Source organism: Myotis daubentonii, chromosome 2 (assembly GCF_963259705.1).
Source record: "Myotis daubentonii chromosome 2, mMyoDau2.1, whole genome shotgun sequence".
NCBI lineage: Eukaryota > Metazoa > Chordata > Mammalia > Chiroptera > Vespertilionidae > Myotis > Myotis daubentonii.
Window position 1 is genome coordinate 50,062,488 of NC_081841.1, and position 260,866 is coordinate 50,323,353.

Sequence of the window (260,866 nt, forward strand, 5' to 3'; positions counted from 1 at the left end):
CTCTGATAGGTATGGCAGATATTCTGAGTATTGGCTCTTTTAAAGACTTCTGATATAAAACCAGTCTCCCTTGTGCCTTGATTCTGTGAAGCTGGTGCCCTGAAGACCAGGCATAAATATGTTGGTTATCAAAAGGTATACCACTCATGATAAATCACTTAATTTCTCTTACAAATTTGATTAGTGTGTCAGTCCAAAGATCTACCCTAGGTAGCCTGACAAATTCAAGTTTCCAAGTTTGTGAAGATGAGGGCCAACCTTAAATGCACATAAAGACGTGGTGCAGACAACCTGCATCCTGATGCTCCCCCATCCTTCAAAGCCTCATTCCTTCTGGTATCCCAAATGCCTAGCAAAGGGCCTTACACACAGTAGGCACACAGTGCTTGTGGTTAGGATTTAGGATTTGGCACATGTATAGCACCTGTTAGTGGAATAAGGTGACCTTCCCTTTCCCTCAATTCAGACCATCTTTCTAGTTTTATTTCCTACTAGTGGCCCAGTGCATGAAATTCACGCACGGTGGGGGGAGGGGGGTTCTCTCAGCCCAGCCAGCACCCTCTCCAATCAGGGACCCACAGGGATTGAGCCTAAACCGGCAGTTGGACATCCCTCTTGAAATCTGGGACCACTGGCTCCTAACCACTCACCTGCCTGCCTGCCTGATTGCCCCTAACCCCTCTTCCCGATCACCCCCAACTGCCTTCCCCTGCCAGCCTGATCACCCTCAATGATCCCCCCCCTTGCCAACCTGATCCCCCTAACTGCCCTCCCCTGCAGGCCTGATTGCCCCTAACGGCCTCTGCCTCGGCCCTGCCACCATGGCTTTGTCCGGAAGGACTCCGGGAAGGTCTCTGGAAGGTCTCCCTGTCTAATTAGCATATTACTCTTTTATTAGTATATATGTTGCATCTACCCCTAAGGACTCAGTATTCTCTGAACACTCCATATCCTTTCATATTTGCTTGATATAAATGATGTTCTATTTTTAAAGAGGAAGTTCAAATATTACTTCTTGGAGATCTTTCTTGTCTTTCCATGCATTCATTTGATCAATTATTCATTCACCTGGTGACTCAACAAATATTGAGCACCTTTATAAGCTGGGCACAAAGCGAGGCATGGAGAATGTGATAGTAAGCCAAACATACAGGCTCACCACCCTCATGGAGGCCTAGCGGGAGGAGACTGAGTTTAATAAACAGAATGTGTGATGTCCCCATTCACGAACATACAATTAGCATCTGACATGTTCTAAAGAAACAAACACTGTTCTTTGAGAGCACATCACCAAGAAATCCACTTGGAATAGGGTGGGTTATGAGTAGCGGGGCCCCTCTGAAGAAGCGCTTTCTTAGGTGTCTGGAATGGCGTCCGCAAAGCGGGACGCCGCGCTGCGATCAGCGTCGGGGGCCGGGGACTCTCCCGCCGCCGCCCACAGAGGCAGCCCCAGCCAGGACGGCAGCCCTTCCCTCCCTAGCCCCGAGACCTCGCGAGAGCTCACGGCCACCGGTTACGGCTCAGACTTCCCGGCCTCAGAACGGCCGCCCCCTTCCTCCCCTCGCCCTGCACCCCGCGCTCCGCTCTCGGATTGGCTGACGGAGCCGCGACGAGCTGGAAAGTGGTTCGACAACTAGTCCTATTTTTAGTCCCGCCCACGAAGCCTGCGGATTGGACGGCTGAGCCTGGCGTCACGCGCCTCCTAGAGCGCGGACGAGCCAATCAGGAGCTCGGCGTATTTTACAAACTGGAGAAGGAGCTGCCTCAGAAGCCTAGTCAGGGAAAAAGCGAAGAAGAGGGGGAGACCCTGAGGGGTTCCGGGGAAGGTGTGGCGCGGGGATCTTGGAGGTTTGTAAGGAGGAGAGGCAGCTCGGGGTCCTGGGGCGAAAGAAGAGGCCCAGGGTGTCTGGAAGTGGCTCCCAGAAGAGCCGGCCTTGCAGGCGCCGGGTCCTCTGGGCGCAGGTGAAGTATCAGGGGTGTGAGCACCGCGCCTATGCCCCATGCTGGCTGACCTTTGATTCCTGGTCCTGCCTTCTTCCCCATCTCAGTTGTAGCCGTCATGACCACCTCCCAAACCAAGAAGGACCCTCTCCTCCGGGGTGTATCTCCCACCCCGAGCAAGATTCCGGTTCGCTCAAAGAGACGCCCGCCTCTCCCCACACTTAAGCCCTGCGACTTGGACCGGGAGAACCAGGATCCAAAGGTAAGAGGGGCTTGGTGAAGACAGTAGCTACAAGGAGGCAGCACACACCAGCAATGCACGCCAACGCTGATTTTTTTTGTCCTTCCCTCCCCCAGAGATTGGAGCAGAAGTTCAGTACTCAACGTCCCCTTGTTGACTCAGCAGGCCCCAGGCCAAAAGCCACACATCAGACACAAAAATCAGAGAGATTGGTGGGGAGCACTCTGCTTCGGAAACCATTGGAGGAGCTCAGGCCTAGCCCTAAGGAACAAAGTGTGGGGCCTGGGCCCCCTCCCCAGAAAGGTACTTGTTGGAGACTAGAACACAGCCTCCTGGTGGGGAGACTGAGATGGGGATGGTGGAGTCTGGGGGCTTTGCACTGCTCCAGTCTCCTGCTGACTATAGAGTCCTTCCTGGTCCCTGCTCCTGGAAAGCTCTTTGCTCTCAGAAACCCTCTCCTTCCTTCAGCAAAATGTCATCTCTTCTAAAGCCTTTTCCAGCTCTCCAGTCACAATCAATTGCTCTGTGTCCTAATACTTTGCTATACTCTGTTATAACATGTCCGTACTTGGTTTAAGGGGAGGAGAGAGAAACATCGATTTGTTGTCCCACTTATTTATGCACTCGTTGGCTGATTCTTGTCAGTGCCCGGACTGGGCATAGAACCTGAACCTTGGTGTATCAGGATGACACTAACCATCTGAGCTACCCAGCCAGTGCACACAGCCATAATTTGGCTTGAGTCTTTACCTCTCTATAGTTTGATGATAGTTTTTTGAGGATGGGCTTTGTCTTATTCATCTCGGGGCCCCAGGGCCTAGAATAGTGTCTTACATAAGTTCTGTGAGCATTTGGTGGGTTGAGTCCTATTATATGAGTCTCTGGCTTACTGTTGCACCTCAAGGTGGCTACACTAGGGTACCTGGCCCCTCTTAGCTTTCCCATGTCACTTTCCTTCTCTTCCTTTACAGAGATTCCAGGGGCCATAGAGTTTGTGGCTGACCCTGAGGCCCTGGCTACCATCCTGTCAGGTGAGGGGGTGAAGAGCTGTCGCCTGGGGCGCCAGCCCAGTCTGGCTCAGAGAGTACTGGTTCGAGGGAGCCAGGGAGGCACCATCCGGAGGGGCCAGGTAATGAGACAGAATATGATGAGATCAGGCTGGGGTGGACTGAGGAGGGAGTCCTGAGCTGATAGCCTCTTTTGGCATCCCAGGGTACCCGCGCCTCTACATATTTGGCTCCCAGAACCCCCCAACACCGACTAGACCCAGCCAGGGCTTCCTGCTTTTCGAGATTAGAGGGACCAGGACCCCGCAGCTGGACCCTGTGCACCCAGAAGCTAGAGGCTGTGGTGAGTGCCTTTGGGGGGCTGATACTCAGTCCAGGGGACATAGCTGGCCTTGTGAGAGAAGGTATCTCATGATGGCCCAAAGCGGGTCTGTGGAGGCAGATGGGGTTGGTGGTGAAGCCTGAAGGTTTGGGGCTCACCTCTGACTCTGCTTTTTTTTTTCTTTTGCTTTTATGGGTCAGATTCCACCTTCAGGACCTTCCTTTTACCCCTCTGCTCACCCCAGCTTCCAGGAGCTAAAAAGAGAGACAGGTGGCAGCAGCCGGTGAGAAGGAGGAGGTCATTTGGAAAAGAATGATCTAATGCTCCATACAGGGGTCCCTCAGAGCTAGGGTCTTCCAGTAGCTTTAGGACTTCCCACCAACCCAGGAGGGGAAAAGGGAGGGTGGGCCTGTGACTGCCCAGGTGAGCCCTTGGAATAGGATTCAGGCCTTGTTAGCCAGGCTTCACTAGGACATCAGTTTCTTCAGGTTGTGGGGGTGGAAGGGTACAAAAATGAGAGGTGCTGTCTCTTTTATTTAGTGGCTAAAGCACAGACTGTGGCAATAAATGGAATCTGGGTTTGATTCCTGACTCTTAGCAAACTTGCTAGTTGTGCAAGCTTGCCTTAATCTCCACGTTTCAATTTCTTTGTCTGTCAAGTGAGGATAATGCTTGTGCCATCATTAGAGGTTGTGGTGAGAATTAAATGAGCTGATGTTTGTAAAGCAGTTAGCACAGTGCCCAGCTCATACTTGACACTCAGCGACTTCTAGCTGCTGCCCTTATTGTCATCAGGACTGCAGTGAGCCAGGCCTCGGGATTGCACCTGGAGACCCCAGTCCAGCCTGGTGAGTGTGTTTGGCCATGGGGAGAGAACAGGGGCAAGTGGGCTGTCTGCAGTGGGGATCAAGAGGAAAAAGCTCAGTGGGCTGGGGGAAAGGGGCAAGGCCAGATCAGAAGGAGCTGGAGAGGAAGAGACCTTCTTGATAGGCCAGAGGTTGGCCCAGTTGCACTTTCATCAAAGGATGTGGTCCCTACCCTCTCCCTACCACTTCCTACAAGAATTGCCTTCCACTCACTATTTTACCTTCAGCTCCTAAGAGCCATTAGCACATCCTGAGCCCACTCACGGTATTCAGATTAATAAGTGATTACTGAGGTATTAGATGGATCTCCGCCCTTGATGGGGCAGTGGGGGCTGTCAAACTGACATACCCTCTTTTGAGGTTGCAAAGCCCTGTGCCAAACTTTGGTAGGTGTTCCAGATACTACAGAAATTTTCTGTCTCCTCCTAGCTTCCTCTCTCACGGAAGGAGAACGTGAAGTAGTCACTCACTCAGATGAAGGAGGAAGGGGCCCTCCTGGTCTGGCCCAGTGGGTTCCATTAAGGGAAAGCCGGGAGCTAACCCACACCAAGGTGAGATGGGACCCTCCTGGGATAAGGGAAGTGGGGCAGGGAGATACCTGGGGAAATTCCCCAGCAGTGGCTAACACTGAGGATTGTGGGTATAGCCAGGTAGTCCTGGGCTTTAGATGTTAAGTGGATCTGGGTTTGCTCCTGATGAGCCCATGCCCTCTCCAGAGAGGGACTGGCCTCTGTTTACCAGATGTCTGGGGCCTGGAGGTGAGAGGTCACAGTCTGGTATATATTTGTATCACCATCAGATCAGTGCTGCGAGATCTGACACTGGTCAGCCAAAGCATTCATTCATTCACTCCACAGTATGTGTTGAGAAGCTACTGTGTGTTAAGCACTGTTCTAGGTTCTGGATATACAGTAGCAAATAAGTTCACATTCTAGAAGGGGGAGGCAAAAAGTAAACACATTGTAAAATATATAGTATGTCAGATGGTGATAAGTTCTCTGTCATAAATAAATAAGGCACGGAAGTGGAAGTGGGGAGGAGGTATTGCAAATTCAAACTGATTAATCAGGGGGATCTTATTGAGAAGATGACATTTAAGTGAAGACCAGAAGGAGCTGAGGGAATAAGCCATCCAGATATCTGGGGGAAGAACATGCCAGGAGAACTGCAGATGCAAAGGCGCTGAGGAGGAAATATGCCTGGTTTGTTTAGGGATCAGCGAAAAGGAGACCAGCAAGTCTGAAGTGAATAAGGAGAATGACAGGAAGTGAGGTTAGAGCAATTGCAGGATTGGACTGGGGAAGGATTTACAAACCAGTGTAAGACCTTGGATTTTACTTGGAACGAGTGGAAAGCTATGGGGAGAGGGAATGAACAAGGGAGCAACATGATTTGATTAAGTCTTAAAAGAATCAACACTGGCTGCTGTATTGAGAACAAGACAAAGAAGGAGGGATCACTCTTCCGCCTTGTTCCTCTCCACAGGACAGCCCTGACTGCCACCTGATGCCCTCCCCTGGCCCTGTGCTGCTACCATCCATCCCCCGTCCATCCCCCTTTGGATTGGCTAAGCGTGTTCCCTCCCCTGGCTCCTCAGCTCCGGTTTGTGTCCACAGCTCCTCGGGGCTGGGCAAGGGCAGAACAGTCTGGCTGGGATCCCTGCTAGGTCTAGGTTTTTCATTGCTCAGCTAACTCCATCTCTCCCCAGCCCTCATATTCAGTGTTGCGGCGTCTTGCCATTCGCCCCAAAACCCAGTTCACACCCATCCCATCGGCCCCCAAAGCTCAGCAGGTAAGAGAGGGCAGGGGAGGTAGCTGGTATAGGAAGGGAATGGATGGGTATAGAAAGAGTTATTACATCTCACTTCTGTCCCAGGCTCAATGTTTGAGTGGCCTCTCTCCTCAGTCTTGCCCTGAAGAGCCTGCCCTGCCCTGGGTAAGTGCCCAAAGCCTTTCCATGCTGAAATCCCTCACTCCGTCCTGTTGGCCTGAGGTCCAGCAGTTTGTGGCAGGTGGGCTCTCTGGAAAAGCTGCCTAACTCTCCAAGTCTCCCTGCTTCTCTGCTGTCCCTCCTAATCTTAGTCTAGGGCAGTGGTCGGCAAACTCATTAGTCAACAGAGCCAAATATCAACAGTACAACAATTGAAATTTCTTTTGAGAGCCAAATTTTTTAAACTTAAACTATATAGGTAGGTACATTGTTATTAACTTAATTAGGGTACTCCTAAGGCTTAGGAAGAGACACACTCAAGGGGCCAAAGAGCCGCATGTGGCTCACGAGCTGCTGTTTGCTGACCACGGGTCTAGGGCAGTGGTTCTCAACCTTGGCGGCACATTAGAATCACCTGGGAATCTTTTTAAAATCCTGACTTCTGGGCCTCATCCTCCGGAAATTCTGTTTCTTTGTTACTAATGTTGTGGCCCCACCCCATAACAAAGAAACAGAGTTTCCGGAGGATGAGGCCCAGAAATCAGGATTTTAAAAAGATTCCCAGGTGATTCTAATGTGCAGCCAAGGTTGAGAACCACTGGTCTAGGTCCTCTCAATTAGAAACCTGACCCCTTCCTCATGAGGGTGGGACTCAGGCGGGTCTTCCCGTCCCAGCCAGGCTTCCTCACATGGCCCCTCTCTCTTCCCATGTGGCAGGAGCAGATTGCAGTCCGGCTGTTTGACCAGGAGAATTGTAAAAGGTTACAGGAGGGGTCTGGGAAACCACCTATGGCAACTCCTCATGGACCCCACCCTAGCAGGACCCCCAACCTCCAAGAGCTGAAGATGCAGGTGGGTCTTTGTGGGCAACCGCTTTGATGCCAAATGGGCAGAGACAGGACTGGGGTAGGGAGAAATGGGAGGCGAAAGGGGGTGTGGGAATAGGACAGTGTGGGTAGAGACTTGAACCCTCATCTTGACATCACACTGGGGTATTCTCTCCCACACACAGCGCATCAGTATCCTGAAGCAGCTTTTGCAACAGGAGGTAGAGGGGCTGGCGGAGAGCAAGGGTGCCCCTCTTAGCGGAGGCTCCTCTCTGGATATGGTTGAACTTCGGTCCCTGCTGGCAGAGATTCCTAGAACTCTGAATGCCCCAGTGCAGAATTCTGGGGCTTTCCGCCTTCCTGAACTGTTACAGCACTCTGGACTGCCAAAGCCCTGCTTTCCAGAGAAGTGTGGGGAACCACAGCTCTGCCCTGGAGCAGAGCCTGAGGCAGCTCGGCCCTGCCCTCCGGCAGAGCCAGGGCCCCCAGAGCCCTGCCATAGGAGGGAGCCTGAGATACCAGAGCCTACCACCCAGAAACAGCCTGAGGTATCTGAGGCCTGCCCTCCCATAGAGCCTGGATCCGTTCAGGCCTGCTCCCAGGGGCAGGCTGGACTTCCAGAGCCCTCCCCTCGGCTAGAGCCTGAGGCTTCAGAGGCCTGCTCTCTGGAACCTAGGAGTACAGAGCCTAGTCCACAGTCCTGCTGCGGTCAGTGGGCTCCAGCGACCACCAGTGTGATCTTCTCCTCTCAACGCCCACTTTGTGCCAGCCCCACTATCCGCTCACTCCAGTCTCTGAGGCCCCCAGCAGGCCAGGCAGGTAAGTAGTTGGTTGGAAGGGGCTGTGAACAAAGGAGGTCCTCATCTCACTGGGAGCAGGACCTCTGCCCTGTACCCGGTGATGCCAGGCTTGCTTTCTTCCACCTACCTTGCCCAGCCTGGCTTGCCTTCAGGAAGATGGGAGGAGCTGGGCCTCCAGTCCGGTGCTCCTAATTGGCTTGCCTCTTGGTGGGGGATCGAGAGAGGGCAATATAAGGTGAGAGTATAGAACTCCAGAGCCCACCCTGAACTCTGGCCCATGGACCCCCAGGCCCCAGCAGTCTGGCTCCTCGAACCCTGGCCCTGAGGCAGCGCCTCAAAGCATGTCTGACCGCCATCCACTGCTTCCACGAGGCTCGCCTGGATGATGAGTGTGCCTTCTACACCAGCCGAGCCCCTCCCTCAGGCCCCTCTCGTGTCTGCACCAATCCTGTGGCCAAGTTATTGGACTGGCAGGACGCCCTGGTGAGCCTCCCCATCCACAGCCAAGCTGTGCCTACACAGCAAGCCTGTGGGAAGTAGGAAGCAGAGCAAAGGGGCCAACCTTGGCTCCTTTATAAAGATTATTGGGGAAGCGTTGGCTCACTTCAAGGATGGCTGGGCTGTGACAAGGTCTTTCTCTCTCTCCAGTGTTTTATTCCAATTGGTTCTGCAGCCCCTCCGGACTCTCCGACATGAGGCACCCACTTCTACCCGTTCCTGCCCTGTCTTGATCCTTCCTTTTAGCCCTTATTTATTGTCGGTCCACCCTATGGAATTGGGAGTCGGGGAGTCGACACCCTTTTATCCTTCAATAAAGTTTCTAAAGTGTCTGAATATCTTTCCCTCTGGTCTGACCTGGGCCAGCTACTGCTGTTGCTCTCCAGTTGCCCACGTGGTGGCAGTGTCCTCCAGCTTAGAGCCAGCTCCCGACTCTCAGGATACCAGGGCTCCCTCACCTTAGATCTGTCCTGAAGGGAAGATATCATCCCACTCTTGTTCACCCCACCCGCTCAGCAAGCTCTGTGATTGTGGGGCCAACACTCATTGTCCCCTTTGGTCACCTGCTCTTCTCCCTGGTTCTTACGATCAGTGCACTTCCAGGAGCCGTCAGCAACTTCTTCATCCCCTAGAGATCCTCTTAGAACTCTCCCTGCATCAGGCAGAACACTGAACACTAGACCCATATCCTTGGAACCTTGTTGGTGTCACTCTGGTTGGTGCCTCCCTACAGTGTAAGGCTGGAAGCTCTCCTGAAGCTCATACCGCTCCCCTCCCCGCTTCCCACATCACAGCAGAAGCCCTGGGCTACTCCCCTCCTCCAGAGGCAGGCTTGCAGGGAAGAACTAAGCTTTTGCCTCAGGCAGGGTGGGTGGGAGTCCTTGAGAGGAGTGTGGGTAAGGGTCAGCCCTCTGTCCCCACTCTGTGCACCAGTTAAGAGGCACACACATTCTCTAATGTCTCTTTATTGGAAGAGGCAACAGCAGCCCAGATGGAGGTGAAATGGGGACTGTACAGAACCGATTTTAAATGCTAGGAAAGAATTCACTGGTTCCTCCAGTTCACTAGAAGGCTGCCAAGGCAGGAGCCTGGAGCCTGAAAAATGGGGGTGGCAAGAGGTTTCATGACAGAGGACCAGTGCCTACGCCAGTCCTAACATCTCCCACCTAGATGGACTCCTATCTCTGTTCTCCCTCCTACAACGCCAGGTCTGGCTAGTGAGACTGTCCCCAGCTCCCAGCGGGAGAGAGGGCCACCGCCTCCACCCTTCTCAGACCCGCTTTCACAGGATGTGGGTGGTCCGCTCCCCAGCCACTAATTCTGGAAGCACTGAGAGTCTGCCCAGTAAGGCCTCCTCGGGGAGCAGACTTGGTCCACCCCACAGCCAGGGTCTCAAAGGATGGGGTGGCGCCTTGGGTGGGGCCAACTGAAAGAGGGTGAGGAGGGAAGAGGAGATAAAGGGCAAGCGAGGGGGGTGGAGGATGGGGCCGGCTCAGTCCGGGTAGATGATGAAGCCAGAGAAAGTGCTGTACTTGTTGGTGTTCCCTCCATGCACCTTCCCGCCGTCCAGCTTGATGAAGACTTCATCGCCCACATCCAGGTGCAGGATGACGCTGTTGCTGGCGTAGTCATAGTTCTGGTCCGCGTCCTGGGCAATGGCGCTGGCCCGGACCTACCAAGAGAGAACAGAACAACCCCCTCACTCCCTGTGCGGAGCTGGGGTGGTGAGAGGGGTAGGGCGGAGTAAGTGCAGCTGGGCCTGTGTAAGTAGCTGGCTGCAGGGGCTGGGGTGGACAAGGAGAGGCCAGGAGATCTCGGAGCTTCTCAGGCACTAGTCTCACTAGCTATGTGACTCTGGCAAGTCTCACACCTTCTCTGGTACTCAATTTGAGCTGTAAGGTGGAGGTAATAATACAGCCTACCCTAAATTAGTTACTACATGTGAAGTGTATTAGAACAGTGTTTTGCACATAGAAAATGCTGTAAGGCCTTGCTATTATTATCATTTAAGAAATGAAATTTTTAAAAAATAAAGAAAAAGAAATAAAATTAGCCTGTAATTTCTAGGGTAATTTCTAAGATTCTGAACCCCCTCTGGCCTCCTAAACTTGCATTCCTATCCCCAAGTGTTAGGACACAGGTGTGTCCATGCATATCAAGGCTGCGGGCTTTAAATGGGAAGGTGCAATGATGCATGCGTGCCTTGGGGTGCCCACTTCCCTCCTAGTTCCCTCTAGCGCACCCAGAGGGGTCGCCTTCTTCCCCAACAGGTAGCCCCTCCTCCTCTCTGGTCTCGCTGCCCCTGCCTCCTGCTGCCAGCCCCGCCCCCGCAACCCCCCTCTTCCTGTCCCGCAGGGGCTGGTTATTAACTCATTAATTATTCATCATTATTCTAATCACTATTTACTGTCCTCAGGGCCCGCAGCGCCCGCCCGTGCAGTGCAATTCTGAGTGGGAGCCACACAGCCCCCTCGGAAACCGGCACACTAGTCTAGATACACACTGCCTCTTCCCCCGCCTCACAGACATCCCCGCCGCAGAGATCGCTCACCTCCTCAATGCCACATACAAATAGACGTGTTCTTTGTTCACACCTTTGCACCAACCCAAGCACCCAAAGACACACTCAGATCAATACACACTCACTTGCACACACAATCTATCTCATACAGACAGACACACAGACACTTGCACTCCCTCTCCCTGGGTTCCTGGGGCGGCCCTGCTGGGAGGAGACCCCAGTGCAGTGCCTGCGGGCCTTGCAGCAGGAGAGCGCTGTGGCCCAGCAGGAGGGAGTTTCCCCAGCCAGGATGAGCAGGCCCGATGCAGCACAGCACCCGCAACACCACCCAATCCCAGCGTGTGGGGGGAGGGGGCATTCCGAGGTCACCGCTAAGTCTCAACCTTATGCCCTGATGGTTGCATGGCCCAGGCACCTAACCCAACCCTACCGCCCGAGGCCCTCACTATTGCTGTGTGTCTGGGTCCTCGAGCTAAGCCACGGCAGCAGTGACTCTGGCTCTGACCACAGGGACAGGGAGCAGCAGAACCTGGAGGCCAGAGGTTGCCAGGGAGGATGTGTGGCCTACCGGACCAGGCCCCACCTTCTCTGCTTTGCCTTTCCTCCTCCAAACCCGTCCTTTGCCTTTTCTCCGTCTCCAAATCCGTTCCTTCAAGCTGCCTGGCTGGTCCCTCGGCGAATATACCAGTTCTCACCTCTGCCTACTGACTCGGTATTAGCTGAGTGTAAGGCCGCTCTAGAATTGGCCCTAGGCCCTGGGACTAGCAATAGCGCTGATGGTGAATGAGCCAGTATTTTCCTTCTTTTTTACCTTTCCCTTAAAAAATCCAGGCTGAACGCCCCACATGGGAACACCTGCCGACTGTGCACTGCCTGCGACCTGGCAGCCTGGCATTCCTGGGTTCAGTGAGGCTGTTTGGAGAAGGGGATGGGCTGTGTGATGAGTGCAGGGAAATTTAAGAAAGCTACCTGGCGAATCGGGGGTGGGGGGGTAGGTGGGGGGGAGGGGCATCTCACCTGTCCGTTCTTCATCAGGTCTGCCCACATGCTGGTCCCGTCGCCGCCGCGCATGAGCACATGGTAAGCGAAGAAGTAGACGCCCGGCATGGGGCAGGTGAACTTGCCGCTGGCCGCCTCGTAAGCGTTGCCCACGTTAGTCACCACGTCGTCGAAGCGCAGCACTTCGTAACCCTCGTGCGGCCGCCGCAGACCCGCATAGAAGGCAATGCGAGGCACGTAGCCGGCAGGAGGCGCCACCCCGCCGGGGCCGGGGCCAGGAGGGCCCGGGGGACCTGGCCTGCCCGGCTCTCCTGGTGGCCCTCTGGGACCCGGTGGTCCCGGGGGCCCTCGAAGACCTGCCCTTCCCCGCCGGCCCACCTCTCCCTTGGAGCCCGGCGGGAAGGGGGGCACGGAGACAGGCGCGCCGTCGGGTCCCGGGCCTCGAGGCCCATGCGGGTCGCATACCATGCGACAGCGACCCAGCATCTCGTAGTGCGCTGGCCCGCGGGAGCTGTGCACCAGCAGTGGAATAGCCACCAGCAGCAGCAGCACCATGGCCACCCCGACGGCCGCGCCCGCCACCCGCTTGCGGCGGCTCAGACGCGACGCAGCCAGGGCCAGCAGATCCTCCTCACTCTTGGGCGCAATGGCGTCGGAGGCTTGGGGCTCTCCGAGGGCCCCCAACCGGTGGCCCGGCTAGCGCCTGGGTCAGGACCCCCCCTGACGGCTGCGCCCGGTCCCCCCCCCGCCCCTGCGGGCTCCCGCCTCAGCGGCGCGGTTCCCCAAACCTTCCGTCAAGGCGAAGGTCCCGCGTGGGTTGGGCCAGGGGCAGCTCCCGACGGTTCGGCGCCTGTGGTCCTCTATTAACCTCCTGTGCAGCCTATCGTCCCCGGGAGCCTGACATCTGCGGCTTCTCGGACGGCTGGCTTCTTACAGATCTAGGATGCGTGCTCTCTGGACAGCTTCTTTCTCAAGGATGGCGGAGCCTAGGTCCCCAGCTACCCAGAGGGATCTCTCCTGGCCGGAGCGGGGACTATTCTCCGCGCTCTGGACGTCCCGGGCGCTGCGCTGGGGTGGCACCCACCGGACGCGACCTCCTCCTAGGTTTGCGCTCTACCTCTTGGCGAGCACTGACCCGCCTTCCTACCCCAGCCGCGCCCCCAGCCCCTGCTAGAGCTTCGGCCCCGCGCGTCTCTCCTGGTAACGTGCTCCCTGACTGCGTCCCTCACCTTCCTCTCCTCCCTCCCCGGGCGGCAGTGACTGTGGTGTGAGCAGCCTCGCGCCGGGAGCCGCTATAAGCGGCCCGGGGCGGAGCGACCCCTGGCGCCCAGAGCGGGAAGCGCGGGGGCGGGGCAGGCAGCGGCCCCCTCCCGCGGACCCCCGCCTCACGGTTGATGCCCGGCTCTGGGCGATTCTGCATAGGTTCACTGTTCCCACCTATCCTTACTTCCACCCTCTACCCCGAGTTGGGTATTCCCGGAGGCCAGAGGAAGCCAGAAAATAGCGATGGAATAAAAAGGGGTCGAGATTCACAAGATACACACAGAGAAAAGACAGGTGGATTCCCGAGCTAAAAAGAGCCACCCCCCCCCCAAGAAAAATGAAAATAAAATATAACAAGCAAACAAACGAGCAAAAAGGGTGGGGAGAAAAGAAATTCACCACCCCCTGCCCCTTAGTACCCATAACCAAATATCATATGGTAAAGGGTTCAACGGTACATTTTGTCTTGAACTAGAAATGGCAAATCTCCAGCCACGGTACCCTCGACCCCCCAGCACTGGGGAGCACAGAGCCCAAGAGAATGAGGAAGCAGGAGAGAGTGAGAAAACAGGAGCCTGTGGAAGCCAGCAGCAAACCGACAGGAAAGCAGGGGGAGTGACAGAAATCAAAGAGACAGAAAGCCAGATAGAGACGCAGAGACAGAGACAAAGCTTGGAAAAGAGACTAACTGACAGCCCCAGAGAGGGAGAGGGAGAGACAGAGACGGCGAGAGAGAGGGAGACGGGAGCCCAGACAGGTTGACAGATCGAGAGAGAAATGTAAATGGTGCGCCGCAGAGAGACACCCAGGTCCGTGTTTGGACTCCAATGTGACATATCAACTGTGGGAAGACGCGGGGGCGGGGCGGTTCTTCAGCAGAGTGGTAGGCTCTGGGCCTGTGCATTGTGACCGTGCGCTGGCAGGTGTGGACGTGGATGTGGCCATGGGACCCTGGCCTTGTGTGTCCCTGGGTGAGTGGGGTTGTGGATTGTCTTGTCCTGGTGTGTGTATTGTGAGGGCTATTTGAAGAGAGGTTTTGTATTTGTCTTCCTCTTAGTCCTTAAATGTGGGACCCTGTGAATGCCATCTCTCCTATCTCGGAGGAGTGGAGTCCACTGGGGAAAAGAAAGAGTCAGCAGGCGGCTCTTGTCTCTTCCCCTGCCCAGCCTCGCCTCGTTCCAGCCCTGCCCTAGTCCCAGATTTTTGTCCAGCCCTAGGATCTCTGCCACCTTCCCTCCCCCTTCCTCATAGGCCTGTAGTTAGAAAGACAGAGAAGTTGATAGAAACCCCACATAATGAATGTTTGGAGGAGGGGTTTGAAGTTGGTTTTATAAATTAACATAACCAAAATGCAGATTAACTTCAGGACAGCCTCCTGTGAGAGATGACTGTGTCTGGCACTCCGGTGACCAAGAGGGAACACAAGCTTTGATAGTTCCCTCTCTGTGAGGGGTCAGAGTCCAGAGAAAAAGCGAATGGCTGCATTCCTCCTTAGGGCCTGGCCCTTCTGGGGGAAATCACTTGTTTACAGGGACCCGGGGGGCCAGAGGCATGGAGAAGAGGCTCTAGGACTGGCAGAGTGGGGGTGTTTGAAGACCCTGAAGGTGGACAGCTGCAAAGGACTTCTTAGAGACTAGGATAGGCCGGGGCTGTCATGTATAGGAAAATGATGTGTCAGATGGAGGGCACAAAGCACACCAGGGCATGATTATTGGGTGAAGGTGATTTCCTCATTTCTTCTTTACTGTACCCCTTTCCTGCCTCTCCCAGCCCATGATGGTTCAGGGAGAAAGAGGTTGCTGAGGGTGGGCCTGTGCGGAGGGAGGCCCCTACATGCTTGAGAGGGTTGGGAGAGGAAGAATTGGCAGTCAGTGGGGGAGGGGCCTCCTCCTCCAACCATAAATACAAATTTTATTCAAGGTCTTTGTCGCCATTTGTCTTCCTGGGGGTAGGGGGGAGGCTGAGGGCCATGTCGGGGCCGTGCATGTCTAATTCCAGATCTGCTCCCCCAGGCTGGATGATGGATGGGTCAGCGAGAAGAGAGCAGGTCAGGGCTCACATCAGCCTCTCCTGCCTGATCCTCAAGCCCCATCATCGACCCCAGGTCCAGCCACTCCTCTCCTTTCTCCTCCCCACTCCCTCCACTCACCTGAGGCAATCTTTGCTCAGCCCTGCTCCCCACCCCACTCTCCGACTCACCAAGACCCTCTTTTTTGAGCCCCTCACCTCAGCCCTCTTCTCTGGAGCTTCCCTTCTCCGCCTATCCCCAGCCCAGGCTATGAGCTGCGTTGACCGGCAGGCTGCAGGCAGCAGCGGTGTGTGTGGTGGTGGGGGGGGAGCAGGCCTGGCTCACAGGGAGCTGAGGGGCCAGCTCCATGAATTTATTCATGTTCTGTTGCTCTTTCCCCACGCTCTGGAATGAAGCTGCCAGCTCACTAGGTCCTTATTTCTTCCCCTGCAGCTGTCACAAGGAGGGATCTGGGTAGGGTCAAGGCCAATGCTCCTGAAGCCAAAAGCCAAGTGTCTGGGTTCAAGAGGAAATTCTGGGGCCCAGGCTGGGACCTGGGATTATTTCCCCAAAGCTCTTGGGGAACCAAACTCGGAGGCCCCAGGGCAGTGATATGGTTGGGAAGGGGAGGTAAGCAGAGAAGGTTGTGATACAGGACATAGAAGGAGCAGTGGAGGCAGGGACAAGGCTGATGGGGGAGAAGAGGAGAGAGGAAAACTTTAGGGAGTTCCCTAGGCTCCCCTCTATAAAAGCACAGTCTAGCTCTAGCCTGAATCTTGCCTTAACCTCCACCCCAACTCTGCACTAATCCTGACCCTAATCCCAAATTATACACTTGACTCCTTTATAATCCTAATATGAATCCTAACTCCATATCCTCACCCTAAATGGAGCCCCTCCCCACTGGTCCTGTCCTGGAACCCAGGGGTCTCTCAAGAATTTTCCCCAGGGCTTACAGTCAGGTGTGCCTCAGAGTTCTGAGGACCAGACTTTTGATTAGCATGTGATTAGCATATTATTTGCATGTAATATGTGCCTTCTACTCTGTGGAAGTTTTCATGTTAAAATTTTATGAAGTCTAGCAGAAAGGTCCTGGCTTCTTGAAGGTTCTCTCTTTTTGTTCCTTTTCCCACACTCCTTATCACTGATCCCAATGGCCTCAAGGGGAAGAAAGGGGGTGAGGAGATGAGCAATAAAGGGCTCATGGGAGGGAAGAGTCTGGCAGGGTGGCAGGGTAATCTGCTCTTGTCATTGCAGTGTAACCTCCACAAGCCTCAGTTTCCTTATCTGTAAGAAGAGAGGAACCAGCTGGCTGATGCTACATTAAGATCTAAGGAAGCACCCCCCCCCCCACCCTCGCACTCTTTCCTTTCCCACCTTTTAGAGGTCATTCATGATGTGGTTCTCCTCCCTCCCCACCCCATACACACATTCTGGCTTTCAGCTCCCACACCTCAGATGACACAGGATTGGAAGCGGCTTGAGCTGCCCGGCACCAGACCCTTGATATGAAGAGAAAGGAACATTGCCCACCTGACAGCATAGAAAGGGAAATAACATTCCTGGGTGTTTCCTGTGTGTTAGGGCTTTTACATGCAAGATCTCACTGCATCCTCGCGGCACGCTGAGAGGTGAATATATTGTCTCCATTTTACAGACGAGAAAACCGGGGTCCAGAAAGGAGAAATGGCTTGTCCTAGATAGCCCTGTAAGTGGCAGCACTGAAACGAGTTCTAATCTCCTGGCTTCCTTCTCAGTGTCCCGGAGAAGAGGAAAGGCAGTGGAAGGGTGAGAGAAGCAGGAGGGAGTAGGGAGCAAGATCTGAACTCCTGTTAAAGGGGAGACCTATATGTGAAGCCAACAGGCTAGGTACTTGGCTCAGCGTAGTCCCCATCTCCAACCAGCAGTGCTATGGAGACTGACTGACACCCAATGAGTGTTCAATTTCTAGCTAACAGATGTCAGTGTACATTGGCTGCGGAAAAGAGCTGTTCGGAGGGAGAAGAATATGAAGCCAGCCTGAGGAAAATGTGCTCAAGAGGTGAAAGGGAGAAGGGCAGGCCAAGAGGACTAAGGCCCGCTCTCCCTCTCCCACCTCCAGTGGGAAAACAGTCACGGCCCTAAGAGCATGCACGCACTTTGCCCCCTTGCACAGAGGACGGCAAGGCCTCAGCCACCGGGGAGAGGGCAAGTGCACCGCAGGGCCTAGGCCTCCCCTCATCTGCTGCAGGAGCCCCTGGAACCGCAGCTCTGTGCAGACTTGGGTTCAAAGAACCTCGCCAGCGCCCAGAGGGCAGAGGACGGGCTCCTGGCTCCATGGGGATCGGGTGGATGTTGCTTCTAAGGTGTCTGTCAGGCCACAGCTTCCGCAGCCCTTGACCCCTGGCCAGGTGCAGCTCCTCACCCTAACCTTCCTCGCCATCTCCTTTTGCGACCCCCTCGTCCCCACCGTGCTCCTGCCCCAGCCTCCAGTTAATGAGATGTGGCGAGAGGCTGCACAGACAGCTGTCAGACCCCTCAATTCTCCGCCGGGATATTGGATCCCGCGCTGGGAGACCGACAGGTGAGCAGAGGAGGGGTTGTGGGGGCCGAGGGAGGGGTGCTGGCTGGTGCGGGGCCGGAACCCAGGAGACAGCGCCATGTTCACAGCCCCCAGGGTTCGGCTGAGCGTCGTCGGCCCCAGGATGCTCTTTCTGCCTTTTCCTCTTCGCCAACAAACAGGAGACTTAAGGAGCCCCACACCCCGCGCGCCCGGCCCCGGGTCGATCCGCGACTCCTGGTCCTGCACCCCAGGCCGGCCTGGCTCGCGCGGGTGTCGCGCGCAGCGGCTCAGATTCGGCGGGCGCGGCCCGGTGTTTCCTCCCACCTCCCTCCCTCCCTTCCTTCTTGCTCCCCCTCCTTCCCGCGCTCCCTCCCCGGCGGCCGCGGCCTTTATTAGGGATTCCGTGGCTGTCGGTCCCACCATCCATCCTGTCCGCCGGCAATTAGGCGGCCAGACAAAGAGCAGCTTCGGATGGATGAGGGTCCCGGCGGATCGGAAATGTGAAGGGTCAGCGCTGCCGCCCGCGGCGCACCCCGCTCCCGGCTCTGCATAATCTCCGACCGCCGTCACTCAGCCGGCCGCCGGGGGAGCTCCGGGCCGGGCTGGGGAGAGGGCGGGGCTGGGGCTGCAGCCTAGGCGCTCAGGGCAGGGCGAGGGCAGACCTGCAACAGGGCGCGTCCTGCGGGAGAACGCAGGGCTGAGGTCGACTGGGCGCACCTGGAGGAGAGAGGGCAGGACATGGCCCCCGGGGCTCCCTGAAGGCGGGCAGGGCAACGGCTGCCTGGGGGCTCCTGTAAGGAAGCGGGGACTCAACCTGCAGAGACTAGAGGCTGGTGGCCCAGATACCCACGGCTGGGAATCTGGGGGCCCGAAGGCCTAAGGTCGGTCTTCGGTCTGTATAAATGGAACTGTGCCTAGGACGAGCCCCCTTAGGGAAACGGAGGGTCTGCGGCCCGGTGCGCCTCTATCGGAACGGAATGATACTACGCTTCTGTCCCACACCTCTTAAGTGAAATTCAACCCTTCCGCCCCAATAGAACCCAGAGGAAGTTCAAGGAGTCGGGTTTTTACTGCGGATTCTTTGGCGCTAGCTTCCAGCTGACAAATCAACATTTCAATCTGACAATTAGTGGTCGAGACGCGGGGAGAGGGGCTCTGGCTGCCAGGACCGTTTACCCTCCCTGCGAGCGGCAGAGAGGTGGGCGGTGCTGGCAGTGATGAACGACTCCAAGGGGGCCCGGGGCCCCGAGCGCGCATTCATTACTCTTCTGACAGGCGGGCGGCGGGCCTGGCGGGCCGCGAGTGGACGTGCGGGGAAGAGGCCTGTGGCAGGAGGGAGCGTAAGGGAGGCGTTTAACAGCCCCGCCTCCTGGTCAGCTCCCGGTTCTTCGCCTCGACCTTGGTACTTGACTTACTTATGCGTGGCCTCTCAGCTGTTGGGGCCGGCCCTGGCTGCAGAATTTGGAGAGCAGGGACAGGGACCTCAGCCCTCTTCAGGTTAGGCGATTTCAGATCTGAGATGCCAAGAAGGGGTGTGGACAGGCCTTAGGGCTAGAAGCTTTTGTCTGACCTGGGAGGAACTGTGCGGTTTTGCATGTCTATGCACACAGAGGTGGTGTGTGACAGGGATTGATGGCTGTGGATCACGCGTGGGGGGCAGTGATTGCGTGTGTTAGTGTTAGGGAAGTGTCGGCCTGATTTTGTCAGCGAGCTTCGAATGTCTGAGGATGAGCTGCAGCCGCTCCTTGCTGTCTGTGCCCCTCCCCACCACCACTTGCTGTCAGCTCTCTGTCTTCAGTTCTGTAGGAAATGGCAGTGTGCATGGTGACAGCTGAGGGGTGCTGCTGGGGTTGGGAAGATAGATGTTACCTGTGAGAATGCTGGTCTGGACAACTGCTCCCTTCCCCCCCCCCCCCACCCCAAACACCATCCTTTGCTCAAGCTTCCTGAAAGTAGTGGACATTTATCCCCCAAAGCCTGGAGACCCAGCTGCTGAGGAAGTGGTTACTACCAGGTTTCTATAGTCCACACACCATCTCCATCACACATACAGTCTCTAATATAAGATATGATCGCAACCCCCTGGCTTCCCCACGCCTGTGGTGAGCAGAGAGGAGGAGCTGGGTCTCAGGAAGGGAAGAGGCAGACCATCGGACCTCCAAGACAGCCTACCTCTTCGGGGCCTGGGCTACTGGCCCCTGGAATTCTGACCTTGGAGCTCTGGTCCAGTTGACACCTTGGGAGGATAATGCTAATCATATTCTAATTTCTATCCCTAATTACTCTATTCACCTGACTTTGTCTCCACTCTCCTACCCACTCTCAAACTCAACAAAAGGTTGATCTTTCTCCCCAGCTCTGAATCTCCCTGGTCTCCAGGGCAGAGATTTTGGGTGATTCTCAATCTCTGTTTGTTCAGTGTATCTTCCAGCCACCTTCCCTTTGCCTTGCTCTTCCTTATATCAAGGGTATCTCTTGGACCTTCCGTATCTTTGTTCCTGCGGCCCTTCTCCTTGTGTCGGCATGTCTTGACATTTTTAAAAAATGTTTTTATTGATTTTTAGAGAGAGAGGAAGGGAGAGGGGTAGAGAGATAGAAACACCAGTGAGATGAGAAACCTCATTGTTCGGCTGCCTCCTACAAGCCCCCTACTGGGGAATGAGCCTGCAACCGGGCGTGTGCCCTGACCTCTTGGCTCCTGGGTCGCAAGGCTCAACTGCTGAGCCAGACCGGCTGGGCTGCCTGTCTTCATATTTAGGGATCTTTTCCAGATTTCTCTCCCTCCATTTTGGGGTATCTATGTTCCCCTGGGGCTTCTCCCTCTGGGAATATCCCAGGACAACAGTGAGGCCTCATTGGAATGGAGAGAGGGAGTAGGACTTCCTTCCTACTCCCATCCAGTGGCTATTGCAACCCAAGATGGGCAGGCAGTGTCAGGGCCATGGCCAGGTCGCTTCTCATTCAGGGCACAGGCGCCTGGTCGATGCCCCGCGGTGCGCCCCCCTCCCAACTGCCCTTCTCCAGGCCCTCGCCCCCTCCGCCCTCCTGGAAAAGGCAAATTTGACATTTTTAAATCCCGAGCCTTAGAGGGATCGATGCGGCCCGGGGGCCCCACCCGGGGTCGATATTCCTGATTGGGAAGCGGCCTCAGCTCGGAGCGGGTGTAAATCATGCGAACTGGGAGAGGGAGCTCCGGGCTGCAACCGTGTCCCAGGCACGCGGAGGCAGACAGGGTCCCGGCCTTGGGGCAGGATGGGGGGGACCCCAGGCCATGGAAGGACAGTCTTAGAGACCCGGACACCAGCCCGCCCAGAGCCCCCCTCCTCCCCTGCCCAGCTCTGCCGACTCTGCGGGCCGGCTCCGGTTTCGCTTCAGCGGCCGCTACCCTCCGTTGCCCCTGGAGCCGCCAGGGAGGCCGGTGCCGGAGCCAGCCATGCGGCGGCTCCTCCGTGGCCGCTCCCGCGGGGCCTGGGCTTCGGCGGCGGCTGTCACGAAGCCGACAGGCCGGCCGGGCCGGGAAGGGGTGGGTGGCGGGGAGAGTCGTTGGAGGTGGTGGGAGCGGAAGGGCGGGAGGCTGGCGCGCTCTGGCTCACCGTGGGCGCGCAACAGATATTTGTGGAACTGAGGGACAGCAAAGTGACGTGGGGCGCGGAGCCCAGCGGGTAGGGAGTGGGAGTCCAGCCATTCGGAGGGGCTGAGCTGGAACAGGTGGCTCCCTCCCTGAGACGAGGATAGTGAACAACAAAAAAGAATGGAGTGAGCAGGGAGGTTTAGGCCCCAACCTACAGCCGCCTCCACCGCCCCTGCCCCTCAATCCGAGAAGTTCCCAGTCGGGGAAACTGAGGCAGCGCGGCTGAGAAAGACCAGGAAGGTTAAACGCGGGGTCAGCGACGGGCAGCAGCCAGAGTCCAGCGTGGGCCCCTGAAGGCACCTGCCTGCGCCGGGCCTCCACACCCCCAGGGCAGCTCAGACCCTCGCTTCCACCGCAGCTGGTCGGGTCCCCCCGCTCCCCACCCCGCGCCAGTTTATAGAACAACAATTTGGGGAAAACAATCCGGGCCGAGTGACGGCCCCGTAATTGTGACAAAGTGAGTGCGGGCGACTGGAGAGAGCGCTAGGGCGGGAGCGCGGCGGGCCGAGGGGAGGCTGCAGCGCCGCCCGCCCGCCCCGCCGCCCTCTCGTTCGCATTCCGGTCACCTCCCATCCCTCTCCTTGACTCCGATCCAATTCTTCTTCTCCCGGCCCCTGTCGCCTCCCTCCGCTTGTTCCTCCATCGCTCTTCCCTTTCCTCTCGGTAACAGCACTTCTCCCGCCCCCGCCCCGCTGCAGGCCCTGCCCGGTGCGCCCTTTCCTCTCTCACTTCTCCCATCTCTTCCGCCCTCCACTCGTTTCTCCATCTTTTCTTTGCGCTCGGGTCGCCCTGGGGCCCCTGGCTCACACCACACAATCTGCTTCGTTCCCTCCCCAGTCCCAGCTTCCCGAGCTCGAGCACTGAGCCTCCTCTCATAGAGGCCAGCGCAGCCGCGCACTCCGGGGTTCCTTCGCAGCCCTGTGGGCCCCGGCGGCCTGCCTCTGCCCCCCCCCCAACCCCCCGCCCCGCCGCCTTCTCCGCCCCTTTCTCTGCGCCCGAAGCTAGTTTGTTTGTGCAGCGGCGGCAGCCGCCGCCGCGGAGATGTTTGCCCAGCTTAGCGCGCCGCCGCGCAGCGCGGGCCCAATTAAGTCTCATTCATTATTCAGCGCCCGGGTCAGCCCCTACCCCCACTGGCGGCTCCCGAGTGGCTTTGGGGCCCCGCCCAGCCCACCCCCAAGTCAAGGCTGGGAGACCTTGGAGAGCCGAGCTTCTCCTGTGCAGAGGAGGAAACAGTCCCAGAAGCCAAGGTCACATAGCAGAACCAGGATGGGGGCCCAGCTGCTAAAACCAAGGCATCCTTCATCCCAGCTCAACCACAGCATCCAGGCGGGAGGAAGGCCGTGCTCGCCTGTGGGACGCCCCTCACCCCTTATCCCTTTTTGCTCCTGGCTCTCCCTTTCGCCATAGCTGCCGGCATACAGCCCGGCTTGGGCTCCTGCTTGATCGAGAGGCTCCTCAGGCCTCAGGCTCAGGCCTAGATGTAGTGACCCCTGACTGACACGCCTGGAACGGGGCAGTGAGGCAAACTCGTGTGTGTGTGTGTGTGTGTGTGTGTGTGTGTGTGTGTGCGTGCGCGCGCGCGCGCGCTGGGGCGTCCCTCTCTGCAGCCTGTCTGTGGGTGTCTGCCGTAGAGGCACTGGAAGTGGAGCCATCCAAGGCAGTCTTGAAGGACAAGTAGAGAGAGAGGAGAGTGCAGCCTGCAGTGAGGGGGAAGTCACCTTCCCATTTGTGGGGTGGAAAGGGGCGACCAAGGACCTATTTTTGCATTTTTAGGGACTGCTCTGGGCTGTTTCGCCCCGGGCACCTGCACAAGGTGTCAGGGGACCCGCGGGGCCCTTTCGTACGCGGCAGCGCCACCTGGCGGCCGCGGCCGCGGTGCTTCGGTGCCGCGGTGCTGGAGCTCCTGGCCTGGACGGGGCACTCGCCCGCTGCTTGGAGCCGGAGGAGGCTGGATTCGACCAGAAAACCTTAAACCGGCTTTACCCGAGAGGGCGGGCGAGAGGAGCTCGAGGTGATCCAGAGGCAGCCGGGCAGGGCCTCGGGGAGGAGCCTGGCCCCAGTGACCCGACTTCCGTGACACAGCAAACACAGAAAGACAAAGTCCATTTGGATGGAAGTGGGAGCGGAGTGAAGGGCCATTTTGACTCTATGGTCCAAGGAAATGACTGGTCTGATGCGCGTGGCAGCCGGGGTACCCAGGTACGGCCGCTCATGCGGGACTCGCAGGGACTGGCTGGTGGTCTGAGTCCTACTCTAAGTAGAGGGGAAGGGAGAGGCTAGCAGGCACACTTGGGCATCTTGTTGTATATTCTGGGGACTCATGGCTGCTTTGGAGAGACTTTTCAAGTCGGCCCTGGCAGGAGGTGATTGAATTGTGGGGCACCAGGGTTCAGGTCAAAATGTAATTCCCCAGAGCTGTTTAAGGGGAGGGAACTGAGGACTTTTTTCATGTTTGACTTGTGGGAAGATTTCTTGGCCTGGAGAGAGTTTGAGGGCTGGAGAAGGGCTGAAACCTTGGGTCAGTGTCTGAGGGCAGCCATGGTCAGAGTTGGACTGGGGGACAGGAACTTTCAAAATGTGCAGGAACTTCAGAAGGAACTCCTGTTCACACTTATTCCCTCCACTCCCCATTGAGTCATTCCCAGGTGAGTGGTCCCAGGGGAGGTCTAAAATGTAAGCTTATGATTTTTTGTACCTGTTCTGAGTTCTCAGTTACTCAGCTGAAAGCATTTATTTTGTTTTTGGTGTTGTTGTTTTTTTTTAAATATATGTTTATTGATTTCAGAGAGGAAGGGAGAGGGAGAGAGAAATAGAACATCAATGATGATAGAGAATCACTGATTGGCTGACTCTTGCACACCCCCTACTGAGGGTCAAGCGGGCAACCCAGGCATGTGCCCTTGACCTGAATCGAACCTGGGACCCTTCAGTCCGCAGGCTGACGCTCTATCCACTGAGCCAAACCATCTAGGGCTACTGAAAGCATTGAAAACATTTTTCTCTCCTAAATTTGGAGTCGCTGTGGTTGTTAAAAAACAGACATGAGGTGCTAGACCCAAGGGCATGGAAGAATCAACATTTCAGGGACACTCAGGAAACTCTGGACTCTATTATTGGAAGAACAAATGGTTACTGTGTTGGGACATGGATGTGGTCTTAAAGCTGCTTTTTTTTTTCTATCTCCTAGGGTCTAAGGATAACTCTGTGGCTCTGGTGGCCATGATTCTCACAGCGGACTACAGATTTCTGCACTCTGAGCAAAGTCAGGTGCCACTGGAGTTGTTCTGAGACCCTTTCCCTAAAGGATGGCCAAGGGGCTCCTGGTGACCTATGTCCTCTGGGCTGTAGGGGGCCCTGCTGGGCTCCACCACTTGTACCTGGGCAGGGACAGCCACGCGCTGCTCTGGATGCTTACCCTGGGGGGAGGTGGGCTGGGCTGGCTCTGGGAGTTCTGGAAGCTCCCAAGCTTTGTAGCTCAGGCCAACAGAGCCCAAGGACAGAGGCAGAGTTCAAGAGGCGGGACACCCCCTGTGAGTCCCATTCGTTTTGCCGCCCAGGTGATAGTGGGCATCTATTTTGGCCTTGTGGCTCTCATCAGCCTTTCCTTCATGGCCAGCTTCTATATTGTGGGCCTCCCACTGGCAGTTGGCTTAGGAGTCTTGCTGGTGGCTGCTGTTGGCAACCAGACCTCAGATTTTAAGAACACTCTAGGGGCAGCATTTCTCACTTCCCCTATCTTCTATGGCCGCCCCATAGCTATTTTGCCCATTAGCTTGGTGGCCAGCATCACAGCCCAGAAGCATCGCCGCTACAAAGCTTCCAGTGTGTCAGAGACACTCAGTGTGCGGCTCTACCGCCTGGGCTTAGCTTACCTGGCGTTCACCGGCCCGCTGGCATACAGCGCCCTCTGCAACACAGCCGCCACCCTCAGCTATGTGGCAGAGACCCTGGACTCCTTCTTGAGTTGGTTCAGCTTCTTCCCCCTCCTTGGCCGCCTCATGGAGTCCGTCCTCCTTCTGCCTTACCGTGCCTGGAGGCTGCTGGTGGGGGATCGTGGCTTCAGCAGCGGCTACTTCCAGGAGTGGGAGAAGCTCTATGAGTTTGTTCGCAGTTTTCAGGACGAGAAGCGTCAGTTGGCTTACCAGGTAAGGCTTTCTTCCCGTCTGGGAGTTAGGCTAAGCCTGATTGGAGCTGGTGCCCCATGTTTTCATGTCTGCTGTGTCAGGCAGGGAGGGTGTCCTGGTTTCTTGGGGTGTGAAGGTGCCGAGGCTTTAATAGTGAGTGGGGGGAAATATGTGTATTTTATTTACTGTTCATTGAGGTATAACATATATAAAGTTTACAAACTTTATGTATATACCTATGTAACCACCACTCAGATCAAGGAATTGAATATTCCAACTCTAAGAATGTTCCCTCCCAAGCTATACTCCTTTCCTTGGAAGTAACCTCTATTCTGACTTCTGTTACCATAGTTTAGTTTTGCCCATTCTTGAACTTCGTATAAGTGGATCATTCAGTATGTACTCTTTTGTGTCTGCTTTCATTCAACATTATGTCTGTGAGATTTATTCATACTGTTGCACACAATTGTAAAATGCTTGTTTTCTTGTTAAATAGTATCCCATTATATGAACATACCAGAATTTATGTATCCACTCTATTGTTAATGAACATTTGGGTTCCAGGAGGGGACTGTTCTGAATAAAGCTGCTATGAACATTCTTGCACATGTCTTTGGTGGACACACATGCTTATTTCTTTTGCGAGGAAGAGATCCTGTCAGGGGTGTGAAGTTCTAGGTTGGAAAATGGGCAGCTGTGATTAAAGGCAAATTTTGGTCCTTGCCATGAGATCCAGAGCTGGAATCCTAATGTGAGGCTCTAGGCCTTTTTCATGTCAAGTAGGAGCCGATCCCAGAGATATCACAGCCTGATTTAAGAAGGGAGCAGAGAAAGGCCCAGGTATCCTGACAACTTATGGGATTCTAATTTGTCAGCTTCTGTTTCCCTAAGGTTTTGGGTCTCTTAGAAGGGGCAACAAATGAAGAAATACATCAGAGATATCGGGAGCTAGTGAAGATCTGGCACCCTGACCACAACCCGCACCAGACAGAAGAGGCTCAGAGGCACTTCCTGGAGATCCAGGCTGCGTATGAAGCCCTGAGTCCGCCCAGGAAACTCAGGGGATTCTAGAGGTGAGAAGAACATTTCCCTTTGAGGATGGACTCTTCCTGGCGGAGCTGGGCCGTTTGTCCCAGCTTGTTTTTGTCTACAAGGGGCACCCAACAGCATTAAAGAAACTGCTTGTAGTGGAGACTGAGAAAACCTTAAATAGGTGAGAAAGCTATTGTGGTGGAAGAATGTATTTATGTATTGAATTTCTGAGTTCTTGGCTGTTGTATTCCTATTTTTCTTAAAACCATATAGTGAAATGAAAAACGTTATGAAATCAATAAAATATCTTTTAGAGAATATGCCACCTTATCCCACTCTTGGTAACATTGATGAGTGAGGGAGGAAGGTTATTTAACTTTTTTATTTTTTTATGTGCAAAGCACTGGATTAGGAGATCGAAGGAAAAATATGAAGGTTTAATATTTCACAAGTTACCCTGTGACAAAAGAGATTTGATCAATTCTGTGGATTACTAAGGGGTAAAACTGATGTTAAATTTTAAGATTTGCCAGAACCGGTTTGGTTCAGTGGATAGAGCATCCACCTGCGGACTGAGGGGTCCCAGGTTCGATTCCGGTCAAGGGCATGTACCTGGGTTGTGGGCATATCCCCAGTAGGAGGTGTGCAGGAGGCGGCTGATCGATGTTTCTCTCTCATCAATGTTTCTAACTCTCTATCTCTCTCCCTTCCTCTCTGTAAAAAATCAATAAAATATATTTTAAAAAAATTTTTAAGATTTCAGGAAAACATTTTAATTCCATTTATAGAACTTTCTAAGAGGTACACTTCCCCCAGGAAGGAACAAGCTGCTGTGGAGTAGGGGGTAGGCCCCCCTTACAGACTCCTCTGCTTGGAGGAGTATTGTGGAGAGCCTTCAAACTTCACATGGTGGTTGGGCTGGCTGACCTCCGGTCTTCCCTGAACTTGGGGTGTGATTCTGAACTACAACACCTTGCTCCCGGGGAGTTTACAATCTGGTTGAGGACAGCACAGATACACAGATATCAAAGTTCATCTCATTCAGTGTTTTGAACTAAGTGTCACAAGAGGTGTAAATAGAGTTCATTGGGATAGTGGAGAAGGGGTAGATGGCATTGTTGTACGAGCACTTATGGAAGAATTCATGATTTTATATCTCATATGACTTTATGGGGACTTTGTGGAAACTCTAGGGAACCAGCATCTCGAGCATCTGAAAGGAGCCTTACTGAATTCCTGAGTTACTAGCCAAGTGTGGAAGAAACAGTCCAGGATGCAGAGGACGACTGGGACCAGGTGCAGGATATGAAAAATTATATACTTTTACTCCAGCGTTCTTGTTCTTTCTTATGTGTGGTTATCTTTTACACTTTTTTTCCCTTTTTTTCTGGAAGTTAACTCTGAGCAGTATATATATTTAAAAAGTAGAATTATTTTGGCTACTATTCTCTATAAAGAATAATAATCCTATCTAATAAAAGAGAAGCATGGTAATTAGCGTATGACCGCTACCCTTCCCATTGGCTAATCAGGGCAATATGCAAATTAACTGCCAGCCAAGATGGCGGCCGGCAGCCAGGCAGCTTAAAGTGAACATGAGGCTTGCTTGCTTCAGTGACGGAGGACTCCAACGTTCTCCGCCTGCCACTGCTGGCCTCTGAGCTGCAACTCTAAGCAACTATGTTACAAATATAGAAGCTAAACAAAACCCCAGAAACCTGCTTTAGTCAGCAGGGCTTCAGCCAGCAGGATCGCAACATTGTTTCAAATACAGAAGGTAAACAAAGGCCAGAAACCTGCTTTCAGCAGCGAAGGCTTAAGAGCTGGACCCAAGCCTCAAAGCTAAAGTTGGCCCAGAATAAAAAAAAAAGAAAAAAAGGAGCAGTTGGGAGCTTCAGTCACCCGCCAGCCTGAAAACAGCCCTCAGCCCCTCACCCAGACTGGCCAGGCACCCCAGTGGGGACCCCCACCCTGATCCAGGACACCCTTCAGGGAAAACCAGCCGGCCCCACCCGTGCACCAGGCCTCTATCCTATATAGTAAAAGGGTAATATGCCTCCCAGCACCGGGATCAGTGTGACAGGGGGCAGTGCCCAAATCCCCTGATCGCCCTGCGGCTCTGTGTGTGACAGGGGGTGGGGCCACAACTTCCCTATCCGCCCTGCTCTGTTAGTGACAGGGGAAGGCGCCCCAACCCCCTGATCAGCCCTGCTCTGTGCCTGATAGGGGAGCTCCCCAACCCCATGATCGCCCTGCAGCTCTGTGTGTGACAGGGTGCGGAGCCCCAACCCCCTGATTGGCCTTGCTCTGTGTGTGACGGGGTAGAGCCATAACCTCCCCATCGGCCCTGCCCTGAGTGTGAGAGTGGCGTCGCCCCAACCCCCTGATCGGCCCTGCTCTGTGTGTGACAGGGGGCGGTGCCCCAACCCCCCAATCGGCCCTACCCTGAGTGTGACTGAGGGTGGCATCGCAACCTCCCAATCCGCCCTGCTCTGTGCATGACAGGGGGTGGCACCCCAACTCCCCAATTGGCCCTGCTCTGAGCCCGACCAGGGGCTGCACCTAGGGATTGGGCCTGCTCTCTGCCACCCGGGAGCAGGCCTAAGCCAGCAGGTCGTTATCTCCCAAGGGGTCCCAGACTGCGAGAGGGCAGAGGCCGGGCTGAGGGACCCTCCTCCCCCCCGAGTGCACAAATTTTTGTGCACTGGGCCTCTAGTAATAATAATAATAATAATAATAATAATAATAATAATAATAATAATAAAGTCCAGCCCTAGCTGGTTTGGCTCAGTGGATAGACCGTCGGCCTGTGGACCAAAGAGGCCTGGGTTTGATTCCGGTCAAGGGCACGTACCTTGGTTGCAGACCCCTCCCCAGCCTGGACCCTGGTCAGGACTCCTGCAGGAGGCAACCAATGGATGTGTTTCTCTCACATCAATGTTTCTCTCTGTCTTTCCCTCTCTCTTTCACTCTCCCTAACAGTCAATGGAAAAATATCCTTGGGTGAGGAATAACAACAATAAAAAAAAACCCCAAACAAACAAATAAATAAAACTAAGACTAGCAAGCAAGAAGTCTTCCTTAGTCTCTACCTGAATTGATTTAGTGAAATCCAGTAAATTTGTATTCTCCCATTGCCACAAATAAAAAATTTATAGACCCTTAAAAAAGAGTTCGAAGAGAACTGAGAAGGCCTCTACCTCAAGAACCTATTCGATGCAGAATCTTGAGAATAGCTTGCTTCAGAGATGACCATTTTGGCTTTTCTTGAATAGGAAATTTCCTTCCTTTCCCACCTTTTGAATATCCGTAATAGTTAAGTTGTTCTTTTATTGAACTGAAATTAGTTTCCCTTTAATTTCTTTCTCTTTTCTTTTTAAAATATATTTTGTTTATTTTAGAGAGGAAGGGAGGGAAACATCAATGATGAGAGGGAACCATTGATCGGCTGCCTCCTGCACACCCCCTACTGAGGATCTAGCACCCAACCTGGGCATGTGCCCTTGACCAGAATCGAACCTGGGACCCTTCAGTCCGCAGGCCAATGCTCTATTCACGGAACAAAGCCAGGTAAGGTTGTAATTTCTTTCTAGATTAGCCATCTTTTGCTTCAAAGAACAAAAAACAGCCCAACCAGCCCTAACCGGTTTGGCTCAGTGGGTAGAGCGTCGGCCTGCAGGCTGAAGGGTCCCAGGTTCGATTCTGGTCAAGGGCATGTACCTTGGTTGCGGGCACATCTCCAGTAGGGGGTGTGCAGGAGGCAGCTGATAGATGTTTCTCTCTCATCGATGTTTCTAACTCTCTATCCTTCTCCCTTCCTCTCTGTAAAAAATTAATAAAATATATTTTAAAAAAACAAAAAGACCCCAGCCCAACCAGTGTGACTCAGTGATTGAGTGTCAAATTATGAACCAGGAGGTCATGAATCATATTGGGAATATAATTTTATACTGTTTTATCCCCCTCATGGAATATTAATTATTGTGAAAACTTCATATATATATTTTATTGAGATGTAATTCACATGCCATAAAATTCAGCCTTTTAAAGTATACAATTTAGCGGGTGTTAGTATATTCATAAGGCTTTGCAAACACCAACACTATGTAATTCCAGAATGTTTTTACCATCCTAAAAAGAAACTCTATATGCATTAGCAATTACTCTTCATTCTTCCCCACCAGTTCCCAGCAACTACTAATCTACTTTCTGTCTCTATAGATTTGCCTGTATTGGATATTTTATACAAATGGAATCATACAATATCTCCTTTTGTGTCTGGCTTCTTTCTCTTATGGTTTCAAGATTCATCTTTTTTTTCAAATGACATAATATTTTAATGTATAATATTCCCTTTATTGGGAGACATTTATGCTATTAATATATATTTTTGTTATAAAGAATGCTGCATCAATATCTTTATGTTTCTAATTCATCTATTCTCTTGAATTATTTCAGAATAAATCCCCTTGGGTGGGATTACTGGGTCAAAAGGTATGAACATTTTTATGGCTCTTGTCAATATTGCTTTTAAATTGTGGTGCCCAGAACTAAATGCAATTCTCAGATGTGTACAGACAGGACAGGGGACTGTGGGGTTATTAAGTTCTCAAGGTCTGGACAATATATCATTCTTTAAATCAAGCAGCCTAAGAATTTATTAGCTTTTTCTCATTGCTCATTGAGCTTATAGCCAATAAGTCCCTTAGATATTTTCTTAGGCACTATGTTTCAAACCTATGTTTGCATCTACTCTATAACCCAGTGCTTCTGAGGATTCTCTGACATGAATTTTGTATTTCTTTGTTTTCTGTTTTCTTTAGTGGTTGATCTTAACAAGCTAGCAGGAGGTGTGGGTGTATTGCAGTCTTAGCTGAGAACTGCAGATGGCGCCTTAAGGCTGTCACAAGGGTAAAATATGTGCCTTCACTTCTTTTAGGATCTGATAGTGGCACCTCAATAGCAGGTTTATTACCAGAGTTCATTACCATTTGTGGGGAAGGATAGAGCAACTGTGAATGTTATTCAGGGAAAGCTCCAACTGAAGCAAGTTTTCTAGTTGTCATTTGATCTCCTAGGGGACTCTGGGGCAGTGTATTTCATGTTAGAGGTTTCTTTGCTTGAACACACATTTCATGCCACTGCTTTGGCTGTTTAGGTTGACACCCTGAGAAGCTGAGATTTTTGTTTCTTTCTGTTCCTTGTCATCTCTTTCTTTTAGTCACTGCAAGGAATTGAAACTTGTTCAACTAACTGGTTTTGTTTGTTTTTGCTAAGGTGAGTTTTGAACAACAAAAGCAGAAAATTTACATGGGGTTTCAGCTCAATGAGATTCATTTCAATGGTTTTTTGCTCTTTTTTGTTTTCCTTTTTGTTTTCTTCCCAATTCTCTCCTTTCTCCTCGCCTCTCACCCATCGTTTCCAGAGTCCATCTGCTTATTTGCAAATTATTATACATTTAAGCAAGACCTTGACTTTTCTGGATTTAAACCTGACAAGTTTCAACATAACAAAGCAGTGCCTTGTGTGGGAAAGTTGGAAGGGACTAATTTTAACTCATTCTGTGACTGACCTTAGTTTCATTTCTGGGCTGAGAAAGGCTGTAGGCAACAACAGCCTAAAAGGACATTTTTTTTTTCCTATCATCAATAGGTCAGGCACCTTTCAGATGAATTAGTATCAATAAAGGAATGAGAAAATTTTTTTTTGGGGGGGGGTAGCATTTAAATGTGTTCTATTCATGTGTCCTGGTCACAGATCTGAGGCCAATGAGGCCCATGTTACTCCCCCACCTTTTCTTCTATAACCATAGCCACCAGGTTAGACTTGGCCTCTCTTGTGTCTTTCTCCTTTTCATTCCTGGGGTCCATAGCAGAGAGTGTACATTGACTGATCTTCTGTATATTTTGGGTTGGAAAGCAATTAACTGCAAGTGGTGCCATATTACTTTATATTAATTGATTGGAAACCCATTGTCTCTTAGGAGTGGACTTTTCTTTTTTTAAAATATATTTTATTGATTTCGTTCAGAGAGGAAGGGAGAGGGATAGAGAGTCAGAAACATCAATGAGAGAGAAACATCGATCAGCTGCCTTCTGCACACTCCCCACTGGGTATGTGCCCGCAACCAAGGTACATACATGCCCTTGACCGGCATCGAACCCGGGACCCGTGAGTCCGCAAGCCGACTCTCTATCCACTGAGCCAAACCGGTCAGGGTGAGTGGGCTTTTCTTGAACAGCTAAGAGACTAATCCTTTCAGACTCATCTTCCTTCAAACTCAAATTCTTTTCCATTGTGTGTTTCTTGTTCTCATGTTAATGCCTTTACTGATGTCACTCTTCTTTCCTGTAATTTTTTACTGCTAATTGAAATCTTATATTTCTTTTATGATCCAGCTTAAGGTTTATCCCTAAGTGATGCCTTCACTGAGTAATTCCATCTCCAGTAATCTTTCTTCCTTGAATTCCTTCAGCATTCTTGTCAGTTTTGTAGCATTCTATCTAGCATTTTCTTACATGTTGCCTGCCATATAATCATTCCATCTCGTGTTTGTAAATCTTGTGCCAAAGCCTCTTGAAGGAAGGGGTCATCTTCGCCCAAGTTAACTAATAGAACATTTATTAAGTCTGTTAACTTGTTATTTAACAATTTAAAGCCTGTTTCCTCATTTATTACATGAGGATAATGATGCCTGCATCACAGGGATGTTGAGACAATAAAATAAGACAATGTGTTGACAGCAGCTTATAAACCAAAAAAACATATACAGAGGCATTATCAATTTTTATAAAATGGTGACAGACTGTATAAATGAAAGAGTATGCTGAAATTCCATGAATAAACTTACATAAAAGCAGTATTAGCTATATATATTACACATAGAAATAAATTCACATGATTAAATTCAAGTTTTTGATGAACCTGCAAGGCACTCTCACTGAATTGAGTGTTTAAAATCCGAGTTTTGGTTCTGTCATATTGCCACTAATTTTGCAATGTAACAAGCTAACCTTTGATAATTTAAGGCCTTTTCCAGCTCTGCACATCTGATACACAACTGAATTTGGATATCTGACCGAGGTCTTTGGACCTCAGTTTTGTTCTCTGTAAATGGGAAGTGCCAACCTAATCAAAACCCTGTAATAGAACTTTATAGATGGATGATCAAAGAAACATTAACCCTGTACAGAAGTCTTCTGGGAGAATTAAGTTTCCTTGGGGGAAAGCTGCATACTTATATAGTGCATTCCCTTCAATATTAGCAAATCACATTTACCATATCAAATGCTCTGAGAAGTAAAGCAAGCAGTTCAACTTGATTTTGACTAGTGTTTCCTAAACTTATTTGGACCTGGAACAGTTTTTTTCGGTTAACATCTATTTAGCATCCCATGAAACATATTTTCTAATACACACAGTTTGGACTGCCCATATGAATATTCTTAGGTATTAGAAGTAGTCCAAGCAAAGGGGAAAAAGTACACCCTTCTGAGTGTACTAGTCTTTGCGCCTGCTGTGGCTTGTAGCCTTATCTTTAGTCAACAGAGATTTTGAAAAATCATGTTCCTCAGTTAGTCATTGATTATCAAGTCTCCAAAATAATGAATAAAATTTTAAGTCTCTCAGATTATTGTTTAACTTGAGCCTCTTTTTCTTCATCATAAAAACATGGAATGTGGCAATCAATCATTTCAGATACAAAATACCGAATTAAAATAAAAACACCAGAAAAGTTCTCATCTCCAGGATCTATTTGAAACATATCAAATTAGGTCAGGTTAATATCTGCAGAATATATCTTCCAAGGTGAAGATTATGTCATAATTTATTCTTAGTTCTAGTTTTGCCACTCAATCATTAGGTAACCTGGGATAAATGAATTCCCTTAAGGCTGAACTGAGACATATGGATGTTATTTCAAAATGATCTTCTTTTGTAAGCCTTAGCAGTTATTCTAATAATTTCAGAAATTTGGTGTTTTTTGGTTTGTTTTTTTCAGAGTAGGTCACAAGAATTATGTTGAATTTATTACAGCATTTCTTTTCCTCCAATATAATTTATAGATTGAAAACAATTTGCAATTATTTAAAAGAAGGCAACATTCACTTTGTTTTATTGTGAAATATAGCATACAAAATAAAAAATGCATAGGTAATATATAGAACAATGATAAAATTAATCTTTATAACCAAGTTCCAAAGAGTATTAAAAAATATTTTTATTGATTTCAGAGAGGAAGAGAGAGGGAGACAGAGAGAGAAACATCAATGATGAGAATCACTGATTGGCTGACTCCCGCACACCCACAACTGCAGGCATGTGCCTTTGACTGGACTCGAACGTGGGACCCTTCAGTCCGCAGGCCGACGCTCCAGAGTATTTTTGAGACATTTGTTCAATGTCTTTTTAGAGAGGTAGAGTGCCGCATGGAGAAAGGGCAAAGGTGGACCATGAGTTGCAGTAGGGGTACTTGCAAACCCAAGTCAGCAAGACATATGCTCTATGTGATCCATCCTCCTTGGAAGGGCTATTTAAAATATACATATATTTTTTTATTGATTTCAGAGAAGTTGAGGGAGAGAGTCAATGATGGGAGAGAATAATTGATCAGCTGCCTCCTGCATGCCCCCTACTGGCCATCGAGCCTGAAATGCCAGGCATGTGCCTTGAGAATTGAACCGTGACCTCCTGATTCATAGGTTGACGCTCAACCATGGAGCCACAATGACCAGGCTGGAGGGCTATTGTTTGAGTAAAATCCTTGGAAGGAGCTTACCCTTACCTACTGCCACCCGAGGGACTTTGCAAAATGTTCCTTTCAACCACACTCAATCCTCCCTTGAAGATCTATAAAATATGATATTCCTTTGTTTGTTTTATTAGTCCTTACACGAGGATATTTTTTTCCATTGGTTTTTAGAAAGAGTGGAAGGGAAGGAGGGAGGAGGAGAGAGAAACATCAATGTGACAGAGACACATTGATAGTTGTTGCCTCCTGAATGTGCCCTGACTAGGGCCAGGGATTGAACTTGCAATCCAGGTACATGCTCTTGACAGGGAATGGAACCCAAGACCCGCTGGTGCTCAGACCAATGCTCTAACCACTGAACTACTGGCCAGGGTGAATATGATATTCTTTATCTCGTTAAATTTCCAATGTTTGACAGCTCTCTTAGATTGGGCCTAGGCGTGCTCCTTAACCTACCTCTTCTCTTTGAGTGGGGTATCCACATGGAAATAACTCTCCTGTTAAATCAGGGGCTCTCTTATGAGAGGCATAATGTCTTTCCTAAACAGACCACAAGGTTTCCAAGAGTGGGGACTTTATTTTCCTCCCAAAGAAACTGTATTAGTTTTGCAGCAGCAACATGCCCTGTAATGAAGGCATTTCCAGAGTGATTTTTGGTAGGCGAAGTCAGCCACTACAGAATACGATCTTGGATCCAATTGGTTCAGGTCCCATTCTTTAGTAGGAAGTTTCCTATTACCCAGAACTTATCTGCCTGTTCCCACTCGGTATGGGAGGGAAAGGGAATTGTGAAAGAGTTTGTCATTCATTACACTTTTCACTTTTCTGTTTCAGCACTTACCACATTATTGTAGTTAACTAGAGGCCCAGTGCATGAAATTCGTGCACGTGTAGGGTCCCTAGGCCTGGCTAGCAATCAGGGCCTTCCTTTGTTTTGTGCCGCTTCCTGGTGGTCAGTGCACATCATAGCGAGCAGTCGAACTCCTGGTCAGTCGAACTCCCAGTCAGTTGAACTCCCGAGGGGACAGTTTGCATATTAGCCTTCCATTATACAGGATTATTTAATATCTTATATCCTCTTTTACAACTGGATACTCTGCTGGTGATATGGCATTGTTTTAGTCTTCTTTGTAAGCGAACTAGTGCCTGGGCAAACTATGGCCCGCGGGCCGGATCCGGCCGTTTGAAATGAATAAAACTATTGAAAAAAAAGACCATGCCCTTTTATGTAATGATGTTTACTTTGAATTTATATTAGTTCACACAAACACTCCATCCATGCTTTTGTTCCGGCCCTCCGGTCCAGTTTATGAACCCATTGTGGCCCTCGAGTCAGAGTTTGCCCACCCCTGGCCTAGAACAATGTCTACCACTTATTGGGTACTTACTAGTATGTCAATTTCTATTTGAATCTTTGAAAGAATATTCAATAGGAAGCAACACATGGTGTAGTGCACTAACTGGTTGGATGACTTACTCTTCTGTTTCTTTTTTAAAATATATTTTTATTGATTTCAAAGAGGAAAGGAGAGGGAGAGAGAGATAGAAACATCAATGATGAGAGAGAATCATTGCTTGGCTGCCTCCTGCACCCCCCGCCCCCGCCCTCCCCACTGGGGATCGAGCCCGAAACCCAGGCATGTACCCTTGACCAGAATTGAACCCTGGACCCTTCAGTCTGCAGGCCAACGCTCTATCCACTGAGCCAAACCTGCTGGGGCATCTTCTGTTTCTTTAGATCTGTAAATGATATGCATTAGATTAGACATTATTAACCAGGGGTCAGTGGGCTCCAGGGTATTTTTGACTCTCTACCCCATACAAAGTTTAAAACCAAAGGCCCAGATGACTTCATAGAGATTTACCCTATTACTCTATAACCTGTACTGCAACTGCAATAAATAACAAATATGTGGAAACCAAAACTGCATCGTGCCTGTGGCTATACACATTCACATACACTCCGGTTTGTTTACAGCCCCTTAGGGTTTGACCTCAAAAGATAAAAACACAAGGACAGATTCTGATTAAATTTTTAAAAAATTGTATTGATTTTATAGAGGGAGAGAGATGACAGAGAGAAATATCAATTTGTTGTTCTACTTATTTATTTATGCATTCATTGGTTGCTTCTTGTATGTGCCCTGACTGGGGGTCGAACCCACAACCTTGGTGTGTCGGGACAACTTTCTAACCAACTGAGCTACCCCGCCAGGGCCTGATTAATTTTTTTAAATGCCGATTATCTAGATTCCCAGCCTATAGCCGCTCCTAAATGGCGTCTGACCAGTGGGGTGAGCGCTTCACCCACGCAGGACATTGGCTAGGGAGGTGCACAGATATTAAAGGTGCTTCTGGCCTTGGGGAGGCTGGGAATCTGACCACGAAGACAGAGGACTATTTAACAGAGATTCGTCGGGCGGTGAGACTGACCGCAGCCGCCGAGAGGGATGGACAGCTGAGGTCGGAAAGCCGACTCGGCAATGTACTGGGCAGCGCGTGGAGGGCATGTGGCCCGGGCAGAGAACCTCCAGCTCGTTCGGGACGTCTCCGCGCTCCAGGCCCGGCCAGCGCCTCCACCCCGTCCCACCCCCACCGGCCTCCCAGGAGGCTGAGCGGCCGCCAAGTCCGGACCTCCCGGTTTCCCGCCGCTGGTGGCTCTTAAATGGCCTTTTGTTGTAAAAATTTGGGTCTGGAAGAAGGCGAAGGGGAAAGTGGTGAAAATTCTCGGGGCGGAGACGTGAGAGGCGAAAGGGAGGGCGGCCTGAGAGATCAAGTGCGGGCCAGGACCTAGAGAGGAAAACCCTCGCGCGGTGCCCCTCGAGGCGCCCGCCTTCGGCCGCCTCCGGGAGAGTTTCGGCTCTTTCCGGCATTTCCAGCTCGGGCTGCACTCCCAGCGCGCGACCCCCACCCCCACGCCGCCCGCTCTCTCCGGGCCCCGGCCGTTCTGCTTGCGGACGCAGCTCGCGTCCCACCCGTCCCCGCTTCTACCTAGGTTGTTCCCGACCTGCTCCTCCAGCCCGTTCCCTTCCCCGTAATCCCAATCCCTGGCGACGCCCGAGCCCCCTCAACTCAGGCGCGAGGGACTCGGCCCTGACGGTAACGGTAACCTGACCGGCCGAAGCCCGCCTCGATCCCGTCGCCTCTCCCCTCGCGCGTCGGGTTCGCGCCGGCGCGAGCACGCGCCCTGCGCGCTGGCTGGCTGGCGCGCACGCGCACGCGCCCGAGCGGGCTTCCGGGCGGGGCGCGCAGCTCGAGCCCGGGCGAGGTCGGTGTGGATCCGCAGGCGCGCGGGCCACTCGCCGCCACTGCGATTCCCAGCCCGCGGGCCCGCTGAGGAGGGAAGCGGAGAAAGGGGCGGGCGGGCGGGGGCGGGGCGGCGTCCCGCTCGGGGAGAGTTGGGGGAGGAGCGCGGCGGCGGTGGCGGCGGCTCTGGAAGAGGCGAAGGAGGCGGCGGAGCTGCTTACCTCTTCTCAGACCCCGGAGCGTCCCGGACACGGAGCCCGGAACTGGGGGGACACGGCGACTGCGGGGACCCGGCGTCGGTGAGGCTGAGCGTGTTCGGTGCGGAGGGGGGCTTGGTGAGGGATGAAGGGAGCGCGGAGGAACTGAGAGCGGCTTGAGGGAGGGCACCGGGAAAGAGTAGTTGTTGGGGGCTGGGTACGGAGGGGACGGGGAAGTGAGCCCCTGGGACTTGGGGTGCTCAGATGGTGGAAGGTGTCTGGGGTCAGCGGGGCGGGCCCAAGCACACCGGTCCGAGTTGGGGTGTTTCCAGAGGCAGAGGCCGGGGGAACAATGGAGTGAGGGGGTTCTCTGGTGTAACCGTGTGTGGGGTATTGGATTTTAAGAAACAAGGAGAGATGGAAAATAATGGGAAAAAAAAGGGTTATTTGGGAGTGGAAGTACAATGGATTGGGAATGCAGTGGGAATGCGTAAGGTCATCTGCGTGGGTGCCGGAGGTCCTTAAGATTTGGGGCAAAGTGGGATTTGAAAATAAGAGAAGAGCATTTTTGGAATCGAGGGGAGATAAAAGAGCATTCTTGGAATTGGGATGGTGGAAGAGAACGGAAAATTATGCGAAGTGGGGCAGAGGAATGAAATAGGTGTGCTTTGGGCTTGAATTAAAGCAGAGGGTAGATCTAGTTAGAGAGTGTAGGGTAGGTGGACCGAGTTCTCCTAATTCATCCAGGGTGATTGGGTTATTTTAGAAGGTGGATCTGTCCCAGGCTTGTCCCTCTGCTAAGGAGTACAAGCTGCTCTTTTAGTAATTTGGTTGTCATTTATAGTCCGTTTCATTGATAAAGCATACCTGTAATAATGGTGTCTCCTCTGCTCAGGTTACAGTACTTATTTTACCTGTGGTTAATGAAGCAGGAGAGGACAGGTCTCCAGAAACAGGCGTCTATCTTGCTTTTGAGTCAGGTCAGTGATAATGCAGAGTTCATGGTGTTTGAGGGAGAACCAAGAGTTTGTTTTCATTTAGACCAAAAGGTGATGAATAAAATCGAAGTTATCTGTACTTTATTAGAATTGCATTTTCTCACTGAGAAATGTTCAGGTACCATCTGCTACTGGTTTATGTTCGTGAGAGAGCGTGGCTGCCTCAAAATCTTGATGCTGATTTCAAATGATCAGGCTGCCTCATATTTCCCAGATTGAATGAAGGTGATTTGAAAATCACCTTATTTGAAAATATTGTGGGGGGTGGGAAGTATTTCTGATAGCTTAGATTTCCAGACTAAATTTTGAATGAATGGTATTAGGTACAAGATTGTTAGTTTTGAAACTGTAGTTACCTTCCTGTGTTCATAAATAGTCCACGGTAAGCTTTTTATTTGTTGGGCATTAAGTTTTGCTGACTCATTTAAGATTTCTGGGAATTCATCAGTTTGTATTTATTTCTCAGCTAGATCTTGTATAGTAGCATTAGGCCACTTTATAAAGGTCCAAAAATAATTATGTAAATTGTCACTTTACTTATGTGTTATAAAAACTGGACAAAGCAAGGAGTGAGTACAGTGTCCTCATTAATGATAATATGGCTCTTTATTGACCTCTTTCAGTGGGCTAGGCAAGGTGCTAAGATTGTTTTGCATACATTATCTCATTTAATTGAATCCTCACAATTATTTCCTATTTTATAAATTAAGAGGTGAAATAATTCACTGAGGTCACAGAGCTAGTAAATAAAGCTGAATTCAGATCCAGCTCTTTTGGATGTCTTCTTTAAATCTTCACTGTCTGGCCCTAGCTGGTTTGGCTCGGTGGATAGAGCCTTGGCCTGTGGACTGAAGGGTCCCAGGTTTGATTCTGGTCAAGGGCACATGCCCGGGTTTGGGGCTTGATCCCCCGTGGGGGGCGTTCAGGAGACAGCTGATCAATGATTCTCTCTCATCATTGATGTTTCTATCTCTCTCTCCCTCTCTGAAATCAATAAAAATCTATTATAAATCAATCTATCAATCAATCTTCACTGTCTAATGGTTCTTCCTGCCCTCTCCATCCTCTGGTTTTGGTTGTAGTACAAGCAGCATGAATTGGTTGCAACTTGGATCTGGTATAATATTAATTATTTAGATGAAGAGTGGGTTAGTGGGCTACATCTCTATAGTTAATTGAATGTTTATTCCTCCTGTAATTTACTAAATCTGGGGCCCTGATAATAGGGCTAACACATCTTACTAAGGTTTGTCCTGTGAGCACACTTAATTTTCTGTTTAGTGTACTGCCGGCATGCTGTGCATACATGTCACTCTTCCTTGTAGAAGTCAAGACAGCCAATTGTGGAATCAAAACTAGTTCACACAGGAAAACAATGGAAAACTGCTGAGTATTCAAGTGCCCTCCAAGCACCTGTTGAGTCCACAGTTGGTACTAGCATTATCTCTAAATATAGATAGAATCCTCTTAGAAACCCCTAGTCAAACAACTAGAACTGAGAGAAACAGCTGGGGCCTGAGGGAGGAGCCATAGGTTACTGGCCAAAACATCAGCATAGCCCCTGGAGGCTGATCCAGGAGTAGCAAAGGGCTACAGGTACTAGTGAATGGCAGGAGGGAATTATTTGTTGAGCATTTCTGTAATCTAGGCATTGATCTCAGTGTGTTTTATATATATTACTTATAAGATCTCCAATCAATCATAATAAGATAGTTATAAGCATTATCCCCATTTTTCAGATGAGATTCAGAAAGGTTAAGTAACTTGTGCAAAGTCAGTTAAAGCAGTGAAGGATGTTTGTATGTACTATTTATTGTTGTTATTATTTTAAACTAGTGGCCCTACACATGAATTCGTGAGCAAGTTGCTCTCCGCAGCTTGTCTCAGCTGGCCGCCCCGCCCACCGCTGCTTGTAGCTCTTCCCCACACTGCAGTTTGCTGCCCTGCCCTCCTGCTGATTGGTCATTACCATCATGGTGTAACAACCATTTGCATATTACCTCTTTATTATATACTAGAGGCCTGGTGCATAAAATTCGTGCACTGGCAGTGGGTGTCCCTCAGCCCAGCCTGCACCCTCTCCAATCTGGGACCCCTCGGGGGATTTCCTACTGCTGGCAGTCGGACATCCCTCTCACAATTCGGGACTGCTGGCTCCCAACCACTCACCTGTCCGCCTGCCTGCTTGCCCCTTATCTGCTTCTACCTGCCAGCCTGATCACCCCCTAACCACTCCCCTGCCGGCCTGGTCACCCCCAACTGCTCTTCCCTGCCAGCCCGGTTGCCCCCAACTGCCCTCCCCTGCCAGCCTGGTCACCCCCAACTGCCCTTCCCTGCTGGCCTGATCGTGTACAACTGCCCTCCCCTGCCGGCCATCTTGTGATGGCCATGTTGTGACCACATGGGGGCGGCCATCTTGTGTGAGGGTGTGATGGTCAATTTGCATATTGCCTCTTTATTATATAGGAGGATTGCTGTTTGCAGTTTCTCACTATAGAGCCACCATGTTAAAATTGGGAATTTAACAGTTACTCTCTAGGATCCACTGTGCTTCTTTGATAGAAGAAGTAGAACTGATTTTTTAATCTTGCTGCTTTCACTGGAGACTGGAAGGAAAAGCTTTTTATATTTTATTTTTCTTATTTAATTGTTGGGAAGGGAAGGGGAGCCCATTCATTTATTTAACAGATGACTTCTTGTAGAATATAGTTCAGTTTCTTCATTTGCTTGGTATCTATATATATAAAATCCTAATATGCAAATAGACTGAATGGTAGAACAATTGAACAACTGGTTGCTATGATGTGCGTTGACCACCAGGGAGTGCACTTGGAACATGGCGGGTGTCAGCAGCAGGCAGCAGAGCATGGAACATGGTGGGCATCAGCTGGGGTGGGATGGTGGAACAGGTGAACGGGGGGGGGGCGGGGGGGCGGGGGCGTGCCAGACCAAGGCTGGGCCCCGTCACTGTCATTGGGCGAGCCTCTGGTGGTTACTGAAAATTCTTTGCTCCAGTGTGCTGTGGTCCTGCATGGCGCTTGCATCTGCTGCTGGTGTTGGCCCCGCTTGCACCTGATGCCGGTGCCAGCCCTGATCGCTTGGCACCATCAGTGGGTGTGAGGGGCAGCTGCTGGCCCTGATCTCTCCTCAGGGCTTTTCCAACTCCCCCTGCTCCTGAGGGGCGATCAGGGCCAGCATCCACCTCTTGCACCTGTTTCTGGTGACGGCCCTGCTCACACCTGCTGCCGGCACCGGCCCAGGTCCCAATCGCTCGGCACTATCAGCAGGTGCAAGCAGTGGCTGCCGGCCCCGATTGCCCCTGAGGGCTTCTCCACCTTCCCCTGCTCCTGAGGGGCAATCGGGGCAGCAGCCGCCGCTTGCACCTGCTGATGGTGCCGGTCCTGCTTGCATCCGCTGCTGGCATCAGCCCTAATCGCTCCGTGCTGTCAGCTGAATGGGGCTGGCACCATCAGCGCATGGGAGCAGCAGCACAGGAGCGGGGCTGCCGGCAGACAGGAGAGGGGGGCCGTGGTGGGAGGGGCCAGGCGGGGTCATGGAGGATGGGCTGAGACTTGTCCCTGTGCCCACTGCAGCTTCGCGGCCCACATGAATTCGTGCTCTGGGCCCCTAGTATAATTATGTATCTGTAGCAACATGAAAATGGTATGTCCGTCTCTATTTTGAGATCTTGACTTTCAGGTAAGGCATCTAGGCTCTGCAGGATGACAGTGAAGCATGCCTGTTACAGACTTTTATCACTCCGGATATATTTTTGCCACAATAGTTTAATCATGTTCTTGCTTGGTTACTTTAAAAAAATTGTGGTAAAATATACATAACAAAAGTTACCCTTTAAACCATTTTTAAGTGTACAGTTCAGTGGCATTAAGTATGTTCACATTACTGTGTAAGCATCACCACCATCAACCTCTAGATATTTTTATCTTCTCAAACCAAAACTCTTTACCTATTAAACAATAACTCCCTAATTCTTTCTTCTCTGAGTCCTTGGCAACCATCATTCTACTTTCTGTCTCTGTTAATATAACTACTCTGCATACTTTGTATACTTGGAATCATAGTATTTGTCCATTTGTGTCTGGCTTATTTAGCACAGTGTCTCCAAGGTTCATCAGTGTTTTAGCCTGTGTCAGAATTTCATTTCTTTTTAGGACTGCATACTATTCCACTGTATGTGCATACCATACTTCATTGAACCAATCATCAATAAACACTTGTGTTGTTTCCACCTTTTGGCTATCTATACTAATAATAGGGTAATATGCAAATTGGTCAGGACGCTGTCACAGTAATGATTGGTCAGCAGGCTGCATTCACAGCAGGCGTGGGTGGGCGGGGACTTGCAGTGTTGGGGATGGGGGCAGGTGTGTGGAGAGTCCCCTCTGCCGTGGGCCTGGCCTGGGGGTCCACAGGCCTCCCCCGGCTCCGGCTTACCTCTTTGGGGCAATCCATCGAGGAGCCCTGGATGGGTGGGTGGGGCCTACCTCTTTGGGACTCCCGCACTGTGATAGGGCACAGGCCAGGCTGGGGGACCCTCCCCCTCTGCCCCGAGTGCATGAATTTCATGCACTGGGCCACTAGTGAATAATTCTGCTGTGAATATTGGTGTATAAATATCTGAGTCATTGCTTTCAATACTTGTGGGTATATACCTAGAAGTGGGATTTCTGGGTTATATAGTAATTTTTAATTTTTTGAGGAAGCTTGGTTACTTGTAAATGGTGATTTTATTATGAGTTCATCTGAAGGTAGAAATTGGCTTTATGTTTGATGGATGCTGTTCCTCTACTGACTTTTTCTGTACTGTTTGTAGGACACTTGTACTGGAAATGATTCAAAAGGAAATGATTTACCTAGTTTTGATTTCTTTCTTTTAGCTTCTGCCTACTTATATTTATGTATCATGACATCTGACAAGCACATTAAAACATGTTTCAACTTAGCATTAAAGTACTTTTGAAAAATTTTTAAACATTTCAGCTGATGAGTAAAATGGTAGTTTCTGTTCTAAAGTGTGAAATGTATCCAATGTAGAAGGAACCATTTGTTATGTGCAGATCTTTTCAGTCATACCTGTAAATGTGGGTAATCATCTTAAGAACATTATCTGTATGTGTATGTGAAAAATGTGTCAGCAGCGTAGAGGTTTTTCAGTTTATTTTGCTGCCTTTGATTGAAATTCAAGGTACTTTTTTCATTTTAAAATGTTTTATATGTATGAGCTACTGATTACTTCTTATCTTTGGTATCCCTTCTTCATCCATTGAATAAGGTTTTAGTGTCTGCCGTAGGCTTTAAATACTTCAGGTTTTAAATATAGCTGTAATACAGGAAGTAAAATTGGCTGAAGTTATTTGTTTAACACCATTTTTTCCCCCTCCATATGTGAGATAGTTGACACACAGTATGAAATACAATAGGTTGAAATAGCTGCAGACTGACAGTGAATTGTGTCTTCTGATGGGTCTACCTCTCATTTCATTTTTTCTAAATGTCACAGGAGGTTAGTTTATACCTGTATCTTGTTTCTTGAGATTATTGGATTATAAAGGCTCATGTGCTATTTTCTGGGAACCTCAGAGGAGACTTAGTGAGCCCACACCTTGGAGGTGGTGTGTTAATTCTGAAATATTTCTAAAGATTTAAAGTTTGTAAACACCTTTTCTTTAGGTTACTGGTTATTAAGCATTGGTCAGAGGGCAGCATTTAGTATCCATGTTCAAATCTACCATGGTGGCCTGTATAAGGCTGGGTTCTTGGAACATACATAATCTCCAACACAGATTCTGTAGCAGCCCTAGGCCCTTAAAACATTCTGCAATGTCTGAGGATGTAGCCATTAGCTTAAAGGCAATTTCTGCAGTCATTGCTCAATGACTAATTTGTGGTTAGGGGTTAGCTAGGAATTCTTACTAGTTCAAAACCTAAATAATAACCTTGGATTGCTAGTAAGGAGTATTTTTACATTACTTAATTAGCAAAATGACATGATTACTAATTGTGGAGGATGTGTATGTGTGTTTTTCAGAATTGGCTAAAGCAGCGGTTCTCAACCTGTGGGTTGCCAACCTGTGGGTCACAACCCCTTTGGGGGTCAAACGACCCTTTCACAGGGGTCGCCTAAGACCATCAGAAAACACATATATAATTACACGTGGTTTTTGTGATTAATCACTATGCTTTAATTATGTTCAATTTGTAACAATAAAAATACATCCTGCATGTCAGATATTTACATTACGATTCATAACAGTAGCAAAATTACAGTTATGAAGTAGCAATGAAAATAATTTTATGGTTGGGGGTCACCACAACATGAGGAACGGTATTAAAGGGTCACGGCATTAGGAAGGTTGAGAACCACTGGGCTAAAGGGTATTGGGACTGAGGAGAACAAAGAAGTATGTGATGAGGCCATTACGTGACTGTAGATGAATCATTCTATCTGTATATATAAAAGCCTAAGCAACCTTCCGACCTTTCGGCCGGTAGCTATGATGCACACTGACCACCAGGGGGAAGACGCTCAACACACAGGCATGGAAACATGGAACAGACTGATGAATCTCAGAGGGAAGGCAGAAGCGGGGAGGGCAGGAAGAGATCAACCAAAAATCTTATATGCATACTAGAGGCCCAGTGCACGGATTCATGTACCAGTGAGGTCCCTTGGCCTGCCTGCAGGGATCGGGCTGAAACCAGCAGTCCAACATCCCCTGAGGGGTCCTAAATTGCGAGAGGGTGCAGGCCAGGCCAAGGGACCCCACCGGTGCACAAATCCATACACCGGTCCTCTATATTATTATAGGCCAGTGGCTGTAACACCGTAATGACCAAAGGACCAGTCACCAGGAGGTTCATGGAGCACCTCTTGGGTGGGCCCACCCCCCCTTCCCCGGGGCTCCGACAGCGTCAGCGGAGTGTCACGGGGTACTGGCAGTGTCCCCGGAGCATCGTGGAGCTCTGGCAGCGTTCGCAGAGCATCATGAGGCACCGGCAGCGTCCCTGGAGCATCGCAGGGTGCCTGCAGAGTCTGTGGAGCGTCACGGGGCTCCGGTAGCGTCCACGGAGCATGTGAGGCTTCGGGGGTCTGTGGACATGGCCCTGATGGCAGGCTAGGCCTAGGGGACCTTACACGCACACGATTTAATCGTGTGCTGGGTCTCTAGTATATATATAAAAGCCTAAGTGACCAGGCGGCCGGCCGGTAGCTATGACGTGCACTGACCTCAAGGGGGCAGACAGGCAGGCACTCAACACAGGAACTGCCCCCTGGTGGTCAGTGCGCTCCCACAGTGGGAGCACAGCTCAGCTGACAGATGGGCATGAGACGCAGGGCTCATGGCTGGTGAGCGCAGCTGGTGGCGTGAGCTTCTCCCGCAGGCACTCCCCCTGCATGTCTCAAGCGGCAGCTGCAGCAGGCACAGTGGGGCTGGGATGAGTGGGAGTGGCGCGGCACCCAGCACGGGCTAGGCTCCTTCCTGGCTGCCTGCTGCTTCGCGCACTACTTCGTGCTAGTGGGATCGATGCGGACAGCAGGCTGGAATCCAGTGAGCTGGTGGATAAGGTCGGGCTGCGGTGGCGTGGAGGTCCACTGATCCCTGCAGGCCAGGCCGAGGGACCCCACCAGTGCACGAATCCGTGCACTGGGCCTCTAGTTGTGGATACATGGAGATGTCTTTTGTATTTGAAGATGCTGCTAATGTTAGTTCCTATTGACCTGCATTGAACTGAAAAGACCATTTTGAAAAACTGGCAGTCCTTCCTTTCTTGTGTACATATGATCTGTCCAGTAGTAAATGATTTGCTGTTGTTTCAAGGCTAACACCAGTAGTAGAGCAGTACTTTTCTTTAAATTATCCACTTGGTCTCTCATTATAGCATACCAGTGTTGTCAGCTCACTGCTGGTTCTTCCTGGTTGTCTTCTGTTACATTGACTTAAAGTATGCATTAGTGTGTGATGGAAGTGACTCTTCAGCTTACTTTGTTTGGCTATCTTATATCTTTACTAGAGGCCCGGTGCTCGGATTCATGCACCGGTGGGGTCCCTTGGCATGGCCTGCGGGGATCAGGCTGAAACCGGCAACCCATTGCCACCTGCTGCTCCCGCCTGCTGCTCTTGTTCAGCCTGGCCCTGCTGTGCCTGCTGCAGGCTTGCGCCCAGTCAGGCCCGATCAGGAGAGGCTCATGTCGCCTCAGCGGCCTCTCCAGCCGTGAGCCCTGTGTCTGGTGCCCATCGGTCAGCTGAGTGGCGCTCCCACTGTGGGAGCGCACTGACCATCAGGGGGCAGCTCCTGCATTGAGCATCTGCCCCCTGGTGGTCAGTATGTGTCATAACGACTGGTTGTTTGGTCGCTTAGGCTTTTATATAGATAGTAAATTGCCTTCATAGCTTACTTAACTCCATATCCTGCACAAGCTCTCAATACAAGGATCTCATTATAAGAAGCTCCCTCACATTTGATGAAAATGGTGAAACTTGTCTATAAAATAAGATGGAATGACAGGAAGCTAAAGTATTGTACCTGAATGGTAGGTGGTATAGAACCGTCTTAGACTAAATCAGCCATTTAGTTTAGATACAAACTTGATGTTTTGTTACATTGTACAAGTCAGTACCCAGGAGATTTCTTCAGATGGTTTATCTAATTCCTTGTTACATGGACAGTGCTTTAAACAAGGCTTAGGTGGGTAATCTTTTTCATCTCTGTCACTACTCAAAGCTTGTACATATTTTATGTCAATCTTTTATAAGTTCATATTTGACATTTGTCATTGGTCTGCCTGTCCCGTAATGTTATGATGATCCTATAAGTTAGACTACAAGGTATTAATATGTGATGCTGTGTAATTTGGGAGCAAAGGATTGCAACAGTGATGACTAAATTTGTGTTTGGGCATCTTAATTTAATAACATAGGAAAAGCTCCTAAAAAAGGAGGAATATTTGGTACCTTCATCTTGATTACTTGTTTATTGAAATCTTAACATTTAAGTAAGATTAAGTAGAATTATATTCAATTTTGACATGATTACATTTTTTAATATTTTTTTTATTGATTTCAGAGAGGAAGGGAGAGAGAGAGAGAGAAACATCAGTAATGAGAGAGACTCGTTGATTGGCTGTCTCCTGCCTGCCCCACACTGGGGATTGAGCCAGCAACCCGGTATGTGCCCTAACCAGGAATTGAACCATGACCTCCTGGTTCATGGGTCAGTGCTCAACCCCTGAGCAACACCACCTGGGCTACATGATTACATTTTTGATTAGGCAGTAAAGCTGAGAACACATCATGCTTTCACACTCTACTGGCTAATCATTTCCATTGTGAAATAACCCCAAGTATATTATTAAACTTGGCAGATGAACTTTTTTTATTTTTAGAAAAGAAAGCAAGAATTTATTGACCATAGCAAAAATATACTTAAAACAATGAAACAAGGAAGGGCATAAAAGAAGTAACAGGAGAGCCTAGGTTGGGCTGCTTTGGCTCTCTGGGAAGTCAGAGAAAAGGGGGCCTTGGAAACAGGTTCAGGGGGTTAGCCCTGGACAAGCTGCTGCTGCCCATGGCTCTCCTGGTTGCAAGTCTCATGGTGGTCTGTGAGGTTTGAAAGGTTGGTGACCACTGATTTAGAGGTTAGGGGATACATGCCTGTTGGGGAATGAAAAGGGGAAAGGAATGGCAGGCGCGGGCTCCTTGGAGAGAGCCAGCTGGGACTGATGGGGCTGAACTGCTGCTGCCCATTGCTCCCCTGGTTGCAAGCCTCATGGGGTCCCTCAGAGGTTAGGGCAGTGGTCGGCAAACTGCGGCCCCTTGAGTGTGGCTCTTCCACAAAATACCACATGTGGGCGCACACCTACAGTGCAATTGAAACTTCGTGGCCACACTCAAGGGGCCAAAGAGCCACATGTGGCTCACGAGCCGCAGTTTGCCGACCACTGGGTTTGGGGATAAGTGCCTGTAGGGGAAGGAGAGGGAATAGGGAATGGCCCAGGCGTGTTCCCTGGAGGGAGAGCACGCCTGAACTTTTTTTTAAAAATATATTTTATTGATTTTTTACAGAGAGGAAAGGAGAGGGATAGAGAGTTAGAAACATCGATGAGAGAATCATCGACCAGCTGCCTCCTGCACACCTCCTGCTGGCCGGAATCGAACCTGGGACCTTTCAGTCCGCAGGCCAACACTCTATCCACTGAGCCAAACCGGTTAGGGCTGAACTTTTTTTTTTTTAAATTCCCACCCAAGGATGTGTTTTCATTGACTTAGAGAGAAAGGGAGAAAGAGAGAAACATTGATGTGAGAGAGAAACATTGATCGGTTGCCTCCTCGCATGCACCCTGACCAGGGATCAAATCCTAAACCTATGTATTTGCCTTGACCAGGAATCAAACTCATAACCTTTTAGTGTACTGGACGAATTTGCAACCTATCATGCTAAGATGATGCTCCATCCAACTGAGCTACTTGGCCAGGGCAGACGCATTTTATTGAGTGCCTGCTATCTGTCAGATACACACAGTAAAGTAAGTATAAAAATCCTTGCCTGCATGCAGCTTATAGGCTGATAGGGGAAGACATATATTAAGCAAAGGCGTAAAATGTTTGGTATTTCAGTTGGTGATAATTGGTGTTGAAAAATCAAAAACAAAATCAGGAAAGGTGATAGAGATAACTCTGTTAGCATGTGACTCAATGTGAGAGAAAGAGAAAGGGGGGGGGGAGAGAGAGAGGGAAGAAGGAAGGGAGGGAGGAAGGAGGTCTTGTTGAGAAAATAATATTTGAGCAAAGACTTAAAACTCATCTTTGATTCCGTTCTCTTCCTCATATTTCACATCAGGTCCATTTCCAATTCTTGTTGATTTTGTCTTCAAAATACAGTGGGGCCTTGACTTATGAGTTTAATTCGTTCCGAGACCGAGCTCGTTAAGGATCTCCTTAACTCAAATTACTCAATCAACTCAATGCAAAAAATCAGCTGAGAGACAGCTGGTATCTCAAAAAACTCGTTACTCGGGACACTCGTAAGTCAAGGCCCCACTGTACATCTCAAACCTACCTAAGTAGGTGGGTTAAATTGGCAGTGGCAGTTTGTAAAAGTTTTCTTCTGATTGTTTTTATTGTTCTCAGTGAATTAGGAGTCAAAGTGCTCAGCTGAAAGTGAGGATGGGGAGCAGGAGGGAATGGAGGTTTGTGGAGAAAGGAGAAGGTGTGAAATTGTTCAGGAGAGTGGGAGAATATCTGAAGCAGGGAAATATTGTATGATTGCCAGGTGGCTTTAAGAGCCCCTTGAGGTTTGTGGTCATGAATTTAAAGTGAGATGAGTCAGTATGGTTTTTTCCCTCCAGCCACAGTCAGCTGCAGTGGTATGTTTGGAGTAGATTTAACCATAGAGAGGTTTTACCAAGATAGTAGAATAAAACACGAGAGGGTCAAGGAATAGAGGATATGTGCAAGGCAGCGAATATGTTATGCTGTGGAATTGAAACTAGGTGAGGAGGGGAGGGAGAACATTAAGTGACTAAGAGATGGTGAAAAAAAATGGTTGAATCAATGAATTGATGGACCTGGTGGGATCAAAAGATGTTGGAATTTGGATATGTGAGAGATAGCTATAAAGATAGTAAGTTGTGGTCAGATGGTAGAATACAAAAAATAAGATCATGGAAGCATTATCATGGGATGCATGGGTAAAGGGTGAGGTAATCGGAGGCAAGGAATTTAGAGAAAGAGATAGGAATTCAGAGAGATGAGGTGTTAGAAACATCATCTATTTGAAATCATTTGGACTTAAGAGTGGTGTTAAAGAGAGTGACAGTGTTGGGGCTGTCCAAAGAAAAAGAACCAGTAAGATCTCTCATCTATGTCCATGTCTGTTATTTCTCTATATATTTGTCATGAATGAAATTTATTTTAAGGATTGGTTCATGCCATTATGGGCACTGAGAAGTTCCATGATCAGCCATCTGCAAGTCAGAGACCCACGAAAGTTGGTGGTGTAAATTCCAGTTCAAGTCTGAAGGCCTGAGAACTAGGACCTAAGTTCCAGTGCAAGGGCAGACTGATAACTCAGCTCCACAGTCGGCCAAAGAGAGAGAGAGGGAGAAGGATGCTGTCTTCCTTTGCCTTCTTGTTCTGTTCCTCATTGGATTGGTAGATACCCACTTACACTGGGGAGGGCCATCTGCTTTATTCAGTCTGCCTATCAGGATGCTAATCTCAGATGAAAACACCTATGTTCGGTCAAATATATGGGCACCTGTTGTCCAGCCAGGTTGACATAAAATTAGCCATCACAGCCAGATAATGTGTAATAAAGTTTTCACGTGATATTCAAGTAGAGGTTTTTTTTATAGGGAAGAGGGAAGGAGACTGATTTGGAAACATCATTGAGGAACAAGGAGGACACTTTCCTCATCCCCCAGTTCTAGTGGTATGAGGGGGTGGAGAAAGATAGTTTTCACCACTTGAAGGCTGTGAGGGGTGTTTGGCTTGAAAGGAGAACAGGTTTCAATTAGAACAAGAAATCGAAGGGAATCTTCAGAGTGGAGGTTGAAAATGTAGGGAACAGTGGAATGGCTTAAAAATTTGGAGAGAGGTGTAAGGCAGATGGGGACAGAGCAGAGAATATGTAGAACAGTGTGGGGATTAGAATGTAGGAGGTGAGATTAGATTAAATTAGAATCATCTGGGGATTCTTTTGATGGACAGCATAAACAGAGATCAAGAACATGAAAAGATTAGGCCCTGGTAGCAGGCAGATAATGGAGGTGAGGGTATGAGTGTTGGGAGGAAGGAAGGGCAAGGAGTCTGGATCTTGGGAAAGGGCATTTTTATATATTTAAATTGTACAACATGATGTTTTGATATGCATATACACATGGTGAAATGACTACTATAGTCAAGTTAATCAACATTTTCTCACATAGTTACCTTTTAAAAATTGTGATACAAGTACCTGAAATCTACTCTCAGCAAATTTCCAGTGTTCAATAGAGCAGTGGTTCTCAACCTTCTGGCCCTTTAAATACAGTTCCTCATGTTGTGACCCAACCATAAAATTCTTTTCTTTTTTTTTTTCTTTTTTTAAAAATATATTTTATTGATTTTTTACAGAGAGGAAGAGAGAGGGATAGAGAGTTAGAAACATCAATCAGCTGCCTCCTGCACACCTCCTACTGGGGATGTGCCCGCAACCAAGGTACATGCCCCTGGCCGGAATTGAACCCGGGACCCCCCCAGTCCACAGGCCGACGCTCTATCCACTGAGCCAAACCGGCTAGGGCATATAAAATTATTTTCGTTGCTACTTCATAACTGTAATGTTGCTACTGTTATGAATCTGATATGCAGGATGGTCTTAGGCGACCCCTGTGAAAGGGTCGTTCGACCCCCAAAGGGGTCGCGACCCACAGGTTGAGAACCGCTGCAATAGAGTATTAACTGTAATCATCATGCACGTTAGATCTCTAGACTTAAATCATCCTACATAGCTATAACTTTGTACCCTTTGTCCCATTTCCCTGCCTTGGGTAACCACCATTCCACTCTCTGCTTCTGTGTATTTGAGTTTTTTAGAGTCCAAATATCAGTGAGATCATGCAGTATTTATCTTCTCACTTAGCATAATGTCCTCCAGGTTCATCCTTGTTGTTGCAAATGACAGGACCTCAGGAAGGACATTCTTGGTCCCGCTTCTTAAATATATGTCCATAGTGGGGAGGGATGTCTTAACTCCACATTAATGGGTCCTCTTTTGGTGAAACCTGACGGCTGTCTTTTGATGATCATATATTAATGATTTTTGCTTTAGCTCGGCCAGTGTGGTTCAGTGGTTGAGCATCGATCCATGAACCAGGTTTGATTCCTGTTAGGGCACATGCCCAGGTACGGATGATTCTCTCTCATCATTGATGTTTGTATCTTTCTCTCCCTCTCTCTGGAATCAATAAAAAACATAATTAATTTTTTAAAAAATTAAATCTTTGTTGTTCAGATTATTACATTTGTTCCTCTTTTCTCCCCCATAACTCCCCTCTTCCCAGTTCCCACCCCACCCTCCGCCCTCACTCCCCACCCACTGTCCTCATCCATAGATGCACGATTTTTGTCCAGTCTCTTCCCACATCCCCTCACCCCTTTCCCCACCAAGAATAGTCAGTCCATTCCCTTTCTATGTCCCTGATTCTATTATAATCACCAGTTCATTCTGTTCATCAGATTATTTATTCCCTTGATTCATAGATTCACTTGTTGATAGATGTGTATTTGTTGTTCATAATTTGTATCTACCTTTTTCTTCTTCTTCCTCTTCTTAAAGGATACCTTTCAGCATTTCATATAATACTGGTTTGGTGGTGATGAACTCCTTTAGCTTTTCCTTATCTGTGAAGCTCTTTATCTGACCTTCAATTCTGAATGATAGCTTTGCTGGGTAAAGTAATCTTGGTTGTAGGTTCTTGGTATTCATCACTTTGAATATTTCTTGCCACTCCCTTCTGGCCTGCAAAGTTTCTGTTGAGAAATCAGCTGACAATCGTATGGGTACTCCCTTGTAGGTAACTGAGTTTCTTTCTCTTGCTGCTTTTAAGATTCTCTCTTTGTCTTTTGCTCTTGGCATTTTAATTATGATGTGTCTTGGTGTGGTCCTCTTTGGATTCCTTTTGTTTGGGGTTCTCTGTGCTTCCTGGACTTATAAGTCTATTTCTTTCACCAGGTAGGGGAAGTTTTCTGTCATTATTTCTTCAAATAGGTTTTCAATAATATCTTGCTCTCTCTCATCTTCTGGCACCCCTATAATTCTGATGTTGGTACGCTTGAAGCTGTCCCAGAGGCTCCTTACACTATCTTCGTATTTTCGGATTCTTTTTTCATGTTGCTTTTCCGGTTGGGTGTTTTTTGCTTCTTGGTATTTCAAATCTTTGCCTTGATTTTCGCGGTCCTCTGGTCTGCTGTTGGGAGTCTGTATAATATTCTTTATTTCAGTCAGTGTATGCTTAATTTCTAGTTGGTCCTTTATCACAATATCGAGGGTCTCATTAGATTTCTTGTACATCTCATTAAGTTTATTGGCAGTCTCTAGAAGACTCTTGAAAGACCTCAAAAGTGTGGTTTTGAATTCTATATCTAGCAGTCTGCTTTCCTCCATTTCTGTCATTTGTGTCCTGTTTCTTTGTCTCGGCATTTTTTATGCTTCGCTGTGTTGATAGAGTGGCTTTCTGTGCTAAGTGTCCCAATTACCTGAGGTAGACACTCTTGGTGCACCCCCTTGTGGTCTTTGTGCACAGTCTTATTGTAGCTAAGCCTTGATTGTTGTAGGTAACACTGGGAGGGATTTGACCTCCAGGCCAATTGGCTGTGAGAATCAGCTGTGTCTGCAGTGGGAGAACTTCTGTCCTGGATCTCTAGGGCGGCGCTAATCTAGTCTCTGCCTGAGGCTATCCAGCAAATGCCTGAGTGCAAGGCTTGGGCGGGGCGGGTCCCAGGGGATCAACAGGCCGGGCAGAGCGAGCAGTTATGGCTGCTCTCAGTCCCATCCCCCGAGGTTCTGCCTCTCAGTGTCCCAGCAACCGCTGCAAGTACCTCGGAGAGAAAGCTGCCCTCGAGTTCCAACCAATGCCAGACAGTCCCACTTCTCTCGTTTGAGTCTGGGTCCCCAGAGACTCGCCCGGATCTGGAGCTCAGAGCTTGAGACTCCCTCCCGATTGAAACAGACAGCCACGCCCTCAGCCGCCAGCCCGCTCCGCACACACCTCTGCGCCTTTGTATTTTACTTCAGCACCGTACCTCCTCTGAGTCTCGGTATGCTTTTCTCTTGCCTTCTAGTTGTAGAATTTCCCCTCAGCCAGCCTTCCTGTGGTTCTGGGTGATGTCCGTTCCGTCTTTTAGTTGTATTTTTGAAGTGGTTGTGCGAGGCAGCAATCTCCGGTATTTACCTATGCCGCCATCTTGGTTTTTTTCTCTATAAATAATTTTTGTTTTAAATCTTATTGTGTCTGATATTAATATTAAATTTTGTTTAGATTAACAATGTGCAGTCTTTTTCAATTTTTTTTTAAAGAAGTCATTAAAAATATATTTTTATTGATTTCAGAGTAAGGGAGAGGGAAAGAGAGATAGAAACATCAATGATGAGAGAGAATCATTGATCGGCTGCCTCCTACACACCCCCTACTGGGGATCGAGCCCACAACCCAGGCATGTGCCCTTGACTGGAATTGAACCTGGGACCCTTCAGTCTGCAGGCCGACACTCTATCCACTGAGCCAAACTGGCTAGGGCTTCAATTTTCCTTTTAGTTTTCCATCTTTATGGGTCATTTTGCTTTAAGTGTATCTTGGTAGTCTTTACATAGTTGGATTTGAAAAACACTAACCTGATAATCTGTTTTTTGATAACTTTAATCTGTGTGTGTGTGTGTGTGTGTGTGTGTGTGTGTGTGTGTGTATAGTGTGTGTGTAATCACTGATAGTACTTTTAGACTTAACTTCTGCCATTTTAGTTTATACTTTTTTTGGCTATACTTCTTATTTGCTTTCTGTTATATACATAGAGTTCTTCTCTTATCATGTATACATGATGAACTCTAAAATTAATATCTTGCCTAACCAGCATGCCTCAGTGGTCAAGAAGCATTGACCTATGAACCAGGAGGTCACGGTTTGATTCCCAGTGAGGGCACATGCCCAGGTTGTGGGCTCTATCCCCAGTGTGGGGCATGCACGAGGCAGCTGATCAATGATTCTCTCTCATCATTGATGTTCTTATCTCTCTCTCCCTTCCTCTCTGAAATCAATAAAAACCTATAACAGGGTGTGGGCAACCCCTGGCACGTGTGCCAAACATGGCACGCCAGTAACTTGCTGGCACGCGAAACCCTCTCTTATAATCTTCCATTTATAATTTTTTTCTTAATATCGACCCCCCCCTCCCCCGAGTGCACAAATTTTTGTGCACCGGGCCTCTAGTATATATATATATATATAACCCTAATATGCAAATAGACTGAACGGCCTAACAACCAGTCGCTATGACGTGCTCTGACCACGAGGGGCAGGGGGCGTACGTGGAACATGGCGTGCGTCAGCAACAGGCGGCAGAGTGTGGAACATGGCAGGCATTGTCCGAGGCGGGATGGTGGAGCAGGTGTGTGGGGGCGCCAGACCAAGGCAGGGCACCGGTCACTGTCTTCGGGCGAGCCTTTGGTGGTTCCTGAAAATTCTTTGCTCCCACCAGGCGCTGCTGCTGGCGCCTGCCTCTATCGCTCCATGCCATCAGCGTGGTGGCAGGAGTGGGGCTGCTGGCATTCAGGGGACTGGAGGCCGCAGAGGATGGGCTGAGACCTGCCCCAGTGCCCACCGCAGCCTCGCAGCCCATAGTTCCTTTCAAGGTGCACAAATTCGTGCACTGGGCCCCTAGTGTATATATAAGTATACACAAACTAGAGAGTATTTCATTGGTTCTAAGATGTATATCTCCTCTCCCCCAATCCCCCCCCCCCACATTTAATCTCTGAATTTGTGATGTGTTTTACAGTTGATTATATTTTGACAGAGTTATTTTTTCCCTTAGTGGCTTATAAGATAATGTGTCTGGCTTCTTAGATTAGAAGGAAAACAGTATTTAAAATTTTACTCTTCAGCCCTGACCAGTTTGGCTCAATGGATAGAGCGTTGGGCTGTGGACTAAAAGGTCCTGGGTTCAATTCTGGTCGAGGGCATGTACCTTGGTTGCAGGCTCGATCCCCAGTAGGGGGTGTGCAGGAGGCAACTGATTGATGTTTCTCTCTCATTGATGTTTCTTTTTTTAAAAAATTAATTTATTTTTTATTAAATCTTTATTGTTCAGATTATTACATTTGTTCCTCTTTTTCCCCCCCATAACTCCCCTCCTCCCAGTTCTGCCCCACCATCCGCCCTCACTCCCCACCCACTGTCCTCATCCATAGGTGCACGATTTTTGTCCAGTCTCTTCCCACATCTCCCACACCCCTTTCCCCCCAGGAATAGTCAGTCCATTCCCTTTCTATGTCCCTGATTCTATTATGATCACCAGATTATTTATTCACTTGATTCTTAGATTCACTTGTTGATAGATGCATGTTTGTTGTTCATAATTTGTATCTTTACCTTTTTCTTCTTCCTCTTTTTAAAGGATACCTTTCAGCATTTCATATAATACTGGTTTGGTGGTGATGAACTCCTTTAGCTTTTCCTTATCTGTGAAGCTCTTTATCTGACCTTCAATTCTGAATGATAGCTTTGCTGGGTAAAGTAATCTTGGTTGTAGGTTCTTGGTATTCATCACTTTAAATATTTCTTGCCATTCCCTTCTGGCCTGCAGAGCTTCTGTTGAGAAATCAGCTGACAATCGTATGGGTACTCCCTTGTAGGTAACTAACTGTTTTTCTCTCACTGCTTTTAAGATTCTCTCTTTGTCTTTTGCCCTTGGCATTTTAATTATGATGTGTCTTGGTGTGGTCCTCTTTGGATTCCTTTTGTTTGGGGTTCTCTGCGCTTCCTGGACTTATAAGTCTATTTCTTTCACCAGGTAGGGGAAGTTTTCTGTCATTATTTCTTCAAATAGGTTTTCAATAATATCTTGCTCTCTCTCATCTTCTGGCACCCCTATAATTCTGATGTTGGTACGCTTGAAGTTGTCGCAGAGGCTCCTTACACTATCTTCGTATTTTTGGATTCTTTTTTCATTTTGCTTTTCCGGTTGGGTGTTTTTAGCTTCTTCGCATTTCAAATCTTTGCCTTGATTCTTGCGGTCCTCTGGTCTGCTGTTGGGAGTCTGTATAATATTCGTTATTTCAGTCCGTGTATGTTTAATTTCTAGTTGGTTCTTTATCATAACATCGAGGGTCTCATTAGATTTGTTGAGGATCTCAATAACTTTATCGGCGGCTTCTAGACAGTTCTTGAGAGACCTTAAAAGTGTGGTTCTGAACTGAATATCCTCCACTGACAGTTTTGTCCTGTTTCTTTGTCTCCGCATTTTTTTATGCTTTCTTGGTGCACCCCCTAGTGGTCTTTGTGTGCAGTCCTCCTGTAGTTAAGCTTTGATTGTTGTAGTTAATACTAGGGGGATTTGACCTCCAGGCCAGCTGGCTGTGAGAATCAGCTGTGTCTGCAGTGGGAAAACATCTGTCCTCTAGGGAGGTGCTAATCTAGCCTTTGCCTGAGGCTATCTGGCAAATGGCTCTGCGCAGGGCTTGGGCGGGGCGGGTGGGTCGCTCAGGCTCGGGATCAACAGGGTGGGCTGGAGAGAGCAGTTATGGTGGCTCTCTGTTCCGTCCCTAGGGGCTCTGCCTCACAGAGCCCCAGCAACCGCTGCAAACCTAAGAGAGAAAGCTGCCTTCGAGTTCCGACTGAAGCCAGACAGTCCAGCTTCTCCCGTTTGAGTATGGGTCCCTAGAGACTCGCCCGGATCTGGAGCTCAGAATCTGAGACTCCCTCCCGATTGAAAGCACCAACCGCGCCCTCCGCCGCCAGCCCGCTCCGCGCGCACTCCGTACCTGAGTATTTCACTTCAGCACTGCGCCTCCTCTGAGTCTGGGTATGATATTCTCTTTCCTCCTAGTTGTAGAATTTCCACTCAGCCAGCCTTCCTGTGGTTCTGGATGATGTCCGTTCCGTCTTTTAGGTGTATTTTGATTTGTTTGTTCAAGGCAGCAATCTCCGGCGTTAACCTATGTCGCCATCTTGGTTCTCCAATCTCATTGATGTTTCTAACTCTCTATACCTCTCCCTTCCTCTCTGTATAAAGTCAATAAAAATGTATTTAAAAAATTAAAAAATTAAAACTTTACTCTTCATAAAAGCAGCATCATATTGGCTTATCTTTTGGCAATTTGCTTTACTTGCTCAGATGGTTTTTGAGATTTGTCCCATATTAATAAATGTAGCTCTCTTATTTTTTAAATTAATCTTTATTGTTGAGATTATTACAGATATCCCTCTTTTTTCCTCCCATAGCTCCCCTCCACCCGGTTTCCACCCTACCCCAGGCCCTTGCCACCCTTTTGTCTGTGTCCATAGGTAATGCATACATGCATATAAAATCTTTGTGTAATCTCTTCCCGCACCGCCCCCCCCCACACACACACACTCTCTTCCCTCTGAGAATCGTCAGTCTGTTCCATTTCCATGCCCCTGATTCTATTCCATTGACCAATTTATTCTGTTCATCAGATTTTTTATTCATTTGATTTTGGGATTCACTTGTTGACAGATATGTATTTGTTGTCACTTTGTTCATATTTTTTATCTTTACCTTTTTCTTCTTCCTCTTAAAAATATGAACACGTCACGAATTTGTGTCATCTTTGTGCAGGGGCCATGCTAATCTTCTCTGTATTGTTCCAATTTTACTATATGTGCTGCTGAAGCGAGCACATTGGTTGATTCTTTTTTTTAAATCTGTAATTTCTTTATTGGTTAAGGTATTACAAATGTGTCTTCATCCCCCCATTAACCCCAACCTCTCCCCCTCCGCCCATTTATGCTCCCATCCCCCTCTTGTCTTGGTTTGGCTTATATGCATGCATACAAGTCCTTTACTTGACCTCTTCCCCTTACCCCTACCCTCCCTACTTTCCCTCTGGGGATTGATAGTCTGATCGCTGTTTCTCTGTCTTTGGATCTGTCCCTGTTCATCAGTCCATGTTGTTCTCTATATTCCACAAATGAGTGAGATCATGTGGTATTTATGTTTCTCTGACTGGCTTATTTCACTTAGCATAATGCTCTCCAGTTCCTTCCATGCTGTTGCAAATGGCAAGAGTTCCTTCTTTTTTACCACAGCGGAGTATTCCATTGTGTAGATGTACCACAGTTTTTTAATCCACTCATCTGCTGATGGGCACTTAGGCTGTTTCCAAATCTTAGCTATGGTGAATTGAGCTGCTATGAACATAGGGGTGCATATATCCTTTCTGATTGGTGTTTCTGGCTTCTTGGGATATATTCCTAGAAGTGGGATCACTGGGTCAAATGGGAGTTCCATTTTTAGTTTTTTGAGGAAACTCCATACTGTTCTCCACAGTGGCTGCATCAGTCTGCATTCCCACCAGCAGTGCACGAGGGTTCCTTTTTCTCCACTATCTCTCAAACACTTGTTGTTTGTTGATTCGTTGATGATAGCCATTCTGGCAGGTGTGAGATGATACCGCGTTGTCGTTTTGATTTGCATCTCTCGTATAATTAGTGACTTTGAGCATGTTTTCATATGTCTTTTGGCCTTCTGTATGTCCTCTTTTGAAAAGTGTCTATCTAGGTCCATTGCCCATTTTTTGATTGGATTGTTTATCTTCCTATTGTTAAGTTGCATGAGTTCCCCGTAAATGTTGGAGATTAAACCCTTATCGGGGATATCATTGGCAAATATGTTCTCCCATGCAGTGGGCCTCATTGGTTGATTCTTGTATGTGCCCTGATTGCGGATTGAACCCACAACCTTTGAGTATCAGGATGATGCCCTAACCAACTGAGCTACCTGGCCAGGTCAGGGAAAGTTACTAGTAGCTTCAGGTTTCTTAAATCTGGCCAAGGAAACAGGAGTTAGAGGGAAAGAATTTGAACTGTGTCCAGGGAGGGGAGAGTAAAATACTATTTGGAAGGAGGGAACCTGCCCAAGGACCTGTATCCTGACAAGGTTCCTGAAAGAGCTGTTGCTGGATGGGAGATTCATTCATTTCAAGAGATATTTACTAGTACCTACTATGTGCCAGACACTGGGCTAGGTCCTCAGGATATCATGTTAAGCAACTAGATATGTTCCTGCTAACATGGATTTACAATCTAGCACAAGCATGTCAAACTCGTGACCCGCGGGCTGCATGTGGCCCACAATGAATATTTTTGTGGCCCAGCCAATATAACAGTATGTAAGAGACGTATTAATTAAAATTTTGTAACTTAATTTTTACAATATCTTGTTATACATAATTATTAATAACGATTTACAACGTTCGCTAATGACTGATTACTATAATCGTGTTGCATTCATTTCCCTTATGTGCCTTACCACAGGCGCACCATTTCTCTCCACTAATACCAGCAGCGAATATTTTAGCAACCTATTGCCACGTCCTTAGTCTTGGACTGAAGTGTTTGGTGTGTGCAACCAGAAATATTTCACTTTTGGAGAACAAGAAAAATAGGTTTATTTGCGTTACACTTATTAATTTGTGCAGTGTCTGGTAAGTTAATGTCCAAGAAAAAATATTAATTTTTATTAAAATGTTCTTTTATGTTAACAATTACTCATTTATTTTAGCTCTGTGTATTCAGCATGTCTCTATCGAAATAAACCTATGTTTCTATGAAAATTGAAGCTTTTTATTTGCGGCCCAAATAAACTTAAACCTTGTTTATTTGGCCTGGGTCAGCCTTTGCCTTTGACATGCTTGATCTAGGAAAGACAATTAAACAAGAAGTTAAAATTTATTGTGAATGCTATGATAGAAGTAGTGAGGATTCTTTAGAAGCCTATAGTAAAAACATTGGATTAGTCTCAGATAGGGGTAGAGTGTAGGTTCTGGAGTTAGTGACATTTGAACAGAGACCTGAAAGATGAGCTGGAATTAGCCAGGCAAAGAGAATAAGGAAGGAGAGTTATATGTCCAGCAGCCATCCAAAGTCAGTTTTATTGTAAGATTGGGACTTTTTGTGAGAATGAAGAATTAGGTAAATGGATTCTCTGTGGGGAGTGACCTTTTTTTAAAATTTTTATAGGGCCTAAACTTTTTGCCCTCTGAACAAGAGAAAACCTTTTTACCTCCCTTTGTATTGTATGGCTCGTTGCTCTAAGGACCCAGAACCCAGACTGATATTTCAAATCAGCCATATTATTGGTTAAATAGACTTTTGCATACTGACCTTTTGTTTTAGTTACCCAAATTTGAGTATAGGTATTACTCAGTGTTCAAAGCAGAATGCATTTTATTCTTTAAATTTTCTTCTCAAACTGATTATGATTATATTTTATTTCTTCTCACTGCTTGCTGGCTGGCTAAAAAAATTCAAATATTTGACAGGCTAGGAAGGTCAAAAAAGTTTAATTAAATTGCTACTAAATAATGTTGGTTTTAGTTATTTGGTGGCATAGAGGATTAAGGCTTTTTTCCTTAAAGTGTGTAGTTGAGCCCTGGCCAGTATTGCACAGTAGTCAGAGCGGTGGCCTGCCTACCAAAGGGTGGTGGGTTCTATTCCTGGTCAAGAGCATGTACCTGGGTTGCAGGTACGATCCCATGCCATGGGGTGCATGTTGGGGGCAACCAATCCATGTATCTCTCTCACATCGATGTTTCTCTCTTTCTCTTTACTCTCTCTAAAATCAATGGGAAAAAATATCCCCTGGTGAGGATTAACAAAAACAAACAAGCAAAATGTGTAGTTGGAAGTGCTTATACAATGGAGAAAGTAATTCCATTTTCAGAGTATTATCTTGACGTCAGGCCCCCTTGTTCTTCCTATTCCAGAGTACCTTCTGCCATTCTGCCAGTTAGTTCTCAGCTCAGGTGTTTCAGTGTCTCTACAGAAGTTGAGCTTAGCTATGTTTATAATCTGTGAACATCAAATTCCTTTTTTTCTTCTAACAGCTAGAACATTAAGTTCCTTGCCAGTGATCTAAAACACATTGAATTCTGCATCTTCGGATGCAAAAGATTTATTTTCTCTGAACTTAGATTATGATGTTTAAAAAGAAAGAGACTTTAGAAATGAAGAGAGCTTAGGTTATTAAATATTCATGATTATTGTAGTTCTGCTGCAGATATATACACAGTTAAAACTATAAATTAGCCCTAGTTGGTTTGGCTTTAGTGGCTAGAATGTCGACTGTGGACTGAGGGGGACTGAAGGTTCCAGGGTTCGATTCCGGTCAAGGGCACGGTCTAGGACATGGTCATGAGCACATACCTTGGTTGCAGGTTTGATCCTCGTCCCCGTGCAGTAGGTAACCAATCATGTCTCTCTCACATCAGTGTCTCTGTCTCTCTCTGTCTCTCTCTTCCTCCCTTCCTCCGTCCCTCCCTGTCCCCCTTCCACTCTCTTTAAAAAAATCAATGACAAAATATCCTCGGGTGAGGATTAACAACAACAAAATCAACAAACAAAAACACTACATCCCTAGCTGGTTTGGCTCAGTGGATAGAGCGTTGGCCTGCAGGCCAAAGGGTCCTGGGTTCAATTCCGATCAAGGGTTGCGGCCTCCTCCCTGGCCTGGGCCCTAGTCAGGGCTCGTGCAGGAGGCAGCAAATTGATGTGTTTCTCGCATATCGATATTTTTCTCTGTCTTTCCCTCTCTCTTCCACTTACTCTAAAGATCAGTGGAAAAATATCCTTGGGTGAGAATTAAAAAACAAAACAAAGCAAAAAACCACTATAAATTAGTGTTTTATTCCAGAGGATGTAGTATGACTTCCAGTCTCAAGTAATTTAATCATTTAAAAATATTTGTAAATAAGTGAAATCATGCTAGTAAGCAGCAAGTTATTAACTGTGTGTGTGTGTGTGTGTGTAAATATAGGTGATTTTAAATGACACTTAGATTGGCATACAATTTGAAATGCAATAATTGTCATACCGCAATAGTGACAGTTAAATTAAATCTGTCTTAAAAATATCTTTTTACCATGATCAAATAAAATATTTCAGTTGGGGGATGAAGGAACTGGGTGAGCATAATGATATTGTTTGATGTTATTTGGTTGGTAATGTAGAAAGCCAGGCTAAGTTTGACCTAACATTTCAGGCTAGGGTCTCCAGGCATGTTGTTGCAGTTGTCTGTTGCTGAGGAACAAAACCACTCCAAACTTGGCATAAAACTCTTATGTTCTGGGTGTTGACTGGGCTCAGGCTAAGTTATTCTTGCACAAGTTCTGTCATGCACTTGTAGTCGCACAGGGCCTAGAGTTATCCCGAAGGCTTCCTTTCAAACTCACATGTCTGGCACTTGAGCAGGAAAGTCCAAATAGCTAGGAGCTGGAATAGCCATAGCTCCTTGAACATCTTTATTTTTCACTATTTCTTTGTAGACTCTCCAGCATAGGGGCTTCATAGTAGCCAGACTTCTTACATGAAGAGGCTTAGGGCTCCAAAAGCACTTGTTCTGAGTAAGGGAGCCAGAAGGGAGTTGTATTATCTTTTATGACCTAAATTCAGAATCAGTGTCACTTTCACTGCCTTTTGTTCATTAGAAGCAAGTCACTAAGTCCATCCCATATTCAAAGGGAAGGAAACTGGACTCCACTTCTTGCTGGGAGGTGTGTAAAGAATATGCAGTTGTATTTCAAAATAATTTCAGTCTTCCCTCTGTTCACAAATTCTTTACATTCCTCCTACATTCAAAACACACTTACCACTTCTCAAGGCCCCCAAAGTCTTATCTAGTACAGCATCAGGCTCAGGCTTGAGGTTCAGGATCTTGCCATCTAAATCAGGCCCAAGTGCAGGTAAGGCTGGATATGGTTCCTTGGGTATAGCTTCTTGAGTACTGTTGCTTTCACTTTAAAGACCTGTGAATTTAAGAGTTACATTATCTCCCATTATATCCAGCCCACCCAATATGCAACAGTGGACAGGCATAAGATAACCACTATAGACACTCCTGTTCAAAAATACAGATGTATTAACTACGACAAGACTGTGCACAGAGCCCACAAAGGGGTGCACCAAGAGTGTCCACCTCAGGTAATTGGAGAGGCTGAGCCACTGGGCCCTATAGGACACCTAGCACACAAAGCCACTCTATCAACACAGGGAAGCAGCCAAAATGCGGAGACAAAGAAATAGGTCACAAATGACAGAAATGGAGGAAAGCAAACTACTGGGTATAGAGTTCAAAACCACGGTTATAAGGTTTTTCAAGAATTTTCTAGAAACCGCCGATAAATTTAGTGAGACCTTTGATAAATCTAGTGAGACCCTCGAGGATATGAAAAAGGACCAACTAGAAATTAAGCATACACTGACTGAAATAAAGAATAATATACAGAGATCCAACAGCAGACAAGAGGATCCCAAGAATCAAGTCAAAGTTTTGAAATATGAAGAAGCAGAAAACACCCAACCAGAAAAGCAAAACGAAAAAAGAATCCAAAAATATGAAGATAATGTAAGGAGCCTCTGGGACAACTTCAAGCGTACCAACATCCGAATTATGGGGGTGCCAGAAGATGAGAGAGAGCAAGATATTGAAAACCTATTTGAAGAAATAATGACAGAAAACTTCCCCCACCTGGTGAAAGAAATAGACTTACAAATCCAGGAAGCGCAGAGAACCCCAAACAAAAGGAATCCAAAGAGGACCACACCAAGACACATCATAATTAAAATGCCAAGGGCAAAAGACAAAGAGAGAATCTTAAAAGCAGTGAGAGAAAAACAGTTAGTTACCTACAAGGGAGTACCCATACGATTGTCAGCTGATTTCTCAACAGAAGCTCTGCAGGCCAGAAGGGAGTGGCAAGAAATATTCAAAGTGATGAATAGCAAGAACCTACAACCAAGATTACTTTACCCAGCAAAGCTATCATTCAGAATTGAAGGTCAGATAAAGAGCTTCACAGATAAGAAAAAGCTAATGGAGTTCATCACCACCAAACCAGTATTATATGAAATGCTGAAAGGTATTCTTTTAGAAGAGGAAGAAAGAGGTAAAGATAAAAATTATGAACAACAAATACATATCTTTCAACAAGTGAATCTAAAAATTAAGTGAATAAAAAATCTGATGAACAGAATAAACTGGTGAATATAATAGAATCAGGGGTATAGAAAGGGAGTGGACTGACAATTCTCGGCGGGAAAGGGGTGTGGGGGGTGCGGGAAGAGACTGGACAAAAATCGTACACCTATGGATGAGGACAGTTGTGGGGGGGTAAGGGCAGAGGGTGGAGTGGGAACTGAGTGGAGGGGAGTTATGGGGGGTGGGGAAAGAGGAACAACTGTAATAATCTGAACAATAAAGATTTTTTAAAAAATACAGATGTAAGGAACACACTATTCACTGGTTCAAAGCAGTTCTGAAATTCAGCCAGGCACATATTACCAGTTCTGTGATCAGTCCTACTGCCTAGGAACCATTCTCCACAGCTTTTAGTTTTGCCCCTGAATTATTCTTTTCCATAAAATGTATCCAGTGTTTGCATCTGAGTAGTTTTCTTAGCCTATTTCCTGGACATAGAGGTTTGAGTGTGTGTATGTGTGTGTGTGTGTGGGGGGGGGGGGGGGGCGGGGGGGTGCAAAAGCCTCTTTTCGTTTTGTATGGTTTCTGTCCTTTTTAGTTTAATATGACAATGTTTCTGAACATAAAATTATCTGAATCTTTACTCTATTAGACACATTGATATAAGTCCTTTGTACTTTAGGCTCTGTAGAGGAGGAAAAAGTTTTCCTTGAACCTCTTAAGTCCATGGATGGGTTTGAAAATTAAACTGATAAAGACAGATTAAGAGGAGAAAGTATACATATTTATTTATGTTTTACATGACATAGCGCTTTCATAAGTATCTGAAGACCTGAACAGAATGTTTAGGAGGCCAGTGCCTTATCCATTAGGCTACTGGGGCCTGTCTGAACAGAATGTTTAAACTTAAGTATGTTTATGCTGTGTTTGATGAAGAGTGGACAGTCATGAAGGAATGTGATAGTTTAGCAGTGGTCGGCAAACTGTGGTGAGCCACATGCGGCTCTTTGGCCCCTTGAGTGTGTCTCTTCCACAAAATACCGACTTTTGCGCATGGGCCACGAAGTTTCAATCGCACTGTATGTGTGCACCCGCACGTGGTATTTTGTGGAAGAGCCACACTCAAGGGGCCAAAGAGGCGCATGTGGCTCGCGAGCCGCAGTTTGCCGACCACTGGTTTAAGGAGTATGAATTAAGTGTATAAACTAGGGAAATTTGGCAAGGTCTGTTAGGATTCTTCTCTGTGTCCCTTTGTATTTGTAGATAAGGATGTTCCTTTCCTTCTGGTTATAGGGAGGACATGTTTCACATGATTTTATTACTTGCTTTAGTGGAGGAGGGCAGGGGCAGGACCGAATGACCTTCCTGCTTCTGCCATTTGCTCAAGTTCCTTCAGCTTAAAATATTCAATATGCCAAAATGCCATATTTTGGGGTAGCATGTCCAGAACTGTATCAGCTACCTTTAAGACTTTTGTAGGGCAACACCGTTCAGATACTTAGAAAGCCTTTTTGTTTGAAAGCATCTACAAGGCATCACCTTAAATCTCTTTGGAGTCTAAATTAGGTGTAGGCAAACTATCAATAAGCTACATTTGTTTTTACATTTGTGTTTACATTTGTGTTTAAAGGGTTGTAAAAAAGAAAAAGTTCACCAGACACTATATGTGGCCTTTAAAGCCTAAAATATTTATATGACCCTTTACAGGAAAAGTTTTCCAAATCTTTAGTCTAAACAAAAGCTTAATTTTTTTATTAGATATTTCATTGATTTTTCTTAGAAGGGGGGGGGGGAGAGAGAGAGAGAGAGAGAGAGAGAGAGATCGAGATCAAAACACACCCCCTACTGGAGATTGAGCTTATAACCTGGGCATCAAACCAGCAGCCCTTTGGTGCACAGGACAATGCCCTACCAACTGAACCACATAGGCAAGAGCCAAAAGTTTAATCTTTAGTCTGGGTTTCCCTGCCTTGGAATTGACCTTTGTCCAGGGGTATTTCTTAATTTGAGAAACATTTTATTATATGGGGAAGCTGGGAATAAGAAACAGGTGGGGTTTTTTTGGACCTAATAAGTCCTTTATTTTATATTTTCTCTATATTCTGCTTGAATTGTATAATTCCTTCTTTTTCTTATTTCTCTCTACCTGTATTTTATGATACATAGCTCTCAACAACAATAATAATAACAACAAAACCAACTGGTTGATACTTTTGACATTCTGGAACTCTTCTTACCCAGATTAATCATTTCATTTGTTGTATTTTCTGTTTTCCACATTACTGCAGGTGACAGCTTTGCTAAACTTTACACCATTATCTAGTAAGATTCTTCTTTCTTTCAGCTTCCAATAACATTTTCTTTTAAGGCAAGAATCAGTAACCTGGAGAACCAAGATGGCGGCATAGGTTAACGCCGGAGTTTGCTGCTTTGAACAACTACTTCAAAAGTGAAACCAAAAAACGGAAGGGACATCACCCAGAACCACAGGAACGCTGGCTGAGTGGAAGTCCTACAACTAGGAGGAAAGAGAAACGCACACGGACACTCAGAGGAGGCGCAGTGCTGAAGTCAAATTCTGAGGTGCGGAGTGCGCGGAGCGGGCTGGCGGCGGAGGGCGCGGTTGTTGTTTTCAATCGGGAGGGAGTCGCAGACTCTGAGCACCAGATCCGGGCGAGTCTTTAGGGACCCAGACTCAAACAGGAGAAGCGGGACTGTCTGGCTTCGGTCAGAGCGAGTGCAGCTTTCTCTCCGAGCTTTGCAGCGGGTGCTGGGACTCAGAGAGGCAGAGCCCCTGGGGACAGGACTGAGAGCCGCCATAACTGCTCTCTCCAGCCCACCCTGTTGATCCTGTGCGACCCGCCCCGCCCAAGCCCTGCACAGAGGCATTTGCCAGATAGCCTCAGGCAAAGGCTAGATTAGCACCTCCCTAGAGGACAGAAGTTCTCTCACTGCTGACACAGCTGATTCTCATAGCCACTTGGCCTGGAGGTCAAACCCTCCCTGGAATTAGCTACAACAATCAAGATTTAACTATAAGACTGCGAACAAAGACCACTAGGGGGAGCACCAAGGAAGCATAACAAAATGCGGAGACAAAGAAACAGGACAAAATTGTCAAAGGAAGATATAGAGTTCAGAACCACACTTTTAAGGTCTCTCAAGAACTGTTTAGAAGCTGCCGATAAACTTAATGAGATCTACACGAAAACTAATAAGACCCTCGATCTTATATTGGGGAACCAACTAGAAATTAAGCATACACGGACTGAAATAACGAATATTATACAGACTCCCGACAGCAGACCAGAGGAGCGCAAGAATCAAGTCAATGATTTGAAATGCGAGGAAGCAAAAAACACCCAACGGGAAAAGCAAAATGAAAAAAGAATCCAAAAATGCGAGGATAGTGTAAGGAGCCTCTGGGACAGCTTCAAGCGTACCAACATCAGAATTATAGGGGTGCCAGAAGATGAGAGAGAGCAAGATATTGAAAACCTATTTGAAGAAATAATGACAGAAAACTTCCCCCACCTGGTGAAAGAAATGGACTTACAGGTCCAAGAAGCGCGGAGAACCCCAAACAAAAGGAATCCAAAGAGGACCACACCAAGACACATCATAATTAAAATGCCAAGAGCAAAAGACAAAGAGAGAATCTTAAAAGCAGCAAGAGAAAGAAACTCAGTTACTACAAGGGAATACCCATACGATTGTCAGCTGATTTCTCAACAGAAACTTTGCAGGCCAGAAGGGAATGGCAAGAAATATTCAAAGTGATGAATACCAAGAACCTACAACCAAGATTACTTTATCCAGCAAAGCTATCATTCAGAATTGAAGGTCAGATAAAGAGCTTCACAGATAAGGAAAAGCTAAAGGAGTTCATCACCACCAAACCAGGATTATATGAAATGCTGAAAGGTATCCTTTAAGAAGAGGAAGAGGAAGAAAAAGCTAAAGATACAAATTATGAACAACAAATATGCATCTATCAACAAGTGAATCTAAGAATCAAGTGAATAAATAATCTGATGAACAGAATGAACTGGTGATTATAATAGAATCAGGGACATAGAAAGGGAATGGACTGACTATTCTTGGGGGGGAAAAGGGTGTGGGAGATTCGGGAAGAGACTGGACAAAAATCGTGCACCTATGGATGAGGACAGTGGGTGGGGAGTGAGGGCAGAGGGTGGGGCGGCAACTAGGAGGAGGGGAGTTATGGGGGGGAAAAAAGAGGAACAAATGTAATAATCTGAACAATAAAGATTTAAGAAAAAAGAAAAAAAGAATCAGTAACCTTTTTCTGTCAAGGGCGAGATAATTAATATTTTAGGTTTTTTTGGGCCATATGATTTCTGGCATACCTGCTCAATTCTATTGTTATAGGAGAAAGCAACCACAGACAATATGTAAAGGGGGATGACTGCGTTCCAATAAAAATTTATTTACAAAAACAGGCAGCAGGTTAAATTTCACCAGTAGGTTGTAACCCTTTAGTTGGCTGTTTTGAAACCATTGTTGATATCTTCCTTGAGGCTTTTCCTAACATTGTCTTTAAGACCCTTAAGGCCCAGCTGGTATGGCTCAGTGGTTGAGCATCGACCTATAAAGCAGGAGGTCACAGTTTGATTCCCAGTCAAGGCAGGCTTGATCCCCAGTGTGGGGTGTGCAGGAGGCAGCTGATCAATGATTCTCTCTCATCATTGATGTTTCTCTCTCTCTCTCTCCCCTTCCCTTCCTCTCTGAAATCAGTAAAAAGATATTAAAACAAGACAAAACTTTCAGGCTTTCACTAACACTTTCAAGGCCCTTCTTGCCTTCTCCTGCCATTGAGTCCCAAAGCCAAACAATTTGATCACCAAAATCTGTTTTGGCTGTCTATTGCTTTGTAACATAACATGCCAAATTTAGTGATTTAAAATAGCATTTCTTTTTATCTTTTATGGTTCTGGTGTTTAGGCTTCGCTAGGCAGTTGTGTCTCTCATTTAAAAGGCTTCCTCACCAAAATCTCTTAATGCAGTTGGAGTCAGCTGGTAGCTGGGGCTGGAGATGACTCCTCATTCACATATCTGATGGCGGAGCTGGGAGGACTCAAAAACAGCTGGTACTCCTCAGACATCTAATTCTCTATGAGGCTTGGTCCATAGTCTCTCCAGCACAAGGGCTTTAGGGAACCTGGATATCTTACATGGTGATTCAGGCTCCAAAGTTGCCTGTCCTGGGAGGGAACCAGACAGAAGTTTTCTCAGCTTTTATGACCTAACTTCTGAGGTTGCTCAGTGTCACTTCTTCATTCTCTTTATGGGAAGTGACTCTACCTTTTGATGGGAATAGGATCAAAGAATTTGTAAACATGTTTCAAAACACAAAAATGTCTCCTTTCTCCCCACCCCCAATATAAACAAGTTTGGAAGCTGGAATGTAGTGGATCTTGCCTTGTTAGGACAGGCTTTCTCTCTCTCTTTTTTTTAAATCTTTAATTTCTTTATTGGTTAAGGTAATACAAATGTGTCCTCATCCCCCCATTAACCCCCAACCTCCCCCACTCCTAGGCTTTCTCTTTCTTGTTGGTGGGGGTGGGGGTAGAGGTAGGAGATCAGTTCCCTTCATTTAATGTTCCAGAATGGATTTGTCAAGATGTCAAGAGCTGTGGAAGGAGACTTCACAATAACAAATGTCTCTTTTCTTCAGTAGAGATAGGGCTGGGAGCTTTGGACTTGACATATTTTTTTTTCTTTTTGTATGAGAGTAGGCATAATGGTGCTTCCATCCCAAAAGAGAAAACAAACTAAACAAACAAAATCTCTCTAACTATTGAAAGTTCTACCATTTAGCCTGGCTGGCATGGCTCAGTGGTTGAGCATCAACCTATGAACCAGGAGGTCATGGTTCGATTCCTGGTCAGGGCACATGCCTGGGTTTCAGGCTCGATCTCCTGTTAGGGGGTCTGCAGAAGGCAGCCAATCAATGATTCTCTCCCATCATTGATGTTTCTTTCCTTCTTCCTCTTCCTCTCTGAAATCAATAAAAACATATTTAAAAACTAAAAAATAATAAAAGTTCTACCATTTATAGCTTCGTTTGAATTGATGAGTAACATTTTTGCAAGGGTTAAAGAGTATGTGTGCCTCTTTATCATTTATACTTTCCATTGAATTAGTTTAGCTAGCTTTCTTAATGCCTGCAGGAATACTTCCAAGGGAAATTTTGAAAAGGGGATAGGTGATAGAAATAATTTTAAATTTGGGGAATTCTAGAGCAGGTGGTAAAGCAGGTTAGATGAGACTTTGAAAAGCAGTAGGGAATGATCTCTAGAACTTCACTACTGCCTGACCTCATCTGAAAAGACTTTGTTCACCTTATGTAGTGATCTGGCTTTGGAAGTAAAATAATCAGAAAAATTTGTCTTTGGTGATATGTGCTTTGTAGAGGCTATTGTGTTATTTTTCCCTCCTTTCTCTCTAGGTAGAAGAAGGTGGCAGTGAATATGTTTTGCTGTATTTGTTTATGGTTATACAGGCAATGTGAATATTGATTTTTATGTTTTTTCCAGTTTTGCTTCTTTCTTTACCCTTCTTCCTGGTTTTGTACACCAAATTCTCTGATTATCTGAGAAAAAGAAGATAGCTTAGTGAATAAGAATTTATAATATAAGTAGCTGCCTTCCATTACTCTTCCTACTTCTGGAAAGAAGAAATGCCTGTATTTAATCATTTATCTGTTTTATTTTTCTTGGTATCTAGATCTATATATACATTGTTGAATTGGGATACAGAAAAAAGCCTACTACCTTTTATTTTAAATGATTTGGTTATTTCATTTTTTAAGTGCCAGATGGTAGAATTTTATGGTTTTAATTAATACGAATACAGTGTGCACACAAGCTGTCTATTAATTTTCTGGTCTGTGCAGCCGGGCATTGGGATTGGTGACTGATGGCCAGTTGGGCTTTCCACAGTGGCTTGTGGGTCTTTGAGGAGAAGCTGTGAGCAATCTCAGCACAGTAAGATTGATTGCACATCAGCAGCCCTTCAAGCTCCTTCACATTGTGGACCACGAACTTCCAGAAGTCACTGGGCAGCACGTGCTTTGTTTTCTTCTTGCTCCCATAACCAACACTGGGCACCAAGACCTGGCCCTTGAATCTCCTGTGCAGTCCATTACCTCTGGGTTTCCGCCAATTACACTTAATTTTGACATATCAATCTGACTGGTGCCAGATGAACTTCTTGGTCCTCTTTTTTTCTTTTTAATTTAAAAATTATATATATATATATATTTAAATAATATATTTTTATTGTTTTCAGAGAGGACGGGAGTGGGAGAGGGAGGCAGAAACATCAATGATGAGAGAGAATCATTGATCAGCTGCCTCCTGCACACCCCACAATGAGCCTGCAAGCCAGGCATGTGCCCTCACTGGGAATTGAACTGTGACCTCCTGGTTCATAAGTTGATGCTCAACCACTGAGCTATACCATCCGAACTTAAATATATTTTTATTGATTTTAGAGAGGTAGGGAGAGGGAGAAAGAGATAGAAATATCAGTGATGAGAGAGAATCTTTGATCAGCTGCCTCCTGCATGCCCCCCACCAAGGACCGAGCCTGCAACCTGGACTTGAACCCTTGCCTGACTGATGCTCTATCCACTGAGCCAAACTGGCTAGGGCAGTGGTTGGCAAACTGTGGCTCGTGAGCCACATGCGGCTCTTTGACCCCTTGAGTGTGGCTCTTCCACAAAATACCATGTGTGGGCACGCATATAAAGTGTGATTGAAACTTTGTGGCCCATGCGCAGAAGTCGGTATTTTGTGGAAGAGACACACTCAAGGGGCCAAAGAGCCGCATGTGGCTTGCGAGCCGCAGTTTGCCGACCACTGGGCTAGGGTATTGGTCCTCTTTTTTAAAAAAAATATATTTTATTGATTTTTTTACAGAGAGGAAGGGAAAGAGATAGAAAGTTAGAAACATCAATGAAAGAGAAACATCGATCAGCTGCCTCCTGCACACCCCCTACTGGGGATGTGCCCGCAACCAAGGTACATGCCCTTGACCAGAATCGAACCTGGGACCCTTGAGTCCGCAGGCCGACGCTCCATCTACTGAGCCAAACTGGTCAGGGCTATCGGTCCTCTTTTTAACAATCTTAGGCTTCACAAGGGGTCTGAGGGCAGCCATGATGCCTACAAGTAGAAGATAGGTGCCCAATTCAGTTATTCTTTTTATATGATATTTAAAAAATGATGTTACATATGCTAATAATTTGTAGTATGAGAACCTCAAGAAGAGTCAGAAAAGGAAGTTCTGGAATGAGTTGCATTCCCAAGGAAGAGAACAATACATCTTGAACTACTGAAAATGGGGAAGACTTTTCACTACAGTTCTTTAACTTCAGTTGCAACTTGGAAGAGGTAGCATCTTTTGGGATTAGTATTCTGTACCTTTTTCAGTTGTTTGTCTGCATTTTCTTTTCTCCTTCCTTCCAGTTGACACACATTTGGTTTGGAGGGAGTAGAGGTGGGAGAAGGAAGAGTTAACTTTTCATGCTTTTAAATCTGCTAATATTATTTAACTGATTTCACCTAGAGGAAAACTTATTTTTTAGAATATTCAATACATGGTATGTTGCATGCATTATGTATTCATTTAAAGCAGGGGTGGGGAACCTTATTTCTGCCAAGGGCCATTTGGATATTTATAACATCATTCATGGGCCATACAAAATTATCAAGTTAAAAATTAGCTGCTATATTTGGTCATACATTTAATTAACTCATCCCAGTGCCTTGGCAGGGCCAAACCAAATGATTTTGAAGGCCTTATATGGCCCACGGGCTAGATGTTCCCCACCCCTGATTTAAATAATTATAGTAGCATGAATTTATGAATGATATGGGTAGCATATTATTTCCAGCCTAAAATTGCTTTGTTCATTTTTGGACATAGTAATTACCTGCTAGAGCAATATTTTTCTGGCATGTTATACGCCATGAGAATGGTTTGGAATGGATCTGAATGAAAGGTTTTTGGTGCAACTCAATTTTATTCTTTCTTTCCTTAGAGTGTTGGTGGAGTAGTTTGCTCTTGAGAGAGGAGAGGAAAAAAGCTGCTTTGTGAAAACAGTAATTCCATAGAGACTGGTGGTATTAGAAATATTTTATTTTGGGGGTTTAGAAAGTCAGAAGACCTAAGCATTAATGTGCTCTCTCCCCATGTATTAATGAATTTAAAATATGTTGCTGAGCCCTGACCGGTGTGGTTTAGTGGTTAGAAGTTAGCTTGTGCACCGAGGATCATGGGTTCGATTTCCATCAAGGGCATGTACCTGGGTTGCAGGTTGGAGTGTGTGCAGGAGGCAACCAGTCGATGTTTCTCTCCTCCCTTTCTCCTCCCTCCCATCCAGTCTCCCTAAAAATCAATGGAAAAAATATTCTCCAGTGAGGACTAACAACAAAAAATAATAATAAAATAAAACATATGTTGCTGATTTAATGTTGAGTTTGTGTATTGACTTCTGGTTTGGGCTTCGTTAAGCTGTATGTATATATTGAATCAAGTTAGTTTGTTAAAAAATATTTAATTCTGTTCTTTCAACTGACATACAATATTTTGAAAATATTATTTTGAAAAGACAGCTATTATTTTGAAAGTAACAGATGTATTTAATATTTTTGTGATTGTACAGATGTTACTGGCAAAAAAATCTTTGTATCATAAAAAGTGTTTGTCAAATGTGTATTTTTAGTTTGGTCTAAAAATGTACCATCTATATTATTGGTTAGTGTAATTAAACAAAAGTAGTTCAGGCAAAAGAGTCTAAGTCTGAAATGATAAAGCTTCTGTTCTTAAGACAGTGCTTTATTTACACTAAGCATCAGGAAAAAAACAGCTGGAAATACCATTTGAAAGAATTCTTATGTTAGTTATGGACTCTTTCAAGAACTACCAGCTTCTGCAATGACTATGCCTCTTAGAGTCTTAAAAATTTCAGAGCTGGGAAGAGACAAGACAAAGTTTTATCTGGTCTTCTTTAAATATAAACATGAATGGAAAAGGATGTTTTCTTCCCTTGAGCTTTTGCATTAAAATTTTCATTTTCCATGGTATTTACTACATGTTGTATGAAATTCATTGTTAAAGGATTTTTTTATTTTTAAATAGGCAAAATCACTATTTTCATACAAACATGAAATGAACGCATGTAAAAAATATTACTAAACTGATTAATTATTGAGAGAACCAGTGAGAAATTAAAAGTAGTTCAAAGGAAAATACAAAGTACCATTCATATTTAGGATCAAGAATGCTGAAATGTATTTACAGGTTGACACAAAACTGGCTTTTTCCACTTGACATGTGGGAAATCATTCCTCCTTTCACTGGACAGAATCTGTTTGCTTATGTATAGACAAGAATCCTTTGCATTGCTCGCAGTTATCTACAACTTAACATTTCTAAAATAGCTCAAAGGTCATAAAGGATACAAACCCTGTGGAATCAGATAACTAGGAAGGGTGCACATTACATAATGCCAATAAAAAAATATGGATATGTTTATTGACTTCTAAGAGGAAGAGAGAGAGAGAGAGAGAGAGAGAGAGAGAGAGAGAGAGAGATACCCATGATGAGAGAGAATTATTGATTGGCTACCTCTTGCATGCCCCACACTGGGGATTGAGCCCTCAATCCGGGCATATGCCCTGACTGGGAATTGAACCATGACTTTCAGGTTCATAGGTCAACGCTCAAGCACTGTCACGCTAGCCGGGCCACAGTGTCAGTTTTTTCATTGAAGATGCCCAGTGATCTTTTTGGTTCATTTCAAAGTCTTTTACAGTTTTCTCCATCATAAAAGGGCAAAATAAATGGGTCTGTATTCTGGTTTTTGACAGCAAGGCGAATGTCTGTTAGTCTTAGGGCAGCGGTTCTCAACCTGTGGGTCGCGACCCCTTTGGCGGTCGAACGACCCTTTCACAGGGGTCGCCTAAGATCATCCTGCATATCAGATATTTACATTGTAATTCATAACAGTAGCAACATTACCGTTATGAAGTAGCAACGAAAATAATTTTATGGTTGGGTCACAACATGAGGAACTGTATTTAAAGGGCCAGAAGGTTGAGAGCCACTGGTCTTAGGGTCTTACTGTTATTCCTTGTAAATAAAATAAGTTTTTAAAACAAAAGAAAATCAAGTTATTCTTAAGTGGATGTTTTCTGGTATTTAATCAGCATTAGAAAACTTCTTCAGATTAGTGTTTGAAGTTTGGACAGATAGTTAAACTGTAGCTTCAAATGGTTAGGCAGTAAGTTCTGTAAGACTACTCAGGGCCTACTATTTTATAGGTATTTAAATAGTTAAAAATAGTAATAATAATTTGAAGGGAGGTGAAATTCTTCTGCCCAATTTTAGTCCTTAAAAATACATGTGCCCAGCCAGCGTGGCTCAGTGGTTGAGCATTGACTATGAACCAGGAGGTCACGGTTCGATTCCTGGTCAGGGCATATGCCCAGGTTTCAAGTTCAATCCCCCGTAGGGGGCATGCAGGAGGCAGCCAATCAATGATTCTCATCATTGATGTTTCTCTCTCTCTCTCTCTCTCTCTCTCTCTCTCTCTCTCTCTCTCTCTCTCTCTCTTGCCCTTCCTCTCTAAAATCAATGAAAAAAAATTTTTTTTAAAAGTACATATTAATTTGTTACAACTTTAGCAACTTCCCCATGAAAATACTTTTTACCTGGGTAGTTGAACGTAGGGAGGAGAGGTCACAGAGTTGGCATTATCTACTCCAAATTCGTACTAATTTTAACTGGACCTTTGTTGCTTCATGATAAGTTTATTTCCCTTATATTTCTTCCCTTGCATATCTCTGATTTTGAAACGCCAGTGTGGTATAGTGGAAAGAATAACCTAACATGTGCCAGGCACTATTACATTCTCTATACACAAATTTCATATAATTGTTTAATATTTATTATTCATTTTATTGGAGAATTTGAGATTATAAAAATTTCCCAAGATCGAATAACTAAGTGGTAAGGTGGTGATTCAAACCCAGATGTACGAGACTAAATTTCAGTAGTTTTCAAGCCCTGAAGCCTTCTTGCTTTCTCTCTTGTTTCCATTATCAAAACAATTGCAGTCATTTGGTATGACCTCTTCTATCTCTGTATTTCTTACCGTTTTGCTTGTTTCAGAAGTCTGTTGCCGGGGTCCAACCCCAGCAGGTCCAGGGGTCCCCAAAGGTGTGGACGGAGTCGGCGAAGAAGGAATGACACGGAGACAGCATTCAGTTGATCAGCAGCCTAGCCAGGATCTCCAGCCAAGTTCTGGTCTCGATCTCCAGAGAGGTTCTGCTTAGGATCTCCAGCCAGGTTCTGTGTCCATGTTGTCTTGCTAGGTTTTCCAGGAATCCTGTCTGAGATCTCCAGCCAGGTTCGGTCTGAGATCTCTAGCCAGGTTCGGTCACCAGGTTCTAGTCAGGTTCTCTTGCCATATTTCTGTAGTCAGGTTCAGTCCAGGATCCCCCGCCATGTTCTCTCCAGTGAAGTTCCTCTGTCTGCAGGTTCTGTGTAGGTTCTGTCCTCCTGGCTCTCTTCTGAGTTCTGTCTCTGAAGTTCTGTGTTCTGAGTTCTGTCTCTCTCTGTCTTGTTACATCTGTATTTATACCAGTTGATTCAATCCTATCAATCTCTATTACAAAGGTTAGGGCGTTTCTTATCTCCATTCCAGGGAGTAAAGATTATGTAGCTTAAGCATGATTGTTTGTAGTTAAAGTGATTAATTACCCGCCTGGCACTTAGTTAAGGGTTTTTTTGTTTTGTTTTGTTTGTTTTTTTTAATATATTTTTATTGATTAAGATATTACATATGTGTCCTTGTCCCCACGTTACCCTCTACCCCCCCCCCACCCCCCCGTTGTCCGTGTCCATTGGTTAGGCCTATATGCCTGCATGTAAGTCCTTTGGTTGATCTTTCCCCCTTTCCCCCACCCTCCCCTACCCTCCCTCCAAAGCCCGACAGTCCAATCAATGCCTCTCCGTCTCTGGATCAGTCCTTGTTCATCAGTTTATGTTGTTCATTATATTCCACAAATGTGTGAGATCATGTGGTATTTATCCGCTCTCCAGTTCCATCCATGCTGTGGCAAATGGTAAGAGTTCCTTTTTCTTCTTCCTCTTCTTAAAGAATACCTTTCAGCATTTCATATAATGCTGGTTTGGTGGTGATGAACTCCTTTAGCTTTTCCTTATCTGTGAAGCTCTTTATCTGACCTTCAATTCTGAATGATAGCTTTGCTGGATAAAGTAATCTTGGTTGCAGGTTCTTGCTATTCATCACTTTGAATATTTCTTGCCACTCTCTTCTGGCCTGCATAGTTTCTGTTGAGAAATCAGCTGACAGTCGTATGGGTACTCCCTTGTAGGTAACTGACTGTCTTTCTCTTGCTGCTTTTAAGATTCTCTCTTTGTCTTTTGCTCTTGGCATTTTAATTATGATGTGTCTTGGTGTGGTCCTCTTTGGATTCCTTTTGTTTGGGGTTCTCTGCGCTTCCTGGACTTGTAAGTCTATTTCTTTCACCAGGGGGGGGGAAGTTTTCTGTCATTATTTCTTCAAATAGGTTTTCAATATCTTGCCCTCTCTCTTCTTCTGGTACCCCTATAATTCTGATGTTGGTACGCTTGAAGTTGTCCCAGAGGCTCCTTACACTATCTTCATATTTTTGGAATCTCTTTTCTTTTTTCTTTTTCAGTTGGGTATTTTTTGTTTCTTTGTATTTCAAATCTTTGACTTGATTCTTGGGATCCTCTTGTCTGCTGTTGGATCTCTGTATATTATTCTTTATTTCAGTCAGTGTATGCTTAATTTCTAGTTGGTCCTTTTTCATGTCCTCCATGGTCTCACTATACTTATTGAGGGACTCATTAAATTTATCGGCGGTTTCCATAAAATTCTTGAAAAACCTTATAAACATGGCCTTGAACTCTATATCCAGTCGTTTGCTTTCCTCCGTTTCTGCCATTTGTGACCTGTTTCTTTGTCTCCGCATTTTGGCTGCTTCCCTGTGTTGATAGAGTGGCTTTGTGTGCTAGGTGTCCTGTAGGGCCCAGTGGCTCAGCCTCCCCAGTTACCTGAGGTGGACAGTCTTGGTGCACCCCCTTATGGGCTTTGTGCACAGTCTTGTTGTAGCTATGCCTTGGTTGTTGTAGGATCACTGGGAGGAATTGACCTCCAGGCCAATTGGCAGTGAGAATTAGCTGTGTCTGCAGTGGGAGAACTTCTGTGCTGGAGACACCCTTCTGGGGCAAGACTTGCTTCAGTGGGGCTTTGGTGTTCACTGAGACTGCACCCTGAGTGTGTCCCTTATGGATCTGAGGAGTTGTGATCTGGATGGTTCCCCTCTGACCACTGGGTACAGTGGCTCTTGGATCTAAGGAGGTGCTAATTTAGCCTCTGCCTGCGGTTACACAGCAGGAACTACGAAGAGAACTGCAGATTCCCTGGGTCTATCTGGCCCAGCTGCGGTTAGGTAATTACAGGTTGCAAATGGCCGGGGCATTCATATGCAAAAGCCTCTGCCTCAGCCTGGGCGGGGCGGGGTCTCAAGGAATCAAAGGGCGGAGGAAGCAGCTATGGCGGAGCCTCAGCCCCGCCCTAAGGAGTCGCGAGTCCCAGTGTCCCAGCAATGGCTGCAAGCACCTCTGAGGGAAAGCTGCCCTCAAGCTCGCCCGCTGCCAGAGAGACCAGTTTCTCCCCGTATGAGTCCTGGGTCCCCAGAGACTTCCCGGAACCGGATTTCAGAGCCGCGGGGAGCTTGTGTCTCCCTCGGGATTCAAAAAGACAGCCGCGTCCTCAGGTGCCAGACCCTTTCCGCGCGCACGGGCCCCGGTACCTCTGCACTTCACCTCTGCAGCTCCTCTGGCTCTCAGTGTGCTTTTCTTTCCTTCTAGTTGTAGAATTTACACTCAGCCAGCTCTCCTGTAGTTCTGGATGAGTCCAGCTTGTGTTTTTGATGCATTTATCAATTGTTGTGGGAAGCAGCAATTTCCAGGTGTTTATCTATGCCGCCATCTTAGTTTCTCTCGAGGCACTACTAGTTAAGGGGTTTTATTCCCTCCCTAACTTCAGGGGAAAATCCCTACCTGGGGAAACAACCTTTCTCAGAGACCTTGGTTAAAACACATAGTGCCAAGAAGGTGAGCAAACATATTAAGAGCAGTATGCCATATATGCCAGGTCCCTTGAAACAGCAAGCATGGACCGGCTCCCGGCAGTCTGTTTCTTTAATCTTGCAAGGTTGTTGTGAGGATTATATAAGATAATGTGTAGGGAATTGCTTAGTACATTATCTGACATATATTAGGTATTAAATAAAGATTAATTGAGCCCGGCCCATGTGGCTCAGTGAGTAGAGCATCAGCCTGCGGACTGAAGGGTCCTAGTCAAGGGCACATGCCTGGGTTGTGGGCTCAATCCTCAATGTGGTGCATGCAGGAGGCATGATTCTCTCTCATCATTGATGTTTCTATCTCTCTCCTCTTCTCTGAAATCAATAAAAATAACATTTTTAAAAAAGATTAATTGAACCTGAATATAAGGTTAAGTTTATCTTTGATTACCTTTCTATCTTTTCCTTTTCAGTTATTTTCTCTTTCTACAAGTATTATCTTTCTCTGTAGTATGTTTGATCTTTCCTTCTCTCTCTTTTTTTAAAATAGTTTGATTTTTAGAGATGAAGTGAGAAGGAGAGAGTGAGAAACATCTATGTGAGAGTGCAACATTGATCGGCTACTTCCTCCATGCCCCCCACTAGGGATTGAGCCCGAAACCAGGGCATGTGCCCTTGGCAGGGAAGCGAACTGGCAACCTCCTGGTGCACAGGATTACACTCAACCAACTGAGCCAAACCAGACAGGGCTTTCTTTTACTGTTTTGAAAGAGTGTTCCCGATTTTGGGGTAAAACTTACTTTTTAATTTTGCTATGCTAGAACTCTGGCTGATACCCTATTTCTTTCATTTTTTTATTGCCAAACTTCTCAATTGAGTAGTTAAGGGGTTTGGCCTCCACTTTTTCATCACCTGCTCTTATAGTAAACTCCTGCATTCTGGTATACTATAATTCTCCCCTGAATCTGAAACAGCAGCACTCTCCCACTCAATCCTCCCATAAGGCTTAGAATCTAGTAGGCATTCAATGAATACTAGTTGAATAATGAATGAAATAGAAGCTTTAAAAGACTATCACTGAGCCCTAGCTTGTTTGGCTCAGTAAATAGAGAATCAGCCTGTGGACTGAAGGGTTCCAAGTTCGATTCTGGTCAAGGGCACGTACCAGGGTTGCAGGCTCAATCCCCAGTGGGGGCGTGCTGGAGGCAGCCAATCAATGATCCTCATCATTGATGTTTCTATCTTTCTCTCCCTCTCCCTTCCTCTCTGAAATCAATCTACACTAATAAAAGAGAAACATGGTAATTGGCGTACGACCGCTACCCTTTTCATTGGCTAATCAGTGAGATATGCAAATTAACTGTCAGCCAAGATGGCGGCCGGCAGCCAGGCAGCTTGAAACTAACATGAGGCTTGCTTGCCTCAGTGACAGAGGAAACCAACGTTCCCCGCCTGTGGCTGCAGGCCTCTGAGCCTGCAGTTTCAAACATTGTAACAAATACCTCCGGACTTCAGCCAGCAGATTCGCAACATTGTATGCAAAGGCCAGAAACCTACTTTCAGGAGCGGAGGCCTAAGAGCTGGAGCCAAGCCTCAAGCTAAAGCTGGCCCAGAATAAAAAAAAAAAAAAAAGGAAAAAAGGAGCGTTTGGGAGTTCAGTCACCCCCAGCCTGAAAACAGTCCTCAGCCCCTCACCCAGGCTGGCCAGGCACCCCAGTGGGGACCCCCACCCTGATCCAGGACACCCTTCAGGGCAAACCAGCCGGCCCCCACCCATGCACCAGGCCCCTACCCTATATAGTAAAAGGGTAATATGCCTCCCAGCACCGGGATCAGCGGAGCCGAGAGGCCTCCCGGCACCGGGATCAGCATGACAGGGGGCAGCGCCCAAACACCCTGATCGGCCTGCAGCTCTGTGTGTGACAGGGTGCGGCACCCCAACCCCCCCCTCCCCCCCCGGCCCTGCTCTGTGTTTGACGGGGTAGAGCCATAACCTCCCCATCGGCCCTGCCCTGAGTGTGAGAGTGGCGGCGCCCCAACCCCCTGATCAGCCCTGCTCTGTGGGTGATAGGGCGGTGCCCCAACCCCCCCCCCCGCCCCCCCCACAGGCCCTGCTCTGTGTGTGATGGGGTAGAGCCATAACCTCCCCATCAGCCCTGCCCTGAGTGTGACAGTGGCGGTGCCCCAATCCCCTGATTGGCCCTGCTCTGTGGGTGATAGAGGGCGGCGGATCCGCCCTGCTCTGTATGTGACAGGGGATGGTGCCCCAACTCCCCTATCGGACCTACTCTGTGAGTGACATGGGGGAGCTCCTCAACCCCCTGATGGGCCCTGCTCTGTGCGTGACAGGAGGGAGCTCCCCAACCCCCTGATGGGCCCTGCTCTGTGTGTGACAGGGGGTCGCGCCGCAACCTCCCCATCGACCCTGCCTTGAGTGTGACAGGGGGTGGTGCCCCAACCCCCCAATTGGCCCTGCTCTGATCCCGACCAGGGGCTGCAGCTAGGGATTGGGCCTGCCCTCTGCCACCCCGGAGCAGGCCTAAGCCAGCAGGTCGTTATCTCCCGAGGGATCCCAGACTGCTAGAGGGCACAGGCCGGGCTGAGGGACCCCCTCTTCCCCCCGAGTGCACAAATTTTTGTGCACCGGGCCTCTAGTATATATATATATTAGTATATTTTTAAAAAGACTATCACTGAGAGCTATCTAATACTTTCAATCATGGATTTAAAGAAATCTGATAAGAGCCCTGGCTGGGTGGCTCAATTGGTTGAAGCATTGTCCAAAAGGTTGCGAGTTTGATTCCCAGTTAGGGTGCATACCTAGATTGCAGGTTTGATCCTGGTTGGGGCACCTACAGGAGGCAACTGATCGATGTTTCTCTCTTTCTCTCTTTCTCTCTCTCTCTCTGAAATTAATAAAAACACACTCTTTGGTGAAGATTAAAATAAAAACAGAAACAAAACAAAACTTAAAAAAGAAAAGAAGAGCCCTGACTGGTTTGGCTCAGTGGTTGGAGTATCAGACCTTGAACTGAAGGGTTAGGGGTTCAATTTCCGGTCAAGGGCACATATCTGGGTTGCAGGGTCCCCAGCCCCGGTAGGGGCAAGTGCTGGAGGCAACCAATCTATGTGTCTCTCTCACCTCCATGTCTCCCTCCCTCCCTCCCTCCCTCCCTCCCTCCCTCCCTCCCTCCCTTCCTTTCACTCACTCTGAAATCAATGGAAAAAACGTCCTTGGGTAAGGATTTAAAAAGAAAAGAAAAGAAGAAATCTGATAAGAAACTACTATACCTAAACTCAATCTAACTGGATGCTTTTGTATAATGTGAGTTTTGTTGTTTTTTTGGTGTTTTCTTTTGAGAAGCCCATGGTTTGTATCAGATTCTGGAAAGAAATTTAATATATGTTCTTTCAGAGAAAGTTTTAACTCTCTCAAGGAAAATTTTTTAGCAAAAGCATCTTTTCTATTTTTCCTATCAAGAGAACTCAGACCATTCTTTTCCCAGTTCAGGGATACTCAGACTTTGGTTCTTGAACCCCATGTAGGCCTTTCAGCAGCTGTCTTTTTCTAAGACCTCCATTGTTTTAATCAGATTATGCCACAATAGGGTAATAACCATGCTGCCTTTGGTTAATGATAACTAAAAAGGTAGATTCTTTTAAAAACAGCAGTTCCAGCTTTGATCAATTGATTTCTCTTTAGTCATTTTAACAAGTAGACTTGTTAACAGTTAATATTTTTGCTTTAGCTGTCTAGTAGATAGTATTAATTTGTCAAAAGTTGTTACAAGTTTTCTTTGATATAGTAGAAGTCTTTTTATCTATTGCTATTCTATCTTATATAGCTTGTTAATTGAAAAAGTTGGTTAAAGCAGGAGATTAAAATGATACATACACACCATAAGCATTTTATTTCAGTTTGAAACAAATAAATATACATTTATTCACCAACCTTATGATGTATTAAGTATACGCCTGCTGATTAGAGTTCTTCATCTTTTTGGCATTAATTACATCCTGTGATTCATTGCTTGAAACTTCCAATTACAGTTTTTCTAAGTAGAGTGAGAGCTCTTAGTTACTTGAAACAATGAGTATAGGCTCCTCCTGGATTTTTTAATTTGCCCCAGGCTTATTTATGTGTCTTAACACACTTAAATTGAGGAGAGTTTATTTATTTATTTTTAATTGAATTTATTGGGGTGAAGTTGGTTAATAAAATTATACAGATTTCAGGTATACAGTTCTATAATACATCATCTGTATATTGTATTGTGTGTCTACCACCCCAAGGACAGTTTTTCACATTATTTCTATTTAGTCTTCTAGAGCCTTCAACTTAGTTTTCAAAGAAAGAGCAACTTTTTTACACTCATAGTTTATTAATACACTTAGGATTTCAGTATAATTATGTAATTGTAATTATGGGCCCAACTGGCATTGAGTAGTTTTGAGAACAAGTACACTGATCCAAGAGTAGTATAGTGGGAGCAGAAATGCCCCCATACCAGTGTTGCCTGTTAGCTACCAGTGTTCAGTCAGGGGTATGGGCAGTGCATGGTAAAGGGAATGGAGAATATCACGTAAACTGTCACATTAAGAGGTAAAAGAATGTCTAGCTTATTTGGTAAACATTTTAAAAAATATATATTTTATTGATTTTTTACAGAGAGGAAGGGAGAGGGATAGAACGTTAGAAACATCAATGAGAGAGAAACATCTATCAGCTGCCTCCTGCACACCCCCTACTGGGGATTTGCCTGCAACCAAGGTACATGCCCTTGACCGGATTCGAACCTGGGACCCTTCAGTCCGCAGGCCGACGCTCTATTCACTGAGCCAAACCAGTTAGGGCTGGTAAACTTTTTAATGTAATATACACAAAATGAAATGCAGACTGCTTAAGGGAACCATTTGATACATTTTGACACAGTGAACACACCCATAATAACCATTATTCAGGTCATGGTTATAAGACATTACTAGGATCCTAGAAGCCTCCCTTGTGCCCTCACCCAGTTTCTCTCTCACCACTATTCTGACCTCTATTACTATAGATTAGTTTTGCTAGTTCATGACTTTCATATAAATGGAATCATACAACATGTACTCTTTTACACCTGACATTTTCCACTTAGCATCATTTTTGAAAGTCATCCGTGTTATATTGGTAGCTTGTTCTTTTTCATTGTGGCATAATATTCTATTCTGCGAATATGCCACAATTTGTTTATCCATTCTGTCATTCATAGATGTTTAGCTTTGTTTCTAGTTTTGGACTCTTACAAATAATGCTGCTATAAACATTCTTGTACATTAACTTGATACACACATACATACATTTTTGTTGAGCATATACTTTGGAGTGGAACATCAGGATCGTAGGATATGCTTATGTTCCACTAGCAATATGTGAGAATCAGTTACTCCACATTCACCAATGGCACTTAAAAAAAACTTTATTATGTACTTATTTATTTTGTCATTTTGTTTATGTTGTATACTTGTTTTTTAAAAATATTATGTAGGCCAAAACCGGTTTGGCTCAGTGAATAGAGCGTCGGCTTGTGGACTGAAAGGTCCCAGGTTCAATTCCAGTCAAGGGTGTGTGTCTGGGTTGCGGGCACATCCCCAGTGGGAGATGTGCAGGAGGCAGCTGATTGATGTTTCTCTCTCATCAGTGTTTCTAACTATCTCTCTCCCTTCCTCTCTGTAAAAAAAAATCAATAAAATATATTTAAAAAAATATATTATGTAGAATATTTATGAAATCACCATCTAACCTAAGCAGTTTAATATTGAATATTGACAATATCTTACATATTCTCCTAATGTCCCCTTGGCTTTCAAGGTAAGTGCTATTCTAAATTTATTTTTTATTCTTTTCATTGCCTTCTCAAATAATAGTTTTATTTGAAACTATTTATCAGATACATATGTGTGTCTAAATAATATATTGTCTAATGTTAGTTGTATTTGAATTTTTATGTCTCCTTTTTTCCCCCCATAGTCGTATTTGAATTTTTAAAGTTTTTGAAAATTAAATTATATTGATTTTTTACAGAGAGGAAGGGAGAAGGATAGAGAGTTAGAAACATCGATGAGAGAGAAACATCGATCAGCTGCCTCTTGCACACCTCCTACTGGGGATGTGCCCGAAACCAAGGTACAGGCCCTTGACCGGAATCGAACCTAGGACCCTTCAGTCTGCAGGCTGAGGCTCTATCCACTGAGCCAAACCGGTTAGGGCTGTATTTGAATTTTTAAAAAAGATATGCTGTATGTAACCTGGAAATTGATTTTTCTTTCTTTTTTAATGCTTAACATTATATTGCTAAAATTTATCCATATTGTTACATATAGTTGTAGTTGACTCACTTTCTCTGCAATATATCATTTAGTGCAGGGGTCCTCAAACTACGGCCCGCGGGCCACATGCAAATACAAATATTGTATTTGTTCCCGTTTTGTTTTTTTACTTCAAAATAAGATACGTGCAGTGTGCATAGGAATTTGTTCATAGTTTTTTTTAAACTATAGTCCGGCCCTCGAACGGTCTGAGGGACAGTGAACTGGCCCCCTGTTTAAAAAGCTTGAGGACCCCTGATTTAGTGAATACATCACAACTTACTAATTTTCCTGTCAATAACATTTGGATTGTTTCCATTTCTTAGTATTATGAAGTCTACATGTTTTTGCATGTACCATGAGCAAGAATTTCTCTTGGTACTTAGGAATGTAATTTCTGGGTCATAGGATTGATAAATGTTTTACTTTACAAAAGAATGCCTATATTCCAAAGAGGTTGTACCAGTTTACACTCCTGCCAGCAGTAGATCAGAGATGAAATCATGTTCATTATGAGAGAATTTAAAATTACAACCTCAATTACTTTTAGAGATATAGGGCTATTTAAAGTTTCTATTTTTGTGTGTATCTGTTCAGTAACTGGCATTTTTTAAGAAATTTATTCTCTAAATTTTTGATTGTATTTACATACTGTTGTCTCTATGGTTGTATTATATTTTTGTCCATAAAATCTATTCTGATTCTTTTATTTAGAAGATCACTAATTCATATTTTACATAAGCTCACTCAACTTTAATATATTTTTATTGATTTCAGAGAGGAAGGGAGAGGGAGAGAGAGATAGAAACATCAATGATGAGAGAGAACCATTGATCGACTGACTCCTGTATGCCCTCCACTAGGGATCAAGCCCGCAGCCAGGCATATGCCCTTGACTGGAATCGAACCCAGGACCCTTCAGTCCACAGGCTTGTATCCACTGAGGCAAACCAGCCAGGGCTATACTGATTCTTTTTTTAAAAAAACTGAATATTGTTTTTGTTTTTTTTCCTTGATCAGTATTTCTAGGGATATTTTTGCTGGGCCGACAAGTAAATTTTTTCTTTCATATTTTTAAAATCTTAATGCATTACAAATTTTAAAAATTTTGGTAAAATACATATAATATAAAATTGACCATTTAAACCAGTGGTTCTCAACCTTCCTAATGCCGCGACCCTTTAATACAGTTCCTCATGTTGTGGTGACCCCCAATTTCATTGTTACAAATTGAACATAATTAAAGCATAGTGATTAATCACAAAAACAATATGTAATTATATATGTGTTTTCTGATGGTCTTAGGCGACCCCTGTGAACGGGTCGTTCAACCCCCAAAGGGTTCGCGACCCGCAGGTTGAGAACCGCTGATTTAAGCCATTTTATTTTATTTTTTATGCTTGGTGTAATCTTTTTTAAAAAAATCTTGCCCGGTGTAGCTCAGTGGTTGAACATTAACCTATGAACTAGGAGGTCATGATTCGATTCCCAATTGGGGCACATGCCTGGGTTATGGGCTTGATCCCCAGTGTGGGGCTAATCAGTGATTCTCTCTCATCATTGATGTTTCCATCTCTCTCTGCCTCTCCCTTCCTCTCTGAAATCAATAAAAATATATTTTAAAAAATAAAATAAAATTCCTTTGTGTGCTTCCCATTTACCCCCAGCCCCAAGTTTTTTGCAACTGTATTTGAGCTGGGAAACCTGAGGAGAGATTAGAAATAGGAAATTCTAGAGGAAGAAAAAAGACCTTTGATTTGGACAGGAAGAGCAGGTAGCAAGAAAGATCTTAGGGAGTGATGAGATAATAGTTTGTAAAGCAGAGATGGGGATAATATTTTTGAGATAGATACAAAATATAAGATGTCTAAGAGAACATGCTTCCTGAAATAAGAAGATGGTTTGATTCTAAGATTAAAGTTTCTAAAAGAGCAAAACATTGCTTTTTATAGCCATATTAGAGGCCTAGTGCAAGAAATTCGTGCACAGGTAGGGTCCCTAGCAGCTGCTGGCTGCCGGCCAGGGCCTCCCTTCCCTGGCTGCGGGCTGCCAGCTGGAGCCTTCCTTCATTCCACACCACCCTCTGGTGGTCAGAGTATGTTATTGTGAGCGATCGAACTCCCAGTTGGTCAAACTCCCGAGGGGACACTTTGCACGTTTGGCTTTTATATATATAGATTTTTTAGAGTACTTTTCTTCTAATCACTAGTTTTGTTTAGAAAAAATGCAAAACAAAACCTGTGGATATCTTTCAGAAATTTTGTACAAATAGCTATTACTATAACTGTAATTATGTGTATTTTTCCTCCCTCTAGAATCATCCTGGAGAGACATGAATGTCTGCAGTGATATTTCCTGATAAGAAGATAATAGAAAGAAAGGAGATCACCAGTTAGCAGAATTTCAAATAACCAGGATTTTGTACTTAACACCTCCAACTACAGACTTCTCTTGCCTACCTTTAAATCAGAGATCACTACAATCAGAACCCAGACAAGGCAAAAGAATACTTTCCTTCTGTATCTTTTGAGATAAAAGAAACTGCAATGTCCAGGAAACAAAACCAGAAGGGTAAGAATATATATGGGCATAAATTGTTAAAATCATAGTTGTGGAGTAATGATCAACATTTATATCTGTTTTTTTAAAAAGCATTCTCTTAATGTGTTTTGAATGGTTATACTTTCCCTCACCCTGTACAGTACTACTGTTAGTTACAACTTTTTATCATGACAGAAATTAATTTTAGAAGAGTACAGAACATTCATAACTTTATCTGTTACCTCATTAACTAAGTATCTGTAGATACTACTTTACAGCTTTGTGTATTACTACTTTTGGAATTCATAACACTTGCTTTTCTTATCTTAGAAACCTAATAAATTGGAATATACTTGCAGGATGGCCAAATGCCTTTTGAAAATGTACTTTTTGGAGAGTGAACATATGTTAGGGGGGATGCTAGGAGATAATATACTGCAGAATATTCTGTATCCTTTGAGTTGATGTTTCATTGGAGATAGGAAATGAAGCAAGAGAAAATGTTTCTAGATTTTGATTCCTTCTTTAGCTTTCCTTCTGGGATCATTACTCTAGTTTCTTGTCAAAAGTAAAATATAAGGTCCAGAGAGTCAAGAAATAATCAAGAATAATTATAAGGAGGGAAGGACAACAGGATTGTATAAAATCACTTTTCCATTTCCTAGAATAGCTGCAAAAAGGTTAAGGGACAGATTTAACAATAGCACTAGAACTGTTATACACAACTGGAATATATTTATTAAGGGAATGGCGATAGCTCTTCTGGCTCCCCTCCCCCTCATTCAATTTAATTTTCAATTTAATGTTCTTTTTTTTTTTTTTTTTTTTTTTTAATATATTTTATTGATTTTTTACAGAGAGGAAGGGAGAGAGATAGAGAGTTAGAAACATCGATGAGAGAGAAACATCGATCAGCTGCCTCCTGCACATCTCCTGGGGATGTGCCCGCAACCCAGGTACATGCCCTTGACCGGAATCGAACCTGGGACCTTTCAGTCCACAGGCCGACGCTCTATCCACTGAGCCAAACCGGTTTCGGCCAATTTAATGTTCTTTAGTAGAAAACAAAGCTGTAGATACTACGGATCTCACATGTTAAATATGAAAAAAAATGCTTTTAAACTTAATTCTGACATTGTAGTTACTACTAAAAACCTCATTATAAGAACAATATATCAAAGCTCCTTTTGGTCTTGAGACTTGTTTCATTGTATAGTAAATCAATATAAAGACAATCTGGGCTCTAAGGAACGGTTAGATTACTAAAGAAGCTAAACTGTTCTATGGAATGGGATTTATCAACTGAAAAGTTTTTATAACCCTTTTGTTTCTTTTTTAAACTTTAATTTCATCATAATTCAGTTTCCTTTTTCCCCAGTTATGCTTGAAACACTGATATGTTTTCCTCCTGCAAATGAGAAACATTATAGTAAAAATAGGATTCCAAACTTTAAAATAAAATAATTTATTCTAAAAGGTTAGCATTTAATTTTTCCTAAAGAGTTAACTTTAGCAGATTGCTTTGACCTCTAAAATCCTAGTCTTTGTTTATTTCATGTCTGTGTTTTGCTAGAGTTATAAAAATGTCTTGATTACTGTAGCTTTATAGTATTCTTGAAGTCAGGTAGCATCACTTCTTCAACATCGTTCTCCTTCAATATTGTGTTAGCTGTTCTGGATCTTTTGTCTTTCCATATTAACTTGAGACCAGTTTGTCAATATCCACAAAATAAATTACTGGGGATTTTGATTGGGATTGCTTTAATATATATTAAATATACTAGAGGCCCGATGCATGGATTTGTGCAAACAGGGGCGTCCCTCCGCCTGGCCTGTAGGGATCATCGGGCCAAAATGGGCTCTCCGACATCCCCTGAGGAGTCCCAGGTTGCTAGAGGGCGGTTCTCCGGTGATGCTCCTTGGAATCCAGCTCCCTCTTCTCTGGCTCCAGGTGTGTCACCACAGCTCAGCAGCTCCTGCGTTGAGCATTTGCCCCCTGGTGGTCATTGTGCATCATAGCTACTGATCCAACGGTCAGACGGTCGCTTAGGCTTTTAGATAGATTGTGTGTGTGTGTGTGTGTGTGTGTGTGTGTATAATTTCAGAGAGGAAGGAAGAGAGAAACATCAATGATGAGGGAGAATCATTGATTGGCTGTTTCCTTCATGCCCCCTACTGGGGATCAAGCCCATAACCAGGGCATTTGCCCTGACCAGGAATCAAACAGTGAGCTCCTAATTCATAGGTCAATGCTCAGCCATGAACCACACCAGCTGGGTTTAGGATTGCTTTTAATCTACATACCAAGTTGGCAAGAACTGACATCTTGACAATATTGAGTCTTCCTATCCACAAACATAGACTGTCTTTCTATTTATTTAGTTCTTTTCTTTCTTTCTTTCTTTAGAGTTTTGTAGTTTTCCTCGTATAGGTCTTATGCATACTTTCTTAGATTTATACCCAAGTATTTTTGGGGTGTTAAAGTAAATGGTATTGTGTTTTTTATTTTAAACTAGAGGCCCTGTGCATGAAAATTCACACACTTGGGTGTGTCCCTCAGCCCAGCCTGCGCCCTCTCGCAGTCCGGGAGCCCTCAGGGGATGTCTGACTGACAGCTTAGGCCTGCTCCCTGGAGGGGAGGCGACCTGGCAGGCTCATCAGGGGACGGAGCCAGTTGGCAAGCAGCCACCTCCCCAACCCCTGCTGCTGCAGCTGCCACCGGTGGCCTCCCTCTGCATGAGGTGAACCCAGCGAGCTGATTTGGGGAAGGTGCTAAACAGCCCCGCCCCAAATTGCCTGGAAGCCACTGAAGCCGCCAGTGGCCTCCCTCTGTGGGAGGCGATCAGGGCGGGCCTATCAGGGGATGGCCAGGCCAGGGAGCAGTGGGCACTGCCCACGCCCATCACACCTCCTCTGCCACTGGTCACTGCTGCCCCACGATTGCCATCACCTCCCTCTGCCCACTGGCACGCGCCTTGGCTGGCCTGGCACCGCCTGCTCGCTGGCCCCCCACTAACTGGTAGTTCTGCCGTTTGGTCAATTTGCATATTACCCTTTTATTATATAGGATTCCATGTATTCATTGCTGTTACAGTGATGAACTTCTGTATCTTAACCTTGTATCCTGCAAAGTTGATATAATCATTATTAGTTCCAGAAGTTTTAAATGACATTTATTTTTAAAGTTTATTATTGACATTAAAAAATATGTTTTTATTGAATTTTAGAGAGAGAGGAAGGAAGAGGGAGAGAGAAATAGAAACATCAATTGGCCTCCACCAGGGATCGAGTCTGAGCATGTGCCCTGACTGGGAATCTAACCGGTGACCTCTTGGTGCACAGGATGATGCTCAACCAGTGAGCCATACCAGCTGGGCTATTATTGAAATTTTAAGCTTATCAAAAATAGAATGGTATGGTGCACTCACCAATAACCATAATTCGGGTCCAATAATTAACAACACATGGCCAATCTTTTTTGTGTATACTTTAACCCCCAGTGGATTATTGTTATTATTATTATTTTTGTTTATTTGTTTGTAAATCCTTCACCCGAGGATATCCATCCGTTTATTTTTAGGGAGAGTTGAAGAGAAAGGGAAAGACAGAGAGAAGCATTGATGTGAGAGAAATACATTGATTGGTTGCCTCCTGCATGAACCCCGACCAGGGCCCAAGCTGGGGGGGAGCCTGCAACCAAGGTACGTGCCCTTGACTGGAATCAAACACAGGGCTCTTTGGTCCTCAGGCTGACGCTTTATCCAACTGAGCCAAACCGGCTAGGACTATTATTTTTAATGTTCAAGGATCTCTGAACTTTTTTATTGGCCTTCTGTCCCGCACCCCCATGCTCTCACCAAGGAGTACCCCATTTCTGCTGCCTTAATACCTCAGAACTTTGGTGTCATTGACCTTAGATACCACTTTGCTGTCCACAATCCTACGCTGGTGGTCTTTTGAATGGATTGCATGGAGTTGCTGTTGTCCAGGGCATCACCAAGATGGAAGTCCTCCCCTTCTTCCAGCAAGCAGTAGTAGGTGGTGATCTCAGCCTCCAGCTTGACTTTGATGTTCAGCAGGGCCTTGTACTCTTGGACCTGGCACTTTCCCTCTGCCCAGGTCTGGGCCAGCTCTGACTCTAGCTGCAGCAGGATCCCATTGAGCTGCTCCATCTGCATGGCATAGCACATCTCCACCTCCCACAGGCTGTTCTCCAAGCTGGCCTTCAAATTTTTCATGGAGTCCAAGTTGATCTCCAAGGACTGGACTGTACATCTCAGCCCCGTGAGTGTCATCTCAGGAGCTCCTATCTCAGCAGTCTGTGAGGTGACCACTGTGGTGCTCTCCTCTGTGACCAATAATTGTCTAGCTGGGACCAGTACTTGTCTAGCTCCCCTCCTTTCCTCAGAGTCAGCTCGTCATACTGGGCCCAGATGTCCGCCATGATCTTGCTGAGGTCCTGAGATTTGGGGGCATCCAACTTCCCGGTCAACACTGAGTCAGCAATCTAGTTTGGTAGAACATTTACTTCCTCCTTGTGCTTCTTCTTCATGAAGAGCAGGTCCTCCTTGAAAGCCTTGCTCTCTATTGCCAGCTGCAGCTGAGTGATATTAATGTCATCAATGACCTTATAGAGCTCATTGATGTCACTCTCCACTGACTAGCGCATGGCCAGCTCTGTCTCATACTTGACTCTGAAGTCAGCAGCAGCAGGACAAACATCATCAGTCAGCAGAACGATGTGGGTTTTGTCCACAGAACTTTCAAAAAATCTGAGGCCTCGGGTCCTCAGTTGTCTTTGAAATAATGCCCCCAGTCTCTGACCTGGGGTCCCTTTTTCTCCAGGTGTTCCTGAACTTGATATCCAGTATCCAATTATCAGCCTCCAGGCTTCTCACCCTCTCCATGTAGGAGGCCAGGCCATCATTCAGGCATTGCATAGTCTTCTCGCTCTGGATACTCCCTGTGCCCACAGACCCCCAGCCATCCCTGCAGCCAGGCCCCGGGACCTTCAGCTGTCCCACACACTGGTGGAGTGGGACACAGAGATCCAGGAGCCAGAGCCCCTGCCACCTACATACCTGGTAGATGCTAACTGTGCCGCTTGTTGCCCGGGCTTGGTCACTGGCAACCGCACTGAGTCCAGGGTCCAGTAGTTTGTGGAGAAGCTGGAGTGGGTGCTGAAGCTGAGGTTGTTCAGGGAGGAAGGCAAGAAGCTGAGACTCCGGTTCAAGTCACCCCCCAGCCAATTATTTTGAAGCAAGTTTCTGACATCATCGCAGGGAAAGACTTTTTTAAAATCCTCACCTGAGGATATGTTTTTACTGATTTTTTTTATTTTTTATTTTCAAGAGAGAGAGAAACATCGATTTTGGAGAGAAACGTCGATCAGTTGCCTCCTGTATGCACCTTGACTGTGGTTGGAACCTGCAACCTAGGTATGTGCCCTAACCAGGAATTGAACCTGCATCCTTTGGAGTATGGGATGATGCTCCAGCCAACTGAGCCACCTAGCTATGGCACAGGGACTTTTTAAATAGACATAAAAAGCACTAATCAGGAAGAAAAAGAATGTTGCTGCATTGTTACATTAAAATTAAGAACTTCTGTTCATCAAAAGACACAGTTAAGAGAATGGGAGAATAAATTTGCATCATATTTAAAGAACAGGGAACTACTATAGACCAGTAAGAAAAAGATAATTCTGCCTTCTAACTCTGGGCAAGAGTAGGCATGCCAGAAAAAAGAATATCAAAATGGCTGATAACATGTAAAGGCACTCAGTTTTTTTTGTTGTTAATCCTCACCTGAGGATATCTTTTCCATTGATATTTAGAGTGGAAGGGGTGGGGTGAGAGAGAGGGAGAGAGAAAAACATGGATGTGAGAGAGACACATCATTTGGTTGCCTCCCACATGTGCCCCTATTGGGCCCGGGGATCAAATCTGCAAGCCAGGTACATGCTCTTGATTAGGAATTGATCCCATGATCCTTTGGGTGTGAGGGCCAACACTCTAACCACTGAGCACACCAGCCAAGGCGGCACTCCATCTCTTTAGAAATGAGTGAAATGCAAATTGAAATGATAATGAGATGTGGCTCGGTTGGTTGGAGTGTCGTCTGGTGCACCAAAAGGTCAAAGGTTTGAGTCCCAGTCACATGCATACCTATGTGTGTGCTCTATCCCCGGCTCTGTCAATCAGGACAAGTGTGAGAGGCAACTGGTTGATGTTTCTCTTTCACATCGATGCCACCCTCTCTCTCTCTCTCTCCCCCTCCCTCCCTACCTCTCTCCCCCCCCCCCCCCCTTCCTCTCTCTCTAAAACATCAATGAACATGTCTTTGGGTGATAATTTAAAAAAAAAAATTAATAATGCCAAGAGAGTGAGTATGTGGAGCATTAGAAACTTTTAAAAAACTGCTAGTGGAAGTTTAAATTGGTATTTTGAAAAATTGTTCGACATTATGTATTAAAGTTGAAGATATACATACCCTATGACTAGGTTGTATTTCTGGGTATATTTGGCAGAAAGGCATTCCCAAGTATGTGAGGAGATTGTATAAGAGTATTCAAAACAGCATTATTTGTATTGGCCAGAAACTAGAAGCAACCCAGTTGTCCACTATCAGAATAAACAATGGCATAATCATACAATGAAATATTATTAAGCAAGGAAAATGAACAAATTATTTACTTGTAAGAACATGCATGAATTTTACAAACACAGTGTTGAACAAAACAAGCCATGCCCCAAAATTAAATGCATGTGGAGTTAGTCCTTTTTAGACAAAAGCAAAGCTATACCATAATACTTAGGTATGTGTTTTTAGTTGGTAGCAACTATAAAGAAAGGAAGTTTAGTTACCTTTGGTGAATGGGAGGAGCTATAGGAGGGGGGGTACATGAGGAGATTTCTAGAGTATTAGAAATGTTTTATTTCTATTTTTTTTAAATCTTTATTGTTCAGATTATTACAGTTGTTCCTCTTTTTTCCCCCCATAGCTCCCCTCCACCCGGTTCCCACCCCACCCTCCGCCCTCACCCCCCCTACACTGTCCTCATCCATAGGTACACGATTTTTGTCCAGTCTCTTCCTGCATCCCCCACACCCCTTTCCCCCACAAGAATAATCAGTCCACTCCCTTTCTATGCCCCTGATTCTATTATAATCACCAGTTTATTCTGTTCATCAGATTATTTATTCACTTGATTTTTAGATTCACTTGTTGATAGATGTGTATTTGTTGTTCATAATTTGTATCTTTAGCTTTTTCTTCTTCCTCTTCTTAAAGAATATCCTTCAGCATTTCATATAATCCTGGTTTGGTGGTGATGAACTCCTTTAGCTTTTTCTTCTCTGTGAAGCTCTTTATCTGACCTTAAATTCTACATGGTAGCTTTGCTGGATAAAGTAATCTTGGTTGTAGGTTCTTGGCATTCATCACTTTGAATATTTCTTGCCATTCCCTTCTGGCCTGCAAAGTTTCTATTGAGAAATCAGCTGACAGTCCTATGGGTACTCCCTTGTAGGTAACTGACTGTCTTTTTCTTGCTGTTTTTAGGATTCTCTCTTTGTCTTTTGCTCTTGGCATTTTAATTATGATGTGTCTTGGTGTGGTCCTCTTTGGATTCCTTTTGTTTGGGGTTCTCTGTGCTTCCTGGACTTGTAAGTCTATTTCTTTCACCAGGTAGGGGAAGTTTTCTGTCATTATTTCTTCAAATAGGTTTTCAATATCTTGCTCTCTCTCATCTTCTGGCACCCCTATAATTCGGATGTTGGTACGCTTGAAGTTGTCGCAGAGGCTCCTTACACTACCTTCGTATTTTTGGATTCTTTTTTCATTTTGCTTTTCCGGTTGGGTGTTTTTTGCTTCTTCATATTTCAAATCTTTGACTTGATTCTTGCAATCCTCTAGTCTGCTGTTGGAACTCTGCATAATATCCTTTATTTCAGTCAGTGTCTGCTTAATTTCTAGTTGGTCCTTTTTCATAACCTCGAGGGTCTCACTAGATTTCTTGAGGGTCTCACTACATTTATCGGCGGTCTCACCAGTCTTTTTGAGGGTCTTACTAAATTTATCGGCGATTTCTAGAAAGTTCTTGAAAAACCTTAAAAGTGTGGTTTTGGCCGAAACCGGTTTGGCTCAATGGATAGAGCGTCAGCTTGCGGACTGAGAGGTCCCAGGTTCGATTCCGGTCAAGGGCATGTACCTGGGTTGCGGGCACTTCTCCAGTGGGAGATGTGCAGGAGGCAGCTGATCGATGTTTCTCTCTCATCGATGTTTCTAACTCTCTATCTCTCTCCTTTCCTCTCTGTAAAAAAATCAATAAAATATATTTTTTAAAAAAAGTGTGGTTTTGAACTCTATATCCAGTCATTTGCTTTCCTCCATTTCTGTCATTTGTGACCTGTTTCTTTGTCTCCTCATTTTTTATGCTTCCCTGTGTTGGTAGAGTGGCTTTGTGTGCTAGGTGTCCTATAGGGCCCAGTGGCTCAGCCTCCCCAATTACCTCAGGTGGACACTCTTGGTGCACCCCCTTGTGGGCTTTGTGCACAGTCTTGTTGTAGTTAAGCCTTGATTGTTGTAGGTATCACTGGGAGGAATTGACCTCCAGGCCAATTGTCTGTGAGAGTCAGCTGTGTCTACAGTGGGAGAACTTCTGTGCTGAAGACACCCTTATGAGGCAAGACTTGCTTCAGTGGGGCTTTGGCGCTCACTGAGTCTGCCCCCTGAATGTGACCCTTATGGATCTGAGGAGTTGTAATTGGATGGTCCCACTCTGACCACTGGGTACACTGGCTCTTGGATCTAAGGAGGTGCTAATTTAGCCTCAGCCTGAGGCTAACCAGCAGGAGCTATGAAGAGATCTGCAGATTCCCCTTCCTTGTTTGGGGTTTGGAGGTGCCTATAGGAGGCCCAGCTGTGAAGCAATGTAAGCTGCTGTTGGGCCTTGGGCCTTCTCTTGGAAGTTTTGGGTCTGTCTGGCCCAGCTGCAGTTTGTTAGGTAATTTTCAGATTGCAAAGGCCAGGGCATTCATATGCAAAAGCCTCTGCTGCAGCTTGGGTGGGGCAGGGTCTCAGGGAATCAACAGGGTGGAGCAAGCACCTATGGCTGATCCTTAGCTCTGCCCTAAGGGGCCCCGTGTCTCAGTGTCCCGGTAATGGCTGCAAGCACCTCTGAGAGAAAGCCGCCCTCGTGTTCCGAGTTCTGCCCGCTGCCGGACAGTCCAGTTTCTCCCCGTATGAGTCTAGGTCCCCAGAGACTCACCCAGAAGTGGAGCTCAGAGCAGTCGGGGGCTTGTGACTCCCTCCCGATTCAAAAAGACAGCCGAGTCCTCAGTTGCCAGCCCTTGCCGCGTGCGCCTCCGTACCTCTGCACTTCTGCACCTCCTGAGACTCACGTGTGCTTTTCTCTTTCCTTCTAGTTGTAGAATTTCCACTCAGCCAGTCTTCCTGTGGTTCTGGATGATGTTCGTTTTGTCTTTTAGTTGTATTTTTTAATTTGTTGTGGGAGGGAGCAATTTCTTGTGTTTACCTATGCTGCCATCTTGGTTTCTCTATCAGAAATGTTTTATTTCTTAGCCTGATTAGTAGTATTTGGGTATTTATTTTGTGCTAAATTATCAAGCTGTCGCCGAAACCGGTTTGGCTCAGTGGATAGAGCGTCGGCCTGCGGACTGAAAGGTCCCAGGTTCGATTCCGGTCAAGGGCATGTACATGGGTTGCGGGCACATCCCCAGTAGGAGATGCGCAGGAGGCAGCTGATCGATGTTCCTCTCTCATCGATGTTTCTAGCTCTCTATCTCTCTCCCTTCCTCTCTGTAAAAAATCAATAAAATATAATAAAAAACAAAAAAAATTTAAATTATCAAGCTGTCATACTTTATGTGTGTATGCACTGTACATGTTATATTTCACAATAAAATTGTTTAAAGAGAAGACATTTCCTTAGAACAGAATGGGCTTAAATAAGTGTGTAATTTAAGTGTAGTGAGTTTCCTACCTTCACAAGTATAACACTTAAAAGCTAGGGTTCGCCTGGCCGGTGTGGCTCAGTTGTTGAGCATTGACCTGTGAACCAGGAGGTCACGGTTCGAGTCCTGGTCAGGGCACATGCCCGGGTTGCAGGCTCTATCCCCAGTGTGGGGCATGCAGGAGGCAGCCGATCATGTTTCTATCTCTCTCCCTCTTCTCTGAAATCAAGAAAAATATATTCTTAAAAAAGAAAAATAAGCTAGGGTTCACCTTGTGATAAGTATAACAACTATTTTGAAATAGAAATATTTATAATTAAAATAGATTATTGATCCATAAGTCAATTTAAGAAAGAAGCTAATAGATTTAATTCTTATTTGCATGAGGTTAATGAGTGAAGAGTAACAGATTTTGCAGTGCTGTGGTTTTATGAGAATGATGTTTTTGTTGGAGACAGAAGCATGTGATTTTTAGAATTGACTTGTTCGTTTCTGTACTCCCCCCCTCATTATTTATGGAATACTTAGTTTCTGTAATCAAACCCATGTGGATTAAGACCTTATATATTTAATACTGTGCGCACTGCATTTCTGTACTTTGAAGCAAGGGGATAGGATGGGGTGGAGAGGGATGACATTGACTATTTGACAGGGCTAGCAGGAACATCCAGAGCAAAGTCTTGTACAATGATAAGAAAATATCTCACATCTATCATACAGTTTTAAAAAGATGATTTCCTTTTTCTCACTCACTCTCCTTCAGATTCTCAAAAATTCTACCATTAGTCTGTACTGACTGATCTTAGTAATTGAAGATTTGTTTGATTTTTTTTTTTTTTACTTTTTTTTGGGGGGGGGGTGGTAATCCTCACTTGAGGATATTTTTTCCATTGATTTTCAGAGAGAGTGGAAGTGGGGGTGGGGGGAGAGACAGAAAGAGAGAAGCATCAATGTAAGAGAGACACATTGATTAGCTTAGCTACCTTTCGCACTCGGATCGAGTCCGCAACTGAGGTACTGAAATCGAACCCGGGAACCTTCAGTTCATGGGCCGACGCTCTCACCATTGAGCCAAACCGTCTAGGGCTATTTGACTTTTAAATATTACAATTCTTAAATATTTTATTTTTTTTGACTTATAGAATTGAGTTTCCTGGAATAGCTGGTAGAATTCTTGAGAATATGAAGGACAGTGAGGAGTAGGAAATAATAATAATAAAAAATGTGTGTTCAATTCACCTAATCTATCTAAGCCCAGAAGTATGGCTTAAGTTGCAATAACATCCAAGAATAACCATCTCATAAGATAGAAGATCCCATTAATAGAGAAATGCAAGTGAAATTTAAAAATGAGGGTTGGACTGGTAAGAGAGGCTGAAATAGGCCCTTATTAGCTGAAAGTATCTTTTTCTTCAGACTTAAGAAAAAGTATCTTTTTCTTCACACAGAGGCATTTTATAAGATGTGATTTATTTGCAGACTGATTATCTGGCTTTTAGATCATCCAGGTTTCTTGATTTTTTTCCTCCCCCCTATTTTTATTGGCTGTCCATCTTTTAGCCACATTACAATTTATTTTTACCTTTCCCTAAATAAAAGGAGAGATTAGCAAGTAGAAAGGTAAAACTCAAATCAATCCTTCTTACTACTTAGAAATAAATAAAGACTTAACTAAATATTTTAATTTTTATTCTATTTTAGTGCTCCTTTCCTTAAAAAAGCCTGAATGTTGGCTGTAAATAGCAAAATAATCCTCATGTGGCTTCATAATTTTCAAAGTAACTTTGAATTCATGTAATCCCTGGGACTACATACAAAGTTTTTTAAATCTAAAATCAGAGGAGAATATGTACTAATGTTAGTAATGCAAAATTTGAGTTTTGTTTTTTAATAAAAATCACAGTTCTTAGGTGCTTTAATTTTTTGACTTATGAAATCGAGTTTCTTTCCTGGAACAGCTGGTAGAATTTGAAGCATAATAAAGAGTAGGAAAGAATTATTTTAACAATTTATTTTATTTCATATGTGGAATAACTAATTCCAGAGTAATGGGAAATGGCATGGAGACAGAAGAGGTTGGGCATTAAAATAAATATTATTGCCTCACTGCTATTCTCTAGAGCAGTGGTTCCCAACCTTTTTTTGTCCAGGCCCCACCTAAGCATCTCTAAAATCCTGATGCCCCCTCTCCCCCCATGACATATAATTCTTACTATTCAAAGAGTGAACTCTTATTCATGTGGAGGAAGCCTAAAAGGCCATTAACTTGGTCTGAGTAAACTTCCAGAGAACAGGGGATCCATGAAAGAAAAATAAAAGGACAGTTGAAGTACTGAGGAAGAAATCACTAAGAAATTGTTTATAAAAAATCCTATCTAATAAAAGAGAAAAATGGTAATTGGCGTACAGCGATACCCTTTTCATTGGCTAATCAGGGCTATATGCAAATTAACTGCCAACTAAGATTGGCAGTTAACTGCCAACAAGATGGCGGTTAACTGCCAACAAGATGGCGGTTAATTTGCATATGTAGGCACAATGCAGGGAGGCGAAAGGGAAAGCAGGAAGAAGCCCCTTGCCACTGACAGTGATCGGAAACCCAGGGGGGAGCTAAGAGCTGGGGGGCAGGGCAAAGGCGGCCCTGGGGCCGCCTTTGCCCTGCCCCCCAGCCATGATCGGAGAATCAGGTGCCTTTTCTGCCCTGGCCAGTGATAGCAGGAAGTAGGGGTGGAGCCAGCGATGGGAGCTGGGCACGGTTGAAGCTGGCAGTCCCGGGAGCTAGGGGTCCCTTGCCTGGGCCTAAAGCGGAGCCCACGATCGTGGGGCCGCTGCAGCTGCGGGTCCCCGCTGCCCAGGCCGGACGCCTAGGCCAGAGGCGTTAGGCCTTGGCAGGGGCGGAGCCTGCAACCGCAGGGAGCTGGGGGTCCCCTGCCCAGGCCTGACACCTCTGCCGGAGGCCTCAGGCCTGGTCAAGGGGCCGATCCGGTGATTGGTGATCGGAGGGTGATGAGGGTCAACTCCTCTGGCCGAGGCATCAGGCCTGGGTGGGGAGCGGAGCCGGGGATTGGGGGGATATGATGGTCCCCTTGCCCAGGCCTGAAGCCTGGGTCAGAGGCGTCAGGCTTGGGCGGGGGGTGGAGCAAGCGATCAGAGGGAGATGGGGGTCCCCTGCCCGGGTATGATTCCTGGGCCAGAGGCCTCAGGCCTGGGCAGGGGCCAGAGCCAGTGATCGGGGGGAGATGGGGGTCCCCTGTCCAAGCCTGACACCTCTGGCGGAGGCGTCAGGCCTGGGCAAGGGGCCGATCAGGTGATCGGAGGGTGATGGGGGTCTACGCCTCTGGCCGAGGCATCAGGCCTGGGCTGGGGGCAGAACCAGTGATGGGGAAAATGAGGGTCCCCTGCCCAGGCCTGACGCCTCTGTCAGAGGCGTCAGGCCTGGGCAAGGGGCTGATCCTGCCATTGGAGGGTGATGGGGGTCAACGCCTGAGGGCTCCCAGTATGTGAGAGGGGGCAGGCTGGGCTGAGGGACACTCCCCCCCACACACACACACCCAGTGCACGAATTTCGTGCACCGGGCCCCTAGTAATAATAGAAGTGATATGAAAAAATAGCAAATAAAGTTTCAAAACAATAGAGAACTGAAATGCATAAATTTGTCACAATATATATTTATATACTATATATGAGTCCCCTAGAACCATAAGAAATGCAAAAAATTCAGTTAATAACTTATTCTCAAATTGCCCCTCTTAAAAATGTGCCCCATGCTGGGAACCACTGCTCTAGAGTATATTACTAAGAATGTTTTTGAAAGGTAGACTGAGTTTCCTATCCAACCGTGGAAGAATTGACAGAATTATTATTGGAACAGCAAACTTTTTAAACAATGAGAGAACCTCAAGAATTCTTGGAACTTAAAAAAGGAAAGCTTATTCTGTTGCCCGTGCTAGAAACCTGGAAAAATCTGTTGGTGTGAGTAAGGTAGGATTTAATTGCTTGTCTGTATCTTTAATAAAAACCCTGATTTTTCATCAGGTTCTACCTGGAAAAAATCACTCATTCTAGAAGCTTGGAAATTCCCCAGTGTAAAAGAAGAGGCCTAACATCCTAGAACAGGGGTGGGCAACCTTTTTGTGAGTGCGTGCCAAAACCAGCAGAATCTCTGACTCAAAATTCTTCTGCATGCCAACCCTAATTTATTTTTTTTACTTTCTTTTTTTAATTTTTATTTTCTTAATAAATCTTTATTGTTCAGATTATTACAGATGTTCCTCTTTTTTCCCCCCATAGCTCCCCTCCACCTGGTTCCTACCCCACCCCATGCCCTTACCCCCCGCCACTGTCCTCATCCATAGGTGTAAGATTTTTGTCCATCTCTTCCTGCACCCCCCCACACTCTCTTCCCCCCAAGAATTGTCAGTTCACTCCCTTTCTATGCCCCTGCTTCTATTATATTCACCAGTTTATTCTGACTTAATTTTTAGGTTCACTTAATTTTTAGGTTTATTTGTTGTCACTTTATTGTTCATAGGTTTTATCTTTACCTTTTTCTTCTTCTTCCTCTTCTTAAAGAATATCCTTCAGCATTTCATATAATCCTGGTTTGGTGGTGATGAACTCCTTTAGCTTTTTCTTTTCTGTGAAGCTCTTTACCTGACCTTAAATTCTACATGATAGCTTTGCTGGGTAGAGTAATCTTGGTTGTAGGTTCTTGCTATGCATCACTTTGAATATTTCTTGCCACTCCCTTCTGGCCTACATGGTTTCTGTTGAGAAATCAGCTGACAGTCGTATGGGTACGCCCTTATAGGTAACTAACTGTTTTTCTCTTGCTGCTTTTAAGATTCTCTCTTTGTCTTTAGCCCTTGGCATTTTTATTATGATGTGTCTTGGTGTGGTCCTCTTTGGATTCCTCTTGTTTGGGGTTCTCTTCGCTTCCTGGACTTTGTAAGTCTATTTCTTTCATCAGGTAGGGGATGTTTTCTGTCATGATTTCTTCTAATAGGCTTTCAGTATCTTGCTCTCTCTCTCTTCTGGCACCCCGATAATTCGGATGTTGGTATATTTGAGGTTGTCCCAGAGGCTCCTTACACTATCTTCATATTTTTGGATTCTTTTTTCATTTTGCTTTTCCGGTTGGGTGTTTTTGCTTCTTCATATTTCAAATCTTTGACTTGATTCTTGGGATCCTCTTGTCTGCTGTTGGATCTCTGTATATTATTCTTTATTTCAGTCAGTGTATGTTTAATTTCTGACTGGTCCTTTTCCATTCTTTTGGCATTCTCATTAAGATCCTTGAAGGTCTCACTAAGTTCCTCGGAGGTTCATAGAAGATTCTTGAGTAGCCTTATAACTGTGGTTCTGAACTCTATGTCCTCCATTGGTTTGCTTTCCTCCATTTCTTTCATTTGTGACATGTTTCTTTGTCTTCACATTTTTGGCTGACTGCGAGGACCCACTGTGTCTATAAGAAGAACTGCTGTGCTGGAGACACCCTTATGGGGCAGGACTTGCTTCAGTGGGGCTTTGGTGCTCATTGAGTCTGCCTCTTGAGTGTGTCCCTTATGGATGTGAGGAGTTGAAATCTGGTATCTGACCAGGGGTACCCTGGCTCCTGGATCTCCAAGTCACCACTGTGTGAGTCCACCCAGCAGGAGCTACAGCGATATCAGCAGATTTCTCCTCTTTGTTTGGAATCTGGAAGGTTTGGAGCTCTCTAACTCAGCTGCAGTTAGATTAGGCTGCAAAAGCCAAGGTGATTCCTTTGCACTGCTGAGCACAGCTTGGGAGGGGATGTAAATTGAGTGGGGCGGGGTCTCAGAGAATCACCAGGGCAGAGCGACTGTCCTCAGCGTGTCTGCAACTCCTCGGGACTCCGCGTCTCTGCAGTCCCACGCTCCCACAGCAACAATGATCCCTGCAAGCAGCTCTGTGAGAAAACCCCCCTCACTTTCCAAACCGCTGTAAGACAGTCCAGTTTCTCCCCATAGGAGTCTGGGACCTCAGAATCTCGCCTTAAACGAGCTCAGTGCGTTCAAGAGCTTGTATCCCCTTCCGAATGAAAAAAACGGCGCACCAAGGTGCAGCCGCCTCACGCACGCCTTTGTACCTCTGTTCTTGGCGCGTCTGCACCTCCTACCAGGTCTCAATGCGCTTCTTTCTTTCCTTCTAGTTGTAGAACTTCCACTCGGCCAGCTTTCCCGTGGTTCTGGATGATAGCTGTTTTGACTTATAGTTGTAATTTCAGTGTTGTTGTGGGAGGCAGCACTCACAGGTTTATACCTTATGCCGCCATCATGGTTCTCACATCACATATCCAACCCTAATTTTTTGAGAACATGTTACGCCTACTTGATATCTCTTAAGGTGTACATATGTGAAGAACCTTGAAGAAATAATAAAATTCATTCGCTCGACAAAAACACAGTATATGATGATGAAAAATATCTTTATTTTTTAATGTATACATGTACACTGATTGTCCGACAGAAAACTTTATGACTCCGTTTGATATTATCAGTGGGATTTTTGCTGCTGCATCACTGATGACCGAGATTTTACATCAGGTTTATATTTCATGACCTTCAGAGATTTGCACGAGCTGCTACTTTCATCCGTCAGGCTACTCCTATTACGAGACTTCACAAAATTCATCACTGAGAACAAAGATTCCCAAGCATATGTGGATGAAACCAAAACACTGGTCGGCTCTAGGAAGGCAGGGAGAGTTAAGGCAGAGGCATAGAAATTGCTCTTCCCCTCTCTTTATCTGAAAAATAAAAAAGTCGATATTAAGAAAAAAATTGTAAATGGAAGATTATAAGAGAGGGTTTCGCGTGCCAGCAAAAGTTACTGGCGTGCCATGTTTGGTACGCGTGCCAGGGGTTGCCCACCCCTGTCCTAGAATGTATTTGAGGAAGCACTCAAAGGAACAAAGAAAAAATTAATCAGCTATTATGCTATATGACACATAAAAGCAGAGATAACAGAAAGATAAAAGTCTGCTTTCATCATTCAAGATCCATTTAGCAGATTGATCATTTAAGTGTGGATTTTTCTGAACATATAAGCCACAGTAGTCATCTGAGATGGCTGGAAAGACAAGTTGATGAGACTGTACTGAGAAGATTTGTGTGTTTAACCATGGCAACCAAGATGGAGGTTTCTTTATAACTTTTAAAGAACTAAATATTGGCCACAACAGTAATATAGTAAAATTACAACAGACTAGCCCTAACCGGTTTGGCTCAGTGGATAGAGCGTCGGCCTGCAGACTAAAGGGTCCCAGGTTCGATTCTGGTCAAGGGCATGTACCTTGGTTGCGGGCACATCCCCAGTGGGGAGTGTGCAGGAGGCAGCTGATCGATGTTTCTCTCTCTTTGATGTTTCTACCTCTCTATCCCTCTCCCTTCCTCTCTGTAAAAATCAATAAAATATATATTTTTTAAAAAATTACAACAGACTAGAAGTCTTACAAAATGGCACTTTGACATAGCTGTCTTTCAAAATTTTTCATCTCTGATTTGCTTCTCCTCTGAGCCTGATTCCTCATTATTTATACATTCTCTCCCCTTTTAAAAATATGTAAATATCTTGTTTCTTATCCAAATAGTCATAATTCTTACAAACTTAGGTAGTAAATTGGCATAAGATAGTATTACTACTACCTAGGAAACTGAACTTGGTGGCATTTTTAGTTTTGAAGTAGTAAATACATTCTAGGCTTCAGCTAGTAGTGTCTGTGACAGTAACTTTCTTGCAGTCACATTTGTTCAATATAACCCCCATCACTGCATTTGCCACTAGTGCACATGATGAAACTAAACTCCACTTGTTCTTTTATTGGTGACTTATATGTGGATTATTCTCAAAATTGGCCTGAGCAAAAGCTATATGAAGACATTGGTGGTTAAGTATTGTTTCTTCACTCTAAAGGAGAACTTCAGATTGTTTAATTGTTCATGAGATAACACTTCTGCAAGATTTGGCACTTAAATAACCTTTGCTTTTGACTTGACTTTTTAATTTTTAAGAGCAAGTGTATACAGTTTGAGATAATAAGACAAATGATCATCACACTTGTTAGATTATCTGTTTTGATAGACTTCCTCACCTCAGAGCTTACCTGCATTTAATTTGATCTTACCTCTGTGGCCTCTCTTTGGCCATGGTAAAATGTGAATAATTTTGTTACCCAATTTGTTTTATGTATGTGTAAGGAATATTAGTGAGTAATAACAAGAATCTGAGAGCCCAGCTGGTATGGCTCAGTGGTTGAGCATCGACCTATGAACCAGGGGGTCACAGTTCAATTTCTTGTTAAGGCACATGCCTGGGTTTCGGGCTCGATCCCCGATGTGGGGTGTGTGGGAGGCAGCTGATCAGTGATTCTTATCACTGATGTTTCTGTCTCTGTCTCCTCTCCCTTACTTTCTGAAATCAATAAAATTATTTTTTTTAAAAAAGAGTCTGAGATCCTTAGAAGAAAGATAATATATCAAGGTACTGTTAAAATAATGGCAACTTGAGAGCCAGTATATCTGCTGAGTTACTATGATTCACAACTTGTTAGGATACTTGTTCAGTTCCAAAGAAGACATATAGATGACCAACAGGTACATGAAAAGGTGCTCAACGTCACTAATCATCAGAGAAATGCAAATCAAAACCACAATTCTCACACCTGTTATAATGACTCTTATAAAAAAGACAAGAGCCCTAGCTGGTTTGGCTCAGTGGATAGTGTGTAAGCCTGCAGACTGAAGGGTCCTGGATTCGATTCTGGTCAAGGGCACATGCCCAGGTTGCAGGCTCGATCCCCACTAGGGGGCGTGCAGGAGGCATCTGATCAATGATTCTCATTATTGATGTTTCTATCTCTCCCTCTCCCTTTCTCTCTGAAATCAATAAAAATATAAATTAAATTAAATAAAGATAAGAAATAACAAGCATTGTCCAGGTTGCAGAGAAAAGGGAACCTTGTGTTGGATTGTAAATTGGTGCAGCCACTATGGAAAATAGAGTGGAATTTTCTAGAAAAATTAAAAATTGAACTATATGATCCAGCAATTCTACTTCTGGGTATTTATCTGAAGAAAACAAAAACACTAACTCAAAAAGATAGATGCACCCCCATATTCACTGCAACATTATTTACAATAGTTAAGATACGAAAACAACCTAAGTGTTTATTGATGTATGAATAGATAAAGAATGTGCTATGTATATGATTATTATTATTCAGTCATGAAAAAAGGAAATCTTGCTATTTGTGACAACATGGATGGACCTTGAGGGCATTATGCTAAGTGAAATAAATCAGAAAGACAAATATCAAATGTGGAATCTAAAAAAGAAAATCAATACAAAAATAAATCTAGCTCATAGATAACAGAGAATATAGATTGCTGGTTACCAGAGACAGGGGTGGGTCATAGGGGGTGTGTGTGAAATGGATAAAGAGGGTCAAAAGGTACAAACTTCCAGTTATAAAATAAGTCCTGAGCTGTAATACACAGCATGGTGACTGTAGTTAATTATTCTGTATTTCATATTGGAAAGTTGCTAAAAGAGTTTTGTAACCATGTATGGTAAATGATGTTAACTAGACTTATTGTGGTGATCATTTCACAGTATATACAAATATCAAATCATTATGTTGTGTTCCTGAAACTAATCCTATATAATAAAAGCCTAATATGCAGATAGGCCGAACTGGGGAACAACAGGTGGAACAACCAGTCGCCATGATGCACACTGACCACCAGGGGGCAGACACTCAAAGCAGGAACTGCCCCCAGTCCGCAGGGCCCAGGCCAGCCAAGGCGGGTGCTAGTGGGGGGTGGGGGGTGGGGGGGGTGGGGGGGGCGGGGCCCAATTGCCCTGCCAGTCACCCCACAGATGGGCTCTGATCATTGGCCAGGCCTAGGGACCCTACCCATGCATGAATTTTATGTATTGGGCCTCTAGTATTATATAAATGTTAATTATACTTTTTTTTAAAAAATATATTTTATTGATTTTTTACAGAGAGGAAGGGAGAGAGATAGAGAGCCAGAAACATCGATGAGAAAGAAACTTCGATCAGCTGCCTCCTGCACATCCCCAGGGGGTGATGTGCCCACAACCCAGGTACATGCCCTTGACCGGAATCGAACCCGGGACCTTTCAGTCCGCAGGCCGATGCTCTATCCACTGAGCCAAACCGGTTTCGGCAATGTTAATTATACTTAAATTAAGAAACCTGTTCGTAGTTAGTTTGCTATATGTTGTAATCAGACTCAGACATTTCTATGTCATTCTCAATGCCTAAAATAACTTTTGCCTTATTTTTTAATCCAGCAAAAACAATAATAACAAAGCCTGCAGTATTTACAAATATGTCAGTGATACTGTAAAGAACATACTTTTTCCAAAATGTTCCTAATAGAGGGAAATAAATGATAAAAAGGAAACTCAATCTCAAGTGTTCCTCGTATCCTTTATGAATCTTGCCTGATAATAGTATTCAACTGCATTTTGTTTTGCTGTAAAAATTCATTTCTGATAGAGTATGCATGCTCTTCAGTCACAGGATGAGATCCTTCCTTTTTTTCTACCAGTGAAGTTAAATAAATCTTGGGCTTTCTTTGCATGTAAAAATAAGAGAATTGTTAAATCATTAAATATTGTTGATTGGAATTAAAAATAACTTTCTCTGTAATGCTGAAAGGCACTTAAGCTCTAGTTCTTTGATACAAGATATGAATGTACTTGATTTGTTGGTTTAAAAGGCAATATAGCTGGTGAATAGACAAGCTAAGATGTTAAACTATTGTTTTCCCTTTTTGGTGAACTCATTATTGAAAAGATAAATACTCCCTTAAGGGCTCTCTTGCCCTTGGGCTTCTGGTTGGGTTTAGCCATTGGGTAGCATTGAGGCAAGGAGGAGAGTGAGGTAGGGATATTTATTTCCCCAGTCTTTCCCTGAGGGGTCACTGGGCTTACTGTGACCTTTGACCAAAGGTTATAGCTCAGCGGTTCTCAACCTGTGGGTCGCGACCCCTTTGGGGGTCAAACGACCCTTTCACAGGGGTTGCCTAAGACCATCGGAAAACATATATAATTACATATTGTTTTTGTGATTAATCACTATGCTTTAATTATGTTCCATTTGTAACAATGAAAATACATCCTATATATCAGATATTTACATTACGATTCATAACAGTAGCAAAATTACAGTTATGAAGTAGCAACAAAAATAATTTTATAGTTGGGGGTCACCACAACATGAGGAACTGTATTGAAGGGTCACAGCATTAGGAAGGTTAAGAACCACTGTTACAGCTACTGTCCTATTGCCCTACCACAACAGATGAAACGAAGATGAAAAAGCCCTCTGTCTCTGGGTTCCAGTAATTTCTGTCTCCTTATGCCTCTTCAAAACCTCAGGGTAGCAATGCACATTGCTGCTATTAGCCAAGGGGTAACTGCACTGCATCTTGTGGTTTCCCTACTCCCTAATACCACCTTATAAAATAGTCTTTTTTTAAAACTCTCCTCAGTTTTCCTGATTTGAGTGTGCCATATGCTTCATGCTGTGATCCTGACGGAAATAGCTGCCCTATGTATTTTTAACCATTATCCTAATTGGTATGCCAGATAAACTCTAATAATACTGTGCTAATTTTGAGGGGATAATAACTGAAAGTGTTCGCAAAACTACTCTTGTTTTCCTTGCACTTTATTTCATCTAAAGAAAAGAAATAAAGTGTTAGATGATGTATAAGAAGCTAGTAACACTAATAGTTCATTTTAAGATAGACACTGAAATGTTGCTTTACTTTGTGTCTCCTCTTTTCCCTAAAAAAGATTGGTGGTTTGATTCTCTAATAAGATAATTGAATTCCTAGGTATCATCTCACTGCTTATTAATATCTCATTTGGCTAACCTGCAGCAATTCTGAAAAGATTGTTAGATAGTATTTTAGCTATATAGGATTTTCATCGTATGTACTGTGTCTCTTCAATTATTAAAGACTAGAGGCCCAGTGCACAAAATTCTTGCACGCAGGGGCTGAGGAGTCCTTCAGCCTGGCCTGCACCCTCTTGTAATCTGGGACCACTGGCTCCTAACCGCTTGCCTGCCTTCCTGCCTGATTGCCCCTAACCACTATGCTTGCCTGCCTCATTGCACCTAACCACTCTGCCTGCCTTTCTGATCGCCCCAACCCCTCTGCCTGCCTGCCTCATCACCCCTAACCACTCACCTGCCTGCCTGATTGTCCCTAACTGCTCACCTGCCTGCCTGATCACCCCTAACCACTCTGCCTGCCTGCTTGATGCCCCTAACTGATTGTCTGCCTGGTCACCCCTAACCACTTCTGCGTGCCTACCTGATCGCCCCTAACCACTCGCCTGCCTGCCTGATCACCCCTAATCGCCTCTGCCTCGGCCCCTGCTGCCACAGCTTTGTCCGGAATGACATCCAGAAGGTCGTTCGGCTGTCTGGTCTAATTAGCATATTATACTTTTATTATTATAGATAATTGGGAATTAATCATATTATGTAGTCATCTGGAAAACTCAGGTTTAAGTACTGAGTTTGTGTAAGTGCAGTCTGATGTTTTATTTGTTAACAGTCTCAAAACTGCCAGTATTACAGAGAGGTTAAATGTCAATGAATTCACGGTTCGTTGGTAATTGGCAAGCATAGTTTCTCTTGGAATGACATACATTGTATTCATATCCTCTTTTCCACTTTTAGTACCAAAATGCATTGTCATTTTAACTTATCAATCTTCCATAGCAACTAGGAGGTATTTGAAAACACAGGATAAAGACTGAGCTGTAAAAGAGGCTTTAATTGAAATACATCTGTTATAATAGAAAAAGAATTTGGAAAATGTACTGGAATATTGCTGTATTTTTTTAAACCCCTGTCCTTTCAGATTAGTATAACAAAATGGATGGCTTATAAACAACATAAATTAATTTCTCACAGTTCTAAAGGCTGGATGTCTGAGACCTGAGTGTCAAATGGTTGGGTGAAGGCCCTGTTCTTGCTGGCAGACTTCTTGCGTCTTAACATGGTGGCAGGGGCAGTCAGTTTTATAAGAGCACTAATCCTATTCATGAGGGCTCCACTCGGGATTTATTTACCTTCCAGAGGCCCCAATCACTAATACCATCACTTTAGAATTTTGACATATGAATGGGGGGAAGAGGGCGCACAAACATTTAGACCATAGCAACCCCCTTTTTAAAAAACTTTCCCTTTTCCTTGCTTTGTTGAAATTCTAAACCCCAAACTACTCCCAAGTATGGTGCATGGATCAGCAATGTTGATACCACCAGGGAGTAAAAATCTCAGGCCACAGGCTAGACTACTAAATCAGAACCTATATTTAAGCTAAAATGCCCAGATAAGTATATACATCATAATCTGAGAAACAGTGTAACCATTTCCTGGATTCCATCTCATTAGATTAAAACGAAGTTGTTAAGTGTTTAAAGTGGAGGTAATTTATTAATGACATGGTGTCAGGTAAAGAAATGGATTAAATTTGCAGATAGCCTTTTCTTTATAAGTGCTGGGAAGCCAAACTCTTTTCTATAATAACTCACATTAAACTTAAGTTTTCCCGAGTTGTGCTGGTGATGTAAACTCCAGCACATTGATTGTCAAGCATTAGGTTGACGAATGTATTCATGTAGTTAATAGTCTAAAAACATGATGTGTGTGGTGCACTCTAGAAAACTGAAATTACTTTCATGTGTTGTTATTGTTAATGCCACAGGAGCTCTCATCCTCACTCACATTTTCAGATTTGTTAGTGGTAAATTTTACTTTGGGGAGTCATTGACTTGCAACATTTTAGAGGGCCTTTTAAATTAAGATAGTTAACAGATATCAAGGATTACTGAACAGTTTAATATAGTTGATGTATTTAGTGTTTTTCTTAAGTTGTTACAGTTTCTATTAAAATAAAACTTTATTTCTATAATTTTAATTCAAATGTAGTTATCAGTTATTTATATAATAGAGTTTGCAAAGTACATAAGTTGTTAACTGTTTAAAGCCCTTCTATTTGGAAGATGATCACATGTCAGTTTTAGATATTGTTGAATATATTTTTCCTTCTCATTCTTTCAGATTCATCAGGATTCATTTTCGATTTGCAGTCCAATACTGTACTGGCCCAGGGAGGAACTTTTGAAAACATGAAAGAGAAGGTATGATTAGTTACTGTATGTATATGAGCAATTTCCTTTTTTTTTTTTTTATAATTAAATCTTTATTGTTCAGATTATTACATTTGTTCCTTTTTTTTCCCCCCCATAACTCCCCTCCTCCCAGTTCCCACCCCACCCTCCGCCCTCACTCCCCACCCACTGTCCTCATCCATAGGTGCACGATTTTTGTCCAGTCTCTTCCCACATCTCCCACACCCCTTTCCCCCCCAAGAATAGTCAGTCCATTCCCTTTCTATGTCCCTGATTCTGTTATAATCAACAGTTCATTCTGTTCATCAGATTATTTATTCACTTGATTCTTAGATTCACTTGTTGATAGATGCATATTTGTTTTTCATAATTTGTATCTTTACCTTTTTCTTCCTCTTCCTCTTCTTAAAGGATACCTTTCAGCATTTCATATAATCCTGGTTTGGTGGTGATGAACTCCTTTAGCTTTTCCTTATCTGTGAAGCTCTTTATCTGACCTTCAATTCTGAATGATAGCTTTGCTGGATAAAGTAATCTTGGTTGTAGGTTCTTGGTATTCATCACTTTGAATATTTCTTGCCACTCCCTTCTGGCCTGCAAAGTTTCTGTTGAGAAATCAGCTGACAGTCGTATGGGTATTCCCTTGTAGGTAACCGAGTTTCTTTCTCTTGCTGTTTTTAAGATTCTCTCTTTATCTTTTGCTCTTGGCATTTTAATTATGATGTGTCTTGGTGTGGTCCTCTTTGGATTCCTTTTGTTTGGGGTTCTCCGCGCTTCTTGGACCTGTAAGTCCATTTCTTTCACCAGGTGGGGGAAGTTTTCTGTCATTATTTCTTCAAATAGGTTTTCAATATCTTGCTCTCTCTCATCTTCTGGCACCCCTATAATTCTGATGTTGGTACGCTTGAAGCTGTCCCAGAGGCTCCTTACACTATCCTCGCATTTTTGGATTCTTTTTTCATTTTGCTTTTCCGGTTGGATGTTTTTTGCTTCCTCGCATTTCAAATCATTGACTTGATTCTTGCGCTCCTCTGGTCTGCTGTCGGGCGTCTGTATAATATTCGTTATTTCAGTCCGTGTGTGCTTAATTTCTAGTTGGTTCCCCAATATAAGATCGAGGGTCTTATTAGTTTTCGTGTAGATCTCATTAAGTTTATCGGCAGCTTCTAAACAGTTCTTGAGAGACCTTAAAAGTGTGGTTCTGAACTCTATATCTTCCATTGACAATTTTGTCCTGTTTCTTTGTCTCCGCATTTTGTTATGCTTCCTTGGTGCACCCCCTAGTGGTCTTTGTTCGCAGTCTTATAGATAAATCTTGATTGTTGTAGCTAATTCCAGGGAGGGTTTGACCTCCAGGCCAAGTGGCTATGAGAATCAGCTGTGTCAGCAGTGAGAGAACTTCTGTCCTCTAGGGAGGTGCTAATCTAGCCTTTGCCTGAGGCTATCCGGCAAATGCCTCTGTGCAGGGCTTGGGCGGGGCGGGTCGCACAGGATCAACAGGGTGGGCCGGAGAGAGCAGTTATGGCGGCTCTCAGTCCTGTCCCCAGGGGCTCTGCCTCTCTGAGTCCCAGCACCCCCTGCAAAGCTGGGAGAGAAAGCTGCACTCACTCTGACCGAAGCCAGACAGTCCCGCTTCTCCCGTTTGAGTCTGGGTCCCTAAAGACTCGCCCGGATCTGGAGCTCAGAGTCTGCGACTCCCTCCCGATTGAAAACAACAACCGCGCCCTCCGCCGCCAGCCCGCTCCGTGCACTCCGCACCTCAGAATTTGACTTCAGCACTGCGCCTCCTCTGAGTGTCCGTGTGCGTTTCTCTTTCCTCCTAGTTGTAGGACTTCCACTCAGCCAGCGTTCCTGTGGTTCTGGGTGATGTCCGTTCCGTGTTTTAGTTTCACTTTTGAAGTAGTTGTTCAAAGCAGCAAACTCCGGCGTTAACCTATGCCGCCATCTTGGTTCTCTCAATTTTCTTTTTAAAAAAATATTTTTAATGATTTCAGGAAGGAGGAGAGAGAGAGAGAGAGAGAGAGAGAGAGAGAGAGAGACATCCATGATAGAGAATCAGTGATCGGCTGTCTCCTGCAGAGCCCACAACCCAGGCACATGCTCTTGATCTATAAATCTGAGCCACTGGCTGGGCAGATTAGCGATTTTCAACCAGTGCGCTGCAAGAATTTTTAAAACATGCAGTACCTGACTATTTAGTTAGGGACACTGACCTCTTTTTCCTTAGATTATCAAGTAAAAAGATGGTAACAGTCAACATAACAATAGTTGTCTTGTGTGAATTAATTACAATTATACCAATTTTATTTTTTTCAGATTGGCAAAAAATATAGTTCATTAATAATATAAACACTTCCACATTTTAAGTTACCAGAATCTTACCTTTATTGCTGAATTTGTAAATTTTGCGTAAAGTTCATTTTCTAGTGATTAGTGCTCAGTATTTTGTTCATCTCAAAAATGTATAATTATAAATTATCCCTCTTTGGATTATAGATTATATACCTTTCCACTTATATGGTTTTAAACCTTATCATTAATTAAGCCTGAAATAATAAAAGTATAGAATGATATGAAAGCAAGTGTACTAAAAAAAGACTTAGGTTCTAATACAGATTCTGCTTATTACTTGGACAAGATACCTCTTCTCATCTATAAAAGGACTTCCTTTTCAAACAGTATTGCTGACTAGATAACTTGAAAGCATTCATAATATAAAATACCAAGAAATATAGAATAAAAAAAACATACATAATTTTAAATGTATAGCTGAACAGAAGTTAGGAAAATCCCTAGAGGCTAAGTGTGTAGAGGGAATGTGTTTTGCCATTCTTCATAACAAATGGGTTTTCCCACACAGGGCCATAAAGCTGAAGGTTTGTCCTTGGTTAGGAATTGTTATCTTTATAGTGTTATACAGTTAAATGATACGAAATAAAATGTTTCAAAAATGCTGTATAAAAATCGAAGTTCTTATTGGTGGTGGTTCATAAACTTTCCACCTTTCTCTACAGTGTGCTGAAAATGAGGAAAGGTTGATGCTAAATTTAATACTTGATATCTAAATTAGACCTCCCTTTCTTTGAGCAAAATCTAGCATATACTTTCTATTTCTAGAAATGTTCTGCTTTTCTAAGTTTTGAAATTAATTTTTATGTGATGTTATCACTCATCTATTAATCATTCCTAGTGAGATGGTTGTATGTACTCTTCACTGACGCTAAAGAGTGATACATATTGTTAAGAATGAAATGTCATTGTGTAACAGGTCTCAGTTGCCAACTGACCTACTGATGTTAAAATTTAATGACCCTGTCATCTTTTCCAGATAAATGCAGTGCGTGCAATAGTTCCCAATAAGAGCAACAATGAAATCATCCTGGTTTTGCAGCACTTTGATAATTGTGTGGACAAAACAGTACAAGCATTTATGGAAGGTAATCCTAGTTTAGTTTTTTAATAAGTTTGTGTTTTTTCAAATAGAAGTTGCTTCAAACTTCTATAACATTCATTTAAAAGCCTGGTATTTCATAGATGATATAGTAGACCTCATGATAATATAACATATCATGCCATTTAAAAAAGATATCTCATCATTGAATAGGTACATCAGATTAAGTCTCCCTGTTTCTGTTTTTCTGCCAGTATAGAATAAACAAGTCCAAATACTCTACGTTTTTTTTTCATTGTCATCTGTTTTCTTGATAATGTCAGCATTTGGGTCTAGGGTAGTGTACAGCTCTCTAAAACAACATAGCCAAAGTGGTGTATAATCTTCTGGAGGAGAGGGGATAGCATACGTGGGCTGAAACCACTCATCTTTGTATTTGATCTAAGTTATATAAAAGAATTTCAAAATGGTCAGGCTACATTAGTCTCTACTTAGAAGAACCTACTGAGAAAATTACATGGAGAAGGAGACTCTAAATGGGCAGGTATTGCAAAAGATAAGCATGATGTGATTATCTCATTATATTAGCTCAGAGACTTGAACCTTAACTTTCCTGTTACGAACTTTAGAAATTCTCTAGCATTTACAAAAAGCAGAGACACCCATTCCTTCTTGACCATGCATGTGGTAGCAGAGAAAATCTGTGACTGGTTTCTCTTACAGGTAGTGCCAATGAAGTACTCAAAGAATGGACAGTAACAGGCAAGAAAAAGGTAAAAATGAATGAAATTTAAAAGCATGATGTTGATATTATAAAAATATTTCGGCTGCAAAAATATTTGAAAGAAAAGATTTACATATGCATCTTCAGTTCACCTGGTTTAAAAAAGTCTTCTGTGACATTGAAACACAGCTGTGTACATAGAGTACCATACAATCTCCTCCATGTGATTTAAGACAGGAAACAATGACACCGCCATGGTGGAGTTGCTGAAGGTGTATTAATACTAGGCAGGAATGAAACAAGAGAGAGAGTATGTCAAGGAAAGCAGAGCCCCACTAGAGAAAGTGATCTAGTCCAGTGGTTTCAACATTTTTCTTAACATAGATCAGTTAAAATAGTTTAGGTTCTTAGGTCAGACAACTGTGTTGTAATCTCTGGTATTAATGACCTTTGACTTTAAGCCCAAAGAGGGTCTTTGCTATTATTAGTTATATAGAGGGGTCTGGTGTTCCAATTTAGAGAGGGAAAGGCACTTGGGCTGTGGAGTCGATCAGAACAGGATTTATATACTGTCCTACTTATGGGTTTTACAACATGAGAGTATTGTTTAACCTTGTGTGCCTTAGTTTGCTCATCTCTGAAATAGGAAAGTAATAATAATGAATACTAGTACCTAATTTCTAACATACTGATTCTCATTTCCTTCTCCTTGTCCACTTGAAACCAAAATGCTTTCCCCAAAGGATACTAGCTGGTCTCAAAATGCTTTCCACAGCCCTGTACTCTAAATCTAGCTTCTTTAGGAAATGCTTGAAGTATGAATTTTAATCAGGTATCTCTATGAAAGCCCTTTGGAAAATTATTTTCCTCTGTCAGGTTAGTACTAGAGTTTTGAAATGCTTTCTTGATGACTCTAAATCACTTCATAAGAGATCTATTAAGTCTTGACCAAACCAGGCTTGAGAGTGACCCTTGAGAGTTTTTTCCAAGGAGAACCTAATGTTGCTACAGTTCCCTCTATAGCTCTCCCTGCCTTGAGCTTTGAATATTTGCTTAACTTCTTCTCGTTGCTTTCATCTAACATAAATAGCTCTGTGTGCTCTGGAAACATCAGTTTATTAATTTACTGATCCAGAATAGTAAGTTATTTAGTGATGTACATATGCTTGCAGCTGGAAAAGTATGTGTTAGAGACATAAATTTCTTAAAATTTAGAGAAAGAAAATTGGCTTCAGTTTGGCAGTCCCAAATGCCCAAGTCCAGTCCAGTTAACTGTTGAGATTAGTACAATAGGATATTACTATGAGCCGTTACTGGGACAGCTATTATATACATGGGACAATGATATGAAAACTTACCCAGTTCACATGAGAGAAAATATTTAAGAAAAAAAAGATGAGAGCTGTGAGGAGAAAGTTATATCTAGAGTTCCAGTAGTGTTCCTGTTAGGGCCATGAGAAGGGTTTGAGGGAAAACTGATTCAATCATGTCAGTACAGCCTTAGGAATAGAATTAAGTATTGCTAGTAGAGCTGTGATTTGTTAAAATAAAAGGTAAAGGACTTTTTTGTTTGTTTTAATTTGACTATTTGCCTAGGTAATATATTCATGTGGCTCCAAATTCAAAGCTACAGAAATTAATACATACACTGAAACGTCTTTATCCTGTCCCTGTTCCCCAGCCATTTGGTTCCCCACCCCAGAAATAAACAGTATTATCAATTTCTTGTTTATCTTCCAGGATATTTTATGCATATATGAGCAAACATGAATATATATATTCTCTCTGCCTGCAATTTTTTTTTTAATTTTATTTTGTTAATCCTCACCTGAGGGTATTTTTCCATGATATTTGTATTTATTTTTATTTTTTGTTAATCCTCACCCAAGGATATTTTCCATTTTTAGGGAGAGTGGAAGGGAGGGGGAGAGACAAAGAGAAACATCTCCATGTGACAGAGACACATTGATTGGTTGCCTCCTGAGCACGCCCCCTACTGGGCCCGGGGCAAAGTACATGCCCTTAACCCAGATCTAACCCAGGATCCCTCTGTCGGAGGGCTGTGGCTCTATCCACTGAGCCAAACCAGTTAGGGCTCTTGTTTTTAATGTAAGCATTTATAACTAAATTTTCTCTTGATACCGCTTTCACTGCATCCTATCAAAACTCTTCATGCCGAGGACAGTATATTGTACAGACGGACCCCAATTTAGAATGGTTTGACTTATGAACTTTTGACTTGGCGATGGTGGGAAAGCAGTAGCATTCAGTAGAAACCATACTTTGAATTTTTATCTTTCCCAGGCTAGCAGTGTGTAGTGTGACACTTGCTCATGGTGCTGGACAGCTGCAGCTCCCAGTCAGCCACCTGATAATGGGTGTAAACAACCAGTAGATACTCTACATTGTATTCACTGTTAGATGATTTTGCCCAACTGTAGGCTAATGTAAGTGTTCTGAGCCTGTTTAAGGCAGGCTAGGTGGGGCAACAGATTCCTGATGCTTCCTCCTCTGCCATCTTCCTAGAATCCTCTGCAGCGCAGTTTTAATTTATGTCTCTTATTACTGAGGTTGCGTATCATTTCATATACTTATATCCTTTACCATTTTTTACTATTGAGTTGTTTTGTTTTTGTTAGAGCTCAAAATATATTTGGCTCTTTGTATATAAGTTGTACATATTTTTTCACATTTTGTAATTTATCTTTTGATTTTGCTTTTGGTGTATTTTACTATGCATAAATTTCTTATATTTATGCATTTGAGTTTATTCAAAGTATTTTACATAGTTATTTTAGTTAGTAATTTCACATATACAGAAATGTGTTCAGTTTCTGGAAGAGCATATGAGAAATTGGTAACATTGGTTGCCTTTGGGTAGCTAGAGTTACCTCTCTGTGTTGGGGGGGTCTTCTCTTCCTTTTCTTTTTTCAAACCTTTAATAATCATTAGAACAAAAAGAAGAAAAGCAAACCAAAACCTGCAATCGAAGCAAGTAACAGTATCCTAGATTCCAGTAAATTGGTTTCTATTCAAGAGGAGCAGTCCACGCCTTCTCCAGAAAAAGGTGATATTAATGGTTACCATGTTAATGGTGCCATCAATGATACTGAGTCTGTGGACTCACTCAGTGAAGGTATGGAGACACTTTCAATAGATGCCAGAGAATTGGAGGATCCTGAGTCTTCCATGCCAGATGTGCTGGACAGAACAGGTGAGTTTATTAACAGATCTTTGAAAAGTTGCATTCTCAGCCAGGGGCTTCCTGGTTGAGAAAGCAATCAAATTAAATCGAGTTAGTCTCTTTTTAGTTTTTGTTACCACTCATGTGAAAGAGTCACATTTTGTAATTATCTATGGCCTAGAAAAATATAATTATTTTCCATTGTCTCATATTTTAATTTCAGTTTAAAGCAGTCGACTACAGGAGATGCCCTTAAGATTTTTTAAATTGTACACTTATTAAGGAAAATTATTATAATGAATTGATGTTGATATTATTCTAAGATCCAACACAGTGAGAAAAATATGATAATAACTGTAAATCCATGAAGTATACTATTGGTTTTTATAGTCTCACATTTGTTTTCTAATACAGAGTTAAGATTAGTGTTAGTTGTAAATTTACATATTTTGTATGTTTTCCTTTGTTTTATTAACCATTTTGATGAGTGTTGGGAAGATATTGGGAATATCTCTTAAAATAGTTTTTTTAATTACTTGTTTGTTAATCCAGTTCTCCTTGCTCAGTTGCACTGGCTTTATAAATGTAATGGCAGTTTAAGAATTATGCTGTTCTTTCTTATGTTCTTTTATTGATTTGCACAAGCACAGAACGACAAAGAAAAATATAATTGTTGAGGCCTAAAGTGACCTCAAACAAACCGAAGATAGTCAGTGGCTTCTTTTTTTTTTTTGGAGCGAGCTCTCTCGTTTTCTAACTCTGCTCTTTCTGTTCCTTAAAGATTTTAAACTCTTCATGCCCTAGGACAGTATAAAGCTCTTTTTCCCTCAACATAATTTATAGAAACTATCAGAAGTTACAAGGAAGCTACAGGTACAAGGAACAAGCTAGTCTATCTGGAGATGGGTTAGCACAGACTTTTCTTCTTCATTCAGGACGCTGCTTAGAGCAAAGCCAGAGGACCTCATTCACCTGATTGGGCTTAATCGATTTTGTTCACAGCCATTTAAGAAACATCATTTTGGCGGGGGGGGAGAGATGAAAAGAAACATAGTTTTGCCTAAAATATTTCTCCCTTTTTCTTTGTGTGCACTTAGGACTGCTTGATTGATTTAAACTTAAGTCTTGCCTAAAGCACTCTGTTTCTGACAGGATCCATGCTGGAAAATGGTGTCTTTGATTTTGAGTCCAAGTCTTTGACTACGCACCCTACTCAGAATTCTCAACAAAATAGGAATGCTAGCAAATCTCTCTCAAGACCTCAGTTTTCAAATTTGGGCATGGAAGATGTTCCACTCTCCTCCACCAACAAAAAGCTAGGTAAATAGGGGCTTAGCCTACCTTTTAGAGAGAAAAAAAAAAATCTGTGTTTTTGGCTAAGGAGGGCAAGTTACCTCTTTCTTCCCATTGATAAGGTCTGAGAAGGTTCTGTAGGTAATCCTTATACTGTTTTCCAGGCAGTGACTATCCAGTTCTTACTGGATTCTGTGTACACAGAGTCTAATAGTAACTCAAATGCTATACAGTCTTGTTACAATAGTGGGGATTTTTTGTGTGTGAATGAAAATCAAACTCTACTGCAAGGATGACTTCTATGCTACCATTAATCTGTTTCTTTTACTTGTTTTACTGCACATTTTTATCTTGTTTTCTTCATTTTTATCTCCTGGTTGACTCAACAGTAAAAAGCTCTGACATATTTGAAAGAAATGTTTTTGTTTCTCTTCACAACTTCATACTCTTATTAAAACCTGCCAGACTCTAGTTTTAAACAAGGTCATTTTCTCTTAAATACTTAGCATTGACTTGTGGTAGCTTTTTGCTTTTTTAAATCTACACTAATAAAAGAGAAAAATGGTAATTGGTGTACGACGCTACCCTTTTCATTGGCTAATCAGGACTATATGCAAATTAACTGCCAACTAAGATTGGCAGTTAACTGCCAACTAAGATTGGCAGTTAACTGCCAACAAGATGGCGGTTAATTTGCATATGTAGGCACAATGCAGGGAGGCGAAAGGGAAAGCAGGAAGAAGCCCCCTGCCACTGACAGTGATTGGAAACCCAGGGGGGAGCTAAGAGCTGGGGGGCAGCCATGATCGGAGAATCAGGCGCCTTTTCTGCCCTGGCCAGTGATAGCAGGAAGTAGGGGTGGAGCCAGCGATGGGAGCTGGACACGGTCGAAGCTGGCAGTCCCAGGAGCTAGGGGTCCCTTGCCTGGGCCTAAAGCGAAGCCCATGATCGCGGGGCCGCTGCAGCTGCGGGTCCCCTCAGCCAGAGGCGTCCTGCAGGGCAGGGGCGGAGCCCGTGCGATCCCGGTGCCCCCCGCTGCCACTGCAGGTCCCCGCTGCCCAGGCCGGACGCCTAGGCCAGAGGCGTTAGGCCTGGGCAGGGGCGGAGCCTGCAACCGCGGGGAGCTGGGGGTCCCCTGCCCAGGCCTGACACCTCTGCCGGAGGCCTCAGGCCTGGTCAAGGGGCCGATCCGGTGATTGGTGATTGGAGGGTGATGAGGGTCAACTCCTCTGGCCGAGGCATCAGGCCTGGGCGGGGGACGGAGCCGGGGATTGGGGGATATGATGGTCCCCTTGCCCAGGCCTGATGCTTGGGCCAGAGGCGTCAGGCTTGGGCGGGGGGTGGAGCAAGCGATCAGAGGGAGATGGGGGTCCCCTGCCCAGGCATGATTCCTGGGCCAGAGGCCTCAGGCCTGGGCGGGGGTCAGAGCCAGTGATCAGGGGGAGATGGGGGTCCCCTGTCCAAGCCTGACACCTCTGGCGGAGGCGTCAGGCCTGGGCAAGGGGCCGATCAGGCTATCGGAGGGTGATGGGGATCTACGCCTCTGGCGGAGGCATCAGGCCTGGGCAAGGGGCAGAGCCAGCAATCGGAGGGGTCTGGGGGTCCCCTGCCCAGGCCTGACGCCTGGGCCAGAGGCATCAAGCCTGGGCTGGGGGCAGGACCAGTGATGGGGGAAAATGAGGGTCCCCTGCCCAGGCCTGACGCCTCTGGCGGAGGCGTCAGGCCTGGGCAAGGGGCCGATCCTGCGATTGGAGGGTGATGGGGGTCAACGCCTGAGGGCTCCCAGTATGTGAGAGGGGGCAGGTTGGGCTGAGGGACACTCCACCCCCCCCCGCCACACACACACCCAGTGCACAAATTTCGTGCACCGGGCCCCTAGTTTAACTATAATAGCCATTTAAATGATCAGTTAATTAAACAGGTGAAGATAATAGCCTTTTTGAGTATCATACATATACACGTGGTGGTCCACTCCACTAAACAAATGAAACAAATGCGAATGACACTTGTAACCTGTAGCTCTTTACTGAATTATTTATTCCACATGAGCTAAATTTAATCAGTGAAGTTCTCCTTTTTCATCTTTCTAACATAACCGTCAGCTTGGTGCAGAAAAGCAAGTCTGAGAATATTCAGTCAAACAAAATAAAGGCACAAGGCTTGAAAGCTTTTAGGTAGATTTTAAAAGAAACCAAATTGATATGAGGAAGAATTTAAATTAAAAAATTAAAAATCTATATCTGGGCACATTATAAACTTCTAAGATCTGTGATGCCAACTATCAATTGTATATATAACTTTGACATTGGTGAGTATAGAAAGGTTAATAGAACTTTAGAAACTGGTTAAAATTGTGCTGAGTACATAAATTATTTTATCTTATTTTTAAAAATGTACTTTTATTGATTTCAGAGAGAAACATATATATGAGAAAGAAACATCAACAGTACACATCTCAACTGGGGTTTGAAGCCACAACGTATTTTGGTGTATGGGACAAGGCTCCAACCAACTGAGCCACCTGGCTTGGGCTTTCTAGTAATTTAAAAAATATATATATTTTTATTGATTTCAGGGTGGAAGGGAGAGGGAGAGAAAGAAGCAATCATTGATCGCCTGCTTTCTGCACACTCCCTACTGGGAATCGAGCCATCAACCCGGGCATGTGCTATGACCTGGTTCATAGGTTGATGCTCAACCACTGAGTCACACCACCTGGGCTAGTAATTTTTTTTTTTTTGGATGCCAGACGTTGTGAATTTTGCTTTGTTGATTGCTGGATATTTTTGTATTTTTAAAATTTTTCTTGTAATTTGTGCTGGGACTATTCTTTGGAAACAGTTTGAGACTTGCTTTTAAGCTTTGTTAGGTTGTACTGGAGCAGCCTTTATTCTAGAGCTAAGTTTGCATCATTACTAAGCACTTCCAAGTGCTATACCTTGTGCCTCACTCTGGCTGGTATGAAAATGAACTATTCATGGCCCGGGTGCGCTCTGGGGATTGTTCCACTTGCTCCCTTCCAGCAGTTCTTTTTCCTGTCTTAGATAGTTTCCTCACACTCATGCATTCAGAATCCTCTGTAGACCTCTGTACAACTCTCTCATCTTTGTGTAGCTCTCTCCTCTCCAGTACTCTGCCCTGAGAATTCTAAACTTGACCTCCCTGAATTCTCAACACTGTCCCCACAAGTCAGGGAGACTTCCAGGCTCAGTTTAGGATTTCTGCTCCTTGCATTACAGCCTGAAAACTTTCTTGGGCTATAGACATCACTTCTTTTATTTCTATTTTCTCAAGGAAAAAGTACTGCCTATTGTCCACTGTCTGAAAATCATTGATTCAGATTGTGTGTGTGTGTGTGTGTGTGTGTGTTTTGTGTAAGATAGGAGGGTAAATTTAAATTCCTATTACTTCTTCTTGGTCAGAATACTTATTATTTTATTTATTTATTTATTTATTTATTTATTTATTTATGTTTATATTTTCATTGATTTCAGAGAGGAAGGGAGAGGGGGAGAGAGAAACATCAATGATGAGAGAAAGTCATTGATTGGCTGCCTCCTGCATGTCCCCTATTGGGGACGAAGCCCACAGCCTGGGCATGTGCCCTGGACCGGAATCGAACACAGGACCCTTTAGTCCACAGGCCGATGCTCTATCCACTGAGCCAAACCAGCTAGGGCTTATTATTTTTTTTAAATCTGTGAAAACATCAGTTTTTTTGTTGAAGAGGGTAGCCTTTGGGAAACTTTCCTAGTCCACACATTTGTTACTTTACATGTTTAGGTGTTCAGATCCATCTTTCAAGTTATCTATACTTTTAAAGATTAATCTTTGGGGTTTTTTCCTCAAGGTTCCAATATTGAAAAATCTGTGAAAGACCTCCAGCGCTGCACAGTGTCTCTTGCACGATATCGAGTTGTAGTTAAAGAAGAGATGGATGCTTCCATTAAGAAAATGAAACAAGCTTTTGCTGAATTGCAGAGCTGGTAAGTTAATTTGATATCAGTAGCACAAAAATGATTATTTATAAAGATGGTCAACCATTCATCAATGCACTAGGTGAACCATTCAACTACTGCACTTCTAGTGCCTTTAATTCCTGACTCCTAACTACTTTACATAGTGGGAGAGACGTTAAAATCCCATGATAGAGTTAGCTTTCTGCTTTGTTCTGCTCCTTTTGGTGACAGTGTGGGAATGAGTGGGACAGAGAACTCATAATGCTCTAGATATGGGCCTGAAGTTCATACTGTTTGAAAAGGGACAAACAATTATGCATTCTCACTTTAGGGATATATAATCAATGACATGATATTTGTGAAAAAAATAATAAAGAAGGAGAGATCTGTCTTTGTTTTCCTACCTCCTTTCATCCTTCCTAACACATCCCATTCTAATTTGTGCTCTATTATGAGTCCTTGATTTGTTTTTAATTTTGTATTTTTCAAACTGTGTCTTAAAGATACTCATATCTGCGGGAGTTGAAGACTGAGTCCAGGGAGCACAGGATAAGATACTCATACCTTAAAATTTATTAATATGTACTCTGTGGGGGAAATACAGTTTGGTAGTTAAATAAGTTTGAAAATACTTTTAACAAAAATTTTACTACTGCACTTCTAGTGCCTTTAAAATGTTAATGTGCATTGTGAATCTTCAAGAGGGAGATATACTGTGCTGTTCCTCACATGTATTTGATCATAGAATCTTTTTTGGGGGGAGAAATATATTCTAATGTTTTCTAGAATACCAACGCTGTTTTAATTATTTGGTATTAGTGTTTATTGGTATTTAAACCATAACTCCTTTTTGGGAAGCATTTGCATTTTATAAAGGGACTTTTTTGAAGTTAGAAAGGACTTAAAGAACAAATTAAGTACAATTATGGGAAGAAAGCAGCTATGTTGACATTTTGAGATAGAGGACTGTCTGCTCTGCTTATTTGTAAAACTTGCTTGAATTTCTGAAAAATGAGAGGAAGTATTCATGAATAAAGAGAACCTATGCCATTCTTCCTCCCAGCCATCTGTTTTCTTGCCTGTCATGTTCCCTTAGGTCAGTGGTTCTCAACCTTCTGGCCCTTTAAATACAGTTCCTCATGTTGTGACCCAACCATAAAATTATTTTCGTTGGTACTTCATAACTGTAATGTTGCTACTGTTAAGAATCTTAATGTAAATATCTGATATGCAGGATGGTCTTAGGCGACCCCTGAAAAGGTCTTTCGACTGCCAAAGGGATCGCGACCCACAGGTTGAGAACCGCTGCCTTAGGTCATGCTCAACTGTGTCTCTATTTACAAACTTAGTCTGGTTACGTTATGCCACAGCAGACGATAAATAGAGGGAGTATGGGTAGCCTCAGTCCTCCTGTTCTCTGGAATTGAAGAGTGAATTAACAAAGATGTAGAATGAAACCTCCAAAAAGTTCCTGACCCCCGTGTTTACCATTTGTAGATTTTAGAGTGGTTCATTCAGCCATTATAACCAAAAAAGTACTTCTAGGATAGGTAATTCATATACTTGTCTATCCATGCTTTGTCCTAAATCCCAAGTTTCCCCTTTCAGGCTTTATAACTAGAAACTTAATGTCCTATCTTCTGTTTTTCTTACAAACATTTTTGCTCCAGCCTGATTACCATTGTCTCAAAAACTTAACATTCACACTTCCTCTCCACTTCCCCAGCCTAATGTGTAATATGCTCTTCTATATCTTTGTACTTATCTAAATCCAACTAATTATCCCAAACTCACCTTAAATTAAGTTCTAACTTCTGGAAATTTTTCTAAGTAACTGATTTCTTCTCTTTCTGTACCTCTTCAAGGAAGTATTATGCCCTTTTCCCAGGATTATGATCATATCAGATATTGGCTCATTTGGGAAAGAATAAAGTGCTAAGAGTAGGTCATCACAACTTTGCCTTGATAAGCCTCTGGTCTCCATGATTGCTTAGTTTACTGATTACTTAGCCACAGGATCTGATTCCATTCAGAACCAGCCTGAAGCAGGAAACACAGTTCCGGGAGAGAGATTTGTAAGTTCCTGTTGACTTGGAACCCAGCCAGGGGGAGCCTCCTTCAGTAAATGACAAATGAAATGGTTTCCTACCTGGGAACTGTGTATTTAGGATTGATTAGCAGACATAGCAACCAGGTCAATTTACTTTGAGGAAAGAGATTACCTGCCCTTTCCTGCTGATATAAAACCCTTCTCTCTGGCTGATTGGGTTTTTAAACTACCTTATTTCAGTGTCCCTTATAGTTGTTACTTCAAGACATAATTGGCAGGTGAGCTAACTCCATTTGGCACCGAACCAGACCTTGGAGTAAATGTCACTTAGGAAGCCATTTTTTTGTGTTGGTTATAGTGTAAAAGCAAAGCAAAGGGTTCTAACAAATTTCCAACAGTAAGATTACATTACCCTTGCTGGGGTGCCAGGGGAATTATACAAATAACTGCTTTCACTTTGAGGCCAAATGAAAGCTGAGACATACCTGTGGGAAGGTAAAATCAAAAGCTCTAGCATAACACTCAAAAATCTGGTTGTATTGTTGATTCAGTAATAATCATCTCTGGACTTAAGTTTACTTTTCTTATTATTAGTAAAATTTGTCTGACATTGTTGGAACTATTAGTTGACTTAAGTTTAAGGCTATTAAGGAGCAGGAGGATATGGAGTGGAACATGAAGCTGGAATATACTAGTATAAACTACTTTAAGAGGTTGTCATATGTGTTGTTGAAAAATACAGGATACAACACTCAGCTTGCCTTTTAAATAAAAATTTCTATTTTGTTGACATCAAAAGGTACTTTACAAAAGGAGAAAACAGGTAAGAGAAAAAGACTGTCAAGAAATTTGAGGTTATACATAAAATCCATGTAAGTCTGTGCTTAAGATTGTGAAAATGTCCTAGCTGATTCCTCATTGACCTTAGAAAAGTTACTTTTATTTGAGCTTCTCTTTTCTTCTTATATTAAAAAAAAATTTTAATATATATTTTTATTGATTTCAGAGAGGAAGGGAGAGTGAGAGAGAGAAACATCAATGGTGAGAGAGAATCATTGATTGGCTGCCTCCTGCACGCCCCCTACTGGGGATCGAGCCTGCAACCCGGGCATGTGCCCTTGACTAGAACTGAACGCAGGACCCTTCAGTCCACAGGCTGACACTCTGTCCACTGAGCCAAACCGGCTAGGGCTCTTTTCTTCTTATGTTAAGCTACTAGGAGTATTACCAAAGGCTTTTAGATCCTTAAACTTACAGTCTAGGTGGAGATGCTGGAATCATTTTATGAAACAGAGTACTTCAAAAATGTCTCAGAAAGCATAGAAATAAAGGAATGGGCTAATGTGTTATTTAAAATGTACATATCGCCGAAACCGGTTTGGCTCAGTGGATAGAGCGTCGGCCTGCGGACTGGGGGGTCCCAGGTTCGAGTCCGGTCAAGGGCATGTGCCTGGGTTGCGGGCACATCCCCGGTGGGGGATGTGCAGGAGGCGGCTGGTCGATGTTTCTCTCTCATCGATGTTTCTGACTCTCTATCTCTCTCCCTTCCTCTCTGTAAAAAATCAATAAAATATATTAAAAAAATAAAATAAAATAAATAAAATAAAATGTACATATCATTCTATATTTTTAAATTCAGTTTTTGATGTTTAGCACATTGATACCTTATTTCTACTAGTACTTTAGCTCCATTGGTCTCTGTTCCTTTTTTTTTAAAATATATTTTTATTGATTTTAGAGAGGAAGGGAGAGTGAGAGGGATACGGAAACATCAATGATGAGAGAGAATCATTGATCGGTTGCTTCCTGCATGCCCCCTGCTGAGGATCCAGCCTGCAACCCCGGGCATATGCCCTTGACTGGAATCGAACCTGGGACCCTTCAGTCTGCAGGCTGATGCCCTATCCACTACGCCAAACCAGCTAGGGCTCAGTGTTCTTTGATTTAAAAATTTAACTCTTAAAAAAGTAAAATAAAAATTTAACTCTTTAATAATTTCTGAAAATAACTAAAAACATGAAAATTACAATTCACCAAACATGTTTAATCATATTATCAGATATATTTATCCAGATTTTTATCCTAGGAAGTAGGAACTTTTTATTTTACTTTACTATTTTTAAAAAGAAATATCTTTTTCATTGACTTTTTAGAGAGAATGGAAGGGAAGGGGAGAAACAGAAAGAGAGAAACATCGATGCAAGAGAGACACATCAACTGGTTGCCTCAGGCAGATATCCTGACCAGGACCAGGGATAGCCAGGGATCGAGCCTGCAACTGAGGCACATGTCCTTGACCAGAATCAAGCCAACGACCCTTCAGTCCTCAGGCTGAGGCTCTATTTTTTAAAAATATTTTTTTTTAAATATATTTTATTGATTTTTTACAGAGTGGAAGGGAGAGGGATAGAGAGTTAGAAACATTGATGAGAGAAAAACATCAATTCAGCTGCCTCCTGCACACTCCCTACTGGGGATGTGCCCGCAACCAAGGTATATGTCCTTGACCGGAATTGAACCTGGACCCTTCAGTTCGCAGGCTGATGCTCTATCCACTGAGCCAAACCAGTTAGGGCTTAAAAATATTTTTTTATTGATATCAGAGAGGAAGGGAGAGGGAGATAGAAACATCAATGATGAGAGAGAATCATTGATTGGCTGCCTCCTGCATGCCTCCTACTAGGGATTGAGCCTGCAACCTGGGCATGTGCCCTTGACCAGAATTGCATCTGGGACCCTTGAGTCCAACAGGCTGACGCTCTATCCACTGAGGCAAACCAGCTAAGGCTCTACTTTACTATTAAAAGGGATTTGAGTCTAAGGTGTTATGCCAATCAATGCTTCTCTCTCATCATTGATGTTTCTATCTCTCACTCTCCCTTCCTCTCTGAAATCAATAAAAATATATATTAAAAAATTTTAATATAAGAGGAAAAGAGAAGCTCAAATAAAAGTAACTTTTCTAAGGTCAATGAGGAATCAGCTAGGACATTTTCACAATCTTAAGCACAGACTTACATGAACTTTATGTAGAACCTCAAATTTCTTGACAGCTTGGGAAGAAGGCTGGAGATTGTTGTTGAAAAACCCCACTGTAAGAGAATTTAGGGACTAAGGTTTTTAGTCATTAGGGAACGGGGTAGAATGAGGAGGACCGAGATTTTGACTGAGCCTATGGAAGCCTTTATAAGTATATTTTTAGTTAAAAATAAAACAGTAAGAAGGAATATTCTGCCCTAGCTGGTTTGGCTCAGTGGATAGAGTGTCAGCCCAAGGACTGAAGAGTCCCAGGTTCAATTCTGGTCAAGGGGATATACCTCAATTGCAGGCTCAATTCCCGGCCCTGGTCGGGAGCGCGTGCATGTGGGAGGCAACCAATTGATGTATCTCTCTGACATTGATGTTTCTCTTTGTCTCTTCCCCTCCCTTCCACTCTCTCTAAAAATCAATGGAAAAAATATCCTTGGGTGAGGATTAATAATAAAAGAATGAATATTCCATCCAAATAATTTGTATTTCAGAAGACCCTAAATTACTTTTCTTAAGTCACAACTTGGAGTGACTTTTGATTCAGATATCCTTTTCAGGTCTTAGTTGTGGGGAAAGTATGACAATAAGGGAAAGGTCACTATGGGATGGAGTCAATTAGAAAACATATTTTGGAGGAAATGGATCATTATGAAGCGTTGAAAGAAGCATGGAATTTACATTGGCAGAAAGAATGAGGATAGAACACTGCACATAAGAAATATGATATAAGCAAAGGGATAGAAGGAACATGCAAGGACTTTACACAGTGTAGCTCAAGTTAAGGAACAACATGTACTAGAAAGTAGTGAGGGGTGAAGTCAGAGACCAAGGTAGAATGAGAGCATTTGATGAAGGAATCTGAATTTTGGTTTTCTTTTTTGTAAAGGTTTCATTATTTCCCTATTTTCACTATATTTCCCATAATTATAACAATAGTTTTTTAAAAATAGAAATGAAAGTCATGTAACTCCATAACACATAATTTTCTTGGTTCCCTTGGGTCCCTTCTCTATCTGCATACATAATCTTAATAGTTATAATCATAGCGAGACTAATTTTGTAATGCTTTCTTTTCACTTAAAGGTGTCTTAGATTCACCTTTGTATAACTGCCTGTACTGTTAGTGTGTGTATGTGTTTATTTAAGAACTAGAGGCTTGGCGCATGGATTCTGCACTGGTGGGGTTCCTCGGCCTGGCCTGTGGGGATCAAGCCGAAACCGGCTCTCCAACATCCTCCAAGGGGTCCAGATTGCAAGAGGGCGCATGCCAGGCTGAGGGACCCCATTGGTGCACGATTGGGGCCAGGAAGGGACCGCAGGAGGGCTCCAGGGCATGTCTGGCCTGTCTCGCCCAGTCCTGATCAGCCAGACCTGCCGGTCAGAACATCTGCCCCCTGGTGGTCAATGCGTGTCATAGCCACTGGTCGAATGGCCGAACGAGTGGTCGGGCACTTAGCATATTAGATTTTTATTATATAGGACTAGAGGCCCAGTGCATGAAATTCATGTACGGAGGGGAGGGGGTCCCCTCAGCCCAGCCTGCACCCTCTCCAATCCAGGACCCTTTGGAGGATGTCCGACTGCCGGTTTAGGCCCGTCCCCTGGGATCGGCAGTTATACATCCCTCTCATAATCCTGGACCGCTGGCTCCTAATTACTCACCTGCCTGCTTGTTCACCCCTAACTGCCCCCTCCCTTGCTGGCCTGATTGCCCCTCACTGCCTCTAGTTCTTAAAAATAGAAATGAAAGGTGGCCTGCAAATGGCCCTCAGCCCCTCACCCAGGCCGGCCCCACCCCCAGCAGGGACCACCACCCTGCCTTGGCCCTGCCGCCCCCAACTGCCCCCCCCCCCCCCGCCGGCCTGTTTGTCCCTAACTGCCCCCCTTGCCGGCCTGGTCATCCCCAACTGCCCCCCGCTGCTGGCCTGGTCACCCCTAACTGCCCCCCCGTCAGCCTGGGTGCCCCTCACGGCCCTCCACCCCATCCCGCCGACCTGGTCGCCCCACGCAGCCTGCTTGTTCAGTGGTTTGATCATCCCTCACTAACCCTCCTGCCGGCCTGGTCATAGTCAGCCATCTTGTGAGGGTGTGAAGGTCAATTTACATATTACCTCTTTATTATATAGGATTTCTAGACAATGGATCTGGAATGTATAATCATTTATCAGAGGTAATATGAAGGCGTTTTACTAAATAAATATTCTGAAAATGGGAAATCAAGATTAGTACAGAAAGTTAGAATAGTAATTGCTCTTGCCATTATTGAGCTGTATGTCAAAAGCTTTTATGCACAATATCTCTAATGTATATAACAATATCACTTATATTATACTCATTTTATAGATAAGAAAAGATGAATACAGAAAAATATACTTTACCCAAAGTCATACTTGATGTTGTGACACTTTCCCGCTGTACCATGCTTCCTTTTTCTGTCTTATCAAGTATCTGTTTGCCTTTATTCTTCAATTGCTGTCATAATTCCAGAAGAGGATTCAAAAAAACAAATCAGTTTCAAATGAGGATCTCATCAGCTATATGACTTAAAACTAACCAGTTTTCCTTACCAACTAGAAACTTAAACAATAAACTCCTTGGTAATCTAGATTGCTGCTGCTTCTTTTTTCCTAAATGTGTTATAAAATGTTATTGAGTCGTATGGTCTCTAATGTTACTTTAGGATTAAGATCCTTTGACCACTAAAAAGAGCAGAAAGAAAGGTTATTCATTGAGGGCCTGTCCCACAGAACAGCTTACATTCACATTCTAACTTCTTAAAAAGGTACTTTAGACCCTTGAAATATGAAATCACCTGTCCACATGTTTTGTAAGGGACTCCTGACAAAGAGAAACCCATTAAAATTTTTCATAAGATCCAATTTTGATTTAATAAGTTAGTTTTTTCAATTCATTTTACCTAACTGTTCAGCTTTGTATGATTACCTGGCTACCTAACTGGTATTTTTTTGTTTTTGTTTTGAGCCCAGATGGACAGTAAGGCCAGTATAGGGAATATAAAGTGTTGCAAAATACATGAAGCATTATTAAGTCTCTGCTAATAAAACCTACTGACAATTCTCTGTTTTGGGGGAGGTTATTTTATATGTAAAGAGAGAGTGTCTTTAGAGAAATTAAGGTATTTGTATTGGCTTTCCTTGGACTTCTGATTTGCTTGGCTAATAGAATTAGAATAAATAGGTTTTAGGTTATCAGCAAATAAAATCAAGTACAAATGTTTTCTAAGAACATTATTGAATAGTTTAGACTCGCATTGGTTCTCAACCTTCCTAATGCCGCAACCCTTTAATACAGTTCCTCATGTTGTGGTGACCCCCAACCATAAAATTATTTTCTTCATAACTGTAATTTTGCTACTGTTATGAATCGTAATGTAAATATCTGATATATAGGATGTATTTTCATTGTTCGCGGCCCACAGGTTGAGAACTGCTGGTTACAGTATCACCCTTTGAAATCATTGGCTGTGGAATTACTAGAATTGTGTTTCCATTATAACATTGTTCTCTAATGCAATAACCATAAAGAAATGATAGTTAGTTCTTTGCTACTGAAAGCAAGAGCTAGAATCAGTAAGCTATATGTTACATATAATAATAAAAGGGCTTGCTTCATATGACAGACCCAGTATGTCATAAAGATATTAATGGTAATGCTACAGAAACAACTATTCTGAGCAACTAAATTACACAGATGCTTTAGAATAAGTTGAACAGATGTGAAGGTGATAAAAAGTTCTGGTAAGGAGAAAAGGAAATACAGAACATTCAGTGACATTCAGAACTTAGTAACAGTGACTAATCATTTAAAACCATCTTTCATGATTGAAGAAAGGATATGGAAATTCTGTACACCACATAAGGCCTGGGCTTAATAATAGTGTTTTTCAGTAGAGTCCCAGTAGTATTTAGCTGAATTTCATTAGCAGTTTCAGAATCCAGTATATCAGTTGCTTATTATGATATTTCCATTCAAGAAAGCCTTAAGAGAACAATTGCAAGCTTAGTATCATGGATTGGAATGAGCAAGACAGGGAAGTGTGGAAGTCTGAATGAGCCTTCTTCACTCTCTTAGGGGAGTCACTGCGTGCATTTATGGCATCTAAAAATTTGCCCTGCTGAGTAGCTCAGTCGGTTAGAGCATCATCCCAATATAAAAAGGTTGCAGGTTTGATCCTCAGTCAGGGCACATACAAGAATCGCTGAATGAATCTATACTAATAAAAGAGTAATATGCTAATTAGACCGGGAGACCTTCTGGACAAAGCCAGGGGCTTGTCCAGCCTGCAAACCGCCCCCAGGCCCTCGCTCAGGCCTCCCTGCCCCCCAGCCCAGGCTGCCCCGCCTCCAGCAGAGACCCCCCCCCCCACCCTATCAGGGGCCTGGCCAGCCTTCAAACTGCCCCAGGCCCCTCACCCAGGCCACCTGCTCCCCAGCGGGGACCCCCACCCTGATGGGGGTTGTGGGTGGCCTGCAAATGGCCCTCAGCCCCTCACCCAGGCTGGCCCCACCCCCAGCAGGGACCCCCACCCTGATGGGGGCCTGGCTGCCCTGAAAACCCCTGGTGGCCCCTCACCCAGGCGGGCTCCGTTCCCCAGCGGGGACCCCCCACCCCAATGGGGGCATGGCCAGCCTCCAAACCGCCCCAGGCCCCTCACCAGGCTGGCCCCATCCCCCAAGGGAACCCCCACCCTGATCCAGGACCCCCTTCAGGGCAGACCAGCTGGCCCCCACCCATGCACCTGGCCTCTATACTAATAAAAGGGTAATATGCTAATTAAACCAGACATCCTTCCGGACAAAGCCATGGTGGCAGGGCCAAGGCAGAGGCAGTTAGGGGTGATCAGACTGGCAGGGGAGAGCAGTTAGGGGAGGTCAGGCCGCAGGCAGGTGAGTGGTTGGAGCTAACAGTCCCAGATTGCAAGAGGGATATCCGACTGCTGGTTTAGGCCCGATCCCTGCAGTCGGACATCCCCCGAGGGATCCCGGATTACAGAGGGTGCAGGCCGGGCTGAGGGACACCCTCCCTCCTGTGCACGAATTTCATGCACTGGGCCTCTAGTACATAAATAAGTGGAACAACAGGTTTATTTTTCTTCCTCCCTCCCCCCCTCTCAAAGCAATAAAAAAATATTTAAAAGCTATTACCTCAAAGTACAGGTACTTTTGAATCTCTTGGCCACAGATCTGTACTGAGACCACCGTTTCACTTAGGAACAGATGGAAACTATAGCTTAACACTCTTTATTGTTAGTTGTATTATAGTAAACTATTGTTTTTAATTGTAAATAATGCCTCTTCTATTTATCCCTTTGCTTATCCTGTTTCTCACTTTTGAACTCTTCCTACCTTCTCTATTTATTTTGTAATACACATAGTTTCCCAACATTTTATTATGAAAACTTCCAAAAAATAGAAAAGTTAAAGGATCACTGTATTTACTCTATGTGTGTGTTTTGGTGGAACTGTTTGGAAGTTGCAGACATGATATATCAGCCCTAACTGCTTTAGTATGAATGACTAAAGATATGGTTGTTCTACACAAACAAAATACATTAGGTGATATACCTTTTAAAATATATATATTTTTATTGATTTCAGAGAGGAAGGGAGAGGGAGAGAGGGATAGAAACATCAATGATGAGAGAGAATCGATCAGCATGCCTCCTACTGGTGATCAAGCCCACACCCAAGCATATACCCTGACTGGGAATTGAACTGTGACCTCCTGGTTCATAGGTTGATGGTCAACCACTGAGCCACACCTGCCAAGCTCTGTGATGTACTTTTTTTAAAAAAACATATTTTATTGATTTTTTACAGAGAGGAAGGGAGAGGGATAGAGAGTATCAAACGTCGATGGGAGAGAAACATCGATCAGCTGCTTCCTGCACACCTCCCACTGGGGATGTGCCCGCAACCAAGGTACATGCCCTTGACCGGAATCGACCTGGGACCTTTCAGTCCGCAGGACGATGCTCTATCCACTGACCCAAACCGGTTAGGGCTGTGATGTACTTTTAATAAGAAGGTTATATGTTTTGTGTCGATCTCAGGTTATCAGTTGTGATGCTCTCAGTTAGGAATGCCTAGGGGCACTCACCTGGGCCCGTACTACTGTAGCAACCCCCCAAATGAGCCAATATTGTGGCTGTACTGCAAGATACACCTCAGCAACAACATCTGGGAACTTTGAAAAAACCAGATTTACTATTCACAGGTTCTGGAGGATAGGGGCACTCCTAGGGCCACACAGCAAGGTCGCAGAAATAGAAAGGAGGGGGGTGGGAAGAGGGAACACCTAGGATTCTACCTTTATTGGGGTAAAGTGTGGGGTGCCTAGGGTTTTCAGGTTCACTCTTTATTGGTGAATTTAAAAATAGGAGTGGGAATTAAAGTGCAAAAGTGAAAAGCAGGGTCATTCAAGTGGTCAGTTATCTAGGTCACCCAAGGTTTTCTAAAAGGGGAACTTCATGGGGGGGGTAACCTGGCTTTTTTACCTAGTTGTGTAGCTGGCAATTTGTTTATTAGAGATGGATGCCTTTGAAATGGACGTCTCAGCAATGAAAAGCTTCATGTTAAGCAGTTACACTATATGTATTTGAACATTTATTCCTTTTTGTATTTTAAAGACTTGTGAAAAATTTAATGGAAAATTGCAAATATTCATCAATCTTTTCTCCAAGAAATTATCCAACAGCTTTAGTCAACCAGTAGATTCCTCTGTTTAATGCTTGGGTGACATCACAGGACCTTTCAATAGATGTTATTAATAGGTGACAACATGGCCGTAATCCATTTAGCTCAATGGATAGAGCGTCAACCTGCAGACTGAAGGGTCCCAGGTTTGATTCTCATTAAGGGCGTGTACCTCGGTTGCAGGCTCGGACAACCAATCGATGTGTCTCTCTCACATCAATGTTTCTTTCTCTTTCCCTCCTTTCCACTCTCTAAAAATCAATGGAACCCAGCTGGCATGTCTCAGTGGTTGAGCATCGACCTATGAACTAGGAGATCAGGGTTTGATTCTTGGCAGGGCACATGCCCAGGTGCAGGCTTGATCCCCAGTGTGGGACATGCAGGAGGCAGCCAATCAATGATTCTCTCTCATCATTGATGTTTCCATCTCTCTCTCCCTCTCCCTTCCTCTCGGAAATCAATAAAAAATATTAAAAATCTGTATATATAAAAGGCTAATATGCTAAGTGTCTCTCCATCCGGTCACTATGATGCACACTGACCACCAGGCGGCAGACAACTCAGGAGCTGCCGTGATGCACACTGGCCATTTACAGAGAAATGGCACCACGAACCTGGCACCCACAAAACAACACTTGACTTCCCCCAAGTGGGACACAGTTCCTGCCACCACCCCAGAGCTACAGCCCACCAAAGCAGCCAACACTGCTGAGACCCCATGGCTCAAAATGTGGCCCACACCCAGCCCAGCCCAGAAACGGTGGCTGTGAGTCCCCGGTACTGACATCACATAGCAACCCCCAGCTTCCTCTCCCTAGCAACAGGCCATTTAACAATAAATGGCACCATGGACCTGGTGCCCACAAAGCATCACTCGGCTTCCCCCCAAGTGGGACACAGATCCCACCACCACCCCAGAACAACAGCTCACCAAATTGCAGCCGACGCTGCCAAGACCCCATGGCACAAAATGTGGCCCTAAAATGGTCACTGTGGGCACCAGGTAATGATGTCATGTAGCAATACCCGGCTTCCTCTCCCTAGCAACTAGCTTCCTTGGAGTTTCTTCAGCCCAGGAACACGACTTGCTTTATAGTCAGATGCAAACATTTTACACTTTAACCAAATGTCTGTGAAGCATTTTCCCATGCCTCATCTCATTTGATCCTCACAGGAGTCCTGGACTAGGTAGATAGGAGACTCGGTAGAATCCTATTTTCTTTTTATTAGCCTGAAAACGGAGATTTAGAAAGTTTAGAAACTTGACCTGACTGAAAAGAAATAAGAAATGGTGAACCTTGAAAATGATTTAGGTTTACTCACTGTGCAGAATATAGTCAAACACTGCTAGAGTTAAATATTTTACCCTTTGTTCTCCCTGCATGACCTATAATAATCTGCTTCATGTCGATATTTACTGCTGTGTTGCTGTCCATTACCTGAAAGAGAAGTTGAGGTGCTTCACTGGGCTGGAAAAAGTTTAGCTAAATCAGAAAGCAGGTCTAATTAAGCAAGTCTATTCTATCTACACTAATAAAAGAGAAAGATGCAAATTAACCATCACTCTGCCACTCCGCTACACCCACAAGCCATGCCCACCAGCCAATCAGGAGTGAGTATGCAAATTAACCCAACTAAGATGGCGGCGGCCATGGAGCTGGAGTGAGCAGGAGGCTTGGGTTGCCCCCAGCAATGGAGGAAGCCAAGCTTCCCGCCTGCCCTGGTCGGCCCTGGGCTGCGCTCAAGGTTACAAAGTTTCAATTATAGAAGATAAATAAATCCCAGAGACCTGCTTCCAGCCCGTCCTGGCCTCGGCTCAAGGAGGTGCTGAAAAAGAAAAAAGAAAAAAAGGAGAGGCTGGGAGCTTGGGTCACTGCGGGGCCGTGGCCAGCCTGAAAATGGCCATCAGCCCCTCACCCAGGCTGGCCACACCCCCGTGGGTTGAGGGTCCCCTCAAGGGCCTTGACCAGCCTGCAAACAGCCATCAGCCCCTCACCCAGGCTGGCCAGACACCCCAGGGGGACCCTCACCCTGATCTGGGACACCCTTCAAGGCAAACCAGCTGGCCCCCACCCTTGCACCAGGCCTCTATCCTATATAATAAAAGGGTAATATGCAAATTGACCCTAACAGCAGAAAGACTGGGAATGACTGGTCACTATGACACACACTGACCACCAGAGGGCAGACGCTCAATGCGGGAGCTGCCCCCTGGTTGTCAGTGCGCTCCCACAGCGGGGAGCTCTGCTCAGCCACAAGCCAGGCTGATGGCTGCCAGCACAGCGGTGGTGACGGGAGCCTCTCCTGTCTCCTCAGCAGCACTAAGGATGTCCAACTGCAGCTTAGGCCTGCTCCCTGCTGTCAAGTGGACATCCCCTGAGGGCTCCCGGGCTGCCAGAGGGATGTCTGACTGCCAGCTTAGGCCCAGTCTCCCAGGGAGCGGGCCTAAGCCAGCAGGTGGACATCCCCTGAGGGGATGAGGGACACCCCCCCCAGTGCACAAATTTTTGTGCACCAGGCCTCTAGTATATATATAAAAGGCTAAGTTGACTCACACATGCAGATACATATAAAGCTCCGATGCCAATCGCACGCATGTGTTTCAGTCTGTCATTGTCCACCATGAATTTGGTTGACAGTTCTAGTATAGAGAAAGGGCGAATAGCGATATTAAAATATTCTAATTAATTTCCTTTCAATGTGCACGAATTTGTGCACCAGGCCTCTAATAAGTAAATAAAAATCAGTAGAAAAATATCCTCGGGTGGGAGTTAAAATAAAAAAAAGATGGCAACATGGAAAAACAATAGAAGTACTTATTCCTTGTCAACATTTTTTGGCATAAAAATGCAAACTAATATTTTTAATCCTCACCTGTGGATATGTTTATTGATTCAAGAGAGAGAGAGAAATTGATTGGTTGCCTCTTGTATGCACCCTAATTGGAGACTGAACCTGCAACCTAGGTATGTGCCCTGACTGGGAATCGAACTCGTGACTTTTTGGTGTACAGGATAATACTCTAACCAACTGAGCCACCAGGCCAGGGCTAGAATTTTTTTTTAATGTTTTTGTTAATTTTTAAAGAGAGAGGAAGAAGGAAGAGGGATAGAGAGATAGAAACATTGATGAGAGAGTAACAGCATCATCCTGCCTCTTGAATGTCCCCTACTGGGGATTGAGCCTGCAATCCCAGCATGTGCCTTGACCGGAATTGAACCAGTAACCTCTTGGTTCATGGGTCGATGGTCAACCACTGAACCACACCAGCCGGGTTAAACTAATTTTTTTAATGGAGTGCTTGTATGGTTGTTCATATGCTGCCCTATAAATTTTTTATGATTGGCAATGAGTCAATAAAGCAACAAAGTTTATTTAAATGGATGCTTTTTCTCAGGGGGAAATAAAAGTACCATTGCAAAATACTAGCTCATAAATGCCACAAAACAGTCTGATAGTGATAGTGCAGATTATTTTTTTTCCTTGCTAAAAGCAAGGTCATGTTACAGTCTTCTTTTTTTTTCTTTTCTTTTTAAAAAAATATGTTTTATTGATTTTTTTACAGAGAGGAAGGGAGACAGAGAGGGATACAGAGTTAGAAACATCGATGAGAGAGAAACATTGATTCAGCTGCCGCTTGCACGCCCCCTACGGGGAATGTGCCCACAACCCAGGTACATGCCCTTGACCGGAATCGAACCTGGGACCCTTCAGTCCGCAGGCCGACACTCTATCTGCTGAGCCAAACCGGTCAGGGCTTCTTTTTTTTTTTTCTTTTAAATATATTTTTTTGTTTTTTTAGAGAGAGGAAGAGAGAGGGATAGAGAGTTAGAAACATCGATGAGAGAGAAACATCGATCAGCTGCCTCCTGCACACTCCCCACTGGGGATGTGCCTGCAACCAAGGTACATGCCCTTGACCAGAATCGAACCTGGGACCCTTGAGTCCGCAGGCCAACGCTGTATCCACTGAGCTAAACGGTTAGGGCCAGTCTTCTTTTTTTAAATATATTTTTTATTGATTTCAGAGAGGAAGGGAAAGGGAGAGAGAGATAGAAACATCAATGATGAGAGAGAATCATGGATCAGCTGCCTCCTGCACGGCCCCTATTGGGGATTGAGCCTGCAATCTGGGCACGTGCCCTGACCCAGAATGGAACCAAGACTTCCTGATTCATAGGTCAACGCTCAACCACTGAGCCACGCCTGCCTGGCATAGTCTACTTTTCTTTTCTTTTTTTAAAATATATTTTATTGATTTTTTACAGAGAGGAAGGGTGAGGGATAGAGAGTCAGAAACATCGATGAGAGAGAAACATCGATCAGCTGCCTCCTGCACAGCCCCCAGCTGGGGATGTGACTCCAACCAAGGCACATGCCCTTGACCGGAATCGAACCAGGGACCCTTCAGTCCACAGGCCAATGCTCTATTCACTAAGCCAAACCAGTTAGGGCAACTTTTCTTAATCAAGATTATTTTGAGCCCTAGCCAGTTTGGCTCAGAGGTTAGAGTGTCAGCCTGCAAACTGAAGGGTACCGGTTCGATTCTGGTCAAAGGCACATGCCTGGGTTGTGGGCCCGATACCCAGTAGGGGGCATGCAGGAGGCAGTCAATGATTTTCTCTCATCATTGATGTTTCCCTCCCTCTCCCTTCCTCTCTGAAATAAACAAAATAATGTATTTTTTAAAGATTATTATGGCCGAAACCGGTTTGGCTCAGTGGATAGAGCGTCGGCCTGCGGACTGAAAGGTCCCGGGTTTGATTCCGGTCAGGGGCATGTACCTGGGCTGCGGGCACATCCCCAGTGGGGAGTGTGCAGGAGGCAGCTGGTCGATGTTTCTCTCTCATCGATGTTTCTAACTCTCTATCTCTCTCACTTCCTCTCTGTAAAAAATCAATAAAATATATTAAAAAAAAAAAAAAACTTTAAAAAAAAAAGAAAAAGATTATTATGAATGTTATTAACATAATTACATAAATCACAAAAAGCTAACTTGTTTTCTGAAATCTTTTTTCCCCCCTAATATATTTTTATTGATTTCAGAGAGGAAGGGAGAGGGAGAGAGAGATAGAAACATTGATGAAAGAGAATCATGGACTGGCTGCCTCCTGCACACCCCCAGCTGGGAATTGAGCCCACAACCCCGGCATGTGCCCTTGACTGGAACTGAACTGTGGACCCTTCTGTCCCAGGCCAACACACTATCTTCTGAGCCAAACTGGCTACGGTGTTTGCTGAAGTCTTTTAATAAATAGTTTACAAGCTTTGTCAGAGATAAATTTGTCATTTGGTGAACATGGTGTCTGCATCTTATGGTGATTTAGTGACAGAGAGAAGTAATGTTAAACTCCAGGCCCGGCAGCTCCTGTCTCAGTTGTGCTTTTGTTTTGCCTTTTAGGTATTCCAAATGCTGCTAGAGTTCTTGGAGCAAAATATTGCCAAGGTTTGGGAAATGCTTTCCTAACAAAGTATTGCTACCCCACAATAGTTATATCTTTTCTCCAGTCTGGTGCTTTTGGATTAATATGCCAACCACATTTGTTCCATTACAAGTCTATTTATTAACATCATGCATATGATTATCAAACCTGTGTTCCTGGCACATCACTATAAAGGATTTTGCTCTTTGAGGAAAAGTCCCTGCCTTATAACTTTTTTGTATATTTCATACTGTAGTCTCCTTATTAACTACTTTGTGCTAACATAACTACATGCTGAGCTAAATTGAATTAGTGTGTGTGTGTGTGTGTGTGTGTGTATGTGTGTGTTTGGTTTTACAACAAGAAACAAGAGTAGAACTTTTATTGATCCTTTCATTCCCGTTCATAAGGAGAAATCATTCTGATTTCCAAATTTGAAGAAAGTTGGAACATTTCATGGTTGTGTAGATACTAAAATTTCTAGTATTTTTTCCCCACCACTAAGCAAAGTTGATATGGTAAGGGAATACCAGGACAGCCTACTTACTATCTGAGCTCTTCTATAAGGACATAGAAAAGCTATACATGCCAATTACATTTGCAATGGAGAAAGTGCTAATTGTCCATTTAATGTTCTTTTTCTGTAAAAAGACTACCAGAAAACTTAATTCCATATTTCCTGGATTACTAGTAAATGTTCACCAGAAACCTGCACACATGTGACTACCCTTCAATCTAAAGATTAAAGTGCCAGTAGAGACGAGTGCAACTGTGGCAAAATATTGAAGGTGTACAAACCCTAATCATGGATAAATTTACCATGCCTAGCAGGGATGCTGCCTGGCAAATGCATTAGAACCAAAGCTGTCCAACTCATGGACCAAAATATGTGAGCACATATATGGAAATTTGTAATTTCTATAAGGACTTTTTGCTTTTAGGACCATTTACCAAGAAATGTTTGATAGCTTGCTACTGCCATCTACTGGTGTGCTGTAATACATAGAAATAAAAGGGAATTCTGTTTCTTAGAATCCTTAAAATATTCTTTACTGAGGGTAACACAATTTCCTTACGGTTCATACAGTATTTACTTTGTAGTATGCTTTTAGTGAACAAACTCTGTAAGTCTTTCTCCACTATTACAATGTGCAATTTCTCTGTTTCGAATTTCTGATCAAACCTTTTTTCCCTCTTTGTCATCCGTTCTTAGTTTAATGGACCGAGAAGTGGCATTGCTGGCTGAAATGGACAAAGTGAAAGCTGAAGCAAGTAAGATTGATCTTTAATTAAAGCCATTACCAGTTAGTAGTCCTTCTTCTCAACCCCTATAGCTAAAGCTCAATAAATGTCAACACAATAGTTTATATATTTAAACAATTTTGAGCAGTTGTACTGCATTAGTGTATGAATTTTTTTCAGGCAAAATTTTATAAGAGCCTGTTTTTAAAATATTTCCAAATTTTAATATTTTGGATATAGAAATAAATGTATGAGAGACTTCATCATGGTGTCGTCTTCCACCACAGCATCAATTTTGGAAAGTAAAGTCTCCTGCAGGTGCCTGGAGTATTATTTTATTCTATTTTTCTCCAGTGATTGAAGATTTCCTTTGGCACAATCAGAGGAGACTTGCACGTTGCCTACAATTTAGTGTATACATTCATGTCGTTAGCTATCTCAGAACTTTTTTTCTCAGTTTATAGAACAGTCTTTACTCAGTGTCTAATCATTTGGGTAGAGGAAAATCGATGGATTGAAGGTTCAAGATACCTTGACTAGGGTTCCTTGAAAGCTTATAAAATAGATTCTGGGGGGGAGAAACCAAGATGGCAGCATAGGTAAACACCAGAGTTTGCTGCCTCGAACAACCACTTCAAAAATACAACTAAAAGACAGAACGGACATCATCCAGAACTACAGGAAGGGTGGCTGAGTTGAAATTCTACAATTAGAAGGAAAAAGAAAAGCATACCGAGACTCAGAGGAGGCGCAGTGCGGAAGTAAAATACTAAGGCACAGAGGCGCACATGGAGCGGGCTGGCAACTGAGGGCACGGTTGTCGTTTTCAATCGGGAGGGAGTCTCAGGCTCTGAGCTCCAGTTCTGGGTGAGTCTCTGGGGACCCAGACTCATACGGGAGAAGCGGGACTGTCTGGCATCAGTCGGAACTCGAGGGCAGCTTTCTCTTGGAGGGGCTTGCAGCGATTACCAGGACATTGAGAAGCAGAGCCTCTGAGAGCAGCCATAACTGCTAGCCCTGTCCTGTTGATCCCCTGGGACCCGCCCCACCCAAGCCCTGCAGGGAGGCTTTTGCTGGATAGCCTAAGGCAGAGGTTAGATTAGCACCTCCCTAGAGATCCAGGAGCCAGGAAACCCAGAGGTCAGAGTGGGACCATCTAGTTTGCAGCTCCGTGGAAACAAAAAGGACACACTCAGGGGGCAGACTCAGTGAGCACCAAAGCCCCATTGAAGCAAGTCTTGCCCCAGAGGGGTGTCTCCAGCACAGAAGTTCTCCCACTGCAGACACAGCTGATTCTCACAGACAATTGGCCCGGAGGTCAATTCCTCCCAGTGATACCTTCAACAATCAAGGCTTAACTACAACAAGACTGTGCACAAAGCCCACAAGGGGGTGCACCAAGAGTGTCCTCCTCAGGTAATTGGGGAGGCCGAACCACTGGGCCCTAAAGGACACTCAGCACAGAAAACCACTTTATCAACACAGGGAAGCATAAAAAATGCGATACAAAGAAAAAGGACACAAATGACAGAAATGGAGGAAAGCAAACTACTGGGTATAGAGTTCAAAACCACACTTTTAAGGTTTTTCAAGAATTTTCTAGAAACTGCTGATAAACTTAATGAGATCTACAAGAAATCTAATGAGACCCTCGAGGTTGTGATAAAGGACCAACTAGAAATTAAGCATACACTGACTGAAATAAAGAATATTATACAGATTCCCAGCAGCAGACTAGAGGATGGCAAGAATCAAGTCAAAGATTTGAAATACGAAGAAGCAAAAAACACCCAACCGGAAAAGCAAAATGAAAAAAGAATCCAAAAATACGAAGATAGTATAAGGAGCCTCTGGGACAGCTTCAAGTGTACCAACATGCGAATTATAGGGGTGCCAGAAGAAGAGAGAGAGAGCAAGATATTGAAAACCTATTTGAAGGAATAATGACAGAAAACTTCCCCTACCTGGTGAAAGAAATAGACTTACAAGTCCAGGAAGCGCAGAGAACCCCAAATAAGAGGAATCCAGAGAGGACCACACCAAGACACATCATTATTAAAATGCCAAGAGCAAAATACAAAGAGAGACTCTTAAAAGCAGCAAGAGAAAGTCAGTTACCTACAAGGGAGTATCCATATGACTGTCAGCTGATTTCTCAACAGAAACTTTGCAGGCCAGAAGGGAGTGGCAAGAAATATTCAAAGTGATGAATACCAAGAACCTACAACCAAGATTACTTTATCCAGCAAAGCTATCATTCAGAATTGAAGGTCAGATAAAGAGCTTCACAGATAAGGAAAAGCTAAAGGGGTTCATCACCACTAAACCAGTATTATATGAAATGCTGAAAGGTATCCTTTAAGAAGAGGAAGAAGAAGAAAAAGGTAAAGATACAAATTATGAACAACAAATACACATCTATCAACAAGTGAATCTGAAAATCAAGTGAATAATCTGATGAACAGAATGAACTGGTGATTATATAGAATCAGGGGCATAGAAAGGGAGTGGACTGACTATTCTTGGGTGGGGCAAGGAGTGAGGGAGATGCGGGAAGAGACTGGACAAAAATCATGCACCTACGGATGAGGACAGTGGGTGGGGAGTGAGGGAGGAGGGTGGAGTGGGAACTGGGTGGAGGGGGCTTATGGGGGGGAAAAAGAGGAACAAATATAATAATCTGAACAATAAAGATTTAATTAATAAAAAAATAGATTTCAGAGGAATAGAGTCTAACTTGGGTAATTTGTGGGGTTTTATACAGAAGAATCAGATACCTGTTTTTGGTAATTTCTGTAAGTGTAATTTAAAAATATACAGCTGTATGAAAGTCAACTGCAGCTTATACAGTGGCATTACTTTGGGGCTTTTCAGCAGCAGATTTAACTTTCATAATCAAATGACAAATTTGTAATTAAGAAGGTTGTTTCTTACCCTGGCCAGTTGCTCAATGGTTAGAGTTTGGCCCATGGACCAAAGGGTTATGAGTTTGATTCCTGGTCAAGGGCATGTATGTACTTCGATTTGCAGGCTCCCTAGCCCCGGTAGGGGCACATGCATGAAGCAACCAGTCAATATGTCTCTCTCATATTGATGTTTCTCTCTGTCTCTCTCCTCCCTCCCTTCCACTCTCTCTAGAAATCAATGGAAAAAATATCCTCGTGTGAGAATAAAAAATAAATAAAAATAATGTTTGGTTTTTTTAATATATTTTTATTGATTTCAGAGAGGAAGGGAGAGGGAGTGAGAGTTAGAGACTATCAATAATGAGAGAGAATCATCGATTAGCTGCCTCCTACACACCCCCCACTGGGGATTGAGCCCAAAACCCAGGTATGTGCCCTGACCAGGAATCAAACCGTGACCTCCTGGTTCATAGGTCGATGCTCAACCACTGAGCCATGCCTGTTGGGCAAAGGTTGTTTTAATCTGCTTTTAAACTGGTAAGAATGGAAATAGGTTAAGATGATGACTCACAATTAAATCATATGTGTCAGTGGTCATGGACCAGAGGAGGCAACTTTGAAGCACTGAGCTGAATTTAATTTTTATCCATTTTAACCTGAAAAGTTCAATATATAGCAGAGATGTTAGTCACTATTTTTCAGAGGTAAGATTTCATTTAAATTGAGTGATATATCCTGAAATTTCTAAATGTGACAGTTTTAGTTCATTAATAAGCCTGTGTTCTTTTTTTAAGATGAAGGTTCAGATAACATAAATCTAGTAAGAACACATAGTCCTTACTATTTGAAATAGAGAGGCTAATATAATTAATCCCCACCGCCCAGCTTCAACCAGTTACCAATTCATGAATCTTATTTTATCAAATTCAGAGCTATAGTTTTACTGAACTTCATCAATTTTATATCTGTGTCTCCTTTCTCCCATGCTAAAAATTCTGGTCCTCAGTGACACTAATGTAATTACTCATTTACCAATACTACCAATAAGGTACTGCTTTTTTAAAATACACTATATAGTTTTATTAATTCATATGTTCATAGTACTTTACAATTCAGAGTTTTTTTTACTGCTATATCATCTTCATGTAAACTTTATGAGATAGGGTTTCCTTTTCTTTTTTCCATTTCATAAGTGAAAAAACTAGTTATTTGGAAAAAATGTGACTTGTTCAAAGTCATATAATTAGGTTCTCTGAGTTAATCTGACATGTGTAAAAATCTTTACTCAACATGTTTTCTCCATTTTAGAATTCTAGAATCTGGAGCTGAGAAAAAGTGAATTTGATACAAATAGCAAGTTTTTATCTTTAGAGCCAGACCAATAGATCATTTGTAGCTGTTGGTCCTTGGTGTTTGTAGGCATGTTTCTACTTTATTGGGAAAGTATGTCCTTACAGATTAACCTGACATGGGTATGGGCAACCTGTGGGTGGCATATATGTGGCAAGCAGGTTAAGAAAACTTGCTAAAGTGGTTCAGCCTGCTGTAATACCTGATGTACCTCTTTGAAAATTCTATTTTTTCTAAGATAAATTTGGCTAATTCTCAATAGGTTACAGGATTCTGTGTATAACAGTTGGTAATTGAGTTTGATTACATGTTAACAGAGTGGCCTAAATGTGAGTTTATTTTTCTCTCGTGAAATGAAAGGTGATCCAGCGTTGAAGGGAATCTCCAAAATGACATGGGAGACCCAGCCTTCTCTATCCTTCTACCTCAGTGGTTCTCAATCTTCCTAATGCCGCGACCCTTTAATACAGTTCCTCATGTTGTGGTGACCCCCAACCATAAAATTATTTTCGTTGCTACTTCAAAACTGTAATTTTGCTACTGTTATGAATCGTAATGTAAATATCTGATATGCAGGATGTATTTTCATTGTTAAAAATTGAACATAATTAAAGCATAGTGATTAATCACAAAAACAATATGTAATTATATATGTTTTCTGATTGTCTTAGGCGACCCCTGTGAAAGGGTCATTCGACCCCCAAAGGGGTTGCGACCCACAGGTTGAGAACCACTGTTCTACCCAGACATTCTTAGTGTGTGTTTATGGTCAAAGAGGCTCCAGTCAAGAAAGGGCAAAATGTTACATGCTGCCTGAGACTTCTTTAAAGAGCTTTCCTGTGAACCTCGCCCTGTGAGTTCTGCTTAGATCTCAGTGGCCAGACTGTATCACATGACTGTCTTGTCTGTAGCAGGGTCAGGAAATACAGAATTTTGCCTAAATAGTTTCATACCCAACAATATTGGACTTCTGGCAGGAAGAACAGGAGAATGAATATGCAGTCATTAACAGTCTTTGCTATAGTCCATCCTCCAATATCTCTCTTTTTCCCCAAATGAGAATACACTCACCTCGTCATCTAGTTTTAGTATACTCAGCTGAAAGTTCAGGACTTCTGGGGAATTTCAGATCTTTTAACAGGTCTGGATATGGCACACTGCTGTGTGGAGCCCCATAAACTAAAACAAAAATTAAATGCCCCCTCCTCCAATATTATACTGATAGAGAAATAATTATAGTAAGAATTATAGTAAAAATTCCCATTTGGAAAAGCAGTAATCAAACCTTACTAGACAGGAATAGCAGAGTCCCTGCCCTGGTGGAAGAGAAATTTCCTTGGTTTATCTAGCAGCCCCAGCTTCTGCTTTCTAGAGGACTTTTTTTGCCCATGCCCTCTGTTGTCTCTGTTCTCTACTCTGAGAGGTTTTCGTTTGTTTGTTGTCCTTCTCAGTCATATTTGAGTTACACATCTGGGAGCATGCTAAAGATGTTTCTTAACAGGCTGTAAACAACCTAAATATCCATCATTAGGGAAACTTGATAAATTATTATGGCATATCCACATATCAGACTACTAAGTGGCTGTTAAACAGCAAGGGAGATCCAATGTATTAATAGGAATTGAACCTCACAATATATTAAATAAAAATAGCTTAAGGTAGCCCTAGCCGGTTTGGCTCAGTGGATAGAACATCAGCCTGCGGACTGAAGAGTCCCGGTTCAGTTCCGGTCAAGGGCACATGCCTGGGTTGTGGGCTCGATCCCCAGTAGGGAGCATGCAGGAGGCAGCCAATCAATGACTCTCTCTCCTCATTGATATTTCTATCTCTCCCTCCCTTCCTTTCTGAAATCAATTTTTAAAAATATCTTTAAAAAGTAGTTTCCCATGAACTATTTTTTAAAAAAATAGCTAAGGTAATGGGAGGACCATGTATATGATACACTCGCATGAGTGAGGAGAAGAAAAAAGGAAGAGAGATATATGTTATATATGCATAGAATATATTTGGAAGTATACAGAAGAAATAAACTGGTTTCCTCTGGGGAGGGGACCACAAAGTCAGAAGTAGGAGAGACACTTTAACTTTTCATTTCATGCTCTTTATTCTAGGTAAGTCTTTTTTAGCATGTGTGCATATTCTTTTTTAACTTATATGATTCTTTTAAAAGTTTTTTAAATTGATTTTATTTTTTTATTAAATCTTTATTGTTCAGATTATTACATTTGTTCCTCTTTTTTCCCCCCCATAACTCCCCTCCTTCCAGTTCCCACCCCACCCTCCGCCCTCACTCCCCACCCACTGTCCTCATCCATAGGTGCACGATTTTTGTCCAGTCTCTTCCCACATCTCCCACACCCCTTTCCCCCCCCCAAGAATAGTCAGTCCATTCCCTTTCTATGTCCCTGATTCTATTATAATCAACAGTTCATTCTGTTCATCAGATTATTTATTCACTTGATTCTTAGATTCACTTGTCGATAGATGCATATTTGTTGTTCATAATTTGTATCTTTACCTTTTTCTTCTTCTTCCTCTTCTTAAAGGATACCTTTCAGCATTTCATATAATACTGGTTTGGTGGTGATGAACTCCTTTAGCTTTTCCTTATCTGTGAAGCTCTTTATCTGACCTTCAATTCTGAACGATAGCTTTGCTGGATAAAGTAATCTTGGTTGTAGGTTCTTGGCATTAAATTGATTTTAAAGAGAGAGGAAGGGAGAGGAAGAGAAACATCAATGTGAGAACAAAACATCGAAAGGCCGCCTCCTGTATGACCCCCACCTGGGACTGAACCCACAACCTTGGCATGTGCCCTGACTGGGAACTGAACTGGCAACCTTTTGGTGCATGGGACAACACCCAACCAACTGAGCCATACCACCCAGGGCGTTAACTTATATTTCTTGATAAAAAATGTATTTTCCTGAGAAGGGGAAAAAGAGAAATGACAAATGATTTATGTGTCTTTTATTTCATGAAGTCTTTACCTGTAACTGCCTTTAGAGTCCTTCAAGAAGGTGGAAACTGGACCTTTGGCTCTCCAAATACATACAGCAAGGCCTGTATTTCCAGTTCTTTATCCTTTTGAGCCAGAACATAGAGTTATACTTCTTTTTCCTCTACAGTGGAAATTTTGCTCAGCCGACAAAAGAAAGCTGAACTTCTAAAGAAGATGACTGATGTGGCTGTTCGAATGTCAGAAGAGCAGTTGGTTGAGCTCAGAGCTGATATCAAGGTAAAACTTCCTTCTTCTATCTGCCTTTCTTCTTGCCCTCCGGGACTAAAGTAGCAAATCTCCATAATTCATGGCCATATCTAATATATTGAACTCATGGTCTTTCCTTTCAAAACCTGGCCCTCCTCCAGGTTCCCTTTCTCTGTAGTGATACTGTCATCTATCCAGTTTTCTAAGCTGGAAACTTTGGGAAACTTCTCCTTTCCAGCATGAAATCTATCAGCAGACCCTGTCCATTTGAATTCCTACTGAATCTCAGATCTGACCTTTTCTCTTCATCTCCACCACCACTGTCATGATCAAGTGACTATTATCTTTTGCTTGAACTGCTGTAATAGCCTCATAACTGATTCTATTCTATTCTCCCTCCCCATCCCTCCAAATCTGTTCCTCACACTGCAGTAACCTGCTTCAAATTTTCCATTTCGTTTATTTGTTTTGAAACATTGATATGAGAGAGACACATCAATTGGTTGCCTCCTGAACATGCTCCAACTGGGGCCTGGGATCAAACCTACAACCCAGATACATGCCTTGACCAGGAATTGAACCCTGTGACCCTTCAGTGCATGGGGCAAAGCTCTAACCATTGAGCCACGGACCAGGGCGCCATTGCTTTAGGATAAAGACTATAATCCTTAGCTCAGCCTGTAGGACTCTGTGCAGTTGGCTCTGCCAGCATCATCCTTTTACACCATGCCCCCTTTTTCTCACTTCCAGCCATATTAACTTTTCCTTTCTGCAGACACATCCTGCTCCTTCCTGCCGGAGGACTACTGCACATGCCGTTCATCTATCCAAAATACTCTTCCCTCCCTGCCACTCCCAGCACACAGTCACTTCTCATCCTTCCTGATTTTCTTCCTAGTTTGCGCCTTCATAGCAGTTATATTGCATGTACATTTGATTAATCTGTTATTCTCACTAGCTGGTGAACTTTACAATGGAAAAACTGCTGTCTCTCCAGTGCCTAGCATAGTACCTTGGCACATAATAGGTATTCAATAAATTTATGTATGTATGTATGTATGTATGTATTTTGTTCATCCCCACCTGAGGATATTTTTCCCATTGCTTTTTCAGAGAGAGTGGAAGAGAGAGGCAGGGAGGGAGGGAAAGAAGGAGAAAGAGAGAGAGAAACATCAATGAGAGAGAGACACATCGATTGGTTGCCTCCTGCATGCACCCTGACAGGGGGAGGGGCAGGGAGTGAACCCAAGACCCAGAATGTGTCCTTTTTTTTTTTTTTTAATTAAATCTTTATTGTTCAGATTATTACATTTGTTCCTCTTTCCCCCCATAACTCCCCTCCTCCCAGTTCCCGCCCCACCCTCCGCCCTCACTCCCCACCCACTGTCCTCATCCATAGGTGCACGATTTTTGTCCAGTCTCTTCCCACATCTCCCACACCCCTTTCCCCCCCAAGAATAGTCAGTCCATTCCCTTTCTATGTCCCTGATTCTATTATAATCAACAGTTCATTCTGTTCATCAGATTATTTATTCACTTGATTCTTAGATTCACTTGTTGATAGATGCATATTTGTTGTTCATAATGTGTATCTTTAGCTTTTTCTTCCTCTTCCTCTTCTTAAAGGATACCTTTCAGCATTTCATATAATCCTGGTTTGGTGGTGATGAACTCCTTTAGCTTTTCCTTATCTGTGAAGCTCTTTATCTGACCTTCAATTCTGAATGATAGCTTTGCTGGATAAAGTAATCTTGGTTGTAGGTTCTTGGTATTCATCACTTTGAATATTTCTTGCCATTCCCTTCTGGCCTGCAAAGTTTCTGTTGAGAAATCAGCTGACAGTCGTATGGGTATTCCCTTGTAGGTAACTCGGTTTCTTTCTCTTGCTGCTTTTAAGATTCTCTCTTTGTCTTTTGCTCTTGGCATTTTAATTATGATGTGTCTTGGTGTGGTCTTCTTTGGATTCCTTTTGTTTGGGGTTCTCCGCGCTTCTTGGACCTGTAAGTCCATTTCTTTCACCAGGTGGGGGAAGTTTTCTGTCATTATTTCTTCAAATAGGTTTTCAATATCTTGCTCTCTCTCATCTTCTGGCACCCCTATAATTCTGATGTTGGTACGCTTGAAGCTGTCCCAGAGGCTCCTTACACTATCCTCGCATTTTTGGATTCTTTTTTCATTTTGCTTTTCCGGTTGGATGTTTTTTGCTTCCTCGCATTTCAAATCATTGACTTGATTCTTGCGCTCCTCTGGTCTGCTGTCAGGTGTCTGTATAATATTCGTTATTTCAGTCCGTGTATGCTTAATTTCTAGTTGGTTCCCCAATATAAGATCGAGGGTCTCATTAGTTTTCTTGTAGATCTCATTAAGTTTATCGGCAGCTTCTAAACAGTTCTTGAGAGACCTTAAAAGTGTGGTTCTGAACTCTATATCTTCCTTTGACAATTTTGTCCTGTTTCTTTGTCTCCGCATTTTGTTATGCTTCCTTGGTGCACCCCCTAGTGGTCTTTGTTCGCAGTCTTATAGTTAAATCTTGATTGTTGTAGCTAATTCCAGGGAGGGTTTGACCTCCAGGCCAAGTGGCTATGAGAATCAGCTGTGTCAGCAGTGAGAGAACTTCTGTCCTCTAGGGAGGTGCTAATCTAGCCTTTGCCTGAGGCTATCCGGCAAATGCCTCTGTGCAGGGCTTGGGCGGGGCGGGTCGCACAGGATCAACAGGGTGGGCCGGAGAGAGCAGTTATGGCGGCTCTCAGTCCTGTCCCCAGGGGTTCTGCCTCTCTGAGTCCCAGCACCCGCTGCAAAGCTCGGAGAGAAAGCTGCACTCGCTCTGACCGAAGCCAGACAGTCCCGCTTCTCCCGTTTGAGTCTGGGTCCCTAAAGACTCGCCTGTATCTGGAGCTCAGAGTCTGCAACTTCCTCCCGATTGAAAACAACAACCGCGCCCTCCGCCGCCAGCCCGCTCCGCGCACTCCGCACCTCAGAATTTGACTTCAGCACTGCGCCTCCTCTGAGTGTCTGTGTGCGTTTCTCTTTCCTCCTAGTTGTAGGACTTCCACTCGGCCAGCGTTCCTGTGGTTCTGGGTGATGTCCCTTCCGTTTTTTGGTTTTACTTTTGAAGTAGTTGTTCAAAGCAGCAAACTCCGGCGTTAACCTATGCCGCCATCTTGGTTCTCCCAGAATGTGTCCTTGACTGGAAATCAAACCTGCAACCCTTTGGTGTGCAGGCTGATGCTCTAACCACTAAGCACACTGCCCATTAAATATGTTTTATTATTGATTTTAGAGAGAAAGGAAGAGAGAGAGAGATAGAAACATTGATGAGAGAGAAACATCAATCAGCTGCCTCCTGCACAGCCCCCACCGGGGATCAAGTCCACAACCTGTGCATGTGTCCTGACTGGGACTTGAACCTGTGACTTCTTGATGCGTGGATCAACATTCAACCACTGAGTCACACCAGTTGGACAGTGTTCAGTAAATATTTAAGTGGTTGGTCAATTCTGATTTTATAGAGAAAAATGAGCAATTTGAGATGTTAATTATAATCTGTAAAGATTATTTTTGTTTAACACATATTTTTTAAATTTTTAAATTTTATTTTTCAATTATAGTTGACATGCAATATTATTTTACTTTAGTTTTAGGTGTATAACATAGTGGCTGACAATCATATAATTTACAAGATGATCTCTCCCCCCCGCCCCATTTCAAGTACCCACCTGGCATTATACATAGTATGACAATATTATTGACTGTATTTCCTATGCTGTACTTTACATCCCCATGGCTATTTGGGGACTACCAATATGTACTCCTTAATCCCTTCACCTTTTTCATCCATAACCCCAACCACTCTCACCTCTCCCCTCTGCACTCTGGCAACCATCAGTTTGTTCTCTGTATCTATGTATCTATGAATCTGTTTCTGTTTTTGTTTTGTTTTTTGTTCATTTTATTCTTTAGATTCCACATGAAAGTGAAATCAGATGATACTTGTCTTTCTCTGTCTGACTTCTTTCACTTAGCATAATACCCTCTAGATCAGTGATGACGAACCTATGACACGCGTGTCAGAGGTGACACGCGAACTCATTTTTTTGGTTGATTTTTCTTTGTTAAATGGCATTTAAATATATAAAATAAATATCAAAAATATAAGTCTTCCATCAAAAAATTACTAGACTTAATACATGAATTTGGCAATGTAGGAGGATACAAAATTAACCCCAAGGAATCTAAGGCATTTCTATACACCAATAGTGAACTTACAGAAAGAGAGACTAAAAAAAAATCCCATTTACCATCGCACCAAAAAAATTAAGCTACCTAGGAATAAACTTAACTAAAGAGGTAAAAGACCTCTACTCAGAAAACTACAGGATGTTGAAAAAAGAGATAGAGGAAGACATAAACAGATGGAAGAACATACCGTGTCCATGGATTGGTAGAATCAACATTAAAATGTCCATACTACCCAAAGCAATCTATAAATTCAACGCACAATATAAATTCAATGGCATATTTCCCAGATCTAGAACGAACTCTCCAAAAATTCATCTGGAATAAAAAAAGACCCCGAATAGCTGCAGCAATCCTGAGAAAGAACAAAGTAGGTGGGATCTCAATACCAGATATCAAGCTGTATTACAAAGCCACTGTTCTCAAAACTGTCTGGTACTGGCACAAGAACAGACATATAGATCGATGGAATAGAATAGAGAGCCCAGAAATCGGCCCAAACCAATATGCTCAATTAATATTTGACAAAGGAGGCAAGAACATACAGTGGAGTCTCTTTAATAAATGGTGTTGGGAAAATTGGACAGATACATGCAAGAAAATGAAATTAGACCACCAACTTACACCATACACAAAAATAAACTCAAAATGGATAAAGGACTTAAATGTACGACGGGAAACCATAAAAATACTAGAAGAATCCATAGGCAACAAAATCTCAGACATATGCCAAAGCAATTTCTTCACTGATACAGCTCCTAGGGCACTTGAAACTAAAGAGAGAATGAACAAATGGGACTATATCAAAATAAAAAGCTTCTGCACAGCAAAAGAAACCATCAACAAAACAACAAGAAAGCCCACTGCGTGGGAAAACATATTTGCCAATGTCATATCTGATAAGGGCCTAATCTCCAAAATTTATAGGGAACTCATACAACTTAACAAAAGGAAGATAAACAATCCAATCAAAAAATGGGCAAAGGACCTAAATAGACACCTTTCAAAAGAGGACATTCAGAAAGCCAAGAGACATATGAAAACATGCTCAAAGTCATTAATCATCCGAGAGATGCAAATCAAAACAACAATGAGGTACCATCTCACACCTGTCAGACTGGCTATCATCAACAAATCAACAAACGACAAGGGCTGGAGAGGATGTGGAGAAAAAGGAACACTCGTGCACTGCTGGTGGGAATGCAGACTGATGCAGCCACTATGGAGACAGTATGGAGTTTCCTCAAAAAACTGAAAATGGAACTCCCATTTGACCCTGTGATCTGACTTCTGGGAATATATCCCAAGAAACCAGAAGCACCAGTCAGAAAGGATATATGCACCCCTATGTTCATAGCAGCACAATTCACCATAGCTAAGATCTGGAAACAGCCTAAGTGCCCATCAGTAGATGAATGGATTAGAAAAGAGTGGTACATCTACACGATGGAATACTATGCTGCTGTAAAAAAGAAGGAACTCTTACCGTTTGCAATGGCATGGATGGAACTGGAGAGCATTATGCTAAGTGAAATAAGCCAGTCAATGAAGGAAAAATACCACATGATCTCACTCACTCATGGATAATAAAGACCATTATAAACTTATGAACAAAAATAGATACAGGGACAGAGCTGCCTCTAACAGACTGTCAAACTACAGCGGGAAGGCCGAGGAGGGTAGGGGCGGCTGGAGGGGGGGTGTTAAGAGATGAACCGAAGGACTTGTATGCATGCATATAAGCATAACCAATGGACATAAGACACTGGGGGGTAGGGGAGGCCAGGGGATTGTCAAGGGCGGGGGAAAAAAGGAGACATATGTAATACCCCTTGTAAGACTTTAAGCAATAAAACAATTATGTTTACTATGGTTGCAAATATCAAAAAATTTCTATATGTGACACGGCACCAAAGTTAAATTAGGGTTTTTCAAAATGCTGACACACCAAGCTCAAAAGGTTCGCCATCACTGCTCTAGATCCATCCATTATGGTGCAAATGGCAAGATTTCCTTCTTTCTTATGGGTTAGTAAATTCCATTTTATATATGTACCACAGCTTTTTTTTTTTTTAACCCTCACTGGAGAATATTTTTTCCATTGATTTTAGAGAAAATAGAATTGGGGGAGGTGGGGGAAAGAAAGAGAAACATTGACATGTGAGAGACACATCAGTTGGTTGCCTCCCACATGAATCCAGACAGGGGTCGGGAATCGAACCTGCAACCCTTTGGTCTGAGGGCCAATGCTCTAACCACTGAGCAACCGGCCAGGGTTACCACAACTTTTTTATCCACTCCTCTTTTGCTGGGCATTTGGGTTGCTTCCATGCCTTAGCTATTGTAAATAACACTGCAGTGAACATAGGATTGCATAAATCTTTTTGAATTCGTGTTTTGGGTTTCTTTGAATATATACCCAGAAGTGGAATCACTACATCATAAGGCAATTGCATTTTAACTTTTTGAGGAGCTTCCACAGTTTTGTTTTGCTTTTAATCCTCACCTGAGGATATTTTTCCATTGATTTTTAGAGAGAGTGGAGGGGGGGGGAGAGAGAAAGAGAGAGAGAGAGAAACATCGATGTGAGAGAGACATATGGATTGGTTGCCTCCTGCACGCATCAGTGGGGGCCAGGGATCAAGCCTGCAACCAAGGTACATGCCATGCCCTTGATGGGACTCAAACCCGTGACCCCTTTAGTCCAAGGGCTGACACTCTAACCACTGAAACAAACTGGGTAGGGCAGTATGGACATCTTAACGATGTTAATTCTTCCTACCCGTAAACACAGTATATGCTTCCATTTTTAAGTAGATTTACAGTTGTGTGTAGGAGAAATAGAATTTATTCTTATATTATTATTTATTAATTTTTGTATTTTCCATATGAACAATTATAAACCTACTTTTGCCCACCCTGTATTTGTATCTTCTTCAATTTCTTTCTTTGGTGTCTTATAATTTTCCTAGTATAGGTCTTTTACCTCCTTGGTTAAATTTATTCCTAGGTATTTAATTTTTATTGATTTTATTATTTTTTAATATAGTTTTATTGATTTCAGAGAAGAAGGGAGGAGGCTAGAGAGATAGAAACATCAATGATGAGAGAGAATCACTGATTGGCTGCTTCCTGCACACCCCACACGGGATCCAGCCTGCAACCTGGGCATATGCCCTGACCAGGGAATTGAACCTGTTTCATAGGTCAACGCTCAACCACTGAGCCACTCTGGCTGGGCATTTTTATTTTTTTGATGCAATTGTAAATGGGATTGTTTTCTTAGTTTCCCTTTTTATTAGTTCATTATTGGTGTATTAGAATGCAACTGATTTCTGAATATTTATTTTGTTTCCTACTACTTTACTGATTTCATTTATCAGTTCAAGTAGTTTTTTGGTGGTATCTTTAGGGTTCTTAACACGTGTACTTTTTAAATTCTTAGCTAAAGAACAATGTTTCTGCCCTGGCCAGTGTTTCTAAGTGGTTAGAGCAGTGGTTCTCAACCTTGGCTGCACATTAGAATCACCTGGGAATTTTTTTAAAATCCTGATTTCTGGGCCCATCCTCCGGAAATTCTGTTTCTTTGTTACTGATGTTGTGGCCCCACCCCATAACAAAGAAACAGAAGTTCCAGAGGATGAAGCCCAGAAATCAGGATTTTAAAAAGATTCCCACACCCTAACCGGTTTGACTCAGTGGATAGAGCATCGGCCTTTGGACTGAAGGGTCCCAGGTTCGATTCCAGTCAAGGGCATGTACCTTGGTTGCGGGCATATCCCCAGTAGGGGGTGTGCAGGAGGCAGCTGATCGATGTTTCTCTCTCATCGATGTTTCTAACTCTCTATCCCTCTCCCTTCCTCTCTGTAAAAAATCAATAAAATATATATTTTTTAAAAAATAAAAAGATTCCCAGGTGATTCTAATGTGCAGCCAAGGTTGAGAACCACTGGGTTAGAGCGTCAGCCCACGCACTGAAGAGTCATAGGCTTGATTCCGGTCAAGGGCACATACCTGGATTGCAGGTTCAATCCCCAGCCCCAGTTGGGGCACATGCAGGAAGAAACCAATGGATAGGTCTCTCTCACATCAATGTTTCTCTCTCTCTCCCCACCCCACCCCCTCTTAAAAAAAAAAATCAATGGAAAAAAATATCCTTGGTTTAAGATTAACAAAAAAACGAAAGGAAGGAAGGAAGGGAGGGAGGGAGGGAGGGAGAGAGGGAGGGAGGGAGGGCAGTGTTTCTGAAACTAAGCATGGGAACCTTAGAGAGGTCAGGGTATTCATTGATAGTTGTAGACACTGGGGTTCTAAAAAATTGTTTATAAACTATGAGCTATATAGACAAGAGGAGAAGTGGCTCTAATCCTGAGCCCTTAACTTCTGTTCTTTCTGAATACATGAGGTTTATTGCTATATTTAAGTGGAATACTTGCTGCAGAGGCTATATAACAGCCTTTGTAAAATAAAAGCATAGATGGAAGATCACCTAAGCCCTTACAGGTATCTTTGTCATCACTCTGATTCAGTATTTTACACAAACCCTAGGTTATGTTATTACTTTCACTTCCACTTAGACTCTATTGGGGTGAAATAGCAAAACAATGCAAATTTTTAATTACCATTTTCTGATTAACTAAAACTATGTTACTAAATTTTATAGAAAGTCGTCTTCATAGTGATGCCAATCTGTCTCATTCAACTATCTGGGAGAAGCCGGAAACCCCTTTGGAATTAAGATGAGAATTCTGGCTCTTACAGGCTTCATCTGTTCTCCTTCCCGCGTGGTTGAAAAGCTGCTAGAAATATTTCTGCAGGCTGACTAAGGATCTGTTTCTCTCCACATTTGAGTGTACTGAAGTGGGTGCTATGCAATTTAAATGTCTGATTTCCAGATCATTTTATTTCCGTCATTCCTGTTATGTCTTTGGCTCAACAGACTCTAGAATTTGTTTCAGACTTAATCTCAGACTGATATTACATGGTGAAGGCTTTGTCACAGAGCTTTGTGTGCTTTCCTGGGCCACAATATACTCTGAAGCTTTAGGGCTTCAAAGGCCAGCGGTAATTTTTATTTCTCCTTTCCCTTTCACTGCTAGACGCATCTCAAGGATTCTGATCCATTCAGTTCTACCCCTTGAACATCCAAAGTGGAATTAGACCACTGCCAAGACTTCTCTAAGGAGTTCAATTCTTCTGAATTTTATCTAGAAGAATTATAACTTTTCTTTTTCATCTCCTTTTCATCTTAAAGTGATTCCAGGCTACATTAGAAATTGTTTATTGAAATAGACCCTCAGAAACACTTTATCCCTAACATGTATTGGGGCCCTCACTTTCTGTAGTGTAGTTAGTTTTTGACCCAAGGGGTTGACTACTTCTCAACTCAGTCAGCCTAAAAGGGTTACATTACATGCAGCACAAACTTCTCATTTGTGAAGTTCACTTTTTCATATGAATGATTTTCCATCTCAAGAAATTGTTTCTATTTCAAGGACTAACAAATTCTACTTTACAAAGAGTTGAAGTGGGTTTCCTAAGGAAGTTTTTACTAAAGAACCAGACCATCAATTTAAATGGAATCATTGTTGTAACTTAAGAGTGTTTTTTTCGCTGCTGCCTCTGTTTATAAACTGTGAGCTATATAAAATGTATAAAATGGAACAACGTGGAGAGTAGCCAATAGCGGAAAGTGGCCCTCTATAAAGACTTTCTCCTTTCTCTGCAGTTTCTTGTGATTATACTTAGTGGGCTTTGACCATCATGTAGTATTTCATAAAGCTCCTAAATAGACTTCTCTTTGGGCTCTGAAGAAAAATGACTGAATTTTGCCAGTCACCCAGCATTGGTAATATTGTGGCATTGAGCAAACTTTGAAGCAATAAAAATAATTCAATTGAAAATAATTCTGTTTCACTCATACATAGCAAGCTGTAGATCCCATGTGTGCTGCATGTCTCACCTGGAGGCTTTTCTTTGCCCCCTTTTCCAGCACTTTGTTAGTGAACGTAAATATGACGAGGATCTGGGAAGAGTAGCCCGGTTCACCTGTGACGTGGAGACCCTAAAGAAGAACATTGATTCATTTGGACAAGGTGAGATAGCAAGAGATTCCGGGCACTGGAGATGGTGATGAGAAGACCACACTGTACTAATTAGAGACTGAAGTGCTGGTTGGCTTCTCTTCTGATTATTCTTTCGTGCCTCTTGTGTTTTGTTTGTTTTTATGAAAAGTAGCTCTGAGATCTTTAAGAAGTCAGTGGATGCAGATGCTTGGAGCACTGAGGATGGGCTCCCTAAATTTGCAATAACATTTTTTTCATCCATTCTCTGTTGAGTTGAGAGTGTATGATATGAAGTATAAAGAGCATGGAGCTCTGGAGTCAGACCAAGTTTGCCTCTACTCATTTTATTCCTCTCCAAAATGGAGATAATACCTACCTTGCCTGGCATACGATAGGTGATAAAACAATAGCTTCAAAGAGGGTGGTGCCTCTAAGGTGAGAGTTTGTGTGCCACCAATCCTGAGCTCAGCTCCTTGGTTCTTTCCATCTCGGTATGAAAGTGAAATGTTGACTCTAGGGCAGTGATTGTGAACTCAGCACTAGTCCAGGCTTAACACCAAGAAAAAAATCTAGTGGGGAGCATTAAACCATTGAATTCTGACAAAATTCGAATTGAAAATGTTAATATTTTTCAGCTAAATTGGTATTTTAAGTTTGGGATTGTTTTTGTGAAAGAATCCTAGGAAGATACATGTTTGTTGTAAAGACTAGTTCTGTTCATATTAACGAACCTTGATTAGTTATACTGTGCATCATTCAAATTTTTTTTAAAAGATTAACTCTTTACCTTTGTCTTTCTTTGTAGAGTGTTCCTTTGTCTGTACTTTAGAGTGTTCCTCACATAGGAACTGTATGTATGGCTTATATTGTTATTCCTAGGTTTAGGTAGTAGGAAGAGCCAGGACCTTAGGTAGTAGGAAGTCAGGAAGGCACTAGTTGGTGGGGGGATAGGTCACTCTGGTCTTGAACTATTGGCTTATTTCTAAGAGCAGCGGGGATTTCGAGGAAGATGGCAGAAGGGAGATATTCCTTTTTGTTACCCGTTTTATGTATAAGCATTCTTTATCTTAAATTGCTCTTGTGAAATGGTGAAAACCTTACCCTTCATCCTCTTTCGTCATATGACTGCATATTTCATATATTTGTTTCAGTGTCCCATCCAAAGAACAGCTATTCAACCCGATCGCGATGTAGCTCAGTTACATCTGTGTCCCTGAGTAGCCTGTGTGATGCCCCTGCTGCTGCTGCTGCTGCTGCTGCTGCTTCCACCTGTGCCTCTGGTCCCAGCCTTACAAGTACGAACAAGAAAAACTCAGCACCAGGAGAGACTCCTGCAGGCAGAGCAGACTCCAGTGGCCGGTCCTATCAGCCTCATCGCCAGGTAACCTGGCTTCCACACTGAGCTAGTCAGGAAGAAAGCTACCAGATTTTCACAGTGTTTTTTTTTAAATATTTTATTGATTTTTTTACAGAGAGGAAGGGAGAGGGATAGAGAGCTAGAAACATCGATGAGAGAGAAATATCTATCAGCTGCCTCCTGCACACTCCTACTGGGGATGTGCCCGCAACCAAGGTACATGCCTTTGACTGGAATCGAACCCGAGACCCTTCAGTCCGCAGGCCAACGCTCTATCCACTGAGCCAAACCGGTTAGGGCACAGTTTATTTTTTTTATTTTTTATTTTATTTTTTTAAATATATAGATTGTCACCGTTTAAGTGCTGACAGTTCAGTACATTACCTTCCTCTCTTTATTCCCATTCCACACCTATTTTGAATCCCTCCAGCCTGTTAGTTCCAGAGAAAGCATTTGGTATGTATGTTCCAAACCACCAGCCAGTTTAGATTTCCTGTTGCCAAGACTGCTGACTTTCTGATGTTGGCAGTGATTCTAGCTGTCGTAGGTAGTAACGCCTGGTAATTAGTCACAGTGGGAGTCGTGCACCCATCTCAAGGTAGATAAATACCACAGTGGCAGGTTCACCAGAATGAAGCAGCAACTCCTCTTAGAAGTACAACATAGAATATACCGGAGAGAGTGTGAACTTGGTTCCATACGGAGTGAACACTAGAAAGTTGAAGCATAATCCTAGTTTCTTTTCCTTGGTTTGAAAAAGATACACAAGAGCAATTGAAAGCAGTGCTGTCAGTAATTCTTCAGAATTGAAATTAGAAGACAAAAATAAAATCCCATGCCATAAACTTTCTGGGTTGTAATGTAAAAATGTACTGCATGTCATAGCAGTGTGATGGAATCTATGGTTTATATAGCAAAGCAGATCATAATGATGTTTATTTTATTATAACAAATGTTCATTATCTTTACAAATTATTTATTATCTGCAAAGCTCAGACATGTAATAAGATACTTGCCCAGTTCAGGGCTTGTAACAACCCAAGGAATGTTCTTCTTTCTTTAGCATGTGCCCAGCTAAAGAAAAGTGAACTCCTCTTCAGTGGAGAAGAGCCTAGGGGTGAAAGGCAGGGAAAAATAGTGAAAGAATGATCATTTCTGATGCAGTGGAATGATCATTTCTGATGCAGTGGCTAGTTGAATTAGGCAGAATTCTGTGAATCTTGAGAGATCACTGAGTCCTGAGTATGGACTACCACAATTACGCTGTCAGAATACTCCTATAAACTAAACTGGAACAAATGGAGTACCACAATGCCAGAGTATTTTGGACATCATATTCTTTCGTCCTTAGGTGTTGCCGGGGAACCGACGAGGAGGACAAGGCTACAGGCCGCAAGGCCAAAAGTTCAGTGACCCCACGAACCAAGAACAACATGACAGTATGGGTCGTTACAGAAATAGCTCATGGTATTCATCTGGTTCCAGGTATCAGAGTTCACAACCCCAGGCACCAGGAAATGCTAGTGAATGGGGCCAGGCGCTCTCTGCAGGGAACAATGGAACTAGAGCCAGCATGGAACCCAGCCCACCTAAGCCCTCATTCAAAAGGGGCCCACTCCCCCAGCGCAAACCCAGGACCTCTCATCCTGCAGCTGTGAACTCTTGAGGGAAATTCCAATTGGCCTTTCTCCTTTATCCCACATAATTCAACTTGGTAACTGGACTTTAGGAAACTTATAGTTAGATTTAATAACAGAAAGACGTTTTCGCATATCAGTTTTTATACCATTCTAAATATTTCTTTCCTCATTTCCTCATTATTTTTGGAAGGCAATCTTTTTTTTCCCCTTGACCTTTCCCCGTGATTTGGATTCATTCTGATTGGTCATTTCTACCAGGAATCATGGGCAATGATGGCCAAGTTTCCCAAGAGTAAGCAGTGTTCTTCCCAGGGCACCAGGCCTTTCAGTTGCCCGCAGAGGCCGTCCTTTCAGTTGCCCGCAGAGGTCAGGCTCTCAGGAGTGGATGGGCCGGAGCTAGTCCTCCTGCCTTTCCAGTCTAAGAGGAGCCACACATGCCGGTCAGGTTCCCTCTAAACAACAGTTTCACCAGGAGAGGCACTGAGGGGATTGTGTACTGCACTGAATTAGAGAAGTGGAAAATTTAATTGGTGAAAAGGAAAAAAAGACTAGGAAATATTTAAGAATCTGCCTCTCACAAAGTGCCTGAGATTGACACTCAGATCAGGGTTTCAGTCTCCCGCTTGGCATGATAGCTTAACCTGCAGTTTCTTCAAAATATCCAAAGCTTTGTTTCCTTAATTTCCTTAGACTGCAAACGTGTCTAGGGAAGTCCATGGGAAAATAGCATTTATTTAAAGTTAAAAGAGGGGGGAAAGTATTTCTTTGCTTTAATGTTTGAAGATTTTTGTTGTTATTATTCTCATTCTAAATCGTATTCTTATCCTAAATCAAATTTATAGCTATGTAATTAGTGTTAATCTAAGTGTTACTCATCAAAAAATTGCCACAGTCAATCTTTAGAGTTGAGTAAATAAAAACAACTGCATAAATGTTCCCACATTTGTTTCCCAGCGGCAAGTGACTTCATTTCATTATCTATTTTTCTTTGGGCCTCATGTGGTAGAAGTCTCTGAGACAGCTTGTTCGGGGCTTAAATGAGGGTGTCTGATGCCTAAGTCATCTGTCCGCTGCTTAGCTTCAGAACCAAATTAAAATGTGAAGAGCCAGAATGAGCAAATGCAGCTGTTCCTGTGGGAAAGATTCATAGGATAGGGAATGACTTTCCAAAGGAGAGCTTACCAGTTTAGAAAAACCACAGCTGCCAACGGCTCTCCCAGGCAACCAAAGGTTATATCAGCACCCTCCTCCCTGCCTGTCCCTTGACAGGAGTAGTGAATGTAACCGTATAATTGAGCTCCCGCACGTAGCAGGTGGCATCGGTGCCAGATCCTTGCACCCTATCCCCACTCCAGCATCTATGATTTAATAACAGCAGAGCGATTTATTTCTCCAGTATTTGTTCTCCCAAGTCTGAATCCCAGACTGAGTGGCAGTGGTGCAGAACTCGGCTGCCTCGGGGCTTCCCCTGGCTCTTTGGCTGAGGCTGAGCTGCCTGGTTCAGGTTGGCTGAACAGATTTAGAGAGGACGAGAGATTGTGTGTGTCTTTCAGTAATGAAAACAGTAGTCAAGGAGTCCTGGGAAGCCATTTTCTAAAAGGCTCATCACCTCATTTTGGGGAATTTGTCCAATAACACCATCAGCCTGCTGGGTGTCAGGAAAAAAAACCCTGCTTTTCTGATTAATTGCTTACCTTACTGTATAGGAAATTCAGAGATTAAAACAACCTTGAAGGATTCTGAGGTCTATCTCTGTATCCAAGCAAAACTGTATTTAACCACCCAGACAGATGGGAAGCCACTGTTTATGAAAACAGTCTTTAAGTCGAAATTAAAATCTTATAGAAAAGTATTTGAATATATTTTTCTGTGACCATAAAAAGTTTGAAAATTATCAAGATTTTTCTACATTTTGTTTTTAATTACAAAGTAGTATTTAAAATATCAAATAATGCCCTAACTGGTTATGCTCAGTGGATAGAGCGCCGGCTGCGGACTCAAGGGTCCTAGGTTCGATTCTGGTCAAGGGCATGTACCTTGGTAGCGGGCACATCCCCAGTAGGGAGTGTACAGGAGGCAGCTGATCGGTGTTTCCTTCTCATCAAAGTTTCTAACTCTCTATCCCTCTCCCTTCCACTCTGTAAAAAATCAATAAAATGTATATATTTTTTAAAAATCAAATAATACAGAAATGTAAAAGGAGAAAATTAAAGTTTCTATTCCTCAGGCTTAGTAATGACTTAGTTTGGTGTAGCCCAGCTGTGTGGCTCAGTGGTCGAGCATTGACCCATGAATCAGGAGGTCACAGTTCAATTCCCAGTCAGGTCACATGCCTGGGTTGCGGGCTCAATCCCCAATGTGGGGCATGCAAGAGGCAGCCTATCAATGAGTCTCATCATTGATGTTTCTATCTCTCCCTCACCCTTCCTCTCTGAAATAAATAAAAAAACATATTTTTTAAAAATAATAATTTGGTGTATACCCTTATAGATTTTTCAAGGCATATATGTATATATATACATGAATATATAGATTTTTTTGTTTGTATGTGTTTTGTTTTTTTTTAAATATATTTTATTGATTTCTCACAGAGAGGAAGGGAGAGAGACAGAGAGTTAGAAACATCGATCAGCCGCCTCCTGCACATCTCCCACTGGGGATGTGCCCGCAACCCAGGTACATGCCCTTGACGGGAATCGAACCTGGGACCCCTCAGTCCGCAGGCCGACGCTCTATCCACTGAGCCAAACCAGTTTCGGCATGTTTGTATGTGTTTTATGATTTTTTTTAATCATGTCTAAACCATAGTTCACTTAGGATCTTCTGTTGTAGATATTCTGTTCCTAAATTTGCCAATTTGACTTTCTTCGATGAAGATAAGTTAGGTTTATCTTAAGTTTGAATTGTGCAGCCATTCCTTGCTTTCCATATAGATCTGGCCTTCCTAAGAGAAGAGAGGCTCTGAACCCTGGGCAGCTCCCACTGGCTGGTCAAAGAGATCCTACCTAATCATCATTGTTCCTTCCTTTTCCATTGCCTCTTAGAGATCAATGTCTTGCTTTTCCCCAACTTAGAGATAGGACTTGAAACTTCAGATTGCTTATCTCTGGCAGTTATATGCCCCTGGAGAGAGAACATTTCAGTTAGCATGGCTTCATTATGAACATCAGGTGTTTCCTAGGCCCCTTATTTATCACAGTTCTTAAAATTCCCTCACTCCCTCCCTGCCACTCTTCTCTTAAAAAAAAGATCAATGGAAAAAATACCCTCAGGTGAGGATTAATAAGGATGGTACAAAAGGATGGATGCATGATGGAAGATAAAAAATCTTCCCCTATCTTGTCCCATTGATAAGTTTCATATATATCTTGCCACAAATTTTCTAAATTTCAAACATGCAAATATATTTTTTTCTTTTATATAAATAGGAATCAAATTATTCATACTTCTATAACCTTGCTTTTTTCAATTCTCACTTTTTATAATAGATTTTTTGTTTTATGAAAAATCAATATATATATAAATGCTAAAAAAATTAATAATAATAAATTTAAACAGTTCAAAAGTGCATATGATGAAAAATATGCCTCCATCCCACTCAGGACTTTTTGCCCCCTCCCCTGAGGCCACCACTCTTAAGTACCTTGTGTTCCCTTCCGAGATTTTCTGTACTAGCTCATGTATATCGTAAGAATGTATACCACTTTTTAAAAATTAAATTTATTGGGGTGACATTGGTCAACATGAATACATAGGTTTCAGGTGTGGGTTTCTATGTTACAAGGTTTGTATGTTACACCATACACTTACTACTCTAAGTCAAATCCCCCTGTCACCATATATTAGGACCCCTTCCTCCTCCCACCCCCTTCCCTCAGGCAACCACCACACTGCTGTTTGTGTTCACAAGTTTCAGTTTTATATCCCACATCTGAGTGAAGTCATATAGTTCTTAGCTTTTTCTGGCTGACTTATTTCACTTAGCATAATGTTCTCAAGATCCATCCATGTTGTTGCAAATGGAGCTATTTCATCCTTTCTTATGGTTAATTAGTATTCCATTGTGTACATGTACCACATCTTCTTCATCCAGTCCTTTATTGCAGGGCACTTTGGTTGTTTCCATGTCTTGGTCACCATGAATAATGCTATAATGAACATAGGGATGCATATAGCTTGTGATTTCAAGTTTTTGGGGTATATACCCAGGAGAGGGATTGCTGGGTCGTATGGTAGCTCTATTCTTAAATTTTTGAGGACTCGCCACACTGCTTTCCATAGTGGTTGTACCAATCTACATTCTCACCAGCAATCGATGAGGGTTCCCCTCTTTCCACAACCTCTCCAACACTTGTTATTGCTTGTCTTATTGACAATGGCTACTCTAACAGGTATAAGAGTCTTTTGTTGTTGTTTTTAAAATATATTTTATTGATTTTTTACAGAGAGGGAGGGAGAGGGAGAGTGAGTCAGAAACATCGATGAGAGAGAAACATCGATCAGCTGCCTCCTGCACACCTCCCACTGGGGATGTGCCCACAACCAAGGTACATGCCCTTGACCGGAATCGAACCCTGGAACCTTCAGTCCACAGGCCGATGCTCTATCCACTGAGCCAAACCAGTCAGGGCTATAAAGGGGTTTTTGATTATAGTTTTGATTTGCATTTCCCTAATTACCAGTGAGGTTGAACATCTTTTCATATATCTATTGGCTGTATCTTCTTGAGAGAGGAGTATTTTCAGGTCCTCTGCCCACTTTTTGATTGGGTTGTTTGTCTGGTATTGATTTTTATAAGTTCTTTTTTTAAAAAAAAAATGTATTTTTATTGATTTCAGAGAGGAAGGGAGAGAGAAATAGAAACATCAATGATGAGAAAGAATCATTGATCAGCCACCTCTACTAGGGATTGAGCCCGCTACCCCAGGCATGTGCCCTTGACCGGAATCAAACCTAGGACCCTTCAGTCCACAGGTGGACGCTCTATCCACTGAGCCAAACCAGCTAGAGCTATGAGTTCTTTATATATTTTTTTAAAATTAAACCTTTGTCAGAGCTACTGTTTGCAAATATCTCCCATTCTGGTTGGCTGCTTCTTTATTTTGTTGTGCAGAAGCTTTTTAGTTTGATATAGTCCCATTCATTTATTTTTGCCTTTACTTCCCTTGCCTTTGGGGTCAAGTTCATAAAATGTTCTCTATGACCAAGGTCCATAAGTTTGGTACCTATAGTTTCTTCTATGTAACTTGTTTCGGGTCTTATATTTAGGTCTTTGATACATTTTGAATTAATTTTTGTACATGGGACAAACTGTAATCCACTTTCATTCATTTGCATATGGCTTTCCAGTTTTCCCAGCGCCATTGATTGAAGAGAGTATTTTGACTCCATTGTGTGTTTCTGGCTCCTTTGTTGAAAATTATCTGTCCATATACTTGTGGTTTTATAGCTGGGCTCTCTATTCTGTTCCATTCTGTGTGTCTGCAAATGCCATGCTGTTTTGATTATCGTAGCTCAGTAGTATAATTTGAAGTCAGGTAGTGTGATACCTCCAGCTTCATTCTTTTTTCTCAGGATTGCTTTGGCTATTCAGGGTCTTTTGTGGTTCCATACAAATCTGATGATTTTTCATTGTATTTTTTTAAAAAATGACATTGGGGGTTGCATTAAATCTGTATATTGCTTTGGGTAATAGAATGTACTTTACCACTTAGACCTCTTTTTATGTCAGTATTCACAAACATACCTTGTTCTTCCTATGGCTGGATAATATCTCATTGTATAAATTTATTATAATTAGTTTATCCAGTCCCTACTAATGGTTTTCAGGTTTTTGCTATTAAGTGTTGATGAAATGAGCATCTCTCAATATGTATATCATTCCTCATTTGTAAATGTGTATCTTCAGGACAAATTCCTATAAGTGGAATTGCTGGATCTCATTGGTAAAGTATTCTTTTTTTTTTTTTTTTTAAATATATTTTATTGATTTTTTACAGAGAGGAAGGGAGAGAGATAGAGAGTTAGAAACATCGATGAGAGAGAAACATCGATCAGCTGCCTCCTGCACATCTCCTACTGGGGATGTGCCCGCAACCCAGGTACATGCCCTTGACCGGAATCGAACCTGGGACCCTTCAGTCCGCAGGCCGACGCTCTATCCACTGAGCCAAACCGGTTTTGGCGGTAAAGTATTCTTAAAGATGCATGGATTTACTCTCGCCAACAGTGTTTGTGAGTGCTTAGTACAGGTGCTGAGCTGGAAGCTGAGGAAAGACAAAGATAACCAAAACACATCCCTTCAAGGGGCTGACAAGCCAGTTGGGGCAACTGAGACATACGGATAAAATAATACAAGGTAATAGTGTTGCATGAATGAGCCATGCTGTCTTCTGAGTGAACTGGGGGAAGCACCACTTTAAGGGCTGGGTCCTACACTTAAACTGGAACTATGCAAGGGGTGATCAGGCGTTTGCTCGGTGGTTTATAGGTAAGGTGGCCTTATTTCAGAATCCCAAACCAGGGTACAGACTTACGAGTATGAATGTATATATGGAGGGGAAACAGGATAACTACATTAGGTTGGGAGTGACCTGGAACAGTCAGGATGCATGGTCATCAGTCTGTGAACTAAGCTGTACTGTTGGAGGTCAGTAGAAGAATGACTTGTTGCCCCTGGGAGTTCTGCCTTTTGACTTAACAACGTGAGGCTTTGTCTTGCCTGATTTATTGGGTTCATCCTACCTTCTTGCCCCACCTGGTGAGGGTTATATCCATACAGCATGGAAGAAACAGGTTCCAAAGTGATACCTGTGTGTAGGTCACCAGCTGATACAAGGAGCTATTTTGTCACTATTTTAACCAGTTCAGAGTACCAGACCAAAATGCTGGTCTGGTAAAGTCAGTCAACTTGACTAACGCACATTTTTTCCCTCAAACATTGAGGCACCTACTATGCACTAGGCCGGTGTTCACAGCCTTCTGGCCCTTTGAATACAGTTCCTCATGTTGTGACCCGACCATAAAATTATTTTCGTTGCTACTTCATAACTGTAATTTTGCTACTGTTATGAATCGTAATGTAAATATCTGATATGCAGGATGGTCTTAGGCGACCCCCGTGAAAGGGTCATTTGACCGCCAAAGGGGTCGCGACCCACAGGTTGAGAACCGCTGCACTAGGCACCATGCTGAGTTCTGAGGCTTAGATGAATGGTTCTAGCTCTTGCCTCAACCACTTTGCAGGTGAAGGGAATAGAGCTTTTAGCTCTTCCTTAAACTCTTAGAAGCTGTGCCTGGTGGCTAGACAGTGTGGTAGAATGGGAAGACCCTGGACTTTTGAGACGCACACTTGGATTTTAATTCTGACTTCACAGCTTGGTAGCCATGTGAGTAGCAAACCTTGGGAAAATCATATCTTTGGACCTCTCCATGGACTATAAAGTGGAGACAATGGCAACTACTTCATTATTATGCCAGGTGTTGCAGAACAATACCCTGGTGTCTGAGTTAACCCGGGACCAATTGGAAGCTCACTCTCCAGAACTTTTGCTTGTTGTGTTTCCTGCCCAGTTAAAAAGTGAGGAAAGACTTCCCTGTCTCCAGCCATACAGACCTTACTAACAACAACAACAAAAAAGTCATCCTATATTCCTTTTGTAGCTTTTCTCCTCTGAGTGCATATCTCCCCAGCATGGTGCCCCTCTTATCTGTCTGTCATACTTGTCAGGAAAGTGCACCCTTACCCCCAATTTCTGAGCTCTCTGGGTGGGGCAGGCCAGATGCTCAAGGCACTACCTGGGTAAACGCAGTCACCAGCACAGCAGCATACAGGAGTGAAGGGGAGCAGGGCAGGCTTGCCCAGGAGAGAGACAGGGAATGTTATTTCATACCGGTGTGGAGGGGATTTTATTACCTGCATTGCTACTCCTTGGAAACACTATCTGAAGAAGGTTTTTCTGGGTGAGGAAACTCACCCACCATCACCACAACCAGCACAACTGTTCTGCAGTCCGCCCGCCCCTTCACTGCTGTCAAAACAGCAGGAATGAACACCACCCACTCTGATTCCTCAGGGAAAAGTCAGGTCTCCTTTTTATGTCTCTCTTCAGCTTAACCCAGTTAGGCTTTCTCTATAACTTGATTTCGAACAAACCCATTTTCTGGTGCTGCTAGGACATAGAGATTGAGATTTCGCAGCCTCACTCCCTTGCTGGCTCCAGGCAAGGTTGTGGTAGCCTGCCGTCCGGCAGGCAGGGCATGAAGTCCAGGTTGCTGTTTACAGTGGGCACTCACTACAGGTCACTAACTGACCACTCATCAAAATGACCATACTGTTGCCTTATAATGGGCTGTTTACCAAAGGACCGGACCAAGCACCCCCGTAGTGTGGCACAGTAGCATACTGCTATCAACCCAGTCAAACCTTGGTTCAGACCCGGTTCCACCACTACTAGCCATGAGACATAAAACAGTTTCTTTACCTGTTAATAAAACCATGGACCTTCCAGGATTTCCTTGTTTGAAAGTTTATTGTTATTTTCTCACAGTAGCTAGGATCACCCACTAAAAGGAAAGAAAAATGGCTTTGTAAAGTATATGATTATCTAACCACTATGCTGCACACCTGAAACTAATACAAAATACTATTGAATGTAAACTGTAATTGTAAAATAAAGTTTAAACAATAATAAATAATGCTATAATAAACATCATTTAACATAAAAAAAGGAATGGCCTAAAATGAGACAGCCAAGAGGTGGCCAAGTACGGAAGGCCTCAAAGTATTCCAAAATGTTGTGTTTATTTTGGTGGGGAAGGGGAACCTTCAGTGAGGCCTCATTCTGAGCTCATTTCAGTGTCCTAGCACCTAAGGCCAGAGCAAGCATTCAGGGGAACATTTAACAACTGCTACCACTTCCTAAACTCAACAGTCCTCTGAGAAAAGATCATTACAAATGAAGGGACTGATGCTGTGAGACGAACACCCATCCTGCCCAAGGTCACAGCTGTTTGGTCAGTGACAGAATTAGAGCCCAGACCACTATGACCTGGAAGCCTGAGATGTTCCCACCACACAACACAGCCTGAGAAGCAGGGCATGGCCACACCGGCCAAGAGACAGACTGCGGGAGCTCCAGAAAGGAGGGTAGGAAGAATGGAGAAGGGCGGGGCCCTGGGCTCTGTTCCTCGACAGCCACCTGTTCTCACCCACACTGCACACAGACTAGCTCCTACTGTGCCTGCGGGAGGGGGCTTTTCCATCTTTTGTGTCTTGAATTCCCCCCGCCCCTTGCTTTGCTCTTCCCTTCTCTCCTTGTTCCTTTTGTAGATAATACTCCCACAGACTTCCCACCGCAGCTCCAAAACGCAGCCTCCTGAGTTTCTTGTTGACTGTGGCTTTGAGCTATCTCTGAACAGGGCTCTCCCTCAACCTTCCTCTCCCTGTGACACCCCCCACGGCTGAATGACGAGTTGCGGGGAGGGGAGAAGAAATGAGATTACAGTGAAGAAGCCGGTGCTCTCCAACTTCACAGCGCTCTGTTCAACTCCCTAATCCCCACTTACTGTCTCCTTAGTGGGGGTCCCTGCCCCTTGTGTGTGTTTGGGGTTGGGGGAGGTGGAAAGAAAAGGCAGGAAGATCTTACTTAGGGACTTAGGTAACAAGGTACAGATAGATAAAGAGAGAGACTTGCTGAAAGTAACCAAGTTGGTAAAAACTATATACCTCTACCTCTGTTTCCTCATTTGTGAAATGGAAGTGTAACTAGCACTACCATGCCTATTTCACCAGGGTTCCTATAAAATTGAAAATCAGATAAACATTTACATGGTGTAAATGTCACACATTGTTCTAGGTCCTTTACTCATTCCTAACAACCCTCTGAAGTGTTCTTATCATCCCCATTTGACACATAAGAAAACTGAGTCACAGAAGGAAAATCACACACGGTAAGTGGCAGAGCTATTTTCAGACCTAGTTTGGTTCCCAAGTTGGTGGGTGCTCAACCACTGCCTCATCCCGTCTTCAAGGTGAGCTGACCCTAACCTGCACCCTCTCCTTAGCAGAATGCCTGAATGTCACGCGGAGGAGCGCAGAAGAGCGGCTAAGGGAGGGTTACGTTGCAGCCCAGGACCCTGGTGGGAGTGGGACAGCCAGGACCCTCGTGAGGGTGGGAGTGGAGGTGGGGAGCGTGAGCTGCAGACTCCTTTTTAGGCTCTTTCTTCCTGGGAACAGGATTTCAGGATTCAGAGTACGCTTCCTCTCTCCTCCCAAAAGCACCAGTTCATTTTAATACAGGTGCTTGGGGCCTGGCCCTCGTTGTGGACGAGTGGGAGGTGGAGCGGCGGACTCTCCTTTCGAATTCTGGTGACACTGGGTGTATCCTCTAGAGCGGTGGGGAGTGCACAGCCGCCAGCCTCACTCGTTCGGGAACAAATTGCTGTTTTGGCCCCGGCGGCTCCTCTGGGCGCGGGCGGTAGCCGTGCTCACTTGCAAACCGTGGGAGGGAGGAGCGGCGCTGGCAGCGCGAGGCTGGGGACACCGACGCAGCGCCAGAGACGAGCAGGAGACTGCTCGGGCCGCCTCCTCTCCGGGCGCCTGGCCCCTCCTTTCAACTCCTCACCCGAAGGGGGATGGAGCCAACGCACCCCACCTCTGCCAGCTTCCCCTCCAGATCCCAGCCGAGTTCTCGAGGACTGAAGCGGGGCGGGGAGCGGAGGCTGGGTCCTCCTGACTCCGGGCTCGCCAGGACCCACGTGCTAGGCTAGGAAGTTCTCACCAGCGTCTGACGTCTACCTGACCCCGGCATTGGCAACCGGACCCTCTAGAACAGCCTGGGAGCAATAGGTGATGAATAGAAATATGGGGGCAAGGCAGAGGGTCTGGCCTCCCCGCATCCGCGCACACCTGTACCCTTTCCGCTCCGGAGCGCACACGGGGAGCATTTGAACCTTCCTCCCAGGGCTTCCCACCCTCCAATTTCCCAACAGCTCCCGGCTGCAGCGGCATCTGCTATAGATGGAGCGATCCATTTCCAGGGGTCAAGTTGAGGCTGAGAAAGGCTGGCATGCCCAGAAGCTGTGTGCAGAACGCCCCCGCCCCCCAGTCGCCTTTAGACTTCCCCTGCACAACTGGGATCCCTCTAGGGGTCCCAACCTCCGCCAACTACCCGGCCTTCACCTGCTGCGCTAGTGCCCCCGCCCCTTTTCCGATTACAGTTTCCTCGGGGAAGGCACACTCTACCTTCCCTCCCGCCCCCACCCCCAGCCCCAGCCTCTCCTCAGGTCCCTATTGCGGAGAAGGCGCCGCTCCCCTGCGGCTGGGGAGCCCCAGCCAGACCCGGCGCTCGCCGGTCCTTCTCCGCGGGGCGGGCCGGGCGGCGGGGATGGGAGGACCGCCACCTCCCCTGCTCCCACCGAGGTCCCGAGGGGAGGGGGTTCCCTCGGTGGGAGTCCTGTCCCTTTAAGGAGGCGGCCCTGCCTGGGTGTGCCCGGTCTCCATGGTTACCCCGGTGCAGGCGGCGGGCGCCCCAGGGAGGGAGGGAGGCTGCCGCTTCTCCCCGACAGACGGAGGGAGCCGCGGGGACCCGGCACCCATTCGAGCCCGTGCGGGAGCCGAACTGCAGCTGAAACGGGAGCCACGGTCGCCGCCGTTGCGAGCGGAAGGTGCCGAGCGCGCAGCCGGCGCTGAGTCTGGAGCCGGGGATTCGTGGGCGGCCGGAGCGCGAGGGGCCGCGCGCCATGTCCCGGACCCCGACGGCAGGGACGGCCCCTCGCGCGCGGGCGGCCGGCGGGGCCTGCGAGTCTGGGGTGGGCATTGTCCCCCGACAGCTGCGCTAAGGGGCGCGGGGCCCGGCGGGGGGCGGCCGAGCTGGGCGCCCTCCCCCGGCCCTGAGTCCCCGCGCCCCGGAGGGATGGGGCGGGCGGCCACGGCTGCCTAAGATGCCGGCCATGCGGGGACTCCTGGCGCCGCAGAACACCTTTCTGGACACCATCGCCACGCGCTTCGACGGCACGCGTGAGTCCTACCCTCGGCCCGATGGCCCCGAACGAGCGGTCCCCTGCCCGGGGTTCCGCGGGTCCGGCACCCAGCATCTCGGTTGGCCGCCCTCCTGCGCTCACCCTCCCTCCTTCCCGCTTCGCCCCCACCTGCCCCAGCTGGTAGCTGAGACCTCCGTCTCCTTCCAGACGCCGATTCCCCTCACCCCCTCCCGCCCCCAAGGTTTAGAATCAACTCTGACCCAGGCCAGGAAAACGGCGAGAAGCCTCCGGGTTTGGGGCGTGGGGTGCCGTCTGTTTGCCGAGGCGCGACCCCAACCCAGTCAGTCTTGCCCATCCTGTCCCTGGACCTGGCGCGTTCCCACCCACTACGTTCTGCCTTCGCACTGGCCGGATAGCGGGTGAGGTGGGGGCTCAAAAACAAGATTTAGACACGAGGTTCGCAAACGGAGATAGAGTCGGTGGGGCTCAGGAGTGTACCGCTTGGCCAAGCTCACCTGACCCCCTAAACCCACGGAGCCCACTAGCCCCCAAAGGTCGATTTGGAAGCTACCAACGAGACTGGGGAAGTTTGGAGAAGGCGACCAGAGCGTCTAGATTGTGGGTTCCTGAGGTCTGAGCACAGGGAAGATCATGGCAGCCCCTCCCCTCTCCTCCTCCCCCGAGTGGGGCTTCCCAGCTCCCTGCCTGGCGCCCTCCGTGGTCTCCTGTTCCTGATGGAAAGCCGGTGGGAGCCCTTCTGTGAGCGTCCCCCCCACCCCAGGCTTCTCCATCTGCGTTGTTGTGTGCTTGGCTCCTGCTGATTCAGCACCCCCCACTTCCCAGTACATTTCTGGCTCCAGACTCCATATTCAGCTACCGTTCTTACACGCTCATTCTCGGTCACATTCATTCATTCCTGAGCCAGGGCACCCAGCTGGGACTCAAACAGGGCAGAATGGATGGTGGCCTGGACAGCCTCTCAGTCCAGTGGGAGGGGCCACATGGCCAAATTGGGTGCCTAGCTGGTGAGTGAGCCTAGCAGAGGTAGGGTGGGGCTGAGGCTGGCCTAGAGCTGGTGCTGTGGTCCTCCTTTCAGCCTCCCCAAACCCACCCCTTGCCCCAAGCTGCTCAGGACACACTCCAGAGGGCTCAGTGCCCACACAGGGCTGCATTCACCAGCCTCAGTGTTCACATGTGCTGATTCTCAAATGCACCCATACACACACTGCAAAGAGTGGGGCACTGACAGAGGTGACACACTCATTCCTGTTCATAAACATTCCTGCCTAACCCTGTCCACGCCCCCAACACGCACGCACACACACACACACACACACACACATGCACACGATTCCTGGGTTTTATGAAGCCCACCTTAATGGAAAGAAGGGGTGGTGGACCCTGCACCTCTTGTCCCATGCTTCCTCTGAGAGATGCTCTCTTGCAGACAGTAACTTCGTGCTGGGCAATGCCCAGGTGGCGGGGCTCTTCCCTGTGGTCTACTGCTCTGATGGCTTCTGTGACCTCACGGGTTTCTCCCGGGCTGAAGTCATGCAGCGGGGCTGTGCCTGCTCCTTCCTCTATGGGCCAGACACCAGTGAGCTCGTCCGCCAACAAATCCGCAAGGCCCTGGATGAGCACAAGGAGTTCAAGGCAGAGCTGATCCTTTACCGGAAGAGTGGTGAGGGGCCACCTGGCACCTCTTCAGTTTCCCCCAGACTGGCACCCACCCCATCCTTTGTGCCTCCTTCCCATTCTCATCTTCTCCATCTCCCCATCTCATCCTAACTTCCCACACACCCACCTCCTCTTCCTCCACCCCACCCCATCCCTGGCCGTCCTCTCTTCCATCCTCACCCCGTCCTTAGTCCTTAGCCTCCATTCGGTTTCCCATCTTGGGTTCCCCAACCCAGCAGGAAAATGCCCCAGTGTCAGTAGGACAGATCTGTGAACACACATGTCTGACCGTCATCCCTGCTCTCCTTTGCTTTCTACCACCCTGTTCCATCAAAACCTGTCCGAGATGGAGCAGGCGGCTGCTGCCCTCCCAGGGTCCTGCTGTGTCTCGCCGTGGGTGTCAGTGGAGCCTCTGTCACCTGGGGCAGGTGGAGAATGGGAGCTGGGCTGAGTCTGTCTTTGTGCCCAGGGCTCCCATTCTGGTGTCTGCTGGATGTGATACCCATCAAGAATGAGAAAGGGGAGGTGGCCCTCTTCCTGGTCTCTCACAAGGACATCAGTGACACCAAGAGCCGAGGGGGCCCTGACAAATGGAAGGAGACAGGTAGGTGCCTGTGGGGCCATTGGTTTAACGTCTGTGGCTGGGGTGTTGGTCACCTCGGGCCTGAGCTTGTAGATACCCCACCCATTTACACTTGTTGGCTCCCACTCTGCTGGCTGAGAGGCCTGTGCTGTTCTCCGCTCCACATGGCCCGGTATAGAAAGCCTGTTTCCAAGTAGACTGGTGGGTATACGGTTGGAGCATTTTGAAGTTTTGTTATTATTAATCCTCACCTGAGGGTATTTTTTCCATTGATTTTTTTCTTTTTTTAGAGAGAGAGTGGAAGGGAGGAAAGGAGGGAGAGGAGAGAGAGAGAGAGGCAGAGAGACGGAGAGAGAGAAACATCGATGTGAGAGACACACATTGATGGTTGCCTCCCACATGTGCCCCAACCAGGGCCAGGCATCGACCCTGTAACCCAGGTATGTGCCCTTGACCAGGAATTGAATCCGAGACCTTTAGGTGCATGGGGCAATGCTCTACCAACTTAGCAACACCAGCCAGGGTGTATGGTTGGAGTTTTGAAGTCAAACTTAGTAAAAAAGTGAAAGCAAACTCCACTAGTGCCTGTGAAGTTCCATTTTCTGACCAATTAGTGAGGCTGAGCCACAGCCCGCAGCCCCAGGCTTTTCCTCACATGTCTGACTGGAGAGCCCGGGCCAAAGCCCCCCTTTAAGTCCTCCCAGGGCTGGGAAGGCCCTTAGACAGCTCACCGAGCTGTCATCTGAACCTGCTCCACGGCCTCTCTGCCACTTGGGGGTGTTGGTGGTCTCCATTCCTCATCCCCCACCCCCAGCCCTGACTCAGCCTCTCCACAAGGTAAGTCCTTAGCGGTCCCTGCCCCTGGACCCTGGAGCCCTTCTCTGAGCTTCTGCAGCTCTGCCTGATGGCCTCTGCTTGCTCTGCACTCCCCCCACCCCAGGAACCACCTCTCCCCTCTGTTCCCTGGCCTTTCCCTGTGGAGAGCCTCTCCTGCCTTGCCTTGCACACCTCCTTCTCCTTCAAGCAGGCACTGGGTGTCTCAAGCACCTGTAGGATTGCCCTTTGCTGGGGGTGCAAGTGATTCTAGGAAGTGAGGCATGCCAGAGCCTCCAGCTCTAAACAGACCAGTCAATGAGCCAGACCTGTCCATGGGCCAGCACCTACTATCTTACCCCCAAGACCATTCCACCGTCGTCCTCATGGGCCCCTCTTCTTTTGCAGGTCGTGGCCGGCGCCGATATGGCCGGGCAAGAGCCAAAGGCTTCAATGCCAACCGGCGGCGGAGCCGGGCTGTGCTCTACCACCTGTCTGGGCACCTGCAGAAGCAACCCAAGGGCAAGCACAAGCTCAATAAGGTGGATTGGGCACTAGGGTGTGTGTCTGGGGGCTGGGCCAGGGTAGGGACAGGCCGAGGAGATGGAGGGGGCAACTGAGAATGTCCAGGAGACCCCATAGGCCCCGCCAGTACTTTGGGATTGTGGCTGAGGGAGGGACTGTCATATGCACGATCCATCGAAAATATAGAGGAGAGTCTTGGCCCTGGGGTCAGATGGGCTTTTGGCTTAACCCTGGCTCCTCCCCTAAACAGCTGTGTGACCTTAGCCAAGTCACTTGACCTCCCTCATCCTCAGTCTTCTGCTCTATAATGTGGGGACTCGAATGCCTATGTCAGAGGTTACTTCGAGAAGGCAGGGAGGGAAAGAAGATGGATGCCTGTCCTGGACCCTGTCCAAACTCAGCCTGTACCAATTTCCTGTCACCCTGCCTGGACCCGCCCTGCCTCACTCAGAAGGTGTTTGGGGAGAAGCCAAACTTGCCTGAGTACAAGGTAGCCGCCATTCGGAAGTCACCGTTCATCCTGCTGCACTGTGGGGCACTGAGGGCCACTTGGGACGGCTTCATCCTGCTCGCCACCCTCTACGTGGCTGTCACCGTGCCCTACAGCGTGTGTGTGAGCACGGCCCGGGAGCCCAGCGCCGCCCGCGGCCCCCCCAGCGTCTGTGACCTGGCCGTGGAGGTCCTCTTCATTCTTGGTAGGTGCCCTCTGTGCCTCCCACCCAACCCCGTGCCAGGCGCCCCTTGGGCTTTCATGGGGATAGTCCGCATGGCTCCAGTGCCCGGGCCCTCCTCCTGTGGGCTTTGAAATCAGACCTAAGTCCCACATGTGTCTCTACCGCTAACGGGTTATGTGACCCTGAGCCAGTCAGAGCCTCTCCAAGCCTCGGTTTCTTTCTCCATCCAATAGGCCTAGCCGTGTTCACCTTTTAGAGTTACTACAGGTCAGGGACCCAGGCTAGTGTCAATACTGAGCCGCTGCCCAGTAAAGCGTGGCTCCTCCCCACCCTGAAACAAGTCCCCCCCGGACATTCCACAGACATCGTGCTGAATTTCCGAACCACGTTCGTGTCCAAGTCGGGCCAGGTGGTGTTTGCCCCCAAGTCCATCTGCCTCCACTACGTTACCACCTGGTTCCTGCTGGACGTCATTGCCGCCCTGCCCTTTGACCTGCTACACGCCTTCAAGGTCAACGTGGTCAGTGTGGCGGGCAGGGTGGGTTTTGGGGTGGGACAGTGGGGGCTGGCCCAGGAGTGACCTCTCCCCCCCCCCCACAGTACTTCGGGGCCCACTTGCTGAAGACTGTGAGGCTGCTGCGCCTGCTGCGCCTGCTCCCGCGGCTGGACCGCTACTCGCAGTACAGTGCTGTGGTGCTGACCCTGCTCATGGCTGTGTTTGCCCTGCTCGCCCACTGGGTGGCCTGCGTCTGGTTCTATATTGGCCAGCAGGAGATTGAGAGCAGCGCGTCTGAGCTGCCTGAGATAGGTACGAGAGGCTGGGGTGGGAGGGGGGCATTCGAGTGTGCATACATATGTGTCCAGGAGTGTGTCTACTCGAGTGTATGTGTGTCAGGGAAGTGTGAATGCATGTGTCTCTGTCAGGGCATGTTTGCGAGCTGGTCAGAGATGTGTAGGTGTGTGTGTGCTTGTATGTGTGTGTCACAGTAACATGTGTGCAAGTAGACGTGTGTTTGAGAAAAATGTGGGGGTGGTATGTGTGTGAGTGTGACAGCCATCACCTCACAGTAGGCCTGTTCTCCAGCAGCTGGGCATTGTGGAGAAAGCCTGGTGGGCTGCCTGGAGGAGTCTTATTCACCCATAATGACCTTCTTGTGGCCAAACTTTTATCACATTCTTCAAGCCCCTGCCTAGCTGGAGAAGGCTGTGCAGGGAGCCAGTGTCCTCCAGGGCTCCTCTGATGCCTGGCACTTCCCTGCTACCTTCTCTGAAGCTCATCCCCCAACATCTCGGCTGGCTCCTAAGCCTTATTCCCCACTCTTGTCACCTCCAGGCTGCATCTCTCTCGGCTGCTTCTCAGCCCTCCTCCAGCCTAAAACTCGGTCTTTTTCCACATCCCACCAGTGTCTTCACTCTCCTTCATTTCACCTCCACTTTCACAACTCCTCCCTCTGCTTACCTCCCACTCACATCTTAACTCCTGCTAGGAGAGCTTCCAGCTCTACTTCTCATCCCAAAACATCACCCGAAATGGCATCCAGCGGGTCACAGCGATCTGGGGCCAAACCCTCATCCTCTTGAAATCCCTGTAGCACCTGACCCTGCCAAACACACTCTTTCGAAATGTTCTGCCCCTCTGCCCTGGGCTGGCCTCCTCCTACTCCAGCCCCTCAGCTCCGAGCTTTCCTCAGATCGCTCCCCTCTCACCTTGTTCTCCCTTGCAGTTCCCCTGGCGTCACTACGTGGACATCTCAACTTCCATTTTTTTCTCTCTGACGCCAAACCATTCTGTCCTAGCCATTTCTAACTCTCCATGCTTGCAGCTCCAAAATGTAACGCCCCAGTCTTCCTCCCCGCCCTCCAGCCCTCCAGTGACCTCCAGTGCTGGCCTTTCGCACCAGTTCCCAGTCAGTGGTAAGACATCAGCTGCTCTGACAGCCTGTCATGACTGTCCACTCCTCGGTGGGAGCCTGGTTGGCCTTAGAAACCTACTCGGGTCAGTTCCCAGGGATGAGGAGGCTCCTGTGAATGCTCTCTCCTTCTCCAGCCCAGAGAGACCCGCGTGAGGTCCAGAGGGCCCACCTGGACATTTCCCGAGCCCTGGAGTCACTGAGCACACAGATGCTCCAGGCAGTCAGCTCCTTGGCGCCTGCCCTTCCCAGAGTGGGGCTGTGTGGAGGCTGCTCTGGGTTCAGACGGCCATTCAGTGAACATGTAGTCAGAGGGCCAAGAGATGGATAACGGGGACACAAAGCGCTGACCCCAAAGTGGGCTGAGACACCAAATTCCTGGGTCCGCCCCTCCATCCCAAAGGGGACCCAGGCACCCTGGGCTTTAGTCCATGTAGCTCTTTTGTCCTGGCTACTTCACAGGGGCTAAGGAGCCGACATGGGTAACACTTTTGGCTCCCAGAGGGCTCTGAGTCCACCAGGGAGAGCTTGGTGATGTGGGGGCGGGCGGATTGCTTTGTAGATAGACATGGCCATTCTTGTACCCTTGAACCTAAAGTTCCAGAGTACTTTTGTCCTATTTGGGGCTGGTACTAGTTCACATCTGGGTGTTTCCAAGCTCTTTGGGTCATCACCTCCACCTTCTTTCTCCAGGGAAACTATCCCAACCCGGGCTGGAGTCACACCAGACCTCCCAAAGTCCGGCCCCGCTGGCCCCGCTCTGTCTGCAGGAGGCACCTTCCTGTGGCTTCCTGGCCTTGTTCCCCTGGTCCACGGCCCGTGGTGTGGACACAGGATTCCTGCCCCAGATTCCCATGAGCCCAGTGGAGATGGGCTGGATTTTCAAAAGACTGTGCTAAGTACTGAGGGACTCACTCAGGGCAATTCAGAGTATAAGTCACCAGCCTCAGGAACAGACTGCTGGCCTGACTCCCCATATGGAGGCCCAGGCCCAGGCCAAGGTGAAGAGGGGCACCTCTGCCACCCTCCCCTGTGCTCTTGCTTTCCCCTTGCCCCCCCCTCCCCTCACCTGGCCGCTGGCTTCACCCTCAGGGCCCAACTAATGACTGAAGAGTTTTGCATGCTCCCCTGCATTCTCACAGGACACCTCAATTAACAGGAGGGGAATCTCAACTTGGCTCAGGCCTTCTCACAACCCCCCAAATTTCTTGGCCCGGAATTTGATGCCCCAGTGTGAACCCCCATCTAGCTAAGCAGAGTTGCTTGCCTGTACTTGTTTCTTTTTTTTTTTTAATTAAATCTTTATTGTTCAGATTATTACATTTGTTCCTCTTTTTTTCCCCCCCATAACTCCCCTCCTCCCAGTTCCCGCCCCACCCTCCGCCCTCACTCCCCACCCACTGTCCTCATCCATAGGTGCACGATTTTTGTCCAGTCTCTTCCCACATCTCCCACACCCCTTCCCCCCCCAAGAATAGTCAGTCCATTCCCTTTCTATGTCCCTGATTCTATTATAATCAACAGTTCATTCTGTTCATCAGATTATTAATTCACTTGATTCTTAGATTCACTTGTTGATAGATGCATATTTGTTGTTCATAATGTGTATCTTTACCTTTTTCTTCCTCTTCCTCTTCTTAAAGGATACCTTTCAGCATTTCATATAATCCTGGTTTGGTGGTGATGAACTCCTTTAGCTTTTCCTTATCTGTGAAGCTCTTTATCTGACCTTCAATTCTGAATGATAGCTTTGCTGGATAAAGTAATCTTGGTTGTAGGTTCTTGGTATTCATCACTTTGAATATTTCTTGCCACTCCCTTCTGGCCTGCAAAGTTTCTGTTGAGAAATCAGCTGACAGTCGTATGGGTATTCCCTTGTAGGTAACCGAGTTTCTTTCTCTTGCTGTTTTTAAGATTCTCTCTTTATCTTTTGCTCTTGGCATTTTAATTATGATGTGTCTTGGTGTGGTCCTCTTTGGATTCCTTTTGTTTGGGGTTCTCCGCGCTTCTTGGACCTGTAAGTCCATTTCTTTCACCAGGTGGGGGAAGTTTTCTGTCATTATTTCTTCAAACAGGTTTTCAATATCTTGCTCTCTCTCATCTTCTGGCACCCCTATAATTCTGATGTTGGTACGCTTGAAGCTGTCCCAGAGGCTCCTTACACTATCCTCGCATTTTTGGATTCTTTTTTCATTTTGCTTTTCCCGTTGGGTGTTTTTTGCTTCCTCGCATTTCAAATCATTGACTTGATTCTTGCGCTCCTCTGGTCTGCTGTCGGGCGTCTGTATAATATTCGTTATTTCAGTCCGTGTATGCTTAATTTCTCGTTGGTTCCCCAATATAAGATCGAGGGTCTTATTAGTTTTCGTGTAGATCTCATTAAGTTTATCGACAGCTTCTAAACAGTTCTTGAGAGACCTTAAAAGTGTGGTTCTGAACTCTATATCTTCCTTTGACAATTTTGTCCTGTTTCTTTGTCTCCGCATTTTGTTATGCTTCCTTGGTGCACCCCCTAGTGGTCTTTGTTCGAAGTCTTATAGTTAAATCTTGATTGTTGTAGCTAATTCCAGGGAGGGCTTGACCTCCAGGCCAAGTGGCTATGAGAATCAGCTGTGTCAGCAGTGAGAGAACTTCTGTCCTCTAGGGAGGTGCTAATCTAGCCTTTGCCTGAGGCTATCCGGTAAATGCCTCTGTGCAGGGCTTGGGCGGGGCGGGTCGCACAGGATCAACAGGGTGGGCCGAGAGAGCAGTTATGGCGGCTCTCAGTCCTGTCCCCAGGGGCTCTGCCTCTCTGAGTCCCAGCACCCGCTGCAAAGCTCGGAGAGAAAGCTGCACTCGCTCTGACCGAAGCCAGACAGTCCCGCTTCTCCCATTTGAGTCTGGGTCCCTAAAGACTCCCCCGGATATGGTGCTCAGAGTCTGCGACTCCCTCCCGATTGAAAACAACAACCGCGCCCTCCGCCGCCAGCCCGCTCTGCGCACTCCGCACCTCAGAATTTGACTTCAGCACTGCGCCTCCTCTGAGTGTCCGTATGCGTTTCTCTTTCCTCCTAGTTGTAGGACTTCCACTCAGCCAGCGTTCCTGTGATTCTGGGTGATGTCCGTTCCGTGTTTTAGTTTCACTTTTGAAGTAGTTGTTCAAAGCAGCAAACTCCAGCGTTAACCTATGCCGCCATCTTGGTTCCATCTTCCTGTACTTGTTTCTATCTTGAGATTTTGCTTATGCCTTTCCCTAGACCAGGAATGACCTCCCCCACCTCAGTTTCTTTGTATCAAAACTCTATCCATCCTCTGAGACCAAGGACAAATGTCTCCTCTTCCAGGAAGCCTTCTAGCCGTAGCCCATAGCATGTTGGTGTGAGCCCCGTCGTGTGGCCCTCGGGCCTTGTGTAACTCTGGATGTAGCTCCTACCCTGCAGGAAGCTCCCATGGGTCCCCGCAGCTCCTGGCCTCTGCAAAGGGTTGCCAAATGAATGGGTGGGTAGGTGAGAGAGGGAGAGTTGGGATCATGGGGGGAGGGGGGGCAACATGTGTAAGGTGTTGGGAAGAGTGTGGAGCAGGGGGTCTAGGGTGTGTTGAGGTGGGAGGGGGCAGGTGCATGTGAGGAGGTAAGTCCCACTGCTCCCACCTCCTGCCAAGGGAAGCCCAGAGAATGGGGTTGATGGGGAGACTGGGATGATCTTCAGCCTCCACCCAGCCCGCCAGGCTGGTCTGTGTCTGCATGTGCACAGGTGCCTGCCTGCCTGTGGCCTCTGAGTGTCCTCACCCATGTGCTTGTATCCGTGCGAGTGTGTCCCCTCCCCAACCTGGACACCAGTGTGCACGCACCTGTGTAGCCTTGTCTATCTCCCAGGTGCTCACTGGCCCTCTCTGTGTGTGGCGTGGCTGTGCCTCTGCGAACGTGCTCCCATGTGTGTGCCCTTGTCCTCCTGCCTGTGGGGAGCACGTGTATAGCCTTGGTGGTGTCATGTGCATATCCATGTCGCTGTGCTTGAGAACATGCGTGTGAAGTTGAGTGGTGTGTGTAGGTTGTGTGGAGAGATGAGGCAAGTTCAAGATGAGTGGACAGGGCAGAGGAGGTGGCCTCACCCATCCAGCCCTGGGAACAGTGGTCTGGGGTTAGTGCCAGCTGTGGGGAGAGGGTACAGTGCTCCGTACTCCATCCTCGGCACCAACAGACTCCAGCTGGGGAGATGGCAGCCTCAGCCTCAGCCTCGTGTGCTCGTCTTGCTGAGGGCTGAGGGGATGGAGAGGAGGGCACTGGGCCGGCAGAGGAGGAAGGTGGAGGGAAACCATGGCATAGATCTGTATCCACATGTCCCCCACCCCGGGGCTACCAGCAGGCATACCTGCACCCACAGCCTGGCGTGCTCTCCTGCTGACTCGGGCCCCTGCCCCCTTCCCAGGCTGGCTGCAGGAGCTGGCCCGCCGACTGGAGACCCCCTACTACCTGGTGGGCCGGAGCCCAGCTGCAGCGAACAGTTCTGACCAGAGTGACAACTGCAGCAGCGAGGCCAACAGGACGGGGCTGGAGCTCCTGGGCGGCCCGTCCCTGCGCAGTGCCTACATCACCTCCCTCTACTTCGCACTCAGCAGCCTCACCAGTGTGGGCTTCGGCAACGTGTCTGCCAACACGGACACGGAGAAGATCTTCTCCATCTGCACCATGCTCATCGGGGGTGAGGCCTGCCACGCTCTGGGACGCTCCCAGACTTCTGGCCCCGGGTGGCCCCTCCCTCTCCACCTCTCCCAGGTTCCCACGGGTCTTCCCAGAAGTTCTTCTGTTTTAGGGGCCCAAGGACCTTGAGGCCAAGGCCGGGAGAGCCCACTTGGCTGCAGGCCTCCATGCCACCCAGCGCAGCCCTGTGCCTTTCCCAGGAGCCTGTGGAGGACGAGGGGGGGCGGGGCGGGACAGACGTGCGCAGCCTGGTGTCGGTCAGGCTGGGCCAGGCCGGTCCTGGAGGTGACCCCCTCTCGCCACCCTCCCCAGCCCTGATGCACGCGGTGGTGTTTGGGAACGTGACGGCCATCATCCAGCGCATGTACGCCCGCCGCTTTCTGTACCACAGCCGCACCCGCGACCTGCGCGACTACATCCGCATCCACCGCATCCCCAAGCCCCTCAAGCAGCGCATGCTCGAGTACTTCCAGGCGACCTGGGCCGTGAACAACGGGATCGACACCACAGAGGTGCGCAGGCCTCCAGGCTGACCCTTCTAGCCTTTGCTCCTTCCAGGGGTGTGCAATTGGTCTAAATTCTCAGGAGTGGGCTGGGAGGCCAGGAATGCAGAATTCTGGCCTCCTTGCCTCTGCTCTCTCCTGGGGGACAGCAGCATGGGGCAGAGGGCGGCCAGGAAGGTTTGGAGGCCCCTCCCCACTCTTGTTAGGTCTGGAGGAGGAGAGCTGGGCTGCTCATGGAGGAAACAAAGTGGCTGAGAGGGAGGCAGAGAGCCCCTCAATGACCAGTCCCTGTGGGGCAGATTGGAGGCTGCCTCCCTTTCTGCCACCCAACCGCCCCTCTGCTCCCCACCTGCAGCTGCTGCAGAGCCTTCCTGATGAGCTTCGAGCAGACATTGCCATGCACCTGCACAAGGAGGTCCTGCAGCTGCCCCTGTTTGAGGCGGCAAGCCGCGGCTGCCTGCGGGCTCTGTCCCTGGCCCTGCGGCCCGCCTTCTGCACACCCGGCGAGTACCTCATCCACCAAGGCGACGCTCTCCAGGCCCTCTACTTCGTCTGCTCCGGCTCCATGGAGGTGCTCAAGGGTGGCACCGTGCTTGCCATCCTAGGTTTGTGAGGGTGGGGGAGAGGGCTTGTGGGAGACAGATGGCCCCGTGTGCAGAAAATCCAGAGGGGACCCAGGCAAGACCACCTGGACAGCCAGCCAGGATGGAGCCAGGAGTAGCCATGGAGCAGCCATGGAGCTCTGGGAAAAGCTCAGCGTGGGCCTGGTGGCAACGCAAGGAGGTGGAACCGATTTAGAGGGTGTCAGAGGCCAGAGTGAGTGGAGGACCAGTCAGTCTGTCGTATATGATGGGACATGGGTGAGCAGCACTTTCTGACAAGGAAGAAATTCAAACGCTGAGGATTTAAGTGCTGGAGTGTGTTCAGGAAGGGCTGGGGAAGCGAGGAATGGACATTATCTTTGTGGGCCTCCCACCACCACTGGGCCGGGAGAGAGGAGATGCTACTACTCTCCCAGGGCAGATGACAGCCAGCCCAGGGCCTTGAGGGATGACAGCAGAGTTCAGAAGCAGCATGTATACTCCTTTCTTGGAAAAGGAGAGGTGAAAAGGGGAAAAGGAAAGGATCCACTCCTTGACAAGGAAGAAGAATTTGCAGTTACGGAATCAGCATCATAATAGTGCTGACGCCAGGGTCTCACAGCGGGGCCAGCTTGCACCTTCCTCTCAAGCAAACCTCAAAACCCTGGGGGAGGAAGTGGTGTTATTCCTATTTTACGTAGAAGGAGACAAAGGTTCCCAGAGGTTGATGAACTGACAGGCTGGCTTAGAACTTGTCTACCCAACTTTAACCTCAGGCTTCATACACTGTGCTACCAGGCGCTCTGCTCTGTGGAGACTGCACCCAAGAAAGGGCTTTGTTTCAGGATGCCCTGACGTGCAGCACAACTGGGCATCCGGGAAACATGGGCTGCATGGCACCTGGGCTGTGAGAGGCTGCCAGCAGTGACCTCAGAGGGCCTTGCACATGGGAAAGGCCTGGACGGAAAGGAGGTGGCACCCTAACCACGGTTGAATCCTCAAGCAGCCAAGCACTTGTAGACTCACTGTGTGGACAGGTGATGCCCGGAGCAGCTGAGAGTGTACTAATCTGGAGAATCAGGAAGACCAGATGCCAGCAGCTACTATGTGTCCATCCTCCCTCCCTCGAGGAGGATGTTCCGACAGGAAACAGGTCTTGGAACTGAGAGCGGCAAGAGGCTGCTTCACCCTTCACCTTGTGTCATTCATGAGTTTGGCTTCTGGGCCAGATGCCGTTTGTGCCAGGACTCTGAGCAGACAGAGTTAATGGCTGCTCACATGTGTCTGTCCGTCCTTGAGAACTTGTGGGGAACTGGAGAGATTCACAAGGGTGAAAAGACAGATTTTGATCATTGCAGACTGGTCACCCCAGAGCAAGATTGTCAAGTGGATTATTAAACAGATGGCTTCAGCCTGCATCGAGGAAGCAGTGTGGCTGGGAGCTGGCATGAGTCCCGCAAGAACATGTCTTCACTGATGCCAGGCACCAGATCTCAGAATAGCCACGTTCAGAATTGAGACAGAGCCTCAAGAATGACCACCGCCTTCCCCCGGGCCTTGCCTCCAGAATGTCCCCAGCACCGGCACTTACTTCACCTTTGACCCATCCTGTCCCTGCACATCTGCTCCAAATGAACCGTTTCCTCTGTTGACTTGGCCGCTGTGGGTGCCCAGAGAATGCCTGAGTCCTGTGACCTGGTTCACTGCTTTGCCTTCATCCCACCTCCCTCCTGCTTCCTTAGTTGAACATCCAGAGCCTCCTGCCCTCTCCTGGCAGCTAAGGCTCACGGCGCATCTAGCAATGTCAACTCCAGCCCCTTCCTCCGTGTGTGAACTAACAGCTGAGCATGTGCAAACTCCGTGCGGGGGAGGAAGGCGGCAGGCCAACGAGGTGGGTTGGCCTGTGGTGTCAGGGGGATCTTGATGAGCTTGAGCGGGAGGCCCTGCTGAGCTGCCAGCCTGGAGGGTGGTCGCTGGTCCCTGAGACAGTGGCACAAAACTCTGTCCCTGCTCCTCTCGTTTCTCATTTTTATCTCACCTCCTGGATGAAGATAAGAAATATACACTTATCCTATTTCCGGATGACACACATGAGGAGAGAGCTCATTCATCAGATGATCACATTGAGATCCAAACAGCTCTCAGAAGGAACCAGAAGGATGGCCTGATACCAAGAGAATAAGATTTAACAGTGATGCATTCTAGTCTTAAGTTTGAGCAAAAGTCCATGAACATTTAGCGTTGTGCTGGCAGCATGAGGCAGCCCACGGCGCGGGCGGCAGTGATCCACCTTCCTGAAGGATAAGGAAACGCTTTCTAATCTGACTGGCTGGCTGTGGGTTGAGCTGGCTTGTGAGGGCAGTGTGTGCTCTGTCCAATCCCGGGTGGCACGCCATCCCTGTTGGAAGGATCTACAGGGGACTTGTGGGCAGGGGAGGAAGGGAAAGGAATTCTGATTGATGGCCTATGTCAGGCACTTTATCTCCACTAACTTACTTAATCTTCACCACATTTCTGTTCGGAGACACCGCATTTCATTGATTCTAAGACATACATTTTCCCCCTCCGTTTAACATTTCTGAGATTGGGATACAGATTTACAATCTGTCAGCCAGGTGGCAGAGTCAGCAGGTGGTGGGATACCCTTCGTTGACACCTGCTGGTCAGATCAGGAAAGCACCACAGCCTCAGTTCCATGCGGATCTATTGCAGAGACCAGGCATCAGGGCTGGAAGGACATGAGCCTGGCATTTCCACTGTGCCACATGGGCACTGACCTGCCGGCTCCACACTGTTCCCGGATAAGCTACTCCCGAATCACCTGTGAGGCCGGAAAACCATCGGATCATGGGGTCTCCCGTAGATACTCTGATTCTGTAGATAGGAACGGGGCTTGGGAGTCTGGCTTTTCACTGTCCCAGAGCACGCTGACCCCCGGGCAGGCCGGGAGCCACTAGAATTGGTGACTGCTCACTGGTCTCAGGTAAAATTTGGATGTGTGTCAGCACAGTGGCTTTGATCCCGTGTGCTGCAGCACCTGGGTCACAGTGCTGTCCTGGCCCCACAGAGGGGGGGCCAGCTGAAAAGCCCTCAGCCCATGAGGAAAGCTCAGCAGCCTCCATTTGACTTCCCTCCATCGAGGCCGAGGGGCGGGCTCACTGACCTCTGCTTCCTCTCCCCAGGGAAGGGAGATCTGATCGGCTGTGAGCTGCCCCGGCGTGAGCAAGTGGTCAAGGCCAATGCCGACGTGAAAGGGCTGACGTACTGCGTCCTGCAGTGTCTGCAGCTGGCTGGGCTGCACGAAAGCCTGGCACTGTACCCCGAGTTTGCCCCACGCTTCAGCCAGGGCCTCCGAGGGGAGCTCAGCTACAACCTGGGTGCTGGCGGAGGCCCCACGGAGGTGAGGATGCTGGGTATGTGCATGGATGAGGCTGGGGCGCCAGGGAGCCTGGGGAGGTGAGCAGAGGCTGGGGTTTTTGGAGGTGCTGTGTTAGTACATGGCCTGGACGAACACCCCCCACACATGGTAGGGGTCTACACTCTTCCTGCCTCTTCACACCCACACTCTGTCCTTTAGAGCCCAGCCATGCTCAGCCACTGCGCCCAGTTTTCCTGGCCTCCAGAGTGAGGTCTTGGGGGAGGGCCGCCGAGCCCACTGGTACCAGAAAAGGAGCCTGTAGGCTGAAGAGGAAGGATGTGTCAGAGGGCAGGGCAGCGGCTACACACAGCCACCAGGCTACCTCTGAAGAAAGCCCTGCATCTGTCCCGCTTCTTCACCATGAAATAAAACTGACTTATGTCACAAATTCCAAACCAGTTTTTAGTGCTGTGTTCTCTTAGTTCAGTTAGCCTAAGGGACCAAGCCACACTTGGCTAGAATTTTGAGGGGCTTAGTGGCTTTTGGTGACAGCAGGAAAGCAGCCTTCCCCTCCCCCAACTGAGCTTCTTCCTCAGTGGGGTGAGGTCAGGGTGGGGGAGGTGAATGGAGCATAAGATAAGCCCAATTCCCTGGCCCCCACTGTTCGCAGGCGGACACCAGCTCCCTGAGTGGCGGCGACACCCTCATGTCCACACTGGAGGAGAAGGAAACAGATGGGGAGCAGGGCCCTGCGGCCTCACCAGCCCCAGCTGATGAACCCTCCAGCCCCCTGCTGTCCCCAGGCTGCACCTCCTCATCCTCCGCCGCCAAGCTGCTGTCCCCGCGCCAAACCGCACCCCGGTCCCGTCTGGGTGGCAGAGGGCGGCCAGGTAGGGCAGGGACTGAAGCTGGCCCCTCTGCACACCCTCGGAGCTTAGAGGGGCTGCAGCTGCCCCCTGTGCCATGGAATGTGCCCCCGGATCTGAGCCCCAGGTGAGCAGGCGCTGGGCCACTGCCCTCTGGCAGAGATAGTGCTGATAGGACCAGGGCCCCAGCCACTCACACCCCTGCCCTGGGTGCCCCTCCCTCCACCCTAACCCTCCCAGCCTCCTCCATTGCCTCGTGTAACTTTCCTTGATTCCTCCGTTTCGCGGCTGCCCCTCACCCCCCACCCATATAAGTACACGCTCTAACCGACTACGCCTCTGGAGTTCCCATACCTCCCATTCAGAACTCAGCTCGGAACTCTCCTGCTGTTTCATGTGTCAATCTTGGATCCCCAGTGAAACTGCAATCTCCTAGGAGAAGGGACATCTCATATTACCTTTCTCTAGGGGTCCCAAGCCCCCTGTCCCGGCTCCAGGGTCCTGTAACTTCTGAGGACACTGGGGTATCTTGTCCCAAGAAACACCGCAGTGGTTACCTGTCGATTTACTGTCCTGGTGCCTGTGTCCACAGGGTAGTAGATGGCATTGAGGATGGCTGTGGCTCCGACCAACCCAAATTCTCCTTCCGCATGGGGCAGTCTGTCCCAGAATGTAGCAGTAGCTCCTCCCCTGGACCAGGTACTGGGACCCGGTGCTTGGGGGAAGGTTGGCAGGGCACTCCCTTTGCCCTGTGACCCTCTGAGAAACCAACAGGATACATAGGTTGCCTAGAAGCCCTCCTCCCCTCCACCCACTGCATGGTATGAGCAGGGAGTTTGGTGGTTAAGACCAGCACCTTGGTGTGGGAGGGTGGCTGGGAACGGGGTTTGGAGCTCTGCTGTCAGCTCTCCAGCAGTGTGACCTTGGTTCTTGCCTCAGCTTCCGGTCTGTAAAATGGTTGTGTGCATGCTAAATAAGATAATGTTGCTAAGATCCCTAGCACATCTTCTGGCTCACTGGCAGGGTAGAGGGCTAAGGCAGTTAAAATGGCCCCCAGCCAAGCCATGCAGCCCTGGGTGCGGACCAGGTAATGAGCTCCCAGGAGCGTCCATGTCCCTGGAGGACAGAACAAGAGACAGAAAGCAGCTTCCTGGGGAGAAGGCATGGGGCAGGGTGTCCGAGGTCCCCTGGCAGTTTGGGCAGAATTCATTAACTTGGGCCCTATCTGTACTAACTGGGGCAGAGGCCTGGACCCTGGCTAGTAACCTCATCCTACGGTCCACAGAGAACAGCCTGCTTACCCTCCCCCTCGGACCCAGTGAGGCGAGTAACACAGACACGCTGGACAAGCTTCGGCAGGCTGTGAGTGAGGGGAAAGGGGGAGGGAGGGCAGGGAGACTGCTGTTGTGTAGGTCCTGACTCCACTGACCTTCCCTCTTCCCTCTGTGAAGGTGATGGAGCTGTCTGAGCAGGTGCTGCAGATGCGGGAAGGACTGCAGTCCCTACGCCAGGCAGTGCAGCTCCTCCTGGCGCCCCACAGGGAGGGCCCATGCCCTCAGGCATCAGGAGAGGGGCCGCGCCCAGCCAGCACCTCTGGACTCTTGCAGCCTCTGTGTGTGGACACTGGGGTATCTTCCTACTGTCTGCAGCCCCCAGCCGGTTCTGTCTTGAGTGGGACCTGGCCCCACCCTCGTCCGGGGGCCCCTCCCCTCATGGCACCCTGGCCCTGGGGTCCCCCAGCATCTCAGAGCTCCCCCTGGCCTCAAACAACAGCTTTTTGGACCTCCACCTCTGACTCAGAGCCACTAGGCTCAGGAGAACTCTGCCCAGAGCCTAGCACCCCCAGCTCGCCGCCTCCTGAGGAAGAGGCTAGGACTGAGCCCCTGGATCCTGTGAGCCAGGCGGAGGCTGCCAGCACTGGAGAGCCCCCGCCAGGGTCAGGGGGCCTGGCCTTGTCCTGGGAACCCCACAGCCTGGAGATGGTGCTTATTGGCTGCCATGGCCCTGGCACGGTCCAGTGGACCCAGGAAGAAGGCACAGGGGTCTGACTGCCAGCCCCAGAACTCATTGTTGCCAGACATGCTGCCATCTGCTGCTTTGCCCAACGTCGGGATAGAGGAAGGGTGGCAGCCACCCCAGGGACTCCGGGCTGCCTGCTGGCTCAGGGCAGGAGCCTGAGAGCCAAGGAAGGCCTGGCCCTGGGCTCTCATGGAGGGTGGGCTGGAGCCTCAGGGACAGGCCCCAGGCTAGTCGTCTTCTGGCCCTTCTGGTGGGTCCCCACTCAGCCCGCTCCTCTGACCTCCTTGTCTCCTGGGAGACAGGCCGAGGCCAAGGAGGGGTTCTGCCATCCCCTGCATGTGCCCCTGACTCACCTGTCCCACATTTTTTATATTAAAAGGTAATAAAGAAACTACTTTGGAACTCAGTGCTTTTTACTTACAAAAGAAAATACAGTAAAAGTCTGAAGCTAATCAGCTGGAGACACAGGGATTAGGAGTCCGGGGAGAGGGGAGGTGGTCTGCTGAGAGAAGGGGAGGGGCTCTGGCTCTAAGGGAGCTGCAGAGTCCCAGCCCCTAGGGGTTCCTGAGGGCCAGCCCTGTACCCTCTCTCCCCTGCCCCACCCCGGCAAAGGCTCAGATCAGTGGGCTGTCAGTTGGGTCTCTCGCTACCCACTGGTTTTTCCAGGAGCCCGAGTTCCCAGCTCTAGGTAGGGAGCTTGAATGGCAGGCAAAACTGAGGCCAGAAAGCCCATGGGTCCTGCCACCATGCCTCACTGTGGGGTGATCTTGGCAGCCTCAGCCCGGATAAGGGCAATGAGGTCCTGGTTGATGAGGAAGACGAATCGCAGGCTGGCAATCTATAGGCAGGAGAGAAGGGGGGCTGAGGACAGGTGGGCCCACATACTGGCTCACCACACCCCAGGCAGGTCTCAGTGTGGCCTCTCCACCTCCTTCCCAACTCACCTCCACCACGGAGTTATTGCTGAGGCGCCATTTGGAGCCACACAGCACCGGCCGTCCATCGATATAGATGGGCCGCCGGCCTTCATTGGCAATGAAGAAATCACCGTTGTTTTTCAGTTTGATGACACCTATGGAACAGAGAAGGAAAAGAGGATGGTGTGGTGGGGAAGACCAGGAAAGAGCCCAAAGCCCCCATGTACCCTCTCTGATTCTTGGGGGTGGGCTAGAAGGCACCCAGGACTCCCAAATTAGAGATCTTGAAATGCCAGCTCATCCATGAGAGTTTCCACAGAGACCAAGCCCCAAGGCTGCAGAGGGCAGTGAGAAACCAGGAGAGACATCCTCACTGCTTCCTGTTGGTACCTTGCTTCCGGGAGATCTTCCAAGCTGGACCCTCCAGAGACAGGTCCACGTCAATCTGGTTATCCTTGGTTGCCCTCCCCAGGGTGATCTGGGGAAATGAAGCAGGTGAGGGCTAGCAGCTGAGGATTGGGGGATGGGTCCACACAGGCCAGGGAAAGATGAGAAATGAGGGACCAGGCACAGAAAGGACATGAGGGGAAGACTGATGGAGAAGGGAAACAGGAGGGGGGAACGAGAATGGGATGGAGCGGGGCCTGCCTTACCTCTCTGGAGCGCATCAGGTACCGCACCATGCGGCCCCGTAGCACTGCCAGCGTCTGGTTGTCAAAGTCCGGAGAGCTCATGCCTGGGGAGGAGCAGCTCGTGTGGGGGAGAGCCCACCCTTTAGGGCTACAGGGCAGGGTCTACTGAGGGAAAGGAAGATGCACCTAGCCAGGCAATCCTGGTCCCCTGGCCTCCTCACCTGTGATGCTATCTACGAGCACCTGCCACTTATGCAATTCCTGTTCCAGCTGACGAATCTCTCGCTTCTGGCGCCGGTCAGCCACTGTCAGCTCTGGGGTGAGTTGGGGTGGTAAGGAGGGACACACCAAAGTCACTAGCACCCAGTCCGCTGTGTTCAGGCAGGAGCTTCCATCCCCTTACTGTCCCCACCAGAGCACACTCACCATGTTCCAGAACCTCATCTCGCATGTCCCTGGGAGGTGAGAAGAGAAGAATGAATGAGGTTCCACTTCCAGCTCACCTGCATCCCCATCAGGTACTCCTCGGCCCATTAGGACCTCCCTCAGCCAGTTAGCCCAGCGGCCCAGGAGGCTGCTTCTCTGGTCTCGGCCTAGCCTTCTCCTGGGGAGCCTGGAGGTGTAAGGTGCTGTGGGAGTGTGAGGGTTGAGCAGAGAGACCGGGTGCCAATCGCGACAACTGGAGCTTGAGGCTGCACCTGGGCTGAGCTCTGTTCTCTGCAGCAGGAGCGGTAGGGCCACGTACCTGAGCACTCTGCCCCAGGGGAACACCCTGCCTGTGGGCCCAGCCACTCACTTGAGCTTACTGTCATCGATCAGGTCCTCTGCATCGGAGAAGTTCAGCACCTGGTCCCCCTTGGGCAGCGGCTGCACTGAACAAAGGACGGAGGGAGGGTCAGCACCGAAGCTACTACTCAGCCTCCAGCTGCTGAGCAGACCACTGAGCTGAGGGGACACACTGTAAAGACTGAGCCTGTGGGGTCAACTTCCTGCTGAAATGAACAAAAGTTAATCCAACACAGGTAAGGAGTGCATGTCAGATTAGGCTGCTTGCTAATCTGGCACAAAGCCTGCCTGGGGTTAATGGAGGGCAGAGGGGCTTCTGCAAAGGGAAGGGAATTAACTTTGACCTTTCGTGTGGGCTTTTTGGTGTGTGAAGGGCTCTCACACAGCCTTGAACTAAGTAGAGAAGGCACTGCTCTTAGTTCCATTTTACAGATGAGGAAATGGACACAGGAGGGAAGGTTCATCTATGAGACTCTAGTTTAGGACAGAACCAAGATTCAAGCTCTGCTTTTCCAAACCAAAAAACCAAAGCATCACATGCTCCTGAACATTTTCTGCCGCCCTCAGCGAGGGGCTGAGGCACTAGCCCATTTAGAAAGGATGTGCTAGCAGGAGTTACCCGACCCTAACCAGTGTTTTTCAAACTGTGAGTCATACCGTGTTAATGAGTCGTGAAATTAGTTTCATTTTTTCCAAAAATGAGATGGAAAGAGGATAATATCAGAGCCCATTAGATATGTTCAGGATAAATATTGTTTCATGAAAGTTTCTCAGTTTTTTTTCTAGTCAAAAATGTGAAAGGGACCCGGGCCTCCAAAATCTGAGAACTGCTGCCTTAAGGCTGGCTCTTCCCACAATTGCGTCTGTCCAGCAGCCGCTCCCACTAGCTCGTGGCTGTGAAACTATCGGTTGAGGGGTTTGACAACACTGGGTGTCCTCACTCCCTGCCAAACGTTCCCTCCACCACCACACCGGCCTCCTTAGGTCAGACTGTGTGGGGAGATGGGTTGGGGTGGTCACTGCCACCAAGTCCCTCCCCCACCACAGCTGCCTGAAATTCCACCAACCGAATATTCAATTGACTTAACAACTAAGCAGTGTACATTCCCTGTTGCTAAGGACTCCTAGCTCTAAACAGCAAAGAGAAATCAAATACCCACATAAGAACTCTTGGAGAGAAAAATTAAACCTTTAAGTTAGCAAGTAAGTTTACACAAATAATTTTCAAAATAGTAACAAAGGAGCTAGTTATAATCGCAAAAATAACTTTATCCAGTCTCCATTCTCTCTGGGAATTCAGTGATATTTGGGCCGGAGGAAGCAGATTTGGATGCTGCAGGAATCAAGTGGGCTGCCTGCTGGGCACTAAATTCAGAGATCCCTAGGATCCTCTTGTAGGAACGTCTGTAAGTAGCCAGAGCTGCAGGCCCAGATGGCAAAGTGAAGGGCATGGCCAGAGTTTCCTTTTCACAACAATGTGAACAACAATGTAGCAGGCAACGGGCAGTAACGTTTAGGAAGAGCTGCGTGTGCTGCATTATGCAAGTCTGACGCTGAATCTCAAACCCAACTGAAGCGTTTCCTGCACTTTAATCAGACTGCTTTCCTGATCTGTCACTAGGAGTGAGAGTTTTACTGCTGAGGGAAGAGATGGAGCAGGGAGCATTCTGGCCCTTGGGGAAGAAGGACAAAAGGACCCCATGTGAAGTCCCAGTGGGGGTTCTGAATGGCCCCAAGGCAGCCTGGCAGCACTGACTGTTGGTGGGAGGAGAGGCAGTGAGTGAAAAGCGAAGAGAGGGAAGGGCATCATCTCTTGGATGGGAAGTGGGGAAGGGTGAGAGTGAGGGGGATGTTCACATTTTGCTCATACCTGAATCTTATTCATGAAGATTATATTAACGTATTATTTATCCTATATAATAAAAGCCCAATATGCTAAGTATCCTGTCATCTGGTTGGCTGGTCAACCAATCAAAGCGTAATACGCTAATGATATGCTAAGGCCGCTCAACCACTTGCTATGATGAGCACTGACCACCAAGGGGCAGTCGACCAGTCGAGCCAGTTTTGGCCCAACAGCAGAATGACCGGTCACTATGATGCGCACCGAACACCAGGGGGCAGACACTCAATGCCGGAGCTGCCCCCGGTGGTCAGTTCGCCTACTACAGGGGGAGCACTGCTCAGCCAGAAGCTGGGCTCACGGCTGCCAAGTGCAGTGGCAGTGGTGGGAGCCTCTCCCACCTCCGTGGCAGCGCTAAGGATGTCTGACTGCCAGCTTAGGCCCGCTCCCCATGGAGTGGGTTTAAGCTCCGTTAGTCGTTAGTTGGACATCCCTTGAGGGCTCCCGGACTGTAAGAGGGCACAGGCAAGGCTGAGGGACCCCCCAAGTGCATGAATTTCATGCACCGGGCCTCTAGTGTAATTATAAAATGCCAAAACGCAAACAAACAAAACCAGAAATGATAGACAACTGCCATCTAGACATTTTGCCCAGATTCCAAGCAATTTTGGCTGAAATTACCCTTGCCATGAAGCTGAAGACTGTTCTAGCTACTGTCCCTCCCTCTAGAAGGAAGTGGCTATTGCTGCAAAGAGAGGTGAACCAGACACTGGGAGCCACTGAGGAACTACAGGGCACGTGAAGGCAACTGTGCTCAGAATACTCACACACACAAACCCACTCTGCCAGTTCATGGGGCCAGTTACCTGTCTGGTCCTCCAGCAAGTAATACTGCTTCATGAGCTGCCAGTGGGCCTGCAGAGCCTTGGCAGTACGGGCCAGGTAGAAGGCATCAGGGTGTCTGTGCAGCAGGTCCTGGAAGGTCTCCAAGGTGGGCTGGCTGGTCTGAAGGGCAAGAAGCATGCTCTCTCTAGGCACCTAGGTTTTCTCACTCCTGCCTTTCCACCACACCCTTGCCCACCCCCAAGCCATTCCCACCAGGAGCCAGAAGCTATGGCTGTCCAGAGAGCCGGGATCGCCTCTTCTTGAGAACTAGGGTGTGTGGATCTGCACAAGCATGTCTCCAGGCAGTGGGGTCTCCCCACATCAGTTTTCTAGTTCAGCGGTCACCAACTGGTGGTCTGCGGACCACTGGTGGTCCATGAGGTCCGAAAGGTTGATGACCGCTGTTCTATTTAGTCCAGTTCCCACCCTGCCCAGCCCCTTCATCAACCTTATTAGCCCTCATCCTTACCGATCCCACTTTGCTGAGCAGCTGTTCCTCAGCCTTGCTGAACAGGGCCTTGCTCTGGATGGCGGCAATGGCCTCTGGGTGCAGCTGCCTCATGGCCTGGCAGGCCAGCCTAGGCAGGGAGGAGACAGGTCAGGACAGTGTTGAAGGGAGGGTGTTGAGCAATCTAAAGTTCCTATTTCCCCCAAAGCCTGCAGGTCTTTGAGATGCAGGACGAGAGGCCAGGCCCTCAGTAGGAAGAGCCCAAGGCTTAGCATGGTCTCATGGGTTTGTCCAAAGTATGAACAGGCAACTCAGGAAACCAAGTCCCTGTGTTGAACCCAGTGAAGAGATTCAAAGACACAGCCCGCTTGGGGCCAGTCCCGAAGAAGATCCTAAATCCAGCTGAGGCTCTCTAACCAAGACCTTTGTCCTTGGCCAAAGCTGCCACCCGTTAGCCACTGCCCAGCACTTCCTCTTTCTCACACTGAGCCCTGCCTGTTTCCTGGTATATCAGGACCATGGCTAAAGCTTAAGCAGTGCCAGCGGCTATGGAGTAGAAGACAGGTGTTAAGCATCCAAACAAATTTGGATGACATTAAATGAAGTAACTGAGGAGGAAGAGTGTGTGGTGCATGTGTGCACAGGTTGATTTGGAACTCGGGGTGCTAAAATTAGAAGGAATTGTGGGTGATCTGTGTGAAAAGGTTGGGAGGTGACTTGCCTCAAACCACAATGCACACAGTGGTGGAACCAGGGCTCCCCTCATTCATGTGGGTGTTTTCTCCTAGTCTATTTCCTTGACTTCTAGATCCCCTTGTTCCTGCTATCAAGCCAGAACTAGCAGGGTTGGCAGCAGGAAGAAGCTTCCCTCTAAAGCCTGAGGATGCAAGGGCCCAGGAGCCCTGCCTCCCGGACCCCCTCTTTGGGCCCTTATACAATTCTCTTGTTCCAGGGGCCAAATTCTGGTATCCCCATTCCTTCTCCCCTGCTGGAGCCAGCCCCACTCACTTGGAGATGACAGGATCGTAGAGCAGGGCGTACCAGCGCTCCTGGACTTCCCGAAGGGTGAAGCGGCAGCTGAACTTCACACCCAGGTGGACTGATGTCAGGTCATTGGTCTGCAAGGCCCCAGAGGGGTTTGCTTCAGCCTTACCGCTGGAAAGAAACCCTTCCCTTGCCACCCATAGGGCACTACTGGGCTAGTTGGGGGACAACTGGAGGCTGGGGGAGAAAGAGTGCCAGGAAAACTGGTGGGAAGCACTACCTGCAACACAGCGTTGATGAGCAGGAGGTCATCAGCAGGCTTCCAGCGGCCCAGATCCTTGGTCACCTGAAGTGGCTGTTTGCTCTTTTTTACTCGCTTGGTGATTCCAGGAGTGGGGGCTGGGCTGGGCGGCACAGGAGTGCTGGGGGCCTTGGACACCTGGGCAGAGGACAAGAACACAGTGAGCTCAAAGCCAGCATCAGGCCAAGGCCGGTTTGGCTCAGTGGATAGAGCGTCGGCCTGCGGACTGAAGGGTCCCAGGTTCGATTCCGGTCAAGGGCATGTGCCTGGGTTGCGGGCATGTCCCCAGTGGGAGATGTGCAGGAGGCAGCTGATCGATGTTTCTCTCTCATCAATGTTTCTAACTCTCTATCTCTCTCCCTTCCTCTCTGTAAAAAATCAATAAAATATATTTAAAAAAAAAAAAAAAAAAAGCCAGCATCAGGGCAGCTGGTCTTCAAGTGACAGCCCCAGCCCCACTCAGCAATAAGCAGCATAGGCAGGGAGCTAGTTTTCTAACACCCGTTCCTACCAGAGCACTTCTACATAGTCCTTGACCATATGGGGTCTTCTCTTTGCTGGTGGCACCCCCAACCCTAGAGTGGAGGGTGGGTAGAGAGGATACCAGGAAAACACTCTTACTAATACAGTGTCTGGGGCCAGAGCAATGCCACCTGGGGATTATTTTTACACCCAGCAATGCTGGGAACAGGCTGTCTGCTCCCAGAATAGATGCATGCTCCATGCCTCCCACACAGAATGTGATACAGGATGCATTGAAGGGGGGGGGGGGGGGGGAGATGTAGAATAAGAAAGAGGGAGTAGGAAGAGATAGGTTCCCAGGAGGGAGGCATCTGAGGTAGTCTGGTCCTCTCAGCATCCTCTGAAGAACTCTTGCCACGGACAGGTTATGGGGAAACCCTTGCCAGCTGACAAACTGTGGCCCTGGACCCCACCTTTACCCTCCCACCTCCTTGCCACGTCTTCCCATTCCTCACCTTCTTCTTCTCACTAGAGGAGGGTTCACTTCCAGAACAGCGCCCTGGTTCCACCCCACTGGCCCCCTTCGCCCGCGTAGAGGACTTGGCCAGGCTGCTCTCCACCAGCTCATCATCAAACTTCTTCCTCTTGATAAACCTGTGGAGAATCCTACCCAGTGAGTAATCCTGCCCCCTCCCCAACAACCACTTACATCATGCCTCCAGAACAGAGCAGGTTCCCAGCAGGGTGCTGACTGCTCCAGCTCAGTGGATGGGGCATGACACAGCTGTGCCCCACCCCTCTGAGGCAAACGAGTGCTGTACCACAAAGACTTCATGCCAAAGACCTGAGATCTCCCTCCCTTGCCCTCTGTCAGGGATTTAGTAGGGACAGGAAAAGCACGAGGTTCTGCCAATTGGGCCTCTAAGGGTTTCAGGTAGTCATTCCCAACAGGGATGAAGGCGTGCAGTGCCTAATGCCCCTGGTCAGTCCCTGGCCATCCGAATCCTTACTACCTGGAGGAGCTTCTCCGTTTAGGGATGGTGCCCAAGGCCTGTGAGGAGGCTCGCTTCTGCCCTGCCAGTGACTCTTCATCCTCTGAGCGGCTGGCAGTGCCTGATGCCATCAGGGATGAATCTAGTAGCCCCTGAGAATCTAGAAAAAGAGAAGTGGTGAACTCAGACCTCCTAAGTTCCTAGCAGAGCCCTGAGCCTCTGCTCATAGGTCTTCTCAGCCCTCCCCTTCCTCTGCCAGCCCTCTCAGCCCTCCCCTGCTTCCTTGACACTTGAGGTTTTAAGGTGGGAATTCCTTGGCCATCCAGATCCCATCTGGGCTCAGACCTGGCCCAGACCTTCCACGCTGGGCAGTTTTCCCGCTGCCACGTGTCATGTTGTGTAGCACGTGGTGCTCAGGTCAGACTGGTGGTGACGACACACCGGGCTCTGGGCATAATTGTTCCCTCTGCCATCAAAATGCAGCCATGCCAAAGAGCAGCAGCTCAAGAGCAAGTTGGTCAATTGTGGCCTCTGCCGAGAGGTATGTGAGTGGTGCTGGCCCCGGGGTAGGTGGCAATGCCCAGCCAGGGCGGAAAGACACATGTGCCAGGCACAGGGTGGACTCAGCAGATGCTTGGTGCCCAAACATTTGGGGAGCTGGCCCGGCCTCATACTACCTTTGTCCATCCTCTTACAGTCCCAAAGCCACCGGTTCCAAACCACAGGGCTAGGAGGAAGGGTCCCACAGGCTCATCCAAGGATTCTGACCAGGTGAGCTTAGAGGCTGAGAGGAGATTCTGCAAAGGAGAAATGAGGCTCCATGAGGCTCAGGATTCCAACTGGCCAGCCTCACCGCCTTATACTGCAACAGGTCCCCCAGGTCCCATAAGCTAGGGAAGACACAAGGAGAAGAAAGACAAAAGTCTCTATTTCGCCAATATGACCCTGATAAATCAGTAGCCTTTTGGAAGCCACTGACATCTTTGAGAACATGATAAAAGCTATGGATTCCAGAAAAATGTACAAACACATACTATTTAGGGGGTTCACGGACCCCACTAATTCTACTCACAGCCCCTAGGTTAATGGCCTTGATATAAACTAGCAGAAAACAACAGCTGGCCACTCAGCTCCACGGCACCACCCCTTTCCCTCCTGGGCCAAAGAAGGGAAAAGGATAGAATTCCAACCAGTCCACCTCTTTTCTCCCCCCATTTGCATATCTAGCTGAAGATTTGGTGGGTGGTATCTCGGGGAAACTGAAAAATACAGTTTGGAAACTGCCCGAATATCAACCGCCACCCGGGGGGCGGAGAGGCTCTTCAACGCGGCCGAACTCGGGTGCTGGGAACTCGAGGGGGCGCGCCGCCTGCGGGTCCCGCTCCTCCTGCCCAGGCTGTTCTTCCGGCCCCGCCCCCAGGTGAGCTCGCCCCACGGAACACGGCTGGGAATCCTGCCACCTGGGGAGAGGGCGAAGGGCCCCGATCCCACGCCCGACTGAGGCAGGGTCTGCGCCCCCTTCCCTCCCTCGGTTCATTCTCCCTCGAGTGCACAGCAAGGTGGGGGTTGGTCCAGGTCAGTTTCAGGAGCTCGGGATAGCAGTGGTGGTGAAACTCAAAAGCAACACCGAGAGAACCCCGATGCTCTCGCGTCCTCGGTTTGAGCCCCACGGACTAGTGGCGGGGAAGCGGGGGGCTAACACCGGGCCAATTCTCACCCCACCTTCAGTAAGCCACCTTTACGCATGCGTAACGTCTCGGACCAGACGCTGGCCCGGCCCACGCATGCGCAGATTACCGGGGCGCTACCGGGGCGGGGCCCTAAACCGGGGGCAGAAGGGGGGGTCGTCCCTGGAGGCACTCTGTGAAATTCTATTTGACGCCCCCCCAACTCCGCTCACAACCCTCAGAAGAGAACCGCGAGGTCTCACCATTCCTAGGCTGCCAGCTCCAACAATTTCTCCGCCGCGACGGCAGCAGCCGCAGGGCCAAAGCCAGTTTCCGTGAGGTACATCCACTTCCGGGTCTACGAACCAGGAACTTGACAATCCCTTCCGGTTCTCCCGGAGCACTGGCGTGAAGGGGGCGTGGCCATGGCTGCGGAGGTTACAGTTTTGAACAGGTGAAATCAAAGGCTTTCCCAATAGGGAAACATCAGGGATTATAGGCACCCGAGAGGTTACCCGGCTGAGGGGAGCGATTAAAGGGAGATGCGAGACTTGGGGCAGGATAGGCTGAGGGGCGAGACCGGGCGGGGCGAGGTGGGGCGACGCTGGGAGGGGCGGCCGGACAGTGGGGTAGGCGGAGGCCGCGCGCGGACTAGGTTACCGAATTCGCTCGAAGAATAGGAGTCTTTGATAGTTTCCCAGGACCAGTATGCACTGGTTGGTTCGACCATAGGTTTTCGAGAAACTATTCTGTGTCAGACCCTATTCTGTCAGGCCCTGTGCTAGTCACGTGACGTTGAGGCGCTCGCCAGAGAGGTGGCGTCCCAAAGGGGCAGGGAGGTTGATGTCTATGCTGTGGAACGGATGGGCCGCTGGGAGAGGCGCCGAGAGGAGGAGCGGTGCTCAGTTGGTCTTCAGCCCAATGCCACCTGGACTGCTAGAGGCATTGTGGGTCCCCGGAGGTAGGAGAGAAGGCCAATGGAAGCACCTTCAGAGGGGAGTGCCTGCAGGGAATCTTGGGATGAGAGAACAAGCCTGTAGGAAAAGTTGGGAGGTGTAAGGGCTGCCCCGGGAAACCAGAAAAACTGTCCTCTAAAAGAGGATTTCTCTTAGTTTTATGTTTCCTTGGAGTGCACAAAAGAGTAGTAGCTCACTCACCTGGACATTGCCGGGGAATTAAGTATCAGATGGAGGGCTGGCCCTTCTAGCCCCGGCAGTGTATGATAGCCCCCTGCTTCAAAAGTGCCCACTTCATTTACTGTCCTGTGATTATGCTTAATGAATATTAACCTATTTAATCTCCCCTGGAAGGTTGTGTTTCCTGATATAAGGTCTGATGGACCATCTAGATATAGTATCTATATTCGATGAGAGTTATCAGGGAGGTCTCTAAGCAGGTGACAACTGAGCTGTGATTTGATAGTTGATAAGGAACTAGTAATGCAAAGAGCTGGGATAAGATGACCTGGTCAGAGGGGCAAGCATAGCTCCAAGCAGAAAAGAGTTTGGTGAATTTGAGGAACAGGAAAGAGTCCAGCGTGGCTAGAGCAGGATGATAAAGAAAAAGAGTGAAGGAGAAGAGAACCAAGAGGTCATCAGGAGAAGGTCACATTAGCCCTTGTAGTTCATGGAGTGAACTTTGGCCTTTATGCTTAATGCACTGGAAAGCTCTTAAAGGATTGCAAGCAAAGGCATCCATCCTGTGATACTTAATTTTTAAAATGAGCCCTCTGGCTGCTTGTGGGGATTGGATTGGAGGAGTCAAAAGAGGAAGCACAGAGGTGAGATAAGAGGCTTTTGCAGCAATCCAGGTGAGAGGTAAACCCAGATGGTTTAGCTGGGTTGTGGTCGCAGTGAAGATGGACAGAAATAGTGACTTCAGTATATATTTTGGAGGCAGAACCACAAAGACTTGCCTATGGATTAGGTATGGGATATGAGGGAAAGAGAAGAATCAAGGATGAGACCTAGGGGGAGGGAGAGTGGGTAGGAATAGATCAACCAAAGAACTTGTATGCATATATGCATAATCCATGCACACAGACAATAGGTGGTGAAGGCCTGGGGTTGGGGGCAGGGAAGGTTAGAAGAGGTCAATGGGGGCAAAGGGGGGACATATGTAATACTTTCAACACTAAAGACTTAAAAAGAAAATAAAAGAAAGAGACCGAGATTTTTGGCCTGAGAAACAGTGATGCTAGCACCTTCCCTTTAGAATATGTTCAGAAACTGGTCCTATTGCACCAACTTCTCATATCCTGATCCAAGTCTCCTAGATCCATCATCTCTCACCTGGACTATTGCAAGAGCTCCATAACTAAGTCTTCCAGCTTTCATCTTTACTGCCACTCTTTCAATTTCTTCACAGCAGTTAGGCTGTTCCTATTAAAATGTAAATCCACTCATGTCAAGCCTCTTCAAAATCCTCCATCTTCTGCCTTGGCCGGTGTAGGTAGTTGGTTGAGTGTTGTCTGTGCACCGAGAGGTCACCAGTTCGATTCCAAGTCAGGGCACATGTCCAGGTTGTGGGCTTGATCCCCCATAGGAGACATGCAAGAGGCAGCCAATCAATGTTTCTCTCCCCACCTCTCTCTAAAATCAATAAAAACATTTTAAAAAGAAAAAATTCTCCATCTTCCTTGGAATAAAAATGCATGGTCTAATCCCTTTTCCCTCACTGACCTCATCTTCTGCTCCTCTCACTTGCCCTTTTTAAACTTTTAGTCTGTATCCCCTGCACTGTTTACCCTTTCCATGCTTTGTTTTTCTCCTTAGCCCTCTAATGTATGATGTATTTTACTTATTTTTTTCTCTTATTGTATGTCCGTTGGCAATAGAATATAAGCTCTATGAGGGCAGAGATTTTTGTCTCTTTTGTTCAGTGCTATAGTAGGGGCTTAATAAATGTTGTTTTTTAAATTTTATTTATTTGAGAGCAAGGAAGGGAGAGAGAAATATCTATTTGTTGTTCTACTTATTTATGCATTCATTGGTTGCTTTTCTTGTTGCTGTTTTGTTTTTAATTCTCACCTGAGGATATTTTTTCCATTCAATTTTTAGAGAGAGTGGAAGTGAGGGAGCAGAGAGAGAGAATCATCTATGTGAGAGAGACACATTCATTGGTTGTCTCCCAAATACTTCCAGATCTGGGCCAGGGATCAAACCTGCAACTCAGGTACATGCCCTTGACCAGAAATCGAACCTGTGACCCGTTGGTCTGAGGGCTGACACTCTAACCACTGAGCAAAACCACTCAGGGACATTGGTTGCTTCTTGTATTTGCCCTGACTGAAGATCAAACCCACAACTTTTACGTATTGAGACAATGCTCTAACCAATTGAGCTACTCCGCCATGGCTTTAAATATTTGTTGAATAAGTATCTATATATATAAAAGCCTAAGCCAGTGGTCGGCAAACTGCGGCTCGCGAGCCATGTGTGGCTCTTTGGCCCCTTGAGTGTGGCTCTTCCACAAAATACCGACTTCTGCACTTGGGCCAAAGAGCCGCATGTGGCTCCCGAGCGCGGTTTGCCGACCACTGGCCTAAGCGACCAGCCGCCCATCCGGCCAGTAGCTATGACATGCACTGACCAGCAGGGGCAGATGCTCAATGCAGGAGCTGCTGGGCTGCGGTGACTTGGCAGCTGCTGTTCTTGGATGGCATACCCGGAACCAGAGAGGAGGGAGCCCAGTTCTGGTGCAGCACCCGAGAACTGCCCTCTTGAAATCCTGGACCCCTGAGGGGATGTTGGAGATCCTGTTTTGGCCCACAGGCCAGGCCAAGGGACCCTACCGGTGCACAAATTTGTACACCAGGCCTCTAGCCCATTGGCTCCCCACTTCGGGTCTGGCTCCCCACGGGGCCTCTAGCCTGTTGCAGAGGTCATGGGTCTGGCCCTTACAGAAACTTTTTGTCTCAATTGGCTAAATGATGACACTTGCAGGACCTACTGGCTGCAGCCCCAACGTCTGGCCTAATATCTGCTTAATATCAATTTCCAGTGGAGGCAGCAATTTCCTCATTACCACTCTCGGCTGGGAAACCGTCGCGGCTTCCCTCCTTCCAGGGTGCCCAGGGTGCGTCACTGGAATCCCTCGGGGGATGTCAGAGAACCAGTTTCGGCCGATCCCGGCAGGCCAGGCCAAGGGACCCACCAGTGCACGGCGCTGGGCCTCTAGTGTTAAATAAACCTACTGAAAAGAAGTCTGTGGCAGGAGCATATTTGTATGGGGGCAGGAACCAAGAATTCTGTTTAGATATGTTAAGTGTGAGATGCCTGTGAGGTGTTGGTGGAGGTGTTGAGTAGAGAGATGTACCCTAGCCCTGTCATGGAAGAGGCCTGAACTGGAGATACATTTTAGGGAATCATTATCATGAAGATCTGGATGCCATTGTCTAGGGCAGCTGTGGGCAAACTACGGCCCACGGACCGGATCCGGCCCGTTTGAAATGAATAAAACTAAAAAAAAAAAAAGACCGTACCCTTTTATGTAATGATGTTTACTTTGAATTTATATTAGTTCACACAAACACTCCATCCATGCTTTTGTTCCGGCCCTCCGGTCCAGTTTAAGAACCCATTGTGGCCCTCGAGTCAAAAAGTTTGCCCAGCCCTGGTCTAGGGAGAAAGTGTAGATAGAGAATAAGAAAGGTCCAAGACTAATGCCTGAGGCACTCTAATGTTTAAGGTAAGGTTGAGGAAGAACCAGCAAAGGAACAAACAGAAGAGTGTGGATTAAAAAAAAAAAAAAAAAAAGCTAGCAATGGCACCAGTCATCCAGCCTCCACCTAACCATCGCTGGTTCCAGAGTAAGTAGTCTTTCATCGTCTAGCACTGTTTGCCTGAGATAGATGTGGCTTACAATGGAGGTCCCATTCACGGTTTTTTCAGGATTTTTGTGCATCTGCTCAGGACGCCAGGCTCCTCCTGGAGGATTAGAACATTGTGGTTAAGAAGACATGCTCTGTCCCAGCCAGTGTAGCTCAGTGGTTAAGCATTGACCCAGGAACCAAGAGGTCATAGGGACCAGTTCGATTCCCAGTCAGGGCACATGCCCGAGTTGCCAGCTCAATCCCCAGTATGGGGCATGTGGGAGGCAGCCAATCAGTGATTCTCATCATTGATGTTTCTATCTCTCCCTCTCCCTTCCTCTCTGAAATCAATAAAAAAAAAAATTATTAAAAAAAGAAGAAGAAGACAGGTTCTGGAGTCAAACTGGCTGCTTTTCAACCTCAGCAATATCACCTACCAGATTGTGACCTTGAGTAAGTTACCGTTCTTTGCCTCAGTTTCATCAGCTGTGGAGAAATAATAGTACTCACTTGATAGATGGTTCTGAGGAGTAAATCACTACTTTGACTAGTGGGTAGTATAAAGCAAGTTTTCAAAAACTATTAACTGTTGGTACTGATCTTAGGGCTTGGATCTCAACATCTCCTGCCAGGTGGTCAGAGTCAAGGACCCAGACTTTGAATCTAGGTTTTTCCCCACTCCAGTTTACTAGAGCAGGGCCAATTCCCCTCCTACCTTCTGGGAACCAGTCAGAGGACACAGGATCTATCTGCTGTTGGCTCAACTATAGGAAGTCAAATTTAATAAAACTGTTGACCAGTACAGAGTTATCTTGGGGTTCACAATGCATTTTAAGTCAACGTAATACTCAATATCTGTACACTTTTTTTTTTTTCTCTAAGAAAGGAGAAACCATCTGCAAAGGTAGAGTCTCATACATACATTGAAACCCTCTGAAATATCAATCCGTAGGTTAGAGAATCACAGACAGACTTTATGAAATATCCAACTTCATTAACATGATAAAATGTACACATCTCACCATGGCTGGGTGGCTCAGTTGGTTGGAGCATCATCTCATATACCAAAAGCTTGCAGATTCAATTCCAGGTCAGGGCACATGCCTAGGTTGTAGGTTTGATCCTTGGTTGGGACACGTATGGGAGGCAACTGATTGATGTTTCTCTTGCATTGATGTTTCTCCCTCTCTCAAGTCAATAAAAAAAACAAACAAACATATCCTCAAGTGAGGATTAAAAAAAAAATGTACACATCTCAGTCCAAAAGCCAGAATGACAATGAGGAAACCTAAAATATTCCCATTAAAGTTAGGCATTCCACAAAGATGGCCCCTGTGACTTTTTTCCCCCCACATTGCTTTGGAAGTACTAGCCTAATTACAAAAAAGGAATGAAATATGAAAACTGGAAAAGAGGTAAAGTTATTATTTATGGTATGAGAGCCTACCTGAAAAATCCAAGGACATCAACTGAAAAACTAATACAAGACTCTAGCAAAGTGGGCACAAATTTTTTATTTTTATTTTTTTTAGTGGGCACAAATTAATATACAAAAAGCCAATGAACAACAGCCAATTAGAAAGTATAGGGGAATAAATTTATAATTTACAATAGCAACAACAAAGTAAACTAAGAATAATCTTAATAAATATGCTAGATCTAGATGCCCCAAACTAAAATGCTATATATCATAGGACACAAAAGGAGGCTTCAATAAATGGAAGGGAATACTCTATTTTGGCGTAGAAAGACTTGCTATCATAAAAATGTCAGCTCTCCATAAATCTATAAATGTAACACAATCATAAAAATACACTACATAACCTGAATATAAAGTTCATATGGAAATTTTTACATCAGGAATAGCCATGAACATTTTGAAAAAGGTTAACGAGAATGGGGAGGACTAGAAGAGGTCAATGGGGGAGGGATGTATGTAATACTTTCAACAATAAAGATTTTAAATAAGATCATATAAAATTGATTCATCTACAAAAAAGATTAATGAGGAGAAGAGCTCTACCAGATATTAAACTGTTAAAAGCTACAATAATTAAAGTAGTATAATTGAGGGGACACTGGAGCATGCATAGGCACCATGGTCAAGAGAATAAGAGAGTCCAGAAATAGACCCAAGACATTTAAAATGTTAGTATATGATAAAGATGGCATTCTCTACCAGTAGGGAAAAGATGAGTTATACAGTGATATTGAGACAATTGTGTAGCCACCTGAAAAAAAAAAAGTGGTGTCTCTAGCCCTTACACTAATGTAAATTCATATGAAAACAATTGTGTTTAAATAAATTTAAAAGAGTAAAACCAAATTTATAATGTTGTAGTGGGGAAAGTATTTTTCAGGATAGCTTAAAATTTCCCAAAACCTAAAAAAAGATGTTCTGTCAACATAAAAATCTATAATTTCTGCAGAGCAAAAAACACCATAAGCAAAGACAAATGGCAAACTGGGGGAAATATTTGCAATTCATATAATAGACAAAGGGACTAATTTGCTTCATATATGTAAAATCCCTTCAAATTAATATGAAAACGAACAAAAATCCAATAAGGAAATGGGATGGTTAACATAAAAGACAAATGACTCTTAAATATTCAACCTCACAAGAAAGTTAAAACTACATTTAGATACCATTTTTCACCTATAGATTGGCAAATATTTGACAATAGACTCCTGCATGGTTGTCTAAGAGGGGGATATAGACACTTAGGTATTACTGATAGAACTGTCAATTAATGCCTGTCAAAATTGTAAATGCATATAATTTCTGATCCAATATACTTGTACACATGCATAATAAACTATACACAAAGTCATCGACTTTAGAAGCAAAAGTTTACAACCAAATATCTATTAGAAGACTAGCTAAGTAAGTTACAGTCTCTCTATACAATGGAGTATCACACAGCCAGGCCAAAGAGCTGTCACAAAAATCTTTATAGGCCATGATTAAACTCATGAAGAAATCACTAAAGAGTTTTAAGTAGGGTGTATTATGAGATCAGGATTTTAGAAAGATCTCATTGGCCTATATGGAGGATAGATTGAAAGAGTATAACTAGAGGCAGGGTGATCAGTCAGGGTAGTCATCAAGGAGAAGACACATAAAATATAAACTGGGTAGGGCTTGGTGATAGATTAGATGTAGGGATGCAAGAAATGAGGCACCAATGATACCCTGGCTTCCAGCTTTGGCAGTAGAAGTAGAGTGATGCTTAGTGCATTGAGATAGGAAGCACAAGTGAAGAGGCCAGTTTTGGGTGAGAAGGAAAGATGAGTCTGTTTTTGTTTTTTTAATTAAATCTTTATTGTTCAGATTATTACAGTTGTTCCTCTTTTTCCACCCATAGCTCCCCTCCACCCGATTCCCACCCCACTCTCTGCCCTTACCCCCGCCACCCACTGTTCTCATCCATAGGTGTACAATTTTTGTCCAGTCTCTTCCCACACCCCCCACACCCCTTTCCCCCCGAGAATAGTCAGTCCACTCCCTTTCTATGCCCCTGATTCTATTATATTCGCCGGTTTATTCTGTTCATCAGATTATTTATTCACTTGATTTTTAGATTCACTTGTTGATGGATGTGTATTTGTTGTTCATAATTTGTATCTTTACCTTTTTCTTCTTCTTCCTCTTCTTAAAGGATACCTTTCAGCATTTCATATAATACTGGTTTGGTGGTGATGAACTCCTTTAGCTTTTCCTTATCTGTGAAGCTCTTTATCTGACCTTCAATTCTGAATGATTGCTTTGCTGGGTAAAGTAATCTAGGTTGTAGGTTCTTGGCATTCATCACTTTGAATATTTCTTGCCACTCCCTTCTGGCCTGCATAGTTTCTGTTGAGAAATCAGCTGACAATCGTATGGGTACTCCCTTGTAGGTAACTGATTGTTTTTCTCTTGCTACTTTTAAGATTCTCTCTTTGTCTTTTGCTCTTGGCATTTTAATTATGATGTGTCTTGGTGTGGTCCTCTTTGGATTCCTTTTGTTTGGGGTTCTCTGCACTTCCTGGAGTTGTAAGTCTATTTCTTTCAGCAGGTAGGGGAAGTTTTCTGTCATTATTTCTTCAAATAGGTTTTCAATATCTTGCTCTCTCTCTTCTTCTGGCACCCCCATAATTGGGATGTTGGTACACTTGAAGTTGTCCCAGAGGCTCCTTACACTATCTTGATATTTTTGGATTCTTTTTTCTTTTTGTTTTTCCGGTTGGGTGATTTTTGCTTCTTTGTATTTCAAATCTTTGACTTTATTCTTGCGATCCTCTAGTCTGCTGTTGGAACTCTGCATAATATCCTTTATTTCAGCCAGTGTATGCTTAATTTCTAGTTGGTCCTTTTTCATATCCTCGAGGGTCTCACTAGATTTATCAAGGATCTCACTAAATTTATCGGTGGTTTCTAGAAAATTCTTGAAAAACCTTATAACCATGGTTTTGAACTCTATATCCAGTAGCTTGCTTTCCTCCATTTCTGTCATTTGTGACCTGTTTCTTTGTCTCCACATTTTTATGCTTCCCTGTGTTGATAGAGTGGCTTTCTGTGTTAGGTGTCCTATAGGGCCCAGTGGCTTAGCCTCCCCAATTACCTGAGGTGGACACTCTTGGTGCACCCCTTTGTGGGCTTTGTACACAGTCTTGTTGTAATTAAGCCTTGATTGTTGTAGGTATCACTGGGAGGAATTGACCTCCAGGCCAATTGGCTGTGAGAATCAGCTGTGTCTGCAGTGGGAGAACTTCTGAGCTGGAGACACCCTTCTGGGGCAAGACTTGCTTCAGTGGGGCTTTGGCACTCACTGAGTCTGCCCCCTGAGTGTGACCCTTATGGATCTGAGGAGTTGTAATCTGGATGGTCCCACTCTGACCACTGGGTACACTGGCTCTTGGATCTCTAAGGAGGTGCTAATTTAGCCTCTTCCTGAGGCTACCCAGCAGGAGCTATGGAGAGATTCCTCTTCTTTGGTTGGGATTTGGAGGTGCCCAGATGAGGCCCAGCTGTGAAGCAATGCAAGCTGCTGTGGGGCCTTGGACCTTCTTTTGAAAGTTTTGGGTCTCTCTGAATCAGTTGCAGTTTGTTAGGTAATTTTCAGGTTGCAAAGGGCCAGGCCTTTCATATGCAAAAGCCTCTGTGCACAGCTTGGGTGGGTCGGGGTCTCAGGGGATCAACAGGGCGGAGCAAGCAGCTATGGCTGCTACCCAGTCCTACCCTAAGAGGCCCTGCGTCTCAGTGTCCCGGTAATCTCTGCAAGCACCTCTGAGCGAAAGCCACCCTCGAGTTCTGCCCGATGCCAGATAGTCCAGTTTCTCCCCATATGAGTCTGGGTCCCCAGAGACTCACCTGGAACTGGAGTTCAGAGCAGTCAGGAGCTTGAGACTCCCTCCTGATTGAAAAAGACAACCGCGTCCTCAGTTGCCAGCCCTTTCCGCATGCGCCTCCGTACCTCTACACTTTACTTCCGCACCTCCTCTGAGTCTCAGTGTGCTTTTCTCTTTCCTTCTAGTTGTAGAATTTCCACTCAGCCAGCCTTCCTGTGGTTCTGGATGATGTCCGTTTTGTCTTTTAGTTGTATTTTTGAAGTGGTTGTGTGAGGCAGCAATTTCTGGTGTTTACCTATGCCGCCATCTTGGTTTCTCCGGAAAGATGAGTCTTATTTGGATGAATAGAGTTGGAGGTGTCAGTGGGCAACAGGTTGAGATGTCAGTTGGGTGTTTGGATATACAAGTCAATGACTTGAGGGAGAGATTGGAATTAGGGAATCACCATATAGCTGATGTTCCAAGCAGTAAGGGAGATGAAGTCATCTTGGGATAGTCTATGGCAGGAATAGAGAATCCAGGCACTAGAGCAGCGGTTCTTAACCTGTGGGTCGCGACCCCTTTGGTGGTTGAACGACCCTTTCACAGGGGTTGCCTAAGACCATCCTGCATATCAGATATTTACATTACGATTCATAACAGTATCAACATTACAGTTATGAAGTAGCAACGAAAATAATTTATGGTTGGGTCACAACATGAGGAACTGTATTTAAAAGGCCAGAAGGTTGAGAACCACTGCACTAGAGCAACCCCTAGAGTACACAGGCAGAAGATAATGAGCCAGCCCCTACTGGAGCCAGAGCAGTACTTGGGGGACATAGGAGGGAAGCCAACTATCACAGAAGTCAAGGGAATAATGTGGTAGCATTTTAGTGGTCTGTGTCTCACCTTGAGGACATAAGCTGGGTTTTACTTTTATTTTTTGTTATCTGCTACATCCCTACCTTCAATCAACACAAAGTTTTGCACATAATAGATATGTCTGTGAACAAATAAGGGCATGAATCCCATCATAGCTGGCTCTTTACACTACTTTAGTACACATCTTCATTATTGCTCCCCTGATTGGTCTCCTAGCATCTCCACATTGCCAAAGCTGCCTCTAAAGCACAGATCTGGTACTACCACTCCTTTCCTTGAAAATCATCAGTGGCTCTCCACTGCCTACAGAGGAAAATCCTCAGCTTGGCCTTCAAGCTTCACAAACCCAATCCCAGCCCAGTTTAGCTCCCACAACACCTTGCTTTTACCCATTGAACTACAGCCACAGTGACCACTTTCTAGTCTACAAACATGGTCTGTGCTTGAAGTGCTCTATGCCCTTTCATTCCCAGACCCCTCTTTCCCTGACACCTGTGGTAGTTCTTCAACATGCTGTTGAAATCCCACTTAGCCCTGAAGGTTTTACCAGGCCCACACTGCCATGAACATCTCCTTCCCCTGTTCTCCATTTTACTTTGCACCTCTGTGACATCACTGGCCCTGCACTGTGTCTTACATATGCCAGCTTCTCACTATTCACTACCGATCTCCACACTGGAGTGTGGAAAGGGATTGTATCTCAATGTCACCTTTATACATCCAGTACTTAGTAAAGTGCTAAATGAGTAATAGATAATCCTGAGAGTACTAATGTCTAGTTCTCCCACTCCAATGCTTGGCATATGGTTCTGTATCCTGTGTTGGCAATAAGCTCCTTGGAAGTTTGTTTTATTAACTTTTATACCCTCATTGCCTAGTACAGAGCACAGCAACACAGTAGGTGCTCAATAAATGTTTAAGTATGTAATAATTACTCATTTAATTTGCTCTCAGGAGCCTCCAGAGAGGCCAGTAGCTTTGGCAAACAGTGTTTTGTATGTGCTTCCTGCCAGCTCTGACAGGCTGCCTCTGTAGGCCAATGACAAGCTGTGTCATGTAAACCTGGATCTACTGAGGGACTGTGAAGTGTGGCTAACAGAATGAGTTAGGGCTGTCGTGGTGGGTAAGTGTTTAACTCAAAGAGGTGTGGCTCTCCAGGCAGAAACACAGCCCAGAAGAAGCCTCAAAGGCAAGAGCAAATCAGATCAGCTAAGGAGGGATGGGATCACTTATTCCTTAGGGGGAAGTATGACTGGGTTTCTACTTTGTACACAGCCCTCTGTATTGGGGCAGCTACAGCTGGGCAAATAATTGGAAAATAACTAGGCATCTGCTCTTAAAGAGTGTGAAGTCTGGTGGGGCTGAGGACAGGCCCATCAGTAATCCCAGAACAAAGTCAGGATTGACCAGTGCTAGAAGAAATGCATGAACAAAGGATGAAGAGAGCAGCCAGGAGAATCTGAGCCTTCGGGGGGATTAGGAGAGGCTGCATGGTAGGGGGAGGTAGCATTTGAGCTTATTTACTAAGCTCTCCTGAATGGGAGAGAATTGTAATAGGTCCCCACTGTCTCCTTCTTCCTTCTTCCAGCTTCTCATCACTGTAGCCAGAGCAATGCTTTTGAAGTGTAGGTCGGAGTATGTCACATCTCTGCTCAAAATTCTGCAATGGTTCCCATTTCATTCAGAGTAAAAATGGCTCCTGTTCATTCGGAGTGGAGGGAGGAAGTCTTTACAGTGGTCATTAAGGCCTTATGTGATCTTCCCCCAGTCACTTCTGCATCATTCCTTCTCTTCTTCTACTCTCTCACCCCAAAGCAGCCACACTGAGACCTCGCTATTCCTTGAATGTGCAGGCATGCCCCCACCTTAGGCCATTCTCTTTGCCTGGAATGTTCTTCCCCACGGTTTGCTTCCTCACCTCGAGTGTTTATTCAGATGTCACCTCACTAAAGCCTGACATGACCTATTTTAATTGTAACCCCTACATTCTGGTACCTTACCCCTCTTTTGGAATTTCTGTTCCTCCATGGCATCTTTTATCATCTGACATACTGTGTATTGTACTGTTTTTTTGTTTATTGTTTGTTTCTCCCCAATTAAATATGAGTTCCATAAAAACACTTAAAAAGGACAAATATCTTCATCAAATCTGTATCCCTAACATCTAGAACAGTGGCTAGTATTAGGTGCCCAATAGATATTTGTTGAATGAATGAGGACATTATACATGCTTGAGAAAGTCTATAGGAAGTGCGTCCTAGTGGAGTTCCTAAAAAACAGTTGCCTGGCCTAGCCAGTTTGGCTCAGTGGATAGAGCATCAGCCTGCGAACTGAAAGGTCCCAGGTTCAGTTCCAGTCAAGAGCACATGCCCGGGTTGTGGGCTCGATCCCCAATGGGGGACTTGCAGTAGGAAGCCGATCCATGATTCTCTCTAATCATGGATGTTTCTATCTCTCTCTCCCTCTTCCTTCCTCTCTGAAATCAATAAAAATATATTTAAAAAACAAAAAACAGTTGCCTGAAAAATCATTTGCAAGGACATCTCTGACCTGCAGAGCCGAGGACCCTGCTGAGAGTGGGTGGTCAGGTGAGGAGGAAGTGGCCGTTAGCTGCAGGAGGGAAGATTCCAGCCACCAAGAACTGTCTGCAGGATCCAGATGTCCAAAGGATGGGTCAGGAATCCCTTGTCTCTTTCCCCTACAGTTGTCATACTTGCCCTCCACGCTCAGTCAAGCACCTTCTCAGGTGAACCCCACCCAGCTTCAGTTGTGTCCATCTTTCAGCAATTCCCATACTTATAATTCAGCCCTCTCCTTATCCAGGCCAGCTCAATCCCTTTGCTGCCCCCTTGTGGCTCCTGCAGTAAAGGAACTCTCCCAGAAAGTCTGAGGTGACAGAGACCTACATAAGGACTCTTAGAACAGGGATGTGGGAGAGGAAATCTGAATCAACTTGACACCATGGCATCTCTGAATTATTGATAGCTGCCTTCCCTCACAGGCATTGCCACCAATAGCAATTACAATCTCTCAACCGAACTCTGATAGGTATGCCAGCTGGACTCGGGCTTTGGTTGTTCTGGGCTGGTCACCTTTGGGGGAAAAATTTGGGACAACCAATCACAGGGCCTACCTTGAGGAGCATTTAGGCCAATTGACTAGTCTATCCAGCCTCCACCTACTCTGTGTCCTCCCAACTCACAGCCAATAAATAGTCTATGAGGGTGATGCAATCACCAGCCAGTTCAGGACTAGGTATGTATAAAGAGATGAGGAGTTAGGTATGACACAAGAGGGAGGGCTGAGCACTGTGGAGAACTGGAGAGCTATGCCCTGTAAGAAACTGCTCAGCTGCACCACTGCTCAGTTCTGCCAGGGCGCAGCCCCAGCAGTCCAGGGGTTCCCAAAGGTGAGGAGTGCGTCGGCGAAGAATGAAGGACAAGGAGACAGCATTCAGATGATCAGCATAGCCAGGTTCTCTCTTTATTCTCCTGTTACATCTGTATTTATACCATTTGATCCTATAAGCATGCCTCTATAGTCACATCATGGTATGTTTTGGGTCCTCCCTTGACCTTCTACAGTTCCATAGTTTCTTATCTGACTTTTGCCAAAAATCCCAACTCCATCTAGTTCTGTTGATTTTAATCCTATCCATTCTATTCCAAAGGTTAGGGCTAGTTTGTTATCTCTATTCCAAGGTCACTACTCTACTGTTCTGTTAAGCTACAAGGAAGTAACTGAAGGAGATTATCCTAAGTAAACATTATGTAGCTTAAGTGTGATCATAGTTAAGGTGATTAACTACCCGCCTGGCACTTAGTTAAGGGGTTTTATTGATTTATTCCCTTCCTTAGTCCTGTTAATCCCTAACTCCAGGGAAAAATCCCCACCTGGGGAAACAACCTTTCTCGGGGAGGTGGCCCTGGTTAGAACACATAGCGCTAAGAAGGGGAGCAAACATATTAAGAACAGTATGCCAGGTCCCTTGAAACATATGCTGTGCAGATGTTTCTTCCCTGCAGCGACTATGTCAAGCAGCAAGGATGGACTGGCTTCTGGCACAGTTCTATCCAGTTGTTTTTGCAGGTAACAGAAACCTATCTAAGCTAATATCAGCCCCAAACAGGGGAATGTCCTAGAATGCTCCTGGGTTATATTGTGGACTTATAAGACAGGGATACAGCCCTGACCAGTTTGGCTCAGTGGATACAGCATCTGCCTGTGGACTGAAGGGTCCCAGGTTCGATTCCAGTCAAGGGCATGTACCTTGGTTGCGTGCACATCTCCAGTGGGGATTGTGCAGGAGGCAGCTAAATCGATGTTTCTAACTCTTCCTCTCCCTTCCTCTCTGTAAAAAAATCAATAAAATATATTTTAAAAAAAAGACAGGGATACAGATGGACCTCAGTAACCATCTGGCTGGCACAGTTTCCAATTAAGAGACTGCTTTGTTAATTATTTCTCTGTAATTTTTTTTTCTTTCTGGCTACTTTCAAGGTATTTTCTTATCTTTGTTTTTAGTACTTTGACTATGATATGCTTAGGTGTGTGTGGTTTTTTTGTGTGTTTATCCTGTTCGGTGTTCTCTGAGCTTCATGGATCGGTGATTTGTTATCTTTCATTAATTTGGGAAATTCTCAGTGATTATCTCTAGATATTTCTTCTGCCCCGTTTTCTCTCCCTTCTTCTTCTGGAACTTCAATTACACACATGTTAGACCATTTATCATTGTCAGATACATTTTGCTTAGTTTTGGATTTGCATGATTGTTTGCTTGCTTTTACTCTTTGTGTTATAGTTTAATTTCTATTGATCTAGCTTAAAGGCATGGATTTTTTTCTTCTGCTTTTGTCCAGTTTGCTGATAAAACTGTTCAAGGAATTCATCTCTATATTCAGGTTTTCACTTCTAGCTTTCTATTTTTCCATTTCATTTTTACAATTTCCTACTCCCTGTTCACACATATTGTCCATATTTTCCACTAGTCTAGATCCTTTAATATATTAAATATTAGAGGCCTGGTGCACAAAAACTTGTGCACTCAGGGAGGTCCCTCAGCCCGGCCTGTGCCCTCTTGCAGTCTGGGACCCCTCGGGGGTTGACCACCTGCTGGCTTAGGTCCACTTCCTGGGAGATTGAGCCTAAGCTGGCAGTCAGACATCCCTCTGGCAGCCCAGGAGCCCTCGGGGGATGTCCACTTGCCAGCGGGGAGCAGGCCTAAGCTTCAGTCGGACATCCTTAGTGCTGCTGAGGAAGCAGGAGAGGCTCCCACCACCACCACTGTACTGGCAGCCATCAGCCTGGCTTGTGGCTGAGCAGATCTCCCCCTGAGGGAGCGCACTGACCACCAGGGGGCATCTCCTGCTTTGAGCATCTGTCCCCTGGTGGTCAGTGTGTGTCATAGTGACCAGTCATTCCCAGTTGTTCTGCTGTTAGGGTCAGTTTGCATATTACCCTTTTATTATATAGGATAGAGGTCTGGTGCATGGGTGGGTGTTGGCTGGTTTGCCCTGAAGGGTGTCCCGGGTCAGGGTGGGGGTCCCCGCTGGAGTGCCTGGCCAGCCTGGGTGAGGGGCTGAGGGCTGTTTTCAGACTGGCCACACCCCCTTCAGGGTGGGGGTCCCCGCTGGAGTGCCTGGCCAGCCTGGGTGAGGGGATGAGGGCCGTTTTCAGGCTGGCCACACCCCCTTCAGGGAGGGGGGTCCTGCTGGGGTGCCTGGCCAGTCTGGGTGAGGGGCTGATGGCTGTTTGCAGGCTGGCCAAGGCCCCCAGTGGGGACCCTCACTCTATGAGGGTCTGGCCAGCCTGGGTGAGGGGCTGATGGCTGTTTACAGGCTGGCCACAGCCCCTTCAGGGTGGGGGTCCCCACTAGGGTGCCTGGCCAGCCTGGGTGAAGGGCTGATGGTTGTTTGCAGGCTGGCCACAGCCCCTTCAGGGCAGGGGGTCCCTGCTGAGGTGCCTGGCCAGCCTGAGTGAGTGGCTGATGGCTGTTTGCAGACTGGTCATACCCCCTTCAGGGTGAGGGTTCCTGCTGGGGTGCCTGGCAAGTCTGGGTGAGGGGCTGATGGCTGTTTGCAGGCTGGCCAAGCCCCTCAGCGGGGACCCTCACCCCATGAGGGTATGGCCATCCTGGGTGAGTGGCTGATGGCTGTTTGCAGGCTGGCCATGGCCCCCAGCCACCTAAGCTCCCAGTGGAGGCTGGCTGGAAGCAGGTATCTGGGATTTATTTATCTTCTGTAATTGAAACTTTGTTGCCTTGAGCGGAGGCCACAGCCAGCCAGGGCAGGCGGGAAGCTTGGCTTCCTCCATCGCTGGAGAAACCAAGCCTCCTGCTTGGTCCAGCTCCGTGGCTGCCCCCGCCATCTTGGTTGGGTTAATTTGCATATAGTCACTCTGACTGGCTGGTGGGCGTGGCTTTGGGCATAGTGGAGGTGCAGTCAATTTGCATGTTTCTCTTTTATTAGATTAGATAGCTATTTAAAAGTCCCCAATTGATAGTTACATCTAAGTTATGCTCATATTCTCTTTTTGAGATGACTCCTCCATTCATGGAGTCATGCTCATCCTTTTTCTAATTTTTTCCAAGTTGCCTCCCCAGTACATAGGACACACCAGACTCCACATGGGTTTCCTCCCCCAGCCTCTTTGGCTGGATTGTTTACAAAAGTTTTTGGTTCCTTCCACTTCATCCAGGCCTCCTTGAAGATCACAGTGAGGGCTAAAGTAGACCTGTCCCTCATGTACCTTCCACATTAATGTTAGTTTCTCATCTTTGGAGGTTCCAAGACAAGCAGAGCTATGGCCAACCCCAAATCTGGCTTGAAGAACTATGCCAAAAAATATTCCTTTCTATTCCTGAGCTTTTTTTGAGGGTGGAGGCATACCAAATATATACACTTTGCTCTGGAAAAAAAAAATGAGGCACATATATAAAATCAAGAACCTCATTGCTAGAAAAGCACTATATATATCTATATATCTCCTTGCTTTTCAACCCTCTTGGCTTCACAGCTTAAACCATCCAGGCCTTCTTTGCTTTTAAGGAGATGAATTGTTGGCAAAGCAGGAGAAGAACCTATCAGATACTGTGCTTGTTTGACAGAGAGCTTGCTAGAGGACATGCAGAAAGCCAAAGTCCATCATCACCAGGGCAAGTTTAGCCACTAGGCTACTTACGCACAGTTCCAAGAGCATATGAAACATGTAAAAATGTTACTGTGGTTTTTTTAAAAAAAGTTACTGGTTTCAAAAAAGAAAATATATTTAAAATATGTATATATAATTAAGTGTTTATAAAACATAGAATTGCCAGTTTCATTACACTGTCAAATTTAATATTCAAAATATTCTTATTACATTTATTAAACGTGTTAGATTTTATATCTATGTTGAAAAGTCACAGCCAACTACACATTAAAAACACTTACTCATAGCCAGTTAATTTCCAAAGCAGAGTTATAAAAAAAATCCTTTCAAATTATTTCAAACAATACATTGAGCATGAGGCCATTTTAATGTTGGATACAATTGGTGTGAGGCCTCCAAAAAAGAATAAGTCTAATAAAATGGATACATATGTAATACCCTTTGTAATACTTTAAGCAATAAAAAAAAAAAGAAAAGAAAAAAAAAAAGAATAAGTCTAGAACAGTGATGGCGAACCTTTTGAGCTCGGCGTGTCAGCATTTTGAAAAACCCTAACTTAACTCTGGTGCCGCGTCACATATAGAAATTTTTTGATATTTGCAACCATAGTAAAACAAAGACTTATATTTTTGATATTTATTTTATATATTTAAATGCCATTTAACAAAGAAAAATCAACCAAAAAAATGAGTTTGCGTGTCACCTCTGCCACGCGTATCATAGGTTCGCCATCACTGGTCTAGAACCTGAAAAGCTAGAAAGGGCCCTTTGCTGCCACAGCTGTACTGTGTGACCTGCATCAGAATGCCTCTTACCTTCCTCCCGGCCACCCCTCCACCCTGTCCCCCGCCCCCAACTAGGCTTTCCTTGCAATAATGTAAAGCTGTGGCTCAGAAATCAAATCCTACTCAAGCATCATTCAAGGGCCAGTGGTTCACATCCTTTTCTTTCTTCCAGACTCTCAACCTTAAGCTGGAAGCAAAAATGGGCGCCATTCCTGAGAAACAGAATCACTGGATTGCAGGTTCTCTAAGGATAGAGTCACTTCCCAGTTAAGGTTTTATTATGCCTAGTCCCTGGGCTGGTGCTGGCTGGGTGAGTAGAGAAGGAGGGGGAGGGGGGAGGCCCAGTGAGAGATGAGACAGATGGCTGTGTGCTAGGAACAGTGAGGGTGGGACAGTGCTCTTTAGCTGAATGAACTAAGGAAAGTAGTGTCTTAACTGAACAGACAGACAATTGCCAGAGATGGCCTCCTTAGCCCACACCATCTAGATTTGGAACCTCCTTATCTCCATTTCTGCCACTTTTGCCATCACTTTGAGACTCACTCTGCCTCCCACACAGTGACACTTGGCTCTGACTTGCATGCGATATTTCCTTTTGTTTTTATCCTTTGTGCTTTCATGCTAATCGTCAGTATTTCAGTTATTTATTTGTCCATGTCTTTGATTAATTTAAGAGTTCCTCACCCCTACTGCGTGCCAGGCACTAATCATGGCCATCTCAGCCTCCTGACTCCAAAAGACAGAGACAACACTTGGGGAACCTTCTCTGTTTGGTGTCCAGGTCAGTGGCCAGGTGGTCATGGACCTGGTTCCAAAAATCAGTGGGGAAGATGTAGGTTTCAGCAATGAGACAGAAAAATTTAAAAATAAACATACCACTATTTTATTAAAATATACAGTTTGGGGAGTGGAGGAGGAAAGTAGAATTTCTCAAAGTTCTAGGACTCCTTAGCAACAGCCCTGGTGTTTGTTGAAAAAACACAAGCTGGGAACCTGAATTCGTGACAAGTTGCCATGTGATTGTAGTCACCCTAAAGTTTGAGAATCACTGGCTACGGGATGGAGTGGGGACTGTGATTGTCTCGATCCTTCTGGCTTTTCAGCGTTCCAGGGAGGGACTCGCTTGACTTTTTATGAACAAGTTCAGCAGACTCATTTGAGAGCTCCAGGTGTTCCTTTCTGTGGGTTGCCGAGACACTGAAAGAGTTAATACAGTTATGGGTCAGGGAGCAGCAGATAAGGCCCAAGAGCTTCCCAGGTCTTCTCTGGGAGACCGGTGCAGGGCTGGGCCTAGATGTGGCCTGCACATGGAACTGCCTAACACACATTTCTGCCACATCCCAGGGGCTCTGCTTCTCTTCTTGTGAGTCTGCCTCTTGTCTCACATCACGGAATACTTCCCGTTTCCCTCCCCTTACACTTCCCTGCTTCTTCCTGCCCATCTCCATCGCCATCTAATGTCCTTCCCAGAAACCAAGTGATCAGCCCTCTATCTGCAGCCCTCTATCTGTTGGATATCTGTGTGAGTTTGCACTTGCTGCATCTCAGTGCACACATGTGAACCACTGTGAACTTCAGCTGTGCAGGAACAGGCCCTGAGCGAGGAAAGGCAGTCAGAGTGAAGGCTAGGATTCTTCTCCATCGGCAGACAGCGTGTGGTATATACAGACATGTTGCCGTCTTACCTGTCAGAGACAGCCCAGGGGAGATGCTTGTGAGGCAAAGCAGGAAATGATCTTGAAGGAGGGGTCTAGTGTTTTTTGAGGGACATGGTCTTCCTAGTGTCCCAAATCACAGCGGGAAGATGAAGAGCCCTTCCCCACAGGCTGAGAGGACACCTCAGCAGGCCTGAAATGAGGCAGGCTGTCAATGCCAGGCAGATTAGGAAAATGGAGCAGTCAGCATGAGGTCAGTGGTCCTAGTTATGAAACTAGACAGGGCTGTGAACCGGACAGCACAGCCAGGGAAGCTGGTGACATCAGCAGGACCACCAAGACGTGAATGACCTGGAACCACAGCAGGCCGACTTGAGGAGCCATGGTGGGCCAGGAGCACATGGCCAAAGAGAAGGTGCACTTTGGGGAGTGGAAGCAGTGTGTGTCCCCAGAGGGGCACACAGAGTACTCACAAAGAAAGCAGCATGACCACTCCCTCCACTCCCTTCCTCCCCCCCCCCCCTCCACACACACACACAGGCAGCAGTAGCCTGGGCAGCAGCATAGAACTTCTGTTGAAGAGTGGCAGATCCTCATACCACAATAACAGGATCCCAAGGCAATGTAGGGAGCCCCCACACTGAAAGGTTGAGGACCAGCCTGACACTCAGGTAGGTGGTGCCAACCTGGGATGTGGATAAAGAAGACCAAAGAAGCAGGGCTTTGCCTGTACACCTGGTAGTGAGAGAAAGTGAATAAACTTGTATAGAGTTGGAAAGGTGGGAAGAAAATTGTATTCACCTAAATTCCCCTAGAAAGGGAAAGCTGTCTTTGCTGGGAACAATATTTTGATAAGTGCTTAAGCCTGAAACTGGGATCCCAGGGGAGGCCTGGGTGTGGGCGGGAACAGCTTTGCATGAGACAGGAAGGAGGTTTTGAATTCTGCATATTATACCAAAGAGAGAGGGGGAGAGACGAGGCTGCTGTTTGGTGTTGTTCACTGTGAATCCCTTTCCACATGACTCCCTAAAATTTTCCAAAAGTTACCAATATCATTAAATGCTTGGGGTCAAATAGAGTATGCACCCTTGATATTTATGTGCACAAATAGGGTGTGCCAAAAATATATACACACACTTTGAGTAATGATAAAGGCAGTGTTTATTAAAATACATTTCATTTTCAAAATTGAGCTATCAGCTGTTAAAGTGTGTATACATTTTTGTGTGTGGCACCTTGCATTTATGTGTGTGAGAACAACAAAGGGGTTGGGAGCCTCCGATTCAAACAGATGCCAAGTAGAGCCCAGACAGTGGCAGGGATATAGAGGGAGAAGAGAAGAGACTCGGGAGAGACACCACCATGGGGCCACCTTGGGCAAGTTTAGCCAAATCTCAGGGGGGTGGGGCCTCATTTGACTTATGGATTACTTCATTCTGCCACAGTGTTGTTTTGGTTGTTCTCAATTGTGTGTGCTACATCCAAATAAACTCACAATAACAATCACACACCACACACACACACACACACACACACACACACACACACACACACACACAACCTTGGAAACTCTCCAGAAGTTGTATCTATGTACTAGGTGGGTTATAATGCTAATGTCCAGTTGGGACTCTCAGGCCCACTTCAGAGTGGAAGCCTGGCCAAGGCTCAGCCTTCTTTGATGCTGCCATGCTACCCTGTCTTACCTAAGTCCCTGTCTGGAAGATGGCAGCAGCACCAGCATGTTACAGCTCTTAGTCTGGTTATGTCTAGACTGGCAGACATCAGTGCCCTATCCCTGTCAGAGATCTTTTGTTCTTTGTTTGCTTTTTTAATCCTCACCCGAGGATATGTTTATTGATTTTTAGAGAGAGAGAAAGGGAGAGAGGAGAGAGAGAAACATCGATTGGTTGCCTCCTGTATACGCCCTGCACAGGGATCAAACCCACAGCCTTTTCTGGTGTCAGGATGATGCTCCACCAACTGAGACACCTGGCCAGGGCCCCGTCAGAGATCTTTAATTGGGGCAGGGCCAGGGCCACAGGAAGCAGTTGGGATTGGCCATCTATTTCATTTATTTATTTATTTATTTATTTAATTTGCAGGGGGGAGGGGGGGAGTTGGTCATCTAGAAAGGCTACTTGAGCCCTGGCCAGGTAGCTCAGTTGGTTAGAATGCCATCCCTATTTGCCAAGGTTGTGGGTTCAATTCCCTGTCAGGGCACATACAAGATTCAACCAATGAATGCATAAATAAGTGGAACAATAAATTGATGTCTCTCTCTCTCTCTCTCTCTCTCTCTCTCTCTCTCTCTCTCTCTTTCTCTCTCTCCCTCTCTTTCTCCCCTCTCTCTTCCTTCCTCTCTCTCTAAAAATCAATCAATCAATTACAAAAAAGTGAGAAAGGCTGCTTAAAGAGCTTTAGGTCTTCAATAGTGACATCTTCAAGCCAAGAGAGGCAAAGGAGAGTTCAATCTTCTTAACCAGAAAAGCTGATTGTTGGCCTGCTAAATCCTGCCTCCCTCCCCTCAGCTGCTCTTCCCAGGGGCAGTCCTTGAAAGCCTTAAGGAAATGACAATGCCAAAGACAGGCCCAGGTCCAAATCTTAGGTTTTTCATGTGATTCTTGGTCTCCCTCATCCATCCATTCTGCATCTGACTCTCTGAAAACAACCCCCAGTCCTAGGGTGAGATACGGCTCTTGAGCAATTCATGGGCAGCCCAGGAAATAAATAGAAGGAAAGACTTCTGTAGTGATCTTCTGAGACTCCATGGAGAGTCCCTTGAGAAAACTAGATTGGTATTGGCGTGGGGACCCAAGCTGATGGCTCATGAGGCAGGCAAGCATGGCTCTGTTTGATGCGGCATGATAAACTAGGTCATTGTTAATGTTTGGAAAGAGACATCTTGGGTCAATGGATAGAGACAGTGTGTACTCTTGCCCCGACCCTAGATGTTCAGATCTTCCTGAATCCAGATTAACCACCCAGCCTTGCCCCGTACCAGGCCTTGAGGGACATCAAGCTTTTATGGTAGGAGGAATGCACATCCAATGCCAATAGCCGGGGAACATCTGGGCACCCCCCTATCTGGTTCCAGGACAGGTTGACAGGGGTCTTCTTTTCTATTGGGTGACTGGAGGAGGCCACATCAGTCTTCCAAACAGTCTCCATCTGGTTCCTCCGTGGGCTGGGGTTGGAAAGTGTAAAAAAGAGACAAAGAGTTAGACATACAGAGAGAAAGATTGAGAAGCAACAGCTCTCCAGGGCCACAGGCTCAAGACACTTCTTCCCTTCCCAAATAGTTGTCACTTCCCTCCTCATTACCTCTCTTCCCCTTAACTCGAAGTCTCAGTTCCCTGGGGCTTCTTTGGCTGAGGAGTGGCTGGAAGAGGTCCCCCCCCCGCCCCCCCCCCGCCCCCTCCCCCCCCCCCCCCCCCCCGCAGGCACATGTCCTAGAGCTGAAGCCCTGAACTGGCCATATAAGGTAGGTGTAGATGTGGGTCTTGTTGGCTGCCCAGAGACTCACAGCATCTCTTTTTGAGCTCAGGGGGTGGGGGAGAGGGGCGGGTGGGGGTGGGGGGGGGTCACAGGTGGGAATGATCAGGCTTGTTTATATTGGATGAACCAATGGCAGGTGCTGGGCCAATGCTAAGGGTAGAAATGGTTGTAAGTTCTCAGCTGTGGGTCCTCGGAATCTTTCTGTTGCATAGTTTGAAACATATTTGGTTAGGCTGGTCCCTGAAACCCACACTCCACTCCCACCCCCCACACTCCCCCACCCCCCACCGTTTGACCCAAAGGCCTGAGCTGAGCAGGGCCGCTGAGAAGACAGGTGCCTTGAAATTCATGGGGTGAGCTTTGCCAGCCTCCCCAGTCTGGCCACTCCTGCTCCCTGCCTCCCCACCCATCCAGCTGGCTGTGCCCTTGGTTTCCCTGCACCTACCGGGCCATCCGCAGAGGCATACATTTCTGGTTCTTGGATGGAAGATGCTCTGGGGGCTGCTTGCAGAAGGGGCTGCTAGAGTGGACACGCCGGAGTAAGGAGGGGGGCGGCTTGCTTTTCCTTGAATTTGGGGAGGTGACCTCAGGGGTGTGCAGATGAATGTTCCACTCCAGCTTGAGCTAGAGAAACCAGCAAAGAGGCATCAGGAGACAGGAATTCATTCCCTCTCTAAGACAGGAGCGGCATTGCCTAACTCAGGGCTGAGCAGAGAGGGATAAGACCCAGGAAATGCCTCTAAATAGAAGCCCCTGGAACCCCAGTGTATCAACTTTCCTAGAAATTACTTGAATTCTTATTTGCTAGATTAGTTCCTATTATTTCCTATTAGTTCCTATTATTCTCCTGTGGAGAATCTGAACAATGGGTAAAACGGTGAGAAAACACACACACACACACACACACACACACACACACACACACACGAAGCCAGAGCAGCTGGAACTCCTGAGGCACTTGCAGGGTTAGTGACATGGGACCAGCTGTGCCTGGATGCTCCGGGGAACTTTTCATCCAGCCCCCACCCAGGCACTGGGCAAGGAGCTGGGGGATTCCTCACAATCACCAAAAGAAGTCATATGGTCTCTTTCCTCTCGACTTTAAAACCAATTTAGTAAGTTAAGACACTTACAGGACATGATTGGGACTAGTATAAGATGCTAGGAAACTGAGTTGGGAGATAATAACCTCCATGGCCAAAGGTCTTCCAGCTGCCTGCTGCTGGTACTTACACAGAGTCCCTCAGCACACTGCCTCCACCACACTGAGGCCACTGCTTTCCGGACTCAGGGGCTTACCTCCTGGCCCAACCCTATTGGAGATCCCAGCAGGTTTTGAGTCACTGCTATGGGATTCTTCAATCCCTCCAAGCCCTGGTCTAGCCCCTTGGGGACCATGTCAGCTGCCCCAGTAAGAGGGAAGGAGTAAAAGAAGCTCAAGCCAGACTTCAGAGAGTAAAGATGGGTCAAACCCAACGGATTGGGACTCAAAATGACTTTAGACTCTCAATAGCAACACCAAAACCTAGAAGGCAATGAGCAGTGTCTTCAAAATCATGAGGGAAAATGAATTCTAACCTAGACTTCCATGTTAAAGCAAACTGTTGATTCAGAATGAGGGTAGAGCCTGGCTGACATGGCTCAATAGTTGAGCATTGACCTATGAACCAGGAGGTCATGGTTCCATTCCCAGTCAGGGCATATGCCCAGGTTGTGGGCTCAAGCCCCAGTGTGGGGCATGCAGGAGGCAGCCAATCAATGATTCTCTCTCATCATTGATGTTTCTGTCTCTCTCCCCCTCTCCCTCTTTGAAATCAATAAAAATTTATTTATTTATTTTTTTTTAAAGAATGAGAGCAGATACTCAGTAAAGATGTTTTCAGACAACCAGGGACTCAGTGATTTCACCTGCCAGGCACACTTGGTCAGGAAGTGACTGGAGGAGGTACTGCAGGAAATGGAGACCTAGAAAGCAACAGAGCTGTTCCCAGAGAGAAGCAAAGCAAGTCTCCAGCACAATGGGAAAGACAGTGGTGACCAGGTCTGGCGAACTCATAGGACCAGGGCAGAGAGACCCACAGGGAGGGAGAAACTCGGTGCAGAGTTGGAACTTCGGGGTCCAGCTACCTCACCCACCTCCAGAAGAGTCTTTCTTCTATAGTTCTCTTTGAAAGTCCCACTCTGTTGCCCTCCCCATATATGGAGATTGGAATGTGTCCTTCCTTACACTCAGGCCACCTCCTGCCTTCACCTCTTCCTGGTTCAGAGGCTTTGACCTGTTCTCGTATTAATCATCTGCCCTTCTTGCCTCCAGTCACCCCCACATTCCTACTGGCTCATTTCCTGGCCCCATCCCTACGGTCTGTGCCGACCCCAGAGAAGGGCGCCAGGCAGGAGACCCACCTTGGGGAACATGGTTGCCATGCTGCTCAGGCACTCTCGGCGCTTCTTCTCCAGGTCCTTCTGCTTGTCCGTCCAGGCCTTCAGGCGCAGGTCCTGCAAGTGGTCGATATTCTCCAGGAAGACGTAGAGACTCTGGGCCTTGTAGGTAGCCCCGGTTTCCCGCATGGCTTGTATGTGGCTGATCACTTCTTGTCTGGAGAGAAAGGGAAGTCATTAGTGGGTTAAGGGGCCCACTTTCCCCCCCAAATCTGTTAATCGGAGATGACTCCACATTTGTAATTCCTGGGAGCAAGAAGAGAAGCAGAAGTTGGGAAGGCAGCGAGTAGAGAAGTGGGAGGCGTTGTCAGGTGAGGAGCCTTGGGCTGGGCTGGAAATAAGAAGAAAGTGAAGCAAATGGGGGAGCATATCAAGTGTGTTATGGATAGTGGTGTGGGGTAGGAGGAGAGAAAGAAATAAGGACGTGGGCTTAGAGAAAGCCCACTACAGGGAGAATGGTGTGTCAATACCCTACCTCCCACTCCTTCTGGGTTGCTCAAGGCTTCAGGGGGACTTTTTCCAGGTCTGGGGTTTCCCCCCTTCCCCATGTTCCTCCTTACCCCTCGAGTTTTAGTTGTGCCCACACACCACAGTGGGTGTGGGTGGGTGCTGGGTAGGTGCCAGGGAGAACCTACCGGAGGCTCTGGAAGCATCTGTAGATGATGTATTTATGGCACAGGCTCCGCAGCCTGAGCTTGGTCAGTTCCATGGTGGTAGTGGTGAGCTTCAGGGCCTCGCTGCGCAGGTGGTTGGGCAGCCCCTGCTTAGCATTGTCACTCAGGATCTGCAGGTTTTTCCTCTGGGCCTCCACATCCATGTGGTATTCCTTCTTGTGTAGAGTCTCGGAGGACGTATGCAAAGGGGTCTGGGTCACCTTTCGGACGGATGTCCTTGTGCCAGGAACAGAGGCTGATTTTTTGATCTTTGTGGGGACCCGATGGGTCCATGATTTCAGGGTTAACTCGGGTGAACTCTTGACCCTCTGATATCCTGGGGCAGGCTTCCAGGTATTAGGGGACCTGGGCAAGTGTGGCCTCCTACCTTGGCCAGCAGATTGGGTTCGGCTTGGGGGAGGGGGCGGTGATGCCTTCTCCAAGTCCCTCCATCGATTGGTGGTCACGAAGATCATCTCCTCATCCTTGCCTGGCTGCTCCAGCTCACTCCGAGGGCCCCCCTCCCCCTTTTCCGGCTGGACCAATCTCTCCTGCTGCTCCTTTGCCGCTTCCTGCACCGCCCACTGCCGCAGCTTCTCCTCGTGCTCCTGCTCCAGCAGGGCCCACTTCTGCTGCCGCTGCAGCCATAGCTCCTCCTGCTCCAGCCAGTGCTGCCTCCGCCTCTCCCAGCTGAGTTCCTCTTCCCAGTGCTCCCCCTTGCTCTCCAAGGCCACCGTCCTAGCGCTCTCTGGAGACAGCTGCTCCCTAACATGGGACTTAATTTGGAGTCCTTCTTTCTCCTGGGCTGCTTCCTGGAAGAAGTCCTTCTGGTCTTTGACTTTGTGGCCTGGGCTCTCTGCCAACATTATTTCCCATTTCTTGTGATCCACTGAGGATGGAAACACAAGCTGAAGACTCTCAGCATCCCTGCTGCTGTATGCATCTGCAATCCTCGAAGGCACAGTCATGAGGGAAAGTGGCTGACGTGTTAAAGACCTAGCACCCCTTTCCCCAGCACTGGCCATGGGACCTGGGGAAAGTGGCGAAAATGACGGCTCCTCCTTCCTGGGTTCCTGTTGGGTTCCCTCCGTAGCTGATTCTTTCTTTGGGAGAGCCTCTTTCCCAAGTGGGCCCGGAGTGTCAGCTTGACCTCCAGCAGACTGGGCCTTCAGCTGAAACTCTAAGTCATGATTGACCAGGAGAAGGTCATGGCACTTTCCCCTGAGCGTTTCTACCTGCCTTATTAGGGCATCCCTCTTATTCTCAAGGGTTTGGAGGGAGTTCTGGAAGTCCAGCCTCTGGCTGCTAAGTTCTTTGGTCATCTCTGTTTTCAGTCGCTCGTATTTGGTCTCCAGGCTCCTGCTCTCATTGTCCTGGAGGACCAAGGCCCTGCTGAGGTTCTCCATCACAGCAGACATGTACCTGATGGCCCTGGCTTCTCCCTGGTTGAACACGGTGGAGTCCAGGAGCTCCTGCAGCATGGACCTCACCTCAGAAACCTTCGCACAGGTAGTATTCTTGTCCTGGAGCATCTGTTCTGGGCTCGGTGGCTGAGGGCAGGATGTCGGCTTTTGTAGGTTTTGTTTCTGCCAGCCTTGCCAGAATGGATGTCTGGACACTAGAAGAAGTGGAGAACAAAGGCAGAGAGCCCCCATGGGCCCCAAGGATTACAGTGCTTCTCCAGATGCTGCCTGGCCAAATCCCCATCTAACCCTCCCAGAGCTTGGCAAGACAGGAGCTGGGGCTATGTGCGAGGCCAGGGGAGATAGCTAGGAGAGATCTCTGCCGGGCTCAGAACTCGCCGAAGGCTTACCTGGCAGGGCCTGCCTACTCCATAGCACTTGCAGGACCCAGAGGGGCCTGGAACTATTCAATCCAGTTCAAGTCAATCCAAAGTACTCCTGGTCCTCCATATTTCGCTGGAGTAAAGTTATTTTTCCTTCTTTCTTTCTTTTTTTAATCCTCACCCAAGGATACTTTCCCATTGATTTTTAGAGAGAGTGGGAGGGTGAGAGAGAGAACATCTATGTGAGAGAGGCACGTCTATTGGTTACCTCCCGCATGCACCACAACCAGGTTGAGTCTTCAACCAAGATCCGTGCGCTTGACCGGAATCGAGCCCGGGGACCCTTCAATCCATGGGCTGATGCTCTATCTACTGAGCCAAACTGGCCCGGGCTATTTTTCTAATCATGTTACTTCCAGCCTCAATACCTAGTCTGCCAACTATCCAAACTCTAGAAGCCTACCTGGTTCTTAGACTCCAGATCACCTGGGAAGCTTTATTTCCCTTTCTTGTTATCACTGAACTGTGTTTGTAGAAAATTTATCACATGGTCCTATAACTGTTCACATGTTTGTTTGTTTGTTTTAATGACTAGTGTCTTTTTCCACTGGGGGGGTTACAAACTCCTTTGATAAAAGCACAAGACCTTCTCCCCAGGAAAACATACATAAACACAGATTGTGTACCCTGTGTTTAAACCCATTCATAGACGTCAGCTTCTCAGGGCTGGGTGATGGTCATTGTTGTATCCCCTTGGATCTACCATGTTGAGGGCTGCTGGAGTGATTATCTTACAGCATCCATTCATTTGCCGATTCAATGAATATCATTGGCATAAAAACAAATTGTCTAATTTTTGATAAAGGCTAAAGGAAACATGAAAATTAAATGACATTGAAATCAAGCTAGCATCAGGCTAATACTGTCAGAGAGGTCATAAGGCCTATTGGTTCAGAGCTTAGATTCTGGAATCAGATAACTTGGTCTTGAATCCCCTCCTTACCACTTGCTTTATGTAAGTTTCCTAACTTCTCAGTGCTTCCATTTCTAAAAAATGGGAATAATCATAACATGTAATTCATATTATTTAACTTAAAGCATGGTTAGTGCCAAGCATAGTACCAGGTACCTAGTAAGTACTCAATAACTAATCCCTGAAAAGAACTGAATAAGACACAGTCTTTGCCCTCTAGGGGTTTATAATCTGGCAAGAAAATAAGTCAAGTATACAAATAACTATATTTGGAGAAAGAATATGGTAAAGATTGTAGGAGAGATTGTCTCCTCATCTACCTTTCCCTGCTTCCTTCCTCCCCCAACCATGGACCTTGCTTGATAAGGAACCTGGCCTTGAGAGTCAGTGGTAAATGCTAATGTTAGCTGTTGTTTATTAAGCCCTGAGCACGTCTAAGTGTAGCGCCAGATGTCTGTACTAAGAGGAACCCACAAGTGGGCAGTGTCCTCCTTGTTTTGTATATGAGGAAAGTGAGGTTCAGAAAGATGAAGTAACTTGCCCAAAGTCACACAGCCAGAAACTGGCACATGGGCTTCAACATCAGGCCTACCGGACTGTGAAGCCCATACTTTTGAGTAAGATTAAGAAACCAGAAAACCAAAGTGTGGGGCCGGGCTTTGCCACAAGCTTTCTTTGTGGTCCCTTCTCTTCTTTGAGCTTCAGTGTTCTCGTCTACAGAATGTCGGAGCTAGATCATCTCAGGCCCCTTCTAGTGCTGGTAGGAGTATAATTTCAAGGTTGAACCTTGTTGTTGAGTGACCACTTCTGGAACAGCCACAGTTGAGAAGGTTCTGGGACCTCTGGCTGAGTCTCACCAGACTTTTGTCTTGAAGGCTGGGTTTGCAGTAAGAAAAGGATGTGCCTCAGGCTCTAGCTGCAAACTCCAGCCTTTCTGGCCTTCTAGCCTTGTTCCCCAGGACTTGCATGAGGCCACAGCTCCAAGGAGCACCAATAGGTGATAGCTCCACGTCACTCCTTCCTCCAGCCCTGAACTCAGAACTGCTTAGCGCTCAGCTTGGGTTTCATATCCCAACCTCTCACCACTGCCCATCCATCTCAGATAAAGCTTTTGTTTTATCTGAAAAAAATAAAAACACACCCATGGACCCTGATGTGGGACTTCTTTCCTCAGATGGCATCCACCCCAACCAGCCCCTCTCCTCTTGGAACCTACTTTGTGCCCTTTTCTTTTGTCCTTCAATGAGAGTGGAGCAAAGGGAAATGAGAGATTCGATGCCTCCTTGGGTGCTGATGAGGGAGAGAGGTAACAATTTTTCCATCACCTCAATCCATTCGTCCAGGCCTTCCTCTTCCTTCTCACTCTGCCTGTTACTGATCTCATAGGTCAGATTGTCACCTGGAGAGGAAGTGGAAGATTTAGGCTGAGAATAATCTGTCTTCTAGGGAGCCCCAAGCAGCCCTATTGCACAGGGGTGACAACAGCAGCTTTGAGGTCAAGTTGGTTTCACCTTTTACTAGCTATGTGATGTTTGGCGTGTCACTTAGTCCCCTGAGCCTCAGTATCCTTGCCTGTAAAAAGACTGGGTGGAGATTAAATAAGACAATACATGTGAAATGATCAATGTGAGGTCTGCCATGTAGAAAATATGTAATAGACATTAAACAGCATTGGTGTATTATAAGGCCAGGGATGTGTCTGCCTTGTTATTGCTCTATCCCCATATTGCCTAGTCCAGGATCTGGACATTAAGTGAATTAACTGGAGTCAACAGCCCTGCTTAGTTCTTGGGGGCAGCGGAAGAACACTTGCCTAGTTGTGGGCTTGATCCCAGTGTGGGGCATTGAGGAGGCAGCCGAGCAATGATTTTCTCTCCTCACTGATGTTTTTCTCTTTTCTCTCTCTCTCTCTCTCTCTCTCTCTCTCTCTCTCTCTCTCTCTCTCTCCCCCCCCTTCCTCCTCCCCCTCTTCCTTTTCCTCTCCCTCTCCCCCTCCCTCCCTCCCTCCCTCTCTGAAATCAATAAAAATGTATTTTTTAAAAATAGTCTCAATAAATAGGGGGAGCACAGAGGATTTTAGGGAAGTTAAACTATTCTATATGATACTCTAATGGTGGATGCAAGTCACTTTTTGTCCAAACCCCAAAAATGTACACCAAGAGTAGACCATAAAGTAAACTATGGACTTTAGTTGACAATGATATAACACTGTAGCTCCATCTGCTGTAAAATATTTACTGCTCTGGTGAGGAATGTTGATAATGGGGAGTGAGGAAGAGCAAGAGGTATTTTGGAAATCTCTGTACCTTCCCTTCAATTTTGCTATGAACCTAAAACTGCTCTAAAAAATAAATCTTATTTTTTTTAAATCTCAAAAAAATTTCAATACAGTTGCAAAATACACAATCAACAAAGATCAGTTGCATTTCTATATACTAACAATGAACTATCTGAAAAGAAATAAAGAAAACAATCCCACTTACAGTACCATCAAAAACAAATACTTAGGAATAAATTTAACCAAGAAGGTGAAGGATCTTTACACTGAAAACTATAAGACACTGATGAAAGAAATCGAAGAAGACATATACAAATGGAAAGATACCCCATGTTCATGAATTGGAAAAATTAATATTATTAAAATGTCCACACTACTCCAAACCATCTATAGATTCAATGCAATATGAATGTCATTTTTTGTAGAAGTAGAAAAAACAATTCTAAAATTTATATAGAACCACAAAAGCCCCCAAGTAGCCAAAGCTATCATGAGAAAGAAAAACAAAACATCAGCCCTGGGTAGTGGGGCTCAGTTGGATGGATGTCATCCCATGCACCGGAGGGTTGCCAGTTTGATTCCCAGTCAGGACACATGCCCGGGTTGTAGGCTTGATCCCCAGTGAGGGACATACAGGAAACAGTTGATCGATGTTACACTCTCACATTGATGTTTCTCTCTCCCTCTCCCTTCCTCTCTCTCTAAAAATCAGTAAAAATATTTTTAAAAGGAAAAACAAAACATCACACTACCTGATTTCAAACTATATTACAAAGTTATAGTAATCAAAACAGTGTGGTATTGGCATAAAGACAGACACACAGACCAATGGAATAAGAACTAAGAGCCCATAAACCCATGCATATACGATCAACTAACATTTGACAAGGGAGCCAAGAATACACACTGGTAGAGGACAGTCTCATTAATAAGTGGTATTGGTAAACCTAGACATTCACATACAAAAGAATGAAATTGGACCCCTATCACACCACTCACAAAAATTAACTTTAGAGTTTACTACCGAACTGCGGGCGGGCGCCATGGCGGCCTACGAGCAGGTCCAAAAGGGGCCCTTGAAGCTGAAAGGCGTCGCAGAGCTCGGAGTGACCAAGCGGAAGAAGAAAAAGAAGGACAAAGACAAAAGCGAAACTCCTGGAAGCCATGGGAACGAGCAAGAAGAACGAGGAGGAGAAGCGGCGCGGCCTGGACCAGCGGACCCCAGCCCAGGCAGCCTTCAAGAAGATGCAAGAAAAGCGGCAAATGGAAAGGATCCTGAAGAAAGCCTCCAAAACCCACAAGCAAAGAGTGGAGGACTTCAACAGACACCTGGGTACACTCACAGAGCACGATGCAATTCCCAAAGTCAGCTGGACGAAGGAGCCTTCCCACCCAGAGTATGGGTGGCACGAGGGGAACAGCAGGCCAGGTTGGGGTTATGTGTGGTGCCTGTGGTATTTTCTAGAAACACTCTACACACACCCTGCGTCTTCTGCTGAGACAGTGCTTTTCAAAGCAGTGTGCCCTCATTCTGGAACTTGATTAAAGTAAGACTATCCTTTTACTCTATTTTAGTTTCTCAGTAGCACAGTGACGATGAAGCTTTTTAGTTCGGACTGGAAATTATTGAGAGTTTATTCAGAGGTTAAGTGGAAGTGTTTTTACACCCAAGTTGCATCTAACTCGTGTTGACAGTCCACCAGCTGTCTCTGCCTGGAGGAAACTGCCCTCAGAGGAGAAGGAGCTGCAAGTGCAGACCCTCACGAGGCCCTGCATGTGCTGCCTTCCACGTTCCCTCTAGCTGGGGCTTATGCGGTTCCATCCAGGGCCTAGGGAGGCCATTCGCCTGTGGCCTTCAGACTGCCTCCTCAGCCCAGCTGGCCAGGGAGAATAACCGCCCAAGGCAAGGATGGAATGAACGCCTTGCCCCTTTCTGAGCTGAGCTAGTGGCTGGCATGCAGCCTGTTCCCCAATATCCTTATTCCAGACATGTCAGGTGGGTGTTGCCATGGTAGACATTGCCAGTCAAGTACCACGTTCTTTGTAATGGAACCCAGACACTGCCTCCTGCCTCACTACCTTCACCGCTGAGCTCCAGGCACAGTGTTTGTTCAGAGTTGGCACATTCATGGAACCTGTTTGGCATTCCCGGCCTAAGGACGCCTCAGGGTAATGGGACCAGGGCAGTGATCCACACAGACAGACATGGGTGCAGTCCCAGGGGAGGACCCAGGTTCCAGTGCTGCAGAGCCAGTGTCTTTGAGGGCCTGCATGTCCCCCCTGCATGAGGATCGGACTGCATATGCTACTGGAAGAATATGGTCTCTATTGACATACATCTGAAAAAAAACAACAAATTCAGAAGAAAAAAATCTAAGTGTTGGGTTTGGGGCTGTCATATGTGAACTGCAGAATAAAGCAAAACCAGCTATTAAAAAATTAACTTTAGCCAGAACCGGTTTGGCTCAGTGGATAGAGCGTCAGCCTGCAGACTGAAAGGTCCCAGGTTCGATTCTGGTCAAGGGCATGTACCTGGGTTGTGGATACATTCCTGGTAGGGGATGTGCAGGAGGCAGCTGATCGATGTTTCTCTCTCATCGATGTTTCTAACTGTCTATCTCTCTCCCTTCCTCTCTGTAAAAAATCAATAAAAATATATTTTTAAAAAAATTAACTTTAATGGATTAGAGATTTAAATATAAAACCTGAAACCATAAAACTCCTAGAGGAAAACAGGAGAAAAGCTTCTTAATATTAGTATTGGCAATGATATTTTGGATATGACACCAAAAGCAAAGGTAACAGAAACAAAAATAAACAAGTGGGACTACATCAAACTAAAAAGTTTCTACAGTAAAAGAAATGATCAACAAAATAAAAAGGCAACCTACAGGATGGAAGAAAATATTTGCAAACCATATGTCTGATAAGGGATTAATACCCCAAATATATAAGGAACTCATACAACTCAATAACAAAAAAATGATCCAATTTAAAAATGGGCAAAGGAGCCCGGCTGGCATGGCTCCACGGTTGAACATTGACCTATGAACCAGGAGGTCATGGTTCAATTTCCGGTCAGGGCACATGCCCGGGTTGCCGTCTTGATCCCCAGTGTGGGATGTGCAGGAGGCACCCGATCAATGATTTTCGGCAGTTTAGTCAATTTGCATATTTGGGTTTTATTATCCTATATAATAAAAGGGTAATATGTAAATTGACCCTAATAGCGGAAATGACCAGAACAAGGGCTCAACTAGGCACTATGAGGTGCACTGACCACCTCTAGGTCCCTCCCCGCAGCCGGCAGGCTCTGATTGCCTGATGGCCAACGGGGAACCGGGGGTGGGTGGCAGCAGGGGGCGGGGCTGGCTGCAGGCAGCCGGGGAAGATGGCCCTGATCACAGGCCAGGCCTAGGGGTCCGTACCAGCGCATGAATGTCATGCACCAGGCCTCTAGTATAGGATAAGGAAATCCCGCCATTTGCCACAACATGGATGGACCTTGAGGGTATTAGGCTAAGTAAAATAAGTCAGACAGAGAAAGGCAATGCTGTATGATCTCACTATGTGTGGAATCTAAAAAAGTTGAACTCATAGAAATAGAGTAAATTGGTGGTTACCAGGGACTGGGAAGTTGGTATAAATGGGAAGATGTTGGTCAAAGGGGTACAAACTTTCAATCATAAGATAAATAAGTTCTGGTGATCTAATGTACTGCATGGTGACTATAGTTAACAATACTGTACTGTATACTTGAAATTTGCCAAGAAAGTAGATCTTAGCCCAGCCAGTGTAGCTTAATGATTGAGTATTGACCTATGAACTAGGACAGTGATGGTGAACCTATGACACATGTGTCAGAGGTGACAGGCGAATTCATTTTTTGGTTGATTTTTCTTTGTTAAATGGCATTTAAATATCCTATCTAATAAAAGAGAAACATGGTAATTAGCATACGACCGCTACCCTTCCCATTGGCTAATCAGCGAGATATGGAAATGAACTGCCAGCCAAGATGGTGGCCGGCAGCCAGGCAGCTTGAAACTAACATGAGGCTTGCTTGCTTCAGTGACGGAGGACTCCAACGTTCCCCACCTGCCTTGCCGGCCTCTGAGCCTGCAGTTTAAGAAACACTGTAACAAATATAGAAGCTAAACAAAACCCCAGAAACCTGCTTTCAGCAAGCCTGGGATCTCATAGCTGGAGTTATACATTGTTTTGATTATAGAACCCAAACAAACCAGATACCTTCTTTCAGCAGCAGAGGCCTCAGAGCTGGAGCCAGAGCTAAAGCTGGCCCAGAATAAAAAAAAGAAAAGAAAAAAAGGAGCAGTTGGGAGCTTCAGTCGGCCTGAAAACAGCCCTCAGCCCCTCACACAGACTGGCCAGGCACCCCAGTGGGGACCCCCACCCTGAAGGGTGTGTGACCAGCTGCAAACAGCCATCATCCCCTCACCCAGGCTGGCCAGGCACCCCAGTGGGGACCCCCACCCTGATCCAGGACACCCTTCAGGGCAAACCAGCCAGCCCCACCCATGCACCAGGCCTCTATCCTATATAGTAAAAAGGTAATATGCCTCCCAGCACCAGGATCAGCGGAGCCGAGAGGCCTCCTGGCACCAGGATCAGCGTGACAGGGGGCAGCGCCCAAACCCCCTGATCGCCCTGCGGCTCTGTGTGTGACAGGGGGTGGGGCCACAACCTCCCTATCCGCCCTGCTCTGTTCGTGACAGAGGAAGGCGCCCTAACCTCCTGATCAGCCCTGCTCTGTGCCTGATAAGGGGGAGCTCCCCAACCCCCTGATCGCCCTGCGGCTCTGTGTGTGACAGGGTGCGGTGCCCCAACCCCCCTCCCCCACGGGCCCTGCTCTGTGTGTGACAGGGTAGAGCCATAACCTCCCCATCGGCCCTGCCCTGAGTGTGAGAGTGGCGGCACCCCAACCCCCTGATCGGCCCTGCTCTGTGGGTGATAGAGGGTGGTGCCCCAACCCTCCCCCCCCCCCACGGGCCCAGCTCTGTGTGTGATGGGGTAGAGCCATAACCTCCCCATCGGCCCTGCCCTGAGTGTGACAGTGGTGGTGCCCCAACCCCCTGATCCGCCCTGCCCTGAGTGTGACAGGGGGTGGCGCTGCAACCTCCCCATCGACCCTGCCTTGAGTGTGACCGGGGGCAGTGCCCCAACTCCCCTATCGGCCCTACTCTGTGAGTGACGTGGGGGGGGGAGCTCCTCAAACCCCTGATCGGCCCTGCTCTGTGCATGACAGGGTACGGAGCCCCAACCCCCCTGATGGGCCCTGCTCTGTGCGTGACAGGGGGTGGCGCCACAACCTCCCCATCGACCCTGCCTTGAGTGTGACAGGGGGCGGTGCCCCAACCCCCCAATCAGTCCTACCCTGAGCGTGACTGAGGGTGGCATCGCAACCTCCCAATCTGCCCTGCTCTGTGCATGACAGGGGAAGGCGCCCCAACTCCCCAATCGGCCCTGCTCTGAGCCCGACCAGGGCTGCACCTAGGGATTGGGCCTGCCCTCTGCCACCCGGGAGCAGGCCTAAGCCAGCAGGTCGTTATCTCCCGAGGGGTCCCACACTGCTAGAGGGCACAGGCCAGGCTGAGGGACCCCCCTGCCCCCTGAGTGCACAAATTTTTGTGCACCAGGCCTCTAGTATAAAATAAATATCAAAAATATAAATCTTTGTTTTATTATGGTTGCAAATATCAAAAAATTTCTATATGTGACACGGCACCAGAATTAAGTTAGGGTTTTTCAAAATGCTGACACGCCGAGCTCAAAAGGTTCGCCATCACTGAACTAGGATGTCACAGTTCAATTTCCAGTCAGGGTATGTGCCTGGTTGTGGGCACAATCTCCAGGGGGCGGGGGGGGGGGGGGGGGCGGCATGCAGGAGTCAGCTGGTCAATGATTCTCTCTCATCATTGATGTTTCTATCTCTCTCCCTCTCCCTTCTGCTCTGAAATAAAAATATATTTTTTAAAAAATAAAGTAGATCTTAAATGTTCTCGCCACATAAAAAAAGGGTAACAACTATGTGATGATGAATGTGTTAAGTAACTTTATTGTCATTTCACAATATATACGTATATCACTGTACACTTTCAATTTACACAATGTTACTTGTCAATTAAATCTCAGTGAAGGTGGAAAATTTTTAAATAAAATAGCTAGGATGAGTAAGAATTTAGTTTCCATCTTGCTAAAAAATGAGACACCATAATGGACCTGTTACGCAGGCTTCATCACATATGGCAGCTAATGTTACATTTGTGCCAATTACATGTTTGCCACTTTGGGGAATGAAGGTGATGTGTTGTGACATGAGTAGGAGAATGTTTCGCTGGAAAGGCACCACGAGACATCTTTAGCTCCCTCTGCACCACCACCCTGCACTCCCCTCCCAGAGAATGTGGACCAACGGTGGCAAAAGCAAGAGCCTGAGCCAGCTGGCAGGCACCGGCCTGCAAACTCACCCCAGTCACCCAGCCAGTGGAGAATTTCGTATAAGTGCTTCTCTTTAGTCTTCGCATCTTTGGAGAAGGAGGCAATTTTCTCCAACAAGATGAATCTTTTCTTGCCCTTTTGCTGCATCTTGCGAGTTTTTGCTTTCTCTTTTAAATCATATCCCAATTCTTCCTGGAAGCGGTTGATGACACAATTGACATTGTCCAAGATTTCGGCGAGCTGGGAAGAGATATCCTATATGGAAGACAGAAGATTTTAGTGTTTAGATTTGTGAACTCTGGAGCCAGATGCCATGTACTAGCAGCATGCTCTTAGGCAAGTCATTTAATCTCTTGGGGACTCTGGGTTGTGTGTGTGTGCATGTGTGTGTTGTGGGGTTTTTTGTTTTGGTTTTTGTAAAGTGGAGATCATTATAGTACCTATGTCACGGGGTTTTTGTAAATATTAAATGAATTTGTAAAGCCCTTAGGACAGTGTCTGGCACATAAAATAAGTAGCTCTTACTACTGTAATTTTGATTATTAAGACCAGGTCAGGGAGAGAATACTAAAAATCCACAGCAAACATTTCTTCAGAATTTCAGAATTTGCTGGGGATGCCTGGACATCTCTCCTCACAAGAGGTAACAGAGTGGAGATGTTAGGCCCCAAGAAACTCAGGATCAGAGGCTCCCATAAAAAATGCACTAGAGGCTCATGAGAAGGGTGATTCCAGCCTTTGGCCATTTTTACTATGAGCTTCTAGGACTCAGCATGGGGGATTCTGACAGGTCGCCAAGAACAGACCCAATCATGAATCCTGGGCCCATCTTCTTCCTTGTTAGGACCCACCCTCTGCATCTTGGGGCCATCCTGGGGTTTCCACTGGCTACTCTCTTCCTGGGCCCTGCCCCGCCTCAAGGGGATGGTTTGATTCAGGTCTGCCTTGCACAGGCCAAGTCTAGGAGGTGGGTACTCTGCATTTATCTGTCTGCAAAGCCAGATTGTCAAGGGTCCCAGGATCCCCGAGGCCCAGACCTGGAATCTTGCCAAATCTGAGGTCAGTCCCCAACTGCCACATCAGGCCGCAGTGGAAGGAGTCCTCCCTCATCTCCGCAGTTACCTCTTGAGCCCGACTTAGCTGGGAGGCCTCAATCCTCGAGATGATGGCTTTCACTGATGCAGGAGTCACCAACTGTGGGGACTTGTCCTTCTCCATTATGGACCACTTCGGCAGTAACCAAGGCGTCCTGTGTCTCCAGTACCCAAGCCTGGACACGTGATGTTGGCTGCTCTGGGGCAGCTCCCGAGTATCCTATGCCTGGCAACAGCTTCTGGTAACTGCCGGACAGCAGGTTCCAACTGACCTTCTTTTCTCCAGTGACATCATCAGTTTGATTGGAAGAATGACTCCCTGTTATCTATCTTCTAGCTTTACCTAATATATATTAACTTCACCTATTGCTTTATATATTTTTATTGATTTCAGAGAGGAAAGGAGAGTGAGAGATAGAAACATCAATGATGAGAAAGAATCATTGATTGGCTGCACGCCCCACACTAGGGATCAAGCCTGCAACCCGGGCATATGCCCTGACCAGGAATCGAACCATGGCCTCCTGGTTCATAGATCGATGCTGAACCACTGATCCACACTGGCCAGGCCACCTGTTGCTTTAAAAAAAAAAATCATTAAATGTTTTGCTCCCAAACTAATGGCTAAAAATAGGAAAAAGCAATTAGAAAAAGTTATTTTCCCAAAGAGAACTTTTAAAAAATTACAGCCAATCAGTAACTAATGGGTTAAGATTGTTTTTCTTGAAATATTAATGTTTATTGCATGTAACATTATTATATTTAAAATCGTTTTTCTTGCAGTAAAACAAACAAACAAAATAACTAATGGGAATGTTTCTATTTGCACCAGGGATCAGGGCTTAATTAGCACTTTCACTTACTGAAGGTGATCATTATTGCAAGAGGCCTTTTTAAAACAAATGGTTAAGCTCTGGCTGGAGTGGCTCAGTTGGGTGAGCATTGTCCCATACATCAAAAGGTCACCTGTTCGATTCCTGGCCAAGGCATATGCCCAGGTTGCGGTTTTGGTTCCGTTTCTCTCCCTCTCCCTTATCTTTCTCTAAAATAAATTTAAAAATTGATATGTCATTTAAAAACAACAATTTTTTAAAAAGATAAAAAATAAAAAACAAATAAAACAACAACAAATGGTTAAAATGGACATTATATTATGCCCAGGACCTAGAACTGTGCCTGGCACATAGTAGGCACTAAATATATACACTTGTTGAATGAATGAATATATAAGTACATATACATGCAAATTATTCTTCCATGCTACTGAAAAGTATTCCCATTTAAGAAATAAGTCATTAAAGTAAATTCAGTTCTTAGCAGTGTTCTTAGCAATGCCATAGCCACTTAATAACTTGTCATTCAACAATCACCTGTCTTTCACACACTATCATTCATTCACTTACTCAGTTACTTCTTTTTCTTTTTCTTTTTTTCTTTTCCTGTTTTTTAAAATATATTTTTACTAGAGACCCGGTGCACAAAAATTCATGCACTGGGCGGGGGGTCTCCCTCAGCCCAGCCTGCACCCTCTCACAGTCCAGGACCCCTCGGGGGATGTCCACCTGCCAGCTTAGGCCAGCTCCCTGAGGGATCGGGTCTAAGCTGGCAGTCAGACATCCCTCTGGCAGCACAGGAGTTCTCCTAAGCCATTAGACAGACACCTTTAGAGCTGCTGCAGAGGAGAGAGAGGCTCCTGCCACCGCCGCTGTCCTGGCCAGCCATGAGCCGGCTTTGGGCTGAGTAGTGCTCCCCCTGTGGAAGCGCACTGACCACCAGGGGGCAGCTCCTGCGTTGAGCATCTGCCCCCTGATGGTCAGTGCACATCATAGTGACCAGTTGTTCCCGGTCTGCCATTAGGGTCAATTTGCATATTACCCTTTTATTATATAGGAAGGAGGAATAGTAGGCCTGTGCATCAATCTGTGTGCCAGTAGCTCATTGCCGCCTTCCTGTAGTTCCCCCCGCCCCTCCCTCGTAGCTTGCTGCCCTGCCCCCTCCTGTAGCTCTCTGCCATCCGCTTGTAGCCAGTAGCTCACTGCCGCCCTCCTGTAGCTCCCCCCGCCCCCTGTCCGCCCCCATAGCTTACTGCCCTGTCCCCTCCTGTAGCTCTCCACTGACCACTTGTAGCTCCCTGCCCCACCCTCCTGCTGATCTGTGATCAGATTGTTAAGCAGTCAGTCGTTATGTAACGACCATTTGCATATTACATCTTTATCATATAGGATTGTTTTCAGAGAGGAAGGGAAAGGGAGAGAGAGAAAAACAGTTACTTCTTTGTTATTTATTTTTTAATATACATTTTTATAGTTGGTAGTATTACAGGTATCTCCCATTTCCTCCCCTTCTCCCCTTCCTCCCAGCCCCTACCCACCTCCCCAAAGTTACTTCTTTCATTGACTCATTCACTCAACAACACTTACTGGTATCATTCTATGTGCCAGACACAGGGCGAGGTGCTGGAAATGTAGAAACAAATGAGATCTGTCTCTGAGCTACTCATACCTTGGTTTATGGTACCTGTCTATAAGTCTGTCACTGGATAATCCTTTAATCCTTACAATTTCAGAGCATGTTGTAATTTATAAATAACTTATTCATCTTACAAACATGTTCTAGGCAACTATAGCTCAGAGGAGTAAAAAGTTTTACCTAAAGTTACAGAGCAGTCAGGACTTCAACCTGGTTTCCCAACTCCCAATCCAGGGTCCTTTCTTCCCCCCCACCCCCCTTTCCGACTCCCTTCTTTTCTTCTTCCTTTTAAACCCAACATACTGATAATTAAATTACATATAAATGACCTAAACATCCAATTAAAAAATAAATATTGTAAGATTCAATTAAAACCCAAGACTCAACTAGCTGCTGTCTATAAGAAACGCACTTTAAATAAAAAGATACCCATGGCCCCGCCGATGTGGCTCAGCAGTTGAGTGTCAACCTATGAACCAGGAGATCATGGTTAGATTTCTGGTCAGGGCACATGCCCTGGTTGTGGGCTCTATCCCCAGCAGAGGGTGTGCAGGAGACAGCCGATCCATGATTCTCTCTCATCATTGACGTTTCTATCTCTCTCTCCCTCTCCCTTCCTCTCTGAAATTAATAAAAATATATTAAAAAAAGATATCAATGTAAAAAAACATTCAAACCTATAGAGAATTTTTGTGAGTTTATTTGAGCCAAGCAATTTGATAATTGCCCAGAAGCAAAATCTCAACTCATTGAGATAATGCTCCAGAGAATGGCAGGTTTGTACCTTATTTTATACATTACAATTAAAAGAGAAGACACGAGTAGGTTACATGAAATTCATTGTTGATAGGTTAGAGGGGGGAGGAGACAGCAAAGCGGGAAAATCTCTGGGATTGGATGAAAAGTAAAATGATAGACACATACATCTTTTACCTACATATAGTTAACAGTTAACATGATAACAAACCAAGAAGATTTATGGTTTCTGGTGTGGTATGTTGGTTGTGCCCTAAGGGGTCTGGGGAAAAAAAGGGAGTTACTCTGACATTTCAGAGATATGTTATCATAGATACAAAAGACATAAGACAGGCTTAGGTAAGTTAAAGATGTACTTTTGTCAGAGAAAGTCTAGCCTAGGCCATGACTACCTGCCATAAACTGCTTTTAGTTAAAAAGTTTCTATTGCCGAAACCGGTTTGGCTCAGTGGACAGAGCGTCGGCCTGCAGACTGAAAGGTCCCAGGTTCGATTCTGGTCAAAGGCATGTACCTGGGTTGCGGGCACATCCCCAATAGGAGATGTGCAGGAGGCAGCTGATCGATATTTCTCTCTCATCAATGTTTCTAACTCTCTATCTCTCTCCCTTCCTCTCTGTAAAAAATCAATAAAATATTTTTAAAAAGTTTTTATTTCAGACCATCCTTTGTGGTTACTTTAGGTCTCTGAGTTTGCAAAGTCACCATGCAGTCAGGCCTCTTTTCTACCACAAAGAAAAATGATGGAAAGAGATAAACCATGCTAAAACTAATCAAAAGAATGTTGGAGTGGCTATATTAATAACAGATTTTTGAACAAGAAATATTAGCAAAGATTAAAAGGGAGGGACTTTCCATATCAATAAAGGTGTCAATTAATAAAGGGGACATAACCCTATATGTGTATGCCCCTAATAGCATAGCTTCAAAATACAGGCAGCAAAACAAAAACAAAAACTCACAGAAGTGGCCCTAGCCAGTTTGGCTCAGTGGATAGAGGGTCAGCCTGTAGACCGAAGGGTCCCAGGATCGATTCCGGTCAAGGGCATGTACCTCGGTTGCAGCCTCCTCCCCAGCCTGGGCCCTGATTAGGGCACTTGCAGGAGGCAACCAATCAATGTGTTTCTCTCACATCAATATTTCTCTCTGTCTTTCCCTCTCTATTCCACTCTCTAAAAGTCAATGAAAGCCCCTGTGGGGCACAACCAAATGTGCTGGACGCCAGGACGGATGCCACAAATTCCTTCATTATCATGTTAATTGTTCCTGCACCCACCTAAGTAAGTGAACCTCATTTTACTTTTTATCCAATCCCAGAGGTTCCCCCTATTTGCTTTATCCCACCTCCTTAATCTATCACCAATGAATTTCATGTAACCCACCTATGTCCTTCCTTTGATTGCAATGTATAAATACAAATGTAACCTGCCATTCTCTGGAGCATTATCTCAATTCATTGAGGTTCTGCTTCCCGGCATATGTCGACAGTTTGGCTCAAATAAACTCACAAAAATTCTTTAAAAAAAAAAAAAATCAATGAAAGAACATCCTAGGGTGAGGATTAAAAGAAAAAGGAAGTGAAAAGAGAAATGGATAAATCCACAATTGTAGAGATATCAATACTTCTCTTATAGGAATTGGGTAGAAGTAGGAAAAGTAAGGATATAGAGGTCAACCAACACAATTCCATTGACTTTGTGGATGAAAGGGGCCTTGTGCTAACCTGACAAGCTCAGGGAAGGCCTGCGTGGCGGTCTTGCAAACTCAGAGACCTAAAGTAACCACAAAGGATGGTCTGAAATTAAACTTTAACTAAAAGCAGTTGTGGTGGGTAGTTACATCCTAGGCCTGTATCTTTACTGACAAGGTCAACCTTTACCTTTAACTGAGCCTATCTGTTATTATAGATGCATCTATAATAACATATCCTTGAAATGTCTGGGTAACTTGTAACTTCCCTTTTTCTAGACCCCTTGGGGCACAACCTAATTAATGTGCCTGGGCGCCAGGACAGATACCACAAATTCCTTCATTGTTATCATGTTAATTGTTCTGCACCCACCTAAGTATTTTATCCAATCCCAGGGGTTTCCCGGCTTTGCTTTCTCCCACCTCTCTAGTCTATCACCAGTGGATTTCATGTAACCCACCTAAGTCCCTTCCTTTTATTGTAATCTATATATATGAAAGCTTAATATGCTAGTGTCCAACCGATCAGGCGACCATTTGACCAGTTGCTATGACGTGCGCTACCACCAGGGGGCAGACGCTAGGACTGGTAGGTTAGCTTGCTGCTGGGGTCCAGCTGATAGGGACTGGGTGAGACGGGCCAGACATGCCCTGGAGCCCTTCCTCGGTCCCTCCCCAGCCAGCCAGCCCCCATCGACCTGATCACTGGCCAGGCCAAGAGGCCCCAACTGTGCATGAATTAGTGCACTGGGCCTCTAGTGTATAAATACAGATGTAACCCGCCATTCTCCAGAGCATTATCTCAATTGGTTGAGGTTCTGCTTCCCGACAATTGTCAACAGTTTGGCTCAAACTCACAAAAATTTTTTACAGGTTTGAATATTTTTATGTTAATAACATTTATAGAACATCCAACAACAGCAGGACATATATTATTTTCAAATACATATGGAACAATAGTGAGAGAAATTAGCTTGAAACATAGGCAGATATGGCAGGGGTCCAGTGGGAAACAAAAGGCAGATGGAACATGGGCAGGGGCAGACATGGCAGTTTGAGCAACCCTGATAACAGAAACCAACCATGTTGGGGGAAAAAAATGTTTTTGGATACAGAGCAGGAGGCATGGGAAACCAAGGGAGGGCCTGCAGTAAACAAGGTGTACGTACACATAGAAACAGAGAAAGTTCAGGTCCTTTCCTGGGCAAAAATAATGAGGGAATCAATCAGGTGGTGACATAGATAGATATGGAGCAGGCTTGTAGCACATACACTAGGTGTACCAGTGAATAATGCGGATTTTTTTTCAATACATGGAGTTACACATATGTTGATATATATGCGATTTGATATGTATGCTATTTTGTTGTATTGACAACAAGCTTCAAAACTACATATGTCAAATTTTCTGAAGGTGTAAACATCATAGATATTTTTACTCTTAAAAATGTCAAATTTCGTGCCAAAAAAAGAGCATTTACGGGAAGTTTTAATTATTATTTTGAAGAAAAGTGCTGCTGAAAGTTATCGTATACTTTGGGAGGCTTATGGTGAACATGCTCCATCTCAAGATACTTGTGAACGCTGGTTTAAGACGCTTTAAAAGTGACGATTTCTGTTTGAAAGACAACGTCCAGGTCAACCGAAAAAGTTTGAAGACCAACAATTACAAGCATTACTGGATGAAGATGTGCATCAAACTAAAAAACAACTTGCAGAAAGATTAAACATTGCTCAGCAAACCATTTCTGATCATTTACAAGCAATGGAAAAGTTTTTAAAGGAAGGAAAATGGGTGCCACATCAACTGAACGAAAGACAAATGGAAAACCGAAAAGTAATCAGTAAAATGTTGCTCCAACGGCATGAAAGAAAGTCTTTTTTTGCATTGAATTGTGACTGGCAATGAAAAGTGGATTTATTTGGAGAATCCCAAACACACAAAATCATGGGTTGATCCAGGTCAGGGGTGGGCAACCCCTGGCACACTTGCCAAACATGGCACGCCAGTAACTTTTGCTGGCACGTGAAACCCTCTCTTATAATCTTCCATTTACAATTTTTTTCTTAACATTGACTTTTTTATTTGGAAGCAGAAATTTATTGACCTTAGAGTTGACTTGGAAAACATTGAAAAAAAGCGATTAGAGACAGGAGTACCAGAGAGAAGTGTCGAAAACGAACTATTGAGGACTTGGAATGCCATTCCAGAAAATTTTTTCTGTTTAAAAAACTTTGCAACAGCATTATTCTCCATGATTTCATCCACATACGCTTGTGAATCTTTGTTCTCAGTGATGAATTTTGTTAAGTCTCGTAACAGGAGTAGCCTGACGGAATATAAACCTAATGTAAAATCTCTGTCATCAGTGATGCAGCAGCAAAAGTCCCACTGATAATATCAAACGGAGTCATAAAGTTTTCTGTCGGACTATCAATGTACATGTATACATTAAAAAATAAATGTATTTTTCATCATCATATACTGTGTTTTTGTCGCTCAAATGAATTTTATTTCTTCAAGGTACTTCACATACGTACATCTTAAGAGATATCAAGTAGGCGTAACATGTTCTCAAAAAATTAGGGTTGGCACGCAGAAGAATTTTGAGTCAGAGATTTTGCTGGTTTTGGCATGCACTCACAAAAAGGTTGCCCACCCCTGATCCAGGTCAACCATCAACATTGACTGCAAGGCCAAATTCCTTTGGAAAGAAGACAATGCTCTGTGTTTGGTGGGATCAGGAAGGTGTGGTGTATTATGAGCTTCTAAAACCAGGTGAAACCATTAATACTGATCGCTACCGACAACAAATAATCAATTTGAACCATGATTTAATCGTAATGGGCCAGAAGACACGGCAAAGTAATTTTGCTTCATAATGACGCACCATCACACACTTCAAAACCAGTTAAAGACACGTTAAAAGATCTTGCCTGGGAAGTATTACCCACCGCCATATTCACCAGACCTTGCTCCTTCAGATTAGCACTTGTTCCGATCAATGGCACACAATGGCACACGCACTTTCTTTTTTTTTTTCTTTGCTACATTTTTTTTTTACTTTTTTTTTTTTATTGCTTAAAGTATTACAAAAAGTATTACATATGTATCCTTCCCCCCCCCCCCCCGCCCTTGACAATCCCCTGGCCTCCCCTATCCCCCAGTGTCTTATGTCCATTGGTTATGCTTATATGCATGCATACAAGTCCTTTGGTTGATCTCTTACCCCCCTCCCCCCCCACCTCCTACCCTCCCCAGCCTTCCTGCTATAGTTTGACAGTCTGATCGAGGCAGCTCTGCCTCTGTATCTATTTTTGTTCATCTACACTAATAAAAGAGAAACATGGTAATTGGCGTACGACTGCTACCCTTTTCATTGGCTAATCAGGGAGATATGCAAATTAACTGTCAGCCAAGATGGCGGCCGGCAGCCAGGCAGCTTGAAACTAACATGAGGCCTGCTTGCCTCAGTGACGGAGGAAATCAACGTTCCCCGCCTGCCTTGCAGGCCTCTGAGCCTGCAGTTTCAAACATTGTAACAGATACCTTGTGACTTCAGCCAGAAGATTCGCAACATTGTATGCAAAGGCCAGAAACCTACTTTCAGGCCTAAGAGCTGGAGCCAAGCCTCAAGCTAAAGCTGGCCCAGAATAAAAAAAAAAAGAAAGAAAGAAAGAAAGGAGCAGTTGGGAACTTCAGTCACCCCCAGCCTGAAAACAGCCCTCACCTCCTCCCCCAGACTGGCCAGGCACCCCAGTGGGGTCCCCTACCCTGAAGGGTGTGTGACCAGCTGCAAATAGCCATCATCCCCTCACCCAGGCTGGCCAGACACCCCAGTGGGGACCCCCACCCTGATCCGGGACACCCTTCAGGGCAAACCAGCCGGCCCCACCCATGCACCAGGCCTCTACCCTATATAGTAAAAGGGTAATATGCCTCCCGGCACCAGGATCAGCATGACAGGGGGCAGCGCCCAAACCCCCTGATCGCCCTGCGGATCTGTGTGTGACAGGGGGCGGGGCCCCAACCCCCTGAGCAGCCCTGCTCTGTGCCTGATAGGGGGGAGCTCCCCACCCCCCCCCCAAGGGCCCTGCTCTGTGTGTGAAGGGTAGAGCCATAACCTCCCCATCGGCCCTGCCCTGAGTGTGACAGTGGCGGCGCCCCAATCCCCTGATCGGCCCTGCTCTGTGGGTGATAGAGGGTGGTGCCCCAACCCCCTGATGGGCCTTGCTCTGTGTGTGACAGGGGGCGGTGCCCCAACTCCCCTATCGCCCCTACTCTGTGCATGACAGGGGGCAGTGCCCTAACCCCCTGATTGGCCCTGCTCTGTGCGTGACAGGGTACAGAGCCCCAATCCCCCTGATGGGCCCTGCTCTGTGAGTGACAGGGGGCAGTGCCCCAACCCCTTGATTGGCCCTGCTCTGTGCATGACAGGGGGTGGCGCCGCAACCCCCCCATCGACCCTGCCTTGAGTGTGACAGGGGACGGTGCCCCAACCCCCCAATCGGCCCTACCCTGATCGTGACTGAGGGTGGCATCATAACCTCCCAATCTCCCTGCTCTGTGCATGACGGGGCGGTGCCCCAACTCCCCAATTGGCCCTGCTCTGAGCCTGACCAGGGGCTGCACCTAGGGATTGGGCCTGCTCTCTGCCACCTGGGAGCAGGCCTAAGCCAGCAGGTCGTTATCTCCCGAGGGGTCCCAGACTGCCAGAGGGCACAGGCTGGGCTGAGGGACCCCCCCTCCCCCCCCCCCAGTGCACAAATTTTTGTGCACCGGGACTCTAGTAAGTTTATAATGGTCTTTATTATCCAGAAATGAGTGACATCATGTGGTATTTTTCCTTCATTGACTGGCTTATTTCACTTAGCATAATGCTCTCCAGTTCCATCCATGCCATTGCAAATGGTAAGAGTTCCTTCTTTTTTATAGCAGCATAGTATTCCATCATGTAGATGTACCACTGTTTTCTAATCCATTCATCTGCTGATGGGCAGTTAGGCTGTTTCCAGATCTTAGCTATGGTGAATTGTGCTGCTATGAACATAGGGGTGCATATATCCTTTCTGATTGGTGTTTCTGGTTTCTTGGGATATATTCCTAGAAGTGGGATCACAGGGTCAAATGGGAGTTCCATTTTCAGTTTTTTGAGGAAACTCCATACTGTCTTCCATAGTGGCTGCACCAGTCTGCATTCCCACCAGCAGTGCACAAGTGTTCCTTTTTCTCCACATCCTCTCCAGCACTTGTCGTTTGTTGATTTGTTGATGATAGCCAGTCTGACAGGTGTGAGATGGTACCTCATTGTTGTTTTGATTTGCATCTCGCGGATGATTAGTGACTTTGAGCATGTTTTCATAAGTCTCTTGGCTTTCTGAATGTCCTCTTTTGAAAGGTGTCTATTTAGATCCTTTGCCCATTTTTTGATTGGATTGTTTATCTTCCTTTTGTTAAGTTGTATGAGTTCCCTATAAATTTTGGAGTTTAGGCCCTTATCAGATATGACATTGGCAAATATATTTTCCCACACAGTGGGTTTTCTTGTTGTTTTGTTGATGGTTTCTTTTGCTGTGCAGAAGCTTTTTATTTTGATGTAGTCCCATTTGTTTATTTTCTCTTTAGTTTCCAATGCCCTAGGAACTGTATCGGTGAAGAAATTGCTTCGGCATATGTCTGAGATTTTGTGACCTTTGGATTTTTCTAGTATTTGTATGGTTTCCCATCATATATGTAAGTCCTTTATTCATTTTGAGTTTATTTTTGTGTATGGTGTAAGTTGGTGGTCTAGTTTCATTTTCTTGCATGTATCTGACCAATTTTCCCAACACCATTTATTGAAGAGACTATCTTGACTCCACTGTATGTTCTTGCCTCCTTTGTCAAATATTAATTGAGCGTATTGGTTGGGGCTGATTTCTGGGCTCTCTATTCTATTCCATTGATCTATATGTCTGTTCTTGTGCCAGTACCAGACAGTTTTGAGAACAGTGGCTTTGTAATACATCTTGATATCTGGTATTGAGATCCCACCTACTTTGTTCTTTCTCAGGATTGCTGCAGCTATTCGGGGTCGTTTTTTGCTCCAGATGAATTTTTGGAGAGTACGTTCTAGGTCTGTGAAATATGCCGTTGGTATTTTAATGGGAAGTGCACACGCACTTTCTGAGCAGCACTTCAAACCGTAGGAAGAAGTGGAAAATAGGGTCTCTGAAAGTTCCCAATAGAACTTTTCTTGTTTTGAGGCAGATTCTCAACTTATTGGGATAATTAATGCTTCGAAAAATGGCAATTTTTCACCTTGTTTTATACATTACAATCAAAGGAGGAGACATAAGTAGGTTACATGAAATCCACTGGTGATAAATTAGGGAGGTGGGAGAAAGCATAAAGGGGGGGACCTCTGGGATTAGATAAAAAGTAAAATGATAGACACATACTGCTTTTACATAGGTGGGTACACGATAGTTAACAGTGAACAATTAACAAGATAACAATGACAATGAGGGAATTTGTGGGCTCTGCCCTGGCGCATTGGTTGTGCCCTGAGGGGTCTGAAAAAAGGGAAGTTACAAATTACGCTGACATTCTACAGATGTTATCTTAGATGCAAAAAGACAATAGGCTCAGTGAAGATCGAAAATTGATCTTTGTCATGGAAGATACTGGCCTAGGACATGACTACCCGCTATAAACTGCTTTTGAATTAAAAGGTTTTAATTTCAGACCATCCTTTGTGGTTACTGTATTTTTATTTTTTAAAATTTTAAAGGTTATAATTCTTTTTTTCATTAAAAAAATATATATATTTCTTTATTGATTTCAGAGAGGAATGGAGAGGGAGAGAGAGAAACATCAATGCTGAGAGAAAATCATTGATCGGCTGCTACCTGCACGCCTCCTGCTGGGGATCGAGCCTGCAACCCAGGCATGTGCCCTTGGCCGGAATCAAACCTGGGACCCTTCTATCCACTGAGCCAAACCAGCTAGGACCTTTGTGGTTACTTTAGGTCTATGAGTTTGCAAGGCTGCCACACAGGCCTTCCCTGAGTTAGTCAGGTTAGCATGTGGCCCCTTTTCTTCCACACATGCAACATCATGGACAATCTCAAAAGCACTATACTCAGTGAAAGAAGCCAGACACAAACTACTACAAACTATGATTCCACTTATCTGAAATCCTGGAAAGGCAAAATTATGACAGGAAGCAGACCAGTAAATGCCAGGAGCCAGAAGAGGAGAAAGATACTGACCACAAAACAAAAGGAAGTTTCTGAGTGAAGGAAATGTTTATGTCATGATTATGGTGGTGGTTACATGACTGTACACATTTGTGAAAATGCACTATTCACTTAAAATTGGTGAATTTTATTATATGTAAATTATACCTCAATAAAACTGATTTTTTAAAATGTAATAATGTTTAAAAAATAAAATAAAAATGTAATGTTTTATAATGCCTAAAACTGTGATGGGATTGTGGGCAGATAAGATAGTGCAAGGGGCTGGAAGTTAATTAGGAGGGCCCTGGAGGAAATAAGGAAATAGCCCTTCCTCTTTTCCTCTTTTTGGTGGAAAGTCTTCTCTACTTTCTTTTTTTAAAACATATTTTTATTGATTTATAGAGAGAGAGGAAGGGAGAGGGATAGAGAGATAGAAACATTGATGGAGAGGAAGTCATTGATTGGCTGCCTCCTGCATGGCCCCCACCGGGGATCAAGCCTATGACCCGGGCATATGCCCTGACCAGGAATTGAACAGGTGACCTCTTGGTTCCTGAGCCATACCAGCGGTTGAAAATCTTCTCTACTTTCATTTCTTTTTCCTTGGGGCTGGGATGCTCCCTCTTCCAAGCTCCTTTCCCATGCAGCTCTGTGGCTAATAATACCTTCACCACAGTTCAAGGGCCCTAATTAGGTGATCACTAGCCCAGGAGAGATGTTTGTAAATGTTTTTTAAAAAACGCAGCCAAGCCGAAACCAGTTTGCCTCACAGTGGATAGAGCGTCGGCCTGAGGACTGAAGGGTCCCAGGTTTGATTCCGGTCAAGGGCATGTACCTTGGTTGCGGGCACATCCCCAGTGGGGGATGTGCAGGAGGCGGCTGATTGATGTTTCTCTCTCATCGATGTTTCTAACTCTCTATCCCTCTCCCTTCCTCTCTGTAAAAAATCAATAAAATATATATTTAAAAAATAAAAAACGCAGCCAAGACCTTGGTTCGGCTCAGTGGATAGAGCGTCGGCCTGCGGACTGCAGGGTCCCAGGTTGGATTCTGGTCAAGGGCATGTACCTTGGTTGTGGGCACATCCCCAGTAGGGGGTGTGCAAGAGCAGCTGATCGATGTTTCTAACTCTCTATCCCTCTCCCTTCCTCTCTGTAAAAAATCAATAAAACATATTTTAAAAAAAATAGTAAAAAAAAAAAGCAGCCAAAAGAAAATAAAAATAAATAAAAAACGCAGCCAAAAAACTAAGAAACATAGCCAACCCCCTTTCTAAGAAAAGCCTTTTGTAGAACCTTTTTTTAATCTAAAAGAGGTAAAAGCAATATCTTATTAGAATTCATTTATATAAGTTCAACTTCATGATATCTCTGTGTTATAAAATTATTCAATGTTGCCCGGCTGGTGTTGCTCAGTGGTTGCGTATGGATCCATGCACCAGGAGGTCATGGTTCAATTCCTGGTAAGCACATATGCCCGGTTGCACCCTCTGGGGTGATCTGCCTTTCAGTCTTGGGGGACTTGGACACTACACAGACTGGTTTTGCTTGTGAATTGTTTCTTTTTTTTCTCTTATCCCTAAGTCTCAGCCTTACCGTTTAACCAGTGATGTGGACAGTTTCTTTTTTTAAAATATATATATTTTATTGATTTTCCACAGAGAGGAAGGGAGAGGAATAGAGAGCTAGAAACATTGATGAGAGAGAAACATCGATCATCTGCCTCCTGCACACTCCCCACTGGGGATGTGCCCGCAACCAAGGTACATGCCCTTGACTGGAATCGAACCCGGGACCCTTGAGTCCGCAGGCCGATGCTCCATCCACTGCGCCAAACCGGTCAGCGCGACAGTTTCTTTCTTACTCTTTTTTTAAATTATTGTTGTTAAACATATTTTTATTCACTTCAGAGAGGAAGAGAGAGGTAAAGAGAGAGAGAAACATCAATGATGAGAAAGAATCATTGATGGGCTGCCTCCTGCACGCCCCACACTGGGGATGGAACCCATAACCCGGGCATGTGCCCTGAACGGGAATCAAACCGCGACCTCTTGGTTCATTGGTGGGTGCTCAACCACTGAGCCACGCCTGCTGGGCTGGACAGTTTCTTTATCTGCAAGGCCCACTGACTTCTGTAAGACTAAAACTCTATCCAGAAACATAATTGGGTTATTTAAAACCTTAAAAAAACAAGTTAAACTATATTTAAAATTTCTGGGTAAAAATGGTAGATTGAACACATGTATCTAATTTTGCTCCACTAATAATACACTAAAACTAGAGCAAAGGGATTTTTTTAAGGACAGGGAAACGAAACAGAAGAGGAGAAAAGAGCCAAATATTTTAAGAAGCTGGATAGCATGTAGATGAGTGGTTATTGACTTGGA

At 46.0% G+C, this 260,866-nt stretch overlaps 7 protein-coding genes, 1 non-coding gene and 1 pseudogene across 26 annotated transcripts; 5 read left to right on the forward strand and 4 right to left on the reverse strand.

Annotated features, from left to right (window-relative positions):
- The first annotated feature begins 1,715 nt into the window (after nucleotides 1–1,715).
- Nucleotides 1,716–8,768, forward strand: TROAP (trophinin associated protein). 5 transcript variants are annotated; one of them, XM_059682766.1, is made up of 15 exons: nucleotides 1,716–1,848; nucleotides 2,049–2,203; nucleotides 2,299–2,485; nucleotides 3,154–3,311; nucleotides 3,395–3,532; nucleotides 3,712–3,794; nucleotides 4,307–4,359; nucleotides 4,807–4,928; nucleotides 5,863–5,979; nucleotides 6,086–6,169; nucleotides 6,254–6,313; nucleotides 7,025–7,159; nucleotides 7,320–7,953; nucleotides 8,224–8,417; nucleotides 8,583–8,768. In XM_059682766.1, the coding sequence occupies exons 2-15, from the start codon at nucleotides 2,060–2,062 to the stop codon at nucleotides 8,628–8,630; spliced, it is 2,157 nt and encodes a 718-aa protein (XP_059538749.1). In that variant the 5' UTR covers nucleotides 1,716–1,848; nucleotides 2,049–2,059; the 3' UTR covers nucleotides 8,631–8,768. The 5 variants fall into 5 exon arrangements, with proteins under 5 accessions (XP_059538749.1, XP_059538750.1, XP_059538748.1 ...); XM_059682767.1 differs by having other exon boundaries at nucleotides 6,284–6,313; XM_059682765.1 differs by having other exon boundaries at nucleotides 6,086–6,313.
- Nucleotides 8,769–9,389: 621 nt separating this feature from the next.
- On the reverse strand, nucleotides 9,390–13,203 carry C1QL4 (complement C1q like 4). Its single transcript, XM_059680973.1, has 2 exons — nucleotides 11,971–13,203; nucleotides 9,390–10,104 (listed from the first exon to the last, which is right to left on the reverse strand). Exons 1-2 carry the CDS (start codon nucleotides 12,505–12,507, stop codon nucleotides 9,925–9,927), a joined length of 717 nt encoding a protein of 238 aa, XP_059536956.1. The 5' UTR covers nucleotides 12,508–13,203; the 3' UTR covers nucleotides 9,390–9,924.
- A 10,242-nt stretch (nucleotides 13,204–23,445) lies between these two features.
- Nucleotides 23,446–28,018, forward strand: DNAJC22 (DnaJ heat shock protein family (Hsp40) member C22). Its single transcript, XM_059682770.1, has 4 exons — nucleotides 23,446–23,595; nucleotides 24,584–25,541; nucleotides 26,412–26,593; nucleotides 27,746–28,018. Exons 2-3 carry the CDS (start codon nucleotides 24,702–24,704, stop codon nucleotides 26,589–26,591), a joined length of 1,020 nt encoding a protein of 339 aa, XP_059538753.1. The 5' UTR covers nucleotides 23,446–23,595; nucleotides 24,584–24,701; the 3' UTR covers nucleotides 26,592–26,593; nucleotides 27,746–28,018.
- Nucleotides 28,019–38,688: 10,670 nt separating this feature from the next.
- Nucleotides 38,689–168,464, forward strand: SPATS2 (spermatogenesis associated serine rich 2). Of its 4 annotated transcripts, XM_059682772.1 has the most exons (14): nucleotides 38,717–38,849; nucleotides 39,643–39,727; nucleotides 90,299–90,554; nucleotides 114,640–114,719; nucleotides 118,039–118,147; nucleotides 118,825–118,874; nucleotides 121,778–122,039; nucleotides 123,162–123,329; nucleotides 127,153–127,288; nucleotides 145,694–145,752; nucleotides 153,107–153,216; nucleotides 163,415–163,517; nucleotides 164,639–164,868; nucleotides 166,196–168,464. In XM_059682772.1, the coding sequence occupies exons 3-14, from the start codon at nucleotides 90,530–90,532 to the stop codon at nucleotides 166,508–166,510; spliced, it is 1,647 nt and encodes a 548-aa protein (XP_059538755.1). In that variant the 5' UTR covers nucleotides 38,717–38,849; nucleotides 39,643–39,727; nucleotides 90,299–90,529; the 3' UTR covers nucleotides 166,511–168,464. The 4 variants fall into 4 exon arrangements, with proteins under 4 accessions (XP_059538754.1, XP_059538757.1, XP_059538755.1 ...); XM_059682771.1 differs by lacking the exon at nucleotides 39,643–39,727 and having other exon boundaries at nucleotides 38,689–38,849; XM_059682774.1 differs by lacking the exon at nucleotides 39,643–39,727 and having other exon boundaries at nucleotides 38,689–38,849; nucleotides 121,778–121,892.
- LOC132228876 (U6 spliceosomal RNA) lies at nucleotides 60,060–60,164 on the reverse strand. The gene has a single exon (XR_009451486.1). It is a non-coding gene; the product is annotated as a U6 spliceosomal RNA (small nuclear RNA).
- A 9,392-nt stretch (nucleotides 168,465–177,856) lies between the features above and the next one.
- On the forward strand, nucleotides 177,857–197,047 carry KCNH3 (potassium voltage-gated channel subfamily H member 3). 11 transcript variants are annotated; one of them, XM_059682775.1, is made up of 15 exons: nucleotides 177,857–178,503; nucleotides 179,914–180,147; nucleotides 180,613–180,747; nucleotides 181,948–182,081; nucleotides 182,516–182,759; nucleotides 183,101–183,258; nucleotides 183,339–183,546; nucleotides 189,055–189,327; nucleotides 189,639–189,838; nucleotides 190,185–190,434; nucleotides 193,593–193,810; nucleotides 194,439–194,761; nucleotides 195,227–195,333; nucleotides 195,878–195,996; nucleotides 196,086–197,047. In XM_059682775.1, exons 1-15 carry the CDS (start codon nucleotides 178,428–178,430, stop codon nucleotides 196,680–196,682), a joined length of 3,276 nt encoding a protein of 1,091 aa, XP_059538758.1. In that variant the 5' UTR covers nucleotides 177,857–178,427; the 3' UTR covers nucleotides 196,683–197,047. The 11 variants fall into 11 exon arrangements, with proteins under 11 accessions (XP_059538758.1, XP_059538760.1, XP_059538759.1 ...); XM_059682777.1 differs by having other exon boundaries at nucleotides 195,920–195,996; XM_059682776.1 differs by having other exon boundaries at nucleotides 182,519–182,759.
- A 1-nt stretch (nucleotide 197,048) lies between these two features.
- MCRS1 (microspherule protein 1) lies at nucleotides 197,049–206,968 on the reverse strand. 2 transcript variants are annotated; one of them, XM_059682786.1, is made up of 15 exons: nucleotides 206,834–206,968; nucleotides 205,581–205,700; nucleotides 204,925–205,063; nucleotides 204,427–204,565; nucleotides 203,429–203,587; nucleotides 203,173–203,282; nucleotides 202,186–202,294; nucleotides 201,698–201,836; nucleotides 198,999–199,074; nucleotides 198,629–198,657; nucleotides 198,424–198,516; nucleotides 198,224–198,306; nucleotides 197,961–198,048; nucleotides 197,598–197,725; nucleotides 197,049–197,491 (listed from the first exon to the last, which is right to left on the reverse strand). In XM_059682786.1, exons 2-15 carry the CDS (start codon nucleotides 205,588–205,590, stop codon nucleotides 197,405–197,407), a joined length of 1,389 nt encoding a protein of 462 aa, XP_059538769.1. In that variant the 5' UTR covers nucleotides 205,591–205,700; nucleotides 206,834–206,968; the 3' UTR covers nucleotides 197,049–197,404. The 2 variants fall into 2 exon arrangements, with proteins under 2 accessions (XP_059538769.1, XP_059538770.1); XM_059682787.1 differs by lacking the exon at nucleotides 206,834–206,968 and adding an exon at nucleotides 206,626–206,650.
- A 19,596-nt stretch (nucleotides 206,969–226,564) lies between these two features.
- Nucleotides 226,565–246,468, reverse strand: FAM186B (family with sequence similarity 186 member B). Its single transcript, XM_059680974.1, has 8 exons — nucleotides 246,373–246,468; nucleotides 245,280–245,505; nucleotides 237,730–237,912; nucleotides 233,737–235,372; nucleotides 233,066–233,258; nucleotides 231,108–231,286; nucleotides 230,166–230,351; nucleotides 226,565–226,709 (listed from the first exon to the last, which is right to left on the reverse strand). Exons 1-8 carry the CDS (start codon nucleotides 246,466–246,468, stop codon nucleotides 226,565–226,567), a joined length of 2,844 nt encoding a protein of 947 aa, XP_059536957.1.
- On the forward strand, nucleotides 239,802–241,230 carry LOC132227555 (protein FAM32A-like; annotated as a pseudogene).
- Nucleotides 246,469–260,866: the final 14,398 nt, after the last annotated feature.

Coding starts and splice junctions, on each gene's coding strand:
- TROAP (XM_059682765.1), top strand. CDS start 2,060: ATGACCACCTCCCAAACCAAGAAGGACCCTCTCCTCCGGGGTGTATCT. Junction 3,795..4,306: donor GAGACAGGTGGCAGCAGCCG/GTGAGAAGGAGG, acceptor TATTGTCATCAG/GACTGCAGTGAGCCAGGCCT. Junction 5,980..6,085: donor CCCCTGGCTCCTCAGCTCCG/GTTTGTGTCCAC, acceptor ATCTCTCCCCAG/CCCTCATATTCAGTGTTGCG.
- C1QL4 (XM_059680973.1), bottom strand. CDS start 12,507: ATGGTGCTGCTGCTGCTGGTGGCTATTCCACTGCTGGTGCACAGCTCC. Junction 10,105..11,970: donor ACCTGATGAAGAACGGACAG/GTGAGATGCCCC, acceptor CTCTCTTGGTAG/GTCCGGGCCAGCGCCATTGC.
- DNAJC22 (XM_059682770.1), top strand. CDS start 24,702: ATGGCCAAGGGGCTCCTGGTGACCTATGTCCTCTGGGCTGTAGGGGGC. Junction 25,542..26,411: donor AGCGTCAGTTGGCTTACCAG/GTAAGGCTTTCT, acceptor TGTTTCCCTAAG/GTTTTGGGTCTCTTAGAAGG.
- SPATS2 (XM_059682771.1), top strand. CDS start 90,530: ATGTCCAGGAAACAAAACCAGAAGG. Junction 114,720..118,038: donor TTGAAAACATGAAAGAGAAG/GTATGATTAGTT, acceptor CATCTTTTCCAG/ATAAATGCAGTGCGTGCAAT. Junction 118,148..118,824: donor AGTACAAGCATTTATGGAAG/GTAATCCTAGTT, acceptor TTTCTCTTACAG/GTAGTGCCAATGAAGTACTC.
- KCNH3 (XM_059682775.1), top strand. CDS start 178,428: ATGCCGGCCATGCGGGGACTCCTGGCGCCGCAGAACACCTTTCTGGAC. Junction 180,148..180,612: donor GATCCTTTACCGGAAGAGTG/GTGAGGGGCCAC, acceptor CTTTGTGCCCAG/GGCTCCCATTCTGGTGTCTG. Junction 182,082..182,515: donor GCAAGCACAAGCTCAATAAG/GTGGATTGGGCA, acceptor TGCCTCACTCAG/AAGGTGTTTGGGGAGAAGCC.
- MCRS1 (XM_059682786.1), bottom strand. Junction 203,588..204,426: donor CCTCTAGTGAGAAGAAGAAG/GTGAGGAATGGG, acceptor TCCTCTGCCCAG/GTGTCCAAGGCCCCCAGCAC. Junction 202,295..203,172: donor TACGATCCTGTCATCTCCAA/GTGAGTGGGGCT, acceptor CTCCCTGCCTAG/GCTGGCCTGCCAGGCCATGA.
- FAM186B (XM_059680974.1), bottom strand. CDS start 246,468: ATGGAGAAGGACAAGTCCCCACAGTTGGTGACTCCTGCATCAGTGAAA. Junction 245,506..246,372: donor AGCTAAGTCGGGCTCAAGAG/GTAACTGCGGAG, acceptor TCTTCCATATAG/GATATCTCTTCCCAGCTCGC. Junction 230,352..231,107: donor ATGCCTCTGCGGATGGCCCG/GTAGGTGCAGGG, acceptor TTCCAACCCCAG/CCCACGGAGGAACCAGATGG.